The 288,358-nt window shown below is 37.3% G+C and overlaps 1 pseudogene; it reads left to right on the top strand.

The window, feature by feature from the left end:
* The first annotated feature begins 36,890 nt into the window (after positions 1-36,890).
* LOC149261115 (plasma membrane ATPase-like) lies at positions 36,891-39,787 on the top strand (annotated as a pseudogene).
* The last annotated feature ends 248,571 nt before the right edge of the window (positions 39,788-288,358 follow it).

Below are 288,358 nucleotides of genomic sequence, written 5' to 3'. Positions count from 1 at the left end.
TGGAATGTTGTTGAAATCAAAGAGATCTTCCAAAGGAGTTAATCCTTTAGGCAAATGATTGTCTTTTAAATTAATATTTTTAGATTCTCCTTCAATGATCTCATCAACATGTGTTTCTTTAAGAACCTGTATTTCTTCTTTGGTAAAATTTGTTGGATGAAGCATTTGAGTTGCGTTTTCTGCTGAAATGTCTGTTTCTATCTGATTTGTTGGATCAAGCTTACTGACTGGATCTGCATCTACGTTACTACTAGAAAATTCTTCTTCTAGGGTCAAAAAATTGTTGATCTATTTATCATTTTCAAACACTTGCCAGTTTTTCACATTATCAGGTATGGCTGGCCTGTGTCTAATTTCTGTTGTGAATTGATGATTTGGTTCAAAGGGCAATTTACAGGTGTTGGCAAACATTTCTAGGCTATGAGCTTGCAAGTTGTGTTTTCTCGGGATTTTGGCAAGCTGAGTTTCCAAAAATGTGTTAAGGATCTCTATGGCTGTCCCTCTGTACTCTCTCAACCTGGGGTCATTTGTTAAGAACTTCCCTTTTATCTGTTGGATGATCAAATCAGAATCTCCTAGGACTAACACTCTAGTTGCTCCCAACTTCTTGACCAGTTTAAGACCTAGCAACAGAGCTTCATATTCATCCATATTATTAGTGCATCTAAAGTTTAATCTATAGGCATGGCCTTCAGCATGATTGTTTTTAAGATTATGCACCCAAACTCCTGCTCCTGCCCCTAATTTGTTCACAGACCCATCAAATTCTAAGTACTAAAGGATTTCATGCTCATGATTTGTATTTGGATTTGCAGGGATCTTTTCAACAGGGAGATCCGGCTTTTTAGCTTGTTTTTGTCTATCTAATGTTTCATGATTTTTAGAAATTTCTTGGATTCGGAGCCTAAACTTTTCATGTGCTATTTCTACCGTGTCATCTGCTAAAACTTTCATTGCATGTGAGGAATTGATTTCAGCATTGTAAAGGATAAAAGAATCCATGTCTGAATTTATTGAGTAGATAGGGAAATTTTGAGGTTTCTCTTGACTACTCACTACATACTTCATTAAAGTTTCTCTGTACAATCTCTTGGGTTGACCAAATACTGAAATAGTAGCATATGACATGTCCAACTATAGAGATCCTTGAAGCTTTGCACCCCAAGATCTAGACAATAACATACCATACTTTGGTGGAATATCGGCAACTACATGTCCATTAAGATGGTTTTGGCAGGATATTGGATTAGCAACACACATAAGTCTTTGATTAAACCCAAAAATTTGACCTGACTTGAATCAAAAGAGAAAAGGTCTTTATATGGCCTGGTGATGTCAAGGTCAAGCTTCTCCATTACCAATTTAGGCATTAAGTTATGAGAAGCACCAGAATCAAACATGGCATTATGAAGTATTTTATTATGTATGTTTAAACCGACATAGAAAGGAGGAATTTCTCCCTCTATTGTTTTTCCATTTACTTCAGGGCCAAATATGAGTTCAGGTTGGTCATCAAAAATGTTTACTGAATCTTCATTCACAGAAATTTTGAGTGATCTGCTGATTTGACTTTTGTATACCTCATGTTTAGCTAATTTAGATAAAGGAACGACTATCTTGATTTTGCCCACTTCTGTCTCAAAATTGAAAGGTTTTTTGGTCTGATTTTTAGTAATTTGGGAAGCTGAATTTTTTGCATTTTTCTCTTCTTCGGGAGTGGGATTACGGGCTGCAATTGTTTCCAAATCATATTCTAGAGGCTCTTCATGTTTTTCTTTAGAAGGAACATCAGTGGAAGGTTGTTTGTTAGGTGGCTGACTGTCTAATATATCTTCAATAATTGGCTCATCAGGGTTAGGATCTGTTCTAGCAAGAATATGTACAGGGGGGTTACTGACCTTACCTTTGTTGGGCTACTTGGTATCTTTCTGTTTGCTGATTTCAGGGACATCTATCCTTCTACTCCTCAGATTGTATTGTTTGTGGACTTCATAAATGGCTGTATCATATCCCTCCCTAAAGTCAAATGTTTCACCTGACTGAGTTTGGAATTGTTTCATAATGTGAGCTTCTTGATCCTTTTGGGTCAAGAAAACTTGTTGTTCATTATTGAGTCCCATCAAATTGATTTGAGTGTCTTCAGTCAGTTCATTAGAAGTTGAGGTTTCAACATAATTTTCTTGAAATGGGAGCCTAATATTTTGGTCAGGCCCTATCTTTCCAGCGTTAGGATTTTGGTTCTTCCTGAAATTTGGATTTCTCCCAATGTTGTTTGGTTGACCATCCCAAGGGGATTTTCTCTCAATTGTTTCTACTCTATCTCCCAATCTATCCATTCCTTTAAGAATTGCATCTAATTTCTGTTCAAAAGTAGAAGGTTCTTCTTTGAAAGGTGTTCTTCTTTCTGCTCTGGCTCTAGATCATTTAGATATCGAATTGGCCTCAACTCTGATAGCTATACTCTGCATCTCTTCTAAGTTTTGAGGAGCTCTTTCCCTAAGTTGGTATGCCATATCAAAATCAAATGCATCAGGGAATTTGATCAAGGCCAGATCTGGAGGAGGTCTGAGATTTTGAGGAATAACATTGTAGATATTATTGAATCTAGTACAATAATCTTGGACAGTTTATTGTGTGCCTCTTCTTAGGTTTTCATATTCGGATAAAATGTGGAGAGGATTTTTCTTCTTTTCCCATATATTCAAAAAGTTCTGATAAAGAGCTTGTGGGTCATTGATACTGTTTGCAAGGAGGGCTCTAAACCAGGTTCTAACATCTCTAGTTAAACTTTGAACAAATACTTTCATTCTGACATCATCATCATCAATCTCATAGGTTTCAAAATAGTCAGTCATTTTCTTAGTGCGTTGTTGAGCTATGTAAATGCCAGTACCGTCAAAATAGGTGATTTTACTTTGGTAGCCTTGAGGCATAGCCCCTGGATTGGCAGGTAAGTTTAGGGGAGTATATCGGTTTGCCATGTTTGCAGAAATAAGTGTGACAACAGAAGGAGTAGGGATAACAGTGGGAATGTATGTTGCGGATGGAGGAGTGGAAAAGGTAGTGGGAGGTGCTGATGGTGAACTTGGAGAGGCTGTGGTAATCACAAAAAGGTTTGGTGTTTTATCAGAGGTAAGCTCGGATTGAGGGGATTTCTGCAAATTTTTGTCAAGGTGTGAACTGGCAGAATTTTCTTGGCTCTCTTGTCTTCTAAGAATCCTAGGAATCATATTAGGATTTTCAAACATAGGTGGAGGATTAGGATCAGGATTTGATTTGGTGTAACGAATCTTTTCTGAAGCCAGTTTCTAGGTGTATTTTTGGTTTTTTCTTGAAATAGTTTTGACAATACAACTTTAACAGTCTCTTCTAGGAGTTTTAGATGTGGGAGTTTTGAATTTTCCTAAAGACTTTATTTGAAAAGAGGAACTGATCAAGTATTTGAAACCAACTGTTCAATACATAAACTAGACCGGAGATAGACTGAAGCAGCATTTATTTACTTCTGCAATTGCAAAGCAAAAGCAGTTTCAAAGGCTACCTGGCTAACTTCAGGCTCCATCTGTAGCTTATGAAATAAACAATAGTAACAGACAATTATTTAGGTCCCCAGTGGAGTCGCCAATGATGTTATCACTCAGGTTGTTCCCAAAAGTTGTAAGAAAGGGAATACGACTGAGGTAACCACAAACCAATTTTTTAGATAGAGATATCTAGCCAATTTGTATCCAGAGAGGGCTCTCTCTTTATGATTTAGCTTTGTTTTTAAAGATGTTAGGCTAGTTATGAAGTTCAAGGGTTTTGTTTTGGGTTTGGGTTTGGGTGGTGAGATTCTATAGAACAGTGAGGTAAAACCGAACAGTTCAATCCATTGGGCATGATGGATTCAAAGAAGGATGGCTTTCTGAATTTGGTTTCTAACAGAGGATGGCATCATAGAGCAAGGTAGTCAAACAGGGAACAAACAAAAGATTTGAAACAGATGGAATGGGCTCAAATGGGTGAAGGGCAGTTAAGAATCCTTCAACATATTGAAAGAGGGAAAATGGATGATTACTGAAAAAGAGCAGTTAAGAATTTTTTAGCAAATAACCAAGATGAGAGAACCAGGAAACAGGAGCAATTAAGAATTCACTTTTTATACTAATTCTAAAGAAACCACAGAGAATAATAAAGACTAAAAGCAGAGTGCAGTTAAGCAAATTCTGAATTAACCATTTTCTTTATCATTCAGATTATGAAACACAGATGATATAATAACCAAGAAAATTGTAAAACACAAGATATAAGGGACTTATTGATCCGGAGTTTGATTCAAGAATTCTGTAACAGGTCCTCTGCCTCAATTCTTCATCCAGTAGGCCAGACAACAAATGGTTCCAACAGCTTTGTATTCTAAAAATATTCAGTATTACAGCACAGTATAGGAATTTACACAGCACCCAACCTCTTCAAAACTCTGATCAAGGGGGTATTTATACAACAAAAATATGTACAACAGACATCTTATCATAGCTGTGAAATAATATCTAGATTTTAACCTAAAGCAATTTACAAGTAACATAGAAGCGGCTAACTTATGTCGCGCTGGAGGCAGGCCTTTAGGGTTCGGCTTGCAGCTATCCTATAATAGCTCTGCGTCGACTATCTGTCTTTACTGTGCATTAAATTATGATCTGCCTTCTTTAATTCTGTTCTAACATCTTCAATGCTTGTCTGATACACTTTAATCCTTGAACTGATAATCTTTGACTTCTCTTGGTGCTCTTTAATGCTAAGATGACCCCTGTTCACTGCTTTTCCTTTGGCCTTTTATGTTTCTGAAGGTCGTCTGGCTTGGGTAACAAAATATCCCTGTATATCTCTTATGTAAGCTCGGAATTCCCTCGATTTGTTTTCCAATGTGTTTGAAGGAAGAAAATTGTAACTAGCAGCTTGGTTGAGGCCGCGAGCTCATTGATGGAGCTTTTTTTGGTCGGAGGCGGTTAGAACCGATCCGTGAACTAGGTTGATTGTATGCCTGGAGCGCCTTTTACAGCGAAAAAATATAAAAAACAACCCTTTTTCCCTTTTAATTGACAAAATGAATTTTGGAGGGAAAATTTTGACTTGAAGGATGGATGATGTCAGCATGACGTACAGGATAGATGACATGGCAGTGACGTGGAGGGTGATGTGGTAAGTGACGTCACCATTGGGTGGAGGACGTCAACAGATGACATCAGCAAAGGGTCAGTGGGAGGGTGGTAAACTGTTTTGCCCACACCGCTTTTGGGTCTTCGCGGTTTCAGGTGGGGGGGAGCGAGCAAGCCGAGATCATGACGTGTGGATTTGTACGGGTGGCAATACTGCCAATTCCCCGGGAGTTAAAGCTCGGCAATGGAGGGGATCGCGAAATGATCGTAGGTCGTCAGATGAACATGGGCAGATCGGACAACGGGTGCTTATGGAAAATGGCAAAGATTTAATGTGCGGGCCCGATCAAATAAACAATGCTTTTTAATGGTTTTTGGGTGCAATATTATTGGTTGTGGGGTTGGTTATTAGTTAGCCCAGGTGGCTAATTAATCCCTGATTGTGCGCGAAGGTTATTAACAAATTCCTGATAAACCCATTAATTCCTTGAAAACAGCGATATGGTCGTATTTCGACCAGGGAGGGATATATAATACTTGGGGATTTTGTTATATACACATAATACGGGATGGGGTAATAATTTTATCGGGGTTTACATAATAAAGGTTAATGGTTAATATGAAAAATGATTTTAAAAATAAGCGCTAAGTTAAAAACTTTAGGCTTAGGGTAAAAAACAGCTTTATACAAGGAAGATGACCATTTTCCTAAGCAAAATTGGGATTTTACTTAGGCACTTTTATGAAATGAGATGAGTGATTTTAGTGATATCAAGCAGATCTTAATACCTTTGGGGGGAAATTAGTAAATGATTTGGGGAAAGGACATGAAGGGAAATTAGTTATGAATCTGCCTTGCTTGGGCTGCACCCGATATATGATGTCTTCCTTGCACTTTTGAGATAGAGATAAAGAGTGACATATTTATAGACAAAATCTATCATAAGTATCCTTCTGCAACACCAGTCTACCTACCTAGCCTACTTTGCCTAGCATTTTTTCTTCTTCTTGGGTGCACTTAGACTGGCAAACCCTCATCAACTTTTCTTTTCTTTTCGTGGTAAGCCTACCTAAGTCTGCACTTATTACTTCCAAGGGCTCAGATTAAACTGTTGAGCTCCTTTGCTTCTCTACCTATCTACTTATCTGCCAAGATTAAACAGTTTGGACAAATTTTATTCTCTATCTCTAAAACAGGAAATTGAAACATGAACTAGCCAAGATTAAGTTGTTTGGCCATTCATCAATTGTGGCATAAAGTTCAACAAGTTGTACATGATTCTTCATTTACAGAAAATGGAATAGTAGTGGTATTTGGACTTGCACACCTTCCTGGTCTTCTTTGTTTGGGGTTCATTTCTTTTCATTTTTTCTTTTGACCATTTTATTCTTTTTACCCTTTGATTTTTCTTTTAGGGCATACCCTCTTTACATTTTTTAATTTTTTTAATTTTTCCTTGGTAAGATGGAAACCTTTACAGCAAGAAAAGGATGAACATATTACAGAGCTCAACCAGTCTATCATGAAACATGACACCTGTTGCTATAGGAGTATAACAGTATCTATCCTAGATTTTCCTTTGTCAACTAGCCACCAAAATGTCAATAACATCTCACATGATATGCTACCCTTGATATTCGATCTCATATAAAATTGTAGGAGCCATTGTAGGCTCTCATGGTGGAACTAACTAGTCACAAACACAATGAATCATGGGGTATTTTTCTTATCAAGAACCTAGGAGAGACCATTCCTAAAATACCAGCCCATTATCCTAGAAACAAAAGTTCATAACGAGAACAACTATGAAAAAAAATCAAAAGTCTAGTCATTATCAAAATACCAATGGCACATGTCAAACAAACATATGTGATAGTTAATATATGCTTGACTAGTTATGGTTCAACATCAAACAACAAATTGCACTTGCTAGAGGTTATTGGAAAGATGGTCAAGGAAGGGAAAATATTCAATTGGGAAAATCATGACACACACATCCTTATAGTTAACTATGAGGTATATTAAGAAGTAGGAATTAGCTTAAGGTACCCATGTTTGTTTATTTGAGTCATCGTGTTAAAAGTAATTTCAATCAATGAATTTGCCTTCACCTTACTAAGCACTTTAACCATGTGGAACTTTTAGTGGTTTTCTACAAGATGAAAATGAAATACTAAGGGGCTGTCTCCCAAATGCATGTTTAAGAAATGGGGTATATCCCTAAATTCCACCTATCAAAGGTGGAGAGTCCCTCAAAATATTAGGAAATATTCCCCCCCATTGGTGTATGTCTAGCTAGGTACATGCTTCAGTTAATTATGATAAGAATAAGGTGCATTGGGGGAGACAATTGAGCTTTAATAATAGCCTATAGTTGGTGAAGTTTTCTTAGAATTTTTTAGGTAGTCAATTATAATTACTCATTCGAAAACTAGCCAAGAATTCTAGCTCATATATAGTCATGCCTTTATAAAATGGAGAAGTTAAAGAGGAGCAACAAGTGTCCATTTATGCTATACCTTTTGTGCTGTAAGAAAGGTTGGCTAAAAAATCCCTAGAAAATAAGAAAATCAATCAAAAATCTTTAAAAAAAGAAAGTGCTAGCATCGAGTGTTGGGAACGAATATACAAAGGTCATAAATAGAGCCTTACAAATATTATTGGCACCTTAAAAAAAATGGAGAGAATTCAAAGAAATTTGGAAATTATATGACAAAAGAAAATATAAGAAGCAATAGAAGTAATGGCAAGAGAGGTTGAAAAGAAGAAGACTAAGGGGACAAGATTCAAAATCAAATCACTTGGCCTCCCCTAAAAAACCACAATAGAATCAATTGTCAACTTGGCTAAGGACCCCTCACCTCATAAGAGTATTTTGATAATAGAAGAATCTCATATCAATAGGAAATAACTAAAGGAATGTGCATTGATAAAGAATGAAAGGAATAACAAAAATTGAATAAGAAACATTCACCACAAGAGTCATCTTGTTAGAAACATCAAAGTAATTCAACCATAAGGATGACTCAACAAGAGTAACCAATGTATCAACAAAAAATAGCTCCACAACAACCAACATATTTTTGCTGCAAGACCAATGCCCAAATTGTACAAGAAATTAAAGCAAGCAAAATTAGGGTAGAAGAAAGATAAAAGCTTGAGGGTTTTTGTCACACTTCAAGTAAAGGGATAGAATCAGGAAAATGATGCAGTTACCTTTGGTCTAATGGATTCTTCCAACACATACATCTAAGAGCTTGAAAGAAATTAGAAAAGAGGGCTCCAAGAGATGGATTAACTCATCGTATAAGTTAAGGCATTATCTACTTGAAGAAAAAAATAAATGGAATTCTTTCAAAAGAAGGGCAGAGTATACACTAGGGAACACCTTAGCCAATTTTCTAGTTGATGCCTTACATTATATGCAAGCCTTGGTCGATGTGCTAACCAATATAAATAAACAACTTATCAATAAAAATCATGGTTGAATATTTACCAAACAAGGAAAAATTTGACAAAGGAGCATTAAATGTTTAAGGAAGTAAAAGTCTATTTGGTAGAAACCAGAAACCATGATTTAATTATTAACATTCTCATCACAAATTGGTTTGTAAATGCCTGTAATAAGCTAAAAGTCATCCAATCCCTCATCTTAGAACTTGAAACTACATGGTGCTCCATAATATATGTGCAAAGTTCAAATACTATAGTAGCACATCTTCAAGAAGAGCGCAAATTTGAAGATGACTTACAAAAACAATGGAAAGAGAGGTTCCAAGAAGGTAGCATTCATAGTTGGAGGCCATAATATCCTCAAAGAATATATGGGATGTTCCCTAACAAGTCTTGCAAATACAAGAAAAATATAATCTAGACTTAGTCACAATACATGATGCCTCTATGTTATAAAATATTGACTATATAGTTGAAACAAAGACATTTCTATTAAGTAGAACTTGTATTGAAAAAATGTAGGGATTTTGAAAATAGGTTAAAGAAAAATAACCTTCATATTTACACCACTTTCACAAAAGTTGTTAGAGAGCCCCTCTATCTCCTTCATGGTGATGACTCAAGTCCTTTAGCTCCATCACATTAAGCAATCAACCATATGTGCCAGAGTCATTATACCACCAAAATTCAAATCAATAACCAATGATTGTATTTTAATTTTGCAGGATCTTGAAATATTCCATTCTTTAGCATGAAGAAGACTTTGGGGTTGGGGGAGATATTGAAGAGCGTAGTCGACTAGCTGACTAGGCCAAAGGGTTTACTAATGTAAATAGTTAGTTGATCATGAAACTCAATCAACTAGATATTCAAGTAGGTTAAACATTTGATTATATTAATTGGACAAAGTAGTTATAAAAAAATAAACTATTTTCCATGATGGTAAATGTATAAATAGATAAAGACCTAAATGTAATGTGGTTGTTCATGATCACATAATAAAATACTACTCATTAGTAGCTCCACCATTCTCATTCCACTTAAATTAGGTTTTGTTTATTGTTTTTCAAAACGGTGAAACTAATAAATCACAAGTGAGCTCTTATTACATGTAAAATGTTAATTGAAATTGGAATACTTACAAAACTAAAATGTCCTCTTATTATGTGTAAAATGTTGCATGAGCTTAGATTACAAAATTAAAATTACTTTGGTGTGAGGTAAATTTTATCAAATACAAAAAATTAGTATATCATAGTTAAAAATGTTTTTGTGCAAGTAAAATTTTCTCAAAGTAAATTTATTATATTCATATCAATTTTCCATATATATATATATATATATATATATATATATATATATCAGCCTAGATCCATCTTAACTTTAGGTCTACCAAATCTCATATATACCAACTTAGATCCATCTTAACTCCAGGTCTACCAAGCACCCAGAAAGATCAAATCTTTTTTCACTCTAAAAGAAGTTTGCATCTCAAGTGATTTGATCCCTCTAGGAGCTTGGTAAATCGAGAGTTAAGATGAATCTAGACTAGTTTAGATAACTGTTATTTTGTTGCACCATAAAAATAGTATCATTTTAATTTGTCACTAAATTAATTCATTATTGGAAGAAAAAAAAACAAACAAACTTATAAAAAAAAAACTTATCATTAAAATGAATAATGTATCTAAAAACAATAACATATTTACGTTGTAAGGTGTTTCCCTCTAAAAACAACTCCCCTAATTGCCATTGTATACTTCTCTGGACCATAGGATCAAATGTTGTATACTTCTCTGAACCATAGGATCAAATGTTAAATGATTAAAATGTTTTAAGCCATTAGATCCATAACCTCTTTCATTTATCCCACTAAATACCTAACTAACTCTTCCCTTCTTTCTGATTACAAGAGATCTGATCTGAGGCTTTTGCTCAGCATTCTTGGCTGCACGCTAGCTCTCGTCATCGGTCTCATTGTTGTTATCATTCTCTTTCTTGTCGTTGTTCATGTCCTCGTTCTCGTCGTTTGGGCCTTCACTGGAGTCTGGGTCTTCACTAGCTCCTGATTTATTTTTTTTGTTTGTGTTTGTGGTCTTGGGTGAGCTTGGCTCAGATTCTAGGTTGATAAATGGTAACTATGAAAATACTGCAGCTCCACCTAGAGCAGACGACGACACCAACAACAATATTAAATTTAAAGAGAACATGGATGAGGAGGAGGCCATAAAGCAGCAGAGTCCACATTTCAAAGAGGGTGAAAAGGCTCTTTCGTACCACGGCCCTCTCATTTACGAGGTTAAGGTATTATTTATTTCACTCCTTGAAATGTTGTTGCCAATTTCCTTCAAATTCCATTCCTCTAACCCTCCATTATCATTTGAAAGCATTGCATGATCTTGTTCTTGGGAAGAATTTTTTTTGAAAGTGACTGTGTTTTGTTCTGAGGGTAGAATGTAAATGGGTTTTTAAATCATATTATATTACATAATATTATTAAACAATATCATTTGAATTTTCACATGTACCCTTAATTTTCATCCCAGTGGTCCTCTATTACCACTTGTAAGCATTGCATTGTTTTGCTGGTTTGGTTTTTACAAGCATGCCCTGTAATTTGCCCTGTAAATATTTCAAAGGTATTGGAAAGCGTATTGGATGGACATGTGAGACGTAGTGTTATGGAGAGTTGTTATGTCTTACAAATGGCTTTAAAATGTATAAATATTTTAAAGGTATTGGAAAGCGTATTGGATAGACATGTGAGAATTTTTTTTTGAAAAATAGGTGACTCCCAAAATAAAATACTTACACAGTATATATGCGAAAGAAATATTGTAACACCATACACCATATTTACATGGTATATATAAGAAAGAAATATTGTATATTTGATAAATTTATAATAATTTAGATGTCAAATTAGTAATGGGGATAGTTATTCTTGTTATTTGAGAATGCAACGTCATTGATAACTTTTATTTGCGATTTTCCCCTAAAGTATATATCAAAAAGAAATATTGTACCACCATACACCATATTTACATGGTATATATGAGAAAGAAACACTGTACAGTTGATAAATTTATAATAGTTTAGATATCAAATTAGTAGTGGGGATAGTTATTCTTGTTATTTGAGCATGCAACATCATTGATAACTTTTATTTGTGATTTTCCCCTAAAGTATATATGCAAAAGAAATATTGTACCACCATACACCATATTTACATGGTATATATGAGAAAGAAATATTGTATAGTTGATAAATTTATAATAATTTAGATGTCAAATTAGTAGTGGGGATAGTTATTCTTGTTATTTGAGAATGCAACGTCATTGATAACTCTTATTTGTTATTTTCCCCTAGCCACCATGTTTTCTTTTGGAGCATGCAAGAAAATGCATGAGTTTTTAATTGATTTTAATTTATGAAATTTAATTATGTTACATTTGTTTCAGATAATTTTTATTCTTTATTGATTTTGAAGATAGAAATAATGTTCCTTGTATTAGAAAATAAATTCATAATAGAAAATAAATTCACAAATGAATCATCTCCCCCTCTTACTACCTTAATTTCCAAGGTTATATGTATGCAGAGTTTAAAAACAAACAAGTCATTTTTTTATATGAGGCAAAATTGAAAAATCTTAGGAACTTAGAACTTTAACAACAGGTGACTCCCAAAATAAAATACTTACACAGTATATATGCGAAAGAAATATTGTACCACCATACACCATATTTACATGGTATATATCAGAAAGAAATATTGTATAGTTGATAAATTTATTATAATTTAGATGTCAAATTAGTAGTGGAGATATTTATTCTTGTTATTTGAGAATGCAACATCATTGGTAACTCTTATTTGCAGTTTTCACCTAACCACCCTATTTGCTTTTGGAGCATGCAAGAAAATGCATAAGTTTTTAATTGATTTCAATTTATGAAATTTAATTATGTTACATTTGTTTGAGATAATTTTTATTCTTTATTGATTTTTAAGATAGAAATAATGTTCCTTGTATTAGAAAATAAATTCATAATAGAAAAGAAATTCACATATAAATCATCTACCCCTCTTATTACCTTAATTTCCAAGGTTATGTTTAAAAACAAGTCATTTTTTTATATGAGGCAAAATGGAAAATCTTGAGAACTTAGAACTTTAACAAGCATATTATTACTCCTTCAATCTATTCTCACTAAAGAAATATCATATTTTTCATATTTATGATTTTGGACATTGAATATCATGAACAAGTCATTTTTTCATATGAGGCAAAATGGAAAATCTTGACAACTTAGAACTTTAACAAGCATAGTATTACTCCTTTAGTCTATTCTCACTAAAGAAATATCATATTTTTCATATTTATGATTTTGAACATTGAATATCATGATTTACTTATATTGAGGTTACTTAGAAGAGGATCAAAGACACCTTTATTAAGGCTACTTAGAAGAGGATCAAGGAGCAACTCATGCTACTCTTTCCTATGAGCATGCAAGAAAATGCATGAGTTTTTAATTGATTTCAATTTATGAAATTTAATTATGTTACATTTGTTTGAGATAATTTTTATTCCTTATTGATTTTTAAGATAGAAATAATGTTCCTTGTATTAGAAAATAAATTCAGAATAGAAAAGAAATTCACAAATGAATCATCTCCCCCTCTTTCTACCTTAATTTCCAAGGTTATGTTTAAAAACAAGTCATTTTTTTTATATGAGGCAAAATGGAAAATCTTGAGAACTTAGAACTTTAACAAGCATATTATTACTCCTTCAATCTATTCTCACTAAAGAAATATCATATTTTTCATATTTATGATTTTGAACATTGAATATCATGAACAAGTCATTTTTCATATGAGGCAAAATGGAAAATCTTGACAACTTAGAACTTTAACAAGCATATTATTACTCCTTTAGTCTATTCTCACTAAAGAAATATCATATTTTTCATATTTATGATTTTGAACATTGAATATCATGATTCACTAAAGAAATATCATATTTTTCATATTTATGATTTTGAACATTGAATATCATGATTTACTTATATTGAGGTTACTTAGAAGAGGATCAAAGACACCTTTATTGAGGCTACTTAGAAGAGGATCAAGGAGCAACTCATGCTACTCTTTCCTATGCTACTACCTTACAGCGTTTCCATTGCAACGTGTGATATAATTGCTAGTTATATTTCTCTAGTTAATTAAATATTAAAGATAGATTATGCTTAGAAGCATTATCCAAACTAATTCATAAATTAGATACATCAAATGTAATTTTTGAAATCAATAATTATCACTAATCATTAAAACTACAAATTCACATAAAATTTAATTATATAACTAAAAACAACATTTCCTTTTTAATTTTTAACTAATTGATAATATACATATTTTTAATAAAATATATAAATTAAGTAATATTTTATATAATGATTAAAAACCCACCACCCGATATATTCATTTTTCATTTTTTAAAATGAATTTTTAATGTTAATGTGTACTTATTTACTAAATGTTTTAGACCATTTCCATCGTAAACTCCACACACCACACCATATATTCATCTTTTTAGATGAAATTCATTTTAGTGTCCATATGAAATTTTTACTAAATCATTTCCATCGTCCTTGTAAACTCGTGTATTAAAGGTTATCAATAATTATAAATCAAGAAAGTTAATATCAAGTAAATTATCAATAATCATAAATCAAATCAAATAAATTATAAAACAAAATAATTCTATATATAAAATAAACGGGAATGAAATATATATATATATATATTTATAATATATTTGTTTAAAGCATTTTATTTATATATAAATTCGTGAGAGTAGAAGATATATTCACGTATCTTTTACATTATTATTTATGGTTCTTTACTTATAATAAATTTCTTTAAATTACCTGTAACACTAAAATTTAAAAAATATACATACTCATGATTCTAAGAGTACAAAATGATTTAATGTATTAAATTGATAACTTATAAAAAAAATTAATCTAAATATAAATAAATAGTATTTAATTATATATAATTAATTTCAACTATTTAATAAATACGTTGATATAGTAAATAATAATATTTAAAAATACAGAATTATTTATTTGATAATTTTTTCATTATATATAATTAATTTCAACTATTTAATAAATAAATTGATATCAGTAAATAATAAATAATTAAAAATACAGAATTATTTATTTGATAATTTTCAACGAAAAAGAGTTATTTATTTAATTAAGCAAAAAAAATTGATAGAAATCACAAATTTTTTATTAAAGCTTTTAGAACCAACCAGTATAAGGTTCCAAAAATATTAACTAAAAATTTCTTTTATTTAATTTCCACTAAAAAATTTAGTTAATTTAATATAAATCACAAAAACTTAAATACATAAATTATTTATTTTTCAAAACATTTATACTATCATTCCTCTGAATCAAATATTTATTTTTGAAAACATTTATACTATCACTCCTCTGAGTCAAATAACCGCCATCCCATAGCCATGTGACTGACCATGTCATGCCCACACTCCTCTAAGTCAAATAACCGCCCTCCCATAGCCATGTGACCGACCATGTCATGCCCACACTGATGTGATAGTGATATAATGCCATTTCCAAAAACATGTGAAAAGTTGTTCTTCTCCGCAGCGAGGGAAATAGTGCTCAGAAACAAAAGATTTAACGCACATTTCACAGCAGGAGAATCCATTAGCCAGAATGAGGCAGGAGAAAGCCCCGTCAGATATCGCTGCCGTTGGTCATACAGCCCTTTCGCTTGAAAACTACGCGCAGATCTACGCATGCATCCTTCAGATGAAAAATAAACAAATTCAGCTTGCGGATGCCACAAGTAACCCTCTTATGACCCGGAAGAACTTGTCGGAGGTAAGTCAGACTCGATAAATCTAAATGCCTCTCAATCTTTACACTTCTCAACAGGTGAAAAGAAAATCCTTTGCTGGTATGGAGGTGTTCTTTTTTGGCAAGGAAAATCGCCAAGAAATGCTAATTATTTTCTTAATTCACTGCAGGTCCTCAAATTATGTGGTCTTTCGAGCGGCATCCACACCAAGGCATGTTCACCAGTAGAATCTTGATCGATATTTTCTATGCAGTTTTGGCAAAATTATTTTGCCAAACTAGTGGAATATTCCTTGCTTTCCACTAAATATACAGATCTGGCTTCTTTTCTTATCATGTATCCTTTATGTTTTACAGCCAGCTATCTTGGAAAGGCTTGAGCTTCTGAATATTTTCAATCCACACCGTTCGAGCACCGATCCGGATGATTTAGAGAGTGATCTACCGATGGAAGAGATGGAACGAGATCTGGCAGCTCTCGGATGGATTGATTGTCCTTTACAATCCGCCAACGTATTTGAAGCATACTCTGAGCATTATGTCCCTTTGCCTCTTATGATCACTGAAGAAGCACCAATTTGTTCTTCGCAGCATTTAATGTCTATATACTCGGAGACTCCAAGCATTATCTCGATGCAGACTACAGTTGCAGACAATCCAAGCACTATGTCGATGCAGACAACAGTTGCAGACAATCCAGGCAAAGCTTTGATAAGGTTCGTTAGTCTCTGTATACACTTACCGAAGCTTGCAAAAACCAAAATCCAATATTTAAAATATGAGTGATTAATACAGTGTTCTTGTGACCAAAGTGCTGTTTCATTTCTTGAATTCTCAGGAAAAAGAAGGAAAACAAAATTCGGAAATTGCGGGAAGTATATGACGGCGTTTGCACAGGGTCTGCAGAAATTTTTTCAATTAAGAAATTTAATAAATTTTAGTTGAAAGTTTAAACTGCATTCACTAGTTCTGTGATCTTGCAGGATGGATTTTATAAAATCAAGAACACAGGGGACTGGAGAAATTCAAGATAAATAGACGTCGGGAGAAATTCAAGATAACTAGATGCCTTCATAAGTAAGTTTAGAACGCATTCACTAGTTCTGTGATCTTGCAAGATGGATTTTATAAAATCAAGAACACAGGGGACTGGAGAAATTCAAGATAACTAGATGTCTTCATAACTATGAAGAAAACATTGGAAGATTCAGCATTAGAGCAGCTCGTTGATAAGATTTTAAGTCAGTTAAGAGTTTACCATTCTGAAACTTGCATTTGTATGTTTTTAAGTTCTTTTGGAAGTAAGAACACAAAATATGAGATAGATTTAACTTAATTGCGCGAATTGTAGATCGCATTTCATCCACAAAGCAAGAAATGCAATCCAGAGCCCCACAGTTTCAACTTAAAATTCCAGATTAACAAAGATTCGATTTTGGATATGGTAGAATAGTAATGAATAGTCTGCCTCATACGCTGTGAGGTATATTTAGAAAATCCAAATGTTTTTATTTTGTTAAATAATGAATCCATACAGATAAAGATAGTTAGTTTTAGATAGAAGAAAAATGACTTATTATAGAGTTTTTTAAATCCAACGTTTAAGACTGCCAAATAAATCCATCATCAAAAAATGAGACAATAAATAATCTCAAACCTTAATGAAATCTTTTTATTTTACTTAAATTTGCTAGATTGACTTCTCCTATCTCTTGGAGAAATTAGTGCATTCAACCCCAAAAAGGATCTAAGTTTAGGACTGGAAGGGGGTAGAATTCAAGTAGAAATATCGATCTAAAGATTCTTTCCACATTCAATTTTGTAAATAAAACTGAAAACTCACTCCTGATCAATCATTTTTTTTACTTTCAATCAAATGTTTCACCGTAGGATCTCCAGCTATCAACTTTTATCCTTTTTCCTTTTTTATTTTTGAGGTCGAAAAGCAAAACCAATATTCAGAGTAAGTTTATGGCCAAGACGGGAGATATAAGAGTAACAATTACTTTGGAGTGCACTAGATAGTGTTTATAAAAGATTCCCGGGCGATCCAGAAACCTACGTTACGCATAATAGAATATTGTTTTACGTTTCATTCACCGCTGTTACGCTATAAATCCAAGGTTGGTTCCACACGAGCCGAGCATAAATCCCATCACGTTCCGCGGCGTGGTGGCAGAAATCAAGATCGATGGGAGCGTAGCAAATTGCTGCTATCATATGGGCATTAAGCTGCCCAACCCCGTAATGAGGCGAGGAGGTCTGCTCATTCCTGCAGCTACCAGTCTGATCCCCATCGCTCAGAATCAATATATGAGGGAAGGGGATAACGTATAGGAGGGATGTAGGTACGCCGGGGATAACAGGCTGATGACTCCCAAGAGTTCTTATCGACGGAGTCGTTTGGCACCTTGATGTCGACTCATCACATCCTGGGGTTGAAGAAGGTCCCCAGGGTTCGGTTGTTCGCCGATGAAAGTGGTACGTGAGTTGGGTTTAGAACGTCGTGAGACAGTTCGGTTCCTATCTACCGCTGGTGTTGAAGGGAGAACTGCTAGGAGCCAACCCTAATACCCATGAGGCCCTGTGGTGGGAAATCCATGGGAAATCCATTGGGTTGGGTGTTACATACATCCAACATGATTCCTGGACTTTACTGGACCATGGTATTGTAGTTCAATTGGTTAGAGTAAATGGAGGCATCCCGATCTTGCTTCTCCTGCCGAGCTTATCTCTACCTCTACTAACTTGGGAACAGCTCATGTCCAGTTTTAGGTGCCCGCCAAAGTGATTCCATATAAATATCTAGCACAACTGGATCTCCAACTAAAGAAACAGGTGAAACCACTGCTTCTGCCTCTGCGGATAATCTCAAACCTTAATGAAATCTTTTTATTTTACTTAAATTTGCTCAACTATATCGTATCAATATATATTATAGAAACTTTGAATACAGTTATTTCAACATCTATCTCATTTAAATTTTTAATTAGTTTATATATTATATTAATATACATATCTTTTTATTTTTATAAAATAATATTATTTTTAATTGTAATATTTATATGTTCTATTTATAATTAAGAAATGCTAAAATCAAAAAACAAAGAGAAGACCATTTTTTTCTCGATATCAAAGATGTGAATTTCACAAAAGTCGCTTCGTTCAAACAACAGGCTTGAATTTTTGCTTGATGTGGTCTTTAAATTTTGTTTGATGCTCTGACACAGACAAGATTCTCGAGTTATACTCGTTATACTTTTGGACAAGTAGGATCAGCTTTCCTGAAATTCGAAGTCTCTGATAATTTGCTTCAATCTTATTTGTTTCTCCGATTTTTTTATTTAATTTCTTTTCCTATTTAAAAATTAGTTTGTTTTAAAAAAATATTAAATTAAAATTAATATTAATAAATATATATGATCTTATGAAACTTGTATTAATAGTGGCATTGTTTAAGATGAACGTTCTCTTCCAAACTGAATAAGAATAGTTGCACACGGTGATTAAGCGGGCATATATATATAAGTAAGTTAAAAATTTATAAATTTATATATTTTTAATAAAAATATATTTGAAAATATATATAAAAAGTAAGTTAGTTAATCTGGTGAAGTTTAAACTTTATTACATATTTATATATATAAAATTTAAATTTGAAATCTAAATATTAAACTTCACATAAATTAACTAGTTTATTTTTATAATTAATTAATTAAATTTGATTTAATTAATAAAAATTAAAAATTATTGATGATGATGATTAACGTTTACTAAGTTCAATGCGGGAATTTAATTGTAATTTTTTTGTAATTTTTTAGAATCTTATTTCTCTACTCAAAAAGAAGGGAAAGAAGTGCACCAAGATCATTATAATTGGGTTGACTTAGTAAATCAAGAAGATTGGAAGTGTCACAGATGTTAGAGAAATGAGAGCAGATGAGTGGTTTCATCTTCCACTTTCGTAGTATGGCAAAGTTGACAAATTCTATCATCCCACGGAGTATTGATGAGAGTTAGTTCATCTTTTTCTTTGAGTTGGTCAAAATAGAAAGATAATTATGGTTCTCAAGGCTGAGGTTGATCACCTATCATCCCACGGAGTATTGATGAGAGTTAGTTCATCTTTTTCTTTGAGTTGGTCAAAATAGAAAGATAATTATGGTTCTCAAGGCTGAGGTTGATCACCTGCTTAATCTTTTTCTTCAAGTTGGTCAAAATAGAATGGTTCTCAAGGATGGGATTGATCACCTGCTTATAATATCTTAGCTTCCGAGTTAGTTCATCTTTTTCTTTGAGTTGGTCAAAATAGAAAGATAATTATGGTTCTCAAGGCTGAGGTTGATCACCTGCTTAATCTTTTTCTTCAAGTTGGTCAAAATAGAATGGTTCTCAAGGATGGGATTGATCACCTGCTTATAATATCTTAGCTTCCGAGTTAGTTCATCTTTTTCTTTGAGTTGGTCAAAATAGAAAGATAATTATGGTTCTCAAGGCTGAGGTTGATCACCTGCTTAATCTTTTTCTTCAAGTTGGTCAAAATAGAATGGTTCTCAAGGATGGGATTGATCACCTGCTTATAATATCTTAGCTTCCTTTTACCCTCCAGCGCTTTATCATCCCACAACTTATCCTTAAATTTGGAGGTGATAGTATCTTTGCCTTGCTTCCCACGATGATCTCCTCATTTACCCGATTCAGCCAAGACTGGGCATCCTTATGCCACCCACTCTTGAGGCGAAGGTGGGGGCTTTGACTAAAGTTAAGCAATTTTAGGAAGCCTCTTGAATTCCATGTTGTAAAGTTTTTTCTTATACATTAGATATTTAAACATAGCCCTGCTTTCAATAGGGGAGAGATTATGAATTGCTTTTGAATCATCTCAATATTTCTCCAAGAATTTCTGGATAAATTGCAACCCCAAACTTCACAACCATATAGGACAACAGGGGTGACCCTAAACTTCACAACCATAATCATATAGAAAAACAGGGGTGACGAGGGTCTAAAAAAAACTTTTTTTACTCCAAATACAAAGATGAATAGCCTTACAATTATTTTCAAGTGCATAATAAACTTTCCAACCTCTAATTAATATGTATACAATAAAATTATCTAATTTGATAAATTTTAAATTTTAAACAGTTAAACAAATTTATTGTAATAAATTTAAAGTTAAATATAAAATAAATGATATTTAAAAAATAATAATTAAAATTAAAATTATTTTCTTTAAAACACTAAAGTATAATTGTAATGTTTCCTTAACCTTTTAAATAGAATATTCTGAATAAATTGAAATTTATTAGGATAAAATTAAAATTATATATAAAATTTTGATATATTTGAAAATAAAAATAAAAAATTCAAATTATTTTTTTGTTTAATCAATGAAATGCGGTTACAATGTGTTATTGAAATTATAAATGGGATATTTTCCATAAATATTAAGTTGATACCAAAGTTTATATTTTTGCGGGATGATATACATTGAGATTTAATGATTTTTAATATTAATTTTATCTATTTATAATGTCTTTTTTTAAAGACATTAATTTTAAAAATAGAAATAAAATAATAGAACATCTACCATAGGTAATTTTTTTATAGGTTGATCCATGGTGGTTTGAACTCGAAACCTTTAGGGACTTAAGTCCTCCCAATCAAGGGAATTGATGATGGAGCTTCCTCCTATGAGATTTTGTAAATGGGACTTAAGTTGATGATGGAGCTTCTTTTCATGAGATTTTGTAAATAGGCCTTAAGTTGATGATGGAGCTTTTCCCATGAGATTTTGTAAATGAGACTTAAATCTTCTCAATTAAGACAATTGATGATAGAGCTTTTCCCATGAGATTTTGTAAATTCATTGATATAACCTATTGAATTAAAAAGTTTTTTATATTTATTTATAATTATTTAATTTTATGTTTTGTATTAATTATTTTATATTAATCAATTTGAGTGTTTGATAAATCGGTATTAAATTTAAATTTAAATTAATTTAATTTTTTAAAATAAAATTATATATATATAATTATTTATTAATTATTTAATATAATTTTGTGTGGGTTAAGAGAGGCCAAATTATAATTTTTTTTAGTTTTTTTTATGTAACATTATGTGGTAACAACTTCTTTCCTATATTGATTTGTAAAGCATCTACTTATTTTAAGTACAATAAAATAATTTATAAATACTAATTTTTAACAATATATTTATATAATCTTGGTTGGGATGATATGTAATCTTAGTTGGGGTGATAGGGATACAATCAATTATATAACCATGATTGGTATTGAGCAAAAATGTTTTCCACACCATAATTGTGGAATGTGAATAGTTAATATAAAGAAAATGAAATTATTAGAGTTTCATTCCAAATGTCCAGAAATATGTTTATTATCCAAAACAAGAATTCACCCTAAAGATATGATTATCATTTTGCACCCGTGCGATTAAGGTTGAACATGCATGGAGGTTTCCTGATATAGTTGTAAAGCAAGCTATCTCAACTCCTAGAATGAAATCATGGAAGGTCAATCATTCTAAATATATGCCTTTATGTTCTCTTTTTTACCTGTACTATGTATTTTACATTTGGTTTTAAAGGAAAGTGGTTTGAATCTAAATATGATCATGGGAAGCATCAATAGCTTTGATAATCTCTAGGGTACATTTCAGTTTTATTGGGACATGTATATTGGATCTTATATAATCTTAAAAAAAATCAAGATATTTTGATATATCTTTTAAAGTGTTATTAAGATGTAAGTGATAAGTGATAAATATAGTCACTATCTCAATACTTTATCTCATTATTTTTTTTCATAATTTTTTTAGCTTGTTGTTATTATTACCAGTATGGATCCATTTTAAGTACGGATTTAACATAAGCTTATACAGATTAAATTTCTTCATGTGCAAAATACAATGTGTTATTTTTCATTATTTAATAAATTGTATTTTTGAATGCTAAATAGAGTGTATATAGGACCAAATAAACGTTTTAACCATAAAAACTTATTTTTTTCATAATATATACATAATTTTTTTAATGATATATATACGTAATTTACATTAAAATATTTTAAATTTTATCATGCAAATTAAAATGGTTTTTATTATTAATATATTTTTAAGTACATATCACTATTAATTCTTATTTAAATATCTTGTTAAAATCTTCAAATAGTTTATTTAAATCTCTTGTTAAAATATCTTTGAAAAGTATAAATTTTAATTCATTTTTTTATTATAGCCAAAATTATTTTTCTATTTAGAACATAATTTCTATTTTTTTATTTTAAAGGAGCACGTACAAATAGACAAAGTTACACATTCTCTCATACTAAGTTGTAAAATGATCCTCTCTCAATAACACTTTCCCACTTTCGTATCCATGCCAGCGTAATGATAGCTCACTTTATTGTGTATAATGCTATATCAAAATTATAGCTCACTTTGTTGTGCATAATGCTAGATCAAAGAAAGACTTAAGACAGAGGTTCCAATCTATTATTTGTTTCAGACATCAAAAAATGACTAATAAGATTTATAAAAATAAATAAAATCATCTAATGATGACTAGGAAGATCTATAAAAAAATTCAAATCTTATTGCCCATTTGCTTCTCATAAGTCTCACGTGATTGTAACTCTTAATCAAGAAAGAACTATTTCAAACATTAGACATGCAAACATGAGACATGCACTGGTATGATCTATTAAAAAAAAAAAAGGTCTTTCAGATAACATAAATATTTTCAAATCTAATAAGCTCTATTAATATTTTCAATTTTTTTCGAATGCATATCGTTTTAATATTAATTAATCTGTTTCTTTCTGAGCATACCTCTTCTAAAATCAGTAACTCAAAAAGAAACACACTTAAGATCTCACAGTCAAATTTTAGCCCTTATCTCAAAGTGTATCCATTGGGTAAAGTGTTGATGTTTTATATACCACCAGCAGGTATTCTCTTTTGGAAAAAAAAATGTACAACTATATATATTTATAGATTGTATTATATACATAATGTAATATATAAAAATAAATAATCAAACATTAATTAATAAAAAAAATATGTTTATTGAAACTGTACCTCGATCATGTAACATATATCGGGGTTTTCAATTGTAATTAAAAAAAAAACTTGGTGATGATATGAGACTGTTGGTAAAGAGCACATGGTATTTATTAAAATAACTCCGTAAAAAAGAATTTGTTACCAATTTGTAAAATTTATTTTATTAGATCCAAAAAAATTTATATTATTTTGTTAAAAAAAAATACGGTTAGTGGTGATATCAGACCATTAGAGCACATGGTATTTACCAAAACAATTTTATAAAAAAAAATTGTTACCAATTTGTAAAACTTATTTTACTAGATTAAAAAAAAAATCATATCATTTCGTTAAAAAAAATATAGTTGGTGGTTTATAGGTTCATGGTTTTAGTAAACCATTGGCTCATGATGTTTCCTACCATATAGAACAAAACAAAATTATTTCTTAAAGTGAAGTGCATGATAAGACAAACACTACTCCGTAGTTAGAAATAAGTTGATTTAATTTCCTATTTACAAGATGGTGTCCAATCTTAGAGTAGAATATAGACTAGATGGAGAAGAAAATTTGAGATCATGGAAGCATGGAATACTTCTCATCCTATAAGAGGATGAGCTCTTGGATTATGTCAAGAAAGACCTCCTAGAACTAGAAGAGGAAGAGGTCAAGGCAAAGCATAAGAAGAATGTGATCAAGGCCAAGAGGATCTTGTTAGATTCAATCAAAGACCACTTAATTCCTCATGTATCAGAATTGAAGACACAAAGGAAATGTTTGATGCCTTATCAATATTATATGAAACCAATAATACAAGCAAGAACCTAACTCTAAGGAATCAACTCATAAATGTAATGATGAACAAATGAGATTCAATTTCTACCTACTTCATGAGGATTTCTTAGATCAAGGATCAGCTAAAAGCTATTGGAGATTCAATGAATCATGTAGAGCTTGTGGCTACAACTCTAAATGTTTATCCTTCTTCTTGGGATGCATTTGTTCAAGGAATTTGTGAAACAAGGAAATTACCTAAATTTGATAATCTATGGACAGATTGTGTTCAAGAAGAATAAAGACTGATATCCAATGAACAGAAGACCAATGATGAAGAAAATCAAGCTTTTGCTTCTCATGTGAAGACATGGGGGCTTCATTAGAGGAGCAATATCATGCCACGTGGGTTCATATTGAGGGATATATATTGAGAAAAAAATGATATAATATATTGGGGGATATATAGGGGGTAAAGTATTTTTATGTTGGCAAAGTGTAAAAAATGGAGCTCAAAATTAATGAAAAAATATAAAGGGGTATAAAAAATGTTAATATAAAAATGGATACCTACAATATATAGTGAAAATAGGGGTTTTTTTAATAGGGAGGGTGTATTGGGTTCATATTGGTAGGGGGTTAAATAATGTTATTTTTAGAGGTATTTTCCAAAATGTAGTCAGATTAGGGGTATTGTTCAGTATGTCATGAACACACGTGATATGTCATAGGTTCATTGAGTGAATCCCCCATGTGTGAAGAAAGGAAAATAAAGAAGAAACAATAATCTAAAAAAAAAAGGATCACAAGAAGGATGTATCTAATATTAGGTGTTAAAACTATCATAAGTTGGGACACTTTGCTTACCAATGTTCTCAAGGGAAAGGAAAAAAGAAAACATCATACACATACAGCAAATATGGAGGAGTTTACATCTCAAAAAAATACAAGAGAGAAAAAGATGAAGAGTATGTCTTTGTCTCAACTCTCACATGTACCATCACTCAAGGAAGCAATATTTGGCTAGTAGATAGTGGTGCTTCCAAGCACATGACTAGGTTCTGAAATTCTCTTACAAATTTGACAAAAAGGAGTTCATCCCTTCAGGTGGAACTTGGAGATGATTCAAAGCATGCAGTAAAAGGAGTAGGAGAAACATCCTACCAACTTGATTCAGGTAACTCCATTTCAATAAAATATGTATTGCTTGTACAATATTTAAAGAAGAATCTTCTCTCTATCTTACTTTAGAAGATTGAGGATTTAGAGTATCTTTTTTTGATGGTCAAGTCCTTCTATGGCCTAAGGGTTCAAGTATAGATTCAAACGATGTGATTTGTGTATAAAAGGAAGGATTATGTTAATTAAAGAGACACCCATGACAAGCTCTTGTACACCATAATATTAGCTCCAGTGAGCTATGGCACCGAAGACTTGCTCACTCAATTACAGATCCTTGCTAGTTTTGAGAAAAATAGTGACAGGTCTACTAGATGTGTAGGTGGAGCATGATGGAGTATGCAAAGGTTGTGAACTTGGAAAGAATGTCAATGGGGGGATTCCCAAGAAATGATAATAAATCCAATGGGATCTTGGACATTATACTTTCAAATGTATGCAAACAAATGAGTGTACCATCTCTAAGTAACGTTTTATATTATGTAATTTTTATTGATAACATCTCATGCAAAACATGGATCTATTTATTCAAAGCAAAAGATGAATTTTTCAATAAGTTTCAAAAATTCAAGGCTTTAGTAGAAAATAACTCTAGAAGAAAGATTAAAGTTTGAGGCTAGACAATGGAGGTGAATAAACTTCAAATGAGCTCAAATACTTTTTCATAGAAGCAGGGATTAAGAAGGAGTTGAAAACTCCCTACAACCAACAACAAAATGGGGTTTCAGAGAGAAAGAATAGATCAATTGTAGAAGTAGCTAAAGGCCAAAACCTACCCATGTATCTATGGGAAGAAACATCCAGAATAGTTATATGTGTTTAGCATAGAAGTCCTCATAAGATATTGGGGAACAAGACAATAGAAGAAGCATTCATCGAGAAGAAACTAGAAGTCAACCACTTGAGGATATTTGGCTTTCCAATGTAAATAAATATTCCCAAGGAAAATAGAATAAAGTTAAAGCCTTCAAGAAAGAAGGGCACCTTCATTGGATACAATGAGACTTCAAAGGCTTATAGAATATATATCTTTGGACAAAGAAAGATTGAGATTAGCAGAGATGTCACCTTTGATGAAGAAGTAGCTTTTAGGAAATATAGAGTCTCACATGGACAAGGACAGAGAGGAGCAAGAGGCTCCCAAGGATACAATGATGATTGACTCTACTCTAGAAGAACATATCCTATCAAATTAGGATGAGACAATAGAGCCAAAGATACCGGTGGATCCACTCAAAGAGGTTATAGTCATCAAGAAGTGACTAGTATGGATCTGAAACATGTTGCAAGAAGCAGAAAACATGTAGCTCCTAGAGGCTCCTTCAAAGAGAGCAAGATACCACACAAGTTTTCCAACTATGTGGTGCTAATGAGTAAGATCATTGATTCAGAACCTTCCACTTATGAGGAAGCCACAAAACAACAAGTGTGGAAGGATGTTATGATGGAAGAGTACCAATCCATCATGAAAAATGATGTGTGGGACATGGTTCTGAGACCATAAGGGAAGTTAGTGGTGACTTCAAAATGGATCTACAAGATCAAGCATGTTGCAGATGGCAGCATAGAAAAGTACAAGGCTAGATTTTTTGCTAGATTATTCTCCCAAACAAGGGAAAAGATTATAATGAAACATTTTATCCAATAGCTAGGTACACTTCTATTAGATCTACCATTTCTTCTATTATGGTTTGTAAATTACACCAGATGGATGTAAAGATTGCCTTCCTAAATAGTGTAATTGAAGAAGTGTACATAGAGTAGCCACAAGGTTTTGTGATCCATGGGAAGGAGTCCCATGTTTGTAAATTGAAGAAAGCTTTGTATGGGCTTAAGCAAAAACTCAGGGCATGGTATGCTAGAATAAACAATTATTTGATGAGCTTGGGGTTTACCAAGAGTAATGCAAATCCCAACCTTTACTACAAGGTTGAAGATGGTTTCCCCTTGATATTGGTACTATATGTAGATGACATGTTTCTTACAAGGGATGAGAAGCTCATAGATGGGTGTAAGAGGGAGCTCACTTTAGAGTTTGAAATGAAGGATTTGGGTTTAATGCACTATTTCTTGGGATTAGAAGTGTGGCAAAGACTAGATGAAATATTCCTTAGCCAAGTGAAGTATACAATTGAGATCTTGCAGAGATTCAAGATGATGGATTGTAAGTCCATGGCCACACCTATGGTTATGAATGTGAAGTTCTTGAGTGATTCTTCTTTAGATTTGGTTAATCACATGATGTATAGATAAATAATAATATCATTGATGTAACTGGTTAGTACTAGTCTAGATATATGCTTTACATAAACACATTGAGCCAATACATGGTTGAGACTAGACATGTACATTTCATATAAGAAAAGCATGTATTGAGGTACCTACATGGTATGGTTGGATATGGACTCAAATATTTCTTGGACGGTGAAGTAAAGCTACAAGGTTATACGAGCTATGACTGGGTAGGGAGTGCAGTAGGAAGGAAAATCACATCAAGGTGTTGTTTTAGTTTAGGATCAGGTATGATATCATGGTTTAGCAAAAAAAAATTGTTAATCACACTCAATACAGAAGAGGAAAAACGTATAGCAATCAGTGATGTAAGCTGTGAAGCAGTGCATCTTCAGAAATTGCTTGCAGGGTTATTTTATCTAGAGTTAGGGACAGCTTTGATATATTATGGTAATTAAAGTTGTGTGAAGCTTTTAGAGAATCTAGTCTTTCAGGACAAGTCAAAGCATATAGATATCAAATACCATTTCATCCAATACATGGTACAGAGAGGAGCAAGGGAACTCTGGTACATATCCACAAATGAGCATACAATAGACATTCTTACCAAACCTCTATCTAAAATGAAGTTTGAATACTTCAGAGACAACCTAGACATGATGTACAATGTACACCCTCATTGAGAGGGAGTTGCGATGTTTCTCCTATAGTGGGAAGATACTCTACTTTCAGCCAAGGGTTTCCAAGATCAATCATGTGAAGTGATTGAGGGAGTAATGAGTAACTCAGTACAAGTATTGCAAACACCATGTGAAGTGGCTAGGTGTGATTGGGACTACTAAGAGAGGAGAAACATTATAGACACTCATAGCATAGTCTTGAAACTATGGTGGTAGTCCTACCCATACCATGTGAAGTGATTGGGTGTGATTGGATGTACTAGAGGAGAACATCATGGAAGAAGACCTTCCTTGCTAAGAGGGAGTGTTGATGTTTTATATACTAGCAGATGGAATCCCCTTCTATTAATGAAAGGACACCTCGACTACGTATATATGTCGGGGCCCTCAATTGTAATAAAAAAACATCTCATATATCTTATATCAATCTAATATTTTTTACTTAATTATAAAAATGAAATCAAGGTTGAGAATTTTTCAAATGTGTAATTATTGATCATAAGGTAATAATTACTAATATCTGAAAATAAGGAAGAATTCAACACAAGGTTCCTCCATCTCCAATCTATTTCTTTCTTTGTTTCTTATGCTTCCCATTAGTGTAATTTGAATTCTTATAGTTCCTACTTACAAATCAAAATAAAAATTAGAGTCATGACAATCATGGATCTTTAGATTTTCTTTATGTAAAGTTTTTGACTAATTATTTCATTTTTAAACTATTTATTAAGAGTGAATGTAAGGAGATTATTGTTTAATCAATTTTAAGAATCTTGTATATATATAAAATATATTCACTATTAAATGAATAAAAAACCATATCAATAAGCTTGATAGGCCAACTCATAAGTTAAAGAACAAGAACATGGTAATTACCCTATAAAAGTAAGAGTCATGAATAGTACAATATAAATCAAAGTGATTGTGCTAGGAAATTGTAATTACAAAGGAAAATGGATTTACAGATAATATCCAAACTACCAAAAAAATTGCAAAGGGAGAGCAAGATCTTACATGTTTCCCTACATCTTGATTGCAATTGTTGGGTGGCAATAACCAGTGGTGATAAGTAGCTTATGGGGACGTAGGTAGTGTAGGAAATAGAGTGATATTTTTAAGATACTTTTTTCTATGCAAATTGTGTGCAAACCAACATAAGTCCTTCATTATCTTATGCGCTTTGGGTCTCTTTTTTTTGTATCCATAGAGAAGATGAAGCCCATGTGGAGGAAACATTTTTATAATTAAATGGATCTTGAGTGAAGGAAGAGCTCTATCTAAGAATATAGAAGAAAATTGTATCAGAATATATGCATTTAATTATTGATATTCCATTCAATTCCATTTGGAAAACATCGATAATGATCCAAATTCTTAGATCAACCAAAAAAGTGAGGATAACCCCTCCTCTATGGGCCATTTTTTTCCTAAGGTAAATTTATCCAAGTGCTCAAGTACATATGGTTTTTGAAGATGGCATCAATATCTTCATAGGAGATTTTGAACATCCAATTGACTTTCTCCGAGAGAGAGAGAGAGAGAGAGAAATTTTCCAATGAAACTCCACTTAATACACATGAGGCATGCATCTTAGTGGTCATTACTTCATGTAAAATTATTACCAATAAGCACTAATCATTACTTGATATAGTTGAGGCATGTATCTCTAGTGGCAATTACTTCATGCACCAACATTACTAATAAGCACCAATCGGTGTGATATGATATTGTCAACATCTATTACAGATTCAATTTGAGGTTGAACATGACATGGGGGCATAGATATCACTTTAGTCACATGGAGAGATAGATATTGGTTCATATAGGACATCTCAAGTAGTATATTTTTGCACTACAAAACTCACCAAATCATTAGATTAGGCTAGGTCTTATTAAGCTTTCTTAAGGTCAAGCCTTATATATTTTTTGGCCTCATTATAGAGAGATATTTATGTAATTAAGGTTAATACCAACCATAATATATCACAGTAGGAAATGCCACTGTTATTATGAATAGGACAAGGATATCATGATTTTAAAAGCAGACAAAGGAAATGCCACTGTTATTATGAATAGGACAGATTATGATAAGAAGATGGAAGAACACCTTAACAAAAGTGGCTGCTATAGAACTCTCAACAAGGACCCTAGCAACAAAATCCTCCGCCTAGTTAGTAACAAAATCAAAAACTCCTCTCTAGATTCTACCATTAAGAACAGGTTAATTCCCAATAGTGCCATCATCCCTAGAATCTATGGTGTACCCAAAATCCATAAATCTGGAATTCCTCTAAGACCCATTGTGAACACCATAGGATCACCCACTTACTGGTTAGCAAAATACCTTGCAAACAAGCTTAGACCTTTATCAGGTAACACTCCCTCTTACATCAAAGATTCTGCTTCTTTCATAGAATGGATTAAAAACCTAGAAATTAGTGACAATGATCTCCTAGTTAGCTTTGACGTAGTGTCTCTCTACACTATGATTCCAGTAGATCAAGCCATAGAAGTCTTGAAGAATATTACAGACCATGAAATGGTGGAACTAGTAAGCATTTGCCTTAAATCTTCATACTTCAGTTTCAAAGGAAAAATCTATGAGCAAACTCATGGAGTTGCCATGGGTTCTCCTTTATCTCCGCTGATTGCCAATTTATACATGGAACATTTTGAACAAATGGCCCTTAAATCTTTCCCCTTTACCCCAGACGAATGGAAAAGATATGTAGATGATATTTTCGCTAAATGGAGACATGGTTTAGATAAACTTAATGAATTCTTATCCCACTTAAACAGTCTCTCAGAACACATTAAATTCACTATTGAGATTGAAAAAGACAACCAGCTCCCCTTCCTAGATGTCCTCCTTACAAAGAAAAATGGCAAACTAAGTCACCAGGTCTTCAGGAAACAAACTCACACTGACAAATATCTTCACTCAAACTCCCACCACCATCCAAAGCAAAAAGTCGGTGTTATCAAAACCCTAACTACCAGAGCTTCAAGAATCTCTGACCCTGAACATTTAGAAGAAGAACTTAACCATCTCTACAAGGTCTTTATAAACAATGGCTATCAGAAAAATGTTATCCAAAAAATAATTAAAGAAGCCACAACCAATACCCAAAAAAGAAAAACTCCAGAAAACCCTAGAATATCCTTACCCTATATTAAAGGAACCACAGACAAAATCGCCAGAATTCTCACCAAGCATAACATTATGGTTGCCTTCACACCCCCTAACACCATCAAAAACATGCTAGATTCTGCCAAGGATCTAATTGACCCAAAAAACCACAAAGGAGTATACTCGATTCCTTGCTCATGTGGCAAAATATATATAGGTGAAACAGGAAGATCATTTGGCATTAGGCTAAAAGAACATATCAATGATATTTCAAGAAATAGGTCAGAAAAATCAGGTCTAGCTGAGCATGCATGTTCTTCCTCACACTATATTTGCATGGAACAAGCGAAATTAATTCACAAAGAAGACCATTATTTAAAAAGAAGGGTGAAAGAAGCAATTGAAATCGAAAAATCCTCCAATAACATGAATAGAGACGACGGTCTAAAGTTAAGTAATACCTGGAAACCCCTATTAAATAAAATAAAATAATAGCAATAAAAAAATAAAATAAAATAAAAATAAAAATAAATAAAAATAAAAAATAAAAAATAAAATAAAATAAAATAAAATAATAATAAAATAAATAAAACAAACAAATAAATAAATTAATAAAAACAAAATAAAATAAAATAAATAAGGAGAAAAAAATAAATAAATAAATAAAAATAAAAAGAATAAGAATTTATTAAAAATAAATAAATAAATAAAATAAAAATGAAAATGAAAATAAATAAATAATTATATAATGAAATAAATATTAGTATTAATAAACCAGATGATTTAATTAAGAAATACATATATAGAACCTACTCTCCTCTAAATGAAATTTAACAAGATCACATTAAAAAAAATATTGGTTAACAGACAAAGTCAAAACTAATCCTTAAAATTATATATATTCTAATAAAACAACTAACATATAGCTAAGGATCTAAAACAGGTAATAATTATTATTATTATTATTATTATTATAGTATATATATACACATATATAGAGAGACACAAGTATGTAAATAAATAAACAATAATAAAATAAGATTATATCTAAATAAATAAATATTAATAATAAATAAAATAAATACATATTTAAATAAATAAATAAAATTATTATTAATTAAATTAATTATTTGTAAGCCGACTACAGAAGAAGACATCAAAAATATTTCTCAATAACTATTAATAAGCTCTGTAATTCGCTCTCTCTTCTCAAATATAAATCTCATTGCCCTGATGATGGACTCACTAAGCTAGTCCGAAACGTTGGTTTCAAAACTGCTCACAGGTTTTTCCACAAAATTATAAAAAATTCGAGCAACCTGTATGGACTCTCTCTTTAACAAGAATTTGATAAATTAGAAATAGAATAACAAAATGTTGTAGGAAATGGAATCAACATTACACAACTTTGTAACAATTTTCCTTCGAAACAAAGTTGATCTAAGAAGGAAAATGAAAAAAATTGCTTCGGCAGATTATGTACATTTAAAATATATATTTCAAAATGAAAAAAAAAAAAACTTTGGGAGATTGTATACATTTAAAAGATAACATATCAATATCGCATAGACTAGGAAACAATGGATAGGCTAGCCTACAATGTACTGGTCATGAAACTATGAGCACCACCTAGTATCTACCATTTAAGAAAGTTGATTTTCAATTTTTGGAAGAATAAGTACAAATGTGCTTGACATGAAATTGAAAAAACTTTGGGAGATTGTATACATTTAAAAGATAACATATCAATATCGCATAGACTAGGAAACAATGGATAGGCTAGCCTACAATGTACTGGTCATGAAACTATGAGCACCACCTAGTATCTACCATTTAAGAAAGTTGATTTTCAATTTTTGGAAGAATAAGTACAAATGTGCTTGACATGAAATTGAAATTGGATTTTTCAACGGTACACTTCAATTTTATTGCATTTCTCTTTGCGTAGTTCACTCCTCAAGTTTAGCTCACTACCACTGGTCTTCAATATCATAAAAAGGTATAAATAAATAATATTTTTAATAATTTCTATGAATGAAAACACATGGATGGGTGAAGTCTCACGAGTATTTTTTTTTTATGATGACCAATGAAGATCATTGTGTCATAAACAAGCTTCAGGAAATAACATTCTTAATTTATTTGTATGGCTAAGAGCATATGGATGGGTGAAGTTCAATGAAAAGTATTTTGTGATGATGATAAGTGAATATAATCATCAATATTTTATCAATTTCTTTACTTTTAATAAACCATTTTTAAAGATTACAAAATAAACCATATTTTTCGTCCCTTCCCTAAGGAAACAAGGAATATATTAATCAGTGTGTTCCTTCATATTAGTCCTTGCATAAAAATTAAGACAAGTTAAGACATCAAACCTAAAGTTCTAAGACAGATATTTTAGTGCATTTTTTTCCACCCTATTAAATATTGACACTAATTTTTGTTAGCCAATGAATACTTTTGAGGTCTTATTTGGCCTCATCCCAAGATGGAGAGGCACATATTGTATCAAAAACTTTGGTTAAAAAAACCATATTGTCAAACCATTTTTCCATAATCAAGTAATTCTAGCATTACTTGGTTAACATTAAATTGTTTTAGAGTAAATTCCCATATAGAATGTGGCATTTGGTTCTTCAATGAACCCAACCCTAGTGAAACAAACATGAATTCATTCAATTTCCAGGAGGTAGTGACATGAGAGGGGTGAAGCTAAGAACCAACACATGTCGCACTTCACTTCTAGGTTCCATGTCACTTCTCCTAAACCTTAATCGATAAAATCAGGAGGAAGCTTAATCAAATCTTGTTGAACCACCTGAACATCTAAACTAAAGGAGTTGGATCCATACCATTACTAGACGAAGGAGAGATGGTGAATGAAGTGGGAGTAGCGCCACCTGAAGGAGCTGAAGTAGGTAAATGCTATCATCCTTTCCAAACTTAAGGGTCATTGTTGAGTCCATCTTACATGCCTCTGTGATGAAGTTGAGTCTATAATTGACCACCAACCCAGTGATATAGAAACACAAGAATCAAACCATTGAACACAGATTTCTTCCAAATAGCTGGAGTAGAAATAAGAGAATCCATGAACAATCCGTTAATGCTAAAACTACTAGATTAAAGGTAGGTTTATTATTGTTAGTAATTTTTTTATAACTAGTAAAAAGCAATAGAAATACATATTTATATTTTCTCTAAAAATGAAGTAGCAATCTGTGATTCTACTGACTCATTTTTCCAGGGCACATTACAGACACAACAGACAATGTACACACTACAAGCACAACAAACAATGTACCTACGATAGAAAATGAAAAAAAATAGATATCTCTATGTCTGGCTCATTCTTATAATGAATTGTTTTTGTTGTGGTTTTTGATTATGCAGAAGTAGAAACTTCATGCTAGAAAGGATTCAAAGGTATTTTTTCTATTTTCGGTAAAGCCATAATTTATTTACTAGATTCACACACATTATACAACTATATCACAGCAATATATAATGACAATAGAATCATCCAGGACAATTGCAATTGGCAATTTAAACAACCTATCATTGCTTGAATATCACCAAAATATTTTAAATCAACATCTCATGAATTACTCACCTTATGTCCTTCACAACTTGTTTTCGTTGTCATGTATGTCACTGCAACCAAAGCTAAGAAAAATATTTTATATTATGATGGGTCTTCTGGCAACACCCATAATGGTGTTGATGGGGTTATGGATAGTTTAATGTGAGGCAACAAACTGACCTTTCCCTTTTTATTGAGGTGAGGCCCAAAAAGGGAGGTGCAGGACCAACTATCCTTGCTCCAAGACTAGTAAAGGCCTTATGTCAATGCCCTTACCTGAGAACGATTGCTTGGCATAAGCTTCATCGAAAGGAAGGGTTGAACGAAAGAGATAAGAACCTTCCAAACATTAATGTTTCCCCCAAATTCCTTCGCTTTTGAATCTTCCTTCACAAGGATGACAAAAACCATTTTAAGACGCTTTTGACATCCTAGTGGAACTTAAGTAGAGGATTTAGTAGTATATTAAGGAGGTAAAATATAAATATGAGAAGTTTATGTTGAAGTTTTCAAGCCAGACACTGATGACAAGATGGAACAATAATGAAGCCTCTTTATAAAACTAGATTCTTTAGAGGATGAAAGAAAGAATCTAAGGAATCTTACATAGGAGTTAGCATGGGAGGCACTATACTACGCCTCTACAACCCTAATATACTGAAGGAAAGAGACCGCAATAACCAATCTAAATATAATACCCTGTGCAATGAGATTTTAAAGCATGTGCATTTATGAAGCAAGGAGAATGAAGGGCATAACTACAGGATCTATAGCGAAGTAAGGGGGAGTTGCTTCTAGGTCTCTAGCAAGAAGGTATGTTGTTAAATTTACAACCAAAGAATCAACCTCTATCATTGATGGTGAAAATACTGCCTTTTCTTTGTATACCTCGGGCACCTTTACTCTTTATACCTTTTCTTTTAGTTTCAAATAAAATGGATCTTCGACTACCACTGGAACTTAAATTTTAGTGTTTAATTAATGGCTTAATAAATATAATAAATTGCTTCTTAAATGGGGGGTCATCAACTAGCTTAGATGGAGAATGCTCACGCAAGGTTGGGACAGGAGACCTAGGTTTGAGTTTGTCGACTTACACAAATTGGATGAGATGAAGTTTATTACTCAACACTAGGTTGGCAGTGGAGATTAGAACATTTGCTATTAAATTAAGTGACAAGACATGTTTAAAGTGGTACAAGTGGTTAAAAGTGGCACAGGTGGTGAAAAGAAAACCATAGGGTGGGACCATTTGTTGACCACTTTTCAACATCAATATAGCATTCTCATGCATGTCCTACCTCATGTTTGTTGTACCTATACACCCATTTTTCCTCTAAAAGTATTCCCCTGACAATATCCTTTACTCTTTCATCTAAGACGAGCCTAAAAATTTAGGTGTTTGTTCCTAGTCCTTTGCAATGTTTCCCACTGCAGCTATGGAAATTTCTTCCATGGAGTTCTCTACATGGTTTTTTTGAGCATTCTAATTAGTGTACAAAATATGGATACATTGATTGATTATACTACCATTATCTTAATTGTCCATAATACAAACTCGAGAGTCAAAAGCAACCATCCAAGAAAGCAGCAAGGCTATACCTTGTCGACAGTTGGAAATCATCGAACAAAAGATGAGAGACAAGTGACCATTTTCATCATATTTCTATAATGACACAAGTATCTCATGTGAAACAATTGAATATCTTTTCTAATGGTGGATTTTTTTCTACTAAATTTTTATGTGAATAATGTTCGTGAGAGATGTGGGAAAATACAATGTAGCTTTTCTCACATCTAGAACCTCGAGAGTTGAAAATCAAGATGCAATTGATGTTTCCATTGTTGGAATGTTGTCAAATCCAAAAGAGGTATTTTTTGTGAAATGTTTTCTTTGTCTTTTCAAGCATTCTTTATATATCACATGACCAAGCGTGCTCTTAAAATTGGAGTCTAATTTATTTTGATGCTCTTTCATAGGCTCAAGTAGGGATTATTGAAGTCCATTTCTTACCTTTTCATCTAGTCGACAAGCGTACAACATTTTCATATGTTGATTCTCATGGAAACTGGCATCATTCTAGTAAAAGCACAACAAAAAAGCAATAATTTATGTCTATCTAGATGCATATTATTTATTGTTATATAGTAACCATAGAAAATAATAATGAATAAAAAATTTATACTTGTTATTGACAGTCAAGTAACAAAGCTTCTATCTTCCAATAAATCCTATATTTTTTAGTTATTGAAAGTCCTATAATGTCTACAGATTCTTGATCTATGCCATTGCAAGGAAGATGTAATAAATAAAGTACATTCAGTAATTGATAAATTTTCTGAACTTGGACTTTATTCCCTTGTTGTAGCTAGACATGTTTGTTGTATTTATTTAATATGGTTCAAGTATTTTCAACAGGTTGAGTTTATCCTAAAAAACGTTGTCGTGAAATAATTATTTAAGACCTTAATTTCAACTCTGGATAAAAGTATATAGGAAGCTTCACTAAAGGTCTATTTGATATTCAATTTTAGGACGTCCCTAAAAGGACCAAAGAGAGTGAGGGATCCCCATGGAAATTTGTTGGATTTCCATCTCTATTTGATCCTCCTCGCATGATAATGTTGAAATAATTCATTGATCTGCTAATGTTGGTGTCAATGTAAAGATGATCATAGGTATCAACTTTACACTGATTTGTTTCTCCACTCTCTTTCATGACAATGATATTTTTTTTTTAATTAAACTTGACTTTCATACCATGCTTTGTTTATTTGTCTAGTGATCAACCTTCCATTGCTAAAGAGATATCACAAAGGCTTATAATGGGTACAAGCATGCACCCTTCATTTTCGTTGCTTGGTCATGACAAGAATGCATCAATTGCATCTCTTCCTATTCACAAATTGATTGAAAAGGTTGATGGCTTCGCTAGGGAGTTTCTAGGTCTACATACTTGCTCATGATAGCATTCTAATATAACTCTTTCCTTTAATCTCTTTGGAGTACTTTACATCTTACATTCCATGGGTTGAATTTCTCTCTCTAAACAGAACACAAATATGAGATAGTGAGACGACTACAGGAAAAGAAGCACATCTATGGAATGACAAGAGATGGTGTTAATGATGCTCCAGCCTTGAAAAAGGTAGATATTGGAATTGCAATGGCATATGCAATTGATGTAGCTAGAAGTGTGTCTAATATTGTACTTATTGAGCCAGGGATGAGTGTTATTATTAGTCATGTTTTAACAAGCTAATCAATATTTTATAGAATGAAAAATTACATAGCATTTAGCATGGTGCTTTTGGTTTTCTTATGCACATGTTTACCTCTCACCCAAGAATTAATAACTAGTCTATGTGACCAAAGATATATATTATGTCAATCATTATTTATATTGTGGTAAGTACAAATATATCTCCATTTAAAAATAAAAAACACAATTAGAATATAAAATTGTTTCCTTGCAATTATTGTGATTAATTTGGCCCTAAAAAAAAAGCTTATGTTATAATTGCATCTGGGTTTCCTACTTATTTCTTTGATATGGAGATTCAACTTTTCTCCATTCATGGTTTTGATCATAGCTATTCTGAACGACAGTTAGCTCCAATTTCTTTTCTAAAAACACGAATTCTCAATGTTAGTGCTAAGATCATTAAGTATCAATTCAAGCTAATATTGTTCACTGGTATCCACTTTACCCCCTTACTAGGTACAATTATGACCATTTTTGAGGATTTTTTCAAGCCATCTCCTCAGCCTAATAGTTGGAAATTGAGGGAAATTTGTGCAACTAGGATTATTTTGGGACCATACCTGGCAGTAATTATTGTGATATTTTCCTGGGTTATGTACAACACTGATTTATTTTTAATAGGTTGTTGCATCTCTCTAACTGATATGTTATTATCTTATGGTTTCACTGAAAAATAAAGTTGATTTATGGGTAGTTCATTGAATGTTCAATGTATTGTCATACAGGACAAGTTTGGGGTAAGGTCTACCAAGAATAGTCTACATGAGTTAACATATGCGCTATACTTACAAGTCAACATTGTGAGCCAATATCTCTTTTTTGTCACAAGATCTCATAATTGGTAATTTGTAAAATGACCCAGGCTTTGGCTTATGATTGCATTTATTATTTCCCAACTGGTTAGTTTGGGCATAACCATAATTTCTTTCCGTGTCTTATTATTTTTTTGGAAGTTGTAGATTTCTCAAAGAAGCTACACAAGTAACTGACCACTATCTTGTTTCTATCCTCTGCTTGTAGATTGCAACATTCCTTGCAGTTTATGCAGACTTTGGCTTTGCAAACATCAAACCTATTGGTTGGGGTTGGGCAGGAGTTATTTGGTTGTACAGTCTAGTGTTCTATTTTCCTTTGGATGTCTTGAAGTTCGTTGTTCGCTATGCCCTGAGTGGCAAGGCTTGGGACAATCTTATTGAACGCAAGGTATGTATGCCTTTACATGTTGCTTTTATCTTCTAATGCTCCATGGAATTATTTGAACCTCCTGGGTGTTAAATGGCACAAACTGTTCTAATGCAATGTGTTCACTATCTTTTATCTCTTGCCTACAGACTGCCTTCACATCTAAGAAAGACTATGGTAAAGAGGAGTGTGAAGCATAATGGGATCATGTTCAACATACATTATAGGACTCGTGTTCAATGTACATTACACAACCTTCATCCACCTGAAATGAATTTTTTCAATGAGAAGTATAATGATGAGAAGTTACCCATGGAAAAGCTTCTTTTGGTTGCAATACAACAAATCCCTGTGATTAGCTCCCTTTTTTGCATCCAAGGATTGCTTTAGTGTATTTTTCTCCAATTTTTTGAAAAAGTCAATGCTATTTACCAGGATGGCACTATTTTTGGCATTGTTTGCACTTACCAAAATATTTAGGTGATAATAGCGCCTGAAATCGCACCTTAAATTATGCTAGAACTAGTGCCAGTGATAGCGCTAGATTTAGCTCCCCTTTTAGCACCTAAATTATCACCTTGGTTAGCTCCCTTTTTAGCACCAGATGTGCCTAAATAGTTAATTAATTGAGGTGTTAACAGTTAAGTGGATAGGGTCTTTGAGGATTATGGGATTTAGAGATTTGGGGTACAGAGATTAAGGGTTATGGGATTAGGGGTTAGGGTTTAAGGGATTAAGGGTCAAGAGCTAAGGGATTTGGCACTTACGAGTTAGGTAATTTAATGGTTAATGGCTTAAGGATCATGGGTTAAGGGATTAATGTTTAAGTGCTTAGGTTGTACGGGTTTGTGGATTAAAGGATTAGGTATTAGGACTTAAGTTTTTAAGGGTTGATGGCTTAAGGGTTAGGGTATTTAGGGGTTTTGCATTAAGGTATTAGTAATTAACTAGGGTTAAGGGATTAAGGGTACTTTAGGGATTAGGGATTAAGGATTTAAAGTTCAATGCAGGCTTAGGGGTTAGGGGATTTAGGGCTTTATCAGAATTCCCTTGAAATGTCATGGAACATCTTCCAACATGCCCATGACCAATTTCATCCATTAATGTCGCATGGTGAGTAGTGAGTGGGGCCAACATTGAAATTTCTTCAAACTATTTTTGGTATGCGTTGAAATTTGACATGGTTAGACTAAACACATATCTTGATAGAATGTGAGGGTTTGAAGAATTAAGGATGCTTGATGTCCTTGCCTAATATTTGTTACCGTCCATGTTTGCATCAACATTCATAATTTATTCTCATTGTCATCATTCATCATTTCCATATATGGATTCTCTTTCGAAACTCTCTTGAAATGTCATGGAATGTCTTCCAACACGCCCATCACCAATGTCATCCATTGACGCCACACGATGAGTAGTGAATTGGGTCAATGTTGAAATTTCTTCAAATTGTTCATGTATGTGTCGAAATTGGTATGGTTACAGTAGACACATGCCTTGACGGTATGCAAGGGTTTCAAGACTCAAGGATATGTGATGTCCTCGCATAATATTTGAGATCAACCACATTTGCATCAATGCTCATCATGCAGTCACATTGTCATCATTCATCATTCAAACTCTCTTGAAATGTCATAGAATGTCTTCCAACATGCCCAATCACCAACGCCATCCACCAATGTCGCACGATAAGCAATGAATGGGGAGAATGTTGAAATTTCTTCAAAATGTTCATGTATGCATCGAAATTTTACATGGTTAGAATATAAGGCACACGCCTTGAAAATATGCAAAGGTTTAAAGACTCAAGGATGCCTAACATCACCATGTAATATTTTAGATCACCAATATTCATCATGTATTTTCATTGTCATCATTCCTCATTCCCATCTATGGAATCTTTGTTAAAACCCTCTTTAATTTCATGGAACATCTTCCAACATTCCCATGACTAATGTAATCCACCAACGTCTCTTAGTGAGTAGTGAATGGGGCCAACATTGAAATTTCTTCAAACTATTCTTGTATGCATCAAAATTTGACATGGTTGGACTAGTAGACACATTCCTTAACAATATGCAAGACTTTCAAGACTCGAGGATGCTTTATGTCCCCATAATATTTGAGATCATCCATGTTCACATCAAAGTTCATCATGCAACCTCATTATCATTATTCCCCATTCCCATCTATGGAATATTTTTCGAAACTCTCTTGGAATGTCATGGAATGTCTTCCAACACACCCATCACCAATGTCATCCACCGACATTGCACAGTGAGCAGTGAATGGGGCCAACGTTAAAATTCCTTCAAACTATTCGTGTATGTGTCGAAATTTGACATGGTTATACTAGGAACATGCCTTGATGGTATGTGAGGGTTTCAAGACTCAAGGATTCTTAACATCCTCAAATAATCTTTCAGATCATCAATGTTTGGATCAATGTTCATCATGCAGTCTCATTTTCATCATTCATCATTCCCATCTATGGAATATTTGTCAAAACTCTCTTGAAATGTCATGGAACATATTCCAAAATTCTCATCACCATTGTCATCCACCAACACCCCTTAGTGCGTAGCGAATGGGAACAACATTGAAATTTCTTCAAATTATTCCTGTATGCATCAAAATCTAACATGGTTAGACTAGGTGCATGCATTGATGATATGAGAGGGTTTTAACACTCACGGACATCATTCTTGATCATCATCGTCACCATAATTATGGTTTTCATTTCCATTGTGTTTAGCATCCATTTTAGCTATTTACATTCTAGTTTGGCTTCCTATTAGGGATTAAGGGAAATAAGAGTTAATTAGGTATCATATATATGGATAAGAGATTATAGTGATTAAGGGTTAAAGGTTAGATATTTTAGAAGTGCAGGAATAAAATGGTTATGGGTTAAGGTTTTTAGAAGTTAAGGTATTTTGTAATTAGGATCATTGGGGATTTGGGGATCATAGGTTATACAACTAGTTGGAAGATAGGCACCAAAATTATATGGATTTGGTGTATAAAAGTTATGGGTTATTGGGTCTTATAATAATTGGTTGGGGATTAAGGATCGTAAAGGTTTTCAAGGTTGTAAATGATATATAATAAGCATTAAATATGACACATATAAGCGATTGGGAATTATATGGATCAAGTGTTACAAAGTGGGGGTGATTAGTTACAGAGTTTATGGGTTACATAAGTTAACGGAAAGGGGGTTTATGCATAAACAAGTGATTGGTTAAAGATTATATTAAATTAAGAGTTAGTAAAGTTGAGGGGTTAATTAGTAGGTATATATAAGTGTTTAGTGATTATAGGGGTTAGGGATTATATGTTTGGGGTTGTTAAGGTTACTTGCTATAGAAGTCACCTTATATGGATTAATGAATATGAGTGATAAGGGTTATGGTTTGGGAGTTACAAGAGTTAAATGTTATATGGGTTGTGAGATATAAGGTTAGTAAGTAGAGGTGTTAATCACTAGAGCTTAGATTTTATATAGATTATTGATTCAAGATGTTATATGTTACATGTAGGAATTTACAGGTTCAATTCCTTAGATAGAACATCAAAGGACACCACTCACAAACAGATCACAGATCAGTTAACCAGTATTCTTGACGTGGTTAAAACCCTCAAAGAGGGAAACAGTGCACGGCTTGAGCTAACATGGCCACTTCTGACAATTTATTATGTAAAAGAAAGAAAATTTGCATAACCTTCTCTCATGAATAGTCATCTAACAAATGACCCTCCATGCTCTTTAAATAGAGATCATGGATCAATCAGGTGTTAAGCCACTGATCAAGTGTTAGTAATACCGAGGAGAGAATGAACCGTCAGATCAATTCATATCTAGAACATATCATGATCGTCAGATTTTAAGTTACAAAAAGTACATACTAAATAAACACACTTTACCTAGCTATACACTAGACCAAGTTGTACTTAATTACTTCCTATGTGTCGGAATATCCTAACATCCCCCCTTAAGAACAACTTGGGATAAGATTGAAGGATGTACAAAGATGACACAATAGGAGAAGGAAGGATGCATTAGAGCCTATCCCCCTTAGTGACAACTTCCTGAACTCCAACCATAAATCAAAGTTTAGTAAACTTCACCTCTGTGAGATCCTTTGTAAAGATGTATGCAACTTGATCATTGGTTGAACAATATTTCACTTCAAGAACATGGTCATGAATGAGATTTCTGATGAAGTGAATGTGTAGTTCAATGTGTTTGTTGCACTAATGCTGGACTGGATCTTTGCATAGTTGAATGGATATTTGATTATCACACCAAAGTGTAATCGGATGTTGCTGTTGAAAACCAAACTCTGATAGGATCTGACAAAGCCACGGGGCTTCCTTATTAGCTTCAATGACACCATGATACTCTGCTTCTACTGAAGAAAGAGAAACGACACTTTGTTTCTTGCAAGCCCATGTAATAGGTCCATAACCAAGAGTGAAGACATAACCTGCAGTAGACTTCCAATCATCAGAGTCACCAGTCCAATCAAAATCAATGAAACCAACCAATAGAGTAGATGCTTCTACACTATAATGAATCCAAAACTGAATTGTACCTCGAACATAATGAAGTATTCTTTTAGCTTCTTTCTAATGAATTTCATGTGGGTTTTTTCATAAACTCAGCAACAAGGCCAACAGCAAAGGAAAGTTCAGGACAGGTATGGGTCAATTACAAAAGTTTTCCAACAAGTTGACGGTATAGGGTAGAATCAACTTCAGGGGAAGTACAAGTGACTGAAATTTTGGCTCCAGACTAAAATGGAGAAGGGGCTGGCTTACAGTCTTCCATGTGAAAATAGCATAGAAGATCACAGGCATACTTGGATTGGGAAATGGAAATGTCTTCTTTGGATTGCAATACTTGAAGACCAAGAAAATAATGCAAGTGTCCTAAGTTTGTCATTTCAAATTGATTTTTAAGGCTGGACTTCACATGGTTTATAAGGTTGGGATCGCTACCAGTAAGCATAATATCATCAACATAAAGAACAATAATTATAAGAGACTTTCCCACTTTCTTGGTGTAGACAGTATTGTTAGAATGACACCTGGAAAAGCTAGTATCTAAAAGAAAGCTATCCATTTTGGCATTCCAAGCCCGAGGGGCTTGCTTGAAACCATAAATGGATTTCTTAAGTTGACATACAAGGCTAGAGTCTGTTTGTATAAATCCATGAGGTTATTCCATATAGATTTCTTCATGTAAGTCCACATGCAATAAGGCGGGTAACATCCATCTTAAGGACTTCCCATTTGAAAGAGGCGTCAATGGAAAGAACAAGGCAAATAGAGTTCATTTTGGCAACAGGGGAGAAGGTTTCAGTATACTCAATGTCTTCAACTTGTGAAAAACCCTTAGCAACAAGACGAGCTTTATGTTTATCAACGTTTCCATCTGGTCCAAACTTGGTTCTGTAAACCCATTTGCATCTAACAATTTTCGTGCCTTTGGAATAGGAACAAGGTCCGATGTATCATTTGTCAATAATGAACGATATTCTTCATTCATAGTTGTGTCCCAATCTGGATGGCCTGAAGATTCTACAAAGGTGTCAGGATCATAATTTGTTGAAGCTTCAACCAATAACTAAGAGTCTCTATCGAACTAAGAACATGTACGACATTGATATGTAGGATAACTTGCAACAGCACCTGTCGCATCCCGAGTAGCATGGACCCATTTTGGAAGATGATGATCTAAAGGAGGATCCCTAGAAGGTGGGGGAGGATTTTCATCCTCGTTGTCATCATCTAAAGAAGGAATATTTTCAGAATTAAAAGGGATAGAGAGAGTTGGCACATCCGTCGAACTAGGCTCATAGGACAATATATTTTCAACAAACTTTACATCTCTTCTAATGATAACATTTTTGGATTTAGGTTGAAGAAGTCTATATCCTTTGACATCTTCAGAATATCCAACAAAAGTACATTTTTCACTCTTAGGTTCTAAGGCTTTATGTTTCTCATCTGGAATATGGGCCCATGCTTCACTTCCAAAAACATGAAAGTGACTTACATCTGGTTTAATTGAGCTCTGTGCTTCTTCTAGAGTGATATTCTTTAAAACCTTAGTAGGAGTTCGATTTAATATGTAATTTGCGCAGTTAATTTCTTCTGGCCAAAAATTAAGGCTAATTCCTTTAGATTGAAGCACACAATTAGTCGTTTCCTTTAAGGTGTGATTCTTCCTTTCAGCTACACCATTTTGTTGTGGAGTATATGGAACAGTATGTTGCTATTGAATTCCATGCTCAGTGAAAAAGTTGATGAATTTTTTGTTAACATATTCTCCGCCATTATCAGATCTTAGCTTAAGAATTTGATGTCCATATTGTTTCTCAACAAAGGCCTTAAAGGCCAAGAACATGTTAAAGACTTCACTCTTGAGTTTTAAGAAGTATACCCAAGTGCATCTGGAGAAATCATCAATGAAAGTTAAGAAATACTTGTAGGCAGATAATGAAACAACTGGAAGTGGACCACATAAATCACTATGCACAAGTTGTAAAGACGTTGAGGCATGCCAAGAGGCATGATTTTCAAAACTATCTCGATGATGTTTTCTGAGTACACATCCAGAAAAAACACCATCTCTCCAAGATACCATAGGAAGACATGTCACCTATTTTCTTTACATCGATTTTGAAGGGAGCGATAGTTTAAGTGACCAAATCGTTCATGCCAAAGTTTGCTCACTTCATCATTATGAGCAACAAATACCGAGGGAAGAGTTGATGACCCAAAGTTGTTAAACTTACAACCTTATAGAATCATCAGCAATGCCAGTAGCTAAAATCTGTCTAGGATCTCTTAGGTCCTTAATTACAACATCATGAGGTGAAAATTCAACAATTTTACCTTCACCTGAATGAGTTATCTGATATATAGATAGAAGGTTGCAGGATAAGGTAGGAACACATAATACATCATTAAATTGACCATTGTCTAGATGAATAGTTCCAGTCCCTACAACACTAAGAGATTTATCATCACCAACATATATATTTTTGGTGTTACGATCATTTAAAGAAGAAAACATGGCTTTGTTTTTTCCATGTGATAAGAAGCTCTAGAACCAATGAGCCACTCATGAGAATGAGAAGAAGAAGATACATTTAGTCCACAACCAAATTGAGATGTTTGACAACCACATGCAAAAATTGTTATTCCTGAAGATGAAGTTGAATTTGAAGAGTGCTCCAAATGGATGTTATGCTTCTTCATTGTTGGATTCTAAAAGGCCATCACGATTACAAAATTTGCAATGTTTATCACTCTTTTTCCCTTTGTTTTTAGTTTCCTTTTGAGGCTGAAATGTCTTAGGACCCTTGTTTGGTTTAGGACCATTCTTTTTAGGATGCTGCTTCTTAGGATTCTTTGAAATTGGTTGTTGCTGGGTTGCTGAGGCTTTCTTAGAAGAGTTTCCAATATTAAGAAGACAAAGATGTAAAAAAAATTCTTGTTCTCTTATTAAAGAATCACAAAAGGCATCAAAAGAGGGGAACTTATAGTCTTTTCCTTGAGAAATAAAGGCTTCTCTAATAGAATGGAAGGTGGAAACAAACAAAGAGTAGGTTGGTCATAACTTAGTAAGAATGGAATAGATAAGACTACTTCTTTCTTAACCGTAGCACCTTCCAAGAGAAGTCTAAGGGTCTTGAACTTGGACAAAAAATCTTCAATGGAAGAAAAATTATTGGGGTCTAATGTAAGCAACTCATTTTCGATTTGATGGGCTCTAATTTCATTTTTAATTTCAAAAACTTTTTTGAGTTGTTTCATTGCTTCATCGAGGATATCAATTTTTGCGATATAGAATCTAAGGTATGGAGAAATAGACATCCCTATCATACCACTTGCTTGATCTTGCTTATTTTCCCATATGGATTGCTTATCTTCATCTTTAGGTTTAAACTCTTGGTCTGTGGCTATTCTATAAAGACCTTTACTTCTAGGTAAATCCACCATGTAGGATAGCCATTGGAAGTACTTGGTGTTCTCAAGAATAACTAGGCATGGAATTTCCATTTTAAAAGAAACATAAGTTGTAGATGTTGAAACTAAGTGTTCCAATGGAAAGATATTGAAAAATTAGTCCAATTCAAAAAAACGGCTCTGAAAACAGCTTCCGTATGAAGAAGTTATGGTTTTCTGAAGAAAAGTTGTTGAAGATGCCAATGAACTATGTGAACGTTGGGAAGTGAATGATAATGTTATATTTAAAAAAAAATCCCCCCTTTCCAAACTTAATCTAATTAGCTCACTATTAAAAAAGAATTACTTTATGTGACCCACTTTTATAAATAAGTGTAAGTCACTTTTACAATGGTACTTTATGAACTATCCACTAGATTGTAACTTAAATAAAAGATAAAGTGACTTTAGAATTATAAGTGACTCACTTTTTATAATGGGTGAGAACACTTTTACATAAAGTAACTTTAAAACATAAGTTACATGTGTTTTTTGAAAAAGTAACTCAACAAAAAGAAAGACTTGAACTCAAGACCTCTATTCTCATAAAGTATCTTTAGATCAAATGAACTAGTTTAAAAGGTTTTTTTTTTTTTTTTTTCACTTAAGCTTTGGAGTGTGTGCTTACTTGAAAAACTCTTTTTTGCGTACAAAACAAAAACAAAAAACCACACAAACCAAAACAAACACACAAAAGTAAACCAAGCCTTACAGCGTAAAGTTAGATATCACTGAAAACTATATATTTTCCTCAATGTTTATGGTTTTTCGAGATCACACTAAAGCGCAATGGAAAAGAGCATACACATGAGAAAAATCATTTCTTTCTGTTTCTAGTTTGCCTAGATCACACAGAGTCGTGGAGCAAAGAGCATATGCAGAAATGAAAGGTATAGATGTGGTAATAAAAAAAAATTATAGAGGACTATAAACCGAAATAAACAGAGAGATAAATAACTAAAATTGTATACCTCCAAATCTTAAAAATTACATAACTAGGGCTACCGGAAACCTTTTTCGCATTAAACGAAAGGGGTTCCTCACTGGAACATATGCTCCTAACACAATAGAGAAGCCCTCTCGGCCCGAAAGTGGACAGAAATAGTAGCTCTAGGAAACGACAGTTGGATGTAGTTGTACCGGCTTCGAATTTGGATCACCAATGGATGCAGCCTTGAATAGCTCTGATACCATGTAGGAATTTACAAGATAAGTTACTTAGATAAAAAACCAAAGGACATCGCTCACAAACATATCACAAATTAGTACACCAATATTCTTGACCTGGTTAAAACCCTCAAAGAGGGAAATAGTCCACAGCTTGAGCCAACGCGGCCAATTCAGGCAATTTATTAATGTAAAAGAAAGAAAATTTACATAAGCATTTCTCATGAACGGTCACCTTACAAATGACTCTCCATGCTCTTTAAATAGATATCATGGACCAATCAGGTGTTAAGCCACGGATCAAGTGTCAGTAATACTGAGGAGAGAATGAATTGTCGGATCACTTCATGTCTAGAACATATCATGACCTTTGGATTGTAAGTTACAAAAAGTACATACTAAAGAAACACACTTTACCTAACTATACACTAGACCAAGTTGTACTTAATTATTTCTTATGTGTCGAAATATCCTAACATTACATGGTCTAAGGTGATAAGGGTTGGATGTCATGAGGACGTTAGAGGTCATAATGGTTAGGGATTCAGGGTTAGAAATTAGGAGTGATAAGGGATTAAGTGTTATGAGATACAATATGGGTCACTAATGAGGGCTTATCATGGTTAAGTGTTTGGGGATAAGTCTTATAATGGATAAAGGTTATACATGTCAAGGGTTATGGGTTAGAGATTAGGGATATAAGAATTAGGGGTTACTAGTTAGAAAATATAAAGGCTATAACTTAGGGGTGATAATGGTTAAGAGATTTAAGGGTTAGATGTGGTTGGTGGTAATAGGAGTAAAGGGTGATATAACCTACATGGACTAGCATTTAGGGTTAAGTGTTATTAAGGTAAGGGATTACAATGGTTAATTAGGAATTAGGGGTTATTGTTAAGGATTATGTGATTTGGTTCAATGGTTATATAAGTTATATAGGTTCTGATTTATAGAGATCACTAATTACAGGTTAAAGTGCTAGTGAAAAGGGTTTCATGGGTCAAGAATCATAAGTGTTGGGGTGATATGTTAGGTTTTATAGGTGATGGGGATTAAAGGTGGGAAAATTGACATGGGTTATGTTTTATAGATGTTACCATATATGGGTTCTAGTGGTTCATAAGTATGGGGATTAAGGGTTGTGGGTTAGTTATTAAGGTTTATAAGGGATAAGGATAAAATTTATAAGGTCACACAATGGGTTTTATTAGGATTAATATATGTATGGGGATATGGGATAGAGGGATTAATGATTATGTGGGTTAGAAACTAGGGGTTTTGAATTATGTGTTAGGGTTTATTAGGGCTATGTTAGCCTCCTGTTGCGACAGGTGTTCATTTTTCATGATTGACATTTTTACATGCCAAATATGTCATACTTCACATGCTGCAGTGTTCCATATTTCCAAAAGAGGTCAAAGAAGATACTATGAAAGTGTGCCAATCCAAATGCCACTGCTGAATTCCAATTTTGATGACTTAACCATTTTTAAAAGAATGTTCTATAAAAGGGAGGGCCAAACAGCTTAACCTTGGTCTCCCTAGGTTTCAATTTCCTGTTTTAGAATATAGAGAATGATATCTGTCCAAACCGCTTAAGCTTGGCAGATTTGTAGATAGGTAGAGAATCAAAGGAGCCCAACTGCTTAATCTAGGCCCCTGACAGAAATAAGTGTAGACTTAGATAGGAGAACGAAAAAAGAAAAAAAATCGTAAAGCTGGGTCTGCAAGTCTAAGTGCACCCAAACCAAAGAGAAGAAAAAATGTTAGGAAGGTAGGCTAGGTAGGTAGTTTTTGAGGTTGCAGAATGATGATTCATGATCAAATTTGTGTTTCTTAGTGTTATATCTTTTCAGATCACAGGCTTGATGCAGTTTTTCATCTGGAGGAACTCAAGCTGGACATAACTAACTCCCTTTCCTCTTATTCCCCAAATCACTCACTAATTTCCTTGAAGAGATCAAGATCTGCTTGATGCCTCTTAGTCATCATTTTCCACATCATTGGGCTTGGTGAAGATCTGCCTCACTCAAGGATTTCCATTCTTCTGTTACAAAGTTCTATTCCCCCAAAATGGCCTAAGGTTCCTTACCTTAGCGCTTTCTCATCATCTCCATATTAACTCCTGACTATATTATATAGCCCCCTATCTATTTCCCCTTCCCCTACTAAATCTATGCTAAATAACTCCCCTATATATATATACCCCGCCCTTTAGCACTATAGCTATGTCTTTATCAGTTCTGGGACATAATAGTCCACCTGGGACTATCATGAACCCATCTGTGTCCTAACAGGAGTTGGTGTGACACCTGGTCATGTTAACAACCTTTTCCCCTAACCTTAAACCTACAAAACCCACTTCTTCGCCCTTATCCTAGAGTTTTGTCCATATACATTCAACCCCCGCTCGTTTAAACACCCACGAAAACCTGCATTCCCTAAGTTTTCACCCTCCCCGCCGCACTATATCAAAATCCGAATATTCACGCACCCGTCCATTATTCCCCCGCCAGTTCCGCGCTCCGTCCACCATCGGATCGGGCCCTCCCCATCCGACGGCTCTCAGTGATTTCAAAGGTGCCCCACTGCTCGAACGTTAGCTCCCGATGGCGAGGCGGTTTCTCCGCCGTACCAACGACACTTGTTCGCTTTCTATTGCGTCGGAGGGGCTCTGACAGATACCGCCCCCATACAGAAAGCGGTCTGATGAAACCGCTTTCCGCTTTCTATACGCGTGCCCCATGCAACCTATCCTGTTCTACGTGTCTGCCTCGTCACCATGCCACATCACCTGCACAACATCGGCCTCCTGCCGAGTCATCCCTGCCACGTCATCCAGCGTACATGCTGACGTCATCCTGCCACATCATCTGTCGTACCATGGTCCCACCTGCTGACGTCATGCTGACGTCATCATCAATTTTGAGGCGAAAGGCGAAAATCGTGCTTAGGAAGCCCAGATTCAAATTCTGAGGCAGTTTTTCATGCGCGATTAGCGCCTAGCACTAATCGCGCACGGCTACGGGAAAAGGGCCGAAGTGGAAAATCCCTCATTTCACAGCCCCCAACAAGCCCAAAAGGTGCCGAATGACCCGTTTTTCTTCGCGAGGCATGCAGAGATGAACAAAAGACGATTCTAAAGGAAACAGAGGGCCAAACAGCGGCCATTAAGTTTTGATTTGACCCGCAGCGAGAGAGAAACCAGCCCGATTCATTTGTCAAAGAGTATCAGAGGAGAGATGAAGCGTCAAAGAGTATCAGTTAAATTTTTTAATGGAAATCTTCAGTTCCCAAAGCAGGTCAGCATTGATTGGCCTCCAGCAGAGTCAAATCAGGAGGTGTAAGCCCATCCCAGCTCTCAAATCACAGTTAAAGCACTTAAAGCCACCAAACCACAATGGAGCAGAATTCCATGCACAGTTATTGCAGAAGCATTGCACCAAGCCACCGAGGACAACTCATTAATTCAGTTTTGATATGGTTTCCCTCAGCGCAGCCCATAGATATTTTCTTGCATTTATTTTTGATAAGTTTAGGTTAAAGTAATCACTTACTTTCATAATTGTTTAGGTCACAGCTGTAATAAACAATTTTGGAGAATTTTTTCCTATATATACCACCCTCTATATTGTTTCAAGGTTTGGTTGATTGATAACTTTTCATTAGAGACTCGCACTGTATGTCTGATACTTTTCTTTAATCAAAGATTGTTGAAGATATTGGAGCAATGACTGCCTAATGTGTTGTTAATGGTCTCTGGAGACTGAATGATGGAATTCTTGTGCTGCAACATGAATCAATAAGTGCCTCTTACCTCTGTTTTCATTTTTCACCATCTAAATAGCAAAAAGAAAGATTAGCTTAGAACTTGTTGAGCTGCACTCTAGGCTCAATTTATGCTATTTCTTTATGTTTTTCATCTGAAATGAACTGGACATGAATATGAATTCCTTGTGGCTCATATTTACTCTAATTCACATGCGTTTAACAGTTATCTAGGGATTCTTTACTGCCCTTAGATAGAGCTCATCCACTTTTCTCTGTTAAGCTGACTGAGAGATTCTTAATTTCCTCTCCTTCCTTAGCATTCTTTCCATCCTTTAAACTTGGAAAATTGTTCCATGTGCAGCTACCTTGCTCCTTATTCCTCTTGTGACCAAGAAAACACACCAGCAGTCCTACTTCCTTGACTCCATGCCCAATGGTTTGAAACTTTCACACTACACCTGCCTCTTTACCTGAAAACACCAATCTTCCCACCAAAACACAAACAAAAATCCCTAAAACTCAATAGCTAGCCTAAAATCATCATCAACAAAGCTAAATCATAAAGAGAGAGCCATCTCTGACTGCAAGTGGGCTAGAACCTGCAGTCCAAAGTTGGTTTGTGGTTACCTCGGCCGTATCCCTTCACTCCGACCTGGGGGACAACCTGAGTGTTAACAGGCTATTCATTAAGGGTTAGGGGTTTTTTTTAAGGGGTTATAAGGTGAGGATTTATAAGGTTCAAGTGTTTTCAAAGTGTTAAGGATTATAAGTTAACATAGTAGTTATCATCTATAGTGGATATAATAATTTAGGAATGTTGGTTATTAATGCCAAGTCTAAAGGATATATGCATTTAGGGATAGGGTTTATTTGGTTTAATGTTTAAAAATGAAAAGGGTTTGGATATGTCATATAGGTTATGGGTTAGGGAATATAAGAGTTATAGAATATGTTTGTATATGGGATTAGGTTATGGATCATATATGTTGCTAGTTAACAAGTATAGTTGTTATGACTAAGAGTTTATTAGTGATAATGGTTACCTTTCAAGAGTTAAGGGTTATACATTTATGATTTTTTGGATATGGTTATTATGGTTACAATATATATTAGATAATAGACATTAGGGGTCAAAATTAGTAGGTGTTAAGGGTTATAGGAGCTTGGGATTATATTTGATGTGTTATACAATTTAGGGGTGATAAGGCTTGGACATTGTTGGGTCATGTAATTGTCATTTGTTTCCTACTTATTTTCTGATTTCTTTTATCGCTTTTGACCAACAGGGCCATATTTTATTACTGTAACAACTCTTATTCACCTAAGTATGTCCTTTTTCACTTGTCGCTTTATTAATCTACTTCTATTTATAATTTGACATTAGAACTATTGTCTTAGTATGATTTTTATCATAAAACTAATATATGGGTTGTTTTTTATTTGGATGGTCTGTCAAAGCTTGTTGTTATAGGATTAAATTTATGTTCCTTTACCAATTTGGTTTAATTAAAGTTGCAGAGCTTTTTTTCTTACACATACAATTGTTTAAGAACGTGCTTCCTTTCCTGATCAGGCTAGATCTAGGAAATATCAGGACCCTCCTATTGTGCACATTATTAGAAAACAATACAATTTAATATTAGGAAATAATGTTCCTACCAAGTATGAATGCTATTGTAACTGTACCTATTGGTGTAATGATTCTTTATAATACTTTAATTGATTTAGGAGCTTCCATCAATATATTGTTGAACATATGAACAAGAATAGTCTGATGTACCCTTTAGTGTTGATACAATATTTGTTGTTGTAGTATAAATCTTCATCACAGGACACCAATCAAATTTCATCATTGAATTTGAACCACAAAGTAGCTTTCATAGCATTCAGTCATACAGTCTAATGACATCATGATGGTAAGCTAAGGACAGGTATGCATCTTTTTTCAATTACTTGTGGATTTGGTACTTGAGAAGCAACAATCTATTATGAAACCAGCTCACAAAAAGATAGAAAAGATATATCAACGCCTTATAATTCCGCCTCTTCAAGGGGAAAACCTCCTTTACATTACACAAATGAACAATTCTTTGATGATATAAATGATAAGACCTCCTTTCTATATATAGGAGTCTAAGGAGTCGTAATATAATCAGAGCCGACATAACAATAATAATGTAAGGGCACAATAATAACAATAGTGGGCTTCTATGGGGCACAATAGTAACAATATGGGGACTACATGGGTACAAAAATATAATAAGGGGGTTGTACTAATAACAATAAGGGGTTACACTAGTAGTATAGAGGCCTAACATGCCCCTTTCCTTCAAAAAGTGTTGTCCTCAATGCTTGAGTAGTTCTTGATGCTTCTGTAGAATATTCTTGTCTTCCCATGTGGAATCTTCAGTGGGTAAGTTCTTCCACTTGATGAGATACTCTGAAATTAATCGATTTCATAGCTGTCGGGTTCTTGTTTCTATGACTACTCCAGGTTCCAATATGATTTTTCCTTCCTCTTCAAGTTCTAGCAATATTATTTGAATTGGGATCTTCTGCAACTTTTGAATGAGTGGCCACACTTCTTCATCCTTATTCCATTCATCCCATTGCTTCATTTATCCAATCTGGTTGGATAATATAAATAGCACAAAACAATGCTTCCACGTCCTCATCCTTTCTTGTGAGTGCATCTGCAACAAAACTTTGCTTCCCTTTTCTATAGATGATGTCAAACTCATAACCCAATATATTTGTGACCCATTTTTTCTGTTCTTCTATAGATAATATTTGTTCTAAAAAATATTTAAGACTATCATGATCCATTTTTACCTTGAAGTGTCTTCCCATTCGGTAATGTTGCCATTTCTTAAGTGCATGTAGTATTTCCAACATTTCCTTCTCATAAATAGCTTGCTTGAGATGTAGCAGTAAAAATACCCAATCACCTACATCAAAACATTTTTCACTACAATGTTGATCTACTTGTTGTTTCATTCGATTTTGCACCAAAGTGGCGTTATCCTTTAAAGGTTGGAGAACTTGTTGTTGATGCTCGAAGTGATCTTTCACTGCTTGAACCTTTTTCTTCTTGATATGTCCTTCTATCTTGAGAGTTTGAGGAGTGGTAATTTCTTCCAATGCTTTACAAGATATGGTCGGATTCATTTCTTGATGCTCGATGTGATCTTTCACTTCTTGAACATTTTTCTTCTTGATATGCCCTTCTATCTTGATAATTTGAGGAGTGGTATTTCCGGCCAATGCATTACAAGATATGGTTGGATTCATTTCTTCTTTCTCGATGTGATCTTTCACTTCTTGAACCTTTTTCTTCTTGATATGTGCTTCTATCTTGAGAGTTTGAGGAGTGGTAATTCTTTCCAATGCTTTACAAGATATGGTCGGATTCATTTCTTCTTTCTCTGGGGTTGGTTCCTAGTGTATATACTCTTCTTTTGATGTTTCTTGATCCTTTTCTTCCTCCTCTTCATAATATATGTAAAATAATTTCTTTTCAGCACACTTATGACCTTTAGTGCATTTGCTTTCACAATTGTAACAAAGCCCTTTTTCTCTTTTCTCTTCCAATTGTTGTGGTGTAACCCTTGTAGGTTGTGGAAGGCTAGGAGAAACAACACTTCCATTATTATAATTGTGAGGGGTAGATTTCCTTGTTGCCATAATTTTACTTTCCACTATGTAACAAAGCTCTTTTACTCTTTCCAATTGTTGTGGTGTTGCTCTAAAGAAGGTGTTTCTCTTTCTATCCTCATAATGTGCTATCATTTCCTCCATGAAAATTGACCACATAACAAGTTGTTTACGAGAACAAATCCCTTTATACCATAAAAATTGATCCGGTTCTAAATATGAAGATGTAAAACATACCTTTTGTAACAGTGGTACACCATGTAGATCAAAATATTGCTCCATCTAAAGTATCCAATTTACCGGATACTTGCCATCAAACTTCCTCATATCGCCTTTTCTTGGTTTTAGGAGCTCGATCTTGAAACGACTATAACTCTGTAATTTTAGTTCTTCCATTTCTAAAATTGCGACTTGCAGTAGCCCTCTATGTTCTCTTTTCAATGCCACCAGTCTGATCCAAATTGGATTCTCCAAGGAAGAATTATGCCAAATCTCCCACGGTGACCTGATTATAGACTAGTTCAGTAGAGTGAACTTGTGCCACGTGCCACGTGTCACTGTTTCTACCTTTGGATCTAAAATATGTATACAAGAAACTACAGTCTATCCTTATTCTGTAACTTCTTATGAAATTTCAATCTGATGCTCAAAATAAAAGTTATGACTATTTTCCCTAGGTCACCTGTTTGGAATGTAATTTGGGAGTCTGCAAAAAGGCCAACTTCCTTAGATCATATCTCCGCAAATATAGCACCAAAAGCTATGAAATTTGGAGTCGAGATTCAGACAGATTTCAACCCAAATGGGTTTTTTTATTAGTTTTTGAAACATCGCAGCAAAAAAAAAAATAAAAAAAAAAATAAAAAAATAAATAAAAAAAATTAAAAAAATTAAAAAAATTAAAATTAAAATTAAAATTAAAAATAAATTAAAATTAAAATTAAAAAATTAAAATTAAAAATAAAAATAAAAATTAAAAATAAAATTAAAATAAATAAAATTAAAAAATTAAAAATTAAAATTAAAATTAAAATTAAAAAAATAAAAAATTATAGCGCAAATTCCACGGTGACCTATTTGGAGCAACGAAACCCTAGAATTCAAAGCTCTGATACCAAATGTTATGAAACTAGCTCACAAAAAGATAGAAAAGATAGATCAACACCTTAGAGTTCAGCCTCTTCGAGGGGGGAACCTCCTTTACATTACAAAAATGAACAATTCTTTGGTGATACAAATAACAAGACCTCCTTTCTATATATAGGAGTCTAAGGAGTCATAATATAATCAAAGCCGACATAACAATAATAATGTAAGGGCACAATAATAACAATAGTGGGCTTCTATGGGGCACAATAGTAACAATATGGGGACTACATGGGTACAAAAATATAATAAGGGTGATGTACTAATAACAGTAAGGGGTTACACTAGTAGTATAGGGGCCTAACACAATCATAATAGTATGTACACATGTTGAGGATGGTTGTTACAATAAGTTGGGGGGAGGAGTGCATCATTAAAATGATGGATGATGATTTCACTCGAATTTATTCGTCAAATTAATACATACCTCACCCTGCCATAACACTGCATGATTAGACAGCTTTGACCCCATTACTTTTTACAATTAAATCAATGTAACCACCACCATTAGTACCAATATTCCTTCATCATTATTACTTTTTTTCTTTAGTATCTATGTTATTACATCTGGAGATCATTGCAATCGTCTAAAAATTCCTTTTGATTTAAAAATTTTGAATTGGTAATGTTGGGCATGGAATCCCCCCAAAGCATGTTTTGGGGCTCAAAGCCCAAGTTTTGACCCATTATTGTTGTAAAGCTCCACGAATTGCAGGCCCGGGGCGCGAAAGTATGATAGAGTCACAGGGTTGTCCGCCCTAGTTTTGTAAAGTAATGTCGGCTGGATAGACCTACCCATGGTCCGTGGACCATGGGATTGTATAAATAGAGCGAGGCTCTAAGTGTAAAAGAAAACATATAATAGTAGAATAAGTAGTAACAAGTATAAGTGATTGAGTCGCAAGTGTAAAGTGTGTCTTTGGGTCGTAGAGTAGGAGAAATCTTTGCAACTGAGTGCGTAGAGACCTAGTAGTCCATAGCTGAGTGCGCGGACCCCTGAAGTTGAGTGCGCAGGGTGGAGTTGAGTCTATAACCAAGGAAGGAATTAATAAAGAGAAATTTTATCATAATTTTGTGTATCTATTCTTGGGTTAATGCATGTCTGATATAATTTGCAAATATATTGTTTAGTTACTCCGCACACCTATATGAATGGTTTATATTGTTAAGTATACTTAAAGAACTCAAGTAGGAAAAGTTAATTAACTAACGTTGGAATACCATTGAGGTCTTGGGTAATAACGTAGAGTGTGATGTTCAGCCCCTCGGTAGGGCTATGCAAAGGCAATATATCAGGCTGCGAGGTATGGGAAAGTGTGGAAGCAACCTGCACACAGGGTCAAACTACGGACCACTTGTACTCATCAGACATCTCCAGGGTGCGGAAACATGGTTCTAGCACCCTCCCATACTACTTCAAGTGAGACCTCAGTCTGCGCTCCACAGACTGTTGCCAAAAGGTCCAGTAGTACCGGGATTTGTTTGGCTAACTTAACTCTGAACCTAGGCCAATCCCTAATAAGCCAACAAATGGTTCTGTTGTCAGGACCGGGATCTGCATAGAGATGTCTGATGTCATATCACTGGAATCCGACAAAGAAAGGAATTAAAGAGTGGTTGGACAGAAAGATTCGCAATTTCGCAGCGCAGGAAAACAGGAATCCATGAGTATCAAAGGAAGAGTGGTTAGATTGCTACTTATATACGGAAATCCATGAAATTTTATTTGCATCCTTCCTCTTTGAGTTGTATGAGTGGATCGCGAAGCTAGTAGATAGTCAGGGAAGGTGTAGGCTCGACAAACCTATTGTGTGGACTCCAAAGTTGGTGCGCAGACTGGAAGCATCGGAAGATAAGGTCGTGCGTGCTGTGGATCATTGGCTCGATCAAATTATAGGGGGATTTATCACTAAGTTCACGGTAGATACTTCAGTCAGCTATAGCGAGGCAGAACGACGCTTCCTCAAAGGACTGCGAGGTAAGTACGTTAAATCTTTGAACACTTGGATTAAGATGCTACTGTGTGAAAAGCGGGTTATGCAAATAAATTTATGTTTAGGGCTATGCAGAGTGGGAGGATATACAGAAACGAAGGTAGCGTAGAACTAGAAACTAGCCCCTTGATTTCACCTCCGCGAGAAAGTGAGGAAGAGCTCGTGAAGGTTTCACCAAGAAGTGAAATCAGTTTGATAAAGCAGCGAATTTTGCGCATACCACTTCCACCCACACTACCGCCAGTTTCACCATCTTCACCCCCGTCTTTGCCCACACCATCTCCGCCTCCACCACATTTCTAGATGGCAAGCGTGATAAAGTTGTCGGTGTTCAAAGGAGTAAGGAATGAAGATCCGAACCAGTTTTCGTTCTTGTTAAGGGTTGTATGTGAAGCGCAGGGAGTCACGAATGACAATATAAAGAAAGCAACGCTAGTCAGTGCTTTGCAAGATCGCACCCTGACTTGGTACATTAAGCTTTCCAATGATAATTCGAACGCGAGGATTGTGGATATCCAAGCTACACTAAACAATAAATTTAGCAGACCAAAGTCAAAGACACAGTCGATCATCGGATTTAAGGAAATCGCGATGCTTCCAGGTGAGACCCCCTGGGAGTTGGATCATAGACTGAAGGGTATGATTCGTGAAGCCAAGAAGACCTTGATGGATGGGCAACACCACGCATGATTTGTAGCATTGCTGACGCCACATATAAGTAACACGTTGTCACATCAAAAGTTATCTACTCAGGTCGAGGCCTTGGAGATCGTAATGCGACTACACGAGACCCTGATACAAGATCCTAACCTGGGGGTTCAACAGATCCACGCGCAGTTGAAAAACTTGTGCCTTGAGATGCAGAGTTTGAAACAAGATAGGACAGCTCACCCAGAAGCGCGCGAGGAGGTATGGTGCATAAAGTGCAAAGGCCAGGGACATGACAAGGACCATTGTCCAGTTTTCACAAACTACCTGGCAAGAGGAGGACCAATGCCATTGAGACCAGAGGCATAAGCAAGACCGAGTGCGGCACCTACATTATGGTGTGTGATTTGTTAGATAGGAGGGAAGCATGCTATAGATAATTTCCATCTATTACAGAAGTATATGCATAAGTCCCAGCAGTTGTTCTGTAATTTCTGCAGGTCAATAGGCCACGATGAGCGTACCTGTAGAAGTTATGAACTGATGATGGATCATACTCCTACTGATAGATTTCAAACCGAAACGCGATCCCTCAATCAAAATGCAGGGATGGCGCGCACTGGATTTCATGGGCGCGGACGAGGTCAAGGTGGAATGGGACCAGGAAGAGGTTGCAGACAACTGTTATGTTACAATTGCAGAGGGCCAGGGCATTATGCCTGCGATTGTACAAATCTGATGAGACCCTCATGCTTATATCGTACCTAGTTTGATCATGAGACATAGGAATGTCCCACACTGATAGCGAAGTTGCACAATAAAGGATCACTCAAACCCCCCCAACTCAGGACCTACAAATGATGAGGTCTGAGCCACACGAGGAATACCCGAATGTAAATATCGTGCTCCGAAGTGGCATTATGATGGGGGATGACAAGGGCAAGTAGCCCGAAGAAAGTGCCTAGGTTCGTAACGCTCCCACAAAGGAACCAAAATTTGATTTGGAGCGCACTAAGGAGACGTTAATGGAAGCTAAGAAGAGATTCGTGGAGGGCTCCACTTTAGGTAGTAGAGACAAACTGAGACCGGAAATGGACCCATCTATGCTCACTACCTTTTTGGAGACATGCATGAAGCTGTTGCGCGACAACAAGGCTATGAAGGGGCTGCAAGAACTCATAACTGGATGTGTTGGGACCGCGCCAGGAGAATCGTGTGTAGTCCAAAAGCTTGGGAAGCACACAAGTGAACAGAAAGAGAGATGAGATTGACCGTACAGATCGAGGAATATGAAATGGATCAAGTGATTTTGGATCTAGGATCGGACGTGCACGTCTTGCCAAAGCAAACATGGGACAGCATGGGCAGGCCCGCATTGCAATGGTCTCCTATTCAATTGCGAAAGGAAAACCAACAAAATATCGTACATATGGGGAGATTGCAGGGAATAACAGTAGATATCAAAGGTGCGAGCGCGCTTGCAGATTTCAAAGTGATAAAGATTGTTGATGACATCAATCCCTATCCCATGCTACTGGGAATAGATTGGGCCAATGAAATGAATGGAGTAATAAATCTAAAGAAGCGCAAGATGATTTTTGAGAAAAAGTCAATGCACGTAGTGGTACCTTTAGACCCTGCGGAAGTATCGCGCTACACAGAGCCAGTGCATGACTATGACAACAACGATGATCTAGACTATATCTACAAGATAACTGTGTGGGGGTAGGACTGTGTAAATCCAACAATGGATGGCAGACTCTCGTGGGAGTGTGAAAGCTCCTACACCTCAGATTCAGACAAGGAAATAGAACGATGGCAGAACCGGTTACACAAGGTAACCACGCTCAACTGCAACATGATGATAAAGTCACTGCGCTATGTGGCAACAGAGGTAAGAGATCTGCCTATGTATTTGGGTTGACAAAGGTGGATGATTTCCTAAACAAATTTGAAAGAGAAGTGCCAGAACAACAATGGTTCGATGCTCTGAAATGGGTACTGTGCACTACACTCGCAAAGTGGTGAGGTATGCACCAGCGGAATTTTGAGGACTGGTGTGAATGTAGAAGGATGATGCGCCTATGATTTTGGAAGCCTCAGATGCGGATGAAAGCCAAGTATGATGGGAGAAACAGCCCGCGCACCCACCTGTCCAGATGGGTACAGGCGTATGGTGCACAACCTGCATGAAGGCACCCCGTCCGCACAGTAGGAAACACGATTGACAAGTAGGAGTGGGCAAGACAATGGTGCAAACAACCCCTCCATTTGGGACTAGGAGGTATGATAAGACCAAGCGCGCAGAATATTATCCACGTGGAAGCCTTTGACAAAGTGTGTGAAGTACTGAACATGGTCCACAATGCGAAATGGACCGACTGGGACTTGCACGTACCAGTGGTTCTATGGGCGTATAGGAGCACCTGCAAGAACCTGACCACGCAGGCACTGCCAAGGCTAGAATATGAGACGAATGTTGTAAGCCCTCTAGTACTTGAACAGCCTAATCTAGCACTGATATGGACGACTGTTCACGGAACCTTGGAAGCCGAAATCCAATAGGGAAACCTTAGACTCTAAGAACTTGAAGAAGACAGGGTACAGTTAAGAAAGAAAAGCGCTCTGGTGGACGCAGAAGTTAAGAAACTGGAGGATGAGATAAAGGAAGAGTTTCCCACCAAAAAAACTAGGATGGTAAGGCAAGGTGCATACGATCATACTGACAAGTTTGGTAACTATCATCGTGAATTGATTAGTCTGATGCCTTGGATTGGACCGCATATTGCTAAGCATAATGACTAGGGTCGCGCGTTGCAAATGGTGAAGTGCGCAATGTCGACCATAACAATAAAATGTGGGGATTCTCCAGGAACCATGACAGAGGACAGGATGGAACTCCACACAGGTGGTGAGGCCACCTGACTAGCCAAGGGAAGACAGTCTTAGCGCTCCAGGCAATTGGAAGGGAGCGTGGGACTATAAACTATTCTGCCCAGGAGCTGCACGATATTGGAGATGCGCGCAGAAGAAAAAAGTCACAAGGTCCACAACCGTGCATGGGGGGCTGCGTTACCACATGGGTTGGCCAGAAAGTGACCATTGAAGTCACTATTCATGATGGGATTCTCAACTTGAGGCCAAATGGAGTGGGCGGCATGCATTTAAGACGCGATTTATGGCAAGATTTTGGAAAATCTTCCACCAAGAAAGCATTAATGAACCAGAATTGGGGGGGACGATTGAACTCGAATTCAAAAAGTGCTATAAAATACAAAGGGTTGCCCAGCAAGCAACACTTGGTCATTTTCGAATTGAGCGATTGAGCAGAACCCTGAGTGTTGTGATCTGAGCATTGATTGAGCCCCTTAATTCGTGAGTGATAGATTGCAGCACAGATACAATGATAGCAACTAAGGATGGTATGGGGATAATAGAAGTGACTTCCGAGGAGGTCGTGTAGGCCCTAACTATGGTGGATGTTCCAGAAGGTGTCGAGATTGTGGAAGAAATCCTGAAATCACCACACACACCAAGACCCAAGAAGGAAAAACAAGAAATGGTTCCCATATGCGTGTCCCTGCGGAACCCGCTACGTAGCAAACTGTCGATGGAGAAGAAAGGGAAAGTTGTCACTATAGAAATAGACAAAGAAGAAGAAGATTTACAAGATCTTACCGTCGCAGAAGAAGAATATGAAGGCATATAGGTGGATACTCAGCCTATGCACTATAAGAAAAAGCTACCCACCTATGTCCCCCCGCGAAAAGGGAAGGCCAAAGTGCCCAAGGACCTAGACGAGACCAAGAGCTCGCTCCAGACCCTGCTCCTCCCAGATGGAATTATGTTTGAAGGCACGCACCTGGTCCGCATGCCGAGCATGAAATTCGAAGATTGAGACCTCGCTGACCACAAGAAGTTCCCTCACCTTGAGACCAGAAACCTCATGAAGCAGAACACCGTGGGGGTGGTGACAACATTAGAGCCACGAAAGTGGTTGCACAAAGTGGAAAAGGTCAGGATGTTGAACCTACTCTGGGTGTCGCATTTCCACTGCACCCTAATAACCATTTTCATCATCAGGAAGTTTCTCTGCCTGGTGCATGATGGGTGTTTATGGCTAGAGGAGCCCATCCCCATCATGGCAGACTCAATTCATCGTGTCTCCCGGATCCCATACAAAGGAGAAGACCTCGCGGCCATATCGGAAGGGAAAGGCATTGATTTGGATATCGCGAAGGCCATGAAGAAGAAGTACAAGCTGGAAAAGAAGAAGAGGGCCTACGCCATCTCCAGCATCAAGGACAAAGCAGTACGGGTAGCAACCCAAATCTTCGCAGGAAAAGTTATGCGCAAGTGCCACATAGACGAGGTACCAGCGTCAGTGGTCGCACTGGCCGAGCAATGTGTAGAGGGGGTCCAGTTTAATTGGTCTGAATTCCTCTGCATAAAATTTTTAGAGAATTTCCACGAAGCCCAAGAATAGGGTAAAACGTTCCACTATGCATGGTCGTAGCTGGGGAATTACCAGAGGATAGTTAATTCCCCATAATTGATAGAGATTTGCCAGAGGCTGCGAAGTATGCTTTGCTTTGGGGCGTGAAGGATGCCAACAGGATATGTGATAGCAAGATCTTATGGGTGCTCATGGAGATGAACATCCGAATGCGAATCAATCGTAAGCCACAGTTGTCACCCACGGTTTACAACAGTCTACATAGTTTTGTAGAATTTACAGCAGACATGCATAACATATATATCAGGGTGCATAAGGACCCGATGAAGCAGTGGAAAAAGATACCCTTTGTAGCCACCAACGATGCCATTTTCAATGTCTTGGAGGCATGGCTGCCTGAATGGTGTGCCCCACACATTGTAGAAATCGAGAAGTCGGTAGCCCAAAAGAAGAAAGATGAGGCCAAGTTGCGCATCGCACAATTGGCCAAAAAATAAAGGAAGGAAACAGCAGCAGCAGAAGTGCAGGCAGTGCGAGACGTGGCACAGAAAGTAGCTGAGCAAGAAAAGGCTGCAGCAGCAGTAGCAGCCGCAAAGGTGGGAGAGGGCCAAACAACGCCTTTGTAGGGGCAGGAAGCAGAGGAAGCAGAAATAGCAAAAGGAAGCGTGGACCCACAAACCGCATCCACACAGTTGAAGCATCAACACCCAGTAGAGCGGATAAGGTCATGTAATAAGGTCGAGGCCTCGAAGTTATCCATTGACCCGATCACCCTAACCGAGGGTGATCTGCATGACATCAATGAGACGGTGCGCGATGTCACAAATGAGGCTCTCCAAGATTTCATGCAGGAGAACCAGATTGTGTTGGGGGCCCTTAAATCATAGTTGTATGAATTATAGGCGCGCCCCCCTTAGGTTGTTACCCTTTCGACCAACCTCGAAGTTGGATCCACGGCAGCAGAGTAGATGTTGCACAAACAGATGACGAAAACAATAGTGTTGTCGAAAGGGGCACTAGTGACATCAAATGAGGTCGACAGACCTTCAGTTAGTGCACTGAAAGGTCTCAGTGTTAATCTCATTGCCCTCCTGCGCAAGACATTATATGTGTTGCAGGATGGGATAACTGCAGAGCTGCGAGCTAGGGAGAGCTCTGCGCTCCAAGTCCTTAGTGAGCAAAAGATAAATATGGAACAACTAATCTTGCAGCGCGATGAATTGGTGTTGCAAAATCAATAGCTGGTGCAGGTAATAGACGACGCTTGCCGAAGTGTCCCAGAGCTGGACATCCCAGTAGATATGCCAGCAGAGGCGCAAATCCACAAGTTAGTGGCATGGGTTCGCGAGGCTAGAGAGGAAATGCCAAAGGTTCAACTGGAGCTGAATCTTCAGATTTTCGAGCTACGACTAAAGGCGCAACCATCCACTCCCCCAGAAGTCAGAGAACAGTGCGCTAGCACTTTCACAGCGGGATTGGAGGAAATCGGAGGTGCAGACCAGCATGTTGGAAGAATCACTTGAGGTCCTCACAACTCTCCAGGAGGACCCCAACATCCAGTGCTTAGAGATAGAGGCGTGAGAACTCCAATAGCCATATGACAATGTCCAAGGAACTGCGCAGACGGTGATCCTCACCCAGAGGCTTGCACGGATGCAGCAGGCTAAAGCACTGAAGGAGCTGGGGGACGCAGCACGACATAAGGAAGCAGTTCTAAAAGCATGCGTCCAGCCTTGGATTGACGAGGCCTTCACCATCACGGCAGACATCGAAGGCAAGCTCGCGCACATACAGGGGATGCACACATTAATGTAGAGAAGCACTCAAGACATAGAGGTCTTGGAACAGCGTATGCAGCAGATCCAGTAAGCAGCATCTGAGTGCGTTGCTGACCTCCGTGCAGTTCGAGAACAGTTGGAGGGACTCCGCGCAAAGATCACCACACCAACAAAGTGACTTGAGGGTGAGTCATCATGTTTGTGTTGGGGACCTATTGGGCATGGAATCCCCCCAAAGCATGTTTTGGGGCTCAAAGCCCAAGTTTTGACCCAATATTGTTGTAAAGCTCCATGATTGTGGGTGCGGGGTGCAGAAGTATGATAGAGTCACAGGGTTGTCCACCCTAGTTTTGTAATGTAATGTTGGATGGATAGACCTACCCATGGTCTGCGGACCATGGGATTGTATAAATAGAGCGAGGCTGTAATTGTAAAAGAAAACATATAATAGTAGAAGAAGTAGTAACAAGTCTAAGTGATTGAGTCACAAGTGTAAATTGTGTCTTTGGGTCATAGAATAGGAGAAGGCTTTGCAGCTGAGTGCGCAGAGACCTAGTAGTATGCAGCTGAGTGCGCGGACCCCTGCAGCTGAGTGCGCAAGGTGGAGTTGAGTCTGTAACTGAGGAAGGAATTAATAAAGAGAATTTTTATCATACTTATGTGTATCTGTTCTTGGGTTCATGCATGTTTGATATAATTTGCAAATATATTATTTAGTTAATGCGCGCACCTGTATGAATGGTTTATATTGTTAAGTATACTTAAAGCACTCATGTAGGAAAAGTTAATTAACTAATGTTAGAATACCATTGAGGTCTTGGGTAATAACGCAGAGCGCGACGTTCATCCCCTCGGTAGGGTTGTGCGAAGGTAGTATATCAGGTTGCGATGTATGGGAAAGTGTGGGAAGCAACCTGCGCACAAGGTCAAACCACAGACCACTTGAACTCATCAAACATCTCCAGGGTGCGGAAACTTGGTTCTAGCACCCTCCCATACTACTTCAAGTGAGACCTCAATCCGCGCTCCGCGAACTGTTACTGAAAGGGCCAGTAGTACCGGGATTTGTTTGGCTAACTTAACTCTAAACCTAGGTTAGGCCCCAATAAGCCAACAAATAATAAGGAAGAGTAATCGCCGATAATTTCAACACCTTGACATTCTCCCCTGAGAAAGAATCTGTGTGTTGAATCAACTTTGTAATAGGTTCCTAGCAATTTTGTGTAGTGTGGTTATGAGCAACTATGGGTGGAGAAATGGTCAGACACAAACTTGACTCTATTAATGTGTTGTTACAACATCCATAATCATTGGAAATTTTCTGAAGGGCTGGATGGCTGAGTTATTTTGAAAAATAACACGGTTTCAGTGAATTAGTTGCTTTAGAATTTCCCAAACCTTAGTTGAACAACAATATGTGGTCAAGGGCTTTAGAAGTTTTGTTACAAAATAATTTATCACAAAAGTGATAGGGTTTCCTAGGATAGGAGAACAATGGTTCTCAAGGAAAGTGGCCAATCTTGAAGCTAAGGCCATATTCTCACAGGAGGGAGAATAATTGAGTCTCAAGGGTAGGGATTTTGATAGAACATCTCTTACTCTCGCTTGGGATGATGTAGCTCTCTTCATCCAAAAATTCATTACCTGTGATGGTCGTTTTGGATTCTTTTCAATTACCAAGTTTAATTGTTGGCACACCTAAAGACAAGGTAGTTGATTAATTTACCATACTTATTATTGAAGTCATTATAGCACATGATAGAGGCTATGAAATGGGGAAACATCCAAAAAAATTCCTCACTAACCATGCACTCATTAAATTAATCATTATGCATTCATTACAGAGACAAGGGAGCTCATGGCATGGTTTGATAATGAGACCTTGTGCTTGTGCAAATGAGGACCATGAAGAGATTGTTGAAGCAGCACCTAGCACTGAAAACAACACCAAGTACTTGAAGCAACACCTAGTGTTGAAACAACACCTATTACTGAAAATGCTACATCTTCCAGGAGAAAGAAAACCATATCCTCTAAGCGAATTAGGGTTGATACACCTCCTATGACAGGTCGACGAAACCCTAAGAGGTGGAGTTCCATTATAAAAACCCATAGTTCATCCTCACGAGGAAAAGAGATGCATATAGAAGAACTTATGGTGTTGTTCAGTGAGTCATTAGAAGAAAGACGAGGTGGGTGCCCAATTGTAGAGGAAGTGCATGAGGAAGAAAATGTTGGAACAAAAACTGTGTCTGAAACTATAGCTAAGGGAATGAAGACCCCTAAAGGGACCAGAGGAGTATCAGACAAGGTAAAAGTGCAGAAAAGGAAACTGAAAAGGCCAATTAGTGGAAGAACCCCTAGGAAAAGGGTGTGAGTAGTTGTTATACGAGAAGAGACTCAAAAACCTACTGCTACAGCTAAGGGAGAATGTGTTGATATAGCTAGACCTGATGGGTTTGAGAAGCAACAAGGCAAAGAAAAGCAAGAGAAGTCTATAGAAGAATGCCCCTCTATATTTGAAATATCGGATGTTACACAAGAGCATGAACAAGAACCAGAGAAACATCAGGAGATAAAAGGACCAGTAACAAAAGAACAAGAGGTTGTTACTTCACCAGGTAAGACGAAAATTGACCCTCTCATTCAAATTGAAAATATGAGAAAGGAAAATGAGGAGTTAAAGAAACAACTTGCCTTGTTTAAAGAACAACTTAATTTTAAGAATGAAACTAGATTGGATATGTTGGCAAAGGTTATTGAAATAGCATCATCTATTGTCTCAGAAAAAATTTGTAAGGGTTTCCAACAAATTATTGATGAAGCAGAAATCATGAAAAATGTTATTGTTTCAGTAGGAGTGCAAGTGGGGGAACGGGATGAAGAATTTTGATCTACTATTCCACAAGAACCTACTAACGACACTATTTTTACATAAGAACTAGAAGTTTTTTCCTTGGGGAAAAATCACAATTTTCTATTAGTAAATAAAATTACATGTTGTAGATGCCTAAGTGGCATATGCATATGTTGGGCCCATGGCCATCAAAAAATAGTTTTATACAAAAAACCCTTATAGGGTGGACTGTAAACAATTTTGTAATAATATATACAAGATAAGACTATATCATGTACTGAGACAAAAATATACTACAAAATTAGGGCATGTTGGCCCTCAGGTAGTGTTGATCTATGTACGGTCGATGGTAGTACTGGAAGTGTTCATCACCCTACTGTTCCTTTATGAGCCAGATACCCCTGGGTTGGACCGTGGCCTCCTTGGATAGTTGGTTGGCAGCCTGATTGTGTTCCCTATAAATATGTTGACAAGAAATATATTCAAATTGGGATTTAAAAAGCAATGCTTCATCCAATATATTTCTGAGTGAATGCATATGACAAGTGGATGCATTGTTGAACTAGTTCACAATGATTTTTGAATCCCCAAAAATTTGAAGATGTATGCAGTCATGAGAAAGTGCAAAGTGGAGCAAGTGACAAAGAGTAATAAGTTTAGTGAAATTATTTGTGCTAGTCCCCAAACCCAATTGCAAGCGATAGATATGGTTTTCAGTTTGGTGAAACAGAATAACCCCCCCCCCCCACCCCCCCCACACATCCCTTATCCTGAGTAGTGCCATCAAAAGAGGCCCATGATATATTGCAGTTAATGGCTTCAGTGATCACTGATCAGACAGCTGACGTATTATCATCATGAGGTATTTCATGATATGCATTTAAAATGTAGGCAATAGATATAGGCCAATTGATTTCTTTGTCTCTAAAGATATATCTATTTCGGTTCAGCCATATAGACCAGCATAAAATCAAAGGTATAAAATGATGTTTTTTATTTGAGGTCCCTAATCTCCAGTGGTCCCAAGCTTCCACAATGTTGTTTCCAGACCATCGTGCATTAGTAGAGAGGGATGAAAGAACCTGTGACCACAAGTCAATAACTAAATTGCAGTGAAGGAAAATATGGTTGTTTGATTCTTCAGCATGTTTGCATAACACGCATCTAGAGGGGTCGTGATATGATATGTGCATAAGGTTGGTTTCTGTAGGTGTCTTTTTCTTCAATATGTTCCACATAAGTAATCTGGTGTGAGGCGGGGCTTTAAGCTTCCATAATTATTTCCACCAATCAATGAGCACAGGTGGGGTAAGAGAGGCTTGAATGATAGGGTAACCTTCTTTAGGCATATATTTTCCATGCCCAGGATGAGCCTAGATGAGTTCATTAGCCCCCTCTTTGATGCGAACATGGGATTCACATAAGAACTAGAAGTTGAAGCAAAGCAGGAAGAAGAAAAACAATCCACAATTCCACAAGAACATGTTTACGATGTTGTTTTTACACAAAAGCTAGCAACTAAACTAGAGCGGACTAAAAATAAAAGGATCGTTGGTCCACAAGACCCTATCAACAATGTTTTTGTTAGACAAGAACAAGTAGTTGAGATATAGAAATAAGCGGAGAAAGGGGATCAAATAAAGGATGTTGAAACAACATTTGAAATAGCTCACATTAAATCTGAAGATTTGATGAGGATAGTAGATCAGTGGGAGAAATTGGTGGTCTTTCCCAAGGATGAATTCACATTTTTAAAGCAGCGTGTGGAAATGGTCAATAAGCTTAAGAGCGAGTGGGCTGAGAAATTAAGAGTTGAATATTTTGTAAAAATTTAGAAGGAGAGGAATCAAGCAATGAAGTAGGTGAAGGAAACTCAAGGAGAAGTTAAGTTGTTACAGAAAGAAAAAGAGTTCATCTATGAGCTCATTCATGGTTTAATGTGTGAAAGGCTTCCTTCTCCTTCTTACCCTTTATATTTTCAAGAAAAAAATTACCTCTTCCAATTAACAACCCTTAAGGAAAAGCAACCATATAAAACAAGGCAAATACAAGACATCCTAGAAACCTTTTAAAGTGTTAATTTCTCAAAACAACATTTGTTGTGTGATTTGTACCTGCATGATCTCACTTTCTTTGGAGATCAATCATTTAATTTGAAACCCTATGTGGGAGATGTAAAAATGAGGGATTTTGTTTCTTTTATGCAAAATTAGATAGGCTAGAAAGTTGCCTATGATATTGTATCAGTTAATAAGGGATGGGTAGAACTGTATATTCGAGGAAAACCTAGTTTAGATGGAATTGTTGCACATAAATACAATAAAATATGGTAGTTCCTAACCACCAAGACATTGTTGATGAATCATCGATAATCAGTTCTATGGAGATACCAAAGAAATATACAAGGAATGAGAAATGATGCCTTGGAAGGAAGCAAGTTGAGATGGGATATTTCTTTATAAGAATTGAAAAAGGGAGATTGATCCGGACTTATGCAGAAATGTGAAAAAATATAGAAATACCCATATACACAGTGATGCAGCAAAAATAAAACTTCATTTCATTAATATCAAAGAACTAAAATATGCTTCCATACAAAAATAAAATGAACTAGCTCAGGCGATGGTAGCTTATCTCTGAGAAGAGATGTGGCAGCTACATGCCTCTAAACTATGTTACAATGAGGCTCAAAGGCCTATTTATTATTGAGAAATAATGGAAAACCCTAAACATCCAAAAACCTAACCCTAGGAGATGAAGCGCCAAAATTGTGGGCCCCGTTTGGGTAAATTGGTACATCAACTTCTTGGGGTCATAACTTTGGCATATGATCTTTGTTTGGCTATCATTATACCCCATTTCAAAGATCTTGAAGAGAAGGCGAAAAAAAAACTAACAAGCCAATATAGGACTTTTTCAGTCTCTCTGTTTTCCCTAAAAATGTTGTTTAGGGACTCAAAACGTCTCTGGAAGTTCGAGGCCCAAAAAAACTACCAAAAATAGTAAATTGTGCTACAATTAAGGAATGAAAAACGGAAAGAGACAATGTTGGGGGTCCAAGTAGAATAGCTGGGTGGCCACCAATATCCACCTGGATCAGTCCTCCCCCCTTAGGAAGTAATGGTCCCCATTGTGTTGAGTGCCTCCATGAGATGGGGAAACTTCTGTTGAACTTGGTCCTTGGTGAACCACTTACCTTGGTGTAGGAGTTGCCCAACTTTGATAGCCCAATATAGTTGGATCTTCTGTTGGTGAGTGTTATTGATTTGTGTGTCCATGATCCAATCATTTGTGGCTTGTTCCATGTAATCTGGGTTTAACTATGTTGGTGTGAGTTGTTCTGCAATGTCTAATGTGTCCAATAATGGTGGAAACTATGGTCGAAGGCTATCTAAATTGAACAATGGGTGAAGTCCAAGAAATGGTGAGATGTTGAGCTCGAAAGCATTATCCCCTACATCCTTAGTGATGGTGTAAGACTCATATCAGAGCAGGCAAATTTTGTGGTGGGGCCCAGCGAGGCGCTCCTTCTACAGATGTAACCAAATTTTGTCGCCCACCTAGAACTTGTGTGGCACTTGATGTTGATCATGATGTTGCTTGTACTTAGAATTGGCTCTGTCCAATATGTCATGGACCTACTGGTGGATGTGTTGAGTGCACTCAATGAATTCGTTAGCCTTGTTAGCTTCAAACTAGACATGAGCTGAATTTGCCTGAGTAGCTGCAAATGGTATGGCCACATCAATGGGACATAGTGGCTGGAATCCCAGCCCCACCTAAAAGGGGTTGTGTCCAGTTGAGCTATGGAGATATCTATTGTAGTTGTGTTGGACATAAGGGAGGCTTTCATCCCATGTGTGTGGATGCTTTGAGTTGTACATACGTAGAATGTGTACGATCATCCTATTGATGACCTTTGTTTGGCCATCAATTTGTGGGTGGAAAGTCATGAACTTAGTGAGCTTGGTATCCAACATCGACCAGAGACTTGAAAAAAATGTACTTAGGAACTTGTTGTCCCAATCTAAGATAATGGATTGTGGGATCCAAAAATGTACCCACACTTATTCAAAGAAGAGCTTAGCAGTGGCTTCTGCCATGATACTCTTCTTGTAGGCTGCCAGAATGGCCATCTTAGAGAATATATCAATGACCACGAAAACACAGTCATTATCATGCTTAGTAGAAGGAAGGCCTGGCATCTAATCCATGGAGATGGATTCCCAAGGTTGACTAGGAGTAGGTAGAGTAGTATATAGGCCTTGCTTCTTGATGGTCAATTTGGAAATGGTACAGGCAGTGCAGGATCTGATGTACTTCCCAACATCCTGTTGAAGGTTCGAACAATAAAAATACTTTTGTAGTACTACCATTATTTTCTATACCCTGAAATGTCCAGTGACCCGACTATAGTGCACCTCCCAAATCATCTTGCCATTATCTCTTGAAGGAACACATCTGTGTCCCAGGTGGCATAATAGTGCATCCTGGAGGTGAAAATTTGGACCTTTCTTACCTTCCAGGAGTGTCTAGTACGTGTTTCCAAATTCTATATCGCTCTTGTAAAGATGCGACCACCCCGCAGTCTTGTACCCACAAGAGTCGAGCACAGTGGTCAGCGCCATGACTGGTGGTCAACTGAGGCAATCTACAACATTGTTGGTGCTTCCCTTCTTGTACTTAATGTTCAAATGGAATTTTTGCAGGTATGTGGACCATTTCTGATGGCAATCATTCTATAACTTCCCTTATGTCTGTATGAACTCCAAGGGTTGGTGGTCTATGTGGATGACCGTTTCCTTCCCAATAGTGTAATGATGTCATTGTCGGCAAGCCTTCATAATGGAATACATCTCTTTTTTATATATGGGATACTTTCAGACTGTGTCTAAAAGTGTCTCATTGTGATGTGCCACTGGATGCCCCTGCTAAGTAAGAACCACACCAATAGCATAGTCAAAGGCATCTATCTCGATCTCAAATGGTTGTTACAGGTCTGGTAATGTGAGCACTGGTGCAGATTAGAGGCGATGCTTCAACTCGAAAAACGCCTTATGTTGGGATTCAGACCTAAAGAACTTTTCTTTTGCTCCACCCTTGGTGACTTAGCTTAAAGGCTGGTGACTTAGCTTAAAGGCCGAGTGATATGAGAGAACCCAAACACAAACTCGCGATAGAAATTGGCAAGAACTAGAAAGCTACAGAGCTCTGTTGGTGTGGTTGGGGTTGGCCAATCTCGAATGACTTGCATCTTGGTTGGGTCCACATGCACACCCTTCTCATGAATGATGTACCACAGATATTGAACTGGGGTCATGCCAAAAGTGCATTTCTCCAAATTGACACATAGCTTGTGTTGTCCCAGGGTTTGAAGGAGTTGTCGAATATGGTGGAGGTGCTCTTCCCAACTATGGTTGAAGATCAATATGTCATCTAAATACACCACCATGCATGCATTGGTGAAGGATCACAAGATGTTGTCTATCAATCTCATGAAGGTTGCAAGGGCATTCATCAACCCGAAAGGCATGACCAACCATTCGAAAAGGCCCTCCTTGGATTTGAAGGCAATCTTCCACACATCAGAGGGCTCGGTAGGCACCTGGTTATATCCATACTTCAAGTCAATCCTACTGAAATATTTTTCCCCCTTGAGCTGATCCAAAAGGTCATCAATCTGTGGGATTGGGTACCTATTCCGGACAGTGATCTTGTTCGATGCCCAATAGTCAATATAGAGTCTCCAGGCCCCGTCCTTATTTTGTACCAATACAATCGGACTTCCACGGGGTGATGAGCTTGGTCTGATGTGCCCTTTCTGAAACATCTCCTGAATCTGCCTCTTGATCTCATTGTTCTCCAGAACAGAGCGTTGATAAATTGGTCCATTGGGTAGCAACACGCTCAGAGTCAGATTAATGGAGTGCTTGACCTAACAGTGCAGAGGCACCCCTATAGGTGAGGTGAAAATGTCCCTGTACTCCTCCACGACCTTGTCCATATGTTGATGTTGTGTGGAGGAGTCCTGTCTTGAAGTTGTGGACATAACCTTCTTCTTTACCTGAGGACGAATCATAAGGAAAAAAAAATATTGGTATGGGAAATGAATCATATTATTGCATTACTTTGTAGTGATCAAAGAGATGGTGGTAGGCGGGGCTAGCTCTAGTATCCTGTACAACGTATCACCCAAAGCAATAATCAAGGAGTGAGGTCTAGACTCATATACAACATGTCACTTCCAAAAGTATGGTTGTCCTAATAATACATCACAAACTTCAAGAGGAGCAACATCACACAGTACCTCATCCGTGAAAGGCTTGATGTTGTAGGGAAGGTAGCATTGTTGGCTGATGCAAAGATCTTGTCCTTGGTGAAGCCACCTAATGGTGTATGGCTACAGATGTGTTGTAGTTAGCAGGCCTAGGCACTTCATGACCTCTGCTGAAAAGAGGTTCTTTTGGCTCCTGCTGTTGAAAATGAAATGTAATGGAGAACCCCTCACCCATAATTGTTAGGGGAAGATGTGTTCCCCCTCTTTTGGATCTTTAGTCTCATTCTTTTGGATCTTAGTGTTGGACACAGTGGCACTAGGCTCCGCATAAATGATTTTCTTCCCTTTGTCATTCCCCTTGTCAGGTTCTGACTCAAAGTTAGAACATGCGTCTAATTTAGAAGCCTTCATCTCGAGCACCAGTGACTGCTTAGCCCGACACTCACTCGTGTTGTGAGTGTAGCTCTTATGGAACTCACACCATTTCCCTGTGTCCTTCTCTGTCTTTGTGGTGTTTTTCTTTGCTTGTGGCTTTAGCAGGTTATTTTGGGTCACCCCGCCTTGGCTTTGTCCTTTTCTTTGTGGTTTGGGGCACCTTTTCCTTGCTTCGAATTCGCGGATCCAAAGTCCCGCTTCTTCTGTTTAAACTTCTGGTCAATCTTGACAACGTATCGGTATGTCATGCCAAGCGAGGAGATGTCCAGGAAATCCATCTCGTCTTGGTCATACTTGTGTAGATAGCCATGGTACTTGAGTACCAAATGCCGCAAAATCTTTGATACCCAGCTTCATGTGAAGGGTATGGAAAACATTTGTAAACTCCGACACATCTTGGTCCCTTACTTATCATAGCATGGTCCACTTTATGTATTTATCTTCATAGCTCCTAACAAGGTAATATTGTTCCTTGATGGTGTCATGGAAAGAATTCCAAGTGGGTGTGGCTGAAAACAATGAAGATTCCCTCTCGTCCTTTTGTTCACAGTAGGTTTCCCACCAGTCCTTGATGTGTGGGGCGGCTTTGAGAAGTGCAAAAGCATTTTTTCCCCGATTGGAAAAGTCATGAACTGAAAAATACCCTTCCAAAAAATTTAACAATTTATCTATCTGCATCTATCTGGCCCTCAAATATGGGAATATCAAAGTTAACTTGTACCTTAAAAGGAGTGATACCTCCAGAGTGGCTGCAGGATGAAGATGTGTCACATGTGGGTAGTTGTCAAAGGATGTGGAAAAAGTTATCCATCATCACGTTCCTTTGTCGCTCCAGGGCTTCCTCGAGCAATATTTTGAAAGGATCGCCTACCCCCTCATCTTTCTTTTATTTTGTGAGGCTGGTATCGAAAAGGTTCAACTAGATCAAGCCATAACTCCTTATACCCTGACCTCGTTGCGGACATGCAAAGAAAAATAGAGAAAGAGCAAACTGCTCTAATACCACTGATCTAGACTTATGCAAGAATGCAACAAAATACAGAAATACCCATATACACAGAGATGCAGCAGAAATAAAAATTCATTTCATTAATATAAAAGAACTAAAATATGCTTACATATATAAATAAAATGAACTAACTCGGGCAATGGTAGCTTATCTTTGAGCAGAGATGTGGTGGCTACATGCCTCTGAGTTGTGTTACAATGAGGTTCAAATTTTATTTATTATTAAGAAACAATGGAAAACCCTAAACATCCAAAAATGTAACCCTAGGAGATGAAGTGCAAAAACTATGTGTCCCTTTTGGGTAAATTGTTATATCAACTTCTCAGGGTCGTAACTTTGGTATACGATCTTTGTTTGGTTATCATAATACGTCGTTTCAAATATCCTTAAGAGAAGGCTGAAAAAAAATTAGAAAGCCACTTTGGGCCTTTCCCGACCTCTTCGTTTTCTCTAAAAACGTTGTTTAGGGCCTCAAAACGGCTTCGGAAGTTCAGGGCCCGAAAAACTACCAAAAATAGTAAACTGTGCTACAATTAAGGAAACTAAAATCTTGAAAGAGATAGTCTTGGGGGTTCAAGTGGAATAGATGGGTGGCCACCAATATCCATCTAGATCAGAGACCCCTAGTGTTATCATAATTTTGAGTAAGCATTTTCCAGAGTTCATTAATATGTTGATTGTATCAGGAGTTGTGCAAGATGTATAGGACTTAGATTCAAGTTCCCTCTTGTTTGGTTACTCACTTATCAGTATGAGCATACATTTAGTATTACTGATAAGCTTTGGGACGCATAATTGGTTATTTCTCGAGGATACATGGTCTGAGGTGAAGACATGCCAATAACTTACAACCTCACACAACATCACTCTCAGCATGTAAAGCATCAGTGACATGAGTCTACATGAGGACATGTAGAAGCTTAAGCTGGGGGGAGATGTTAGGTTACAGAATTGTCATCTTTTTCTACTTATTTTCCTATTTCTTTTATCCCTTTTTGACCAACAAGACCATCTATTATTACTATAACACCCCTTATTCACTTATGTCCTTTTTTCACTTGTCACTTTCTTAGTCCAATTATACTTAAAATTTTACATTAGAACTATTGCCTTAGGCTTATTTTTATCATGAAACTAATGTGTGGGTTGTTTTAGGTTTGGATTGTCTGTCAAAGCTTGTTGTTATAGGATTACATTTCAGTTCCTTTACCGATTTGGATTAATTAAGGTTTTGGGAGTTGTTGTTGTAACACAAACAGTTGCTTAAGCACATGATTCCTTTCCTAATTAGACCAAATCTAGGAGTGCATCAAAGTCAAAAGAAACAGCTCATCACTTGGAGATATTTGTGGAGCATCCAAATCATTTGGTTGAGATCTTTTGTAAGTCTATTTGTAATCAAAGGAAATTGTTATAGTTTTACCCCTTCCATGGAAATCATTGTGTAATTGTTAAGATATCATTTTATTTTAAGATCAAATGTGAATCAAAAGATTATCGTGATGATCTTCTCATTATAATTAAGATTTATGAAAGATAATATTGTTTCCACGCGAGGGCTAGAGCGGAGAATTGGAGAATATGATTGGAAAGGGAAAACATCAAAGCTATGCAATCCCGGTACTTTTATTAATGTAAATCTTAACTTTGTGGTTCAATAATTTCCTCTGAGTAGTTTTTGTGCATTTTAGTGCACCATCCCCTGCTAAGGAGGAAGGGCCTTCCTTCTTAGCAGGGATCGCTGGTTAGTTAGAGTGGAATACTTAATTGCATAAATATTTCTGAGTTATGTGATTGTTGTTATTGTTGTTGTTACAATTAATTTTGTGTAATTTAATTAATTGTAGTAAGCTTTAGATGGTGTGATGGCTTAAGTCCTAAATCAGACCCTTAGTTTAGTGTGGTAGTGAATTATTTGCTTTTCTATCACAGTTTGGATTGCACTTCCTTTTATGTCTGCAGATTTAATGAGTGAAGGTTTTCAAGAGTGTTGTGAGAGTGGTTGAATGACAGAGTAGCTTATTCTTTAGTATTTCTTCACATTGAATTTGTGTGGAGTGTGTAACAGCTTTGTTGATTACTGAGAGTGTGTGTGCAATGACTTTGGGTTGAGATTATTTTATACTCTTCATCATTTGCCTTAGCATAGACTTTATGTGACAGTCTTGTAATAAGTTAGAAAAGTTGCTTATTCAAATCATTGTCACATGTGTGCATTATAATTTTATTAACTTTTATGCCTTCATGAACATATGTTGATACAAAATTAGTGGAAGAAGCATTCAAGTAATCCATTTTTTTCCAACAGTTCGTACCATAACTTGAACACTTTAATGATATTGAAATAGGTAAATTGTATTGACACAAATAATACTAAAGCATTTCTAAGTTTAGGCCATAAGAATCATCATTTTTTAAACATGGATTACAAATAATTCTGAAAATTTAGAAGTCTTGGCCATTAACATCATTATCTACAAAAATTCCATATAGTGTATCATTATCAATATCCATATGATCTTTCAAGTAGTTAATATTATCATCATCCTCATCTTCACCTGCATCATCTTCATCATCATTGAAATCTGACCATAGACCATCCATGTTGTTAACAGATGTATTTGGACCATCGTTTTCTATAACATCCATATTGTTGTCTTCCATAACATCATCTAACTCTGTATTTTTGTCTTCTTGTGCCTGAACATAACCATATTCAACATCATCATGGATGTCAATTTCTTTGATGTTATCTAATCCCTCTCTCTCATTTTGTTGGCCATCATTATTTTTCTCATTATCCATTAATGCATCATCAAATACATGCCTTAATCTTGGATCATAATGTATGACAAATATCCAATTCGGGTGCATAATATCTTCATAGAAAAATACATGCACATGAATGAGTACATACATATATTAGAAATATGTTATAACAATTTTATTGATTAATAAACACGTATATATTCACAATAAACAATGTATTAATATATTATTGATCACTATAGCTTCTTCTTTGAGTTAAATAAATGTTTTCTCACAATGAATTGGTAGAACATAAGGCTCCTTATCCTCCAGTAGGAAATTTGAGGAATCTATAGAAAAAAATCCACTATGGGTATCATGTCTTCGTGTCCTCTCAAATGCTTCATACCATCTACACTTAAAAATACAACATTTAAAAGAGTGGTAATCCAACTCAATAATTTCTTGTATTTTCCCAACATATTGTAGATTCCCTTCAATAATATTCTTATCTTTTGATCTTGATCAAGTGGATTGCTTGAAGTCAACCATGATGCCACAATCGAAGGATCATCTCTTTACATATACACATTCTACACGATAATGTCAACCATATGCCCACATTGTTGGATATTTCTTTGCCTATGAAAGACCATTTATTTCAATTAAAACAAATATAATGACGAATATGAAAATAGTTAATAATGTCAAAATTGTAAGGAAACAACATTCTGTAAAATTCCAACTATACCTTTCTTTCACACCCTCTAGACATGTTGATTTCATCTTCTGTTATGTTTGAATTTGTACTTGCATCTTCTATTTTATTTTGAATTTGTTCAGTAACCCATTTTAGTGTGAAGTCTTTTCCCCATTCCCCTTCCAGATCAATAGGAAATGGGGTATTCCTTTGGTTCAATCTCTTAAATTGTCTCCTTGCTTCTAACACTTCTCTCTTTTTATCATAAAAATCAATCCAATTGTTCAAAAATTCCATGTGGTATAGATTGAACTTGTTGAGCATAGCACTTTCATTTACACCTATTACTATTAATCAAGGTTGCCATTGATGTCAATATGGCATTGACCAAGATGGAAAATATTCTTGAGATACATGGTTCTATATGATGACATCATATACTTGATGAATGACCACACTTGATGATGGTCTTGATGACATGGTTGGAAGACTATATGATGACGTGGAAGATCTCATTTGATGGTTGGAAGACTAGTTTGGAAATTTCCTAATGATGTTGCACTATAACATATCACCGCATTATCTTGATGACATGGTGACATTAATGTCACACATGATGATGTATATGGTGACATTACATTTGATGACATGGAAAATCAAGGAATTGGAGATCACTTGATGACATGAAATGATTAAATACATGACAAGTGGAGACCTCACATAAAAACATTTGGCGATATATGACAATGAAGAAGCCCTTACTGTCCAAATCACATTTTGCACATAAAAATTCAAGGACAATTACAAAGAAAAATAAAATTGGGCATCTTGGAGGCATCTTATCAACATGAATCATATACCATATTGTAGAGTATAACTTTTCCTTTCTAATGAGCCTTTATTTTCCCTAAAAATCCCAATGGTTGATGGTATAATGAATTTTCAAGTTATTAAAAAAAAAAAATTGACATCTAACCGACCTGTATCCTATCTTTCATGTCGGCCTCCTTCCAAGGGTCACGTCCCTTCATTTTCATAACACAATGTATATAAATATGGCCGCAGACCTCCATTTCCAACATCTTTTTGGGTCAAAAATTACAGGAATGAGAAAAAAACAGATTGGAGGCCAAAAAGGAATTTTAGATCACTGTTTATAGTTGTTTCAGATCACTATTTGGGAAATCCAATAAGGATACAGCTACTCTCAACTCAAAATTTTGGACTGTGACTTATATAGTCACACAGCAGCTCAGATTGTTTTTGGTGGCTAACTGCAATATATTTCAAGACCTCGTTTTGTGATTTATCACAGTGATACGAACCTTCTCCCTCAATCAAAAAACATTGTTGTGATAACTTTCAAACTATAGTGTTGCTACAACTCTGACTATATCTCAGACTGTGTGGAGTAGCTTGGTGATACACCTTTGGACATGTGTTATAGGAACAAGTTTATGAACGACAAAGGAGTATTGTCTCACCTCCTCTCTCGAACTATGCAACAACTTGACTATGGACTCTACTTCATTACAGTGACATGATCCCTCTCTGTAGCTCAGATTAAGGACAGTGTTGCTTGACTGTTAACTCGGACCTCATTATAGTAATCAATCCTGAACAAGTGATCTCGAACAGTGGTGAAGGCACCTAACTCAGATACATTATCTCACATAGTGATTTGAATCATAGAAGAATTCTTTGACTATGATGAAGTAACCTATTGTGTAGTGGGATAAAGCCAGTGATATATTTGGGCCATGATGTGTCACTCCAACTAGGAATATGAACTAAGATTGCAACAGTGAATTCAAATGGTAGACAAAGTACAGTGAAGATATAGTGAAGTCAAGATCAAGAAGTTTTGGAGTTTATCGAACGATGAAGAATTTGGTCAAGGACATACAAGTAAGTGCAACACTAATCAAAGTTAGTGAAGTGTTTTGGAGACTTTGATTGAAGTATTTATCCAGTGAACTTGAAGAGGATTGAAGATATTTTGAGAAGCCTTAAGATATGTAGGAGATAACATTGAAGACCATGTTGCATCACTGGTGTCATCATGAGGTAACTTGAAGAATTTGATTGGGTACCATGAAGGACAGTGGAGACACCTTCATGTGAAGAAATCAAGTTTGTCATTGATGACGTAACATGGAGACTACAGTGAAGACTAAGCGAATATTGATAGGGCTCATTGAAGAAGACATTGGGAGCCGTGAAGTAAAACCAAATACATCTTAAAGAAGTGAAGTTGAGGATTGGAACCCGAGAGGTTGGAGCCTCGAAAATACAATGTTGGTGCCTTGGGGGATAGAGTTGGAGCCCTAGAGGATTTGATTCCTCAAGAAACCAGGTTGGAGCCTGAACCAGATATAGGGTTGGAGTCCTTTAGGTTGGTGCCTCATAATTGACAAGGTTGGAGCCTTGGAAGTCCAAGTCGGTGCTTGGAAAATACAGGTTGGAGCCTGGGAGATTGAATATCGATGTCTTCATCTAGGGTTAGATCCCTACATATAGTGTACTTGATTTATTGAAGAAATTAATAAAATAATTTATTCCTATTATTCATTTTGTGTTCTAATTATAAGTGATCTAACTGGTAAAAGTAACAATTGAAAGAGAATATTGATTCACCCCCCCTCCAGTATTTCCAACAATTGGAATCAAAGACAGTACCTTCACTCAAAGCCAAGCAGCTTGAAGGTTGATCCTTAGAAAAAAATGGCAAAGCCAAGGAAGAAAGCCTCCAATCCTCGTATATGTGTCTCTTCCTCAATCGTGAAAACTGAAGACAATCAAATTCGGACAGTTCCATTGTTCAATGGAAATTTTGATGTATGGAAGATAAGAATGAGAAATTTCTTAATGGCTCAAGGAGTTGAAGTATGGGAATCAGTGATTACTAATAGCACGATGGATGGAGAATCCAAGGAATACAATACAAGAGAAATGAAGGCAATTTTGAATGGGCTACCAAATTCTATAAAGGGGAATTTGGAAAAATGTTCGTTAGAAAAAGATATATGGGACAAACTTCATGACCTTCACTCAAAAGGAGCATTGATCATGACCTCTAGTCAAGAAGATGATGGAGAGCAGTAAGGAAATCTAGAACCCATCAAGGAAGTTGAAAATAAGAATTTTGACATCAAGGCCAAACAAGACCTAGAAGAAGAACAAAGCAAAGAAGATCTCCTGACTAAAATTATAGTTGCCATGGAAGATATTAATATATTAAAAAAGGAAAATGAGGAACTTAAGAAGAAAGCTCAAGATGATGACCAAGACAAGACAAGGAAGAAATTTGACATTTGCAAGCTTCAAGTATAAGAAAGAGGTGAGGAGCTCACCAATATTAATAATGAATTTCATCAAAACAAAAGAAATCATCATGAAGAAGTCATATCCATGACAAATCAATTGAATAACGCAAAGAAAATGGAAGAAACTTTGGCAAGCCACCTTGAACAAAGACTCAAGAGTTTAAACAAACTTGAAGAAGAGATTGGTCAATACAAGGAAGAGGTCTCCTCCCTTAGATCTCAACTAGAAGAAGCAAGGAAACAATCACAAGGAGTTGAGAAGGTGATGGAAAATTTAGCATTCATAGAAGGACAAGTTGATGAAGCAGAAAAGGAGAGAAACACCATGAAATGCCAACTAGAAGAAAAGGATGATGACATCATCAAGTTAAGATCAGAAATCACTTATCTTAAGGCGCAATCATATTAATCAACCAAGATGAAGGAAGAAATGGAGATCGGTTTATCAAAGGAGGATGAAGAATGAAAGAAAATGAAGGAAGAAATTGTCTTTCTTAAAAAGGAAGTTGACTTGTTGAATAAGAACTTGGAAAGTTCTCAAACCCTAGATGACATCCTAAGTCACCAAAGGTCTCCCCTTGATAAATCAGGTCTTGGCTATGCAGGTGAATCCTCAAGCAAAAATGATAATGCTTCAAACAACAAGGATGTGAGGAAGCCAAAAGGAAATGTTGATGCTCCTAGTTCCAAAAAAGGTAAGGAGAAGATTCAAGACAACTATAGAAGAAATCCTACTCCAAAAAGACTTGCAGATGGTGTCAAAAATACAAAAGGCGATGAATATCATCAAAGAATCCCAAGGCAAAAAGACTTCAGAAGTACATCAAGGAAATCTTCATCTCCCAGGTACCAAAGTATATTTCTTGGTTATTACTATTATTGTACAAACTTTGGGCACATGGAAAAATATTATAGGACATATCACAAAGACAAATATAATGGTCTGCGTCAATCTCCTAAAAACAATTTTGCAAGAAGAAGTCATGATTACTGATTCATAAACAAGATGGAGTGCTTCAATTTCCATAACATTAGATGTATGGAACGTGATTGTAACTTGACTTGGGTCCCTACACAAGGTAAAACCATGACAACCAAGCCAGAAAAGAAAGTTACATAGATATGGAGAAAGAAACAAATTGGATCCAAAAGTCTCTTAGACACTCTAGCCAACAACGCATGTTGTTGATTTGATGAAGACATCCTTGACAGATGTGATATTCCAAGTGTTTGATGATGAGACTCTGCCAAAAAGGAGACCATACAATTAGGGGGAGGTTGGGATCGTTCTTGCAGAAGTTATTCGTGAATGGGCCCTATGAAATCCTTGATGAATCACACATGGATAATCATCCTTTGATAGATCACCTCTTGGGAGAAACTCCATTGAAGAACATGGTATCTTACTCATCTGGTGGACTATTGTTGATGATCTCTTCCATTTGATCATTAAGCAAGAAATATTTCCTGAGGTAGAGGATTTTATGCAAACAGTGGGAGTTGGTTCATCACATGAAGAAATGTAGAAACATCTATCATTGACCAAATTGCCAGAAGGAAGAGCACCATGACAGGGGAAATAACATACATATAAAGAACTACTATTGATTAAGAAAAGAAGCAGCTTGACAGGGGGAGAACTTGGGCAACCCATTTTCCATTGATGTCAAATGGGGAGAGAATGTTGGAAAGGAAAGAATATTTCCATCAACGAAAAAGGGGGAGATTTTTAATCAAGTTTTTCATTGATGTCAATATGGCAATGACCAAGATGGAAAATATTCTTGAGATGCCTATTTTTAGATGATGATGTCATAGACTCATACACTTAATGAATGACCACACTTGATGATGGTCTTGATGACATCGTTGGAATACTATATGATGATGTGGAAGATCTCATTTGATGGTTGGAAGACTAGTTTGTAACTTTCCTAATGATGTTGCACTATAAAATATCACTGCACTATCTTGATGACATGGTGACATTAATGGCACACATGATGATGTATATGGTGACATTGATGGCACACATGATGACGTATATGGTGACATTACATTTGATGACGTGGAAAATGAAGGAATTGGAGATCATTTGATGACACGTCATGATTAAAGACATGACAAATGGAGACCTCACTTAAAAACACTTGGTGACATATGACAATGAAGAAGCCCTTGTTGTCCAAATCACATTTTGCACATAAAAATTCAAGGATGGTTACAAAGAAAAATAAAATTGGGCATATTGGAGGCATCCTATCAACATGAATCCTATACCATATTGTAGAGTATATTTTTTCCTTTCTAATGAGCCCTTATTTTCCTTGAAACCCCCAGTGGTTGATGATATAATGAATTTTAAAGTCAAAGCAAATATATATATTTGACATCTAGCCAACCTGTGCCCTGTCTTTCATGTCGGCCTCCTTCCAAGGGTCACATCCCTTCATTTTCATAACATAATGTATATAAATATGGCAGCAGACCTCCATTTCCAACATCTTTTTTGGTTAAAAATTACAGGAATGAGAAAAAAAAACATATTAGAGGTCGAAAAGTAGTTTCAAATCACTATTTGTAGCTATTTTAGATCAATGTTTGGGAAATTCAATAAGGATACAACTACTCTCAACTCAAAATTTCGGATTGTGACTTATACAGTCACATAGCATCTCAAATTGTTTTTGGTGGCTAACTGCAATATATTTCAGGACCTCGTTTTATGATTTATCATAGTGATACGAACCTTCTCCCTCAATCAACAAAGCAGTGTTGTGATAACCTTCAGACTATAGTGTTGTTGTAACTCTGACTATATATCAGACTGTGTGGAGCAGCTTGGTGATACACCTTTGGACATGTGCTAGAGGAACAGGTTTATGAACAATAAAGGAGTATTGTCTCACCTCCTCTCTCAGACTGTGCAGTAGCTTGACTATGGACACGAACTTCATTAGAGTGACATAATCCCTCTCTATAACCCATATTAAGGATAGTGTTGCTTGAATGCTGACTCGGACCTCATTATAGGAATCAATCCTGAAAAAGTGATCTTAGACAGTGGTGAAGGCACCTAACTCAGATACATTATCTCACACAGTGATTCGAATCATAGGACCATTCTTTGACTATGATGAACTAACCTATTGTACAATGGGATAAAGCCTATGATATAGTTGGACCATGATGTATCACTCCAACTAGGAATATGAACTAAGATTGCAGCAATGAACTCAAATGGTGGACAAAGTACAGTGAAGATATAGTGAAGTCAAGATCAAGAAGTTTTGGAGTTGATTGAACAGTGAAGAATTTGGTCAAGGACATACAAGTAAGTGCATCACTAATCAAAGTTAGTGAAGGGTTTTGGAGACTTTGATTGAAGTATTTATGCAGTGACCTTGAAGAAGATTGAAGATATTTTGAGAATCCTTAAGAGATCTAGGAGATAACATTGAATACCATGATGCATTATTGATGTCATCATGAGATAACTTGAAGAATTTGATTGGGTACCATGAAGGACAGTGAAGACACCTTCATGTGAATAAATCAAGTTCTTCATTGATGATGTAACGTGGAGACTACAGTGAAGACTAAGCGAAGACTGACAAGGATCGTTGAAGAAGATATTGGGAGCCATGAAGAAAACCAAATACATATTGACGAAGTGAAGTTTAGGGTTGGAGCCCAAGAGGTTGGAGCCTCAAAAAAACAAGGTTGGTGCCTTTTAGGATAGAGTTGGAGCCCTAGAGGATCAGAGTCCTCAAGAAACCAGGTTGAAGCCTAAACCATATATAGGGTTGGAGACCTTGAGGTTGGTGCCTCAAAATTGACAAGGTTTGAACCTTGGAAGTCCAAGTCGGTGCTTGGAAAATATAGGTTGGAGCCTGGGAGATCGAATATTGTTGTGTTCATCTAAGGTTAGAGCCATATTCTTATTGTTCATTTGGTGCTCTAATTATAAGTGATCTAACTAGTAAAAGTAACAATTGAAAAGGAATATTGATTCACCCCCCCAGTATTTCCAACAATTACATGTCAACATGTTTATTTCAAACTCCAAAGGCCATGTTGTTAATTTGACAAATAAATTATAGAGTAAATTAATGATTGCGATAAAAAAAACCACAATGATCACGAGTTTACTTACTAATTTCTACTTGAACACCATTAGATTGTGGTTTTTATCCAAAAATAATATATGATGTTTGTTCTTCATCCCAGAAGCGTGGACCATCTTCAAAATCCTTGCCAAGTAATTCACATACGAAGAAAAATTATTCATTCAATACATATCCTTCAACCATGCAACCCTTTGGATGTGCCTTTTATAGGACATATATTTTTATAGTTTTCTTATACTTCTCAAAGAAAAACATTCACCTCGTAGATATGACACCCTCCAGTTCAAAGTCATCGACTAGGTACATAAGTAAACGGACTTGTAGGTCCATGAAACTTGTAGGGAGATCCTTCTCAAATACACATACAATTTCTGCAATTTCCTTCTTCCATTTTGGCACTTCACATTCGTGGATCTCCTTGGATGTCACCCACCTAATATAAGAATATTGAATTAGTATGAACCTTTCGGGAAAAATTAAAATGCAATATAATATCTCTACATCTCTCACACATGAACATTCAATACACGTGCCTTGAAAATGCTGACAATCGACTTATGGCATTCCTCAAGTCAACAATAAGACATGAATCCCCCCCAATTGCCAATGGCAGGATATTCTATCAAACACATTTATCAAAGTTCATTAGTTATTTTTGTCACACAATAGAATAGCAGATACGCAAAAACGAAGAGACTCGCATAATGGCAGAAGCCAATAGATATTTCACACATTTTCTTAACTTATAAACAGGATCGAGATCTACCTATCTATATAGTGGATTTACATATTGTGAGAAATTAGAATTTGATTCTCGTTCAGATTGGGTAATATGTTTATCATAACAAAAGAGAAAAAATAATCTACTAAACAAAATGGATTGAACCCGTAATTAATTAGACCTTTTTTATATGTGTAGGCCAAATATCATAAGTGACTAAGCCCCAGTTGTCCAATGATTTGATCTCTTCCAATTTGATTATCCAGGATCTTTTTTTTTCATTTCTTTTTACCCCCTCTCTCCCCCTTTTTCATCCCAATGAATAGAATATATCATATAAAATTGATTTAATATAATTGGAAATCTTGTGTCAACCAACCAATACCATTATACCACATGGATAGAATTTATTTCACTGAAATATGAAAATGACAACGAATCCGATCCATTTCATTTTTTTATCTTCTTTTATGGGTGAACGATGGGAATTATTATTTCAATATGGAATTGCTCATGCATTTCGTAATAGATGCACATTACTGCTCTATGGAAAATAATTACATATGAAGATCCCAATGAATTGGGTGTTTTTATACAATCAAATCGATCACTGCTAAGACGTCAAATCCTAGTATTCCAAACTACGTTCTTTATTAATTCTTCATACATATCCCTATATATTTGTTTTGCACAGGGAGTAAACTTTAATTCATATTCTTTCAGAAATCATATCATATCTAGACTCAATTTGAAATTCATATTTTTACCTGGACGTTTTTTAGATGCCCCTAATAACCAACGAATGGCAAGTACTCTTCCTTGGCTGGTCTTATCTCACTAGGAACTCGATAAGTCAATCCATCCACACATCTTGCTTTTACTATTACATTGGGAGTTACTCTACATATTGCTTGGCATAGAACAAAAAGTAGATTTTTCTCCGTATTTTGTCGAATATTTTTTAAGGCTCAATAAATAATTCGATAATCCAATGATTTTTTTTCGTTTTTAAGAACACAGTTAACCACCATGTTAAGTAATCGATTATGATAAATAGGATCATATTTTACAAAAACAACTATGCAGTACTTTCCCCTTTTTTTCACAGTAGCCTGCCCTAGTCCCTTTACTAAACGTTCATTATTAGGTTAGCTATATACTTAACATAAACTTATATGTCAACTTTTCCACTATCATCCAAAAAACCCAAACTTTTCCTTATGTAAAGTTGGCAAAGTACGATTAGCCTCTGGATTTGGAATCACTGCTTCTATAACCGGCATTGACCATAATTTACAAGAACAATTTGTAATATTAGTAAGAGGAGGAAGGGTTAAAAATTTACCTGGTGTGAGATATCACATTGTTCGAGGAACCCTAGATGTTGCCAAAGTAAAATATTGTCAACAAGGGTGTTCTAGTGCATTGTATAATTTTTACTCATATTTCGAAGTTTTCCCTGATTGTTTCAACAGAAAATTCAAAACACCTTGACCTTTTTAGAACGGGTTCCATTCAAATAGAAATGATTTGAAACACATTTTTATACATTATTTTGTAAACCTAAGGACTTGATCGTATAGATATGTAAAATACAGGATTTACAATCATAGAAAAATAAAGAAAGGGAAATAAATTACTAATTCATGATTTGACATGTAAAAAGTGAAAACTTCATTTTTAATTACACCCTGAGATCATTTGAAAGAGTTTCATTTGCTTTTCTTCTATTATAACGTATAGTATTACTGGCTATATGGTCTATATAGGGGAAATATTGAGCTTCTCCTCCCATCAATGTATTCATTTCGAATTATGTTTTTTAAACTTTCGGTTATAAACCAATCTTGAATATGATGAAACATTTCCTAGTTCTTATTGGAAAATATTTTGGATATTAAATCATCTTGATAAGATCAAGTTTGACTAAGACCCATGTTTGAACTGAAACCCATTTTAAGGCGCTGATCAAAGTTTTTTTCTTCTGAATCAGATCTATTTAAAAAAGGTTAGCAAAAAAAAATTTCCAAAATTGATTGTTTGTTCTTTTGTTAAATGCGTTGTAGAAATATCTTCAACCGAGGAAAGATATCTCTTGTCACGAACAAATGGATTCAATCGAGTTAGTAAATTGAAGGATATGTACAAATCATAGATTAATATAAACGTTTGGTCATCCCCATGCTTCATTAGCCCATATTTCTCCATAAAGAGTACCTATGGTTGAAAGAGAAAAACCGATACCAATCGCACAATAACTCCAATGATCTAATTATTTAATCAATTGACATTTACGATAATCCATTGATAAAAAATAAACAGTGTGTTGCAAATCACTTTTTTTATTTTCATTATCTACACCAAGAGAACTTATCAGTATTGATAGACATTGTCAATGTGTGTACAACATTATTCAAGGTACCAACCCTCTCTAACAACATTTTATTATATTCAACCATGTCTAACAAAAAGGTATTACATATCAATATGCTTTGTCTTAGGATTCTTTCCAATAAAAATTACACTTGAGTTGTCACAGCCTATCCTCACTACTTTTTGAACAAAACCAATACCTTAACATAAAATTTGAAACCATATATCTTCCTCACTTCCATGACTTTTGGCCATGCACTCAACCTCTATAGTTGATTGTAGAATTATTTCCTACCTCTTACTCAACAAACCCATTGCCCCACCAAATATATTAATAATTGCTTGTAGATCTTCTATAGTCGGTATATTTAGCTTGGTCTACATAAACAAAACCATGTATAGCTCTCTCTCTCTATGATGTCTAATATTTTCTTGGTAACATATTTTGTAATATAAAGTTCCACATATATATCTAAATACCCTTATGTTGTGGCTCCAACAACAACCCCCTTTAGTTCCTCTCAATGCCTTATGCTTGGAGGGAATTTAGGTATCCCACCTTTCCACCGATTATAGAGGTGACCCTACAAAACGTACCTATGGTTTGGGATTTATGATCAGCCCTGTAATAACTTGTAATAATGGAGGAAAACTTATGAGATTAACAACAATTTATCACAATTCATTAGCACGAACACCCCTTCCAACCTTTAGTTTTTCGGAGGAAACCCTTAGGGAAGGCCTTAACTTAGTCCTATTGCAAATTTTGATGAATTTGTATTTTCTATAATGCATAATTGTCCCTTCTCTCAATGTTATAGTGCACCACTAAACATAAGTGTTGCACCACATAGTCTTCCTTAGCCAAAATTTGGTGTTTCTTCCTCAAATTTGGCCTCCTCTAACATCTCTAGTGAAATGTTAACCACTTATACAATTATATAACACTACACTATTCCTAAATAATGTTATATGGAGCCTTATTTTCCTCTTCCTTAGCACTATAGCACTATGTTAGCCATCTTGGCGCTACAAGGCCTCCCTTGGCCAAATTTGGTGTCTTTTTCCTCACATTTTGGCTTCTTTGAGCCTCTTATCACATAACCAATCATAAATCCATCCCTATAACATATAATTGATTCTTAAGGATGTGGTATAGGGTCCTCTTGACCTTTCACCATTTTCGTAGTAGTGCATAACCCGTCTTCTTAATGCTACAGGGTCACTTTTGGAAAAAAAAAATGGAGTTTTTCCTCAAATTTTCTCTTTATGAGCCTCTATAGCACGTTATTATCCATTATTAATGTGTCATAGCACCTCCTTGATCATTATTTATGCACCATAACACTCCCTTGACCATGTACACAATGCCACTGGATCTCCCTTAGTGAATTTTTGAGTTTTTCTTCAAATTTTGGCCTCCCTAAACCATTGTAGCACAGTGTTAGTCAATATTACGATTATATAGTGAATATTTAAGTATTTATGCAGAAAGACATAATTTCCTCAATATTAATACTAATTCATGGTGATTTCCTCTGAGTTTTCCCTTAATTATGATGCCTTCCCCTGGGCTTTCTTGGCATAAAAATGACCCGATTTGGAATATAATTTCAAGGTAAAAGAGAGAAATCATTAATTTATTTAAAACTCATGAAAACTGACCTATCATGTCCCTAACATATCCAAGGTACTTTTCCCTTAATTTTCCTAGGTTTTTTCCTTCATTAGAAACCCTATCGTTTCATGCTCCAAGGGCCAAAATTCAACTTGTAAGCTCAGTTTTTGGCCTCTGAAGTCACTATAGTGTAGCACTAACCACTTATTAAATTCTATAGCACTGCACTAACCACTTACCTATTCTAAAAGTCTTATTAAGCGGAAAAAATAATTCAAGGTGCCTTCATCATCCTTTTCTTTCACTTATAGCGCCTTCTCCTAAACCTTCCTTGTGCAAAATTGGCTTGAATTGAAGGAGAAAAGTAGGGTAAAAGGGATTATTCTTAAATTATATTCAATATAATTAAAACCATTCTATCATCAACATGAAAGTTCCAAGTTAATGTCTCCTTTGGATGCCCATATTTTCCCCTCATCAGAACCCCAGGGTTTCATGTCCCGAAAACATTTCAATACCACTTCTCTATCCTTTTCGATTAAACCTTGACCACACCTTTGTCTTCAATATTGGGCACATTAACGAGTATTTTCCTTCCAAAAACCCTAATTTCTCTCCCATAACCATAGTTGTGGCCCTCAATTGGAAATATGTCACCACATGGGTTGAACTTGTGAATATATAACTATGAAGGTTAAGGAGAGATCCCTTGGTTAAATTCATCAGTCTTTTGATCTCCTCACCATTAAAACTTTCTACCGGGCATGGGAACAACCATTACGGATATTATTCCCTCAATCCTCTGCATCTTGCATGTTATCTTAATCTATAGAATGGGTGCATGTTGTTTTTAGTGGTTGTGCAGAATATTTCAAACAAGAGACTACCTCTTTGAAAGATAGTCAAGAGGGAAGCCCTCAATTATAAGGAGTATTAAACATTGCAAATTAGCTAAAAGAATGGAACATACCAGTGTAATGAACAACTCCCATTATTAGGGACCTAAGAGAATACCAAGCCAAATGAAGAGGAGTAAGTTGATAATTTGAAGAGATATTGAATGCAAGGGATATCCCTTCCAATATCCTCACAAATGTACCTATTATAGGCCAAATAAGGAGTGAATCACCTAGCTACAAGGAGCATTGTGTGTTTTGGACTAGCAGTAGCAGAAGCCCAAAGAATATATTTATATCTCAATGGAAGCTCCCTATAATGACCAAAGGAACAGAAATATACCCCCACCATTGTTATATGATGTTTTGAATTTATATGATAAATTGGAGATATGTCCTAGCTAGTTGAACATTGTCATTTGCACAATACCATGAACCCATTCTTGATTTCACTGGACAATGATAAATCAATGGTTTTCAAGGGAACATTATAAAACCATGATAGAATGGAGAGCTTTCCACCCGAAAGAGTCAAGTGATTACATCCTCATATGAGTCTATGTGGCATGTCTTCAATACATCGTGATGTTCTCAACTAAAGATCCACTTAAATCATTATAATTATCAACCTATTTCTGAGAGTTTCAAAACTATTTTATATATTTAATTTGTAGATTATGGGCAATTTAAAAGTTGTAACTAACCTTCCTAGAAGCTCAACATTCACATATGGTCACTACTAAACTCTACCTAAAAATTTGTGGAAATATCATAATAAGGAGTTCCCATTTTTATGTTGTTAGTTCCCAATTATATAATCTAGGTTTATGTAATTTCATCTTTTATTGATTGAAAACCAAAGCTAGGAGGTTGATACTTTTGTACCCACCGTTGTAATATTCAGAAGCCTTAAAATTCCATTGCTAGAACTATATGACTACATGTATCTTATTTTTTTTTCTGACTATTCTTAAATAGTTCATGTATGTTTATGCTTTGTTGGATGTTTACTCATAGGTTATGGAAATTAGATGGGTTCTCTCACATATTTGTAGGTTTAGTTTCTATACTTTTATTTACGAGCACCTATTAGATCTAAATGTTGACTATTATTCATTTGTTCTAGCAAGTTAAGTACCCTTTATTGTCTTAGATTACAATTAATGTTTCTTACATGTGTAGTTTTGTGCTTATTGAGCTCATTTTCTTCCTAATTCTCTTCTATATTTCACTACTACTTACCTTACCTCTTTTTCATTTTAGTGTAATAGATAATTTTAGCTTAGAATCTACACACCCCCTTGATATCATGATCCTTCATATTTAACAACAATTGTGAAAATGATAATGGTTATTGGGCCAAAATCCATATGGGTCTCTTATCCCAAATATCACTATTACAAATGGGGCGAAAATCTGACATATATTCATCAGTATTCAACTCATAATCATAGACTATAGGACACATTAGAGTCATAATTTTCGTCCATGAGATTATGTCGAATAGTCAACCCTTTACTAAGCGTCGGATATTCGATGGGTATGATGTCAAATACCCGACACCCAAGATGGACAAGAATGTGTTTAATCATCCAACGCTTTGTGGTCGGATATTCAACGCCAATAGGCGTCGAATATGCGATAAGCCTAATGTTGGATATCTTCCACCCAAGATGCCAAGAATTTGTTTCAACATCTTACGCTTTTAGGTTGGATATTCGATGCTGACACCTTCGTGTTGTTGGATAATCGAAGTCATAATAGTCTAGTGCAACAGGAGTGTTATGGATCTGGCGGTTTGTTCTATTGGTATGGAGTCAAATATCTGATGATTTGGCATCGGATAATTGACATCATAACAGTCTAGTGCGACGGGAGTGTTATAAATCTGATGGTTTGTTCCGTCGGTTTGGAGTCAGATATTCAATGGTTATGACTTAAAGTAAAATATCTGACGGGTACATGAGCATTAAAAAAATATATAATTCAATGTGGGGCACTGACAAATGCTTAAATTGTTCAAAAGAAACTAAGATTTTCTAGTAGGAAATAATGTGTATAAATCTTGTTTATATAGAGTGATATTTCAAAATTATATTAGAATGAATTCACAAACTTGAATATTTACTAATATTTGTAATCATGATGGTTTCTCCTATTGAATAAAACATTTTAGCTACTTATTTCTTAATTATTCAATGTAGCCTAATGAATTTCAATTGCTATAGAAAACAACTTTTCACTTTTTATTGGTGCTTAAATCAATATTTCTATTCCAAGAAAAGTTTAAGAGTGAAGTGAAAAAGATATAGTGATTAGCGACAAAATAAACTTTAATAGGATAAGTTATTGAAAAACATGTTTTGGAAAATACAAACATGACTCTGATGCATTATTTTTTCAAACTTGTATCAACGAGTTTTAAGACATTTCTTGAAATTCATGTTTTACTTTGTATTAATCAAAATCCAATTGTTCCCTCCAATCAATAGAGAAAGTTTAAACTTTACTTAATTGGGTAGAGTATAAACTTTGCATTGGAACTCTATTAAGACTTTGGTTAGAGTCAAAAATGTCAACCGGGATGTCTTTTTCTTAATAGAAATTAGGAGATATTATATTAAACAAAATCCATGGAAAATAGTTACAATAAGATTACAAAAGGGAGAAGCACCTTCAAGTATTTTCCATTCCAAAACCAAGGGCTTTGATTCATAACTATGTAGGACTAACATAATAATTCAGTTTTACATAGAAGAGCCTTACAAAATAAATAAGATAGTATATACTAAGAATTGAGAGATAAGTGAAATGCATCATAATCAACTTGGTTGGTCAAGAATTTTGATAGCCTCATTTTCTTCCTTGTTTTTCTTAAGAACCTATGCATTCAAGTCTAGAAGTTAAATTAGTGAAGGCACTAAATAAGCCATTCCAAAGTGTGCAGTTGGAGAAAAAATCTAGAATTCTGGAGGATGTCATGGTTGGTGGCATTCAATTTGGCTCTAGAGCACCCAAAATCCATCTTGACCTGCCTCTACTAAATTAGAATGTCCATTGATGTATCTACATGTACTACCAAATTAACATTTCAAATTTGGAGCTACTTAATTAAATCTACAAATCCTCTATCAACTCTTCATACTAAGAGGACCAACCTCATTTCCATAATTTCATAGTTTACCATAGGGTCAAATTCGATGGAGAAACACCACATTGTTAGGGGAGGAACCATAGATGACTATGAAGAAGCAATAAATGTGAACAGAGGACTAGCTCTATTCCATGGAAGCAACAAACCAACAATACAGAGACCCCCCCAAATCCAAATTGTTACTACATCTTAGTTTTCACACAATGTCCTTTCCACCCGATATATCTACCCTCATTTTGTAATGATAGTTCCTCTGGATGAACTAATCCATCACCAAAGGAAAAATACCACCATGAAACTAGAGAAGGTGTGGGAATGACTTAAAAATAATTGGGATTTTAGTCATTGTAACATAGGTAACCTGAATTAAAGTTTCCAACTTGATCTAATATTGATGTGAGCTTATGAAGGTTGATAGGTGAATTATTATAACCAAGTCTCCTCAAACTTATCCAAATTTGGAGGAGCTAAAGTTTAGTTGATGAGAGTTAAGGTGTTCTGCCAATAATGATATTGCATTACTAATAAAAAAATTAGGGGACACCTTCCCATTATGGAAGACGTCATTGATTTCATGCCAGCTAGATCTTCTAGCACAAAAAAAAATTTGCAAGGATAGTCATACTCTTTTGAATAAAGGCTTGTATTTAAAAGTCCCCATATAGAGATTTTTCCAATTGTAAAAAATATGTGACCTAGATGATGGCCACTAAATTTATGACCAACTCCTTGCAATATATAGTTCCAAGCCAACCTTATGAATCACATTCCAAAATAAGTTGAGCATAAGATACACTAAATGAGAAACATAGAAAAGACACCTTGAAGGGCCATGAATGCTCCTTTTGCATAAATTTTCAATTACAAGGATCTTTCCATGAACAAAGGTCCAATATAAGATGTTTATTTTGACCATACAAATGGAATATTTTATTCCAAATTCCATATTTCAATGTGATTTCTTAATAGAAGAGTTAATGTTCATATCCTTGTTTCACAATGTATTCATGAGTTCCTAATGTTTAGAATTAGGTTCTACCATATGTCTTGGTGCACTTCCTTGTAGGTGAAGGAATAAAGACCACATAGGATCAAACAAGTACTCTAGAACTACCCCAAAATCACAACTTTTCCAAACACCCAAAAATCTTGACCAAGAAGAGATCTCAAAGAGAGTAGTTTTTCCTTACCTATATAATCATTTCTTAAGTAGAAGAAGGGCATGATCATGATGCAATGGTTCCTTTCCCATATTTATATCAAACCAAATGTTGATTTTCTATCCATTACATGGTATCCACACTAACTAAATTTGAAGTAAGGATATGGATACACTAAGGAGCGTCTAAATTAGTGATCCTCGTTGAACTGACAAAGCATGACCTAGGAAACTAATTATGTATCCTTATAAATATTTTCTATGTAACAACCTCTTCCACCAATTGTATTTCAAAGTTATAAGTATCCACAACAATTTGGAACCCAATGCAATATTCTTTAGTGTATTTTCTTTCATCCCTAATCCTCCATGGGAATTTTGAGTGTGAATCATAGTTTGGATAACTAAATGAAACTAGTTTTGGTTGTACATTCCTCCCTACCAAAGAAAGAATCTAAGATCTTGAGAAATGGTAAGAATAACACCAGTCAGAGCTAATAGAGATTAAAAGTAAAAATGTGGAGAGATGATAAAATAGATTTAATTAAAACAAGATAGCTCTTAATATTTATCCATTCTGTTCCTCATTCATTAAACTTGGCTTTGATTTTAAAGATAATATTATGACACACCATTTTCATTTCCCAAAAGTTTGTGATATAATTAAATACTTGTAGCTGTTTTATGAATAGATATGGCATGTAGGAAAACAAGTCCATGTTTATGTTATTAAAGTGGGATTTTCATGGGTGGAATTGTAGCAAGAAGGCCATTGTAGCAAAAAGATGATATTTCTAGCAATGCATTTGATCACAATCATTCAGGTCATTATAAAAAAGAATATTTATTCGTGCTACTAAGCAGGTTATTGTAAGTGACAATGTTTTAGTGACCCAATTTAAGATCAGCGAAATTGAATTAGGAAGGCCTTTCTTTATAAGTCATCCATACACATTAAGAGTGGATATAAATAGAAAGCTTCACAAAAATTGTACGGATATTTATATAGTGAAATAATAAAAAGTTGTGGGGTTCATAAATTCATCACTAGTGACCACTATGGCAACAGAATTTGCAACAAATGGAGGAACTAGCCCATATGAATAGAAATGCATCCAATGATACCTAGAGTTGAAAGGAACAAAATGATATTAGCTCATATTTAGAGCTACAATGTCGAAGAGAGACTGTATATTTGTAGATATGTGTATAAGAGTTAAAGGAATATGCCTGGATCTATGTGCTATAATGACATGGACTTAAAACATGATTATCATATTTCTTTTTCCTGCCATGAACAATGCCAAAAGTAAAATTTCTTGAGAAGAAACTTTTTGAGCAGTTGCAAAAAGAGAAGATATTACTTCTAGAAATGTTAAGAATATTTATATATACTGAATCTCTAAAGAATGGAATCATATATTAAAATAACTAGCCGAAGCATACAAGGACATAAATCTAGTGTTATCTCCCCTCAATATGTGTCATCAATTCTAAACACTTCTCCGGACTTGGTTGCCTTGTCTTCTTGTTAAATTAATATCTACAAAAGTTCAGAAGATTGCATTTCACTCGAAAGTACCATTTCAATTCAGGTATTGTAAAACCTAAAATTAGAAGGTACTGGAATGTACAAATTAAATTTATTCCTAGCACAAGCAAGTTTACAAAGCTCCCAATGTATTAGATACAAAATTTATTTATTGCATAATATAAAATAAATGGTTTTAATGCTTGTAGTATTTATGTTGAAGGTACTAACTAAATAGAAATTGAACATGTAATTAATGGGAAACACCACAAGATCACAACTACATGTATCCCTCATCTTGCTACTCATGATATCAACCATGTCCCATCACTTCTGACTAAATAATGACAAATAAAAACAAATAATACACCTTTAAATCACCATTTCTCATACCTTCTTCCATCTGTGGCAGTATGTTCTTGCTAATCTGAATAAATTTGCAAGTTGGAATTACCAAGTTGTACAACAGCTCCCTTTACAATGTAGAAGAAATGTCAAGTCAGTTCAAAGATCTACCACTGATATGACTACAAATACAGTAACTAGTGCAATGCATTATGCAGAATAAAAAAGGCATCAAGTTGAAAGTAACTTACCTTGAACAACTCTATCAATTAAACTGGAAAGATTTCTTACCAGAATCAAGTGTTAAGGTTATTGAACTTTTGAGTTAGTTAAGGCATGGAACAAGCTTATTTTCGTCACTATCTTCACTCCAAAATCAGTTCATAATTTTGCACCAATAGTCTTAGATTTTGTTAGCTACCTATACCAATAGGTTTCATATTTCATGATTGGCAGTGAAAAATTCCAAATATGCTCTGCTTTGATGATTCAAAGATCACATATTTCCAAGAAAATACAATCTATGCTTATAGCTTGATATGGACTCAAATTTTGATGGATTGTCCAACAGTCTAATCTGGATCATGCCATGTTTTGAATTTCCAGTTGTAGAGTAGAGAAAGAAGTCTGTCCAAACCGTTTAATCTTGGCAGACAAGTAGTTTAGGTAGAGAAGAAAATGCTCCCAACAGCTTAATCTGGGACCTTGGAAGAAATAAGGGTAGAAGTAGATAGAAAAACAAAAGAAAAAGCCAAAGAAAAGAAAAGGCAAGTAAGGGTCTGCAAGTCCAAGTGCACCCTCCAAGAAGAAATAAAAAATGCTAGGCAAATAGATGGGTAGGCAGTTGGGGTTGCAGAAAGGTCATTTCTTATAAGTTGCATGTGTGCTAACTTTGTTTACCAAAGCAAAATCAATGAATTAAGAATGTGTTGTTCTTCATCAAGTTGCAGCAAGCAAGAAGCATGTCTAACCTCCCTTCTTCCCCTTTTCCATTTCATTACTAACACTCCCTCATCAGTTGAGATTCATGGAAGAGATTATGGTTTCATGGTGGTTCTTAATCTTTTTAGAAGCCACATTTCTTGTCTAAAATTCTTTTCATTTTGATCTACTCCCTAAACTAAGTGAGTTTCAAATAAACTTAGTGATTTTCCCCCCTCATTCACATTTTCCCCCATATTAACTCTAACTCTATTATGTAATTCCCCTATGTTCCCCTTTCCCTACTATAATAACACTATGGTGTATAAACCCCCAAGCATTCTATAAATATCCTCCTTTTAGCATTATAGCTAAATAGGTTTGTCTAAGGGAGACTTTAGCCCACCTGGGACTATGCTCAACCCTGTCAAGGGATTACTCTAACCCCTGGTTAGGAGTAATAACCTCTCCATAAACCCTTTTTTCACAAATTAACCCAAAAAACCCCAAAAAAAACTCACGAAAACCCTCAATCCTAAGGTTTTCCGCCAAAAGTATTTAAGTGAATATTTAAATAAACCGGCGGGACCCCCCAACCTGCACGATCCGTCGGAGGACCCGCCAGCCGTCCGATCTCTGCCGCCCAGATCTAACGGTGGGCGGTCATTTTCAACCCCCGACCTGCCGACCTTTAGCGTACGGGGAAAGCGGTTTTCCGCCTTGTACAAGGGACGCGTGGCAGGCGGTGGGGTTGTTCGGAGCCCCCCTCCCCGATACCGCCTTTTCCCAAAGGTGGTGCGGGGAACCCGCTTACCACCATCCCGTTACCGCCTCCCCCTTGCGTCATCCTGACGTAGTGCCCTTCCCCGCCCCTGTGCCGTGTGGCCCTCCACGTAACCCTGCCACCCTATCCACCCGCCACCGTGTCCTGCCACCCTGGCCTACACCTCAGCAGCCACGTCACCTCCGTACCCGAGCCCGCCATGACGTCATGCTGACGTCATCGGCGGAAAGGCGCCAATTGCCCTATTTTTCCGAAATTTATCGTTAAAGTCATGTTTTGAGGCATTTTTAATGTCATTTTCGTGTGAAGAAGGATATAGCCGTTGCAGCTGCCAAAGTGACTCCAGACCTCCAAATTCAAATTGCAACCGCTCAGATTCATCACTACAACCTTCAGAGTACGGCCCGCAAGCTATCTAGGCGTTCTGTCCAGGTATTCACCGTAATTCCTCTGTTTGGCCCATGCTTACCAATTCTCTGTAAATTACCATTGGAATACCTGTTGAAATTCATAGAAGCTCTGCACCTATTACCTAAAGTAAGCCAAGGCAATCTGCATTGCCCCAGCTCTGTAATTAGACACAGAAACAGTCAATTTGCGGGAAAAAACTGTGAAATTACCTTTGAAGCGCCCGGCATTGTTCCCTTTTGCCGGGTATACACACCAGCTGAGCCTTTCACTAAATAATTCCTCATACCCTCTGCAAATTGCCCTGAGCAGTTCACAATCCCTGTGAACTTGCTAAAAACTGCAGAAACAAGACTGTGTGTTTTTCATTATAAGACACAGTTCAGACATTGACTACAATTGACCTGGCATTTTGAGCTCTTAAAACTTTGCAAGCCATTTAACTCCTTTTTACTCAAAATCAAATCACATAATGGCTGCTTCTGCATCCTCATCCCTCAGTGTGGCTCCATTAAATCCACCAAATAAAGAGCTGGAGGCCTTGGCATTTGCTGACAAGGACTATCTTATAGAAGACTTTGAGGGTAGCAGGGACTTCTTGCAGACCTTCTGTCAATTAAGAGAGGACTATAAGGATGGTCATGGTACACATGGGATATGGGAATCAAACCTACCATACTATTGTCTCCCAGCTGTAAATGTCTTCCCTGAAATCATTCACCTATGTGCTGAAAACTATGATGTGCAGCACAGAGCTATTAGCACTCCATCTGGGAGGATCCTTTTTTACATTAATGCTGAGTCCATCAACAAAATGTTACATTTTGATCAGACAGAGTTGTTGATCTCGTTTTCCATGAACTATTTGCTGGAGACTGGGGAAAAGATGACCAGTGAGGAGATTCAAAAGGTCACCAGGACCTTCATGAGACCTGAGTGCCAGCCTACAGGGCCACCTCCCTACCTGGATGTCCATTTCAATGATGTAGGCAGGCTTTTACTGGACATGATTGCCTATGTGTTGGGGTACAAAAACAGTGAGTATGTGGATAAAATAATGCTGGTATCGCTATCTGCTTACAGCCCACGCCAACCCCTTGCCCGCAAATATAACTTTGCTAAGTTCATAGCTAACAAGATTCATGATCAGTTGAGCAGAGTGGACAGACAGGGGGTCTTCAAGTACTCGGCCTATATTTACCACCTGTTCATGTACTATCATTCTGAAGCCTTCCCATGCTACATCAGAAGGCTGGACCACAGAGGGGAAAGAAGATCTGTCATCTTCTGGACCTCTGTCTATCACAAAGTCACAAATTCACCCTATACCTACTGTGAATTTGTTGACCAATTTGTATACCCAGTCTCTTGCCTGTTGATGAGGTCCCCTCCTCCCAGAATATCAAATGAGATCAAGAAAGCTCTGCAGCTTTCCAAAAAATATAAAATAGGTGACTGGTACCTATATGAGAACCATACTGTCATTAGGATCTATGGCTGTGAGCTCTGTCCATACAGGCTCCCAAAATATGTACCTATGAGGTTATTTGCCTTGGAGTATTACAGGCAGTTGATTCAGTCCGACCTCACCCATTTCCATAGCGCCAAAAAGAAGGCCCACCTCAAGTTTAAACACCAGTTGGGCCCCTTCATCATGAACAAGAAAGAAGGGTGGGAAGATGCAGACCTCATCCTTAAGGATAAATACAAGCTGTCCTATAGTTTTCGGTGGGTCCATTATGACCCTGAAGGTTTCATCACTGCTAGGAGAAACAAGTATAGGCTTATAGGCATTAAGCATTGCCAGTACCCACACATTGAAAAATATGCCAACTTGCAAGAAAGGCAGATGGATACTTTAGTTGAAAATCTAACTGAGGAAGAGACAATGCTAAAGAATAGGAGGGAGCTTGAAAAAACTATTGACCTCGACTATGTGCAGCAGGTACCTTTCAGACCGCCTTATTCAATGGGAGAAGGGACCTCGGCCACAAAGACTGCACCATAGGCACCCTCTACATCAGCACCGGTGACAGATAAAGGCAAAGGCATAATGGGTGCAGAAGAACAAACAATGAAGGAAAAGTCTGCCCCTTCAGGTGAACAGCAGCAAGGGCAAACTGTCCTTCCACAAACTGAGCTACCAGCAGCTCCAGCACTGCAAATTCCACCCCCACCAACAGAGCCAGTAACTGCCCCAATTTTGCAGACCCCAGCACATGAAGAAAGGGGTACAAAAAGAGATAGAGAAGAGTCCACTCCTCTCAGTGGATCCTCCCACCAGCCAGAAGCCAAAAGGCAAAGAGCAGACTCCCCAGAGGTAGAAGACATTACTGAAGATGTCTTGGACAGTGCAAGAAAAGACAGGGAGGGCAGTCAGCATACAGGTACAAGCTCCTTTCAGCAGGAGCAAACTTTACAGCTCGGTTTGGAGGTGTCCTCTTCTTCCCAACAAAGCAAGAAGCCCAAGAGCACCAAGGCTTCTTTCAAACAAATAAAGGCTCAAAATGAGCTGCTGAGGGCTGAGGTCTACAAGCAATTCATAGATGCAACACCAGCCCAGCAAGAAAGGCTAATGTCGGTATATGACATTCAGCAGGAAAAGATAATCCTCAGCCACTTTAAGCCCAAAGGGCCGCAGCCAAAGACAGCCGCAGATTTTGTAAAGACAAGGGTGGAGGTCCTAGCCAGAGATATACATCCCATGGACCAGATTGAACTCCATAAGCAAGCTGGGGAGATGGTCTATGCCACCTTGGTAGAGAAGGCCACCATGGCCCATGAGCTGAAAGAGTCCCTAAAAAACACCAACACCCAGTTGGATTTTGAGAGAATGTCCTCTCAGGCTAAAGATAATAGAATAAAGTCTCTTGAGGAGATCATCATTGATCTAGGACATGATCCTTGTGATCCAACGGGTGTGAAAGCCCTCATGAAGAAGAAGGATGACGAACTCAATGCCTTGAAGAAAAGATTGAAGCTACAGCCCACAGAGCACCCTCAAACAGCAGAACTTCAAAAGCAGAAACAGGCTGAGGACCAACTGGACCTCCTAATGCAGCAAGACCAGAGGATCAGGGAATTGGAGAAAGAGCTAGAAGGAGCATTACAAGATAAACAGGCAGAATCCACCTCCCAAGCTCCTCCAAATACTTCAACAACAGCAGCAACTTCAGGAGCAGCAGTGGCCCCCACAACAGAAGCGGCAGGAACAGCAGCAACTCCAGATGCTAGCCCAAGTGTAGAGGAATTGACCAAGGCTGTCAAAGCAATGGAGATCCAGGCAGATGAAATAAAGAAGGCCAAGGAGAAGTTGGCAGAACTGGATGCCAAGTATGACAAATCCAAAGTGACTGTAGCAGAACAGGGCAGAGAAATAAAGGCCCAAAAAGAAAGGATAAAGGCCTTAGAGAAAGAGCTGAATCTGGAGACTGCTATGGCCGACATAAAGAGAATCCTATGGGCCAAAATTGGCCAATCCATTAGACAGCAATGGAGGTCAATAAAAATAATGCATGAGCAGATGGATTTAATGGGCCAAGCTCAAGCAGAAATTCAGAAGGCCAAGACAATGCTAGGGAACAGAGCAGAGCAGGCAAATAGAATGATAGACTTCCTGAACAGGCAAGAAAGGGAGGAATTGGCAGCTATAGGCATTCCCAACAGAACAGAAGCTGTCCTCTCTGCCAAGAAGGTACTAACTCTCAGGAACTACATACAAACAGTGGAGAGGAAGTACTATGAGATGCAAGCAGATGTGGAGGAGTACAAAGTTAAAATGGGAGTGTTGCAAGCAAAAGGCCTGCCCAGCTTACTAAGTGGTGCAGGAAAATTGATCTCCCCAGATCAAATGGCCAACAGAATGGCAACCACTATTGAAAATCAGATTATTGCATCTGGCAGTTCATCTGAACAAACAGGGCCTCCCACAGGACAGAGCTTGTATGACAAACTTGAAGGCCTGTTCTTCATTGAGAATGAAGTGAATCACCTGTTTGAAACCCCTCCCAATCTTTATAGACATACAGAGGCCGAGGAAACATTGATAAAGATGCGCAGACATCAAATGCCTAAGGAGGATTGGTGGCAATTCATGCTTCAGATTTTGCCACGATAGCTTCAGTCATTCGGCCACTGCCAGCTCCAGGTCACTACAAGACAAGCAACATGACAAGTGTCAGCAGTTAAAGCAGCTAAAAAGTGACTCATCACACAGACAACGACAGCTATCCAAGTTTCAGACAGCACATCTCTAGCCGACTCCAACAGCCATAAAGTCTGAATATCTTCTGACTATTTTGACAGCTGAGGCATTAAGGAATTACTGCAGTATTCACTCCTTCAGCTACTGCATTCCAGAGATTAGCATATCATAAATGAGATATTAACTCATTCACTGATATTTTTGATGTAAATTTTGTATATATACTCCCCTGAGTAACTCATAAGGAGTTGTTAATTTTCTCTATGAGACAAATGTATGATACACTTTGAATTATCTAATACAAAGGGCTGGATGAGCTCAGTGATTTCCTGAAATACTTGATGTCTGGATGATGCTCCATGTGCTGATGCAGAACCCCTGTGTTGTCCGATCAAATAACAAGTTTTTTCCTTAATCTCTGTTCTTGTTTTTCTTATGTTTATCAAATCATACTCATCTTATACTAAGCTAGCAGTAAAAAGAAAGAATAGTACAGGACTTGTTTCACTACACCTTGTACTCAATTTTTACTACTGTAAATGTTTGTCTTCAGGATTACTATGCACATGAATTCTTAATTTCTCATGTAGCTATTAATTCTTTATGTATGAATATCACCTAGAAATTCTTAAATGCTCATGGGTCAATATTCTCACTATCTTACTCCGAAAGTTCACTGTAAGATTCTTAATTGCCTTGCATAAACTGAACACAACCCACCCAATCACTTTATGAAAGTTTATTTCTCGGACACTAACCTTGCTCTGCAGCATCACTACAGCAAATCACTCAGCACCTCAAAATAACTAAAGGACCACTGACTCCATAGCCCAATGGACTAGAACACTTTGGAGAATGCATAAGCACCTTGACTGAAATTATCATCCAACCAAAACCTTAAACAAACCTGAACTTATAGCTAGCCTAAAAACACCATCAAAACAGAGACAAATCATAAAGAGAGAGCCCTCTCTGATTACAGTTTGGCTAGGAACTGTGATCCAAAGATTGGTTAGTGGTTACCCCGGCCGTATTCCCTTGGGAGTCATAGGGAACAACCTGGGTGTTAACATAATTGGCGACTCCACTGGGGATGCTTAGGATTTTCCAATGTCTATACATCTCTCATAGTTGTAAATCAAGCCTGAAATCAGTCAGGAGGCCTCAAAGCTGTTTCTGTGTCACATTGACAGCTTTAGGGAAGAGCTTTTTCAGTAAGTCTTCATCTCAGCTTTGGAATATATATAGCCATTCCAAAATCTTTATCCAGTCCTTGCAGATATAAAAAATTCCTATAAAATCCTAAAAAACAGTTAGAAGCTGGCTCCCAAGAAAAATCCACGGCATACTAGGGCAAATCCTGACCCTAATCCACCCATCATTGTTGATAATCCAAATACCATCCCTAGAAACATTAGGAGGCAGCAAAGGCAGGAGCAGCCTGCTGATTTAATCTCAGATTCAGATAATCCCAGCCTTATCTCTACCCCATGCAAGGTCCTTTTCCGGTCTACCCCTAGTTCCCCTAGTTCACCATCCACATCTCAAAGTCCTCCTCTCACATCTTCATCCACTGCACATATCCCCTTGACCAACACTCTAGGTTCACCCCTACTTATCACCCTAGTGGTACCCATTGTTCCTATTATCCCAGCTACCCCTGTTAATCCTCTAAACCCTATAAATATGGCTAACAGATATGCACCCTTGCAAATACCAGCTAATGCTGCAGCTCTACCCCAAGATTACCAAACCAAAATCTCATATTTTGACTCCAATGGCCCTCTGACAGCTGTTTAGCATGCTAAGAGGATGCAAGACCATTTTGAGACCTATGAAATAGATGATGACAGTGTCAGAATGAGGATGTTTGTTCAAAGCCTAACTGGGGATGTAAGAACTTGGTTTAGATCCCTGAATGCAAACTCCATCACAACTCCGGATGAGCTTTATCAAGCCTTTACTAGCAGATGGGAGAAGAAGAAGGATCCTCTGCACATACTTGGGGAATATGACACTATCAAAAGAGGTCCCCAAGAGACTGTTTTGGAGTATTGTGCAAGATTTAACAATGTATATAACGCAATCCCACAAAATTTAAGACCCCCTCCTGATTTAGCCTTGTACAAATTCCCTGATGGCTTTGACCCTGACATGGCCTATCAGTTGAAGGAACGAGATCCTCAATCCATTGCAGAGGCCCAAAGGGTTGCTGTTACAGTGGAAGCCAACCTAATTGCCAAAAGAAACAGGGCAAGGTTGGAAAAGAGGACTGTTTTCAAAGAGGAACCCTCTGCCTTTGATCAAAAGCTAGATGCAATTCTCACTGGAATGAAAAGATTGGGTGATAGAGTGGAATCGGTTGAAAGAAAATCATCATGGGAAGCACCACAAAACAACCCTCCTAGGAATCCAAATTTTAGGAGAACTCAAAACCCAGGCATTGGCAAACCCAGTGCTGATCAAGACATAAGACCCCCTTTCCAAGAAAATTATGCAGAAACTTCCACATCAACAGAGCCCAATGAAGATCCTGAGATTAATTTAATGGGTCTAGATGGTGAAAGTCAAGTTTTCTTAACACAAGAAGATCATGAGGATGATGAAATCAAACTGTTCCAAACTAAATCAGGTGAATCCTTTGACTTTAAACAAGGCTATGACACTGCTGTTTATGAGGTCCATAAACAATATAAGCTGAGGAGCAGAACTGTGAATGTAAACCAGCCTGAAAAGATAAAGGATAATCAGCAGCCTGAAAGAGTCATAGTCACAGAGCCTAATGACAAAACAAATTCACCTGCAGAAGAAGTGATTATTGTAGAGATCACTGAACCACTGTCCTTAAAACAGCAGCCTGTGGCCACTTCACCTTCTCAGCCTAATTTGAATGTTACTCCCCAAGAGATGAGTAAAAGAGGCAAGTCCCAAAGCCAAGATAAAAATCAAGAAGAAGATTTAATGAATAAGGAAAGGACTGTTATCCATAACCCCAAGACCCAATCTGAAAAACCTTTTGACCTAGAAACTGAAATTGGCAAACTAAAGATAGCAATTCCTCTCTCAGAACTAGCCAAGCATGACATCTATAAACTACAAATTAAGAAGTCCCTTCAACTCACTAGCAACAAAGATGATGTCAATGTGCTGGATGACACCCCAGAACTCCTGTTTGGCCCAGAAGTGGATGGAAAAACGGTAGTCACAGGGGTATTACCATTCTATGTCAGTTTACATATTCATGATAAAATATTACATAATGCAATGTTTGACTCAGGTGCCTCTCACAATCTCATGCCAAAAGCAATCATGGAGAGATTGAATCTAGACATAACAAGACCATACAAGGACCTATTTTCCTTTGACTCTAGCCAAGTCAAGTGTCTGGGTCTCATAAAAGATTTATGTGTGTCTCTGGTTCAATACCCAAACAAGACAATCCTAATGGATGTGGTTGTTGTTGATATCCCACCTAAGTATGGGATGTTGTTATCAAGATCATGGGGAGCTAAACTCCAAGGTTCCCTACAATTAGACATGTCATATGCCACCATCTCTGTTTTTGGGCAACCAAAAAGACTGTACAAAGAAACACTCATGAAATACATGGTCAGCAGTGAAGAAAAGCCTCAAAACTTTCCCATATATGCTGTCCACTCGGACATAGACTCATACATTCTCTTCAATGACAGCACAACTCCCTCAAAAGGTGAGGTTGAAACCAAGATACTCATATAGGAGGAAGACTCCAATGAAACGACAGTCAATCAAACACTAGATGCTGCTGCTGCCCTAGTTACCAAGAATATCCAATCAAACGATGAGACTGTCCTAAAATACAAGCCAGATGAAAAACCACAACTTCAACTTACTTTGCCAGCCCATGAACAGATTGTTAAATCTCCCCCACAACAAGATATTCTATGGTTCCTCGAATTTGATGGCTCAGTCAACAAGTTAGGGGCAGGAGCTGGAGTTTGGGTACACAACAAAGAAAATAGTCATGCAGAAGGCAGAGCCTATAGATTAAACTTCAGATGTACTAATAATATGGCAGAATATGAAGCTCTTTTACGAGGCCTCAAGTTAGTAAAGTTTTTACAAGCTGCCAGGGTTTCAATCATGGGTGATTCAGATTTAGTTATCCAACAAGTGAAGGGAAATTTTGTCACCAATGACAAAAGACTAAGGACTTATAGGTCTGCTGTTGCTGAGGTACTAAACTTTTTCTCTGAATTCCAAATCACTAAAATTCCTAGAACGCACAATCTGCATGCTCATAGTTTAGCCACATTTGCAAGTACATGCAAGCTGCCTTTTGAGCCCCATCATTGTTTTACAGCTGAGGTAAAACACAGACCCTCCATACCAAACAATGTTAATGATTGGCAAGTATTTGAGGATGACAAGCAAATAAACCATTTTTTAACTCTGCAACAAGAATTTGCAGGATTAAATATTGACACTGATACAGCAAGTCAGTCACAAATACTTGATACAGCAAGTCAATCACAAATACTTGAAATAGCAAGTCCATCACAAATACAGTTTCAAAAAACTACTCACCCAATATCACCTAGAACGGCAAAACAAATGCTAAATCCAACTATTTTCAACAAGGACAACATTCAGCAAATTCAATCAATCAATTGTGAGGAAGTGGCCAATGCTGAAACTGACATCATAGAGCTGAAAGACAATTTTCTACCAACAGGCCTAACTCCACTAGAGGACATCTTTGATTCAAATGATATTTCCAGAAAACCAAAAATGCAACCCTTAAATGCAGCCATTGAAGAATGCAACATAGGTACAATTGACAAACCCAAAATAATTAAATTGTCTGCATCTTTACCTCCTGATCAAAAGCCTAAATACATTGACCTCTTTAAAGAGTTCCAGGATGTTTTTGCATGGAGTTATGAGGACCTAAAGTCCTATGACACCTCTGTTATCCAGCATACAATCCCTCTCAAGCCTGATCAAAAACCCTTTAAACAAAAACTGAGGAGAATCAATCCAATGCTCCTCCCAGCAATGGAACAAGAAGTACAGAAAATGTTTAAGGCAGGCATCATAGCACCAATCAGATTCTCTGAGTGGATCTCAAACTTAGTCCCTACAAGAAAGAAAACCGGTGAAATAAGGCTGTGTGTGGACCTAAGAAATCTGAACCAAGTATCCCTCAAAGACAACTATCCCTTACCCAAGATGGATCACATTCTCCAAAGAGTGGTAGGGGCCTCAAGGATCTCATTACTTGATGGATTCTTGGGCTTCAATCAAATCCTGGTACACCCTGATGATCAAGACAAAACAGCATTCACAACCCCATGGGGAACTTTCAAATATGTAAAGATGCCTTTTGGATTGAAAAATGCAGGGGCAACATTTCAAAGAGCAATGGATATTGCTTTTGCCAAGGAGATTCATGACTTTTTAGTCATTTACTTAGATGACCTTACACCTTTCTCAAAATCAGACCAAGAACATATAAAACATTTGAGACAGATCTTCCTAAAATGCAGAAAATATGGAATTTCCTTGAATCCCAAGAAATCCTTGTTTGGTTTAGAGGAAGGTAAGCTATTGGGCCACATCATTTCTAAAGATGGCATTAGAATTGACCCAGATAGGATACATGCTATCTTACAAATGCCCCACCCAAGAAATATCAAAGAGTTGCAAGGATTCTTGGGAAAAATCAATTTCTTGAGAAGGTTTATCCCAAACTTAGCAGAACTAATCAGATTATTAAATAACATGCTAAAGAAATATTCAAAAGTCAAATGGACTGTTGAAGCCAATCAAGCCTTTGAAGGTTAAAACTGGCCCTTACCCAAACCCCAGTGTTGACCAATCCTCAATTTGACAGAGAATTTATCATTTTCTCTTTTGCCTCCCAGCATACTATTGCTGTTGTCTTGTTGCAAAAAGATGACCAAGGAAATGAGAAGCCAATTTCTTTCTTTAGCAGAGCTCTTAGAGATGCACCTTTAAAGTATCAAATCATGGAAAAGCAAGCTTATGCTTTGGTCAAAGCCATTAAAGACTTTAGGATTTATATTCTTTATTCCCATGTTATAGCATACGTGCCAAGTCCTATTGTCAAAGACATTCTCACCCAAGAAAATTTAGAGGGTAGAAGAGGAAAGTGGATCGCCAACATCTTGGAATTTGATATTGAGATAAAACCTACAAAACTAATAAAAGGGCAAGGTTTGGCCAAACTGATGACAGAAGCAAATTTCCAAGCCTTAGACATCAACCAGCTGGACAGTGAACAGGAGCTGGCGACTCCAAAGATCAATGTAGCCTTTGAACAATCCCCTTGGTACTCTGATATATGTTATGTATTGCAAAACCTGTGTGCTCCCCCAGGATTGTCCAAAACTAAATGTAGGTTCCTAAGAATGAAAGCTTCTAAATTCTGTGTTATGGATGGAAATTTATTGTGGAAAAACCATGAAGGAATATTGTTAAACTGCCTAATCGAGAATGAAACTGACAATATCATAAAGGAATTTCATGCAGGTGACTGTGGTGGACACTTGTACTGGAAGTCCACTGTGGACAAAATACTAAGGGCTGGTTACTACTGGCCCACCATGTTCTCTGATGTCAAGAAATTCACAACCTCATGTCATAAATGTCAAGTGTTTGAGGGAAAGAGACAGTTGCTGCCACTTCCCTTGAGGCCTATTGCAACAGAGAGACCTTTTCAACAATGGGGCTTGGATTTCATTGGGGAAATTCATCCCTCGTCTTCAGGCCAACATAGATGGATCTTAATAGCCACAGACTACTTCACTAAGTGGATTGAAGTTGTTCCATGCAGACAAGCAAATGATTCCACTATCATTCAGTTCTTGGAGAACAACATATTGGCTAGATTTGGTTGTCCTGATAAAATAATAACAGACAATGCTGCTGCTTTTAGATCCAAGAAAATGGTGAATTTCTGCCATAAATTTCACATCACCTTGGGCCATTCTACTACATACTATCCCCAAGGAAATGGCCTTGCTGAGTCATCAAACAAAAGCCTGGTGAACATAATAAAGAAAGTGCTAGAAAAGAACAAAAAGAATTGGCATAAGAAGCTTGTAAATGCTCTATGGGCAGATAGACTAACAACCAAGAGATCAATTGGGACCAGCCCATATGAGTTGGTTTATGGATTAGAAGCCAAATTTCCTTCATCACTAGGAGTGCCTGTTATGAAACTTCTTCAAGAAAGCCAAGCTGAACCAAATGATATGCAAAGAAGAATCAATCAAATCATATGTTTACAGCAAACTAGAGACCAAGTTTTCAGCAGAGTTCAAGTTCTACAAGAAAAATTAAAGAAGGCCTTTGATAGGAAAACTAAGGCAGAAGATTTCAACATTGGTGACAAAGTCCTCAAGTGGGATTCAAGAAGAGAGGATAAGGGAAAACATGGAAAATTTGATTCCCTTTGGAGAGGACCATTTGTTGTCCAAGCAGTACAAGGAAATAACACCTATTTCCTTAAAAGTCTCAATGAAACTGATTTGGATGAAGGCCCTGTGAATGGCAGGATGCTGAAGCACTATTTTGAGTATCACCCATAAGTGCAGCCTGAGTTTTCCCTTGTACATATCCAGATGTATATATTATTTTCTGTTAAAGATGTAAAAATGCAATTTCTCAAAGTTTTCTTAAAACTGCCAGCAAAAGGTAAATAGAATCAGAGGACTACCAAGAAGAGAAAGCACACAATTTTGGCATTTCAAAGCAGCAAACTTCAAGGTTGGCAAGAGCAGTCAAGGAGCAAGGCAATCTGACCTGTTGTTCTTGGTCTTTCAAATGAAAAGCCATCCCCATGTGGAGCCACTGTTAGCTACCTATACCAATAGGTTTCATATTTCATGATTGGCAGTGAAAAAGTCCAAATATGCTCTGCTTTGATGATTCAAAGATCACATATTTCCAAGAAAATACAATATATGCTTATAGCTTGATATGGACTCAAATTTTGATGGATTGTCCAACAGTCTAATCTGGATCATGCCATGTTTTGAATTTCCAGTTGTAGAGTAGAGAAAGAAGTCTGTCCAAACTGTTTAATCTTGGCAGACAAGTAGTTTAGGTAGAGAAGAAAATGCTCCCAACAGCTTAATCTGGGACCTTGGAAGAAATAAGGGTAGAAGTAGATAGAAAAACAAAAGAAAAAGCCAAAGAAAAGAAAAGGCAAGTAAGGGTCTGCAAGTCCAAGTGCACCCTCCAAGAAGAAATAAAAAATGCTAGGCAAATAGATGGGTAGGCAGTTGGGGTTGCAGAAAGGTCATTTCTTATAAGTTGCATGTGTGCTAACTTTGTTTACCAAAGCAAAATCAATGAATTAAGAAGGTGTTATTCTTCATCAAGTTGCAGCAAGCAAGAAGCATGTCTAACCTCCCTTCTTCCCCTTTTCCATTTCATTACTAACACTCCCTCATCAGTTGAGATTCATGGAAGAGATTATGGTTTCATGGTGGTTCTTAATCTTTTTAGAAGCCACATTTCTTGTCTAAAATTCTTTTCATTTTGATCTACTCCCTAAACTAAGTGAGTTTCAAATAAACTTAGTTATTTTCCCCCCTCATTCACATTTTCCCCCATATTAACTCTAACTCTATTATGTAATTCCCCTATGTTCCCCTTTCCCTACTATAATAACACTATGGTGTATAAACCCCCAAGCATTCTATAAATATCCTCCATTTAGCATTATAGCTAAATAGGTTTGTCTAAGGGAGACTTTAGCCCACCTGGGACTATGCTCAACCCTGTCAAGGGATTACTCTAACCCCTGGTTAGGAGTGATAACCTCTCCATAAACCCTTTTTTCACAAATTAACCCAAAAAACCCCAAAAAAAACTCACGAAAACCCTCAATCTTAAGGTTTTCCGCCAAAAGTATTTAAATGAATATTTAAATAAACCGGCGGGATCCCTCAACCTGCATGATCCGTTGGAGGACCTGCCAGTCGTCCGATTTCTGCCGCCCAGATCTAACGGTGGGCGGTCATTTTCAACCCCCGACCTGCCGACCTTTAGCGTCCGGGGAAAGCGGTTTTCCGCCCCGTAAAAGGGACGCGTGGCAGGCGGTGGGGTTGTTCGGAGCCCCCCTCCCCGATACCGCCTTTGCCCAAAGGTGGTGCGGGGAACTCGCTTACCACCATCCCGTTACCGCCTCCCCCTTGTGTCATGCTTGCGTCATCCTGACGTAGCGCCCTTCCCCGCCCCTGCGCCGTGTGGCCCTCCACGTAACCCTGCCCCCCTATCCACCTGCCACCGTGTCCTGCCACCCTGGCCTACACCTCAGCAGCCACGTCACCTCCGTACCCGGGCCCGCCATGACGTCATCGGCGGAAAGGCACCAATTGCCCTATTTTTCCGAAATTTATCGTTAAAGTCATGTTTTGAGGCATTTTTAATGTCATTTTCGCGTGAAGAAGGATATAGCCATTGCAGCTGCCAAAGTGACTCCAGACCTCCAAATTCAAATTGCAACCGCTCAAATTCATCACTACAACCTTCAGAGTACGGCCCGCAAGCTATCTAGGCGTTCTGTCCAGGTATTCACCGTAATTCCTCTGTTTGGCCCATGCTTACCAATTCTCTGTAAATTACCATTGGAATACCTATTGAAATTCATAGAAGCTCTGCACCTATTACCTAAAGTAAGCCAAGGCAATCTGCATTACCCCAGCTCTGTAATTAGACACAGAAACAGTCAATTTGCGGGAAAAAACTGTGAAATTACCTTTGAAGCGCCCGGCATTGTTCCATTTTGCCGGGTATACACACCAGCTGAGCCTTTCACTAAATAATTCCTCATACCCTCTGCAAATTGCCCTGAGCAGTTCACAATCCCTGTGAACTTGCTAAAAACTGCAGAAACAAGACTGTCGGTTTTTCATTATAAGACACAGTTCAGACGTTGACTACAATTGACCTGGCATTTTGAGCTCTTAAAACTTTGCAAGCCATTTAACTCCTTTTTCACTCAAAATTAAATCACATAATGGCTGCTTCTGCATCCTCATCCCTCAGTGTGGCTCCATTAAATCCACCAAATAAAGAGTTGGAGGCCTTGGCATTTGCTGACAAGGACTATCTTATAGAAGACTTTGAGGGTAGCAGGGACTTCTTGCAGACCTTCTATCAATTAAGAGAGGACTATAAGGATGGTCATGGTACACATGGGATATGGGAATCAAACCTACCATACTATTGTCTCCCAGCTGTAAATGTCTTCCCTGAAATCATTCACCTATGTGCTGAAAACTATGATGTGCAGCACAGAGTTATTAGCACTCCATCTAGGAGGATCCTTTTTTACATTAATGCTGAGTCCATCAACAAAATGTTACATTTTGATCAGACAGAGTTGCTGATCCCATTTTCCATGAACTATTTGCTGGAGACTGGGGAAAAGATGACCAGTGAGGAGATTCAAAAAGTCACCAGGACCTTCATGAGACCTGAGTGCCAGCCTACAGGGCCACCTCCCTACCTGGATGTCCATTTCAATGATGTAGGCAGGCTTTTACTGGACATGATTGCCTATGTGTTGGGATACAAAAACAGTGAGTATGTGGATAAAACAATGCTGGTATTGCTATCTGCTTACAGCCCACGCCAACCCCCTGCCCGCAAATATAACTTTGCTAAGTTCATAGCTAACAAGATTCATGATCAGTTAAGCAGAGTGGACAGACAGGGGGTCTTCAAGTACTCGGCCTATATTTACCACCTGTTCATGTACTATCATTCTGAAGCCTTCCCATGCTACATCAGAAGGCTGGACCACAGAGGGGAAAGAAGATCTGTCATCTTCTGGACCTCTGTCTATCACAAAGTCACAAATTCACCCTATACCTACTGTGAATTTGTTGACCAATTTGTATACCCAGTCTCTTGCCTGTTGATGAGGTCCCCTCCTCCCAGAATATCAAATGAGATCAAGAAAGCTCTGCAGCTTTCCAAAAAATATAAAATAGTTGATTGGTACCTATATGAGAACCATACTGTCATTAGGATCTATGGTTGTGAGCTCTATCCATACAGGCTCCCAAAATATGTACCTATGAGGTTATTTGCCTTGGAGTATTACAGGCAGTTGATTCAGTCCGACCTCACCCATTTCCACAGCGCCAAAAAGAAGGCCCATCTCAAGTTTAAACACCAGTTGGGCCCCTTCATCATGAACAAGAAAGAAGGGTGGGAAGATGCAGACCTCATCCTTAAGGATAAATACAAGCTGTCCTATAGTTTTCGGTGGGTCCATTATGACCCTGAAGGTTTCATCACTGCTAGGAGAAACAAGTATAGGCTTATAGGCATTAAGCATTGCCAGTACCCACACATTGAAAAATATGCCAACTTGCAAGAATGGCAGATGGATACTTTAGTTGAAAATCTAACTGAGGAAGAGACAATGCTAAAGAATAGGGGGGAGCTTGAAAAAACTATTGACCTCGACTATGTGTAGCAGGTACCTTTCAGACCGCCTTATTCAGTGGGAGAAGGGACCTCGGCCACAAGGACTGCACCATAGGCACCCTCTACATCAGCACCGGTGATAGACAAAGGCAAAGGCATAATGGGTGCAGAAGAACAAACAATGAAGGAAAAGTCTGCCCCTTCAGGTGAACAGTAGCAAGGGCAAATTGTCCTTCCACAAACCGAGCTACCAGCAGCTCCAGCACTGCAAATTCCACCCCCACCAACAGAGCCAGTAACTGCCCTAATTTTGCAGACCCCAGCACATGAAGAAAGGGGTACAAAAAGAGATAGAGAAGAGTCCACTCCTCTCAGTGGATCCTCCCACCAGCCAGAAGCCAAAAGGCAAAGAGCAGACTCCCCAGAGGTAGAAGACATTACTGAAGATGTCTTGGACAGTGCAAGAAAAGACAGGGAGGGTAGTCAGCATACAGGTACAAGCTCCTTTCAGCAGGAGCAAACTTTACAGCTCGGTTTGGAGGTGTCCTCTTCTTCCCAACAAAGCAAGAAGCCCAAGAGCACCAAGGCTTCTTTCAAACAAATAAAGGCTCAAAATGAGCTGCTGAGGGCTGAGGTCTACAAGCAATTCATAGATGCAACACCAGCCCAGCAAGAAAGGCTAATGTCGGTATATGACATTCAGCAGGAAAAGATAATCCTCAGCCACTTTAAGCCCAAAGGGCCGCAGCCAAAGACAGCCGCAGATTTTGTAAAGACAAGCATGGAGGTCCTAGCCAGAGATATACATCCCATGGACCAGATTGAACTCCATAAGCAAGCTGGGGAGATGGTCTATGCCACCTTGGTAGAGAAGGCCACCATGGCCCATGAGCTGAAAGAGTCCCTAAAAAACACCAACACCCAGTTGGATTTTGAGAGAATGTCCTCTCAGGCTAAAGATAATAGAATAAAGTCTCTTGAGGAGATCATCATTGATCTAGGACATGATCCTAGTGATCCAACGGGTGTGAAAGCCCTCATCAAGAAGAAGGATGACGACCTCAATGCCTTGAAGAAAAGATTGAAGCTACAGCCCACAGAGCACCCTCAAACAACAGAACTTCAAAAGCAGAAACAGGCTGAGGACCAACTGGACCTCCTAATGCAGCAAGACCAGAGGATCAGGGAATTGGAGAAAGAGCTAGAAGGAGCATTACAAGATAAACAAGCAGAATCCACCTCCCAAGCTCCTCCAACTACTTCAACAACAACAGCAACTTCAGGAGCAGCAGTGGCCCCCACAACAGAAGCGGCAGGAACAGCAGCAACTCCAGATGCTAGCCCAAGTGTAGAGGAATTGACCAAGGCCGTCAAAGAAATGGAGATCCAGGCAGATGAAATAAAGAAGGCCAAGGAGAAGTTAGCAGAACTGGATGCCAAGTATGACAAATCCAAAGTGACTGTAGCAGAACAGGGCAGAGAAATAAAGGCCCAAAAAGAAAGGATAAAGGCCTTAGAGAAAGAGCTGAATCTGGAGACTGCTATGGCCGACATAAAGAGAATCCTATGGGCCAAAATTGGCCAATCCATTAGACAGCAATGGAGGTCAATAAAAATAATGCATGAGCAGATGGATTTAATGGGCCAAGCTCAAGCAGAAATTCAGAAGGCCAAGACAATGCTAGGGAACAGAGCAGAGCAGGCAAATAGAATGATAGACTTCCTGAACAGGCAAGAAAGGGAGGAATTGGCAGCTCTAGGCATTCCCAACAGAACAGAAGTTGTCCTCTCTGCCAAGAAGGTACTAACTCTTAGGAACTACATACAAACAGTGGAGAGGAAGTACTACGAGATGCAAGCAGATGTGGAGGAGTACAAAGTTAAAATGGGAGTGCTGCAAGCAAAAGGCCTGCCCAGCTTACTAAGTGGTGCAGGAAAATTGATCTCCCCAGATCAAATGGCCAACAGAATGGCAACCACTATTGAAAATCAGATTATTGCATCTGGCAGTTCGTCTGAACAAACAGGGCCTCCCACAGGACAGAGCTTGTATGACAAACTTGAAGGCCTGTTCTTCATTGAGAATGAAGTGAATCACCTGTTTGAAACCCCTCCCAATCTTTATAGACATACAGAGGCCGAGGAAACATTGATAAAGATGCGCAGACATCAAATGCCTAAGGAGGATTGGTGGCAATTCATGCTTCAGATTTTGCCACGATAGCTTCAATCATTCGGCCACTGCCAGCTCCAGTCACTACAAGACAAGCAACATGACAGGTGTCAGCAGTTAAAGCAGCTAAAAAGTGACTCATCACACAGACAACGATAGCTATCCAAGTTTCAGACAGCACATCTCTAGCCGACTCCAACAGCCATAAAGTCTGAATATCTTCTGACTATTTTGACAGCTGAGGCATTAAGGAATTACTGCAGTATTCACTCCATCTACTGCATTCCAGAGATTAGCATATCATAAATGAGATATTAACTCATTCACTGATATTTTTGATGTAAATTTTGTATATATACTCCCCTGAGTAACTCATAAGGGGTTGGTAATTTTCTCTATGAGACAAATGTATGATACACTTTCTGAATTATCTAATACAAAGGGCTGGATGAGCTCAGTGATTTCCTGAAATACTTGATGTCTGGATGATGCTCCATGTGCTGATGCAGAACCCCTGTGCTGTCCGATTAAATAACAAGTTTTTTCCTTAATCTTTGTTCTTGTTTTTCTTATGTTTATCAAATCATACTCATCTTATACTAAGCTAGCAGTAAAAAGAAAGAATAGTACAGGACTTGTTTCACTACACCTTGTACTCAATTTTTACTACTGTAAATGTTTGTCTTCAGGATTACTATGCACATGAATTCTTAATTGCTCATGTAGCTATTAATTCTTTATGTATGAATATCACCTAGAAATTCTTAAATGCTCCTGGGTCAATATTCTCACTGTCTTACTCCGAAAGTTCACTGTAAGATTCTTAATTGCCTTGCATAAACTGAACACAACCCACCCAATCACTTTATGAAAGTTTATTTCTCGGACACTAACCTTGCTCTGCAGCATCACTACAGCAAATCACTCAGCACCTCAAAATAACTAAAGGACCACTGACTCCATAGCCCAATGGACTAGAACACTTTGGAGAATGCATAAGCACCTTGACTGAAATTATCATCCAACCAAAACCTTAAACAAACCTGAACTTATAGCTAGCCTAAAAACACCATCAAAACAGAGACAAATCATAAAGAGAGAGCCCTCTCTAATTACAGTTTGGCTAGGAACTGTGATCCAAAGATTGGTTAGTGGTTACCCCGGCCGTATTCCCTTGGGAGTCATAGGGAACATCCTGGGTGTTAACAGATTTGAAGCCTTGATTCAAAGCTACACAAGGGCCATTTTAATCCAATTGAATGTGGATTACAGGGAGGAATGTCCCTATAATAGAGCGAAGACTTGGAAGGTGTTTTTGTGCTAAAATTTGATGGCAGTATCTAGTCACATTTGCGTGAATATTGAAGAAGGATTGAGGATCTTGTAGTGAATTGTTTGGAGAGGCCGAAAGGCCTTAGATAAGTTTAGACCTATACTATTAATCAAGAGAAGACAACTTTTAGTAGGATATAAATTTTTGGATGGAGAATCATTTTTCTCGATGTATATGCAGTGACTGTGAAAATCCCTAGTTGTAGGACCAAAAGGCTTCTGTAGTATCAAGATTTATATATAAGAAATACGTATCATAAATATTGATGAAAAACAGTGAAATGAGTATAAGGAAAACTTTAGTGGAAGAATCAAGCATGGGCATCTTAAATTAGTGGTTAAGATAGCGAAAAAATCACCTTGAAGAGAATGGAAGACTAAAGTTGGCCAACATATGCCGAGCTAGAAAAAGGAGTTGTTTTGTGCTCAGATTTGTGTGGATTCTCTTCCTTGTATAGATCGAATAGGTAGCAGCCCCGTGGTCACTATTCTGAGCTTCTGAAGTGATTGTTAAGAGGTAGAACAGGCCTAAACAAGGCATTGAATAAGTATCTTTAGATAGTGAGTTAAATAGGTTAATAAAATGAAGAAGGACACAGATTTATGAAGAAGGTTTGTCCTTAGATGAAGGGTTGACATAGGAAACCAATTTTCCCTAACTAGTGATCATGGAAGACAAACGTATGTGATATTTGAGGTATGCATATTTTTTTTTATAAAGGGTTTGCATAAAGTAATGAGTTAGGATTTTTTTATGCATGTTTTGAACCTGGGGTTTGTACATTTCATCTAATCAAAAAAAATGGCATCTAGGTATTGAAAACCATAGATGGAACTTAAATAGGAAAAACGCAGTGAGAAACCCTAATCTATTTGTTCCCTCATAGAAACCCTAGCATTCAACATCTATGGTTTTCTAAAAGAATCTAGGACATGGTAAAGTAGGAATTGGTTGAAATCTAGGCTTTGACATCAAAACCTTGGGATTAATGTTTCCTAGAAAAGGGTCAAGGAATTGGGGTTTTCTACTTAAGAACCCTAGGATTCTACCTTCTAGGAAAACCATGGAAACCCTATATTGACTAGATTGACAACATGCTCTTATATCTGTATACTTTGCTTGGTTGTACTTGCTATTGAAGATTGAAAATGAAACCAAGATGAGAAGGAGGGAAGAAGCAAAGCAAATGTCATGCTTGATGTTGTCTACTCGAAAATGATGAGCACGATTGAGGGAGAAAACTATAAGGACCCTAAAGAAAATAATGCTAAAAGGTCATTAAAATAGTAAGCATGTATCATTGTGTGGTTTTTGCATGGCATCATTGATAAAAGCAAGTGATAGTAGCGTATTTAAAGTCTACTTTTTTGAATTCCTTGAAATCATCTAGTCCTTTAAGAATGAAAAGCTTGGGGAACATTTTGCATAAGTGTTCATTCATACATTGTCTAACATTATGTTAGAGTAAGTCACTTTGCTAAGATGGATCAACATGATCATATAAGAGTCATCATCTTGGAAGACTCTTGGAAGAAGCATTATGACAATATTAGTATGTATTCCATATTGTATGGAAACAATACTTTGAAAAGGATGAAGGAATGGAGTCCGTAAAGTTGCAGGCTCATTGTTGAATACAACTAGCTATATGATTGTGTGAAATATTAAGAATGCATGTTTGAAATAAATTTTGTGTTGGATTCATATAATCCTGGAAGAAAAGCGATTCATAAGTTATGTATAGTGAATCTTTAATTTGGTTATACGATGCCTAAGAGGATGAATTTGACTTACTATGAATGGATAAGAATATTGAAATACTTTCTCGCTAGAATATATGCATATATATATTAGTGATCAACATCTAGTATAATCTCCAAAAGAAAATGGTAAGTTGGTAATCAAGTTCGATCCTTATACACTCTGATGCATGAAGGAAGAAACATACGAACATGGACCTTGAAGATGTTGATGACAAGAAAGTTTTTAAAATGCGGTAAGTTGGATATTAATATTTATTGTTGGTTATCTTGTGAACATATTGTTTTGCTACTTGTGAGTTGCAAGATGACAGTTAAGACAAGTTCAACTATATGGAATGTATGAATAATGTTGAGGAAAGCTCAATATATGGTACCTAGCAACTGTGAAGTCAAGATGCGCTCATCTTGGGATTGAAAGGTAGTAGTGAGAGAAGATAAGTTGAAGGTTAAAGGAGATCACTTTCTTGAGAAATCTATGATTAACTGGAAATTTGGGAAGGCTCAATATAATTCCTTCATTAAAATTGAAAAGTTGAAAGTGATGTGCAAAATTAATGACATGGAACATGTCACAAGATTGAAGAATATGGATCTATGATACCTTGAAAGGAAGCTGGCTCGATACGATTAGATGTGGAGAAAAGAGGGAGACAGACAGCTAAGAAGAACTAGCAGTTTATACCCTTATGAAGATAAGCTATAAAGGTTGTGGATATGACTTCCCAAATAGATAGGAAGTCGGGAATCATATTTAGATTTGAAGGGGATTAAAGGAGTCTCCTTGAATAGGAGAAATGATCTATTATCAAGTTAAATTAGAGATTAGGGATATCCTCTCTGGTTGAGAGGGAGTGATGTTGGACATCACATGTGCATTCTCTACTTCATATGTCAAGCACTTGACCAGCATTAACAATCGTAAGTATAAGTGAAGGAATTGGAGATAGAATGGTAGAGGATTAGATAAGACTTTGTGGTTTCCTTGAGGATAGAACATACAAGAAAATAAATGGACCAAAACTTTTTGAGGACGTGAAAGGTATCGAAGATAAGAGTGAGCAAAGAGGACAAATATTCTTTGAGGATCAAGGCCAAGAATCCAAGATAAGAATAGTCCTAAAATGACATACTTTGTGGACATTTGGATGGGTTACGTGACTTGTAGAGGCATTGTAGTATCACACATAAATCCTCCTAGCATGATGGTCTTGAATGAAGTAGAGCTTGTCTAGTTAGGCCTCAAAGATAGTGTTCATTGATCGTAATGTTGATTCTTATAGTTAACTTATCAATTCGACTCTTCTTATGAAAACATTTCAAAGGAAATATTTTCGTTGTACCAGTTGTAAAATTATGAATACCTCCCTAGTTTAGAGGGGTTGTTGAAGGATGTAACTAGTTTTGGTCTTCATAATTGTCATTTGACTCATGTAGTGATGTAAATCTTATCTCGAGAAATAAAATGATGTAAAGAATTAAAAATAAAATTATTTTTGGAGAATGGGTTTCATGCTTAAGTCATTTTGTCAATAGGTCAAGCATCCATTGAATTCTCCTAGGGTGTGTCAAGAATCAAGAGTCATTGTCACTTTGTAAAAGACCCCTTGTGGGGCACTTGTATCAAGAAAAAGATAATTTATTTTGTATTTAGTAGCGTCTAGAGAGCTCCCAAGAACAAGTCATCCAGCCATCTAAAGTTGGCCTAGAGTGGGCTTGTTATATACCTAGGGGGGATAACAGGGGGTACAAAGGGAGGTATCCAAGGGAATAATGTAATAATGGGATGGGCCATAGTAATAAATAAGGTGGTTAACCCATATCATGTAAGGGACCACAAGTAGTTAGTAATAATGTAATGGGCCCATGGTATTAGATAGATGGTATTGAGGGAAGCATGGTAATGACCCATGGTATTGTATGTATGAGGCCTATAAAGAGGCTAGAGACTCCACATTGAGGGATGTGAAGATTTATTGTATGAACAGGCATATGGCTTGTGGAGTGTTCTCCTTCCTTAAGGAGTGAATATATGGTGTTGCCCTACCTTAAGGGTTTGATCAATAAAGTGAATCATTTCTATCTATATTCAGATCTTGTTATTTCTTGGGTCTATTTGCATTGTCTTATATTTTCATATCAGATCTATAACAGGGCATAAAGAGCCACTTGGAAGGCTATATAAAGGAGGAACTTCAACCTACTTTGACACATATCAAGCATCAAATTTGGGTTTGATATGCAATTAAGAAGAAGTGTGAAAAATCCTATAAAAGAAGGATAAGGCCAGTGAAGGAATGAAGAAGCTTTAGAAGAATCAAAGGTCTAGAATATATCCCTTGTTGACCACACATGCGAGTGAAATAGGGTTTATAGGGTTCAAAATTGAAGAGAAAGTTACAGATTGGTTGGGTAAGGATGAAAGGTTGGAAGATGTTGCTTCATTATCCTTGGAAGAGCCTTGCCTTATTTTGTAGAAGAAAGGGTGGCTAGCTAGCTTGGTTTTTAGTGGGAGCCCTGGTCTAGGTTTTGGTCTTAGAAGTCTCCTTTAAAAGTGATTCTATAAGAATATAAGTTCTTTTGGGTTTTCCCCTTGGAGGGTTTTTTCCCTGGCTTGGAGCATATATCTTGTGTTCATGTTGATGATAAGAAATAAGAATAAACAACAAAATAATAATATAATGTCACAAAAATGTCAAAGCAAGGAAATGTTTATTAATATGTTACCCTAATGAATTTTCCAACAAATCCAGGGCCTCATTTATCTTTATCCAATGATCCCTTGAGGGTGATATAATTTTTTTTGTTATACTTATTTAATCACAAATTTTTCATATTTAAATCTTAGTTATGTAATAGAGTATATGAGATAAGGGAACAGGTTCAAGAAAGTGCAATGAAAAAGTGAATAAATGGACATATTTTAAATATTTGTTAATAAAACAAGTGCCTAATATCCATAATGAATAATCGAATGCTAAATGTAATGTTAGTATTTTGATCTATTTGCTTATGATAATTGTTCCACTTCAACATCTGAATTGATACTAGATGTCCTACACATATTCATGAGACCAGTGAGACAAACTTAGATTAAATTTGACCAAATATTAAATTTAATTGCATGAATAAATAATAATTATAAATACTTGAGCACATGAAGACCTGAATGAGCTCCTCTCAATTTCGAGAATAATTTATTGGAGTAGTTTAATCTTGGAGCAAACCTCCCTCCACTTGACAAAGCAGCAACGAAGTCAACATTGACTTTGTTGTTGCTATGTTGGATCGAGGTTGTTTTCCTCCAATATTATCAAAATCCTAATTTATTCTCTATTGAATAGGGTCAACCAAGTGAAGGTGGAAGTTATCATGGCCCCTCCCCTGTCACATCACTCTCAATTCCCCAGTACCCAATTTATAGGAAATCGTTGAAAACAAGGCATTAAGATACATAAAGAAACAAATAGAAAAAATTCATTCATTCATTCAATCGTAGATCCACAAAATATTTCATCTAAATTAATTTTATAATAAAAAATATGTTTACATAATATGAAACAAGGTTGTTCTAATTATATAACAAGTACAGTAATTTATTATCGGTTTCTTTCATTTTTTTAGATATTTAGCAACAAACTCTTGATCTCGATCCCGTTTAGCTATTGTGGGCTCTGTATGTCTTGCTCCTAACTTGGTCATGTGTCTATGGTGCTGCAAGGGGGGCGGAGCATCAATTGCAATAAGAAAGAAATGTTAAATTCATATTTATAGTTATTATTATTACAATTGTTTTATTAATAAAAATAGTAGTAGAGTGTTCTTTACCTACTTCGGTAGTGGAGGGAAGTGTAATACTTTTGGATGTGGCCATATGTTCCTCCTCTTGTCTGGACACATCTTGTAAATTCTCTAGAGTAGAAACAAGAAAGGTTATAATTAATACACCATTTGCATTTAAATATGTTTAATTGGAATACATACTACAATTTTTTTATAACACATGAAATACCTACAGTACTGAGTTGAACGTTAGTTTTAAGAGGCACTCCACCGTCACTAGGCTCATGTGCTCCATTATTACTTGGGAAATTTACATCTACATTGGTTGCCTACTTTTTACAATCAAGCACATTACTTTATGACCAAAAATAATAACCATAATAGATTGTACAAGAAATAATTTACAAATTCTCTTTGTTGCTTTTGTTTACCTAAGTGTCAAATTAAGTGTCAGAAGGATGTGTGGACCCCAAGCTTGTCATACATTCAACCACAACTTGATAGTCGTGCTTGAAAGCAAGCTTGAGATATACCTCTGTGAGAGCCTCTTTGAATTGTGACCCCTACAATTTTACATGAGAACATGAAATTTTCTTCTTCTATGATATTAAATTAAAACTGCTAAGAATTTATAATTTGGATGCAATTTTTTTATATATACTTACAATTTTTGCAGCCAATTTTGAGTAACCACTTGGGCCAAGATGATGTTTCCAATGTTCATCTATTCTAGCCATCCTGGCTTTGGATGTATCTAGGAGCCTATATTGAAAATATTGAAAAACTTAATTACATGTTGTAATGATGATAAAGCATCATAATTACATTATTAAAAGTGCCTTATACCTTCCTGGTTCAGGTAGTGTCTTCCCTGTTTTTCGAAGTGCCTTTTCAATTGCATCTTCCATGAGGGATTTCCACACCCTCTCTAGAATCGTTTGAGGGTGCTCATACGACTTGTTCTTTTCCAAATGAACCCTATAACAGTCCCATGCATGTTTTCAATGTAAGCCTTCCTTGGAGGTAACTCTAGTTTTGTCAAAGGTACCCTCACCGAACAGGCCAACCATCTTATTCATAAGTTGATCCTTCAACTTGAAACTTTTGGATTTCCAATTTGTGTGAATGGAGGGCCCAAAGAGTTTTAAGGCTAGGTCATACAAGGACCTATAGAATACATTGGTTCCTATGAAATGATATTATCATTAGTTTAAAATAATCACAAACTATACGTAAATTTTAATTAGATTTTACTTAATATTTAAGACACTTATTAAATACCTGGAAGATTCTCTAACTTTATGAGGACAAGGTAATCATCTACCAAAAATGTAATTGGTAGTGTTCCCATCCTAGTAACATGGGAAGATCCAGGAAAGCTCGCTTCAAAATGTGTGATGGGATCATGCTCTACATCAACATCATCATGTGCAAATCCTAGCATATGTTTTTCAAGGGGTGCAAATCCTAGTTTGTGTTGTTTAGGGGGTGTACCAATCTCAGTGACTAGTGTGCCACTCATAGGTGGAGAAATTGCACTGCTACCAATTTTGACCCTCATAGTCGCACCATAATGAGTATCATACTCCCTCAAAAAGTCCTGACAAATAAAGAGTTTTTTATAAAGGATGAGATAATCAAAATCATAAATAAATAAATGGGATAATTAAATGAGTTTCTTACCCCATAGTGATAAATTTGGCCCATCACGTTTTGATTTGGCCTCTTATGTCTTCTTTCTACAGCTCAGTCAGAATTAAAAAATTGAGTTTCTAATTTAATTTCATTTAAAGCTTCCTTATTTTTTGTATCGTATCAGTCGACAAAAAAAGTGCTTCTTAATTGAGTACTTCCTCAAGAGCATTTGTGGACTGTTATGAGATTGGTGCCTTCCCCCTATCGCCCTATTGATCAAATGGGTGTAATTTGTATTTTTTTCCACCATCCTCAGCCATAAACATTCAAAGATTTGAATTCGATGAAACATTTTAGATCAATAAAAAATTTCATGTTTTACATAAGAGGGGAAGTTTAGATAGTTAAATACTTGCTCGTAAATATTATGATATCTTGAAAGTTCATTATGACACATTAAAAAATAAAAAATTCAAGCAATTCATCTACAATTAATCATCATTATATTAATAAGAAAAATGCCACTGACATATGTATAAATTTATATAGAAAATTCACGTTATATCATGGCCAATATAGAAGGCTCTAAGTTTATTAAAAAAAAAAAAAAAAAACATATCATTATAGTAATACATGGACCACTCGTATCATACAAAGAAGTGTTGAAAGTTATAGCAACTTAGTTTACTCCTACCAAAGAACATAATTTAATTAATTATATTCACAACAAAAACTGATGATGACAAAGTCAAATGAAGAGAATTTCAAAAAATTTGTTCTTTAAATACAAACTAGAATATTCTTAAAGTAAGGGAATCAGAATGTTGAAGTGATTCTTGTGGTTGTACTATTTTACGTATAATTACATTGATGTTTACTGTTGTAAGGTCGGTGCCCTTTGACCTTGATCAACCTATTATAATATCATAACCATAACGTATCATAAATGTTTCCTTAACTTACAAGATGTGTGACAATATATTGTAGTAAATGACAATCATAACATATAATAGACATCTCTTATGAGTTGGGTAAAATAGAATACATCACCCCTATAATAGCAACATTTGTATCTATTCAATTTAAATTGTAATCAATGAGAAAATTTCCCCCTGTAGCTAATGATTTTATGATACGAATACATTGTTTCCTTCATGCCCCTCAAATATACAATTGGGTTTCTTATTTGTGATCATGGATCGTGTACTATTTATAAACCTTGCAATATTCCCTATTGATTTTGTCCTTCCATCAATATACATAGATGCATCTTTATTTTGATCATTGTATTTTAGTTGTATATAATTTGTGGCCACACCATATCTTCGCATACTTTTGGTATATTAGAGTATTGTACCCAATCATTATAGACGTAACAGGGTGTGACATACTCCATCAATTCAGTTAATCTATCATAACATACCTTTACATCATCCATGAAAAATAGCCACAAACCATGAAATGGCGATGGGGAAATGCAGTATATCCTTTCATTGACAAAAATATCAGTGTTTATTTCAAGAATATCTTTGGGTACCCATCATATCAATAGATGTTTGTACCTCAATGGAACCTCAATGTCACCTATGTTCTCATTATTGTTGGGTGTAATATAAGGCATATTAATGGACCAACATTTAATTGTCAATCTGAGAGTTCGTAAACATAGAAGTGCAACACTGGAAATGCGAGAGAAGGACTTCAGAAGCCTGCACTAGTTAATACAATGACACCAAACCATTCTGGAAATTGGATTCACTCAAGAAAAATACTTGTCACAAACTTTGAGAGAAAAATTAAAGCATGCCTTGAAATTAATGTTGGAAAATGAAATATGTTCCTATAATCAAGATTCCAGTTCTTTAAAAAGAACAGAAGGGGTGGTCTTCTATTATACTTATAAATCCATGTCCTTTACTAAAGATATCTCATTCCTTTACTAGAAAAGCCATGTGCTTGTACTAAAATGAGTCTTGTTCCTGCACTAGAACTTAATGAAAGGAACTTGAATCAACAGAAACAATTCTAGTAAATAAAGGAAATAAAGAAAATCTTTTGTGACTAAGTATCATTGCAGCTATGAGACAAAAAAATAATCAAAATTTTACGTACATTTTTCTCTAGTACAAATTTTCCTTCCTAGATCGAATCTGTATTCCTACACTGCAACAGTGTTCCTGTACTGGAACAGAGTTCCTACATTGGAACGGTATTCCTATACTAAAACGATGTTCCTGCACCAGAAGTGTATTATGTTTTTGCACTGAATATTTCAACTTAGTATTAGAATTTCGAGTTCCTGTACCAGCGTATCGATTCCTGTACCGAGATAGAGATTCCTGTACTAGGAAATCAGTGTTCATGTACTGAGAATTTTGGCTTTCATACAAGAATTCTAGGTTCCTGTATCAGGGTACTCTATTCTTGTACTAGGGTATCGATTCCTGTATCGAGACATAGATTCATGTACTAAGAAATCAATATTCTTGTACTGAGCTTCCAAACCACTTGCATAAAATGTAAAGTGTGCTAACTAGAAATTAATTTTCAAGGAAAACTAGAGAATAGGAAATAATCACAAATAATCATAATACTCCTTATCTAATCATTCATTCGAAAGTGAAAAATACTTCAAAAGTCAAAGGAAATCTCTACTGCAACAGAAAGATTCTTCATGTGAAAATGATCATCTACTCTAAATACAAATCATCCCTTCTTTCCTAGATGATTGTCGTGATATTCACCAGATTTACACTTTTACCAAATATAGGTCTTAGTTCAAAGGTTCCTTCTCTAAATTCAAGTCTTAAACTGAACTATTCCCACAAGAAAATAAGCATAGTCACAGATCCTCGTAGTGTGGATATTACTTTATTAATGCTCATGGAAATACAAATAAATTAACCCCAATTTAAAGAAAATGAACTTTCCTAGAACGCACTTGCATACTCCGAAATGAAATGCACTTGCATAAGGAAAATAGATCCAATTGCAGAAATAAACACCCTTGCAGAAGCAATCATCACTTGCATAATTAAAACACGCTAGTGCAAGTAAACTGAAACACATCCTTTGCAGAAATAAAACTACACATCAAAGGAAATAAATGCTACCACAATATTTAGTAAATGAACACACCCACACTTTCACACCTCGGATCCGAGTCACACGGTTTATGAAGAAGACAAAGATTTGTTAGCTACATAAAAAGATGAAATACTTCTTGCTCCAACCCTGCATAAGGAAATATATCTAACACACCTTACGAAAGAGGGAGAATGATCTAGGTTGGCTGGGCCCTAGCCAACCATCTCATTTCCCTTTACGAAATCTGGGAAATCAAATACACAAACAACTCATTCACATAAGATTTAAACTCAGAAATTGATAAATTGGCATAGCTCCTTAGATTATCTTGAATGTTTGTTACAATTATACATCAAAGCTTTGAATCCAACCTCCAACTAATCATAGGGAAGGGGTAAGAGCCCCATAAACTTTATCCAACAGCATGGAAGTGAAATAATTGGTTTTCTCTTCCTTCCTACAAAGCCATGATTTGGCTTTTATATAATTTACAATTACATGATAGGCTTTGAACAAGCCAAACCTTTGCAAACAGGGTGAGGGATTGAATCCAAAATACTTCCCATCAATAGGAGACCAGTACAACCATTTTCCTATTGAGAAAATGCATATCTTATACGAATTTTCCATTTTATTGGAAAATCTGGGCAAGATCCTAAAATTCTGGAAAAACGGTCCTTTTTTATAAAACTGCCTCAAAGACCCTCATGTAACTTTTAAACCATTACGAATATTGTGAAAAAAATTGGTTCTAGATAATTTGTTATACTAGTAAAAAAAACTCATTTGCTCAGATTTTCTAGATTCGCCTCCATATGCATGAAAATCGAGGTCAAACTTGGCAGTTTGGAAACTGTGCAGATTTTGAGAAGATTTGTTGATTTTCTTCTAGAGACCCACACATGTGACCTGGGTGTAATCCAACTCATGGGAAGGTGTTATAACATCATTTTTAACAAAACCTTCCTCTGTTTTCCCTGGAAGCATGCCAAGATGTCGAAGCTCCAAATTGGTTGCTCTCTAGTGTAGGAATGTTGCTCTTTAGTGCAGGAACAGGTCAATGAAAGATGTGTGCACCTCTAACTGTCAAAAAGGATCCAAGATAATTCCAGACATGTTTTTATACTACGATCTAGCATTTTCCTCCGTGGAAATCTTAAATGATGAAGTAGTCGATATATACCTCCATTTTGGTGCAGGATCTCTATGGAGTGCAGAACCTGCATTAACAACATTAACAAATATCAAACCTAAGAAATGAATATAGAGAAGGTATAAAATGCACACCAAATGTAAATCTTTGTTATTGCATCAAAAGAACATATAAGTGCAACATAAAGGTTCATAAACTAGTAAAACAAGGGAATAAGTGAGGCATCAAATGGGAAAAAGGATGCATTAGATACAATAATTCTGGGGCCTAAAAATTATAGTAAGAACATGACCCCCCTTTAGCAAGAAAATATTCCATGTGTCTATGGAATTTTCTTCTAATCTTTTCACCTCTAGTTGATCTTTGCTTGATAAATGATGTACGAGATGTTTGGTCAATTTCTTCTATCCTGCCTAAACTTGCATCACTCGACAAAGATAGATCTAACAAATACCCATTTGTTTGAACATCATATAACACTCCAGCAAATGAGATAAATTTTTAGCAAGTGTCATAAGGGATGTTTAGAAATGTTTTTACAAAACCATCAGAACATTATAATAGTACAAGTGACTTACAATGAAGTTCTCTACGTTTAAAATATTTAAGTAATATCTAAAAACTTGAGAACATATTCATCTTAACAAATGAAATTACTTGAGAAATCAACAAAATCTGATAGCATTTAATCTTCCATTACAAAAAAATACCCACATACTTCGCTATGTTGAAGAATTTAACTAGTTTTTGTCTTCATACTTGTCATTTCACTCGTGTCATGATGTAATCATTGTGTATCTATCAAAAGAAGAAATAAAATGATTTTTGTAAATCATGGGTTTCATGCTCAAATCACTTTGTCATTAGTTCATGCATCCATTGAATTGCAACCACCCCATCTCACATTTACCTTCTTTTACAAGCTCTCTAGATAAACATGAGCTAAGAGTTAATATGGCATGACCCAACATCCAAGTTCCAGTTATGGAAGTGGGGTCTACTAACTGGAAACTTACTGAAACCTCTAAGGGACACCAAATCACCTAGGTGTCAGACAGCAACCTTTGGGGATCAAACCCTGCACTGGAACTACTTTTTAACTAAGCTCATAGCCTAGTCACATGCATAAGTTGTTGTGAGTGTGATTAGAAATCTCTAGTCACATGCACAAGCCTCCATCCATTAGGTTATAGCTAAGATATCCCTATTCCATGCATGTGGTCATGAAATTAGTGCCACATTTTTAGGGCTAGCTTATAGACCACTACCCACAAAATCCTAGAACTTTCCAAAATCAAGTCTAAGGTGATGATAAGTCTATGTGATGAGTACTAAGGCTAGATCTTGCTCAGAATTTTCCAAACACATGAGAATATTTCATCAAACATATGGTAAACATAGTAAATATAGGTCATGAATGCATATTTGTTCAATGTCACCTTAACTTCATTAAGGAATGATCAAGAAGGCTCAATACCCTCTCAAACTAGTTGCAACAACACTTGTTAGCCCATGCATTCACATAAACATTCAATAACTTATCAAATCATGAATAGGATCCATAATAAGAGCACATCATTTAACCAGGCCTATAACCAACATATAAACAGAATGAATTCATCACAAATCAATCTTAAAATCAACACAATAACTAGTGTGCATGCTCCTTGATCATAATAATAAAATAACTCATACCATTTCCAACCAAATCAAGGACTCTCACATAACACTCGAACACAGATTGAGCTAAACCAAATCGATCTTTCATCCAATCACCCTCAGCCATAATCCAAACATGAATGTGGGATCATATGGGTTAAACCAAAATAAAACCAATTAACGCTTACAGAGGCCAAATCACCTCAACCCTTAACCACAGTGATTTCACCTGAACCGATCCAAAAATCACTAACACTAAACAAGCTTGTATGCCTCCAACTTTCTTCACCATATCCAGAGAATTTTCCTATCTCCACCCATCCATCAATAGTTCTAGAAGAAATCCAATCTCCTCCCTTGACCCTTGGGAACTTTCCTGAGACTACCTCACCAGGATCCAAATTCTATCAACCATCCAAATATTGAACCAAAACAAGGCACCCACAACAAAATGGCTATCCAGGAAATGGCAGCACAAGGCTAAAACCATTGTTAATCCGGGAAAATCCCATGTGAATGATAGCAAAGCAACCAAATAACCAAATGCATGTACCATGCATCCAAATCTCAGCACTGAAATCACACATGCAACTTGTTACCTACAATGTCCTCATGTTTTCGTTTCTATTCCAACCTTTCCTTGTGCTCCCTTGCTTGTGTCAGAGTGCTTTTCTTCTTTTCTCTTAGAGCTCTATTTTTGAAAGTGATCAAAAGCTAAACTGACAAAGAAAAATTTATGCAAAAGTTATGAAGTGTTTCTTTGATGCCTTTTTATCATTAGTGTCTAGTCTCTTCCTTTCCTTTTTCCTTTTTCTTTCATTTTCCTCTAATTTCTCTCTAATTTCCCTTGCATGCATGTGTGTGTCTCTTCATCTCCCTTTTCTCATATTTTCTTTTATCCATTATATTAAATTGCCATTTATTGCCTCTTTCTTTTTCTAGTGCCTTTTCCAATTTCCATATCCATTAATTAACCACAAGTGATGCCCATTATAATGTTTTCCCCTCCATTCAACTTGGAATATGTGTCCCGTCACCTTGGTTTAATTTATTTACATAGAAAATCAACCCAGGGTTGTTACAAACCCATCTCCCTTGGGGATATGTCGCCCTCAGATTTCTATTACACTTATGACCAACAAAACGTACTTCTTATGGAGCTTTATAACACAGCTCGATATAGTATTTACAATGACAATTGTTGAAAATTATTACAAACATACGCTTATTGGAGCTTTTTAAAGACAACTCGATGAAATGTTTACAATGACACACACACACATAATATATACCAAAAACTCAATTTCTTCAACCAGCAATTAAAGAAGGATAAAATTCCCACATTTGATCAGCCATCTCCTATGTAGCTTCATTGGGCCCAAATTTCTTCCACTGCACTTTAACCTGCTCTATTGTTCAGCTCTAGAGCATGATTTCTTTCCACTGTAGGATGCATTATGGCTTTGGCTATAACTATACCTTTGGTCCACTTACAATACAGATGAATCAATAACATTATCAACATCCTGCACATATCTCTTAAGTAATGAAACATGGAAAACATCATGGACTTTCGTCATTAGCAGAAATGCAACTATGTAGGCCATCGGTCCAATCCTCTCAAGGATCTCAAAAGGCCCACGATATTGAGGTGTCAACTTGGGACTTTACGCAATCCTCAAGGAGCTCCTCTTAGGCTTGAATCACAAGTACACATGCTCCCCAACCTGAAAATTCTTAAATGTTATATGTTTATCAGCATAACTCTTTTGCATGTCTTGTGTTGCCTTTAAATTCCTCTTAATAACTTGCATTTCCTGCTCCACCTCAGCCAACATATTTGGTTCACTCACACCATGTTCATTAGATCACTCCAGTTGATAGGATTACTACAACTCTTCCCATAGAGATCCTCAAATGGACTCATCTTCAAGGATTCCTTATATCCATTGTTATAAGCAAACTCCACTAGTGGAATATGTAGAAATTATGGTGTAGATAGAAACTTCTCATGAAATTTTAATCAAAATCACAAGACAAAAACCTACTCTACTGCTCTGCGAAATTCAATTCACAATTTAGAACATAAATCACAAACATGCAATGATAAATAATACACATGCACATAATATTTTTCTAGGGGAAAGAAATTTGCTAAAAATGCCTTCACCTACTCGTCTTAATCTGATGAATAGAGTTGTATTACAATTTTTTTTCTCAACTGAGCTCAACCTATAAGTGAATAACCTATCTCTATGCTCAATGAGAAGCTTTGACTCAGACTTAATCAATTTATGCCTCTGCTTGAGCCCCTATTTCCTTGTGAAATTATTGAGGAAATTAGGCCCCTATTATTTAGGAATTTCCTCTAAAACGATTGTGCAATTCCCAAGGTTGCTCATGTGACTGCATGCAACACTAGTAAACTCAAGACTAGTCTACAACTAACGTTACATTGCCTTGGAATCTCCACCACATATGGGGAACTATAATTCTCTACATGCATTATATTTTGGGCTGATTGTTTAGTTAGTTGGATGATCATTGACTCGTTACACTAAAGTCTCACTACACAACTAACCTTCCACTAGTTCCTTCAATAGTTAGAACTAGTTTAACTTAAAACAACTTGAAATAGCAGACCTTGATTGCTACAAATTAGCAATCACACATGCTTAATATGAACTCCAACTCCTCTAACTCAAATTTACAGAGTAAACCAAGTGACACAAGCCATGTCACACAAGTTAACTTCACCCAAGTTGTCTACTGAAGTGTAAATTCAAATTTTCTCTATTTGACCAAGGAAAAATAAAATTGAGACTTTCTTGTTGCATTTTTCAACACCCTATTAGAAAGAAAGGGATTTGTGTGTAGTTTTCTTCTGGAGTTCTCGCATCCATAATTGTTTGAATCTATGTTTCAAGCCATCCACCATGGCTCATCATTAGGATAGATCAGTAATTGTGTAAGACAGATCTCATTAGACTGAATAAATAGTGTTAAGAGATGCAAAGGGAATGGAAGTCGACCTTATCATAATTGTTTTGTAATATTTGGATTTAATTTAATTATATAAATCATTGGACTGAATCCAAATGAGTTATATAATTAAATTAAATCCAAATATTACAAAACAATTATGCTAAGATTGGCTCCCATTCCCTTTGCATCTCTTAACCCTATTTATTCAATCCAACGAACTATATAATTAAATTAAATCTAAATATTACAAAACAACTATGATAAGGTCGGCTTCCATTCCCTTTGCATCTCTTAACCCTATTTATTCAATCCAATGATTTATATAATTAAATTAAATCCAAATATTACAAAACAATTATGATAAGGTCGGTTTCCATTCCCTTTGCATCTCTTAACCCTATTTATTCATTCCAATGAGTTATATAATTAAATTAAATCCAAATATTACAAAACAATTATGATAAGGTCGTCTTCCATTCCCTTTGCATCTCTTAACCCTATTTATTCAGTCCAATGAGTTATATAATTAAATTAAATCCAAATATTACAAAACAATTATGATAAGGTTGGCTTCCATTCCCTTTGCATCTCTTAACCCTACTTATTCAGTCCAATGAGTTATATAATTAAATTAAATCCAAATATTACAAAACAATTATGATAAGTTCGGCTTCCATTCCCTTTGCATCTCTTAACCCTATTTATTCATTCCAATGAGTTATATAATTAAATTACATCCAAATATTACAAAACAATTATGATAAGGTCAACTTCCATTCCCTTTGCATCTCTTAACCCTATTTATTCAGTCCAATGAGATTTGTCTTACACAATTACTGATCTATCATAATTATGAGCCATGGTGGATGGCTCGAAATGTCGATTCAAACAATTATGGATGCGAGAACTCTAGAAGAAAACTACACACAAAGCACTAATTGCAGAAGCCTCAAAACAAAGAAAGGGATTATTATTTGTCAATTTAATTGTCTTAAATTGTTACATGAATTATCGACTAGGATCAGTAAACTGACTAAGTGTAAGTGCGTTATATGTGATAGAAGCCTTTAATTCATGAAACTCTTCAAATTCTATTGCATATCTATCACTCTGTTTTGTAAGAAACTTGAATCAATACAACACACTCTTTGCATTAACAAATAAAAAAATTCAAAACCTTGATTGAGAAGAATCACACTCACTTGAATTTATAAATCGACTATGAATACAAACTGTAAATAAATCCTCTGTTTTATAAAACTGAATCTTATTCTAAGTACAAAATCTTGTCAATTTCACTACTGCTAGATTCAATCCATATGTCGAAGTTATCATTCAAATTATGTTACGAAATCTAAGATCAGTGCAAAGAAAACATTTTAACAGGTGCATCTACTTAATCAAAAACAACTAATGAATTGCTTTAAGAGGAAATTCTAATAAATAAGATAACAAATAAATTGAAAAACCCAACTACTTGAGGGGGGCCTCCACAAGCAGATGGTTGTGAATCAAAATCAACACTTAGTCACACATTTGAAACAAAATTTCTTCTTATATATTAAATACAGAGTCTTGTAATTCATTGTACGCTTATAAAAGTTACCACTCCTTTCGATCTGCTACTGTTTGGTCAACTTAATGTCCTTGAATTGTCAATCATAAATTGTCAACCAGGGTGCGTAGACTGATGAAGTACAGGTTTACAATATGTGCTTAGAAGTTATTCATTAGGTCGTTATGTATTTGTTAAGATCTAAACTTAAGATGGAGGTGGTGTTTGTCAATTATATTAGTGTCATAATTCTTAGCAGTGTTGATTAAGTTTCCTAGGAATTAATTTATATCCAATTAGTTTGTAGATGATGTGAGAGTGGTTCTACTTGTATTAGATTGTTTTGGGATTTTTTATCTTGAATCTTTATGCTACAGCTTCTAATTCTCTAAGTGCAAAAAGAAACTTATCCTATCAGCTATGAAGAAATATTGTTTGAATTCAATTGTTTAGGAGAGAACTTCCCACTCTTTTACTTATTCAATTTTTGCTCAAACAACATAACCCAAGCAACATCTATATTATGAATTGAACACACTTCAATTATGCTAAATAATAAGCAAATAAAAGGACCATGATGTACCAAGTATAAATCAAATTAAATGACAAACTAAACTAGGTATAAAGCAAATTAAAGTTCCTATGCAAATAACAATTCGTTGACGAGATCATTTTGTTGCATTATCACACAAAATAGAGAAATTGAAGAATTAAAGGAAATCATATTGTAATTGATTAAAACCTACCACTGTTTGTAGGGGCCCTCCACATAGCAGTTCAAAGCTTTCAATCAACACAACGCTTACACACAAAAACCAATTCTATTCACACAGAATTCACAAACTGTTCACAATTATATCATTCGGCGCGCACCCAAATAACAGTGCGGCCATTAGTTTTATAGCAGGTCTCTTGGAATAACTATATGAATATTTCAAGCCTAATATCTCTAACCTATCTAAACTTATATTTCTAAATCGTCATTTTGTTATTCTGAAAGAAGAACGATAAGGTTTCAACTGATCTCGGATTCTGTTCTATGTTAATCCGTCGGTTGACTTGGAGTTTAACAGCGATCTCCTGTGCTTCTTTTAGAAAACAGTTTCAAGGGGCTAGGAAGGTATCCATGAGAGAGCCACCCTCTATCCATTCAAACCTTTTGCTACTGACCTAGAACTTTGGGACCTTGTGAACAATGGAGACAACTATAGAAACCTAGATTACCTGCGGAAACAGACTGATTCGGTAGCCAATTGCAACTTTAACAAAAAAATAGGTTATAAAGTTAAATATGAACAAGAAGACATATTATTGCATACCTTCATCAGAACCTAGTAGATATGGATTTATTTAAGTGGTAAATATATAGGAAAAAGAGAGGATCATTAGGCAAAAAGGATGTCATGGTAGAACAATCTCCGAACTCTGCAGCTACAGAGTCTTTTATAAAGCACGTATCATAAATATCCAGAGCTTAAACTTTGATAAAAGAATACTAAAATTAAACATAAGAGATATTATCATGATATTTACTCACAATTTGTTATTTGACAAATAAAATCATGAGGCGCGCATATCATTTCTCTCTCGCCTTATTTAACTAACAAAGTTGACTTTCCCTTTGACTTCATGAATGGAATATTCTTTTGCTGATTTGGTTCATGTATATAGGAGGAAATCCTTGAACACATCTTTATCCATCTTCCCATATATTTCTCACTCTAGCTGGTGCTCCAAAACCTAGAAAACCATGAGCTTAGCTGTAGAATCAGATGTTAGATGCAGAATCACCATGTTTTGGTAGCTAAAACAAATATTAGATTAACAATAAGAAGCATTATGAATTTATGAAAGACAAGAAAAATATATACCTTCCATGCCATTATTCTTGTTATCTAATGCCAATGGAGTGATTATGGTGGTCAAAATCTGGTGAAATAAGTGAAAAATGTGTCAAAAAGGAAATAACTATGAGGCTCAACATTCCCCCACACGGAGGTCATTACATGTCCTCATGCAAAAATTCAAAACTGGTAGTTTTTCTCTATCGTTGCACTCTCTCAGAAACTTGAGCCAGAACATCCAAGTTTGTTCTTTTTACCTTCTTTCTTGCAATTGTCATTCTGGGCTTCTTCATCAAAATCCTACATTTTAAACTCATGACCTTTCTTTTATGAAATTTATTTCTTTCCTTTAATTTCTTATTCTTTTCATACCATAAACCTAGACGAAACAGAATGTTATATTTTTTGGTTCTTTGAATTTCATTTTTCACCTTTAATGTCTCATGTTCTTTCTTTAGATGTCTATTCAGTGTCTCCAACTCAAAGACTTCTTGTTTCAGAGTTTTCACGATTGGACGTTCTTGTGGACTGTTAGACTGAATTTCATTGTCATGGATTGTAGAAGAAGATGCCTTTTTTGTAGCTTTTCTCTCCAGAGACTCAATGTAGTCATATATTTCTTATTGAACTGGATCAATCTCTAGTGTTCTTATTGTTGGAGTATGGATTGGTGTAATAATAGTGGGTGATGGAACCTTTATCTCCTCTTCTTCTTACAAATTAACAACCTATGTAAACGGTTGATTTGAATCCTTCATTGTTTTATTAAGTCTGGAACTTCTTCTTACAATGGATGAAAGATTATGATTTGTGTTGGATTTATTTCTTCTAACATTTTGTTTCTTTATGTTTTCTAAAATATTCACCAGGGGAATCTCATATTCTGAGTGTTGTTCTGGTTGTAGAGGTGAATTATCAGTAGGGTTGTCAATGATATTTTCAACAGGATTTTTTGGCAATTTCCTTCTACTTCTTTTTATCTTACTGTCACTAGGCTCTTCCTTCTCTAACTCCTTGAAATGATTTCTAATTAGGAAATTGTCCCAATTATCTCCTATGCTCTCAATATGGGCTTCAATAAGCATTTTCACAAGGCCATGATGATATAAATTGTTTTCAATGAATTGAATTTTCCTTTTAGTGTTGCCAAACATCTTCTTTAGACTATTAAGTAGAAAATAAGGTAGATTAATTTCATTTCCCTCCATAAAATGCATCATTAATCTAACATGATAAAAGAACATATTACTAAACCTTCCCTCACATGTGATGAACTTCTGTATTACTAATACCAAATTTCTCAATTTATTTTTCAAAGTTGTGCTTGCAATACCCTTTTTGAAAATAGTTGTATCCATACCTAGGTTCTTCAAGAATACCTTCTGTTTGCTTCCTTCGATGCCCCTGTTTTTGAACCATCCTTCACCAATTCTTGGTAGTCCATTTACTTCAGCTAAGGAATTTTTAACCACAATTCTAATGTCTCTATTTTTTTCCTTTGTTCTATCAAAAGCTCAAGCAAAGGATTTGGTAACCTCTTGATCATGGACATCAAAATTTTCTATAAAATTTAGCCATTATGCTTGCTGGAGGAGTTACCTGACCTGTGGATACCCTTGCTTAAACTTTCTACCATTCAGCTTTCTTCAGTCAATGACCCCTGTGTTGGAAAAAGTTTCGCTTCACAAATGCTTCCTTGACAGGGTTTTAGAATGATATTAGTTCTGAGGATTAATATGAGAGAATGAGATGGTAGAGAGTACAATGGTTATTTGAAGAATAGGGTTGAGAGGATAGGGAATTAAATGGATATGAGTAGGCGTGGTTAAAATGGAGTGTTCATATAATGATGAATGGTAATTGGGCTCTTTTGTGGTTGATTTCATTAATGTGATATAATGTTTACAACTCAGTTTGAAGTCAGAATAGAAATCATTATTTTAAATGGTGGTATAACATCTATGTCATTCATAATCTAATGTTTTACCTTTATTGCTAAGTCTAATATTTGCATACCTTTGAATTTTTTATTCTAACACTTGATTGTTTTGCTTGAATTGTCTTCAGGTACTTGCAATTGTAGGTTTGATCTTCCTCTTCTGTTGAAGTCTTCAATTGTCCCAGTTGATGGTTCCTATAAATGTTAGCTGCAAAATTGTGTCAAAACTACAGATTCTCATCAATTCTGTAGCTACTTATTCTGAAAAGAAAAAGAGGGATAAAAAGAAAATGGGAATTAGAATAGGATTGAAAAAGAAAATTTAAGGTGCCAAAATTACTTGGTTTTCACCCTAAATTTTCTGTATAAACATGCCAACAGAGTTGGTTTTCATGTTTATACAAATTTATTTATTTATCTATCTATCTATTATTATTATTATTATTATTATTATTATGTTAAAGAAAACTAAAATTTTTACAAATCAAGTTGGAGAGGAAGGAAAACCTTTCCTAATCATCTTCAAATCAACATTGTCTTGTAGGTTTTTAACAAATTCTTCTTTTGTCAATGGCTTGTGGTAGATTCTCAATCAATGACCATTTACAAGGAAGGCCACTCTTTCTTCATCAATGGTTTTGATCCTAACTACACCCTTATCAAAGATAGTTTCAATCTCATGAGGCCCAAGCCAATGAGTTTGAAATTTTCCTTGAAAATATTTAAACTTTAAGTCAAAAAGTAATGCCCAATCTCCTAGTTGAAATTTTCTTTCCTTTATGTACTTGTCATGCTTCCTAGATCTTTGTAATTGAACTGTGTTGGTTCTTTGGATAGCATATTGTCTTATCACATCTAGTTCATTGATCTGCTCCATTCCTTGTTTATGTGCTTCAGATAGATCAAGACCTAATTTAATTATTGTCTTGAAGGCATTTATCTGGAACTCAGTAGGAAATAAGACTTGCTTCCCATAAACAAGTTCATAGGGAGTATGTCCTGTAGTGTTCCTCCATGTGGTACGGTATGCCCATAAAGCTTTTGGAAGCTTTTATGCCCAGTCTCTTCTATGAAGATGCACAGTTTTGGCGAGAATTGCTTCATTAACTTTATTAGTGGACTCCACTTTTCCATTTGCTTGTTGATGATATGGAGTGGACTTCTGTTGTTTGATTTTATATTCCTCCGTTATCTTTTGTACCAATTTGGATGTGAATTGAGTACATAAATTTGTCAAAATTTCCCTTTGGACACCAAAACGAGTAAAGATATCCTCGAAAACAAATGTAACTACAGCATTTTTAGTTGCAAAATAAAGTGCTTTAGCTTCTACCCATTTTGTAACATAATCAGTGCAAACAAGAATGTACCATTTTTGTCTAGATGGTGGATTAATTAGACCAACTGTCAGGCGGAAAGAGTCGATTGTGCGGACACAACCAACCTCCCTAGGAGCCTAAGACTCTCTAGTGACAAACAAGACAAACAAGAACAATCCTTCTCTAAACATGCATTTACTATATAAGAAATCAAGTGTTTAGATCCTACCTGTAGTCCAACGCTGTTGTAGCAGTCCAACTCCGCTGATCGGGATGAGCTCCTCCTTCACTTTGAAACCTGCATCCACTAACAATCAAACGATTAAATAGCACTTGATAATCTCATAGAATAAAACATATTTAACACATAGACCAAGGAGTACATGAAACAACTCATAAATAACAAGTTATTGAGAAGAATGGACTCATTTGCATTAATAGGTAACAAAAGGAACAAATACAACCTGAGCCTTGGTGTTGTGCAAGTCCCTCCCAGGGTCCATCAAGAGTTCTCCTTTACTTTGACAAAGCTCACCCACTTCCAAATAGAACAAGCAAAGATGGCAATCTCTCCTCACAAGCTTCTAAATGGGAGTCCTAATTCCTGCAGCATCTACCCTTAGAAATGTTTAGCTTCCAACCTCCCCTCCTTCTGGCCCAATGCCTGTATTTATAGTGCTCAAGAGGAAGTTAATCAGGTCCACCATCAATGGGATAATCCCCTCTTTGGATGGGATAGCTCCCTTATTGATGGAATAAGTTCCTCTTTGGTAAGGGTACATGAACCATCTGGAGGCGCTCAATACACGTCGAACAACCTTCTAGAATGCTCTAGAAATGACCACAAGTAACTTTTTAAAGATGAAACTTGCGCATTTTGACCTTTACAGGGGGACGCACCTACCCCTTTACATACAAAGCGTCCAAGGATGCAGCTTTTGTGAACATTGGGTGCGTACCCGCAGGTAAGGTTGAGAGAACCTGCGTACCCAGAGATAAATACATTTATAAAGACTTTCTCTCTTTTTGGAGTTTGACATGGAGAGCAGAGGCATAAGACTTGCCTAAGAGGATAGCATGACTGTTGATAGAGCCATACTAACTGTAAATAGCCATGGTGACATTTTTTAGTGTAACAGATTGCCCCCTAAAGTGCGAAGCCTGTAATAGATTAGGGTTTTGTATTATCTAGGAAGGGTGAAGCGCTTTATCATTTCAAGGATTATCTCGTGGAGAGCCTGGTCAGAACCTGCAATTTTCAACACAAAATACATGTATAAGATTATATCATCACTGAGGTAGGCATTCCCATACTCAGATCAAAACTTTAACTAACAGAATAACTACTCTGATACAGGAATGATCTTGCAGTACATCATAATCATAGACTTTTGTAGACACAGTATGGGAGCAGCCATCTGTTTATGATTAGTCTACTTAGATAATGAATACAAAACTCCTCGCAGCCTAGATGGTGGAAACTAGATCCAGGGTCTTCATTTCCGCTTCCCGAATTGGTACGATTCTAGCCATGCGAATAAATGAGTTGATGTCGAACATGGTAGAAACCACTCGATTACCAGTCGATGATGTAAACTGTTAACAAGTGTGAGAGAGACCACCAGTAATGTCAATGGTTCTCAAAGTACCTAGTACAATCCATGAGATGTGAATGAATGAGTTGATGTCGAACATTTCACGGAATACTTCGATCGAAAGTTAATGATGTAAACTGACGTCAAAGGCAAGAAACCTGCCATTGATGCATGCAGACTTCAAGGTACTGACGATTTCTAAGTCATCTCTCTAGATAATGTGCTGATGTCGATAGAAAGCGACCCGTTGCAGGCAAGCCCACAACACGAAATCATTGTTCAAGTTGAAGAAATGTTGCTGTAAGGACTGACTCAGGGATGGTCAAATGGATGACAAGTATTTTGCAGATGAAAGTTTTTCTTGCAGACCTCTTGAACACATAACGACACGACAAATGGCTTGGTGATGAATAAATCAAAGTTAATCCCCGGAACCCGGCTGAAGACTTTCAAAGTGGTTTGATCAACTGTGAGGTAAAAGATTTCCCAACCCAGGTGAATGAAAAGTGTCGTGTTCAAGAGTGGTAATAAAGTTTCTTCTGAGACAAAAGATAACAAATAGGCTCATTCTTCTCTCTTTTCCCCCACCATTTCTGGCAAGTACCTCTTTATTTTTAACAAGCTTGAGGAGGATAACATATGCTTGATTATAAGCTCATCCTTCGAATGAGTCCAACCTAGTTTTGATTCGAACCCTAGGAAGGAGTGGTTCGTTCCTGTTTGTAATTGAACAGGTCCTTTACTGTGAAATGTTTAACGAGTCCAGTATAGGAGAAACTCGGCGTTTTTCAATTTTAGAGAGTCTGAAAAACTTAAGAAGACTCCAAGTTGAACTTTTTCGTAGATTTGTGTCCCTCAAGCCCGAAAAAGTATAAAATAATACCTGGGGGAACCGCTTGATCTTGCGACCAAGGAGTACTTTCATAATTAGTGCCACTGACCTGAAAAGTAAAAAGTGATCAAGGACACGTCGTTTTATTTCCAGTATCGAGTTTGAAACGACAAAAACCCAGCAATCTTTTCCTGTTTTTACGGTCAGAAAAGGGCTATAAGGGGACCGTCTTTTAATTCTGTTTTAACGAGTGTAAAAGAAACGCTCGGCAATCTTTTCATATTTTAGGAGTCAGAAAAGGGCTTAAAAGATGACTCTGATATTTTGGTTCGTGAAAAATGACAATTTTCTCTCTAAATCCCTTTGTCCTGCACAAAAACGACACATTACTCATACCTGTTTAAGATAGGCAAAAATACATTGAAAAATATCCTTCCATGGTAAAAAATGAACAAACCTAGCATTCATTCATCCAAAAAACCTATAAAAAGACTTTTTACCATGTCATTTTTACCATTTTACTGTTGAGGTTGAAAAAAGGGATTTTGGCAAGAAACTTCCCGTGGTCGCTGCCGAGAATCCGACTGTCAGAATCGAACGCCGTCTCTTCCAGGTATTTCACAACATCCTCCTCTTCAATTTCATCCGATTAAAAGTTTGTTTTAGGTTTTAGTTTTGATTTTTGGGGGGTTTTGGGTTTCCAAAATCGCTCTGCGAGGTACGCAGGTGCCCTAAGGGTGACCTGCGTCCCCCTACTTTTTCCCACATAGGAAAAAGGTCGGGGGACGCAGCCCACCTTCAGGCCAGCTGCGTCCCGACGCTCTGTGTCCTAAACGCGGGGTGCGTCCCCCGCGAAAGGCGGAATTTGAAACCCCAAACCCCAAAAAGAACCATCTGAATTTTCCCAAACTAATTCTAATCTTTGTTTCTTGGTGTGTAGGGCACTCACCATGTTGGATTGGAGAGAAAGAGAGCACGAGGACATTGATTTAGCCGCAATTAATCATCAACCTTCCATTGATGCCCTAAAATCATGCAGACTATATAAATATTGGGCCATACCTAGCATGAGGGCTCAGGTGAGATTCTTGGAGTGGCTGGTTGAGAGATGGAACATTCATGAGAAATGCTTTTACATCGGAGGACACCAGCTCGAGATAGAGCCCTCTGACATATACTTTCTCACTGGCTTGCCAAATAGGGGCGAGCAACTCAATCTAGCCGGGACTAGGCCGGGTGGCCAATCCCTTGCTAGTCTCCGGGCAGATTGGTGCATACCCAATGCACACCATGCGAAAGGCGTAGAAATCAAACACATCTCTCTACGTGAACTCAAGGTTATAGCTTTCATGGTTACCAGAATTTGCGGTGCAGCCGCTTTACATATTGCCACCGGGTCCCAAATGCGGATGGCGATTGACTGTTTCCAAGGCACCATTTTCAACTGGTGTGATGCTGTGTCGGCCAATATGAAGGGCCAACTGACTAGGGCAAAGAACGGACAACTGAAGACCTTTGGATATGGGCCTCTAGTTGTGAGCTTTGCCTTAGAGAGAGTTCCGATGCTGATCCCTCAGCAACTCACTGTTGATATCTTGGGTCCTCGGGAGCCAAAACTGATATGATGGGTTACGGTGATGGCCCGGCATCCTGACGAGGGCGCGGCGGTTGTTCGATTCCTTGATAGTTATTTTCACTGTTTAGAGGACCAGGTTTTTTCGATCCAGGACTTTTCGTATGCCGGAGTAGATTTTCGAGGTGATCCGGACATGGTTCTTCCACAGGGAGAACAATGGGACGATAGAGGTACTTTATTTTTCACAAGTTTTCAAATTATATATATTTTTTGTTTTTTATATATATCGTCTCAAAACTGACAGTAAAAATTTTCAAAATGCAGATGTTGGTCCACAGCGTCCAGCCAACCTCCGGCCTTTTGAGATGAGACATCCAGTTGCACCGGTACCGGCCCCACAAGACGCAGCTGCAGAGTCGCTAGCTGAGTTGGAGCAGGATCTAGAGCGTCTGACGGTGGATATACCTGAGACTACCATAGATGATATTCCTATCAGACTTCAGCGCTATGTAGTCGCAGTCCCTGGACCGTTTAGGAGGTTTTTGTGTAAGGTAGCCCGTGCAGTGGTGTCGTATAGAGAGCACCACCAGTGATTGGCTAGTCACTTTTGTAGACACATATGACATTTTTGGCTTTTTGTACTTATCATTTTTTCCGATCATAAGGTGCTTTTCAACCTATGATCGAAGACGATGTATATTTTTGACACACTCCTATCTATATATATATATATATATATATCATTATTACCGGCTTATCTTGTTTAACATATGTGATGAAATGTTTTTAAATTTACTTGCATGATTATCGTAAATGTCTGTCCAACATTCGAGAAGCAATTGCATCTGCTAATGTATTTAAAGACCTTGGAATATGCTGATATTCAATGTAATCAAATTCACATTCCAAGAGACGCACTCTCAAAAATAACCTTAATAACACAAGATTTCTAATGGCATATACTCTATTAAGCTGTAATACAACAAGTTCAGAATCTAACCTCACTATCAAACGTCGAATTCCAAATGAAATAGATTCGGATAATAATTCAACCACTGCACTGTATTCTGCAATGTTATTCGTTGTTTGACCGAGGCTTACCCCATGCATAGAAACTAACTCGTCAGAGGACGAATAGATAACCCAAGCTGCGGAAGAGATATTCCGTGTACTACGACAAGCACCATCAGCAAATCCGATGTATGTTTGGAGAGGCGTCGACATCTGCAATATCAAGAGTAAAACCAAGATAAGCCAGAATAATGACGAAAAACACACTCTCTAAGCTAAGCACACTAACCAAACTAACAAACACACTAGCTAGAAAGAAAACCTAACCTAACTAAAAATTCTCCATACCCACCATTTAAGCATAATACCTCTTTAGGTAAAGTCCATTTCTGGGTTTACCCAAAGAGTCCCCATCAAAATCTACCAGCTCATAAGCCCCTTTTGCTAGCTTTCACTTTACAATGTAGGGTCCATGCCACATAGGAACGAATTTTCCAGCACCTAGCTTATCGTTAGCTTGATCATATAATAGCACTAGGTCTCCCTCCGAAAAACTTCGAGGGGTCACATTTCTATCATACTGAGCTTTCATTCGCTTCGCGTGAGTCTCGATTGCCAATGCAGCGTCACGTCGAGTCTCATCTAATTTAGCTAAGTATAATAAACGTTTCTCCTCTTCGGAAGTAGCTGGAAGTAATTCGACAGCCATTTGAAGTGATGGGATTTCGCATTCAATGGGTAACACAGCTTCCAAGCCATAAACTAGCTGGAAAGGAGTGAACCCTGTTGAAGTTTTCACTGAGGTTCGGTATGCCCATAGCGCTGAAAATAACATGTTGTGCCAATTCGACCGATGAATACCAATGGTTCGTCGGATCATGATAACCAGAACTTTGTTGATAGACTCAACCAAACCATTGGCTTGCGGATAATAAGGAGTAGAGCTATCGTGGCGCAAACCAAGCTGGCTTGTAAGCTCAGTCATCATGATGTTTCGAAAATGGCTCCCATGGTCAGTAATGATTGCTTGTGGGACACCAAACCTAGTTATAATATGATTGAATACGAAAACTGCAGCTGTTTTGCCGCTTGCGTCGAATGTAGGCATCGCCTCGGCCCATTTAGTAAAATAATCAACCGCGAGGATGATATACGCATGCCCCCCGGCCGAGTGAGGGTTACAAGTAATAAAGTCGATACCCCATTTGGCGAATGGACCAACGGTAATTATAGGGTGGAGAGGAGCAGGTGGTGCGCGCATCTTGCGATCAAACACTTGACAGTTGTGGCATTTTCGGACTGCAATGATACAATCTTTAAACATAGATGGCCAGAAATAGCCAGCGCGCAACACCTTCTGAGCTGTGGCATACCCAGACATATGACCGCCACATGCTCCAGAGTGACAATCATTCAAAACCCTCTCAGCCTCTTCGTGAGTTAAACAACGTCGAAAAACTAAGTCTGCCCCCCGGCGATAAAGTGTATCTCCAATAATTTTGTATTGCTGGGATTGAAACTGAATTTTTCGACGTTCCGACTTTGAAGCTTCAGGCTGAAAGGTTTGGGTTTGGAGATAGATGATTATATCCCCGTACCACGGATCTAAAGTACTGATAAGAAACAAAGATTCGACCGCAATGGACTCCTCTGCCACAGTTTCTGTGTCAGCATGCGGGAAATCACACATCAATTCCGCAAAAACTAAGGATTTCTTAGACTTGGACTTCTCGAACTCCAAGTCGAACTCTTGCAGGATAACGATCCATTTAGAGTACTTGCCCCCTAGCAGTTGTTTTGTCAAAATATAAATCATAGGGTTGCAATCCGAAATGACTGTAGTTTTACGGAGAAGAATGTAGTGACGAAAACGCTGGACAGCTTGAACGGCTGCCAGGGCCAATTTCTCCACATGCGAATATTTTAGCTCAGTGGGGTTTAATGTCCTACTAAGATAATATATCACATGTTCCGCTCCGAATTCATCTTCTTGAACTAACACCATTCCAATAGTGGAATGCGAAGCTGCGAGGTATAAAAAGTAGTCCTGGTTGTAGTTGGGAGGATGCAACAACGGTGCATGGGTCAACGCGTGTTTAAGTGCATCAAAAGATTGTTGGGCAATCTCGTCCCAAAAGAATTGAGCGTTCTGTTTCAACAACCGTGTAAAACTTTAGTGACCTCGGCGTAGTTTGGAATGAATCGGCGTAAAAAGTTCGCTTTCCCTTGCAAACTTTGGAGTTGGCGCAAACTCGAAGGAGGAGGCAATTTGATGATAGCTTCAACCTTCGAGGGATCGACGCGAATGCCGGCTTTTGAAACAACAAATCCCAGCAATCGACCTGTTTCTATACAGAAAACACACTTGTGGGGATTCAACCGAATTCGATAATGCCTACACCTCATAAAGATTGCTCGTAAGTGGACAAGGTGATCAGCTCGATGTAAAGAATGAGCAGGCAAATCATCGAGGTATGGTTGCACAATGTGCTTGATGTCATGAAATGCATAAGACATCGCCCGTTGAAAAGTGGCCCCGGCATTCTTAAGCCCAAAAGGTAATTTGCAATAAGCAAATGTCCCCCATGGACAAATGAATGCCATTTTTGGTTGGTCGGCAGGTAGAATATTGATTTGATTATAGCCCGAAAAACCATCCATAAAGGAAAACATTTCACTTCCGGCACAATCATCAATAATTTGATCGATATAAGGCGTAGGATAGTTGTCTTTTGGACAAGCTCGATTTATATCCCTATAGTCGATACAGATTCTTATTGTTCCTTGTTTCTTGTTGACCGGAACAATATTCGATACCCAATCCGTTAACGGGATTGGATAAATGAAACCTGCTTTCAACAGCTTTTCGACTTCTGCTTTAATCGCAGCCGCTTTCCGAGGGTGAATCTGACGCAACCGTTGCCGGACGGGTTTAGCATCCGGGTAGGTCTTTATTTCATGAACAACAATGGCAGGATCGATTCCCGGCATTTCCTCGTAAGACCAGGCAAACACATCGCGGAATTCTTGGAATAGGGCCTTGTAAGTTTGGATTTCATCTTCTGTACATGAGGCACCTATATGAATGTTTTCCTCGATTCCGGGCTTCACTGAAATATCAATGGGAATAGTGCGAGAAATATTCCCTAAATTCAACTCTGAATCAGAATGTTTCGTTGGATTCTGAGCATCTTTGACATATTCAGCGGTAAAGATAGATGAAAAATCATTTTCAAAAGCATCATCCTTAGGTAAAACGAAGATCTGTGATGGAGATCTTCCCATGGTAGATCGTCTACACTTAGGATTTCGCGAAGTTGTTCGTCAGATGACACGACTTCGGGAAACGCTATCCGTTCTAAGGTTGAGGTGAAAAGTGATTCTTCACTGACCACATTCATTTGGTCGAGCTCGGTTGAACGCGAGTCGGTAAAAGACATGAGAGCTTCATAAGCAATTTCATATGGACTCAAAGGCATAGCATCACCGAATGAGTCTATCTCAGATTCAGATGGGACGATCCAAGGATCATCATAAATAATGTTTTCTGATGTAATCATATGAATTGATGCAAATGAAGGGTCTGCGTTGATTGGAGGGAAAGGAAAAGTTCCCAGTAAACCGGAATCTTTAACTAAACCTACGCCAACGTCCCTATAGGGGATTGTCGTCTTACCGACATGCTGGATACTCTCTGAAGAGGCTGGGTCGGATGAAAAGTATGTCAGCTGATCAATGGTCACGATCTTACCGTTATATGGAAACTTTATAACTCTGAAGACCGATGAAACGACTGTTGTCATAGCATATGACCAACTTCGACCCAAAAGAAGGTTGTAGTCTAGAGGGGCATCAACCACCTCCACATCCAGACTAACGGTTTTGCCTTCTACCCCTATAGGTAATTCCTGTAGAATACCAAACGGACGGAACCCACGGCCATCAAAGGCCTTAAGGATGGTCGGGGATTGGTTCAACGAAGGAGAACCAAGCGATCTCCAACATTGAATCGACATAATACACGTAGAAGCTCCCTCATCAATCACAGTCCGATGAATAGGCCTGTTTTTTACTATCACTGGAATTTGGAAAGCCATTTGATGGGGTAGACGTGGTGTACTATTTTCTAGATCGAAGATTATCAGGTTCAGGTCCTGAACATCAACAGCTCCGATAGCTGACAAAAGTAATTTTCGTTGTGCTGGGCATGATTGCAGCACTTCTAAAGCCGACATTGCTGAGGGTGAAACAGCTAAGTCCTCAACAATGTTGTAATTCTGGGCCGCTCTCGCATGTGGATTGAAAGCAGACCTTCGAAGTACACCCTTGGCGGGCGGTTTAATTACTAGGTCCAGGTTAGGTTTCTCGATCTGTAGTGGATCGGAACCAGGAGCTGAGGTTGATGGGTTAGAGTGAGAAGATTCTGCTTCCTTACCATCAACAGGATTCTTACTACCATAATCTTGCGATCGAGTCGCAATCCTCACATGAGACATCATCAAAATGGGTTCTTCACTGGCAGTCGAGGAAGAACCTATCATCTTACTTTCCTGCTTTGGAAATGGATCTTTTAACACAGCAGGAGTGGGAGAACCTTTGACTATTTTCACAACCTCGGCCCGATGAGGGCAATCTCTCGTAAAATGATCCTCTTCACAAATAAGACAAGGATATCGAGGTTTGCGCTTTTCGTCATTGGTTTCTGACTTTTCCGTTTTCTCCTTCGGAGCCTTGTCTGCTTTAGCCTTCTTCTTTCCTTTCTTCTTTCCACCGTTTTTTGATTTGGCCGTAGATGACTCTACAGCATGAATATCGGCGGAAAGTTCGGGAGAAGACTCTCCTGTCGGGGAATCAGGCAAAGTGATAATAGGAGTAGTTGAAGCCTTGGAAGACTTCTTCTTGCTCTTTGTATTCACGATACCAATCATACCATTAGCGGCATGAGATCCCGAAGGAGCAGCAGTGATTTGATTCGACTTTGGAAGATCTGGAATCTTCTCGTGTAACGTACCCAACTGAGTGTAAACTAAGTCAAGGTACTGCGCCTGAGCAATGACTTGCTCCTCAGTAACTACTCCGGCCTTAGCTACATCTTCAGTAATCTTCGGTAATAATGATTTAACAAACCATTCAGCTAAGATTTGGTCTGGGATAAAAACTTTCACTAACCTTCTTCGACGTCTCCACTCATGAATGTGATCAGAAATATACGTGGACGTTGATTGTTTTAGTGAAGTTAATAACTCCGTGCCGTTATCGTATCTGACCGGCAACTAAAAGTGAGTTAAGAACGAGGTAGCTAACTGGCTAAAATTGTAAAAAGAGGCCCGTGGTAACTCAATGTACCACTTGGCCGCAAGACCAATGAGTGTACGCTGGAAAAGACGTAAGCGGATCGAATCATCCGAGATAGAATTTGAAGCACACCAGAGGTGGTAAGTCATCACATGATTGGACGGATCCTCTCCAGACTTACCTTCGAACTTGGGTATATCACTGGGCAACTTATTTGGCATTGGCGGCCAGAACGGAAGATATTGAATTGGATCATTCGTTAGGCGCGTCAAGTCTGGTAAATCCAAAGTTGCGATAAACGGTAACTGCCGGTTAGGATCTCTAAAACTCTGGGTCACAAGACCAGTCCCAGGAGGAGGATATCCAGGATAACTAGGAACAGGAGTCGCATTTGGGATATTATATCCTCCTGGAAAACCAGGATTAACCGGACCGTACTGGGGTTGTTGCGGTTGTTGATAAGTGTACCCAGGATATGGTTGATACTGGTAAACTGGTTGTTGGACAGCTTGCCCAGGTTGGTACTGTCCCTGGTACGGTTGTTGAACAAATTGAGGTTGAGTAGTGACAACCGTACTTATACCAGGCTGACCTGTAGGCATCTGGACCGTGGTTTGAATCGTAGATCCGGACAACGGTAAAGATGTCTGAGGAGTGGTTACAGAGACAGTAGAAACCAGAGCTGTCGATACTCCAGAAGTAAGTGCGGCAGATGTAGCGGTAGTTGCAGCAGTCGTTTGAGATGGAGTACTAGGTGCAATTGGCGGCTGAGTAACTACCGAAGTTACAGAAGTTTGAACATTTGACTGGACAGGTTGCGGTTGCTGGGGTGGACCAGAAACTACGGGTTGTCCAGCTTGAGGTACCAACTGTAAACTTGGCTGCAACACCTGTTGACCTTGTGATGGATCCCACACTAACATTCCGGGGTATTGACCCGTAACAGGTTGATGATACTGAGATCCATAACCGGATTGAGGATAGGATTGATAATTGAAAGGTGCAGTTCCCATACCTGGAACATATGACTGACCTTGAGGTGGTTGATAACCTTGACTCGAGTATTGACCTTGAGGTTGATAACCTTGAGGTAAATACGGATACTGGGGTTGACCTTGACCTTGAGGTTGATACCCTTGAGGTTGATACCCTTGGGGTTGATACCCTTGAGGTTGCCATCCTTGAGGTTGCCATCCTTGAGGTTGATATTGATACTGAGGTTGACCCTAGGGTACATATTGAGGCTGGGGTTGACCTTGAGGCATGTATTGCACCATAGGTACATACTGACCTTGACGTTGCCCCCCAGACACGATTTGTGTACCTTGAGGTTGCCCCCCAGGCATTAACTGAGGTTAACCCCCAGGCGGTAATTGGCCACCTTGAGGTTGGGAAACGGGAACTGAACCTGACATCATGTAAATGTCTCCTACACCCAATGGTATATTACCATTGTTTCCAGCAAATAACCCATGATCAATGGGTTGAGGAGATGCCCCCGCAAAGGTACCAGAAAGTGATTGATACCCGGTGGGAACAGAAGGACCGCCGTGTAAGAAAGATTCAGGACTTTGAGTAAACACGGACGACTGACCAGACATATTTACAGGAGTATAAATACCTCCAGGTGGAAAAGGAGTACGAGGTGTAGAAAAACCTACCCCTGAGTTGTCTAAATAATTGGTTAACGAAAGGTACCAAGTAGTACTTCTAGGAGGACTGTAAAAGATGGATTCACGCTCCCTTAGATCAATAGTAAGTTGATCTTCAAGGTTAGAGACGACTATTTCTTCCTCTGGAGCAAGTTCTTCAATAGCAATCAGACCAGTAGGAAGATTTTCGGTGATAACTCGTTCTACTCTCGGTGAATCTGGAACACTAGCCTACTCGCCTGTATCACTAGCAGACGAAAAACTACCAACAAGTTCAGAAACTGTAACAGCTTCGGGATTATAACCTGTCTCTAAACCTTGGTAATCTGAATGGAATACCAAGGAAGATTCTCCTTCTTCAGGTGAACCTACTCTACTGCCACTAGGAGGAGTTACAAGGACCTTTAAACCTTCTAAATTACTGGGGTCGTCTCGAGGAGGTTCACCCCGATGTCTACGGGATCTTCTCAACAATTCGGCCACAGAAACAACTTCAGGAGACTGGCCCCGAAGTCTACGGGACTGTCTCGGTAATTCCGCCATAGCTAAAACTTTTAACTAATACACACGAAAACAAAATAAAATTTCAAATCAAACCACCTAAAGTCTCTAAAGAACCAAACAAATTTGAATCACACGCCTAAAGAATCTAGGGCATCAAACCAAGCACAAACAGTAGCCTTCCAGACCGAAAACGCTAGTTGGAGATGAAACCCAACATTGCCGAATTCAGTACAGAAGTGGCGGGTGGAACAGTTACCCCGGCAACCTGCTTAATGAATAGACCGGCACAAGTTCCTCCACTTTAACCGTCTCGAGTGAAGTGAACCCCCCGGAAAATCCAAGTGAGTCTAGCCGACGTCTGCTCCAGGTACAGTGGGATCTTCCCTCCACCGTCACCTCAGTAGAATCCTAAAGATAATGGTCACTAAGGTTACCAACCGCAACAAATGCACCTGGGGGAACAGTCTACACTCCGACAGCATGCAAGGGCAGAGTATCAAACTCAATCCCCTTGCCGGTTCCTTGACAATAATCCAAGGTTTACCGACAAGTGACCCCTGGCTCCTCGACAATGGTTAATCCGAGGTTTACCGTTTGTAATACGTGTGTGTCTGGCGTCGTTCCCAACGAGGGGGGATTGATCCCCTCACTGGTTCGGACACGAGCTCGTGCTTCTCCTTTAAGAGGAGCTTTCCCAGAGTACAAATGAGACAATTGGATTTATTCTATCACAAGATAAGCTACTTGTTTGGTTTTGTTGTCTTGGAGAGTTAATTACTCACCTACTCCAAGACACTAGCCTGATCTAAATTGGTGTTTCAGAGCCCTAGTAAATAAAAGTTACTACGTTGATTTTACTTTAAGCGTTAATTTTATGGTTTTTCTTAAAGACAAAAGGTAGCGAAAGTGAAACCAATGGTGTGTAGACTCGACTCAAACCACTACAAAGATGCACCTAAGATGATTTACGTTACTTTCCTCTTTCAATGAAATTCCTAACTAAGAGAGTTGAGAGATGCAAATTTTATAGAAAACAACTTTCTTAGTAAAGACAATCAAAGAAACAATTATCTTTATCTTTTCAAGCATACAAACATGACCACTCCTTACGTGCACGAAAAACTCTTTTTCTTTCAAAATGCCTCAAAGCTACTTGAAACAAAACTTTTCAAAGGAGATGTTTTTGTATTTTCTCTTATTTAATAAAGCATATAAATCTATTTTAACGAAAATCAATCTCAAAAGCTATAAAATCTATGAAAACTTGACTCACAAGCAAATCAAAAAGAAATTTACACTAAGCAAACCTAACGAGGAAAGAGCTTACAAAGATGATTCTAGGTTGTTTTACTTGACCACAATCAAGTCAAGGACCATCTAATGCAGAATCAAAAGACCAGTCAAAACAAAACTCAAATCTTTTTGTTCTTTTTGTAAAATGGAATTCAATACTCAATCAACAAGCACTTCGAAATTTGCCAAAGAGACAACTCAATGGTAAGTTGCTCTCACAGGTAGACTTTATGACAGGTCTGACTTCTAAGAATGCTGACAAAACCAGAGAGATCTAAGGCTTGACAACTTCTACCACCAAAGTCACTAAAAGACCTACTCAAAAATCAAACCCTAGGGCTTAAACTTCTATGAAATCCACTAAAACACTCAATGCTATCGAAACAAGTTCAGGTGAAGATCTTTGACAAGAGACTAATGGATCTGGGCAGTAAAAACTAAGAAAAATCAAAATCTAAGAGAAAAAATGCAAAAAATGGAATTTTCTTAAATTTTAACAGGGGACGCAGGCAACCCGTTAAGACAGGTGCGGGCCCGCTCTGTGCACACAGCGACAGTGTGTCCAGGGACGCACTGTGCAATACTCAGAGGGTGCGTCCTACTGGAAAATTCAAGAAAAACTAAATTGAATCTAACCCTAAGCTAACCCACCCAAAAACAAAGTCACAAAGCCAAAAACCAGAAAATAAATGACTTTTCTCAGAGCAAAGTTGCATACAAAGGAAAAGACTTTCACATCAATGGAGTCCCCAGTGGAGTCGCCAATTTGTCAGGCGGAAAGAGTCGATTGTGCGGACACAACCAACCTCCCTAGGAGCCTAAGACTCTCTAGTGACAAACAAGACAAACAAGAACAATCCTTCTCTAAACATGCATTTACTATATAAGAAATCAAGTGTTTAGATCCTACCTGTAGTCCAACACTGTTGTAGCAGTCCAGCTCCGCTGATTCGGATGAGCTCCTCATTCACTTTGAAACCTACATCCACTAACAATCAAACGATTAAATAGCACTTGATAATCTCATAGAATAAAACATATTTAACACATAGACCAAGGAGTACATGAAACAACTCATAAATAACAAGTTATTGAGAAGAATGGACTCATTTGCATTAATAGGTAACAAAAGGAACAAATACAACCTGAGCCTTGGTGTTGTGCAAGTCCCTCCCAGGGTCCATCAAGAGTTCTCCTTTACTTTGACAAAGCTCACCCACTTCCAAATAGAACAAGCAAAGATGGCAATCTCTCCTCACAAGCTTCTAAATGGGAGTCCTAATTCCTGCAGCATCTACCCTTAGAAATGTTTAGCTTCCAACCTCCCCTCCTTCTGGCCCAATGCCTGTATTTATAGTGCTCAAGAGGAATTTAATCAGGTCCACCATCAATGGGATAATCCCCTCTTTGGATGGGATAGCGCCCTTATTGATGGAATAAGTTCCTCTTTGGTAGGGGTACATGAACCATCTGGAGGCGCTCAATACACGTCGAACAACCTTCTAGAATGCTCTAGAAATGACCACAAGTAACTTTTTAAAGATGAAACTTGCGCATTTTGACCTTTATAGGGGGACGCACCTGCCCCTTTACATACAGAGCGTCCAAGGACGCAGCTTTTGTGAACATTGGGTGCGTACCCGCAGGTAAGGTTGAGAGAACCTGCGTACCCAGATATAAATACATTTATAAAGACTTTCTCTCTTTTTGGAGTTTGACATGGAGAGCAGAGGCATAAGACTTGCCTAAGAGGATAGCATGACCGTTGATAGAGCCATACTAACTGTAAATAGCCATGGTGACATTTTTTAGTGTAACACCAACAAAATCTAGAGCCCGTTTCTCAAAAGGTTCAATGATTACCTAAGGTTGCAGAGGCATTTCATCTGAAGGAACAAGTTTCCCCATTCTCTAACAACTATCACATCTCTTTACATATTCTTTTGCATCCTTGAAAATGGAAGGCCAATAGTATCCTAAGAGGACTTTGTAAGCAGTTCTTTTTTCAGCGAAGTGTCCTCCACATGGATCATCATGACAAGATTTTATTATTTATGGTACTTCATCTTCTCTGAAACATCTTTGAATAATCAGATATGGCCATGTTTTGTACAATTCTTCATTTATCCATGAATAAGATGCACTAATTTGAATTACCTTGTTTTCTTTCTCGAGGAGACAAATATGATGGTAACTTCCATGTAGCAAAATAGTTAACAGTATCTGAAAACCATGGAGATTTAATAAATACTACAAATAAATATTCAGCAGGAAAATTGTCTTCTACGGGTGCATCATTATTATCATTTTGAATCCTAGATAGAAGGTCAGCAACTATATTTTGTTTTCTAGGTCAATCCAAAATAGTAATATTGAATTCTTGTAACAACAATAATCATTTGGTAATTCTGCCATTAGTAATTGGTTTATTCATTAAGTACAATTCTAGATTGATCAGTATGTACAAAGGCTTCATAGCTAGCGATGTAATGTCTAAATTTGTTGATGGCATGGACATAAGCTAAAAACTCATTTTCTGTTATAGTATAGTTTAACTCTGCAGGAGTCAAATTTTTACTGGTATAATAAATGGTATAAGGAGTTAAATATGTTCGTCCTAGTACATCTCCTAATGTTGTATCTGAAGCATCTATTGAAATTTGAAAAGGTAATTTCCAATTTGGACTTCTTAGAATAGGTTCTCCATAAATCTTTTCTTTCAATGTTTTAAAGGCTTTTTGGCAATCAGAACTCCAATTGAATTCACAATCTTTTGTGGGCAATTTAAAAAGTGGAGATTCATTTTTTGTAAATTTTTCTATGAATATTATATTGTAACCAGTAAACCAAGAAAACTTCTAACATCTCATTGACAATTTGGAATTGACAATTTAGAAATAACTTCTACTTCTATAAAGAATTTCCATAAACCGTAAAATCATCCATGTAAACTTCCACGCAATCATGAAAAAAAAAGAAAAAAAATCCTAAAACTACCCTTTGGAATGTTGCAGGTGTTGGGATAGGGTCCCTAGGGTTAGTTTTGGGGTTAATTTAACCCAATTCTGTAAAAGAATGTAAAGTCTTTGTGTTATGAGGATACGGAGTGCACAGATAGATAGGAGTCAAAAGGGTCTTAGCCCTTGTTTTTGGTCGGTTTTAAGATTCTCCCATGGTCTGCGGACCATGGTATTGTATGAAGGAAAGCTATAAATAGTTGAGTCATAGCGAGTCTTAGAGAAAACTTTTGATAGAAAATTGGGTACACTGAAAGGTTTTTGTTGTCTTGGGCAAGTGCTAAGGTAGGAAGGCTCTGCTTCCTGCACTTAGGTGAACAAGGGAAGGATCCTGCAGCTGAGTACGCAAGAGACCTGGGTAGAGTCCGCGGCTAAGTGCGTAGGGTAGAAGAGTCTGTAATCTAAACATTGAAGATCAATAAAGACAGTTTTTGAAGAATTATTGTGCATTTCTGTTGAATCTGTTTATGTTATATTATTTCGCTTATTGATATGTTTTTATGAAATAATGAATGAATGTTGCACGAATTCACTGAATCTATCTTAATAATGCATGACATGAATGGTTATCTACTTCTGCGAAGTTAAAAGCTATTTCTATTATGTTTTCTGATGAATTAAATAGATCGACGTGAACTTTGATTTAGGTTTGCTTATGTGCGAAAATAGTTAGATCATAAGTTTAAGGTCTACTAAGACTGATTGTGGACCTTTGTGAAGGTCTGGAAGCAATTTTAACCTAGTTATAGTAAAGAGCCCTAGAAGACTATCGATCTGCATACAAGCAGATCTAAGGCACTGAAAGACATCACACTAGTCTCTGGATGCAAAAACTTGGTTCTTTCATCCCCCAATACTGCTTCGGGTGAGACTATGGCCTGCACTACGCAAGTTTCTACCGAAAGGGCCAGTAGTGTAGGGTTTTGTTGGTTGGCGCAACTAACTTCAAACCTGGGTCAGGACCCCTTAAGCCAACAAATGGTTCTATTGCCGGGACCAGGATCTACTTAAGAGATGTGTGATGTCACATCATTGGAATCTGACTAAGAAAGAGATTGAAAAGTGGTTAGATCAGAAGATTCATGAGTTTGTGTCTCAAGAAAACAAGAATCCATGCATGTCGAAGGCAGATTGGTTGAATAGATATCTGTATATAGAGGTACACGAAATTTTCTTTTGCACTTTTCCATGTGAATTATATGAGTGGTTAGCTAAATTGGCAGACAGTCAAGGGAGGTGGAAGCTCGATAGTCCTATAGTGTGGACTCCATAATTAGTGCGATGAATAGAGGCATCTGAAAACAAGATCGCACGGGTTGTCGATCATTGGCTTGATCAAATTTTGGGAGTATTTTTTACTGAATTTGAAGTTGACACATCAGTTAGCTATAGTGAAGCAGAGCAACGATTCTTCAAAGGACTGTAAGGTAAGTACTTAAGGTCATTGAATACTTGGATTAAAATGCTATTATGTGAAAAGCGGGTAATGCCATTACCTTAATGTTCAGAGCTACGTGAAGTGGAAGATTCTTTAGAAGAAGTGACATATCAGGTCCAAAGTATAGTCCATTGATTGAACCTCCTTCAAGTGACGACGAAGGGGTGGTGCTTACTATGCAACAAAGCACCATTCATTTAATAAATCAAGGTATTATGGGGATATCTCATCCATCCACTCCACCTTTGCCTCCACCTCCACCTCATACACCTACGCCTTCACCTCCTCCACCTCCACTTCCACCATTCAATGTGGCGAACGTGATGAAGATGTCAGTCTTTAGAGGAATGGGCGATGAGGATCTAGAATAATTTTGGTTTTTTGCAGGAGATTTGTGGACAAGGTGGCAAGTTAACGATGACAATATTAAGAAATCATAGTTGGTTACATCCTTACAGGACCGTGCATTAACACGGTATATCAAGTATTGCACGGATAACCCCAACAAGTCATTGGAAGATAACCAGCAAGCTTTAAACAAGGAGTTCATTAACACTAAGTCAGAGGCACAGTCAGTAATTGAATTTAAGGATATCCGAATGAGATTTGATGAGATGTCATGTAACTTTGATCAGAGGTTGAAGTGCCAGATCAGGCAGACTAATATGAAAATATCATATACCCAGCATCGTGACTAATTTATAGCATCGCTTTTTCCGCACTTAAGAATACCTTTATCACAACAGAAAATAGAAACACAAGCAGAAACCTTGGAGATCACGATGAGGTTGCATGCATCACTTATTTTGGATATGAACCTTGAGGTGCAATAGATTCATTTGTAGCTGGAGAGCCTGCACTTGGAGTTACAGAGCTTGAAGAAAGGATGGAAACTCTACCGGAGGTGTGCGCTGAGATCTGGTATCTAAAATGTAAAAGCCATGGACATGATAAGGATCACTGCCCAGTATTTAAAAATTATATTATAGGGGGAGGATCTATACCCCTGAAACCCGAGATTAATATTGGGACGAGTGCAAGAGCTGCGCTATGGTGTGTTATTTTTCAAGTCACAAGATAGGATGCTACAGATAACTTCCATCTACTACATAAGTTTATACAAACCCCTCAGCAGTAATTTTGCAATTTCTGTAAGTTTGTAGGGAATGAATGCCATTGTAGAAGTTATGAGTTGATGATGGATAAAACCCCTACAGAATGCAGGCAGAAAGTCAGCCTCAGGATCAAAGCGCGGGAGCAGCGCGCGGAGGATTCCAAGGTCGAGGACAAGGAAGAGGCATTGGACTAGGGTGAGGACGTGGGCAGGTAGTTTGCTATAACTCTGGTGAAGCAAGACACTTCACGCACGATTGTCAAATCCCATGCATCCCTCGATTCAATACTGTCAACAATTTGATCATGTCATAGAGGAATGTCTGGTCCTTATGGAAAAGATGAAAGAGAAGAAGGCACAGCCCCAGCAACCTATGCAGAACATTCAAATGATGAGGGTTGAGCCCCGCAAAGGGGATCAGAACATAAATATTGTATTGTGAAGTGGTATACAAACTGGCACGGATAAAGGTAAGCAGCCTAAGGAAGAGGGATGGGTACGCAAGGCTGCTGAGAAGGAATTCAACTTTGATCTGAATCGCGCTAAAGAAAATTTCTTGGAAGTAAAGAAGAACTTTGTTGAGGCCTCCACCTTAGGAAGTCAGGAGAAAATGTTGGAGACTAATGCGTCGCAGGAAGTAGATCCTTCCATACTAGCTACTTTCCTGAAGACTTGTATGAAGTTGCTGCATGATCAAAAAGTTGTCGAAGGATTGCAAGACTTAATAGATAAGTGCGCCAATAAGGAAAAGACTCCTATGGAGTAGCTCACAGTAAGAAAGATTGGTAAGTATAAGGCACGAACAGGGTATGAGATGAGGTTAATTGCACATATAGGTGAATATGAAATGGACCAGGTCTTCTTGGATCTAGGGTCTGATGTGAACGTCTTGCCTAAGCAGACATGGGAAAGGATGGAGAGACCTACGCTGCAATGGTCTCTTATTCAGTTGCACATGGAAAATCAACAGAAAATCATCCCCATGGGATGATTGTATGGAGTGACGATTGATATTGAAGGTGCGAGTGAATTAGCGGAATTCGAAGTTATAGAAATTGTTAATGATAGTAATCCCTACCCCGCGCTCCTGGAAATCGACTAGGCTATTGATATGAATGGGGTCATCAATTTGAAGAAAATTAAAATGACCTTCAAAAATAAGTCACTTATGGTCATAGTGCCACTGGATCCTACGGAAGGAGCGTGCTATACTGAACCCATCTGTGATTATGGAGAAAGTGACGACAAGTTGGATCAAATATACAAGATAAAAATGCAAGATAAGGATTGGATCAATCCAATGACAGATGGACAAATCACATGGGACCAAGAGAGTTCATGCACTTCTGACTTAGATGAGGAATTAGAGAATTGGAAAAACCGCTTACATGAAGTATCTACATTGCGATGCAATATGATGACGAAGTCACTACGCTGTGTTTCATCAGAGGTAAGAAAGATACCTTATTATGATGGTCTAACTGACGTAGATATGTTTTTAGATGAATTTGAGTGTGAAGTCCCTAAATACCACCATTTTCAAGCATTGGAGTTGGTGCTACGCATTACGCCTGCACGATGGTGGGGTACGCATAAGGAAAGTTTTGTTGGATGGAGGGATTACAGGCGAATGATGAAGTCACGATTTGGGTATGTTAATATAGCATACAAGAATGATTGAGAAGTATTGTGGGAAGGATGATCTGCGCAATCACTTGGCAAAGCGGACTAAGGCGTGGGGGACGAAACCGCAGCCAGACTGGGTACATATATTTTTTCATACTTTGGATACAATCCCCATGAACTGGTAACTCGAAACAGAGCTCCGCCATGGCACTGCAGAATGGGATGTATTGAAATAAAGTTTCTTATTGACTTTTAGCTTTGAGGATAGGTTTGAAAGCATCGATGAAGCACTTCAAGAGATTAAAGTGGTTATCTTTAGGACGCTGAAGGAAACTATGGAATGGACCCAACCTGATTGGAGCACCCGGCTGCGCCACGTGTTGGAATGTTATAATGTGACCGTTGAAGAGGAGGAAGAAGGCCTGAGGAATATCAATATTCCAGAAACAAAAGGGAATCTTATAATATAAGGACCACAAGTAAAGAACCCAAACATCTTTGCACCTTTGAAGACAAGACAGATCAACATTGGCACTGAGGAAGAACCGAAGTTCACGAAGATTGGAGATTATTGGGATGATGCTACAGTATACAAAGTCATTGAATTACTTCACAAGTATCAGTATATCTTCCTTCACTAAATTTTTTGATTTGAAAAGGATTGTCAGAGATTTAGGCGTTATGAAGATTACATTGAAACCAGATGTGAAGCCTATTAAGCAACGCCCTTATCGACTGAACCCAAAATATGAGGAAAAGGTGTGCCTAGAACTGGATAAGATGCTGGAAGTTGGCATTATTGAACCTGTAGAAGAATATGATTGGGTAAGCCCAATGGTAGTCCAAGAAAAGAAACATAAGGGAGAAATCTGCATATGCATAGATTTGCAGAAGTTGAATGATGCCTGTGTGCATGACCCATTTCTGACACCATTTACTGACAAAGTATTAGAGAATGTTGGCAGACAGGAAGCATATTCATTTACTGATGGATTTTTGAGTTATCACCAAATAAAGATCGCGCTGGAGGATCGAAGCAAAACAACCTTTGTAATGGAGTGGGGTTTCTTCCAATATACAATTATGCCATTCAGATTGAAAAATGGACCTGCAATTTTTTCCCAGGTAGTGATCACGACGTTCAAAGAATTTATTCATAAGTACCTGGAAGTATATTTTGACGATTGGACCGTGTTTGGGTTGGTGAAGTGCCATGTTGTGTGTCTCTAGCCTCATGATGGATACATGTCAAAGATTTCAGATTGCATTGAGCTTGAAGAAGTGTATATTCTGTGTGCCTTTTGGGATCTTGCTCGGCCACGTTGTATGTAAGCAGGGATTGATGGTGGACCCTGCGAAGATCGTCATTATTGTAAATTTGCTAAAAAAGGATGTGATGTTCTGCTAGGATGAAGATTGTCAGTGCATCTTGGATGTCTTGAAGGAGAAGATGGTGGCAATGCCTATTTTGGTGTTTCCTGATTGGAAAAAGGAGTTTCATGTGCATGTTGATGCCTCCTATATTGTGCTTGAAGTTGTATTAACCCAGGTAGGAGAGGGTGAGATTGATCATCCAATAGCTTTCATGAGCCAAAAGTTATCCAAAGCTTAGAAGAATTACTCCATTACAAAGCATGAAGGATTGGCGATGGTCTGCGCACTTCTAAAATTTAGGAATTATTTGTTAGACAGACACTTTAATATGTACACAGATCACTCCATGCTGAAGTACCTGGTCAATAAGCCTGTGTTGGGGGGAAGATATGTTGATGGTTGCTACTATTCTAGGAATATGACTTTGAGGTAATTGTGAAGCCTGGAAAGCTGAATGTAGGCCCAGACCATCTGTCAAGGATTGAAACAGGCGATGCACCCAGTAATTTGGAGGAAGGGTTGCCGAACGTGCAGCTCTTTATGGTATGTGTAGCAGATGACCATTTTACTGACATTATTCAATTCTTAACTACAGGGATGGCACTTGAAGGATATATGAATATGCATAAGAAAGAACAAGTCGTTTGCGCAGCATATTTTTCAGTCATTATGGGACATATGTACAAAATGGGAGCAGATGAAATATTGCAGAGATATGTGCCGAAATTTGAGCGTGATAGTATCTTAGTTGAAGCTCATGGAGGAGTGACAAGAGGTCACTATGCAGGGAAAGCGATCGCACAGAAGATTTTACGCATTGGATTATTGTGGCCTACATTACACAAGGATTCTAAGTCATACTGCAAGGTGTGCAATGTGTGCCAAAGGACAAGAAAGCCTTTGGGAAGGGATGAATTGTCTTTAGATCCCCAAGTTTCGTTGCAGGTATTTGAGAAAGTGGCCATTGATTTTATAGGTCCCATACAACCACCAGGAAAGAAGATGGGTGTGCAGTATATTATTACTGTGACAGAGTATTTAACCAGATGGGCAAAAGCGCAACCAATGAGGGATTGTACAGCTACCACTACTGCAAAGTTTCTCTTTGATTATGTCTTAACAAGGTTTGGATGCCCAAAGATTTTGATGAGTGATAGAGGTACGCATTTTTTGAATGAAATGATCAACGCGATATTGGAAGAGTTTTAGATGTATCATAACAAGAGCGCACCCTATCACCCATAGGTGAATGGAAAGGTGGAAGCTCTTAATAATATCTTGAAGTACGCCTTGACAAAGGTATGCAACATGCAGAGGAATCACTGGGACATGCGCATACCTGCAGTATTATGGGCAAGTTCACGAAGTTTCCAAGAAAATTTCAAATGCACTGGTTGGGGCCGTATGTTATTAAGGGGATCACAGATGGTGGCGCAATTCAGCTTGCGAAGTTGAATGGGGAACCTTTCCCTAGAAAAGTGAACGGAAGTAAATTTAAGTTTTACACAGGGGATCCTGCCCCTGCGCGATGACTATATGACAGCAGGATAGTCTCAGTAATCCAGGTAGTTGCAAGGGACTACGGGACTATACACTATGTTGCCTAACTCAGGGAAAATCTTGGTAGAAAGGTTGTGCGACGGATGACAAGTGTGTGACAGGTAAAGCTACGTTGCACGAGTTGTGCCATGAAGGATCATGCCACGCAGGTGGGTCCAAAGGTAACTGTTGAGGTTACTATTCATGATTTGATGGCTCAAAAATGGTTAAGGGGAGCAGGGAGGCACTATTTATTGCGAAAATATTTGGAGATGTGCCACCAAAGGGGCATTTATTATCATAAATTTGGGGGAATGGTCAGATTTGAATTCAAATCCCCTTATAAATTGTGTGTGCTAGTCCAACGAAGAACACTTTGAATTTTGAGAGTTTCTTGCACACTTTGTTTTCTAACTCTTATGAATCGTGCATTCTAGGAAGAATTTGTGACACACCCCTCATTGAGAAGATGACCTTTACAAACTCGTTGAAGCCATAAGTTCAGAAGTCGTTGTGTCTAACGCGTTAGGCCCCGAAGTAACCAGTATGGAAGTTATGCATGTTGTGCCTACGGCATCGAGGTCACCTAGGCTGAGGCAAATTGCCGCAAAAGAGAAACAACCGGTTGCAAGGGAGAAGCACTCCACCACGAAGGAAAAGAAGAAGAAACTTGTGTCTGTGCAAATGTCACCCAGGAATAATATGGAGGTGCGGTAGAAGGAGAAAAAAGATAAATAGCCAGAAAAGGTGGTGGATTTAGAAGAAGAGGAGTACCAAGGTGTTGAAGAAGTCAATGTCGAAGAAATCAAGCCTATCACAAGGCTTCCTGAGTATATCCCTCCACAAAAGCGAAGAACCCAAGTGACCAAGGACCTGGATTCTAGAAAATTTGTGGTATCAACTCCCTTGTTGCCTGAGTAGGTCGAATTTGAAGGAACTAAGCTCACGCGCATCCCAGTATTGAAAAGGAGGACTGGCACCTCATGGACCATGAAAATTTCCTACACTTAGTAACCCATAAGTATATGACAAAGATATATTATGATGAAACAGGGGTTATGTAGTTGAAGCCCATGAAGTGGGTCTGCAGCGTTGAGCAGTCGAGGCTACTGAACATGCTCTTAGTTTTGCACTATCACTGCTCAGCTATCAATACAGTCTATGTGTACCAAATCCTCGCGCTAGTGCATGATGGGATTATGTGGTTTGGGCAGCCCATTCCAATAATAGACATGTTGATCCGAAGGATAACAAAGTTCCCTCACAAAGGAGCGAATCCGGCCAAGGAGTTTGGAGGGAAAACTGGGGAGAAGGAACTAGCTGATAAGATGAAGAAAGAGTATGGCCTTGTGAAACATTCGAGCAAATACTCTATCCTGTCAATTAAAGATCAGGCAATGTAATTTGTTTCCCACATCCTCGTAGGCAAGAACATGAGGAAGTGTTGCGCAGACGAAGTTCCGGCATTGGTAGTGTCACTTGCTGCACAATGCACGAAGGGCGTGCAGTATAATTGGTCCAAATATATCTGTTAGGAGTTCCTTGCAAACTACTGAGAAGCCCAAGAGGAAAGCAATCCATTTCATTATGCTTGGATTTTATTGTCTATCTTCTTAGTTGCATGGAGGTTTCCAGAGGACAACCAATTTCCTCTGCATAAGGAAGATTTTCCTGAGGCATCGAGGTTCACCTCACTATTGTCTACAAAGGATCAGGCGTGAGCCAAGGAGACAAAGATTTTCTGGGTCCTTTGTTAGGGTCCAACCCTAACCCCCTTATTTAGGTAATAGGGTCGAGTCATAGTTATAGTTAGTTAAAGAGTCAATAAATCCCATATTAATAATTGTAAGTGGTTGACCCGCATTTAAAGAAAGGGACCACAGTTAGTTGCAAATGGGCCATGGTATTAGATAGATGGTATTAATAGAACCGTGGTACTGACCCATGGTATTGCATGTATGAATCCTATATAAAGGATATAGACTTCCCATTGAGGAGCATCATGTCTCATTCTGTAATCAAGCCCTGATCTATTGGAGGTTGCCCCCTCAAAGAGGCAAGTGAACATTGCTTTCATCTTTAAATAATAAAATACATGTTGTTATTTCTCATTTTGTTATGTGTTCTGGGTTGTATTTCTTTGCATATTTGGTATTCTGGCATCTTCTCGTAGGTCAAGAGCATAACAAGTGGTATCAGAGCACTTTCCAGGGCCAGTGGTATCTCCATTTGTAGAAGAATTTTTTTTTGGCTATAGACGTGTTCCGGTGTCTTTAAAAGATCTATCGTTGATGCATAAACCTGCAGATTTGGGGAGGCATGCACGTAGGAAATACAAGAGGTGGTCACGCTTGTTGGACTCCCTTGTAACCCCTATGGGTGCCCCTTCGAGTAGTAGCACATTAGACAGAACCGCACACGGACTGTCTTCCATGTACCCTCTGGGTATATCAGAAGCCCCCTAGGCTCACTTGAAACCTTGCCATAGATAAACAGCTGGCCATCTTGCTACTACTATGCACTGAGAACATCACTCGGGGAGATTACTCGCATGTACGATAGGGTAGTCAGGTAGTACAGCTAAGGGTATGGTTGATCCTCCTTAGTTAGTGCCCTGAAATATTGGGTCGAGTACTACTGTTGGAACCTTATGTATATTGTGATTTGTAGCACCTGACACTCCTTGAGACCATAGTTCCCTTGTCTCTCTTAAGATCGCCCATCATCTTCTTTGCCATATCAGATCTAGCAGGTTGGGTTTCGTGCCGCCGCAACAATAAAATCCACCAGAATACCATTCAGATCTAGCAGTGGGGGTTCAGTCGCTGTCGCATACCTACTCACACTCTGCAGTTGAGGGTCTCGCAGACAAATCTAACCATTTTTGTAGGGAGGCTTGAGGCTCCTATACATTGGGGTGATTCTCGCAGGACATTGGGCAGGATTAACTTTTCTGGGAATTGACTACTGCAGTATTGATAAGCGAGGAGTAAAACTCCTTTCGGAGTAAAAGATAAAAATAAAGAATAAAATAAAATAAAAAAATAAATAATATTAAAAAAATCAGGACGACGGGTTGAGCGAGGTGGTACCATTCACTTGTCAGCTTCAATTTTTGGGTGGTCCCAAATTTTTTCATAGTGACGACAAGTGAACCGGATCTATGTATGGTAGAAACCAGAGCTCAAGCTATGGCCAATGAGAAGATGGAATCCCTTGAAAACAGGTTGGATGAATTATCGAGGCAGATCTAGACATTGAACGACACAATCACAAAGGGAAAGTCGGCGGTACAATCAAAGGCATATGCTTTTAATGAAGACCATGAAGGAGAATCTAGTCATTCTCTTCACTTCCATGGAAACCACCAACATTCCCACCCTCGACCACCCAAGCTGGACATGTACAAATTTGATGGCTCTAATCCAGCAATATGGCTATCACAAATGGACCAATATTTCACGTTGAATCACATCAGAGATGATGAGACTAAGCTACGTGTGGGAGGCCTTTACTTGGACCAAGAAAGATGGCAATGGTGGGAATGGCATCAAAAATTCTATGTAAGGCCAATTACTTGGCAGACATTCTCAAAATCCCTTTGTGAACGCTTTGAACGTGAACCATTTTTTTGGGTCGTCTTACTAAGCTCAGATAGACAGGCACAGTACATGACTATATTACAGCCTTTGAGAAATTAGCCTTCCGCACAGGAGGTCTAGTAGATGAATTCTATTTGGAATGCTTTATCAATGGTCTCAAATACGCCATCCAAGCTCACGTCCGGATGCACCACCCACCCACATGGCTAGAAGCTTGCACAACAGCTCGCGAATTGGAATGAGCATTAGCGGTCCAGTCGCCTCATCCAAATTTCATAGCCAAGGGATGCCCCACCTAGCCTCCAGGCACTACCCAAACACTTAAGGTTCAAAATGTGTCACCAGCAAAAATGGCGGAAACAAGAAAGTAAGGATTGTGTTACTACTGTGATGACAAATACTCCCCGGGGCATAAATGCAAGGAACCCAAATTCTTTCTAATTGATGCTACTGATCACAGTTCATCTAAGAAAGCCCCATCCTTTGAGGGACCAGAGGAGGAAGATGAGGAAAACCAACAGGATAGTGAGCTCCCAGCTACACCAGAAGAACCAGTTATCTCGCTCCATGCTTTGGCAGGCATTTCTTCTCCCCAAACTCTCAAAATCAGAGGTTTTATTAAACATTGCCCTGTAGTAGTTTTGATTGATAGTGGCAGCACGCATAACTTTATCCATCAGCGAGTCATAGAAGTTGTGCATTATTTTGTCATAGCAGTCTCTAATTTCTGAGTACAGATTGTTGATGGGGGGACAATGAAATGTGACGGCTGCTGTGAAAATATCAAACTTCAGATGGGAGATTACCACCTAAAGACCCACATGTTTGCCATCAACATGGGTGGGTGTGACATTGTCTTAGGTGTTGAATGGATCCGCACGCTTGGCCAATCACAATGGATTTCCAGGAGTTATATATGAGCTTTAAGTAGAATGACCACACGCATACCCTTCATGGACTCCAAGCAAGTACTCCTTCTATCATCAGCTGCATCGAATGGAAAAGTTGTTAAAAAAGGGCCACCATGGAGTTATCGACCAATTTAATGCCATTCAGACCTTCGAGCCCCCTACTCTTCATATTCATACTGAGATGCAACAGATCTTAAACATCCATCTGCAGGTCTTTGACAAACCTCATGAGCTTCCACCATCGAGAGGGGAACATGATCATAGCATTACTTTGGTCCCAGGGGCACAACCACTGAATGTGCGCCCATATAGATACCCTTCCACCCAAAAGAATGAAATTGAAAAAATCATCAAGGAACTCATGGAAGTTGGTGTCATTCGTCCTAGCATTAGTCCTTATTCATCGCCCGTGGTCATGGTGCTCAAGAAAGATGGGGAATGGCTTATGTGTCCAAACTTTAGGGCCCTCAACAAGTTGATGGTCAAAGATAAATTCCCCATCCTGGTTGTTGATGAATTTCTAGATGAATTGAATGGGGCTCAATTCTTTACTAAGCTAGACCTTCACTTGGGCTATCACCAAATTCGCATGAAAGAAGTAGACATTCCGAAGACTGCTTTCCAAACTCATGATGGCCATTGTGAATTCCTGGTCATGCCATTTGGTCTCTGTAATGCCCCATCCACTTTTTAAAGCCTCATGAATCACCTGATCAAACCATATCTCCGAAAATTTATCCTTGTTCTCTTTGATGACATTCTTATATACAGCCTCACCTGGAAAAAACATCTTCAGTATGTAGACCTGCTCTTGCAACTGCTCGGGAAGCATAAATTATTTGTCAAATTGTCCAAGTGCTCTTTTGCAATGAAAGAAGTCGAGTATTTGGGCCACATTATGGGGCGTGAAGGTGTCAGGGTGGATCCCAAAAAGATCCAAGCAATGCAGGATTTTCCCCAACCAAAGACCTTGAAGAGTTTGAGGGGATTCTTAGGTCTCACTGGCTACTATCACAAATTTGTCCGCAATTATGGTCGCATTGCTAGACCCCTCACTCACTTTCTCAAGAAAAAATCATTCCTCTGGAATGAGGAAGCACAACAGGCGTTTATAGGTCTCAAACATGCCATGTGTTCTACTCCCGTATTGGCACTACCTGACTTCACAAAATCTTTTGTGATTGAATGAGATGCTTCAGGTACGGGTATTGGGGTTGTCTTAATGTAGGAAGGTCGACCCTTGGCCTTCAGTAGACAACAACTAAGTGGGAAACATCTAGGACAATATACCTATGAGAAGGAGATTATGGCCATCTTACATGCAGTGGATACTTGGCGACCATACTTATTGGGGCAGTGTTTCCAAATCCGCACAGACCATCAAAGCCTTAAATATTTTTTGGAGCAACGCCTATCCTTGCCACAACAAAATAAATGGCTAGCCAAAATGTTGGGATATGATTATGAGATAATTTACAATAAAGGGCACGAAAATGTCGTAGCAGATGCTTTATCATGCCAATTTGAGGAGGACAGCACCCTGCTAGCAATCTCTCTTCCTATTCCAGAGTGGATTGAAGAAGATCGCAAGGAATGGTTTTCACATCCTTCGCTCTCCCAACTCATTCATAACTTGCAAGCAGACCCAAATTCCATATTGGGATACTCTTGGAAGGATGAGATTCTTCACTACAAGGACAAAGTAGTGATATCACCGACATCCACCCTCAAAAGGTGCATTTTGGCAGACTTGCACTCATCTCCCATTGCAGGCCATTCAGGCTTTCAGAAGACTTATGCTCGCACTCGTCGTTCCTTCTTTTGGACAGGCATGAAAAAGGACATTCTTACTTTTGTATCTAAATGTGATGTGTTTCAACACCACAAAGGAGAAACATTCAAGTCCCCAGGCACTCTACAACCATTGCCCATACCTGCCTCAATCTAGACGGATGTTTCTATGGATTTCATTACTAGTCTTCCGAAGTCAGGCAACAAGTCAGTCATCATGGTGGTTGTGGACAGACTTTCTAAGTATGCTCATTTTTGTGCCCTACCCCACCCTTTTACACCCACTTTGGTGGCTCGATCTTTCATGGACCAAATCTTCAAATTTCATGGCATACCCACTTCCATTATGTCTGATCATGACCCGATCTTCACCAGTAACTTTTGGCAAGAAATTTTCAAGCTACAAGCCATACAACTCCAACTCAGTACTTCCTATCATCCCCAAACTGATGGACAAACTGAAGCAGTAAACAAATGTCTGGAGACCTACCTTAGGTGTTTCACTTTAGAAAAGCAACATCTATGGGTAAGGTGGTTACCTCTAGCCGAATGGTGGTACAATTCTAACTATCATGCCGCCATCAAGATGACTCCATAATACATATGAAGTAGTTTATGGTCAACTCCCCCCTTCACCTACTTCTTATATCCCTAGATGCTCTAAGGTACAAGCAGTGGATCAACTCCTACAGAACCATGCAACCATGCTTGTCCACCTCAAAGATAATCTCCATCAAGCTCAGAATCGCATGAAGCAACAGGGAGACCAACATTGTTCCGAGCGCACATTTCAAGAAGGGGATCAGGTATTCTTGAGGCTGCAACTATATAAGCAAACATCACTCAAAGACAAGGGTCATCAAAAATTATCTCCAAAATTATACAAACTGTATCAAGTACTTCAACGCATTGGATAAGTAGCCTACAAGCTAGCCTTGCCGCCCACTGTAAAAATCCATCACGTCTTCCATATCTCATGCCTCAAGAAAGTGGTAAGGAACAATTGCAGAATTCAAACCAGTCTACCGGAATTGGATGAATAAGGTTCAATCTGAATCGAACTTGAATAGGTTCTTCACAGACGAGAACAGTACCTGTGCGGCTGCACGATCAAATAATTCCTCATCAAGTGAAAAGACACCTCTCCAAAAGATTCAACCTAGGAACCATCCACTATTCTTCGGCAGTTTCTGCAGCTTCAACCTTGAGGAAAAGGTTTTTTATGGGGGAGGGCATGTTAGGGTCCAACCTTATCCCCCTTATTTATGTAATAGGGTTGAGTCATAGTTATAGTTAGTTAAAGAGTCAATAAATCCCATATTAATAATTGTAAGTGGTTGACCCGCATTTAAAGAAAGGGACCACAGTTAGTTGCAAATGGGCCATGGTATTAGATAGATGGTATTAATAGAACCATGGTACTGGCCCATGGTATTGCATGTATGAATCTTATATAAAGGATAGAGACTCCCCAATGAGGAGCATCGTGTCTTATTCTATAATCGAGCCCTACTCTATTGGAGGTTGCCCCCTCGAAGAGGCAAGTGAACATTGCTTTCATCTCTAAATAATAAAATACATGCTATTATTTCTCATTTTGTTTTGTGTTCTGGGTTGTATTTCTTCACATATTTGGTATTCTGGCATCTTCTTGCAGGTCAAGAGCATAACATCCTGATGGAGATGTATCTTCAAATGGTGGTTAATCAGAGGCTAGGGTTCTGCCCAACCTTGTTCGAACAATTGACAGCCTACACGAAGTTCAAGGCTGACTTTCACAATGTGTCAATCCGCGTGCGGAAGGAGTGTCCGAGACGGGTGTGCAAGAAGTTGTAGAGTATTGGCCAGCAGAGTGGCGTGAACCTACGACACTAGATGTGGGAACAAGAAAGGTGCATAAAGCTATGTTGTGCAGAAGTGGAAGGATGCCACTTAGATGGCCATGTGCACCTTGACTGAATAGAAGAAGAAGAAAGATGCTAAGGCAACTACGGAGAAGGAGCAAATGCAGAAAGAGTGCATTGCTAAAGAGCAGGTAGAGAAGGAACAACAGGATACAGAGGAGGGTGGAAAGTCTACTTCGCATCACACTGACGAGCAAGAGTTGTCAGTGCATGGAGGAGGTGGTGGTGAGGAGCAAAGCACTCCTTTCATCCTAAAGAGACGTGGTCAGGAGCAGATGGGTGGACAACAGAAAAATCATAAGTATGATAAACAGACACATATTGATCCCATGGTGCTGACCGAAGGTGATCTAGATGAGATCAGAGACAAGATATGGGACACAAAAACTAAGGCGTTGCAACAATTTGAGCACCAATATATGCAGACACCAGGGAGCGTCCAAAAGGATCTGCGTGAGCTGCATATCTAGGAAAATAGGATCCAGGCGAGTGTCGAGAAAGTGAGCAGAGCGCAAGCGAGACTAACATAGGGTAGTAGCATAGTGGCGAAGCTAGAACGGACTTTGGACCTCATAGCCATTCCATTTCCAAAGGGGTCCATTCGTGCAGAATCAGAAGAGGATTTCATTGTGATTAATATAGTGAAGGACATGGGGCTGAATTTGGTCACACTGCTACTCCAGACCTTCCATGCGCTGCATCAGGGAGTGTCAGAAGAATTGAGGATCAAGGAACAGCGCACCCTCACTGTCGTTAGTGAGTTTAAGGTCAATAATGAATAATTTTTCGTAGAGAAAGCTCTGGCACTGAAGGAGAAGGAAGAGTTGCAGACACACCATCAGCACTTAGAGACAACGATCGAGTATGCCTGCAAGTCAGTGCCTAAACTAAATATACCATAGGATGTAGAGGCCTCAGCAAAAGTGAGGAAATTGGTTGTTGCAGTACGTGCATCAAAGGAGGAAGTTGGTAGAGTAACTTTTGATTTCTAGATGAAAATAGTAGAGTTGCAGTTGAATTTGTAGTTGACGACTCCACCAAAGGTCCGGGAGTAGCGCAGAGCAGCAATAAAGGAGGGCATGACTACATTGGACATCGTAGTTAATGACTACTCTTCGATGTTTGATGTCGCGATGGAATTATGGACGAATCTACAGGAGGACCCAAACCTATAGAAGCTAAACACAGATGTTAGAGAAACGCAATGACAGTATGATGAGGTCTGAGCGACTACACACACTTTGGCACCAGCGTAATGCCTCACGAAGCTATAGGAGGGAAAGCAGTTGCTCACATGGGTGGAGGACTTGCAGAGGAAGGAGGCCTTATTGAAGGCCAGATTGCAGTCGTGTCTAGAGGAAGCTTGTCATATTACTCTGTCACTTCACGAGAAGCTCAAAGGATTACAGCAAACACAGAGGACCATGTACCTCGCAGTGGAGGGGCCATCAACTTAGAAATTGGTTGAAGAGGTACAGCAGACAGTGGCACAGAACATTGCAGAAGTAGCATTGATACAGGTTGAGCTGGGTGATATGCACAGCAAGATCGCAATGCCAGCTAAGTGACTTGAGGGTGAGTCGTGATCTTTGTGTTGGGGGCATGTTGGGATAGGGTCCCTAGGGTTAGTTTTGGGGTTAATTTAACCTAATTTTGTAAAAGTTTTTGTAAAAAGAATGTAAAGTCTCCGTGATGTGAGGATGCAGAGTGCGTAGATAGATAGGAGTCAAAAGGGTCTCAGCCCTTGTCTTTGGTTGGTTTTAAGATTCTCCCACGATCCACGGACCATGGTATTGTATGAAGGAAATCTATAGATAGTTTAGTCATAGCAAGTCTTAGAGATAACTTTTGATAGAGAATTGGGTATGCCGAAAGGTTTTTATTGTCTTGGGCAAGTGTTGAGGCAGGAAGGCTCTACTTCCTACACTTAGGTGAAGAACGGAAGGCTCCTACAACTAAGTGTGCACGAGGCCTAGGTAGAGTCTGCAACTGAGTGCACAGACCCTTGCAGCTGAGTGCACAGGGTAGAAGAGTTTGTAATCTAAACATTGAAGATCAATAAAGACAGCTTTTGAGTAATTACTGTGTATTTCTGTTGAATCTGTTTATGTTATATTATGTCACTTAATGATATGTTTTTATGAAATAACGAATGAATTTTGCGTGAATTCATTAAATCTATCTTAATAATGCATGACATGAATGGTTATCTACTTCCGTGAAGTTAAAATCTATTTCTATTATGTTTTCTATTGAATTAAGTAGATCGGTGCGAACTTCTATCTAGGGTTGTTTATTGATGCGCAAAAATAGGTAGATTATCTGTTTAAGGTCCGCTAAGACTGATCGTGGACCTTCATGAAGGTTTGGAAGCCATTTTAACCTAGTTATAGTAAAGAGCCCTAGAAGACTACCGAACTGCACAGAAGCAGATCTAAGGCACTGAAAGGCATCACACTAGTCTCTGGATGCAGAAACTTGGTTCTTATATCCCCCAATACTGCTTCGGGTGAGACTATGGCCTGGGCTACGCAGGTTTCTGCCAAAAGGGCTAGTAGTGTAGGGATTTGTTGGTTGGCGCAACTAACTTTGAACCTGGGTCAGGACCCCTTAAGCTAACAGCAGGTGCATTACATAACCCAAAAGGAAGTACTTAGTAAGCATAGGTTCCCCATGGATAGGTAAAAGTGTTTTTACCTTAATCTTCTGGAGCTACCTGGATCTGGTTATATCCACTAAAACCATCTAGAAATGAGAAATATTTCTTTCCTACCAATGTGTCTAAAACTTGATCTATGAAAGGAAGTGGAAAGTGATCTTTTAAGGTAGCTTTATTCAATTCCCTATAGTCAATGCATACTCTCCATTTTCCATTCTTCTTAGGAATAATAAACAATGGCAAAAACCACTGGCTATCTGATATTGGATAAATGAAATTCACATTTAACAATTTTTGTAATTCCTCTTTAACAATTTCTCTCAAATTTGGATTCATTCTTCTCTGAGGTTGTCGGATTGGTTTAGCATTTTATTCAATGTAAATATGATGTATACAAGTATTAGGATCAATTCCTTTCATGTCAGTATATTCTCATGCATAAGCAGATGAATGTTCTTGTAACATCTTTATTAAATCTTTCTTTTGAAATTCTTCCAAATTATTATTGATATTCAAAGTTTTTTCTGGAAAGATTTCTATTGAAGAGTTGCCAAATTTTTCCATAGAATGTAAAGATAATTGACGAGATGATAAATATTCAATATTGCATTATTCTTGAAAACTTTGATTAGATTCACAATATGAGGAAGACTCATTATTTTCCATTAAATTCAAAATCTGATCTTCTTCATCTATTTGTGAAGTAACAAAGATTGGTCATATATCAATATCATCATCTATCCATTCTTCACTTTCTACTTCTATTGTTGTTTTTGCAGGAGGATATAATGTGAATTTATTTGTTGAACTTCCATCAGAAATAAACATATCACCAGATCTACAACTTATAAATGCATCAGCTATAGCTAACCATGGTCTTCCTAGAATCAATGGATGTCCTCCTAAATTACTCTTGGGTGTTAGAATCATAAAATCAACAGGATACTCCCAAGAATCTAAGGATACAAATATGTTTTCTAATACACCATCCGGTTTAATAACATATCTATCTGCTAATTGCAACAATGTCAGTGTATAATGAAGATTAAGAAGTTTTAATTGGTTCATAGTTTGTTTACTCATGATGTTTATAGCTTCTCCTAAATCAATCAATGTATTTGGAATTTCAATACCATTGATACATGTTTTCACAATGGGACTTCCTGGATCAAGGTATTTCTGAATTGTTGTTTTTCCCATCATGATATCTACAATTTTTCCAACTAACTGAATTCTTTTGATTTCTTTTCTCTTTCTCCCTGGTCTTTTAATACTCAACTCCCTAATTGTCTTTGAAAAAATTGGTATTTCCTTAATGGCTTGTAGCAAAGGAATTTTTATACAAACATTCTTCAACTCATCTAACATATCATAATCAGGCAATAAAATATGTTTTTCTACCCCCTCATCAATTTTTAATCTTTCAAGAAAAGGTGGTTTTGAAACAGATACTGAAGGTTGTTCCATAATAGGAGTTGGAATGTTATCAGAATGTGTAGGGGTGACTTGTTTTTGAAGTTTTTCTTTTTCATTGAGAGGCTCCTCTTTTCCAGAGGCATTTTCTTTTTCATATTCCTGAATAACAACTGTCGGGGACTTCTTTTCCAATACTCTACCAGATCTAAGTTGGACATTGTTTAGATCTAGTGGATTTATCTTGTAAGTTTGGAAATTTTGTCCTTCCATATTTTAAACAAGTTGTGAATTTTTATTATTATTCGGATTTGGAATTGGTTGAGTAAGCAATTGATTTTTTCTTTACGAAAATGGTAATGAAAGTTGTGGATTTGGATTTTGAGGTTGAGTTGGTTGAACATGTTGAGGAAAATATAGTGGAAAAACAGGATAAGGTTGTTGATATTGAGGATATTTTCCATAAGGATTTTTCCATCATTGTGCCCAAGGTTGAGGCCAATATTTCCAAGGCATGGGTGTAGCACAATTTTTTTGTGATGGTTGTGAAAATGCTTGAGTGTTAAAACCCTAAGTCATATTTGGTTGTGAATTTTTCCATTGTCTCTTAGTAATAAAACAGAGGGGATCTATCTGATTTGGTATCATTTTCTCTTGATAAACTGCTTTAAGGCCTGGTATTGAAGGACATTCTTTTGTATCATTATTTTTTAAACATATAACACAAGTTTCTACATTTTTTAAATCAAGAGGGCATTCTCTCAGAGCATGTTTCTTTCTACATTTGGGACAAAAAATTGACAATGTAGTGTTTTGCTTGTTTTTCACTTTAAGGGTATCTATTTTTTCACTAAGACTTCCCAAAATGTTTGTTTTAAAGTTTTCAATAAAATTACCTAATTCATCCCTACTTACAATCCCAATTGCAGATTTATTAATCCTAGACATGAGAGTATCTCTTGGATTTTTCCCAGTTCTTGCCTTACCTCTTGAAATGTGTATGCACAACTCACAAATGTCTCCAAATGATAACTGAGAAATATTTCCTTTACCCATTATGGATTTTAATAAGAGAGCTTTCAAAGTTTCTTCATCTAGTTCATGAATTTTAGCCCTTTTAGCATTATAAGCAAATCATTCAACGAAATATTCAACATTTCCATATTCTTTCTGCATCATTTTAAAGACTTCATCCTTAAGATTATGGGGCATACAATAATCCTTATATTTCTCTAAGAATGTAGTTTTCATTTCTTCCCATGTTCTTATAGAGTGTGCTCCTAAGCCCATGAACCATTTTAATGTTTATTTATTTTTTTGTAATTCAGATAGTTATATTAAAAAAGAGGAAAATATAGTACAAAAAATCTGCATTTGCAGATCGAGGGCCACCAGACTGTAGGCCTACCTTCAAAATTGACCAAAAGGGCTAACCAAACTATCATAAGCACACCACGTAGGGTGGCATTTTCATAGAGCTTAACAAAAGACAAACACTTAAACATCTACCTGGATGAGGCAGCAGACAGATCACAGAAACAACAGACACACTAACCAGCACAACAGAAGGGAACAGCAACAGACCAACTAACCAGCATAACAAAAGGGAACATAGAGGACCAGCCGAAGGAACAAAGAAACCAGTCGCAATCAAAACAGCCCCTTTACATATTGAGAACCACATAATTTTTGGAAGTCTCTGGAGCTAGTTCAGAAATTGAGATGCCTGCCTGAGTAGGCTTGGGATGCTGGCCTTGATGATCTCCCATCGGCTCATCCTTCTGATGCTCAGCTTGCCTTGAATCTTGTCCAATAGTATGGCTTATGAGTTTGATCAGTGTTGTGAGCTGCTTGGAAATGCTATTGACCTCTTGTTCCAGCGCACTAACCTTAAAGTCCAGGCTCTCTAAGATTGCGATGTGTTCCTCCGTCTTGGCCTCTGAGATATGCTGGTCTCTTCGAAATTGATCTGCGTTATTGGCCTGCATTCTCAAGGCTTGAGCAAGCAGTGTTTTCATGCACCAGCTCTCTGCTTGAGTCCTGACGAACTAGGTGGCCCGCGTGGTTACAGTGCCGGGGTCCTAAAGCCAATCCACTTCCTTTTCTATGTCCTACTCTAACATCTTCTTTTCTTCCTCATGGACCATGGCTTCCAGGTCAATGATCTTGCGCTTGTTCTTTAGCGAGGTACGCATTTCATACATTTCTCTAGCGTTCTTGAGATCTTTATTTGTCGAAGCGTTGCGACTTCCTTCCCCTTCCATTGTCGTGCCTACTCTCACGATGTAATTCTGGATGCTTTCTGCAGAATGGATGGGCTCTGGTCTACTACACGATAAAACAGTGTTTTTTCCTTTGCCTTTGGTGGAAGTTAAATAGAGGTTGCATGGGATGTTACCGGTTGCATACCGCCTGTCTCTTCGCAACTTGCATGTCCTGTCATAATAATTTCTGTGTGATGTTGAATTGTTTTTATAGTGGCTCATGTTCTTTTCTTTACGGTCACCTTTTCTCTCCTACTCCAGTGCCTGCCAAGTGTCCCCCTTCTTGATCTGGTCTCGGCGGCGCATATCCTTACTTATCATATCTGATCCTATATCCTCTTTCCTCTGCTCGCGCCATAATTGCGCCGAACTCGCGTGTCCTTCTACCCCCTGCCACTCTTTAATGGCATCTGCAGTGCCAGCGTGTCTCATCATAGTGTGACGTGGTTAAGTTCTTCCTCCCACTCATTCCCCATTGTCGTCACCCAGATCTTGCCTGGAGAGCTGGATGCACTTTTCTTTTAATTCCGGGCAGTTTATATTCTGCCAACAGCTGTCCCACATGGTGTTTGGGTGCTCGATTCCATAGTTCGACAGGTGTTCCACAACCATATTAGCTCTTCGTCACACCACCTGAAAAATTAGACCTTTCATTACTCCCAGCATACCTGTTATGTTGTCTGTAACCTTAGCAAGTATCCAATGTTTAGTAACCTTACTTGCTTTCGCTCCTCCGTAGAGCTTCCTTGTCGCTGTTATTGCCAACTCTAAGTCTCCCTCAACCACCACGGTGCCACCCTGAGTGTCTCTGAGAACTTTGAGTCCTTGTTCCATGGCAGCAAACTCCATCTCGTTATTAGTCCCTTCCCCCAAGGCTTTACTGTAGATGTGAAGAATTTCCCCTACATGGTTCCTTATGATGCCTCCTATGCCCGCTAAGCCTGGATTTCCTCTGGAGGCTCCGTCGAAATTCAGCTTAAGAAATCCTGCAGGAGGATGCTTCCAGCCAATTGACACGGTATTTGGATTTTGCTGGCAATTCGTGGTGCTCATACTTCGGTTGTTATCCAATTTGAAGGTTTTTTAAATGTGTAAGTCTCTAGCCGAAGTTTGGTTGTCTGTTTCCACTCTACACTTAACCAGAATTAATTGTCTTATATTTTTGGTTATAGTGTCTAGCGAATGCTTTATGTCTCTGTATTCATTCTGGAAGATTCTTCTATTTTGTTCCTTCCATATGGTCCAGGTTATAAATCCCGGCAAGGTTTTCCATATGCTGTTAATTCTTAAATTATTTGAGTACCCACTCTGCCAATTCATGATGGTGTCCTGGATGGAGTCCCTGGTTCCATCTATTTTTTTCATGATGTTTTCTGCCCATTTCCACAGGTGAAAAGCCCAGCCACAAGTGTTGAAGATATGGTTCATTGTTTCTTCAGCTGAATTGCACATGGGGCATCTATATGGGCCATTGAACCCTTTTTTGCAAAGATTCTCCCAAGTGAGGGTTTTTCTTCGCATCAGGAGCCATAGGAATGTTTTAATTTTAGGCCAAAACAGAGTTTCCCAGACCTTATTACTCCATTGAATCACCTCCATTTGCTCTGCATTCTCGAGATGTTCCCTAGCTTCCTTGAGCGTAAAATTACCACTCCCTTTCATGCCCCATCTTAGCTGGTCTTTTTCTTCAGCCTTTCTTATCTTCCTTTTGTTTAGTTGGTCGAGCAAATTACTTAAATTGTTGTTTTCCTCATTTGAGCTTTCTGTGGTGTTGATCAACCACTCTCTCCATTCCTGGTCCCTTTACTATGATTCCAATATTGATGGATGGTGTATCTTCCCCTGTCCTGGCATTGTCTCTTAAGGCCTGCGAACTCTGGTCTTTCAAGCTTCGGGAGTTGCTGCCAAGCATCTTCCCAGAATAAGGCAGTTTCCCCATTTCGGATTTCCCAAAAGCTGTGATCCTGCACAATGTCGCGATTCTTTCTTGCTAAATTCCATATAGGAGACCCTTCAGGAACCTCCTGCAGCCTTATTAATTCCTGAATGTGGCAGTCTGGGGTATATTTCTCCTTCCAGTGTCTGGCCCATGGAAGATTGGGTTCCTTCAACCATCTCCACCGGAGCTTGGCTCCACAGGTCATGTTGATAGTGGAGGGATCCACAAGATTTAAGCCCTCTAATTCTTTCGATTTGCAAAGTTTGTTCCAGGCAACAAGCGCCCATTTCTTTTTCCGCATTGCCATTCCAGAAAAAATATCTCTGGATCGCTCTAATCTGTTGTAGGATTCCTTTAGGGGTAGGGATAATAGAGAGCAGGTACTGCGGAGTGGCCTGCAATACTGCTTTGGTGAGGACTATTCTTCCAGTGAAATTGAGTGCTCTGTGTATCCAGTACTGACATCTCTTCTTCATATTGGCCAAGATTTTCTCCCAGTGTGTCTTTTGCCAGGGTTTGTCTGTTAGAGGGGCTCCTAGATACTTAGAGGGTAGGCTACCTCTTCGAAAGCCTAGAATACTAGATAGATGCGTCTGAATGGCTAAATGAGTATTGAAGAAAAAAATAGTGGATTTTGAAAGATTGATTTCCATACCTAAAGCTTTACTTAAGAGATTTAGGATTTTCTTGAAAGCCATGGCTTCTTTCACAGTTGGCGTCCCATGCAGCATTGTGTCATCCACAAATTGCTGGTGCGTTGTCGCTGGTATGGAAGTTGTAGTCCTTTGATTTTTCCCTCATTCTTTTCTTTGTTGATGAGTCTGCTCAGACCTTCCATGAGGATTACAAAAAGGAAAGGAGACAGAGGGTCTCCTTGCCTGATGCCTCGGGAGGGAGAGAAAGGGTCGGAGGGGGAGCCATTGACAAGGATGGAAAACTTAGTGGATTTAATCAGGGTGAGAATCCATTTAGTCCACTGCTTATCAAAGCCAAAAGCGTTCAGAATGGCCTCAAGGTAGTTCCAGTTGACCTTATCATAGGCTTTAGAAAGATCAAGCTGCATCAACATCCCTGCTACTTTCCTGGTCTGAAGAGTATGAACCATTTCCTGGGCTAGAAGAATATTATCCAAGATCTGTCTTCCTTCAACATACCCCGACTGCTCTTCCGAAATGAGGCCAGGAAGAATGGGCTTCAATCTGTTGGCTATGACTTTAGATATGATTTTATATATTACATTACATAGGGCTATAGGTCTAAATTTCTCTGGAGAGTTGGCCTCTTCTACCTTGGGAATTAGAGCGAGGAAGGTATAATTTAGCGATTTAAGGATAGAACAGGAGCATCTTGAATCTTCTACTACTTCCCATACTTCAGTCTTAACAAAGCTCCAGCAGGATTTATAAAAATTGATGGTGAAACCATCAGGCCCAGGTGCCTTGTCATTCGGCATACTTCTAACTGTTTCTTCCACCTCCTCCAAAGATTTTTCCCTAATAAGAGCTAGGTTTTGCTCATTTGTAATAATTTTAGGAATAGCCTGAATTAGCTCCTCAATAGCTTCTGTCCTGTTTGCTTGCAGCTCCTAGGCTATATTATTGAAGTGCCTTGTGAGTAGTGCTACAACTTCTTGGTGACTTTGTAGAGTTTCCCCTTTTTCATTGTTGAGACAGAGTATCTTATTAGCCCTTTTGTGGTCTAGCACAGACCTATGAAAGAACTTAGTGTTTTTTTCCCCCTCCTTTAGCCATTGTATCCTGGATTTCTGTTTCCATAAGGTCTCTTCCTGTTGACAGCGTGCTTGCCACTGTTGCATCAGGACTTTTTCCTGCTCTGCTGAGTCCTCATTGTTGTGCCCATTAGCCCATTCTTTGTGAATGTGTTCTAACTTTCCCTCTATGATAGTTTTCTCCTTAAAAATGTTCCTAAACTCTGTTGTATTCCATTCTTTTATTTTGTTTTTGATGTATCTTAATTTGCTTTAAAGTTTAAACATTCTGGTTCCTCTGATGTCCTTTGGCTCGTGCCACCATTTCTCCACCAGTTGAATGAAATTAGGGTGATTCAACCAGAACTTCTCGAATCTGAAAGGCTTGTTTCTAGGGGTTCCTTGGATGGCCGCTACCAAAGAGATTGGCCAGTGATTCGATCCTCCACTAGGAAGGATGTCAAATTCCACTATTATTCCTTCAGGTATAATGCTTTCTGAAATAAGGAATCTATCCAAACGAGAGACTATCTGCTTCTCGCCTCCTCTCCTATTATTCCAGGTGAAAGTTCCACTTTTTAGCTGGATGTCCACTAGTTTGGCAGAATCAATGAATTCAGCGAAGAGCTCAGCATCCTTATTGAGTTTTCTAATTCCTCCTTTCTTTTCCAAAAGAGAGGTTATCATATTAAAATCTCTCCCCATGATGATTTTCGAGTTGGGATATCTAAGCTTTAAATTTAAAAGAGAGCGGAGAAAGGAAAATTTATCTTCTAGCTTTTGAGGTCCATAAACATTTGTGCATAAGTAAGTTTCAGAATTACCTATCACTTGAGTTTCCATGGCTATGAATGCTTTTGTAGCTTCTGTCGAGAGGATTTGAATCACTCAGGGGTCCCAAAGAGTTACTAAACCTCCTTCCCAACCTTGACTGGCTACTTCCATAAATTCCATGTGTTTCCCAAGCCTTTTGCTGAAATTCACCATGTTGTTGTTAGCACATTTGGTTTCCTATATGAACATGATATATGGTTTCTCTTTTTGGAATTTTCTCTTTAGAAGTCTTTGTTTCACTTGTCTATTAATCCCTTTTGAATTCCACGATATAACTTTCATTTTTAACTAGACAGATTGTTGGTAAGACGGGAAGGCATTCAGAGCCTTCATCTTGCCCAAATTTAACATTAAAATACCTAGTTCCTGCAATACTTCACCGTTTGTTCTTCGGCCTCTCTTCCTTCTCTGTTTTGATCTGAGTTTGATAGAAGTCTCTTTGAATGGCTGCCTATTCCCTTTGCTATGCCTAACTTCCTATTTTGCCTATCCATCTCCGCCTTCTGCCTTGCAATGAATAGATTGTTGATCTTTCTAATCCCTTCTTCCGGAATATTTTCTATTCCTTGAGCTTTCCAGATTTCTGCCATGACTGGTAAGTTCATTCCTTCCTGCTCTAGAACCTCATTTAGCTCCATTTCCTCACTACCACCATCACTGGTGAGAATATCTGCATCTTCCTCTTGCTCTCCTATTGGCTCCTGCATTAGGACTACTGTACTGAGGGGATGTTCCTCCCCTTCTTTGGTTTCATGACCTGTCCTTTCTTTGTTCCCTTCACTATTATTTGATTCCTTATTTTGTTCTTCCGAATCTGTATCTGTCTCTAAGATTTCAAAGGCCTTGCTAGTGTTGCCTTGTTCTGCTCTTATTCTATTCGTTCTTTTTCTGTTAGCCCTTTGTCTTGCTTTTGGCTTTATAAAGGCATCCCTGCTTTTTGTTGCTTGCTCTGGCTTAGGTTCTTCCCCTGTTTTGCTTAATGGACACTCTCTTACTAAATGTCCATGTTCATGACATTTTCTGCAGCGGAAGGGGATTTGCTCATAGTCGATGGCTTGGAAATAGTCTTCATCCCTGTACTCCAGCCATAATCCTTCATGTAAAGCTCCTGATACATCCATTTCCACACAAATTCTCGCGCAGGAAGTGTATTTTCTTTGCATCGTTGCTTCTGAGGCTTTGATGAAAGTTCCTAGTTGATCCCCTATTTGCTTTAGTGTCGCCAGGCCCCAGTAATCTATTGGAAGAGAGAAAAGACGGATCCACACTGGGACCTGTGTGAATGTCTCTTTTTCTGGCACGAAGTTGGGTTTCCAGGGCCTCATGTAGAGACCCGCTGAAGCGAAGAAGTAAGGACCCCCATCAAAAACTCTATCATTATCCTCTAAATTCATAAAAACAATAGTGAAGAAACCTTTTTCTCCTAAGTGCAGTTTGACATCACCTTTGGGTTTCCATTGCTACCTGATCCACTGACATAGCGCTCTTTCAGTTGGCCACAGTCCCATGAACTTGCATATTACTGCATGTTCCGACATGTGTTCTCTATAGGCTTGTATCTTTGGATCTGTGATCACCACTCTTAGGGTTTCTGCTTTTTTTGGTTTGCATGCTCCTCTTGTTGCTTTGTTGTTGCTGGGGTTTGGTTCGGTTTCTTTCTTCTTTTCTTCTCTTGATTGATTCCCTTCCTCCCATTCCCCTCCTTCCGCTATCTGTTTCTCTTTATGGGCTATGTGTCTTTTCCCTGTATCATCCTTCCTTTCACTGTCCTCCTTTCCGTCGCTTTCCTTTTCTTTCATTTTTGGGTTGCTGCTTGTTTCTCTGTGTACCCTTTGTTTCTTCTCTTTGCTTGTTTCGCTATCTTGCTTAAGCTTTCCATATCTTGTTATCTTTACTCCCTCCTACATTGCTTGCTTTTGCATCACTATTTTTTTAAAGGATGGGGTCCCAATGGACCCCCCGTTTACCATTTGATGGGTCAATCCTTGTCCTCTTCTTAGCAGTTCCACTATTCTAACCCTGTGCGTGTCCAAAGCTGATTCGGGTTCTGCAGGTTTGAAGCGCTAAACCCTAAACCTCGAACCAGCAGACTACCTCAACATCCCAACTCACCATTTTAATGTTTCATCCTTAAGAGTTGCTAGAAAAAATTTCAACTTTTGAGGGTCAAGCAGATATTCATAGGATCTACACAAGACTTCAAACTCAAAGAGAAATGTTTCAGGATCGTCACTTCTTAATCCATGAAAGTTTTGAAGGATGGAAGGTGAGATGTTCTTCATTGTAGTTGTTGTATTTTCATCAAGGATAGGAAATCCAAAGGGTTTTGGATCTCCCCTACCTCCTCCTCTCCCTCTTCCTCCACCTCTATTTCCTCCTCTTCTTCCTCCAATCCTAGGTTGTTCACCATTAAAAAATGTACCTCTCCTTCCCCTTCTCCATCCATTGTAGATTCTTCAAAACTAATATAAGGTTCCAAAATTGGGTTTTCTGGTTCTTCTTCTAGCTCTTCTAGTTTTGGTTCTTATATCAATGATAATTTAAAATAAGTTTCTTCCTCCTCTTCTTCACTAGTGATCTCTAGCTCTTGTCCTAGAAGTATTTCTCCAGTTGAATATAGGAAAACTACTCCTTGTGTTGGGGATGTAGGATCTTCTTCTTCTATTACTGCTTCGATTGATGAGGTTTGTGAATCTCTAGGATGGATTTCGGATCTAAGTACCTCAGGAAGTTTATGTTTGCCTGCAAATTATGGAATATGAGTTTGAGTGGGTGGTGTGGCACTACAAGGCCGCGGTGGGTGAGTGATGTTGTTGGAATTAAACTTTTACCTCTACCTACAAATCTACCTCTAGAATCTCTTTCCCTATGCATATCATTTTTTTTAATAAAAAGAAAAGACTCCTATTTACACTTCCCCGGCAACGGCGCAAAAATGTTTGTCAAATTAACTGTCCTAAATTATTACATGAATTATCGACCAGGATCAGTAAATTGAAGAAGTGTAAGTGCATTATATGTGCTGGAAGCCTTTAATTATTCAAATTGAAATGCATATGATTGAATTGATTATTGAGATTAATCCTATGAAAGATGAGCACATTCTTATGAAAATGATGTTTAAGCAATAAAACTCAGAAAGAAAACAATCAAACTCTTAATCTAGACAATCAATCTCACACTTGCAAAAAAATAATAAGACTCAATTCATGAAACTCTTCAAATTATATTGCATATCTATCACTTTGTTTTGTAAGAAACTTGAATCAATACAACACACTCTTTGCATGAACAAATCAAAACCTCGCTTGAAAAGAATCACACTCACTTGAATTTATAAATCAACTATGAATACAAACTATAAATAAATCCTCTGTTTTATAAAACCGAATCCTATTCTAAGTACAAAATCTTATCAATTTCACTACTTCTAGATTCAATCCATATGCTGAAGTTGTCATTCAAATCCTATTACGAAATCTAAGATTAGTACAAAGAAAACATTTTAACAGATGCATCTACTTAATCAAAAACAACTAATGAATTCAGTTAAGTAGAAATTCTAATGAAGAAAATAACAAATAAATTGAAAAACTTGACTACTTGAGGGGGCCCTCCACAAGCAAATGGTTGCGAATCAAAATCAACACTCAGTCATGCATTTGAAATAAAAGGTCTTCTTATATATTAAAAACAGAGTCTTGTAATTCAATGTGTGCTTCTAAAAATTACCACTCCTTTCAATATGCTACGGAGTCTTTTATAAATCCTATATCATAAATGTTCAAAGCTTAAAATTTGATAATGGAATACTAAAATTAAACATGAGAGATATTATCATGAGATCTGCTATCGATTTTCTATTTGACAAAGCAAATCGTGAGGCACGCATATCATTTCTCGCTTGCCTGATTTAACTAACAGAGTTGACTTTCCCTTTGACTTCGTGAATGGAAGCTTCTTATGTTGATCTAGTTCATGTATATAGGAGGAAATCCTTAAACACATCTTTATCCATCTTCCCATATATTTCTCACTCCATTTGGCACTCCAGAACCTAGAAAACCATGAGCTTAGCTACAGAATCAGATGTTAGTTGCAGAATCACCTTGTTTTGGTAGTTGAAACAAATATTAGATTAACAATAAGGAACATTATGAATTTATGAAAGACAAGACAAATATATACCTACCATGCCATTATTCTTGTTATCTGATGCCCATGGAGTGATTATGGTGGTCAAAATCAGGTGAAAGAAGTGAAAAATGTGTCAAAAAGGAAACAACTATGAGGCTCAACAATTATCAACCACCCATATCCTGCACCTATGGAACTCAAACTTCCCTCTTGATAAGGCTTTTTTCAAAATGTCAGCATCTTGTTCCTCTATCGAAATTTATTGTAGCAACATTATCTGCCTATGCACACAGTCCCATAAATGGTGATATTGAATATCTATATGCTTGGATCGATCGTGAAATATAGGATTCTCAGAGTTCTTGATGCAGCTTTGATTATCACAATAGATCATAGTTGGATCCACCATCTGACCAAATAGTTCCACAAGTATCTTTCTCATCCAGATCACCTCACATGTTGCTTGACTTGTAGCCAAGTATTTTGCTTTTGTTGAGATAAGCACCACAGATCTTTGCTTCCTGTTGTACCAAGAAACTGTTGTGGACCCAAAATTGAAAATTCCACCTGATGTATTATTTTGGTCTGATTGACTCCTTGCCCAATCTATATATGTGAAGCCACGCATCTTCACTCCCTTTGTCTATTCATACAATAGGAAAATTAGGTAGTGCCTCTGAGGTAGTGTAAAACACGCTTTGTTAGGTCCCTATAATACTAGTGATTCCCCCATTACTATTGTAAGTGTATCCCTTATTAATATTGTTGTTCCCATATTGTACCGATATTGTTATTTCTGTGCCCCATAGAATCCCTCTATTGTTATTTTTGTGCCTTTATATTATTATTGTTAGGTCGGCTTGGTTATATTGTGACCCCATAGACTCCTATATATAGAAAGGAGATTTTGTCATTTGTATCATCCAAGAATTGTTCATTTATGTAATGTAAAGGAGGTTTCCTACTCGAAGATGCTGAATTCTAAGGCGTTGATCTATCTTTTCTATCTTTTTGTGAGCTGGTTTCATAACATTTGGTATCAGAGCTTTGGATTCTAGGGTTTCGCTGCTCCAAATAGGTCATCGTGGAATTTGCGCTATAACATTTTTTCTGCGATGTTTCAGATGCTAAAACAAAAACCCATTTTAGGTGAAATCATTCTAAACCTCGAGTCCAAATTTTAGAGATTTTTGTGCTATATTTGCAGAGATATGATCTGAGGAAGTTGGCCTTTTTGCAGACTCCCGAATTACATTCCAAACAGGTGACCTGGGGAAAATCCTCATAACTTTTGTTTTGAGAATCAAATTAAAATTTTCTAAGTTACAGAAAGAGGATGGATTATAGTTTCCTATATATATTTTTTAGATCCGAAGGTCAAAACAATGGCGCGTGGCACTTCATACAAGTTCGCTCTCCTGAAAAGGTATATAATCGGGTCATCTTGGGAGATTGTGCATAACTCTTTCTTGGAGAATCTAAATTTGATCAGAATGGTGGCATGGGAAAGAGGACGCAAAGGGCTAATTCATTTTGCAATTTTAGAACTGGATGATCCGAAATTACATAGATACATCAAATTCAATATTGACATCCTACAAAGTGAAAAAAGGTGTGTAGGGTTTTTTAATTTTTGCATAAGCTTGGTTTGAAAAAATAGTTTGAAGGAATTCAAAGGGCATAGTAAAGAATTATTATCGGTAATTTATGCCCCAAGGAAAGAAAATTCAAACACCTAGTAAGCAACCTGAAAGCTCTAGCATGACTCATGAAGAAGAGGAAGAAATGCAACATCATATATCAAAATTACGAGACCAAGTGCAACAAATGTCACTCGCACAAAAAGTAACAAAATCTAAGATGGATGGTTTAAAGAAAGATGTAGAAGCTAAGATGTATGGTGTTGAAGCTAAGATGAATAACGTGGAAGCTAAGATGGACGATTTGAAGATAAATTTGAAGACAGATTTGAAGACAAGCATGGAAGATTTGAAGACACATTTGACAAAGTTTCTACAAGAAATGCTTACTAATGGTGAAAGGGTAGTAAAGGAAACTCATAATGAGAACAAAATAAATTTTAATCGTGATTTCATAGACTCTAATGTTAGATCGAAAAAGCACCATATTCCAAAAATCGATATGAGGAAGTTTGATGGCAAGGATCCCGCAACATGGAAACTACAGATGGAGCAATTTTTCGATCTCCATAATGTGCAAAACACACAAAAGGTACGCATTGCAACTTTATGTTTGGAACCAAATCAATTTGTATGGTATCAATGGCTTTGCTCTCATAAACAAATTGTCACTTGGGAAATTTTTATGGAAGAAATGACAGCACGTTATGAGGATACAAAAAGCAACACCTTTTTTAGCCAATTGATAAGTCTCAAACAAAAGGGTTCAATGATGGAGCACATTGAGGACTTCCAAAAATTGAACATAAGGGTAAAAGATATTCTAGAGGAGCATAGGATTGATGTGTTCCTAGGGACTTTAAAGGATAATATCCAACATGAGTTTTGCCTTTGGGAACCTGATTCATTGGAGAAGGCATTTAGGTTAGCAAGAAAAATGGAAAGCAAAATTATGGCAACCAGGATCCCTACCACTCACAACTATGAAGATGGAAGTGTTGTTGTCCCTAGCCTTCCACAACCTATAAGGTTGACACCACAGCAATTGGAAGAAAAAAGAGCAAAAGTGCTTTGTTACAGTTGTGATAGCAAATACACTAAAGGTCATAAGTGTGCTAAGAAGAAATTATTCTACATAAATTGTGAAGAGGAGGAAGAAAAGGAACAAGAAATGTCAAAAGAAGAGGATATACTCCAAGAACAAACCCTAGATAAAGAAGTAACGAATCTGACCATATCTTGTAATGCATTGGTTGGAATTACCACTCCTCAAACTATCAAGATAGAAGGACATATCAAGAAGAAAAAGGTAATAGTGTTGATTGATTCGGGAAGTACCCACAATTTTATTCATTGTAAGATAGCAAAAGAATTGAATTTCTTCCTATATCTAGCACCAGAGTGTCAAGTGATGGTTGCAAGTGGAGGAACCATATATTGCTCTGGAAAGTGCCATAATATCAAGCTATCCGTGGGAGAATATGTATTTAATAGCCCAATGCTTTCCATTCCAATGGGAGGTGTTGATGTTGTACTAGGAATCTAATGGCTACAATCCTTGGGTACAATAGCTTTTAATTTTCAAGAACTTTTCATGAAATTTTCTGTGGAAGGAAAGGAAGTTGAATTAAGGGGTATTACAGGGAGACTGGGAAAGATAACCAGCTCTAATGGTATGACAAATCTTCTAAAAAGGGAACAACGAGGTGTAATTGCACAATTATGTTCGCTAGATGTTTCCACATCGAAATCATCTATTTCTCCAGATCTCCAAAAAGTCTTGGACAATCATTCCAAGGTATTTGAGACTCCCAAAGGTCTCCCACCTTTTTTTTATCATGATCATGCTATTCATTTGATTCCAGGAAGTGTTCCTCCAAACATCAAGCTGTACAGATATCCCTATGCCCAAAAGACTGAAATTGAACGTATGGTTGCAGAAATGTTAGAGGCTGGTATAATTCAACCTAGTCAAAGTTCTTTCTCTGCTCCAGTAATATTGGTGCACAAGAAGGATGGATCATGGCGCATGTGTCCGAATTATAGGGAGCTCAAAAATCTCACTATTAAAGATAAGTTTCCCATTCCTGTCATTGATGAATTATTGGATGAATTGCATGGATCAATTTACTTCACCAAGTTGGATCTTCGTCCAGGATATCATCAAATCAAAATGAAGACTGAAGACATTCTGAAAACAGCATTTAGAACTCATGAGGGTCATTATGAATTTTTGGTCATGCCTTTTGGCCTTACCAATGCACCTTCTACATTTCAAGATTTGATGAATTCTATTTTCAAACCCTTCCTTAGAAAATTTGTGTTAGTATTTTTTTATGATATACTAATCTACAGCAAGTCTTGGAAGGATCATGTTGAACATGTTGATAGGGTGCTACAACTATTGGAGGAGAAACAACTATGTGCAAAAAGATCCAAATGTTTCTTTAGAGTACAAGAGGTGGAATATATGGGTCGTATTGTATCTCATGAAGGAGTTAAGGTAGACCCTAGCAAAATTAAAGCCATTAAGGAATGGAAAATCCCCACATCCATAAAGCATCTGCGAGGATTTCTCTGGTTGACAGGGTATTATCGCAAGTTTGTTAAGAATTATGGGAAAATAGCAGCACCTCTAACAACATTATTGAATAAAGATGCATTTTCATGGACTCCAAAAGTGACAAAGGCCTCCAAACATCTTAAAGAGGCAATTTGCCAAGCACCGGTCTTAGTTACACCAGACTTCACAAAAACCTTTATTGTGGAATGTGATGCTTCAGGAAATGGAATTGGTGTTGTTTTAATGCAAGATGAAAGACCCATTGCTTTTGAAAGTCATCCAATCAAGGGAAAGTATTTACACAAAGCTATTTATGAGAAGGAAATGTTGGCAATACTACATGCACTTAAGAAATGGCGACCCTACCTAATGGGAAGACACTTCAAGATAAAAATGGATCATGATAGTCTCAAATACTTTTTAGAACAAAGATTATCCTCTGAAGAGAAATAAAAATGGGTCACAAAGATGTTGGGTTATGACTTTGACATCATATACAAAAAAGGGAAGCAAAATGTTGTGGCAGAAGCACTCTCAAGAAAGGATGAGGATGTGGAAGCATTGTTGTGCGCCATTTCTATTATCCAACCATATTGGATAAATGAAGCAAGGGAGGAATGGAATAATGATGAAGAAGTGTGGGCACTCATTCGAAAATTACAACAAGATTCTAATACATCTGATACATTTAGCTGGAAAAATGATTCGTTATGGTACAAAGATCACTTATACCTCTGTAATAATTCCCAACTCAAACAAAAGATTCTTATGGAATTGCACACTTCTCCCTTAATAGGGCACTTAGGAATTTTAAAAACTTACCACAGGGTTAAGAAGGAATTTTTTGGGGATGGCCTTAAATCGGATATTCAAAAGTTTGTGGTGGAATGTTTGGTTTGCCAACAAAATAAAGTTGAAACAATTAAGACCCCAAGTCTATTACAACCTTTATCCATTCCAAGCCAACGTTGGGAGGAGGTTTCAATGGATTTTATCACAGGTCTACCCAAGTCTGAGGGAAAGAGTGTCATCATGGTGGTAGTTGATAGACTTACCAAGTATGCACACTTTTGTGCATTATCACATCCATTTAAAGTCAGTATAGTTTCTACTGCATTTATGGAAACAATTCAAAAGCTACAAGGAAACCCAAAGATTATTGTAAGTGACAGAGATCCCATTTTCACTGGAAATTTTTGGATAGAATTATTTTCTTGTCTTGGTACTCAGTTAGCTCTAGCACATCTTATCATCCTCAATCTGATGGGAAAACTGAGATAGTAAACAAATGTTTGGAAGGATATCTTCGTTGCTTTGTATCTGATATACACACACAATGGGTCAAATGGTTGCCTCTGGCTGAATGGTGGTATAACACTTCCTTCCATACTGCAACAAAAATGACCCCATTTATGGCACTTTATGGATATCAGCCACCATCCATCACATCATATTTAAGAGAAAATTCTAAGTTTCAAGCAATGGAACATCACATCGAGCATCAACAACAAGTTCTCCAACTCTTAAAGGATAACCTCGTGTTGGTGCAGAATAGAATGAAACACAGGCAGATCAACATCGAATCGAAATAAGTTTTGATGTAGGTGATTGGGTATTCCTACGGCTACAACCATATAAACAAATGTCCCTCAAGCAAGCTAAGAAGGATAATAAATTATCACCAAAGAATTATGGTATGTACAAGGTGTTGCAAAAAGATTGGTACTATGGCATACAAATTGGAGCTTCCTGTAGCTTCTCGAGTGCACCCAGTTTTCCATGTTTCATGTTTAAAGAAGGTTATAGGCAATAAGCTCCCAGTTCAAACAATATTTTCAGAACTTGACGAGGAACGAAAAATTATATTGGAACCAGAAGCAGTCACAGAAAGAACTTGACAGCTACGAAATCGATCATTTTCAGAGTATCTCATCAAGTGGAAGAACTTATCCACTGAATATTCCACATGGGAGGATGAGAATTTTATACAGAAGCATCGAGAACTACTCAAGTGTTGAGGATAACACTTTTTTGAAGGAGATGGGCATGTTAGGTCCCTATAATACTATTGATTCCCCCATTACTATTGTAGTTGTATCCCTTATTAATATTGTTGTGCCCCTATTGTACCCGTATTGTTATTACTGTGCCCCATAGAATCCCTCTATTGTTATTTTTGTGCCTTTATATTATTATTGTTAGTTCGGCTTCGTTATATTGTGACCCCATAGACTCCTATATATAGAAAGGAGGTTTTTTCATTTGTATCATCCAAGAATTGTTCATTTATGTAATGTAAGGGAGGTTGTCCCCTCGAAGAGGCTAAATTATAAGGTGTTGATCTATCTTTTTATCTTTTTGTGCGCTGGTTTCATAACACGCTTAGTTTCCTTTCAAAATAATTTGGTCAGCCTAACCATAGCTTAGCTCAGTTGGTTCACTGAATAGCACATATATGGTCATGTGTGCACAAGATACATCAGTGAACCCACTAACTGTCGATAAATGGTAGCATCTACTTCCTCACTTGAAGTGGCATCCTCCTTCCTCCATTTGGTTGCTAAAGGTGTATCCATGGGTTTACAACTCTCCATGTGGAATCTTTGTAGTATCTCATTTGCATACTTTTCTTGAGATACAAACAGTCCCCCATCACCTTGCCATACTTCCAACCCAAGGAAGTAGTACCCATGTCCTTCATTTCAAATTCTCTTGCAAGATCCTCCTTGGAAGATCTGGTCAGCTTCTCATCACCAATTAAAATCAAATCATCAACATATAAGACAATAATAAGAAATTTACCTTCTACCAAAATGTGATATAGGTTTTCATCCGCTTCACAAAAAACCCAAACCATTGAGATAGTTGTTGATCCTAGTGTACCAAGCATAGGGTGCTTATTTGAGACTATACAACTCTCGCTTGAGTCTGCACACATGAGACTCTTAATCAATTGTCTCAAAACCTTCTAGTTTCTCAATGTACACCTCCTCCTCAACAACCCCATTGAGAAATGATGTCTTTACATCCATCTGGTGGATCTTACACCCCATCTATGCATCCAAAGCAAGAATTGATCTCATGTATGAGTACCTTTCTATAGGAGCAAAGGTCTCCTCATAGCCAATTCCCTCAACTTAAGAGTACCCCTTGGCCACAAATATAGCCTTATACGTCTCTATGCTTTCATCTACTACATGCTTAACCTTGAAGATTCATCTCAAACCCACAACTAATTATTTGTTCGTCTTGGGACCACTTCCCAAGAGGATGGCTCAGTCTCTACAAGATCTGTCATTATAGCCATGTAGCCAGTGTACCTCTCAAGTGACCTCCTTTGCTTGCACAAATTTGAAGGAGCTCACACATTCTCCCTCGCATCCTGCACAAGTCTATCAGGTTCCCTGGTTCTTTTTTTTCCTTCTCTAGATGTTTTTGCTTGAGCTGATATCCCACTTTATGCTCCTCTACTTTTGGATGCTCCACAACTTGCTGAGGTTCCTCCTTTGGAGCTAAAATTTTCTCTTCTATTGGGATCTAAAGCTCCCTACCAAGAGAGCATCGCATCGCTTCTCCTCATCAAACTTTACATCCCTTTGCATAGCTTTCATTTTGAGGGAAGGTAAGTGCACATGGTAGTCTTAGGAGTTTCTATGTAACCCACAAATACCCCCAATTCTACAATCTTCTCAAGCTTCTCCCTTGATTCTTTAGAGACATGGTAGTAAACAGAGGCTCCAAAAATCCTGAAATGTGACACATTCGGCTTTCTCCTAGAGAAATCCTCCTCTGTGTAATCATACCAAGAATCCGATGAGGACTCAAGTTCTGCAAATAGATTGTTGTGTTGCATGCCTCAACCCACAAATGCAGAGATAGGCCTTGATTATACAACATAGTCGTTGCAAATTCCACAATGTTATGGTTCTTTCTCTCAGCCACCCCCATTTTGTTATGGGTTGTGGGGTGTTGTCATCTCTCGTCAAATGCCTTCTTTTGCACAATTTTTTTTAATTCATTCGAAACATAATAAGCTCCATTATCACTCCTAAGAGCCTTCACCTTCTTGTAGGTTTCTTTCTCAACTAGTGCCTTGAATTCTACGAACTTGGAGAATGTCTCATCTTTCTTCTGCATGAATAAGATTCAACAATTCCTTGAGAAGTAATCCTTAAAAATGAAAAAATATTTGTGTATGGCAATGGAGGTTGTCAATAAAGGTCCACATACATCAGAGTGGATTATTTCCAAGACTGCATGTGCTTTTTTGTCCCAATAATGGAATGTGGATTTTTCATACCTCCCCCTAGGTATATCCTTTAAATACATCATGTCGCTCAAGTGCTCCTTCAGGGAGGCCAGAGGTTATTTGCTGCATAATATTTAAGGCATCGTGATTCAAATGGCCAAGTCTTTTGTGCCAAAGTTCAGCAACATCGCGGTTCTGCACTCTGGCTTACTTCTTAATGGAGCACAATCTTCCAAATCTAGTTTATATAGTTTCTTCACATGAACCCTGATCAGCTTCACCTATCCCATTGTTATGTGTCTCAGGAATGGCTTCCCTTTGATGAAGATCACATCATAACCATGGTCTTCCAAAAATGTAATAGAGATAATATTTTTCTTTAGGCCTGGAACGAACATGACATACTTGAGTTTGAGATTGGAGCTTAACTCCCTATCAAAGGTGATTGTACCAATCTTAGACACGTTGTGCCTTCCGTCATCTCCCAGCTCAATGTGCATCTAGATATCTTTCTCCTCCATGTCACTAAAAAATCTCTACACCCTATCATGTGGAACAATGCACCTGAGTCCAAGTACTACATGCTCCCATCATTGTGTTGATCATGCATGCGATAAGGGCAAAGTCGAGCTCAAACTGTGAAGCCAAACCTTCACCTTCTACTCCTCCTGAGGTCTTCTTTCTTGAATTTTTGTGTGGACACTTCATGGCATAATGGCTGAATTCATGACAATTTAAGCATTTAATTTTGGAAAAATATTTCTTCTTGCCCCTTTGGCTGGATTCTAGTTTGTTCTGAAATTTCTTCCCTTTTCCCTTCTTTCCCTTTCCAATCAATGAAAAATTTTCTTCATCCTCTCCCTTGGATGAAGTCCCATCTCTAGTATTCCACCTTATTTACTCATGTACCAAATCAAACCATAACCATTCCCAATACAGTATTTTCTCCCTCCCATTCACCGAATCTTGGTAGTTATGCCAGTTGTTGGGAAGGCCTAGAAGGGGTTAGCTCACCAAGTCATCTTCTGCAACATTAACACCAACCTCACCAAGTTCATCATGAACTTGTGTAAATTTTCTCATATATTGAGGGATAGTGTCATTCTTCTACATATTGATATTTGGAATTTTATCCTTGAGTGCTAGCTACTTGTGGTCACTACTATTCTCAGAAATTTATGTCAGTGATTTCCACATTGTTAATGGAGTTTCTTTCCCATGGATATTTAAGACAATGTGATCCCATACGCCCTCCAATATTATTCTTCTCGCCTTGTATACATTTTTCTTCCATTAGGCTAGGTTTTGTGCATCATATGCCTATGGTTTTGCAACATATGTCTTGATGTATTCTATCAAGCCATTTTCATCCAATACCACCTACATGTGATCCTTCCATGTAATGAAAATTGATCTACCTTCCAAGGCATACTCAAGTCTCAACCCGTTAAAGGTTATTCTCCCAAATCTAAAGAGATCCTGCTACACTAAATTGCAAATTCGATCCTCCTGAGAAACAACTTTGAAATTCTTGTTCTAATGTGAATCCTACTCCGATACCATGTAGAAATTATGGTGTATATTTGCAACTCTCATGAAATTTTAATCAAAATCACAAGACACAAACCTACTATACTACTTTGCGGAATTCATTTCATAATTTAGAACATCAATCACAAACATGTAATGAGAATAACACACATGCACATAGTGTTTTTCCAGGGGAAATAAATCTTCTAAAAACCTCTTTGATTGCTTGCATTGATTTGATGAATAGTTATTTATTACAATTTATTTGCTCAACTGAGCTCAACTTGTAAGTGAATAAACTATCTCTCTACTCACTGAGAAGCTCTAACCCAGACTTAATCAATTTCTACCTCTGCTTGAGCCCCTATTTCCTTACATAATTCCCGACATGATTAGGACTCTATTATTTAGTAATTTCCTCCAAAATGATTGTGTGATTCCCAAGATTGATCATCTGATTGCATGCAACACTTGTATTCTCAAGAATAGTCTACAACTGATGTTACATTGCCTTTGAATCACCACCACAGCTGGGGAACTCAAATTCTCTACATGCGCTAGCTATTTTGGGATGATTGATCAGTTACTTGGATGATCACTGAGTTATACTGAAGTCTCACTGCACAACTAACCTTCCATTAGTTCCTTCAACAGTTAGAACTAGTTTAACTAAAAATAACTTGAAATAAATGACCTTGATTGCTACAAATTAGAAATCACACATGCTTAATTTGGACTCCAACTCCTCTAACTCGAATTTATTGAGTAAACTGAGTGACACAGGCCATGTCACCCAAGTTGTCTGTTGTTGTGGAAATTGATTTTTTTTCAATTTGACCAAGGAAAAATCAAATTGAGACTTTCTTGTTGCATTTTTAAACAGAATATACTCCTCCCACTTCCTTTGTTGATGAATGACGTATATCCTCAACATATACTCAAGAATCTTGTTAATCCTCTTTGTTTGTTCATTTTTTTATGGATGATAAGTTTTTCTGAAAGCTAACTCTATCCCTATGCCTACAAACAACTCCTTCCAAAACCTAGAAGCGAACGTAGCATCCCTGTCTGATACAATATTCTTGGGAACTCCATGCAACCTCAATATCTCCCTAATGAAGATCTAAAAAACCTCACTAGTTGAATTAGTAGACTTCACTGCAATGAAGTGAGCCACCTTACTCAACCTATCAACCACAACCATAATGGAATCATGTTTCCTCAGTTTCCTCAGAAATATTTTAATGAAGTCCATGGAAATGACCTCCCATTTCCATTATGGAATTGGAATAGGTTGCAACATACCAGTTGGATTCTTGCATTCAATTTTAACCTATTGATAGTACAAGCACCTTGCAAGAAACCTAGCCACCTCTTTCTTCAAATTCAGCCAATAGTAGAACTTCTTGATTGTTTTCAAAGTCCTCCGGTATCCTCGGTGGCCCGAATATGGCTTGAAATGAAACTCATTTAACATAAGCTTTTTCAACTCACTGCTATCTAGCACATAAACCTTGCTCTTGAATCTAACCAAGACATGTGTCGTGAGGTGATACTCCTCATCCATATCACCTTCACCTTGCTCCTGTAATCTCTACTTTAGTTGTTGGTACTTCTCATCATGCTTCCCTTCCTACAAGATGTGCTCCTGTAAATATGTCCCATAACATCTCACAACTGAAATATGATTCACCTATACTCTCCTAATGAGAGCATCCGTAACAGTTTTCTCCTTTCCTTTAATGTACCTAGTCTCAAAGTCAAACTCAGTAAGGGTAGCCAACCATCTAGCGTTCCTTGCATTCAAATTGCGTTTTTCAAATAAGTTCCCATGTCCACTATGATCACTCATCAAGATGAACCTCCTACCAAGAAGATAATGTCTCCACATTTTCAATGCATGAATGATAGCTGCCAACTCAAGATCATGAGTCACATAGTTCTGCTCATGCTCATTAAACTTCCTTGATTCATATCAAACCACTTGCCCTTCCTACATCGAGACTCCAACAAGTCCTTCCTTACAAGCACATGTACAAAGCACAAACTCCTTATCGGGATCTACAATATTCAAAACCAAAGCATTTGTAAGAAAATGCTTCAACTTATCAAATCTAGTTGCACACTTCTCAGTTCATTCGAACTTCTTCCCTTTCCTCTGGAAGGATGTGATAGGATAGCCAATCTTAGAGAAGTTCCTGATGAACCACTTGTAATAACCTACTAGTCCCATGAATGATATAACTTCATCCACATTTCCTGGAGTTGGCCACTCCATGATAGCCTTAATCTTTTATGGTCCACTTTTATCCCTTCCTTGGAAACATGTCCCAAGTAATGAATCTAAGTCTAAAAGAAATTGCACTTGTTGAGTTTGGCATATAACTTATGCTCTCTTAACAATCTCAACATTGTTGCCAGGTAATCTACATGCTCCTCCTCATTATTTGAATATACCAATATGTCATCAAAAAACACTATCACAAGCTCATCCAGATAAGGGAACAACAAAGTGTTCATGAAACACGTGAAGGTGGTCTGAGCATTGGTAAGACCAAAAGGAACCACCACAAACTCATAGTGCCCATAGCTTGTACAAAATGCAGTCTTGTAGATGTCTTCTTCTTTGATGCACACTAGATGATATCCTAATCTCATATCAATCTTCGAAAATATTGCATCTCCCTTCAACTGATCAAACAAATCATCAACATGTGGCAATGGATACATGTTCTTGATAATCACCTTATTCAACTTCATGTAATCAATGCATAATCTGAGAGTATCGTCCTTCTTCCTTACAAACAACATTGGTGCACCCCAAGGAGATACACTTGGCCTTATGTATCCCTTATCAAGCATTTTTTAAAGTTTCAACTTCAACTCCACTAACGCATGCATGCTCATCATATAAGGTGCCTTAGATGTTGGTGTTTCCCCTGGTACCAACTCAATAGAGAAATCCACCTCTCTATGAGAAGGTAGCTCTGGATTCTCTGTGGCAAACTAATCTGATTTATAATATTAGTTTGTGGTGCTAATATATTCCTCATCTTGTAAACAAAATGTTTCGTTGTACTTAAGGACTCATTAATTTTTGCAATTGAAAAGAAGAGTTTTTATGTTAATTTTGTGATCAATTTAACATAAACCAGAAATTGAACAGCAGCATAAACATGTATAGAACATCATCAAAAACACATTGCAACAAGCATATGATAAAGGAGTTCACCCCTCCTGGGCTACGTCTCCTTGGTCCAACCTCCAATGGCTTGGGCCTCTCTATTATGCTCAAAAGTGTAGAAATTTGTGTTTACAATGCTCAAATGCTTCTGAAACCTGCTCCAATCAGTTTAGAATGCTCAAAAATGTCTATCTAGCCTCTCTTTGCAACCAATTTGGTGGAAAAATCAAGAAGTTATGACTTCTCCTAGTTCTCCCAATATTCGATCCACAAATTCCCCCATTTTTGGCATGATCCTACAAATTAGCTCCAAAAACGCGCTAACTCGGTGAAAATTTCACTGCGCGGTGAGTCATAATCTTGTAGGAATTTACAGGGTAAGTTCCTCAGACAGAACACCAAAAGGACACCGCTCACAACCAGATCGCAGATCAATACACCAGTATTTTGATGTGGTTAAAACCCTCAAAGAGGGAAACAGTCCACGGCCTGAGCCAACGTAGCCACTTCAGGCAATTTATTAATAAAATAATGAAAATTTACATATGTTTCTCTCATGCACGGATTACCCTACAAATGACCCTCCATGCGCTTTAAATAGAATTCATGGACCAATCGGGTGTCAAGCCACGGATCAAGTGTCGGTAATACCGAGGAGAGAATGAACCGTCGGATCACTACATATCGTGACCGTCGGATTGTAAGTTACAAAATGTACAACGGTAAAGAAACACACTTTACCTAACTCTACACTAGACCAAGTTGTACTTAACTATTTCCTATGTGTCGGAATATCCTAACATCCCCCATTAAGAATAACTTGGGATAGGATTGAAGGATTTACAAATATGACACAATAGGAGAAGGAAGGAGGCACTAGAGCCTATCCCCCCTTAGTGACAACTTCCTTCTCCTATTGTGTCATATTTGTAAATCCTTCAATCCTATCCCAAGTTGTTCTTAAGGGGGGATGTTAGGATATTCCGACACATAGGAAATAGTTAAGTACAACTTGGTCTAGTGTAGAGTTAGGTATAGAGTTAGGTAAAGTGTGTTTCTTTACCGTTGTACATTTTGTAACTTACAATCCGACGGTCACAATATGTAGTGATCCGACGGTTCATTCTCTCCTCAGTATTACTGACACTTGACCTATGGCTTGACACCCAATTGGTCCATGAATTCTATTTAAAGCGCATGGAGGGTCATTTGTAGGGTAATCCGTGCATGAGAGAAACATATGTAAATTTTCATTCTTTTATTAATAAATTGCCTGAAGTGGCCGCGTTGGCTCAGGCCGTGGACTGTTTCCCTCTTTGAGGGTTTTAAGCACGTCAAAATACTGGTGTATTTGATCTGCGATCTGGTTGTGAGCGGTGTCCTTTTGGTGTTCTGTCTGAGGAACTTACCCTGTAAATTCCTACATGGTATCAGAGCTATTTGAGGGTCGCGTCCGTTGGTGATCCAAATCTGAAGCCGGTAGAACTGCATCCGACTGTCGTTTCCTAGATCTACTGTTTATGACTACTTTCGGGCCGAGAGGACTGCTCTGTTGTGTTGGGAGCATCTGTTCCAGTGAGGAACCCCTTTCGTTTCACGCGAAAAGGTTTCCGGTAGCCCTAGCTGCGTCATTTTTAAGATCTCGAGGTATACAGTGTTTATTTGCAGTTGACTGTTATTTTCTCTCTGTTTATTTCGGTTTCGGTTTATTTAGCCTTTTTATTACCGGATCTATACCTTTCATTTCTACGTATGCTCTTTGCCGTGCGACTCTGTGTGATCTGGGCAAATCAGAAACAGAAAGGAAGGATTTTTCTCATGCGTATGCTCTTTTCCCTGCGCCTTAGGGTGATCTCGGAAATCAGAAACATTGAGGAAAATATTTAGTTTCCGGCCAAAGCTAACTTTGAGCCGCAAGGTTCATTTTTGAAAATATTTAGTTTTTTGGCTAAAGCTAACTTCAAGCCATAAGGTTCGTTTTCTTTGCATGTCCGTGTTGGGTTTTGTGTTTTTTGTTTTGTAGGGAAAAAGAGCTTTCTCAAAGCAAGCACGCAACCCAAATATTTTGTATAGATCAATTGGTTCAAAGCTATTTTAAGAGAGTAGAGGTCTTGGGTTCAAGTCTCCATTTTGTGGGGGCGGACTTTTTCATTTCCGCACATTCCCGCACTTCGTCGGCAACTTCAACAACGTTTTTTCAAAAAGCCATAACTTCTTCATCTGGAAGCCGTTTTCAGAGCCGGTTTTTTTAAACCAGCCTAATTTTTTGAGATCTATCCATTGGAACACTTATTTTCAGCATCTTTAGCTTCAGTTTCCATTGAAATGGAAAGTAAATACCAAGTTACCCTTGACAGCACCAACTACTTCCAATGGTTGGCTTACATTGAGGATTTACTTAGAAGTAAAGGTCTCTACAGAATAGCCTCAGGCCAAGAAACTAAACCGAAGGATGAAGATAAGGCTGCTAAATGGGGAAATAGGCAAGATCAAGCACGTGGATTGATAGGGATGTCTATTTCTCCAGATCTTAGATTCCATATTGCAGAAATTGATACTCCTGATGAAGCAATGAAACAAATCACTACATATCGTGACCGTCGGATTGTAAGTTACAAAATGTACAACGGTAAAGAAACACACTTTACCTAACTCTATACCTAACTCTACACTAGACCAAGTTGTACTTAACTATTTCCTATGTGTCGGAATATCCTAACAAATCTGTTGGCACTGATAGTCTTATTGCAAATCACAAAAGGCGAGGAAACTAGCGGGATTTATAGTCTATGAAAGCAGTGGGCGATGTGCGATTGGGATCTGGAAAACCTAATGGAACAATTAACAGGAATTCATAGCTTATTGCATCCATGAACCTATTGCACATCGCAATCGGCAGGTAACATAATGCGGGACTCTATCTTCTGTGGGTTGCAATTGTGATTATCGCATTTCAACCCAGGTACGTTGGGGCTGATTTCTGGAATGCATTCTCTTTGTCGATGTGTGATTGTGATCCATCGCATCGCGCCTTCAATCCATTCTTAAATGCCTTCCCTCCTGCCTTATCGCATTGCAATCCTTCCCTGCTCTGGGGCTGATTTTTAACGTTCACCTGCCTACGATTGTGATTTGCGACATGTGAGGGCCAATGGCAGATTGCCACTTTGCGGCTCCTCATTCATTGAAGGACCTTACCACATCATCCAATCCTGCCATGTGAGCAAGTCAACCCTAAACTTTGACTTGCATACAAGCTCAGATTTGAGTGACGTTCACACCGTTGGAATCAGAATGACGAGCTCTTCAATCTAAAGCTAAGTTTAACAAGGTTCTGGCACTTTGATTTTTTGAGCCTAATTTTGAGCACCTAATCACTCCTCCCCACTAGAAGCCTTTTGGACCCCAAAATATCACTTTCAATTGACCAGCAGGTGAGGGTACAGTTCCCTCACCTTTCCAATCTTGGTCCATTAATCACTAAATTGAAACTTGTGATCTCCACGATTCTTGTCATGTCTTTTTGTGTACTTGCCTTTAACCTTTTCAAATTGTCCTTGCACTATTTGATGTACCATTTTGAGTCATTCAATGAACTCTTTGGCCTTATCCATGTTACTATCAATAGAAACATTCTTGTTACCAAGATGATACAATACATTATGATGCAAACAGTAAACAAATTCCTCCACTTGGTTCTTTTGACTCAAGCTTGAATATACATCTTGAAAGTCTATATTTTTTTTAACATAACTTTCATGTAAAACAAAATGATGCTTGAGGAAAGTAGTTATACAAACTATAGGCCTAGAAATTACATCAACAAACTTGTCGCTTCTACCTTTCTTATACCTTTTGACCGAGTGGAATAGTAGAATAAAACCCATCCAATGGAAGTGCCTTTATCATTGCAACTTAAACACTTTATCATTTAAAATTTCAGAATGAAAAGAAATGGGCTTACCACATTGCAAAAACACTGAGCCCATGGCATAGTCACATATAACAACCTGAAACTTAAATGATTGTCTCAAGTCTAGAAAAACAAGTATTGAAGTTGTACTGATCTTTTGTTTTAAAGCATCAAATATCTCTCGTTGTTTGCCTCCCCACTGGAAGACCTTTTGCACAACTACCAATGAATGCAAATGAACTATAGTAGAAGAAAAATTAACAAAATTTCTCCTCCAACATTGGTTTGCTCCCAAAAAACCTCTTATCCAAATGATTATCTTGAGCCTGCCTGCATAAATTGCGAGCAGAGAATAGGCATATGTGGCTTCATGGGGATGTATGATTCTTTCACCTGTGTCCACAGGAATGGATTCAATACTACCACAAACTGCTACAGCATCAATCTTGGAGAGGTCTAACTTCAGCTCACCTTCTCCACGTCTCACGCGGACTCTTTGGGAACCTAAACACGCTTGGAAGAACCAATTTCATGGCTCAAGTACATCAAAGAAGTTTTATCCAACATATTCTTTGACATCTTCATAAACAAATGTTCTTGGCATACGACATCAAGTATTTTTTTCTCACACATGACATGTTCATAATGAAATTCTCTAAAAATGAAAATGTCATCCAAAAAGACTATCCTGTTTAGGAATGGCTTCAACACATCTTTCTTCATATGTGTAAAAGTAGTAGGAGCATGGCAAAGACCGAAAAGCATAACAAGTCATTCAAACAAACCTTGTTTGGTTTTAAATTTCATCTTCCATATATCTCCTTCAACAACTCTACTTTCATGAAAACCACTTCTTGAATCCCATTCAACGAAATGCTTAACATTCTTCTTGGGTGCCAAAACAAGAGGTGCACCACACAGTAAAGGAGTAGGACGAATGATCCTTTTATTCAACAATCCCTGGATTTGCATCTTAATTTTTGCGCTTTCCATCATTGACATCCTTTACATGCCAATTTTAGGAAGAGGACAATCTTGTTGCAATTGTATCTCGTGTTGGATTCCTCTCTTGGGAGGTAATCACTTTGGTTCTTGAAAAATTTCATCATATTGGTTAACTACGTCAACCAATTCAGATTTCAAATTCGAATCACAACCTTTAAAAGCTTCATTATCAACATCATTTTTGGGTTTGATCATGAGAAGAATGAAATTCTTGCTTGAATTCACTAGTGTTTTCATCTGCCCTGTATTAACAATCGAAAGATTTGTTTTATTGTTGTGAGCTCTCACAATATATTCTACTCCATTTTTGAGTATGTGATATTTGTTTTCATGTCGATGGAAAATAGCTTTTTGTCATAAAGGTATGGGCTTCCCAAAATGATGCCACATATATCTAACGGCACAACGTCAAACGCCACTTCATCTATGAATTTTGCAGTGATAGCAAATTTCAGTTTGCACTTTCTCGTAACCTGCAATTATGCATTGTCACATACCCATCCAGGTGGATACGGTTTATGATGTGGAACAGTTTCCAAATTTAAACTCTTGATAATTTTTTCTAAGATAAGATTGGCTTGAGAGTCGCTATGAAATAGCATATCAATCTTGTTACGTTTTGATATCACCCTTATGTGAAATAGTTATATTCTCCTCTTTTCATTTGGAGTTTCAGTATGTGAGTTTGAGGAAATAGTGTTAGCAATGTATTCCTTTCCTTGAAACCCCATGATAGTGAATTTTGTTTCATCACCCGATTCGGATGCCAAATCCTCTTCTTGAGTGATTGCAGTTGTCTTTTCTTTTCCTCTGTTGTTGAATTTCTTTAATTTCATTTCAGGATGAAGCTTCCAACAATGAGCTTCATCATGACCCTCTCTGGAACAATGTTTACAACTTGTTTTCTCTCCTTCCTTTTTAATGGATGCATTTTTCTTTCCCTTGAAACCCTTTTCTTTCTCTTTACCCTTAAATGGCTTTTTACTACCTTCATCTGGAGTGTTTTTTCCTCTTGCCTCAAGATGAGCGGTTTGCACACACACATCGTCTAGATTATTTGGATTAAACATTATATAGTGTGCCTAAGGTAACTATGTAAACCCCCTATGTGCTTTAGCAATGTGTCCTGTGATTGCAAATCTACACCTAACATCAGAGATCTTTTTCTAAATTCTTGGGTGTAATCTTGCACATTTTGACCTCTTAGCCATCTAAAGTTCTGCCAATTTATGATGGCCTTCTGCATATAAGCTAGAGGGTAGAATTGTCTTTTGATTTCAGAAATGAAATCATTCCAAGAAATTGAGATCTTACGGTGTTTTTTAATCTCCTCTTGGGTCTTTGATTCCCACCATACTAGTGTTGCACCCTCCATTCTCAAGGAAGCTAACTAAATCTTTATGTCATCCTCTTGAAGGTTTTGAATCCTGCAATAGACCTCCAATTGACGAATCCAGTTATCAAGATTCTCTACATTCACTTCACCATTATACATGGGCAACTTGAATTTAACATCAAGTTTTAAAAAAGGTGATTTATCAATTCCTTTTGAAGAATGATTATGAGTATGAGTAAGGGTTGTATTAGTGGAAGAGTGTGAATATGCTTGTGAAGAAGAATATGAAGAAGATGGTGGAGAGGGTGGAGATTTGTCTCCATTCCCATTATCTCCTTTTCCATTACCTCCTCCTAAATAGCCTTCTCCGTTGGGAGGTTTTGAACTTTCTCCTTGCAACCTCTTATTCCTCTCTTCATAGAGGACCTTCACCATCTCTGTCATATCAAAGAAAGCCTTTATGAAGGTCTTCTCATCTTCTGTCATGTTTGTAGGTTCTTCTTCATGAGACATGATCTCTAGAGTCTCAACTGCAACTTGAGGCTGAATTGGTGTTGGAGATTGTGGCAAATTTTCTCTCCTTCCCCTTGACCTAACTTCAAGGCTTCCAACCAACTTCTTCACCTCTTTTGAGTTTTAACCTTGTAAGCATGACATAAACTTGCAAACATTTAAATCCTTCTTTCACAAAGAAAACCTAGTGCTCTGATACCAAATTTGATCTGATTTAGAATATTAGTTTGCAGTGCTAAGATCTTCCTCAAATTATAAACAAAATGCTTTCATTGTGCTTAAGGATTCATCAATTTTTGCAAGTGAAATGAAGATTTTTTATGTTAATTTTATGAGCAATTTAACATAAACCAGAAACTAAATAGTAGCATAAACATGTACTGAACATCATCAAAAACACATTACAACAAGCACGTGATAAAGGAGTTCACCCCTCTTGGGCTATGTCTCCTTGGTCCAGCTTCCAATGGCTTGGGCCTCTCTATTATGCTCAAAAGTGTAAAATTATGTGCTTACAATGCTCAAATGCTTTTGAAACCTGCTCCAATAAGTTCAAAATGTTCAAAAATGGCTATGTAGCCTCTTTTTGCAACCAATTTGGTGGAAAAATGAAGAATTTATGACTTCTCCTAATTCTCCCAATATTCGCTCCTCAAATTGCCCTATTTTTGGCATGATCCTACTTTACATGCCAATTTTAGGAAGAGGACAATCTTGTTGCAATTGTATCTCGTGTTGGATTCCTCTCTTGGGAGGTAATCCCTTTGGTTCTTGAAAAATTTCATCATATTGGTTAACTACGTCAACCAATTCATATTTCAAATTCGAATCACAACCTTTAAAAGCTTCATTATCAACATCATTTTTGGGTTTGATCATGAGAAGCACGAAATTCTTTCTTGAATTCACCAGTGTTTTCATTTGCTCTGCATTAACAATCGAAAGATTTGTTTTATTGTTGTGAGCTCTCACAATATATTTTACTCCATTTTTGAGTATGTGATATTTGTTTTCATGTCGATGGAAAATAGCTTTTTGTCATAAAGGTACGGGCTTTCCGAAATGATGCCACAGATATCTAACGGCACAACGTCAAACTCCACTTCATCTATGAATTTTGCAGTGATAGCAAATTTCAGTTTACACTTTCTCGTAACCTGCAATTATGCATTGTCACATACCCATCCAAGTGGATACGGTTTATGATGTGGAACAGTTTCCAAATTTAAACTCTTGATAATTTTTTCTAAGATAAGATTGGCTTGAGAGTCGCTATGAAACAGCATATCAATCTTGTTACATTTTGATATCACCCTTACGTGAAACAGTTCTATTCTCCTCTTTTCATTTGGAGTTTCATTATGTGAGTTTGAGGAAATAGTGTTAGCAATGTATTCCTTTCCTTGAAACCCCATGGTAGTGAATTTTGTTTCATCACCCGATTTGGATGCCAAATCCTCTTCTTGAGTGATTGCAGTTGTCTTTTCTTTTCCTCTGTTGTTGAATTTCTTTAGTTTCATTTCAAGATGAAGCTTCCAACTGTGAGCTTCATCATGACCCTCTCTGGAACAATGTTTACATCTTGTTTCTCTCATTCCTTTTTAATGGATGCATTTTTCTTTCCCTTGAAACCATTTTCGTTCTCTTTACACTTAAATGGATTTTTACTACCTTCATCTGGGGTGTTTTTTCCTCTTGCCTCAAGATGAGCGGATTGCACACACACATCGTCTAGATTATTTGGATTAAACATTAATATAGTGTGCCTAAGGTAACTATGTAAACCCCCTATGTACTTTAGCAATGTGTCCTGTGATTGCAAATCTACACCTAACATCAGAGACGTTTTTCTAAATTCTTGGGTGTAATCTTGCACATTTGGACCTCTTAGCTGTCTAAAGTTCTGCCAATTCATGATGGCTTTCTGCATATAAGCTAGAGGGTAGAATTGCCTTTTGATTTCATAAATGAAATCATTCCAAGAAATTGAGATCTTACGGTGTTTTTTAATCTCCTCTTGGGTCTTTGATTCCCACCATACTAGTGTTGCACCCTCCATTCTCAAGGAAGCTAACTAAATCTTTATGTCATCCTCTTGAAGGTTTTGAATCCTGCAATAGACCTCCAATTGACAAATCCAGTTATCAAGATTCTCTACATTCACTTCACCATTATACATGGGCAACTTGAATTTAACATCAAGTTTTAAAAAAGGTGATTTATCAATTCCTTTTGAAGAACGATTATGAGTATGAGTAAGGTTTGTATTAGTGGAAGAGTGTGAATATGCTTGTGAGGAATAAGATGAAGAAGATGGTGGAGAGGGTGGAGGTTTGTCTCCATTCCCATTATCTCCTTTTCTATTACCTCCTCCTAAAGAGCCTTCTCCGTTGGGAGGTTTGGAACTTTCTCCTTGCAAGCTCTTATTCCTCTCTTCATAGAGGACCTTCACCATCTCTGTCATATCAAAGAAAGCCTTTATGAAGGTCTTCTCATCTTCTGTCATGTTTGTAGGTTCTTCTTCATGAGACATGATCTCTAGAGTCTCAACTGCAACTTGAGGCTGAATTGGTGTTGGAGATTGTGGCAACTTTGCTCTCCTTCCCCTTGACCTAACTTCAAGGCTTCCAACCAACTTCTTCACCTCTTTTGAGTTTTAACCTTGTAAGCATGACATAAACTTGCAAACAATTAAATCATTCTTTCACAAATAATACCTAGTGCTCTGATACCAAATTTGATCTGATTTAGAATATTAGTTTGCAGTGCTAAGATCTTCCTCAAATTATAAACAAATTGCTTTCATTGTGCTTAAGGATTCATCAATTTTTGCAAGTGAAATGAAGAGTTTTTATGTTAATTTTATGAGAAATTTAACATAAACCAGAAACTAAATAGTAGCATAAACATGTATTGAACATCATCAAAATCACATTACAACAAGCACGTGATAAAGGAGTTCACCCCTCTTGGGCTACGTCTCCTTGGTCCAGTTTCTAATGGCTTGGGCCTCTCTATTATGCTCAAAAGTGTAAAATTATGTGCTTACAATGCTCAAATGCTTTTGAAACATGCTCCAATAAGTTCAGAATGTTCAAAAATGGCTATCTAGCCTCTTTTTGCAACCAATTTGGTGGAAAAATGAAGAATTTATGACTTCTCCTAATTCTCCCAATATTCGCTCCACAAATTGCCCTATTTTTGGCATGATCCTACTTTACATGCCAATTTTAGGAAGAGGACAATCTTGTTGCAATTGTATCTCATGTTGGATTCCTATCTTGGGAGGTAATACCTTTGCTTCTTGAAAAATTTCATCATATTGGTTAACTACGTCAACCAATTCATATTTCAAATTCGAATCACAACCTTTAAAAGCTTCATTATCAACATCATTTTTGGGTTTGATCATGAGAAGCACGAAATTCTTGCTTGAATTCACCAGTGTTTTCATTTGCTCTGCATTAACAATCGAAAGATTTGTTTTATTGTTGTGAGCTCTCATAATATATTTTACTCCATTTTTGAGTATGTGGTATTTTTTTTCATGTCGATGGAAAATAGCTTTTTTTCATAAAGGTACGGGCTTCCCAAAATTATGCCACAGATATCTAACAGCACAACATCAAACTCCACTTCATCTATGAATTTTGCAGTGATAGAAAATTTCAGTTTACACTTTCTCGTAACCTGCAATTATGCATTGTCACATACCCATCCAAGTGGATACGGTTTATGATGTGGAACAGTTTCCAAATTTAAACTCTTGATAATTTTTTCTAAGATAAGATTGGCTTGAGAGTCGCTATGAAACAGCATATCAATCTTGTTACGTTTTGATATCACCCTTATGTGAAACAGTTCTATTCTCCTCTTTTCATTTGGAGCTTCATTATGTGAGTTTGAGGAAATAGTGCTAGCAATGTATTCCTTTCCTTGAAACCCCATGGTTGTGAATTTTGTTTCATCACCCGATTCGGATTCCAAATCCTCTTCTTGAGTGATTGCAGTTGTCTTTTCTTTTCCTCTGTTGTTGAATTTCTTTAGTTTCATTTCAGGATGAAGCTTCCAACAATGAGCTTCATCATGACCCTCTCTAGAACAATGTTTATAGCTTGTTTTCTCTCCTTCCTTTTTAATGGATGCATTTTTCTTTCCCTTGAAACCCTTTTCTTTCTCTTTACCCTTAAATGGATTTTTACTACCTTCATCTGGGGTGTTTTTTCCTCTTTCCTCAAGATGAGCGGCGTGCACACACACGTCATCTAGATTATTGGGATTAAACATTAATATAGTGTGCCTAAGGTAACTATGTAAACCCCCTATGTACTTTAGCAATGTGTCCTGTGATTGCAAATCTACACCTAACATCAAAGACCTTTTTCTAAATTCTTGGGTGTAATCTTGCACATTTTGACCTCTTAGCCGTCTAAAGTTCTGCCAATTCATGATGCCTTTCTACATATAAGATAGAGGGTAGAATTGTCTTTTGATTTCAGAAATGAAATCCTTCCAAGAAATTGAGATCTTACAGTGTTTTTTTAATCTCCTCTTGGGTCTTTGATTCCCACCATACTAGTGTTGCACCCTCCATTCTCAAGGAAGCTAACTAAATCTTTATGTCATCCTCTTGAAGGTTTTGAATCCTGCAATAGACCTCCAATTGACGAATCCAGTTATCAAGATTCTCTACATTCACTTCACCATTATACATGGGCAACTTGAATTTAACATCAAGTTTTAAAAAAGGTGATTTATCAATTCCGTTTGAAGAATGATTATGAGTATGAGTAAGGGTTGTATTAGTGGAAGAGTGTGATTATGCTTGTGAAGAAGAAGATGAAGAAGATGGTGGAGAGGGTGGAGGTTTGTCTCCATTCCCATTATCTCCTTTTCCATTACCTCCTCCTAAATAGCCTTCTCCGTTGGGAGGTTTGGAACTTTCTCCTTGCAACCTGTTATTCCTCTCTTCATAGAGGACCTTCACCATCTCTGTCATATCAAAGAAATCCTTTATGAAGGTCTTCTCATCTTCTGTCATGTTTGTAGGTTCTCCTTCATGAGACATGATCTCTAGAGTCTCAACTACAACTTGAGGCTGAATTGGTGTTGGAAATTGTGGCAACCTTGCTCTCCTTCCCCTTGACCTAACTTCAAGGCTTCCAACCAACTTCTTCACCTCTTTTGAGTTTTAACCTTGTAAGCATGACATAAACTTGCAAACAATTAAATCCTTCTTTCACAAAGAAAACCTAGTGCTCTAATACCAAATTTGATCTGATTTAGAATATTAGTTTGCAGTGCTAAGATCTTCCTCAAATTATAAACAAAATGCTTTCATTGTGCTTAAGGATTCATCAATTTTTGCAAGTGAAATGAAGAGTTTTTATGTTAATTTTATGAGCAATTTAACATAAACCAGAAACTAAATAGTAGCATAAACATGTACTGAACATCATCAAAAACACATTACAACAAGCACGTGATAAAGGAGTTCACCCCTCTTGGGCTACGTTTCCTTGGTCTAGCTTCCAATGGCTTGGGCCTCTCTATTATGCTCAAAAGTGTAAAATTATGTGTTTACAATGCTCAAATGCTTTTGAAACCTGCTCCAATAAGTTCAGAATGTTCAAAAATGGATATCTAGCCTCTTTTTGCAACCAATTTGGTGGAAAAATGAAGAATTTATGACTTCTCCTAATTCTCCCAATATTCGCTCCACAAATTGCCCTATTTTTGGCATGATCCTACAAATTAGCCCCAAAAACCCGCTAACTAGGTGAAAATTTCGTCGCATCACAAGCCATAATCTGTTAGCCGGCATCGATTGCCTTATCGCAAATCACAATCAATGAGGAAACCACTGGGCTTTATAGTCTATGAACGTAGTGGGCTATTATACGATTGGGATCTGAAGACCCGACAAAACTATTAATCGGAATTCATAGCTTATCGCATATGCAAACCTATCGCACATCGCAATTAGTGACGAAATTGGTGGGTAACATAATGTGGGACTTTGCCTTCTGTGGGTTTCAATTGCAATTGTGATTATCGCATCGCAACCCACATACACTAGGGCTGATTTCTGAAATGCCTTCCCTTCACTGATATGCAATTATGATCCATCGCATTGCACCTTCGGCCGATTCTTGAATGCCTTCCTGCCTACCTTATCGCATCACAACCCTTCCCTGCTCGGAGGCAGATTTTTAATGCCAACCTGCCTGCAATTGTGATTTACGACATGCGAGGACCAATAGCAGCTTGCCACTTGGTGCCTCCTCATTCATTGATGGACCTTGCCACATCATCCAATCCTATCGTGTGAGAAAGTCAACCCTGAACTTTGACTTTCTCTAACTTATGCATACGAGCTTGGAGTGTTGTTCACACTGTTGGAATCAGAATGACGAGCTCTTCAATATGAAGATAAGTTTTAAAAGATTATGATACTTTGATTTTTTTTAGCCTAATTTTGAGCACTTGATCATAAACACATCCTAAAATTGCTGCAAGATAGGATACCCCCTCAGGACTTCATCATCCTCAACATCCTTTCCTTTGTCATTAGAAACATGTATTGCAAACAATAAAAATTCTTTCCTGTTGCAGCGCTTGGCTTGCATAGTTGTAACAATTTTCACTAATGTAGGCTTCTTATTTTCCCGCAATACTCTCTTTTCTCCATCATCATCCAGACACTCAATGGCTTTGTCATAGAAGTCTACCTTAGTCTTTTGAATGAACAACTAGTCCATGCCCAAAAGCATGATATATGAACCTAAAGGAAGCACATTTAGGTGTGTTGTTGTAGGCATCCCATTAAGCTCAAATGCACAAGATCGCACCCATTGGTGAACTCTTCTCTTGGTCCTTGTAATCAACTGCACTGACCAAGATTTTTCATTCACTTCTTTATTGAATCGGAACTAATCAACTAGGTCATGACTAACATAGCTATAATTCGATCCAGGATTAATCAAAATAGAAACAACTTGATCATAAAGCTTACCTTCCATCTCGATAATAGATGCATGATGGTCTTTCTACCTATTATCCACTACTACATAGATTTGGGGAATTCTCTTGCCTATACCCCAACTTTTTGCACCTCATGAGCACTATAAATATGAGGCATTTCACCCTGATGTGATGGAAAATATCTCCTACAATGTTCTCCACCACAAGTCCAACACCTCAAATGTTTCTTGTCATCACCTTTATTTTGTTGTTCCTCGATATGAGAACCATGTCCTCTCTCAACTGCATAAAACTTCTTATGAGGTTTCATATTCTCCTTGTCACCTGCATCTTGAGATCTTCCCCGCTTCTTAAGTCATTTTCCTTTATTCTTTTCATTAACCTTCCAACAGCGCTTAAACTTGGGCTTGCACTTTGACTACTCATAACAGTGCTTCATCTTTCCGATGACTTCCTCTAATTATTGAGGCTCATCATACTCAATTTAATCTTTGAATTCTAATGGAAACCCATTGATGAACCTATGGACCTTTGTCTTCTCATCTTTAAGATAGGGCACATACCTCAACAACCCTAGAAATGTGGTCATGTACTCTTCATCTATCATAAAACCCATCTTGAGATCATAGAATTCCTTAGCCTTTTTATCATAATATCTTTCAGACATGTGCTTCTTCTTGAAGAGTCTTTAAAACTCATCCCAAATTATCTCCTCTTCTATAATGCCTCTGACATGCTTAAAAATTTCCAACCAGATATCTACTTTTCCCTTGAGACTAAAGGTAGTTATCTTGGCTTTCATGTTCTCTGAATAATCATGCAATCTGAATAATTTCTTCATCCCAAGTAACCATGCTTCTACATCTTCTGACTTTTTCACTTCCCCATCAAAAGAAGGAGGCTTGGATTTCTTAAACACCCCTGGAAAATACCCCCTCTCACTCCTATAAGGACGTTGGCAGTAATGATAATGATGTCTCTTGAAACTAGAGCTAGAATTAAGTCCATGAGTGCTAACCCTCCTATCAAGTGTATCCAAGGATCTTCCACTCTTCATTGTATCATCTTTGTCCATCCTGTACCATTTCCGAGACCTGCTTCCATCTACACCAATAGTATTTTCTTCCTGTCCGTGACTAATCCCAGCTATCCCTGCTTCTATAAATTTGAAAGGCTTTATAGGATGAATGCATTAATATCGACTTGCTTTTCATGAGCTCTAGAAAGCCTTTCCTATGCCTCAATCAACCGCTCAATGTTTTCCTTGCAACTCATGATTTTTTCCTTCAAACTTCTCAATGTATCCACCAAACCAGGAGAATGTCCCTCTCCCTGTTTCTCAACTAATCTCTCCCATCCTACCAATGTCTCTTCATGCATGTATGAAGAGTCATATGAATTGTACTCAACTATTATTTTCTTCATCTCTTGTACTTCTATTTCCTACAAAATTCCATTGTTATCTATGTAAAAACATAATCAAATTCATACCTAAAGGTATGTCAGGGGAGGTTATTTCATCTGCACAGGCCAATCCATATTCACATGATACAACATCACAAGCGTATCAGCCCATACATGGGCATCATAACCATAACAACATGTAGCTAACATGCATGCATGATAAACATATAAACAACAGACATGCATACATAACAATATTCATTTACCCTAAGGTCCATTGTTGCAACCTCGCCCTGATACCACCCTGTAACCCCTCATCCCACATTTACCCTCCTTTACAAGCTCTCTAGGTAAACATGAGTTGATAGTTACTATGAATTGACACAACATCAAAGTTATAGTTATCACAGTGGGGTCTACTAACTGGAGACTTATTGAATCCTCTCAGGGACACCAGATCACCTAGGTGTTAGGAAGTAACCACTAGTGATCATACTTTTAGCTGGAAATTCTTTTTAACTGAGCTCATACCTAGTAGAAAACATAAGTCGTTATGAGTGTGGTTGGAAAGCCACATGCACATGTCTCCCTCTATGTGGTTGCAGCTGAAATATCCATGTTCCATGCATGCGGATGTGCAATCAATCCCATATTTTTAGGGCTAGCCTACAAGCCACTGCCCAAAACTTTCCATAATCAAGTCTATGTGATAAGTACTAAGGCTAGGTCTTGGTCAAAAGTTTCCAGACACATGAGAACATTTCGTTAAGCATTGGTAAACATAGTAACTACACGTCATGAATGCATATTTGTTCAATATATCCTTAAATTCATCAAGAAATCATTAAGAAGGCTCAATACCCTCTCAAAATAGGTGCAACAACGCTTGTTATCCCATGCATTCACATAACCATTCAATAACTTGTCAAATCATGAATAGGATCCATCAGAAGAGAACATCATTTAACCAAGCATATAACCATCATATAGCTAGAATGAATTCATGACAAATCAATCATAAAATCAACACAATAACTTGTGCATGTGCTCCTTGACAGAATAAGAAAATAACTCATATTAACATATGCAAATGCCAACCAAGTCAGGGACTTCCACGTAACACCCAACCATAGATTGGGTTGAACCAAATCTCTATTTTAGCCAATCACCCTCGTGCCATATTCAAATCATGAATGTGTGAGCATATGGGTTAAACCAAAATAAAACCAATCATGGATTCCATAGGCCAAACCACCTCAACCCTCAACCACAGTGATTTCACCTTAATCAGCCTATAAATCACTAACACCAAACAAGATTTGGTGCCTCCAACTTTCTTTACCATATCCAAAGGAATTTTCCTATCTCCACCTATCTATCAAGATTTCCAGGAGAAATCCCATCTCCACCCTTGACCCTTGAGAATTTTCCTGAGACCACCTTACTAGGATCCAAAGTCTACCGGCCATCCAAAACTTGAACCCAAACAAGGCACCCACAACACCATGGCTATCCAAGAAATGGCAGGGAAAGGTTGAAACCATTGTCGATCCAGCAAATTCCATGCTAATGCAGCAAAGCAACCAATAACCAAATGCATGTACCGTGCATCCAAATCTCAGCAATGAAATCACACATGCAACTTTCTACCGGCAATGTCCTCTGGTTTTCGATGCTCTTCTAACCTTTCCTTTTGCTCCCTTGCTTGTGTCCAAGTGCTTCTCTTCTTTTCTCTTAGATATTTATTTCTAAAAGTGATCAAAAGCTAAATTGACAAAATCTTAGCAAAAGTTATGAATTGTTTTTTTGATGAATTTTCCTTTATTTCTTATAAAAATTTACCACTGATTGCCTTTTGTGTTTGCCAATTTCCATAGTCGTTAATTAACCACAAGTGATGCCAACTATAATGTTTTCCCCTCCATTCATCTTAGAATACATGTACCATGACCTTGGTTTAATTTATTTACATAGAAAATCAACCAAGGGTTGTTACATAAATGTTCCTATGGTTTGTCATGAGTCAAGTGTCCTTGTTATATTGTAACAGACCCTTTTGGGCATGTGTATCAAGGAAAGAAAAATTGTTTTGAAATTACAAATGTCTAGAAGGCTCCCAAGACCAAGTTAGCCAGCCAAGGTAAAGTCAGCCTAGAGAGGGCTAATGGAGCCTCTTAGAAAGGCTATATAAAGATGGATCTTCAACCTATTGAGAGACACATCAAGCACATATCCTTGATTTCGATTTGCAATTGGAGAGGAGTTCCAAAGTCCTAGAAAAGTAAATATAAGGCTAGCGAAGGAAGAAGGAATCCCTAGATGATATGTAAATTGTCATGGATATTCCACTAGACAATTCGTCACAACATATCTGATAATAATATATTAAAATTCTACACTATTACAGTTTTATTAAAACTCTAGATCTATAAATTTAATTGTAGATAGTACATGCATGCGAATGGAAATTATGTAGAAAAATAGAGAATGACAAAATAATCTTACACACACACATAATACACAAAATATGCTATGGGAAACCCTTTCAAGTGAAAAACCATTGGGAAGATGAGGTCGCTTCGCTCTCTTTCTTTGTCTGTAAATATGACTGTAGGCACAAAGAAGTAATTCATGTGGACCATGGGCTACTACAGTGCACAAATACTCCCTGGGTGCTCTATTGCTCATCACTCTTGGCGATCTTTTCTTAGCTATGGAACAAAATCATGTCGAAAAAATGGAACACCTTTTCCTCCTAGTGGCCTGGTTATAACACAGCTCAATAGCCTATTAGTGGTTAACTTTGACTACATAAACTATTAACTAGAGTTACAATATAGACTCTTCTAGATTTTTTTACATCAAAAACATGTAGCTAGCCCCTTTTCCATGAATAATGGGGGTTGATGCAGCATCCTCCTAAATTATAGGTGTGAAAATAGGAAGGTCAACTTCTAAGTGGCATAACTTTTGCATATGATCTTTAATTGATGCGCTTCTTGCTCCATTGGAAAGATATTTGTGTGTAAAACAACACGAAAAGGTCCTACAATAGAGCAGCAAATTTTTACCCACAAGAAACGTTTTTTGATGCCTCAAAATGCTCCTGAAATGTTTCAGACCCCGTTTTCCCAAACTGAGTCCCGCCGGTAAAAACAATCCCGTGAGATGATTCCTCCACTTTTTGCACTTTGAATGCATTGAGATGGATGAAAAGTAATATAAACATCCAATCCATATCACACCTCCCCATTTTGGGAGGATTTTAGCTGCCAAAATATTTTACTGAATAAGGTGAGGAAATTTTTCCTCCGCCTTCTCTCTAGTGTACCATTTAGCTTTGCATGGAAGTTGTCTCTTCAACCCAATATACCAAAGGTCACGCTACCCCTACCTTGTAGTTTTGGACCTCTTATTAAAAATGGTGTCTTTTATCAACTCTTTATGAGCATCAGGTGCCAAATCTTCCACAGAAGGTAGGACTTGTTCCTCTTCCTAATCTAGCATGGAAGGCTCATAGAGTTTCAAATTCTATACATTCATAACTGAGTAAATGTGCATATACAATCGTAAACTAATTCTATATGCATTATCACCCACCTCTTCCAATATCTCAAAGGGATCATACCTCAAAGCCTTGATTTTCTTACCAGGCCCCTACAAACTCTCCTTATTCAACTATGGCCATACTTTGTCTCCCACCTTGAATGATTTATTTTTTGTGTGTTAATCATGCCGGGTCTTATACTTTTCCAGTGACTTCAACAATGTTTCTTGTACCTGTAGATGGATTTTCTTGATCTTCTCTATAAAAATTTTATCCCTCAAAGTATCTCATATAAGATCTTCCCTCACTCCTCCTTGCTGCCCATATGTAATTTCCAATAGTGAAGATGGAAAATATCCAAAACAAGTCTCAAATGGAGACTTTCCTATAGAAGTCTGTACTGCTCTGTTGTAATAATGTTGTATATATACCAGATTTTCATCCCAGGTCTTCAGATTCTTCTGGTTGTGTCCCCTCAAAAGTTGCACCAAAGTCATGTTGACTACTTCTATCTTCCCATCTATCTATGGATGGAATGTTATATATCTCTTCAAAATTGTGTCCATCTTCTCCCACAATGTAGTCTAGAATGCACTAAGAAATATTGTATCCATGTTTGAAATGATGATCCTTGGTATCCCAAAGTGCACCCAAACCTTTCCAAAGAACAAGTTTGTTGTTGCTTTCCTATTGATGGTCTTTTTACAGGGCATTAGAACACACATCTTGTTGAACCTGTCAACTACCACAAATAGGTAGTCATGTCCCTTCCTGGTTGTCGGTAAAGCTCCCACAAAGTCCATGGAAATGCTTTCCCAAGGATGAGTAGGTACAGGTAAGCGATGATATAGACCTTGTTTCATGTTTCTAGGCTTGCTAGTATAACAAAGCATGCATCCCCTTATGAACCTAGCTACCTGCTCTTGTATATTGGGCCAATACACATACCTCTGCAAGTTATCCATCGTCTTCCCTACACCAAAGTGTCTTGCAACCTTGGACGTGTGAGCCTCTATAATCAGTTGCAATCACTCACCTTTAGGAACACATCTCTTATCCAGCCTATTGAGTAACCCATCCTGGAGATGGTAGTCAACTGTGTTGTCACCATCGTGCACATGACTCTGACTCTGCAACTGTTGATACACCTCCTTGAAGTCCTCATCCTCTGAATATGCCTCTTTGTATGCATCATGGGTGAATGGATCCATCGACATAAGAGTCGCTAAAGTTGTAATATTTGATGTGGGTGGACTTGAAATCATGTCAGCCAACTTTTTTATGTTGCCCTTATTATACTTGATCACTAAATGAAATTGTTGCAAAAACCCCATCCACTTGTAATTCTTGGTTTGTTGTAGCTTACTCTAGTCTTTCAATTACTATAATGGTTGGTGATCTATGTGGATTGTTGTCTCTTTTCCCATTAGATAGTGCTTCCACTTCTTCAAATCTTACGCCATGGAATAAAGCTCCTTGTCATAGGTAGGGTAGTTGAGAACTGCCCCATGAAATATTTAGAATGGTAGCATACAAGCCTTCCTCCCTGCATCAAGACAGTTCCCATAGCATACCCACTCGCAATTATCTCCACTTCGAAGGGTCGCTGCAGGTTTGGTAATGCCAGAACCGGTGCTTGATTGATCTTCTTCTTTAGCTCCTCAAAATCCTTTTGATGACCTTTTCCCCACTGAAAACTCTTTTCACTTGTTGTTATGGCGTGTAGCGGTGATGTTATTGCTAAAAATGAGGCTATGAATTTCCTCAAGTATTGTGCTACCCCAATGAAACTCCTGACCTCAAAAACATTAGTAGGCACCGAATATTTCATGATGACCTCCATCTTGGAAGGATCTATCTTCATCTCCCCTCCACCGATCACATACCCTAGATACACCAAGGATTGCAACGCAAACTCACACTTCTTCATATTCGTTAGCACTCAGTGCTTCTTCAATGTTTCCATCACCTGCGTCAAATGTGAAATATGTTCCTCCCGGGTAGCACTATATACTAGTATATCATTCAAATAGACAATAAAAAATGAATCTATAAAAGGGCTTAGTACATCATTCATTAATCTCATAAATGTAGTTGATGCATTACATAGGCCAAATGGCATAATTAACTAATAATACAAACCTTGTTTGGTTTTGAAGGCGGTCTTCCATGTATATTCTTCTTTAACTTGAACCTGGTGATATCCAGACTTGTAGTCCAGCTTGGTGAAGTATTTTTCTTATGGCAACTGATCCAACAAATCATCTATCCTGGGGAGGGGGTTATATGTTCTTTAGCGTTATTTTGTTCAATGCCCTAAAATCTATACAGATCTTCCAAGTCCCATCCTTCTTTGGAACAATGACGATGGGTGACCCACATGGTGATGTACTTGGTCAAATGACACCTTGTTCCAACATCTGATACGATTGCTTCTTCACCTCACTTTCTTCTATAACAGAATGCATGTACAACCCAATATTCGGCAATGGGGAGTTTGGCAATAGTTGGATCTCGTGCTCCACTTCTCTCTTAGGTGGTAACCCCTTAGGTTCTCGGAACACATCCATGTATGTCTGTAACAAACCCTCCAATTGTTGGTTTTTTTCTTAGTACACCCCTCCAGGGATGTCTTGCCTCTTATTGACTCCTTTGCGGACTAACTTTCTCTTAAAAACAATAAAACATGCTTCTTGATGATGAAAAAGTTTATATCCTTGACGAGTTGGTACTGATTGGATCTCCTCATTAATATTTCATCTCACATGTACATGTATGGACTCTGAAGCATGACTCCACATACATCAAGGGGAACCACATCTAGGTCTACTTCATCAATAAAATCAATCGTGATAGAAAATCTAATTTTACATTTTTTTGTTACCTTATGTAATAGCCCTGGTTGAAAATCCATGTAATAAAGTTAATAAATGCAAAATAATAACCAAGGTCATGGGACACGTATTCCAAGTTGAATGTTGGGCAAAAACATAGTGATGGGGATCACTTGTGATTAATAAATGGTTATGGAAATTGGCAATGGGAATGGAAAAGGATTTAGAAAGGCAAAGTGGCATTAATTGGCAATTTATTTATGAAAATAATGGAAAATAGGAGAAAAGGAAGGTGAAAGGTCACAGGTTGGATGTGAGAAGGAAAATGAAGGAAAATAATGGAAAATGGAGAAAATAGAGATCTCATTGAAAAAAAATATTCTAAGAATCAATTCATAGCTTTTTTTTAGTTTTAGCTTGGAGCTCTCTATTCTATTCTCTCTCTCTCTCTCATACTCTAGGACACTTAAGGTTTTCTTGGAGAAATCTTGGAGGAGCGTGGCATTCTTGGGATTTTGAGCAAGGAGGCAAAGGAAAAGTAGGAAAGTGCAAGAGGGCATCAGGATCAGCAGCTATAGTAGGTTTTTCTTGCAGGTACCGAGTTGCATGTATGATTTCCTTGCTAGTTTTGGCATGCATGTGGTTTCTTGGTCATGATTTTTCATGGGCACAGAGGATTTCGTATATTTACATTGGTTTTTCCTCGCCTTTCCATTTCCTAGATAGCCATGGTGTTGTGGGTTTCTTTCCTTTATTTTTTTTATTGGTTCTCATGTTCCTTATGGTTGTGGGTTTAGTTACTAGTTCTTGGAGCCTTGGTTGGATAAATTCTCTAGAATCCTTATAACATCTTGGCTAGAGTTACTAGTCATGAGAGCCTTGGTTGGAATTATGCTTTGGAGCCCTTGGTGGGTTGAGTTACTAGTCCTAGAAACCCTAGTTGGGCAAATTCTCTGAAGCCCGATAGAAATTATGGGTTGAGTTACTAGTCCTAGAATCCTTGATTGGAACAAATGCTCTAGGGCCCTTGACAGCTTTGGTAGAGACTGACCTGGTGATGATTAGTGATGTATAACCATGAGGTGGAAACACTGGTTGAGGGTTGAGGTGGTTTGGCCTCTGGAAGCCCTGGTTTGGTTTTGTTTGATTTGTTCCATGAGATCCCACATTCATGCTTGGAATATGGCATGGGGGTGATTGGCTGAAAGAGAGATTTAGTTCAACCGAATCTATGGTCGGGTACTACGTGGAAGTCCCTGCCTTGTTGGAATTGCATATGTTAATAAGAGCTTATTTTCCTTTGGTATTTTCATGAGTAAATGTGCTTGTCATTATGTGGATTTAATAGTTGTTTCATCATTGATATATCTTTGGTTATTTGTTGGTTATGAGCATGTTTTATGATTTTCTTGATGTATGGCTCTCATCATTTTTTGGTTAGTAGATGGAATAATAATGAATGAATGACCTAATAGATAACAATTCAGTTATTGGGAGAAGATATCAATCCTCCTTGATGATTCTTAGATAAGTACGAGACTCCTATGTTCAGGTCTATTGTTATGACCTGTAGATTTCATGTTTATGATATGTTTGATGAAATTCTTGTCATGGATAGTAGGGGTTAGATCAATTCCTTGTTCAATCTTTTGCATTAGTAACCTTACCTTAATGTTATTTATTAATTTTGGAAGTTTCATGAAGTTTTGGGCAGTGGCCTGAGTCTTGGCCCTGAAAAAGTGACACAGAATTCAGGGTCGTTGGCACAAAACTGCCTAAAAAGGGCCACAGTTGCATGCATGCCTTGTTGTCAGAGTGACTAGAGGGTCGCAGCCAGTTAGCTTGGGTAAATGTGGGAAGAGGGTGTTACAGAGTGGTATCATTGTATGGTTTCGTTCTCCTTGGATGAAATTGTTGTCATGTGTACATGTCGGTCGCATATGTGTCCTTATGCTTGTCGCCTGTGTGTTATGTATGCATAGTATTGGTCATTGTTTTCATTGTGATGTCATGCAGAAGTTGATGGTGTTGTTGTCAAGATGTGTTTTTCATGAATGTATGTTGAGTGTGCATGTATTTTTATGTATGTGTGTCGTACATATGTTTGTTATGCATAGTACCTAGTCGGTGTTATAATTGTGGCATTATGCAAGGTAACTGGGATGATGATTGAGATGACATCTATATCGTGTGATGATTATGATTATACATGTATTGTGCTAATCTGGTTGACCTTGCAGAATAGATGTCCTCCCCTGAACTACACTGAGGTACGTTGGTTTATTTATAATTTGGTTTATGTGACATGATATACCTTGTAGGAAAAGAAGATCAAAGATGACTAGCAAGATGGTAGACTATAGTTCACAAGATTCTCCCTATAGATCAAATGAGCAACATGGTGAGGGATATTCTCCTAACATAGCAGACACTTTGATAAGTTTGAAGGCAGAAATAAAAGTTTCAAAGAATATAATGACTAAATCATTCAATCACAAGAGATACTTTCTAGGGCATAGGAGAAACAAACAGAGGTCAATGTGGTATTCATAAATTTTCATACTTGCAGAGATAAGGACCTCTTAGAATCAGTCATGGGTAGGAAGATATGACTAATGGAGCATATGGTAGTAGGTCACATGGTGGGCACAGGTTGGATAGAGATGACATAGTTAGAGATGGGAGATTCTTGGATACACCTAATAGATGAGGCAATTGACATGGACTCTACTCTAGTTCTAGTTCAGACAGGCATCATGTTCATTGTCATTATCATCCTTATAGGAGGATCGAAAGGGGATATTTTTCATATAAGTTCAAGAAATAAAATCCACCTACATTTGATGGGGAAATGAAAAAGTCACAGGATGCATAAGCATGCTTAATTGGGATGAATAAGTTTTTCAAATTACGCTATTACTTAGAGAACATGAAGGATAGAATAGATAAATTCAGTCTTAAAGGTAAAGCATACATCTGGTGGGAGATGTAAAGAATGTCAGAGGTATTCATGAAGAGGATTTGACTTGGAGTGAGTTCGAGATACATTTTAGGAAGAAGTATTTATCGAAGAGATACTATGATGACATGGAAAAGAAATTCTATGAGCTGAAGATGGGATATATGACCGATGAGGAGTACACTAGTAGATTCTTGGAGTTACTGAGGTATGTGACTTATCTTAAGGAGGAGAGAGCCAATATTCAGAGATTCATCAGTGGGTTTCAAGTAGCATTCAAGGATAGGATTGATTTTTATGAGTCTAGATCATTGGAGGAAGCCATAGGAAAGCTAAAGAATTGTTATGAGCAATCAAAGTGCAGATCTGAGAGTAAGTATATTTGGAAGGGTAATGACAAAAATAAAGGAAAATGTGATAAGAAGTGAACAAGACCTCGGGACATAGGTAAAAAAGAGAATGCAACACCACCTATGAAGTTCAATGCATCTGACAAAGGACATGGACTTCGGTCTAAGGAGAAGAACAAGGGTGATGGCAGGAATCCCTTGCAATGTTGGATTTAAGGAGGAGATCATCGCAGAAGAGATTATCCACTTAATCAAGGTGGTAGGCCTCATATTTACAGTGCACAGGATGTAAAAATAGTTGGGGATGTTGTGCAGAGCATTCCTCATATCTATGTTGTGTTGGAGAAGAGAAAAGAAGATCACCAAGCGTCTATTATCAAGATGGATGGTAAGCTTTGTGATCAAGTTGTTTCTATTTTGATTGGCCCTGGATCTAATTATAGTTATCTTAATCCTGACCTGGTGGATAAGTGTGATTTGAATAAATAAGTGCATACAAAATATTGTTTATTGTAGTTGGATATAGGTACAAAGAAGAGGGTTCATCATTGGGTAAGAGCTTGTGCATTTGATTTGAATGGTATGCCTACATTAGCACATCTGAAAGTACTTACATTGGGATCATATAGTATGCTTTTGGGTATGGTCTGGTTGTATCTTCACAGGACTAAGGTGGATTTTTATGATAAGACTGTTGAATGCTTGGATGACAATGGAGAATAAAGAATCCTACAGGGTAAGACGAAGACTACATTGGTTAGAATGGTTACAACTATGCAGGAAAAGTGTAGTTGCAGAAAAGGGTGTGTGTTATTTGCAGTGCATATTTCTAGTGATAAAGATAAGGATCTTGAGGATGTGGAGGTATTTCGCTGGTACCTAGTTTTACATTAGTTTCAAGATGTATTTCCCCACAAATATTTTATATTTTCCACCTCACAGGGAAGTGGACTTTTCTATTGAGTTGGTACTAGGGGAAGCACCAACATCAAAGGCACCATACAGAATGAGCACACCGGAGTTAGTGGAATTGAAGTTGTAGTTGAAGGAAATGTTTGATAAGGGATACATTAGGCCAAGTGTGTCAACTTGGGGTGCACCAATATTGTTTGTGAAGGAGAAGGATGGTACTCTCAAGCTATGCATTAATTACAAGCAATTGAAATAGGTAACCATCAAGAACATGTATTTATTTCTGAGGATTGATGATTTGTTTGACCAGTTGAAGGAAGTAGCGGTGTTCTTGAAGATTGATCTGAGATCAAGATACCATCAGGCATGCATTAAGGAAGCATACATCTATAATACTACTTTCTGGACCAAGTATGGGAATTATGAGTTTGTTGTACTTCCATTTGGTTTGACTAATGCTCTAGCTACTTTTATGTGCTTGATGAATAGTGTGTTGTATCCTTACCTAGAAAAGTTTGTTATCGTATTCATTAATGATAGATTGGTATATTCTAAGAACGAGGAAGAGCATGTCGAACACTTAGAAGTAGGGTTGAGATTGCTAAGGGAGAACTAGTTGTATGCTAATCTTAATAAATGCAGTTTCTTTCAAACAGAGGTACATTCCTTAGGACACGTTGTTTCCAAGGAAGGCATAGCAGTGGATCCAGAAAAGATGAAAGTTATCATGGATGGGAACCTCCTAGAAATGTGGATTAGGTAAGATCATTCATGGGGTTAGTAGTTTATTATAGGAGGTTCATGAGGAACTTATCTTGGATTGCCTATCCTATTACATCATTATAGAGGAAAGGTAAGAAATTTGAATGGACAGAAGAATTTGCAGCCAATTTTGAGCAGTTGAAGTAGTTGTTGACAAATGCTCCAGTTTTAAAGATTGCATATCTAGAAAAAGAGTTTGTGTTATGTACAGATGTTTGCAAGAAAGTATTTGGTGGATTCTTAATGCAAGAAGGACAGGTAGTGTGTTGTGAATCAGATAATTTTAATGAATACGAGTAGAATTATCTGACACATGATCATGAGTTGGTAGTGGTCGTTCATGCATTGAAGATGTGGAGACACTACCTTCTTGGTAGGAGGTTTGTACTGATGAGAGACCACAATGGATTGAGATACTTGTTTGACCAACCAAATCAAAATACCAAGAAAGCTAGATGATTGTCCACGATCTAGTGAATTAGATTTCCAGATCATGTACATTAAAGGTAAAGAGAATATGGTTGTAGATTCACTTAGTAGGAGAGTACAAGTACATCACATAGTAGTTATGAGTTCATACAGGCTAGATCTTCAGGATCAGATCTTGCAAGAAAACAATAGGATGATAGGTATAGGGAGCTTATGCACGTGTTACAAAAGGGTGCAAGTGATCAGGAGGTGAACTATCATCTCACAGCAGATGGTTTGGTTAGATTTATGGATAGGTTATATGTACCTAACAACAATGAGCTCAAGAAGCTTATCTTAAGGTAATTTCATGGTAAGTCGCATTCAGGTCATCTAGGATATTAGAAGACATTAACAGTGGCAAAGAAGTTCATTTATTGGTTGAAATTGAAGAAGGAAGTGGTAGATTTTGTGGTGAGAAGCTTGGATTTTCAGCAGGTAAAAGCATAGTGTAAGAATCTAGGTGGATTACTACATCCAATTCTAATTCTAGAGTGGAAATGGGAGGTCATTTCCATGGATTTCATTATAGGTTTGTCGAGGACATCTAGACAGCATGATTCCATCATGGTTATGGTTGATACGTTAAAAAATGTAGATCAATTCGTTCCAATGAAGTCTAGTTATTCAGCTAATGATGTAGCACAGATCTTCATCAGAGAAATAGTAAGGTTGCATGGTGTTCCGAAGAAGATTGTGTCATACAGGGATGTTAAGTTCACTTCTAGATTTGGGAAGGAGTTGTTTGCAGGTTTGGGAACAGATTTGGCCTTCATCACAGCGTATCATCTGTAGACAAATGGATAGACAGAGAGGGTCAACAGGATCTTAGAGGACATGTTGAGGATGTACATGATGCATCAACAGTGGAAGTGGGAAGAGTATCCTCCACTGGTAGAGTTTTCTTACAACAATGGATATCAAAAGTCACTGAGGATGAGTCTATTTGAGGCACTCTATGGGCGGAGTTGTAACACTCACTTCAATTGGAGTGATACAGTGACAAGGGTGTTGAAAGGACTGGACATGTTGGAAAAGATGGAATAAGAAATGCAGTTAATCAAGAATCTAAAGGCATCATGGGACAGACATAAGAGTTATGTGGATTAGAATAGGTTGTTTAAGGAGTTTCAAGTTGGGGAATAGGTGTTCTTGTGCATCAAGCCCAAGAAGAGATCCTTGAGGATTGGATCGTGTGTTAAGTTGGCATCTCGATATTGTGTACCTTTCATGATTCTTGAGAGGATTAGACCAGTAGCCCATCAACTTGCACTGCCTCCGACAATGAAATTCCATGATGTTTTCCATTTGGCATTGCTTAAGAATTATGTTAAAAATTCTTATCATGTAATTGACTGGTATATATTGCAGGTTGAGCCAAAAGGAGTATTCTAGCCATAACCTCAATGCATTTTGCAAAGAAATATACTCATGCTCCAGAACTGAGAAATCGAGCAGGTTAAAATGAAATGGAAGCACTTTGGACCTGATGAAGCTACATGGGATATGGTCGATTAGATGTGGGCTATGTATCCTTACCTATTCGTTGGTTGAGCAGATGTCTTTTGTAATATGTTTTAATGTTGTGTTTGATTATGTCTATATATGTATATGGATGTAAATACCGCCATGAGTTGTGTTATAAATCTCTAATAAGTGGTATGGTTGACATGTCATTATGATTATCATGTTGGTTATGTTGGTTTCTTCTAAGTAGGTTGATCATTGTAAATACTGCAATGAGCTAAGTTATAAAGCTCCATGGGTAGTATGTTTTTATTTTTTAGCATTCTTGTTGGTTGTAGGTGTCATTGAACACCGAGGACGGTGTTCCCCAAGGGGGAGCGTTCTGTAACAACCCTAGTTAAAAACCAATGTAATAAAGTTAATAAATGCCAAAATAATGATGGGAAATGTATTCTAAGTTGAATGTTCGGAAAAAACATAGAGATAGGGATCACTTGTGATTAATAAATGGTTATGGAAATTGGAAAAGGCAATGGCAAAGGATTTGGAAAGGAAAATTGGCATTAATTGGCATTTTATTTATGAAAATAATGGAAAATAGGAGAAAAGGAAGGTGAAAGATCATAGGTTGCATGTGAGAATGAAAATGAAGGAAAATAATGGAAAATGAAGAAACTAGAGGCCTCATTGATAAAAATGCTTCTGAGGATCAGTTCATAGTTTTTTCTCATTTCATCTTTTTGTCAGTTTTAGCTTGTATCTCTCCCTTCTATTCTCTCTCTCATATGCTTGGACACTTAGATTTTTCTTGGATCACTGTTCGAGATTTTTCTTGGATCACTGTTCGAGGAGTGAGGCATGCTTGGGATTTGGAGAAAGTAGGAAAAGGAAGATCAAGAAAGTACAAGAGGACATCGTGATTAGCAGCTATAGCAGTTTTTGCTTGCAAGTACCGAGTTGCATGTATGATTTCCATGCTAGTTTTGGAATGCATGGCACATGCATGTGGTTTCTTGGTCATGATTTATCATTGGAATGGAGGATTGCCTAGATTGACATTGGTTTTTCCTAGCCTTTCCATTTCCTAGATAGTCATGGTGTTGTGGGTTTCTTTCCTTTTGTTTTCTAGTTCGTTCTCATGTTCCTTATGGTTGTGGGTTGATTTACTAGTTCCCAAAGCCTTGGTTGAACAAATGCTCTAGAAGCCCTATAGAAACTTGGGTTGAGTTACTAGTCCTAGAAGCCTTCGTTGGAAAAATACTCTTGAGCCCTTGGTGGGTTGAGTTACTAGTCCTAGAATCATCCTTGGTTGGACAAACACTTTGGAGCCCAGCAGCAGTTGTGGGTTGAGTCTAGTCCTCGAAGCCTTGGTTGGAAAAATGCTTTGGAGAACTAAAAATCTTGGGTAGAGAATGATATGGTGATGGTTAGTGATTTCCTACCATGATGTGGAATCATTCATTAAGGGTTGAGGTGGTTTTGCCTCTGGAAGCCCTGGTTTAGTTTTGTTTTATTTATTCCATGAGATCCCACATTCATGCTTGGAATATGGCGTGGAGGTGATTAGTTGAAAGAGAGATTTGGTTGAGCCCAATCTATGGTCGAGTGGTATTTGGAAGTCCCTGACTTGGTTGGATTTTCATATGTTAATAAGAGCCTCTTTTCCTTTGGTATTTTCATAAGTAAATGTGTTTTTCATTATGTGGCTTTTATAGTTGTTTCATCATTGATATATCTCTAGCTATTTTTTGGTTATGAACATGTTTTATGATAATCTTGATGTATGGATCTCATCATGTTTTTGTTAGTAGATTAAATAATAATGAAGGAATGACCTAATAGATAATAATGCAGCTATTGGGAGGAGCTATCAATCCTCCTTGATGATTCTCAGATAAGTACAAGACTCCTATGTTCATGCTTGTTGTTATGACCTGTAGATTTCATGTTTATGGTATGTTTAACAAAATGCTTATCATGGATAGTAGGGATCAGATCAAGTCCTTGTTCAATTTTTTGCATTAGTAACCTTATCCTAATGTTATTTATCAGTTATGGAAGTTTCATGTAGTTTTGGGCAGTGGCCTAAGTCTTGGCCCTGAAAAATTGGCACAGATTTCGGGTTCACTGGCACAGAACTGCTTGAAAAGGGCCATAGTCGCATGTATGACTTGCTATCGAAGTGACTGGAGGGTCTCATTTGCATGCATGGCTTGTCATGGGACCGACTGTCGAGTCTAGATAAGAAAAACATCAATTTGTCTCAAGGTTTGAACACCTGGAAGGGTTGGTTGTCTCTTGAAGTTTTTGTAGCTTCTGAGAAAGGTCAGATTGGTTTTTTTTTGTCGGTTCCACTTCCTTAACTATACATAGGGAGTTGTTACATATCATAGTAACTATTTTTCACATGTTTACCTTGGTTGGACAGTTAGCTTGGGTAAACGTAGGAGGAGGGTGTTACACCTTCAAATTTTCATCCTTATTTACCCATCCCAGTGGATATGGGTTTGGATGATCACAAAATTGTAGCCCCAACATCTTAACTAGCTCTGATACAATGAGATTCACTCGTGATACTAAGTCAAACAAAGCATCTGTATTTGCCTTCTTGACCTGTATCTTTATATGGAAGAGTTTGGTAATTTCTTTCTCTTCCTGTTGCTGAAGGCTACTCAAATTCACCCCTTTATGCACTGACGTATAGACGATTTTCTCATCCACGTCTGAGTTGCTTTCAACTTGGTTTCTCGAATCTCTAGCCATGACATTCTTCTTCTTATTATATTTCTTCTTGTTCTTCAGGTTTAGCTCTAGATGCAACTTCCAACACTTCTCCTTTGTATGGCCATTAATGTTTCAGTGGTTGCTAGGATATTTGCACTGGTGTGTTCTGGTTGTTGTCTTTTTATCTTTTCCCCATTTTTCTTCTCCTTTCCCTCCATAAAAGCGTCTTGTTTCTCCTCCTGCTTCGATCTGCTTGATTGTGCTCTCTTCAAGCCTATGTTCTCCAGGTATTGTGCCTATACATAAGCCTCATCCACCGATTTGGGCTTGAACAACATCACTTACTCATGCATATGGTAGTATAGACCCCCTAGATACTTGAGGAGAACATATGGGTTATTTGGAGAGATACCCAGTGTTATAGCCATCTTGCTAAATTATGTGGTGTACTCTTACATGATTTGGCCTCGCTTTGGTCTGAAGTAATGCCATCGGATCCACTGGTCCTCCACATACCCAATGGGATAAAATTGTGACTTAATGAGGGTTTTGAAATCTTCCCACTTAGTCACTGGTGGTTCTCCATCCAACCTCATGGTTTTTGTGTGGCTCTCCCACCAAGTCAGTGCATGGCCCTTTAATTTCCAACCGCACAAATGAGATATTTTTCCCTTCCTCGATCTAATGGACATTGAAATAAGCTTCTAGTTGTTGCAATTAGTGGTTCAGCTTCAGAGCATCAATCTCACCATGGTACATATTGATATCGACTTTTTCTTCCATTTTAAATAGGGACTGGTTCATGACACTCGAACCAGGTAGATCTTTTCTGGATTACTTTTTCGATTAGTTCTTTGTTTCTCCCTGATCTTCTGATCCCCATTTTGATTTTCCCTCTACATTTGAACCCAATATTCTCCCAATATCCCGAGATTATTGCTTAGGTATGCCACGAGGAGGTTAACATTATGATTTATGTATGTGACTTGTTGTTCTAGTCTCGAGAACCTCGCCTATGTATGATTATTAGGGTAATGTATAGATTCATCATCCATGATTAGGGTTTTATGATTTTTGACCCCATCGATCTTGATCCCTGCGATCTCCACAAAATACCTAAAGAGACTTGCTCTGATACCAATATGATCTCTAAACTCTCATGGATATTCCATTGGACAGTTCGTCACAAGAGATCAACATATCTGATAATAATATATTAAAATTCTAAATTTTTACATTATTACAGTTTTATTAAATCTTTAGATCTTTAAATTTGACTGTAATTAGTGCATGCATGTGAATGGAAATTATGCACAAAAATACAGAACAAAACACACACATAAGTCACAAAATATTCTCTAGGAAACCCTTTCTGGAGAAATTCCAACTGGAAGGTCAGGTCGCTTCGCTCTCTTTCTCTGTCTGAAAATATGGTTGCAGGTACTAAGAAGGTTTGTTTCCCATGGACTACTAAAATGCACAAATCCTCCCTGTGTTCTCTACCTCCTATCCCTCTTGGCTATCTTTGATCAATTATCGAACAAAATTTTCTTGAAAGAATGGAATGTCTCTTCCTCCTAGTGGCCCAGTTATAACATAGGTCGATAACCTACTAGCGTTTAAGTTTGAGTACATCAATTCTAAACTAGAGTTACAATATAGATTATTCTAGAGTCTTTTACATAAAAAACACATTACTAGCCCCATTTTCATGAATAATTTGGGTTGACGCGACATCCTCCTAAATTATTGGTGTGAAAACGGGAAGGTCAACTTCTGAGTGGCATAAGTTTTGCATACGGAATCTGATTGAAGCATTTCTTACACCATTGGAAAGATATTTGTGTATAGAAGAACATGAAAATGGATTTCATAAAGTTGAAGATTTTTACCCCCAAATAATATGATTTGCTTCCTCAAAATGCACCTGAAAGGTTTCAATATTGTTTTGCTAAACTTGGTCTCGTCGGTAAAAACGGTCCCGTGAGCTAATTCCTCCACTTTTTCCACTCTAATTGCATCGATATGGATGAAAAAAAATATTATGATCCAATCAGGATCATACCTTCCCATTCTGGGAGTCTTTTGGTCCCCAAAATCTTTTACTAACTGAGGTGAGAAAATTTTTCCTCCACCTTATCTTTGATGTACCATTTAGCTTTGCATAGAAGTTGTCCTTACAACCCAATCTGCCAAAGGTCATGCTGCCCCTGCCTTATAGTTTTGGACCTCTTCTACAAAATTGTGTCTTTTTTCAACTCTGCCTGAGCATCTGGTGCCAAATCTTCCATGGAAGATAGGACATCTTCCTCTTCCTTATCTAGCATGGAAGGCTCATATAGTTTTAAATTCTCTACATTCACAACTGAGTAAATGTGCATATACAATGGTAAATTGAGTCAATAAGAATCGTCACCCACCTTTTCCAATATTGCAAAAGGACCATACCTCAAAGCCTTGATTTTCTTACAAGCCCCTACAGCCTCTCCTAGTTCAACTGTAGCCATACTCTATCTCCCACCCTGAACGATTTCTCTTTTATGTGTTGATCATTCCTGGCCTTATACTTTTCCTGTGACTTTTTTAGTGTTCCTTATACCTGTAGATGGATCTGCCTAATCTTCTCTATAAAATTTTCATCACTCAAAGAATATCCTGTAAGATATTCCCTCACTCCTCCTTGTTGCCCATATGTAATGTCCAATGGTGAAGGTGGAAAATATCCAAAACAAGTCTCAAATGGAGAATTTCCTATAGGAGTGTGGACACCTATGTTGTATATATACCAGATGTTCATCCAAGGTCTTCAGATGCTTTTGGTTGTATCCCCTTAGAAGTTGCACCAAAGTCTTGTTGACTACTTATGTCTTCCCATCTATGTGGGGATGGAATGTTTTAGATCTCTTCAACTTTATGTCCATCTTCTCCCACAATGTAATCTAGAATGCACTGAGAAATCTTATATCCCTTTCTGAAATGATGCTCCTTGGTATCCCAAAGTGCACCCAGACCTATCCAAAGAACAAGTTTGTTGCTTCTTACCAGCTAATGGTATTTTTACAAGGAACCAGAACTCACATCTTCTTGAACCTGTCAACTACCATGAACAAGTAATCATGTCCCTTCCTGGTTGTCGAGAAACCTCCCACAAATTCCATGGAAATACTTTCCCAAGGATGAGTAGGTATAGGTAAGGGATGATATCGACCATGTTTCAAGTTGCTAGGCTTACTGGTAAAACAAAGCATGTATCCTCTTATGAACCTAGCTACTTTCTCTTGCATATTAGGCTAGTACACATACCTCTACAAGTTAGCCATGGTCTTCCCTACACCAAAGTGCCCTGTAACCTTGGAGGTGTGAGCCTCTCTAATCAGCTACAATTTCTCACCTTTAGGAACGCATAGATTATCCATCCTATAGAGTAACCCATCCAGGAGATGGCAGTCAATGGTGTTCTAACCATCGTGCACATGACTCTGACTCTGCAACTGTTGATACACCTCCTTGAAGTCCTCATCCTCTGAATATGCCTCTTTGTATGCATCATGGGTGAATGGCTCCATGTGCATAACAGTCCCAAAATTTGTAATATTTGATCTGGGTGGCCTTGAAATCATGTTAGCCAACTTATTTGTGTTTCCCTTCTTATACTTGATCACCAAATGAAATTGTTGTAAAAAATCCATCCACTTGTAATGTCTTGTTTGTTGTAGCCTACTCTAGGCCTGCAAGTATTGTAATGGCTAGTGATATCTATGGATTACTATCTCCTTTCCCATCAAATAGTGCTTCTACTTATTCACAACTTGCACCATGGAATAGAGATCCTTATCGTAGGTAGGGTAGTTGAAAACTGACCCATGAAATACTTCAGAATGCTAGCATATAGGCCTTCCTCCCTACATCAAGAAAGTTGCCTTAGCATACCCACTCGCATTTATCTCCACTTCAAAGGGTCACTGCAATTTTGGTAATTCCAAAATTGGTGCTTGATTGATCTTATTCTTTAGCTCCTCAAAAGCCTTATGTTGACCTTTTCCCCACTGAAAACTCTTACCACTTGTTTTTATGGCATGGAGTGGTGCTACTGCCACTGAAAACGAGGCTATGAATTTCCTCAGGTATTATGCTACCCCAATGAAACTCTAGACCTCATAAACATTAGTAGGCACCAGCCATTTTATGATGGCCTCCATCTTCAAAGGATTTATCTTCATCTCTCCTCCATCGATCACATACCCCATATTGTTTCTGGGAAAACTAGTGTCTTTTCGATCGACTAGCCCTCTAGGTTCAGCAGCTACCCTAGAAACAACAGCTTAAAGTAATTCAACGATTTCTTCTATGCACAATAGATAAGAGAAATATGAGGGGACCAACCTGGAGCTTTTTCTTAATCCCTTGCTTGATCTCTCTCCTCCTTGACAGAGCTTGGAGAGTACCTGTAGAAACACAGTAACAAAGAACCATCAAAGCATCTTGATCTATTATAACATAAAAACTACAGAATCCGATATATAATGAACATACAATAGCATTCACAAATGATAACATTCATAATTACACAATCATATGGAAGAAAACTTGAAGAACTTTATTAAATAGAAGGGAGAATTACAACCTATTTGTCTGATCCAGCATCATCCTTCCATCATCAATCCCTCTTCACCTCATGAAATAGCAAGATCACACAAACAATATAATGCTCTTTTCTTCAAATACAAACTACCAGCACTTCCTTGCAATTCACAATATTCCAGGTTCCGGATCTCTTAGATGAGGGATCCATTTATAGATGTGTGCAAGGGTGTGAGTCATCTCTGGGGTTTTGATTAGTGTCATTCCACTTGTTACAATTGGTTCCACTTGGAGATTTCTTGGATCTCTTACTCATCCCTGGGCGAATTCAAAGAGGCAAGTGTCATAGGAGAAGTTTCTAGAAGATTCCATGAGCAACCACCTAGCAAACTGTCTCGAACATTTGTCCATCCTCGCCCATCACACCCTATAGAAGGCCCAAACAGTATGCATCGCACCTGGCCAGTGTAATACTCAGTATGCATCGCACCTTGCCAGTGGAGCAGTCAGTATGGTTTAGTTTAGGCCATTTCTGGATGGTTTTTCAGGTGGAACTTCTGGGGAATGATGTAATCAGATGACCATGTTCTTTTAGGGTATAAAACAACTCTTTTAGGGGTTGAAGAGCCCTAGTTTATCGACATATAAGTTTGGGGTTGAAGTGCCCAAATATGTCTATAACAGTTGCCCCCTAAAGCATGAAGTCGTAAATCTTAATGTCGAGTGAAATGCTTTATCATGAGGATCCAAGGTTTCGAACTGGAAGGTGACCTGCATAAGTTACAATACAATACATCATCATAATATAATTTTCATGATCTAGCTGAGGTGGGCATTCCCATGCTCAGCTTTATAAATTCATTTCATGTACATAGATCAGATGGTCATCTGTAGATGCAGACGGGTGATTCATCAGATGTAGAGTCATCATCCTTGGTTTGGATAACCATCTTTGCAGCGCCTTTGTACATTTGATGTTTTTATATCCCTGAATATATCGCAACCCGGATGGATGAAAATAGATCTGGGGTCTTCAAACTCGTTCAATCTTCGCCCGATGTCCAAGTCAATGCATGTGAAGAGATATTCTGAAGTCGAACATGGAAATACATTGCCTGATTACCAGCCAATAATGTGAGTTGTTAACAGGCACGAGAGGAATCACCGATAATGATAATGACCCTCAAGGTACTACAGTACAATTCACATGGTGTGAATATATGATCCAATGTCAAACACCACGCAAAATATTTCGGTTGATGGCCATTGATGTCAACCTGTCGCCGGAAGTGAGAAACTTGCCATTGAGGCATGCAAGCTTCAAAGCACTGAAAGGGGTGTTTCTAAGTCAACTTCTTGGATAATGAGCTGATGTCAACAAGAAGTGACTCGTCATAGGAGGGCCTTGATGTATCCCACATCTACGACATGAAACGAAGCAAATGATTTCTGGAGGTGAAAACGATCTGACGACACAAGGTTCAGGAATGGCGATCATGAAAAAATGAAGGTTGGAGGTATTGCAGTGGATGAGGCATTAACTAGATTGTGGTTTCTCAATTGAATGACTTCTCTTGAACATGTCGGCGACACTGAGATGGATTGGTAGCGTTAACCCCAAAATATGGATGGTGTAAAAGACCAATGGTGAGATGACCGGTGAATGGAATAACCCAACCCGACTCAATAATGGTGATGGAGTGAAAGTGTCATGTTCAAGAGCGACCTGCTACCATAAATTTCTTCAAGTTTCTTCCCTTTTTCCCCAGTCATTGCTGACCAGTACCTCTTTATTTTTGTCAAGCTTGAGGAGGATAACATATGCTTGTTCTATAATTTTCCCTTTGAGCAAACCTGTCACTATGTTTTAACGAGTCTAGCGATAGTGAAACTCAATCTTGTCTAGAATGGACAAGTTTGTCGCTATTGCTTTAACGAGTTTAACAACAAGGATAACTCGCTCCTTTTCATGTTTAGAGAGTTTAAAAATGGATGAAAAGAAAACTCCAAAAGTTCCTTTTCGTAGAATAATCCCTTAAGTCCGAAAAAGGATAAAATAATACAAAAGGGATGACTTTTTCAATCACTTTAACGAGCTGAAAAAGACAAGCGCTCAAAATGTTTCGTGAGATAATCCCTCAAGTTCAAAAAATATTAAAATATACAAGAGGGATGACATTTCCAATCAATTTAATGAGCTGGAAAGGCTGATGCTTGATAATCTTTTCATATTTAACGAGTCTGAAAAGGGTTTAAAGGAGACTCGATTTTGAGGAACGAGTGGTGTCTAGGGTAGCAACTGGTTCTGACTAAGCTTGGAACTTCACAAAACATGGTGGTTTCTGTGAAGAGGTTCGCTAATAAGACCACTCGTCGTAGTTGTTCCTCAAAAAGGGTAAACAACCAAGTGGAAGCATATGATCGGCCAAGAGATGGAGGTGATGAGAGGTACACAACCAAGGCTCAAAATGCTAATGGAATGGCAATCACAAAGATTATTTACTAAAGGTGGGTTCATTTTTTAACGAGCTTGAACCATGGGGGAAATATGCTCAGTTTTGGTTTCGTTTTTACGCAAGCTTGAAATGACAAAACTAAAAAGCTAGAAACGACAAAACTAAAGATTGAAAATGGGAAAAAAAGGTTTATATGCCCCCAGCATGATGAAAAGGAGAGTCTCATGTAACCATATGGAAACTGTTGTGGTTAGGAAGGATGGTTTCATCCAGAAGAGAAAACACTTCCTTGGCTTCCTTTGGGATAGACAAAGGTGAATGGTGTGTCAGAACAATCACATAACCTACAGGGAAACTTATCTTTTCAACTAGGTTCATCCGCAGAATAAACAAGGGTGCATTCCCCCTAAGTTTCGTTACATTCACTAGACTACTCATGGCAATCAGGTGGATGGAACGAAGGTTCTTTTATGAGATCAAGTGAAAGACTCAACTGGGATTTTACAAGATCTAATCAGAGACTCGACTTTGAACTTTTCTCCAAGGGTCCTTATTTCATTTTTTAATGAGCTTGACACAAGACAAGGAAATCTGCTCAGATTCCTTGTTTCATTTTTTAACGAGGTTTACACAAGAAAACAAACTATCCTCGAAACCCTTGGTTTCATTTTTTAACGAGGTTGACACAAGACAACAAACTATCCTCTGAGACCCTTGGTTTCATTTCTTAACGAGGTTGACACAAGACAACGAACTATCCTCGAAGACCTTTGGTTTCATTTTTTAACGAGGTCGACACAAGGCAACAAACTATCCTTAGAGACCTTTTGGTTTCATTTTTCAACGAGGTTGACACAAGAAAAACGAACTATCCTCGGTCTCCCCGATCACAACTAGTAAGAGGTCATGAAGGAGAAATCTAGTTCCAATGCCCCCAGTACAAGGTGTACAACATCACTGAATTAATCGTCAGTCGATGTAGGTATGGAACAGGTTGCCACATAATTAACCTGTGGCAGGGATGATAGCATTGGTATAAATGGACCATTTAGGGATGATGTTTGGCTAGGAGCTATATTTGGACTGGGAAATGAAATTTGATCAACAGTGACAATCCTACCTTCATGCCGGAAAAAAATCACCCGAAAGAGTGTTGAAACAATAGCTCCCATGTGATAAACATAGTCACGCCCAAGAAGTAAATTGTAATCTAAAGGTCCTGGGACTACCATCACGTTCAGATAAACGGTTTTCCCTCCCAAAGTAATGGGTAACTGAGGGAGGATTCCTAATGGTTTACTAGTTCCTCTGTTATAGCCCAACAGATTCTGTGTAACAGGCACAAGCGGTGGCGAACCGAACGCTTGCCAAGCAGTTGAGCAAAGGATACTCATTGAAGCACCTTCATCTATAATAGTGCCAGGAACAATCATTTTACAAATTTGTACTATGATTTGGAAAGGCACATAGGAAGGAGGGCAGGATCCTGCCAGTCGATTCCAATCAAAGGAAGTGACTAGACTACTCGGAGGGGTTACCATAGAAACGGGAGAATTAACCCCTTGAGTTACGAGAAATGGAGGATTTTCCTCTTGTCTTGATGGAATAGGTGGATTTCCCCCAAGCTCATTTGAATCTAAGGAAACAAAAAGAACTTGAATGGTATGATTTTTACTCTCTTCAGGAATGGTATGATTAGTTGAAGGTGAAATTGGGTCAACTGTTACCTTGACCTGTTGATTTTGGTCGGGTATAGACTCATAGGATTCACTTTCAGAGAGAGTGGTTTCGACCGACAGTTGATTCTGGTCAATCGGTTCGTCAACTAGTGAAGGATTTAGGGAGAGTTTCCTGTAACCAGATGGGAGTTTCTGCGGTAGCAACTGGTTCCGGGTTGTAGGATGGTTATCCAACACTCTTTTGGCTTCATCCAAAAAGGGACAAAGGTGAAAGGAATGATTACCTTCACATAACCTACATGGAATCCTGACCTTTCCCTTCTGTCCATGAACTTTACTTTCACTAGTTGATGGTGTGTTACCAACATGATCTCCAAAGGTTGATGACACAAGATGGTGTGAACGGGAAGACCATTCTTTCATGATCCGAGGAAAGTAAGGACAATCTCGATGAAAATGGTCTCCCATACAAATTATGCATGGATATTTGGCTTTGGGAAGCTTAACGGACGGATTTTCATCAGATGTTACATTCAGAGAAATGGTTGCCTGGTTGCCCCCTTGCTGAATTGGGTTTTTCTTCTTCTTCTTCCCTTTCTTCTTCTTCTTAGCCACCTGGTTTCTAGTACCAATACTTTCACCAAGCAAAGAGGAAGAAGGGGAGGAAGAAACAAACGAGGAAGAAGGCAAAGGGTCAACTTTAGGATCAACTGGAGGTTGATTTTGTCCAGTTGGAGGTGTACTCAATTTCAGAGATGTCTCGACATTTTGAACCGAGGAGGTTGAAAACAGCTACACTAGAAAGCCAATGGTAAGTCCTGAAAGGGATAATGTAGCCATATAAGGAGCACCAATATTTCTGAAAGTAGGAAAAGGACTAGGATTCCCTTTAAAAGGGATTCCTTGATTGGTGGACTCTGGATTTGTCTCCATATATCTCAACCTAAGATCAACTAAGGAACAGGGATGTTATTTTGAATTCAATTAATTTTAATGATGCTTGGACGCAACTTTGCTTTTTCAGTTTTTAAGAGTCGATAAAAAGCTAAAGATGACTCTAGTCTCCTTCGATTTTTAATGAGCTTGAAAGGACAAGTGCTCAGATGGACCTTTTCTTTTAAAGAGTTGAAAAGGAACAAAAATGACTACTCTAGAAAATCTAGATAGAGGGATTACCAAACCAATTGCAAAACTGCAATATACACCTTGGTGATAAATTAAAGAGAAATTACCAAGGACTTATGTATAGCAGTCAATCTTCTCGAATGTTGTGTTCAGTGCATTGCGATCAATAAGGTGGCAAACTCGACTTCCTATGGATAAAGGATATAAGCCTATTATGGTCTCCCAATATATACGCGACGGTATGGGGAGCACAAGTCCGTGCTAGCACTTGTCGTATCAAGGAGGAGGAATCACCCAACCTTCAATGAAAATGATAGTTACTAGTTTTAATGACGCCAGAACACGTCTCTAGCCTAGACCTCTAGATGTGTTGCGTTAAGTTCCAAAGCGTTGTTAGGTTCATTGAAATTTATTTTAAATTTGATCTTGTTTAAAGTTTGCCTTTCAATGGTTCACCACATGATGTTGATTTGAAATTCCTAAAATGCAATCTACAATGATAAACAATCTTTGTTTATTTTGAGCAATGAAAATCCTAGCTACTAGGGAAAGAAGATTATAATTCTTTCAAACAAATAGCAAAGAGCACACACTAGTGAATTTTCCTAAATCATTTTTCACACACAATCTACAAAATGCTAAATGCAAATGCATGTATTTGTTTTCGTTCACCTTAATGTGAAAAATGCCAAAAAGGAAAACTAAATGTAGCAAAGATCTGAAATATTTTACTCAAAGCGACATTTTCGACAATTTCTTTTTCAAAAGAGAAAGGAAGACTAAACGACACTTTTCAATTTCGAATAAAAAATGCTTTTGACACTTCGAATAAAAACAAATCAAACCAAATACATGATGAAAAAGTTCAATCAACTATCCAAGGAAGGAAGAATCCACGACACTTCTCTTTTTGACACAAAACAACAGTTACCACACTTTTTGTACCAAAGCGACAGATCGATTTAAGCAACTTTTCGACAAAGGATTGTAAATGATGGAAAAATACATAAAAACATTTACTAATCCTAACCAAATGGAGGTTGATCTATGTGATGCAAGCAGGCTTCAGTAAGGAAGTATTGTTCATGAGCAGCAAAACAACTAGACAAGACTGAAAACAAGGACAAAAACCCCAAATATATAGAATGGAAATAGGCTCAGTCAGTCATCGCACCTAGGCTTCACAAAAACATGGATGCATCGCACTTTACACACTCGGGAGGTGTGATGCATACTATTTTACAGTGGCAAAGAGTACGATGGGCCAGGGAGCACAACTGAAGTGGGTTTTGGTTCAGATGTGCAACTGTTTTCAGTGAGTTAAGTTGAGCTATGATGGACAGTAAAGAGCAAAGTATAGAGGCAAGTCTTGAGAGGTTATTGAGCTACCAAAAGGGCATCTAGAATTCTTGTAAGTCAAATGTTTAATTCATAATCTAAACCAGAGATTAACTGAAGTAGCATTCATCTACTATGCAATTGTAGAGAAAGAGCAGTTCGAAGGCTACCTGGCTGACTTCAGGCTCTATCTATAGTTTATAAAATAAACAATAACAACAAACAAACATATATTCAATCCATAGTGGAGTGGCCAATTTTTTTCTGGGAAAACTAGTGTCTTTTCGATCGACTAGCCCTCTAGGTTTCGAAGCTACCCTAGAAACAGCAGTTTAAAGTAATTCAATAATTTCTTCTATGCACAATAGATAAGAGAAAGATGAGGGGACCAACCTGGAGCTTCCGCTTAATCCCTTGCTTGATCTCCTTCCTCCTTGACAGAGCTTGGAGAGTACCTGTAGAAACACAGTAACAAAGAACCATCAAAGCATCTTGATCTATTATAACATAAACACTACAGAATCAGATATATAATGAACATACAATAGCATTCACAAATGATAACATTCACAATTACACAATCATATGGAAGAAAACTTGAAGAACTTCATTAAATAGAAGGGAGAATTACAACCTAGTTGTCTGATCCAGCATCATCCTCCCAGCATCAATCCCTCTTCGCCTCATCAAATAGCAAGATAACACCAACAATACAATGCTCTTTTCTTCAAATACAAACTACCAGCACTTCCTTGCACACAATATTCTAGCCTCCAGATCTTTTAGATGAGGGATCCATTTATAGATGTGTGCAAGGGTGTGATTCATCTCTGGGGTTTTGATTAGTGTCATTCCACTTGTTATAATTGGTTCCACTTGGAGATTTCTTGGATCTCTTACTCATCCCTGGGCAAATTCAGAGAGGCAAGCGTCATAGGATAAGTTTCTAGAAGATTCCATGAGCAACCACCTAGCAAAATATCTCGTACATTTGTCCATCCTCGCCCATTGCACCCTATAGAAGGCCCAAACAGTATGCATCACACCTAGCTAGTTTAATACTCAGTATGCATCGCACCTTGCCAGTGGAGCAGTCAGTATGGTTCAGTTTAGGCCATTTATGGATGGCTTTTCAGGTGGAACTTCTGGGGAATGATGTAATCAGATGACCATTTTCTTTTAGGGTATAAAACAAATCTCTTAGGGGTTGAATATCCCTAGTTTTTCGACATATAAGTTTGGGGTTGAAGAGCCCAAATATGTCTATAACACATATACACCAAGGATTGTTGTGAAACTCACACTTCTTCAAATTTTCTAGCAGATAGTGCTTCTTCAATGTTTCTAGTACCTGCATCAAATGTGAAATACTCTCCTCCCAAGTAGCCCTATATATCAGTATATAATCCAAATAAATAATAAAAAAATGAATGTATAAAAAGGTGCAATACATCATTCATTAATCTCATAAATATAGTTGGTGCATTACATAGGCCAAATGGCATAACTAACCACTCATACAAAACTTTCTTGGTTTTGAATGTGGCCTTCTAGGTATCTTCTTCTTTGACTCGAACCTGGTGATATCCAAAATTCAGTTCCAGCTTGATGAAGTATTTTTCTTGCTGCAACTGATCCAAAAAAATCATCTATCCTGGGAAGGCGGTATCTATTCTTGAGCGTGATTTTGTTCAACGTCTTGTAATCTATACACATTTGCCAAGTCCCATCCTTGTTTGGCACAATGATGATGGTTGACCTACATGGTGATGTACTCGATCGAATGACACCTTGTTCCAACAACTGTTGCAATTGCTTCTTCACCTCACTTGCTTCTATAACAGACTGCCTGTACAACCCAATATTCGGAAATGGGGAATCTATAAATAGTTGGATCTCATGCTCCACTTCTCTCTTAGGTGGTAACCCTTTAGGTTCTCAGAACACATCCCTGTATGCTTGTAACAACTCCTCTAATTGTTGTTGTTGTTTCTTAGTACACCCCTCCAAGGATGCCTCGCCTCTTATTGACTCCTCTTTAGATTGACTTTCTCTTAAGAACAATAAAATATACTTCTTGCTAGAACTGATCAATTTGTTGGCTTGGTTGGCACTTACCAGTGAAATTTTCTACTTGCTTTTGTGAGCATTGATGATGAAAAATTTTACATCCTTAAAGATCCATTATTGATTGGCTCTCCTCATGAATATTGCATCTTGCATGTACATGTATGGACTCCAAAAAAAAACTCGACATACAGGGAACCACATCTAGATTTACTTCATCAATAAAATCAACATTAATAGCAAATCTAATTTTAAACTATTTTTTTACCTTCAGCTCTGCATCCTTATTTACCCATCCTAGTGGATATGGGTTTGGAGGATCACGAACTTCCAGCCCCAACTTCTTGACCAACTTTGCTGCAATGAGATTCACCTGCGATCCTAAGTCAAACAAAGCATCAATCTTTCTCTTCTTGACTTATATCTTTATATGGAAGAGTTTAGCCATTTCTTTATCTTCATGTTGCAAAAGGCTACTCAGATTCACCTCCTTTTGCACTTATGTACAAATGATCTTCTCATCCACGTCCGATTTGCTTTCAAATTGGTTGCTTGAATCTTTGGCCATGAGATTCTTCTTATTATTATCTTTCTTCTTGTTCTTCTGTTTTATCTCTAGATGCAACTTCCAATGCTTCTCCTTTGTATGGCCATCAATGTTGCGGTGGTTGCTAGGATCTTTGCACTAGTGTGTTGTGGTTGTCGTCTTTTTATCTTTCCCCCCTTTTTTATTCTTCTTTCCCTCCTTAGAAGTGTCTTGTTGCTCCTTATGTTTCAATCAATTCTATTGCGCTCTCTTCAAGCCTAAGTTATCCAAGTATTGTGCTCGTACATAAGCCTCACCCATTGATTTCGGCTTGAACAACATCACTTGGTCATGCAGATGGCAGTGCAGACCCCTCAGATACTTGAGTAGAACATTTGGGTTCTTTGGAGAGATACCCATCATTATAGCCATCTTTTTGAATTTCATGGTGTACTCTTGCACACTTTGGCTCGGCATTTGTCTAAAGTAATTCCACTGGATCCACTAGTTCTCCACGTACCCAATGGGATAAAAATGCAACTTAATGAGGGCTTCGAAATCTTCCCACTTAGTCATTAGAGTTTCTCCCTCCAATCTCAGGGTTTCTATGTGGCTCTCCCACCAAGTTTGTGCATGGCCCTCCAATTTTAGCCGCACGAATAAGATATTATTTTTCCCTTCCTCGATCTAATGGATGCTGAAATAAACTTCCAGTTGTTGCAACCAATGTTTCAACTTCAAAGCATCGATATCCTTGTGGTACGACTTGATATCAACTTTTTCTTACATTTTAAACAGGGACTAATTCACGGCACTCGAACCGGGTTGATCTTTTCCAAATTATTTCTTCGATTGGTTCTCTGTTTCTCCCCAATCTTCTAATCCCTATTCTGATTTTTCCTCTGCATTCAAACCCCCATCGTCTCCAAATACCGCAAGCTTATTTCTTAGGGTTTTCATGAGGAGGTTAACATTACGATTTATGTATGTGACTTGTTGTTCCAGCCATGAGAACCTCACCTCTGCAAGATCACGAGGGCCATTTAAAGATTCATCGCCCATGATTAGAGTTTTATGATCTTTGGCCCTACTAATATAGATCCCTGCAATCTACACAAACTACCCAAATAAACCTGCTCTAATACCAATATGATCCATAAATTGTTATGGATATTCCACTAAATAGTTTGTCACAACATATCTGATAATAATATAATAAAATTCTGAATTTCTGCACTATTACAGTTTTATTAAACTCTAGATCTGTAAATTTAACTGTAATTAATGCATGCATGCAAATGGAAATTTTGCGAAAAAATAGAGAATAACAAAATAATCTCTCTCACACACACAAGACATAAGATATGCTTTGGGAAACCCTTTCAGGAGAAAACCCAACTGGAAGGTGAGGTCGCTTCGCTCTCTTTCTCTGTCTAGAAATATGGCTACAGGTACAAATAAGTAAGGCATGTGGCTCGTGGGCTTCTATAATGCACAAATCCTCCCTATGTGCTCTACCTCCTATCCCTCTTGGCTATATTTTCTCAACTATTGAACAAAATTCTCTCGAAATAATTGAATACCACTTCCTCCTAATGGTCAGGTTATAACACAGCCCGATAGCCTACTAGTGGTTAATTTGACTACATAAACTCTTAATTGGAGTTACAATATAGACTCTTATAGATTATTTTACATCAAAAACACGTGGCTATCCCCTTTTATATGAATAATGGGGGATGATGTGTCATCCTCTTGAATTATAGGTTTGAAAACAAGAAGGTCAACTTCTGAGGCATAACTTTTGCATATGGACTCTGATTAACGTGCTTCTTGCGTCATTCAAAATATATGTGTAAAACAACATGAAGAGGTGTCACATTGTGGCAACAAATTTTTACCCCCAAAAAATGTCACTTGATGCCTCAATATTCTCCCAGAAGGTTTCACACCCTGTTTTGCCAAACTGGGTCTCGTCGGTAAAAACAATCTCGTGAGTTGATTCCTCCACTTTTTCCACTCTAAATGCATCGAGATGGATGAAAAGCAATATAATGATCCAATCAAGATCACTGAAATATTTTGGAAGTCTTTAATTTGTCTTCTATTGTTCAAACGTGTGAATACCCTAGGGTTTCCTCAAGTTCAAAAGTGCACGAGGTGTTGCAAGTTGCCTTGGTGAGCATGAAAGGCTAGAAGAGCCCTCATCTTGAAGATATTTTTTTCTCTGCCCTTGGAGACTTACTCTTACATTGAAGGAGAAAGATTGGATGGTTGACTTTGTTCTTGTTGATGGTTCTGGTCTAGGTTTTGGTCTTGGAACTATCCTTTGAATTGATTCTATAAGAAGAGAAGTTCTTTCTAGGTACACATCATCGCATGACATGCCTTAAATGTCCCAAGGGGAGACATGAAACTTTACAATAGATGACAGAGAGGGGTTCATCTCTCATAATTGTCAATCTCGGGACCTCGGAGTTTCCTTACTCCTCCACTATTAAGAAAAAAGGTCAGGGTTAAAATAATTCATGTTATAATATTGAAATGTTCCATCCCTCCTGAGCTTGTAAATTTAAACAATTTTGTTAATCAAATGGATTTACTAACAAACACAAGGTTTTTATGAAAATTGGAGGCCTACAACCCTGTAGATCTTTAAAATATAATAACTTTTGATCCCCTTGGAATTTTCGAGACTACCATAAACCATTGGAAAGGTATTTCTTATGCCTATTCAACTATGCCATTTTCAGAAGAATTTGAGCCAATATTTAGAGGTTAAAATTTCTCCAAATATATTCTCCATATACCACCTTTGTCAATGACAACATTTTGCCTAACATCCACATCACTTGATGTGCATAAATCCATCTCCACAAAGATACTAGCTTCTTCAACTTGCACTTTATCCTCCAGCTCATCGGAACCATTTAGATCAATGGCCCTATCACAATTTCACTATAGATATTATGGTTGTTACAAAATCAGAGATTCTTCTAATGTCCTATCAAAGAATATATTTTAACCATACCACTAATTCATAAATACAAAAAGTGTGTAAAATCAATCAAATTACCTTTAAATTCACTTTGATGTAGTATACTGAGATTGAGGACTTGTTGACAAAATATGAAATGGAAATGAGGTCAAATCATGTGAAAATTGGTAGTTATGAAGTCAAATTTGGGAATATTAGTAATTGTATAATTGTTAAACATTTTTGCAATGGATTAGTGTAACCCTCTCTCTACTCCATTGGAACGAAATTTGAATCGCACATGAAAAGAAGGGAATGAATTTGAGGAAGTAACTAAGTGTTGGAAATAATACTGAGAGGGGGGGGGTGAATCAGTATTATTAAGTCAATAAAACTTTTTCATTTCCATACTCTTATTCATATATGTTGCTTCAGTTAAGAATACCCGTGTATATTCAGTAAACTTATGATTCAGTTAATTGATCTTCAATGAGTGCATTAGAACATTATTAACCATATTAACAGTAAACAGGTGCAGTAAAATAGAACAGATCATCACACATAAGCCACACACATGAACACCATGATATAAGGTGGAAACCCAATGTGGGAGAAAACCATCTGCTGCAAGTCATCTCAATCTTCTTCTTAATAAGAAAATCCTTTTACAAAAGTTATGTACTAGTGCAATCATTTACCAGTACGCAGGCTACTACCTGCAGAGAGCTACAACCCTTTCTTGTTCTCCAGTCTCTCTTGGAAGGGAGCTACAACCCCCATAGTTCTTGTACTAGCCGATCCATTTACTAGTATGCAGGCTGCTACCTGCTACAATGCTCAAAAGTTTTCAGCTGCTACTGGAAGGGAGCTACCACCCCCTTAGCTCTTGTACTAGCTAAGATACTAGTACGTAGGCGCCGGCCTACAATCTTCTCTCCTCCAGGTACCACGTTTCATACATTTTCATATTGGATACTCCTAAAGCACAACACATAATCTGAAAGGCCATGTTTCATCCAATTTTCATATTGGACCCATTAATATCATTGAAGCACATAATCAGTCAATCTTCTGAATCACCCAAAGACTAAATCAATACATATACAAGGATAATATGTGAGTTAGCAACCAGATCTAGTCCATCAGATCACATAAAGATAAGTCATTAAGAACTTGATCCATTCAACCATCAATATTGAAACTAAACATAATCATGTTGTTATCAGAACTCAATACCAGTAACCAGACATCAATTATGCACCCAGAACCCTGTAGAATAATCAAAGGTAGTAAAAACAAATTTCAAGCAGGGTCCGCAACTTCACCAATAGACATCTACGAACATCCGCGCCTGTGCTGCTTTCTGATATGCGGGTATCCGCACCTGCACAGTCTTCTTATCTGCGGGTATCTGCACCTGCGCACTCTTCTGCTTTGTAGGTATCCACACCTACACCATGTCGCACCTACGGTCCTGCGACTACATCCGCACCTGCGCACTCTTCTGCTCTGCAGGTATCCGCACCTGCACTGTGTCGCTCCTGTGGTCCTGCGGCTACATCCACACTTGCTCTGCTCTACGGGTATCCGCACTTGTACCGTGTCGCTCCTGCGGCCCTGCGGCTACATCCGTACTTGCACACTCTTCTGATCTGCGAGTATCCGCACCTGCACTGCGTCGCACCTGCGGTCCTGTGGGTATAGATAGTTTTTCAGTCTTCAAGCATACCCCAGACTACAGATATGATCATGCGCCATGGATATCTCGACCCATTCAGATCTAGCTATCACTCAGATCTAGCTATCACTCACCAACCGATCACAAGTATTTCAGATCTAGCTCACCTTAAGATATTCAACCCATGAGTGTACAGCCAAATGATCTCCTTTCCTTTTTATAGCCTTAGGCCTTTCATAATACCACAGACCAAAAACCACAACAATTCAATACCATGGACCCAATACTTGGGATCAACACTTTTGGATGCAATACCACGAACCAAAACCATAGGATCAAAAACTGTCAGACTAATACCATGAACCAATCATGAAAGTGTGTGATATTTTCTCTACATGAAAGAAACTTTTCTCTGCATGAAAGTGCGTGAACTTTTCTCTACATGAAAGAAACTTTTCTCTGCATGAAAGTGCGTGAACTTTTCTCTACATGAAAGAAACTTTTCTCTGCATGAAAGTGCGTGAACTTTTCTCTACATGAAAGAAACTTTTCTCTGCATGAAAGTGCGTGAACTTTTCACCATATGAAAGAAACTTTTCTCTACATGAAAGTGCGTGAACTTGAAAATAACTTTGTTGCACTATAATTTATCATCTGTGTGATTTGCCATCAAGGACAACACTTGTCTCATAATGCCAACAATCTCCCCCTTTGGACTTGATGGCAAAGCTAACCTGAGAACTGTCATCTGATTCCTTTGAGTTGTCCGGCATCCCATGCACTTTGTCACATCTGATATCTCTTCCGTAGATTCATCTAGATATATATAAGTGAGTTTATCTTCTACGAGTTGGTTGCCATCAAGTACAACACATGCATCATAATGTCAACAATCTCCCCCTTTGGACTTGATGGCAACAATACCAAATCACTCTCCCCCTTTGACATCAAGGGCAAAGGGTGGACCAAGATATTCTCTTCCTTTGTTGTCCATACTCCCCCTGAGTACCTGCTGAAATCTCTGAATGAGCTCCCCCTTTGTATATGCCATGGTGCACCAATCTGTCCATGCTCTTTCTAAGAACATGCTGAAATCTCTGCTCTGCTGAAATATGCTTGTTCATGCTCCCCCTGACTGTAAGCAAGGTCTGCAAAAAGATGTTCTACAAGAAGAACATGACTCTATACATCATAAATGACCTTCCTATCACCAAAGACTCATACATACATCTATCTCCCATCACAATGGTGATATACCAAAAGTTTACATATGATAACATAAGAGAATGACCTTCCTATCACCAAAGACTCATACATACATCTATCTCCCATCACAATGGTGATATACCAAAAATTTACATATGATAACATAAGAGAATAGCATCATTCATCCCAGGCATAGTGGGGAAACCAACATAGGTCGTTACATGACCTGAAGAGATCTCATCAAATGACTACAATAGATAGAGACACACTATTACATCATGAGTCTTGATATGACCTTTACATCGAATGATATACATGACATTTATAACAAAGACCAAACACCTAAATAAGATCATGATAAACATCAGCAACGACAGTGTATGATCTGCTCCATAGCATCTGTCAACAGAAACTAGACCAGCAACTTGCATTAGTGCATGAATCATCAAGGTATGTCCGTATCAACTCATCCTTTTGAACAGAATTCTGTATATACAGAATCATTCTATCATATGTGAGAAACACCATAGCCATCCAGATCTGCATGGACCAAGTATCATCAATTGGGAATATCTGCATCAATCAACATATGTACGAAACAACCTATCATCATATAGGTAAGAACTCATCATCATCATGTCTCCAACAATGCAACTTTGAATAATCATCGATGTATCCAGCCAACAATCCTCATCCATATTTGTGCCAAGAATAATAGGAATCTGGCATCATAACTGTAATATACGATCTTCATGCATATGACGACAACAGCATATGAATGACTCATCATCAAGTAAAGAAGATGTGAATTCAAGCTATTTACTTCTCCTTATCCTTATGAAGATCACCATGTAAGCACCATTAGAGAATCAACCACAAATCTGATCTAAATATCAACTATGTAACCCCAAGAATCATCTGAACAACTCATAACCATATCATAGCAAGATGAATCATTTATCCATATAAGCATCATCACCAAGGACTATTAACCATAATGCCAACACTAAGTATAGACAACTTGTGGGAAGTCTTATCTATGTTACTACCTCCTAACTAAATATTTCATTCATTGTTGGAATCCTTTCATGGTTTATGCAAAAACGTTGTGAAGGAAATTGATATGTTGCAAAAATAGTTTTAAATGCATAAAGGGAACTCAAAGGCTTTGGACTTAATTATTCTAATTTGGGTTACTTCAATGTGATTGGATATTCTAATTCGTACTTCAATGGGGATAAATAAAATGGAGTGTCACCTTTAGGATATCTCATGTTTCTTGGATCAACAAATGTCTCTTAGAGATCACACAAATAATCAAATTTGGCATATCACACAACAAAATAAAAATATGTGGTTGTTATAAAGGCAACAAAGGAGATTATGTGGCTTATAAAATACTTGAGGATTTGTAGGAGAAATAGATGAATTATACTCTCCTTATGGTTGACAATACTCTTACAATCAAGGTGTACAGAATCCCATATTACATGAGAAAACCAAGCAAATCAAGATAAATTACCATGTGATTCAATATCATGTAGAGGCCAAGACTATTCATTTGAGACATTGTTCCACAAATGAGAAAATTGTTGACATCTTCACAAAATCACTTGGAAGAGAAAATTTTAAAATGAAGCTTGGACTCAAAGACACCCATTAAAATTAAGTGGGGAATCTTAGATACATAATCCTTTGGATTTGTTGTTGTTGTACATAATTCGGAGGTTCATGAAATGAATAATCTTAAGGAAGAACAACAATCCCTAGTTTTATGTGAAGAAATTATCCACTTCCTTTTGTATATATGCACACTTTGAGTTACTGAATATCACAAAAATGTGGATTTATTCCTCTTCCTATCTTGGTTTTTTGTAGAACCCATGGCAAATACATTTCTATATGCCATAGTTGTTGTAATGCCTAATTGTCTCATCACTTTCAAAGGAATTACATCGATTGTTTCTCCTAAACCTAGCATATAGTTATGTAGCAATATATTATTGATTAGTAGGAATACATGAAAAGGGTTATGAATTCCATTTTTCTTCCCTTGATACATCATTTATGACACTACAAGAGCATCCTGAAAAGGAGGGTCGTCTACTTCATCAAATATTAAGAACTTCTTGACCTTCTCTCTTTATTTGAGATTTGCGCAACTTCGACAAATCGTATAGACACGAGATATTTTCCAAGTATTGCAGTAAACCAACATTCATTTCATTGTACACTCTTTCTATAGGTATGATTTAATGTTTGACATCTACTAAGGACATCAACTTTTTGTTTTGGTTCATTACTCTTAAAAATTAGTTGAAGGGGGTGCGAAGAGTTGGTCTCTTCCTAGGTTGGCTTACATTTCCTTTGGTATATGATCCATCCCTTTCCCTAATTCATCTTTTTATCTCTTCTATGTTGGAAACCTTTGAGTACTACTTAGAATGGTGGGGGTGAATCAGTTGTGTGACTTATTATCATTTTTTTCCTTTTATTACTTTTCAACTGAATCACACACTTGTTATTACAGAAACTCACAATATGTTAGCAACATATGAGTAAACAATAAACATGTAAACATATAAGCAGCATATACTAAATTCAAACCATCAAATCAAAACCACAAAAATCATCATCACACATAAGACACAACATATCTGGTGGAAAACCCTTCACCGGGAAAACAACCACCCTTATTGTTTTTGCGTTGCTCTGAATCTTCTATTAAGAAAAATATATATTTTACATAGATGACTGACTCCCATCAGTCAAGAGACCCAACCTCAAATAGAATAAGTTGACTCTGATCATCCTAGAGACTTGATTCTACTGATCATCTTGGAAGACTGTGTTCTCCACAAATCTATGGACTACCATTCATTGAAAGCCACCACGATCAATCAATCCTCGCCCAACTCTGATTGGACTATCCAACTACCATTAGATTTAGAAATTGTTCATTTCACTGAAACTTCGCAATCACTGCTCCACATCCATGAATTTTTGCTCCTCTACTCTATGTGGACCTCACTTCATATATTTTCACACTCAATCCCAAGAATTTCTGCTCAACTTGATTCAACTCTGCAATACGATCTCCAAGAACAAGACAATCTCATCAAATCAAAATAATACCACAAATATGCTCTCTACTCCAACAAAATAGTGGTCACAATCTATCTAATAAAAACTGAATAATACATCAACCATAATATCTAAATAATCACTGAAAAATATAATTGTTGCATAATATAATCAACAACATAAGACATTGTGGCTATGTTCCAAATGCATTAGCATCTCTTGCAAAAACAAATGTGAGAGTCACCAACAAAATATACTCCAACAGCGTGCAAAAAATATTTGAACAATCTTTGCTACAGCTTCCTCAAATTTGATATGAATATTGATGCATTGCTTCAGAAATTTGCTCCATTAACTTCCATTACACTCACTCACTAAAGCATATATGCTCTCCAATAGTTCTAAAGCATACTCACTCTATGCAGCCTTCTCTTACACACAATCATACTCAACAAACCAATACTCAGCTCCAAAATGATGTATATAAAATGTGTTGGGTGAAATTCATCTTTGGGTTGGGATCAAGAGTGCACAAAGTTGACAAAATCCAACCATAATCATCACTACTTGTGCACTAAAGGTGTTCACACCCAATGGAGGACTTATTCAACCATTTTTTACCTTAACTAATTAATTTAGAAGCTTTTATGAATTACCATGTCAAATTTTTCCCGATTTGCATGAGGAATGTGGAGAAATTCACTTTTAAGACGTATACACAAATTTCCTTCATAAAACATTTGTATACACAGGTTTCCTTCACAAGACCTGCGTATTCCTCTCAAAACTGAGTTTTCTCAAGAGTTTTGTAGCCCTGACCTTGCATCTGATTAGCTCCAAAATTCCAGGACTTGTTTATCTACTTGGGGGGGCATCTCTTAACATTGCAGAACCTATGAAAGCTCATGACAAGCCTTTGATAACCATAACAAAAGTCTCCCAATTGTCACTGGCAAGTTGACCTAAAAGGCCAATAAACATAAGTTGGCAAGACTACCAACAAGTCCTCCACAAGTTGCAACACCTATGAACAAACCTGCAACACCTTTGCAACATCATCATCATCATCATGAGGCCAAACCATCACTGCAACAAGTCATCTCCATGAACACAAGCATGAATACCTAGATGAAGACCTAATATTCCAACTCAACAAGTGTGCCATCACAACAACATGAATGACAACTGAGCCATCATCTCCATCACATGTAGATCTGCATCATCCACCTGTAGCAGCATCAACAATGCCTCCAATCAATGCACATGCTAACATATGCCAACACAAGACAACTCAAGGAAACACCTCCATGAACACCACTAGCACATGAGGAACCATCAACCACACCAATGCCATCATCCAACCACTCTCAAAAGTCTGACATCAATGCCAACATAACCATCTCAATGCCAACTCAACTAGTTGCAAACCATGCTACAATGAAGGCATCCAAACATCAACTAGACTACATAGGGTTGACATCAATGCCAACATCAGCTAGTTCTAACCATGCACACAATAATGTCAACATTCTAGCAATATAATTTCTTGTTACCCAAATGAGGAAAAATTGTTGCCTCTTTCCTACTAAACTTTCAGGAATTTTCATGTGAATTATTATCAAACATGACATATTTTCATAATACACATATACAAGCATTGAATTCAAGCCCCTAATTCATCAAAGGGAGATGTCATTGTTGAAGTGCAGTGGTGCTTTCAACAGCAGCATCCGACTACACTTTGGTGTGATAATCAAAGTTCCATTCAACTATGCAAAGATCCAGTCCAACATCAGCGCAGCAAACCCATTGAACTGCACATGCACTTCATCAAAAAGCTCATTCACGACCATGTTCTTGAAGTGCAATATTGTTCAACAGATGACCAAGTTGCAGAAATCTTTACAAAGGCTCTCACAGATGCAAAATTTACTAAACTTCGATTTATGGTTGGAGTTCAGGAAGTTATCACTAAGGGGGGATAGGCTCTAGTGCCTCCTTCCTTCTCCTATTGTGTCATATTTGTACATACTTCAATCCTATCCCAAGTTGTTCTTAAGGTGGGATGTTAGGATATTCTGACACATAGGAAATAGTTAAGTATAACTTGGTCTAGTGTAGAGTTAGGTAAAGTGTGTTTCTTTACTATGTAATTTTGTAACTTACAATCCGACGGTCATGATATGTAGTGATCCGACTGTTCATTCTCTCCTCGGTATTACCAACACTTGATCCGTGGCTTAACACCCGATTGGTCCATGATCTCTATTTAAAGAGCATGGAGGGTCATTTGTAGGGTAACCGTTCATGAGAGAAGCTTATGTAAATTTTCATTCTTTTATTAATAAATTGCTTGAAGTGGTCGTGTTGGCTCAGGCCATGGAATGTTTCCCTCTTTTATGGTTTTAACCACGTCAACAATATTGGTGTATTTATTTGTGATCTATTTGTGAGCAGTGTCCTTTGGTGTTCTGTCTGAGTAACTTACCCTATAAATTCCTACATATGGTAATAGTTCTTACCCACAATAGACGTGGGATATATCACTTCTAATTAAAGATTTATTTTTTAATAGCACAGATGAAGAAGACGTGATTTACATATAAAAAAAAATTGACTTGGAAGACAACCCAACTCTTGAAGGCCTTATTATGGCCATGTCTCTAATCGGGGAGACATATTTACAACATTTTATGACCCGAAAATGGATTGTCTAGGTCGATGACTTATGTTAATTATGACATCTGATTTGTATTTGATAAGTGTGTTGGTGATGCTTTGGTCTCCAAATGTGTATGTATAGATTTTGGCTTATCTACTGGATGGATTTGGAATCGAATCTGCTAGTACTCTTGTGCCCACGTATATTTCTGGGATTGCACTACTAGACATAGATGGATATCTAAATAATCTACCATAGTTATTTGGTCCTTCTAGGATGTTCCTTTCATATTTATGGTTCAAATGCTAAATATAGGTGATCTTGATGAAAAAATCCATAACCCTCTGCTTTCTAAACACACTAGTGGGACGTGGGACCACACACCTCTCTCTCATGGTAATTCAAAATATGTGAAGGTGTTTCCACCTATTCCTCATGGAAATACATTGAGAATTCATCATCATGGTATTATCACTGAGTCATTTGGAAGCATGGGTATTGGGATCATATTGTAATAGCCCTGGTGAAAATTTCAGGTAACAAAAGTAAATAAAGGCAAAATAAGACCACAAGGGACATGTATTCCAAGTTGAACGTTGGGCAAAGGTATCCTAGTGGGCATCACTGGATGTGTGTTTTGGCTAAGGAAAATTGGCAGAGGAGAGGGCAAAGGCATTAAAAGGAGAAAAGGCATTTTTGGCACATTTATTTATGAAAATAAAGGAAATTAGGAGAAAAGGAAGGTAAAAGGTCACAAGTTGCATGAGAGGAGGAAAATGAAGGAAAATAATTGAAAATGAAGAAATTAGAGGGCTCATTGATAAAAAGACTTATGAGGATCAGTTGGCAAGTTGCTCAGTGTTAGGCTTGCTCAGTGGTAAGCTCTTGGTTAGTGAAAGTTTAGAGCTCTCTCATCATTCTATCTCTCTCTTTCACTCTTGTTCACTTAGAGTTTTCTTCGAGCACTATAGCTTTGGATCAAGGAAGGAAAAGAAAGCAAAGGGAAAAGAAGGAAGGCAAGGATCAAGGAAGGAAGAGCAGGATCAAGCAGCTTCAGCTGGAATACTTGCAGGTAACCTTTTGCATGTGTGATTTCCTAGCTGGTTTGGACATGCATGGATTTGCATGTTGGTGTATGGTTCTCTTGTTGTCGTTGGCATGGTTTTGTCGGGTTATGACAGTGGTTTTCAGCCTAGACTTGCATTTTTCCGGATTTCATGGTGTGTTGGGATGTTGATCTCGGTTTTGAGCTTGGGGATTGTCGGATGGATTTTGGAATCTGGGGCGAAGGTGGTCTGAAGGTTCATTCCCAAAGGCCTGGGAATACCTTGACCAGTTTTGGCAGGATACATAGTAAATCTTGAGGGAGAAATCTCAGTTTACGGCCTAGTGATTCAGTTTGGATTACGGTAAAGCCTGAGAGACAAGGAGACGAAAAATTCCTCAAGGATAGTGATGGATTCCAGATGGCATTCAAAGTTATGTTCGGTTATGATCATAGTACCAGTTTTGGCTTGATCACGGTTTGATGAGGGTGGAGGTGGTTTAACCTTTGGATTCCCTTGGTTGTTCTTGGATTGGTTGTTCTATGAGATCCCACATTCATGCTTGGAATATGGCACGGGGGTGACTAGCTGAAAGAGAGATTTGGTTCAGCCATGTCTATGATCGGGTGGTACATGGAAGTCCTGAACCTCGTCAGATTTTCCTATGATTAATAAAAGCTTAAGTTCTCTTACTTTTGCACTTATTTATATGTTGATTTAATGGATATCATATCTATGATATTCACATGGTTTAATGTTGGTGATAAGCATGGTTAGATGGTTGGTTTATGTCATGGTTATTTCATGTATTTACTTGTAATTGTTAAATGGATGGATGCAAGACCTAATTGATGATGTTGTAGCTCAATGGAAAAGGAGGTGATCCTTTTGGTTATGCTTCATAAGTGGTTTCAGTCATTTATGTTGTGTCTTGTATCCTAGACCTGTAGGTTTCATATTTACTAAGTGTTTGAAAAAATGTCTATCATGGTTAGGCTTGGTTAGGTCAATCCCTTGATCAAGTTTTGTGTTATAGGCTTTGCCTTGGCATAATTTATTGTCTTGGAAAGTCTCATCAAGTTCTGGGCATTGGTTTGGAGACTAGCCCTGAAAAATTGGCTTAAATTTCGCAGTCTCTCCCTTACAGGCATTGTGGTAGTGACTATGGCATTATAGTCACATGAATTCCTTGCATGGGAGCAACTCTGGGTCTAATTCATTGAAATGTTATGTTAACTCAGGAGATAGGAACCTAGAGTGGCGGATTAGTTCCTGGGGGTCCTGAAGCACATGAGGGAGGTCTGTAAGGTCTTGTTTTGTTGATTCCACTTCCTTAAGGTCACATAGGAGGTCGAATATGATCATAGTAGCCTCTCTTCTCATGTTTACCCCGGTTGTCATGGTTACTTTGGGTAGACCTGGGAGGGGGTGTGTTACACGGATGGTAATTGGTTTGGCATTGGATAGGACCAAAACAAAGAGAAGCCAAACCTGAGGAGGGAACTTTTAAAAGAATGTATCTACATCAGGGAAGTGGCATACAATCTCACTCGGGTTCTATGACGTCACTACCAAGTGTACATGGTCCAAGTGGGATGGAACCCATCCAAGAAATAGCCTTAGTAAGTTAACTCGCATTATATGGAAAGAGTTGTTGCAAGAACATTTAGTGCAACTTGTTATGGCAAATCATTTGGAAACGACCATAAGAGGCCCTAATTGGACTGGTATTTTTGAAAGAAGAATTAGGAATGCTTTGATTTAGGATAAAGGGTCAGACTCAGCGTCACTTTTAATCAATGCAGTAATAAGTTTGTTGATGCTTCCATGTATTTGAATTATCATGTGGATTATGGATAAATCTAGAATTTGTTGCATTACTCGATTTTTTGTGTTTCTAAAATTTCCAGGAACGACGGGAATGACACTTGAAGTTATAACAGAGTTTTTGCAATGTCTGCAGCGAAGACTAAAACCTGTCATATTTTGAGGAGGTATCTGAATCTTAAGAAAGCACAATGAATAGCTCATCATATTTAGACAATGGTGCATTTGTGGTTTCTTCTTATGCACATGATGGATTATGCCCAATGGACGAAACTGGATCATTTTTTCATTTTGTTTAGCACTTCTAAAGAACCTACTCACAACATACCTATAAGAGATCTATGAGGGAGCCATTGTGTGGTTATGGAGATGAGAAGTTTTCTTTTGTTGTTCTACGATGTAGAAAATGACCACAGTCATCATGGCCACTTGATGGGATGAAAGGGCATGATAAGTTGAGACTGGGAGAACCATGGATATAGTCATACTTAAATTTTAGTGTGAATTTGTTTTGACCATTATATTTCTTCTTATATGTTAACATGTTGATTCATTTAGTGGAGCTACATAATAGAAGTGTGACGTTTGTATTAGTGAAATTTGAATTTGTGGCCTCCGATAGATATTATACAAGCTACTTAAATAATTCAATTGTTCTAGATAATAAGGGATCACATGAATTGTAACTAGGTTATAGAATTATGTGTTGTTTTTCATTCAAAAATTTTGATTTCAAAGAGGATTATAAACCATTCAAACCTTATTTTTTTCTAATATTAGATTGCATCCCTAATTATTAACCAAAACTAAATTCCAATCAATAAAAAAGTATTAGCCAAAAGATATTAAAAACAACCCAAAAAATTCTCTTGGGAACTTAGTCCCCAAAACCTCAAACAAGGGTTGTAAAGGCAGCCGCAGAGGTCAAAAACTAGGTGGGAAATCTAGAAAAAAAATATGGCAATTTAGAAAAAATTGTGCAATTTAAACGTACATAAGACATTATGCTCCTGGTGTTGTCTCTTCAACTCTTGCCTTTGCCAATGATGGTGGAATCAAATCAATTGCACATGTCCCCACAATTGGTTTTGAAATGCCCTTGCAGTGATCACCATCTCAATGGCAAAGGAAGGAAAGTCACATGGCATAGATAGAAGGGTGGAGGTGGGTGAGGCAAGCGGCATAGGTCACAGGTCGGATGATTTTGGTTTTGATAATGAGTTAAAAATTAGTTCGGGCGATTATATATGTGTTTTTATTAAAATATATATATATATATATTGTTTATTTTTTATTTTGTTTTTTATTTTTCTTTTTATTTTGTTTAACTCTTTTTTGGTTTTTATAAAATATTAAATTTAACATAATATTTAATTAGTTATATTTTAATATATATTAACATATCATGGTATATGTTCACTCTAAATATGTATGGAGGGAATAACAAGGCATAGACTGATAGAGGTGAAGAGATAGAGGGAGTGACAAGGGAGAGATGGAGATAAAGTGAAGGAGAGGGAAGAGAAGGAATGAAGAGAGAAATAAGGAGAGGAGTGAGAGAGGGAGAGAAGGGTAAGAGAGAGACACACACAAATATGGAGGGCGGGAGAGGTGAAGAGAGAAGGGGAGAGGGAGGGAGACAATGATAGGGTTGGAGAGAAGAGAGAGAGAGAGAGATTGGGGGAGAGAGAAGGAGGTAGGAAAGAAAGGGAGAGAGAGGGAGGAAGAGAGAGAGGACTTGAGAGAGAGAGAGGGACAGAGAGATGTAGTTGGAGGGAGAGATAGGGACAAAAGTAGAAAGATATAAAGAGAGAAAAGTTGAGAGAGAGAGAGGGAATGAGAAGAGAGAGATGGAGAGAGAGTATGTATGTTTGGGGGTCAAATAGATAGACAAAGAAGGAGATATAGAGAGAAGGGGGGGAGATCATGAGAGAGGGAGGGAGATAGTGACGAATTTGGAGATAAGAGAGAGAGAGAGATAAGGGGGAGAGACAGAGGGAGGTGGGAGAGAAAGGAAGAGAGAGAATGAGAGAGGGAAGGGGAGAAAGAGATGGATTTGGAGGGCGGGGAGAGGTTCGAGGTAAAAATAAAGACATAGAGAGAGAAAGGTGGAGAGAGAGTGAGTGATAAGGAAGATGGAGAGAGAAGAGCGGGAGGGAAGAGAGATAGAAGGCGGGGGAGAGCGAGAGAGGAAGAGACAACTTTGGTGCATTGAATTGTACAAATGACTTCTTAATTTAATGTGATATGATCTCCCCTTTTGATAATATCTTCCTCCCTTACTTCAGTACTAATGTCATCAATAGTTTGGGTCCCATGCCCTCACTTTTGTACTAACATTATTAAAAAATTCAATGCTTGTAATAACATAGTTAATGGTCTTAGTGTTATTCCATCACTCCACTACAAACATTATTGACAATGTCAGTTCCTTGCATTATGTAAATCCTCAGGTTGATGCACGTGATAATTTTTTGCCTCACTCCAATATTAACATCATTTATAGTTTTAGTACCATTCCTTGATTCCAATGATAGCATCATCCACAAACTTAATGCCATGCTTTTGGTGTCCACTCTCACCTGTGGACATATTGAATAATTCCACAAGATGTCATACATGTATAACAATTATGAATCAAGAAAAAAATAACTATGAACTAAAATATGCTTATGAGGCATTCTTGAGGTTAATGTGATAACATCCTTCATTATTGAGTATCACTCTAAGTTGTAACTATAGTTGAAAAAATTTATGCCATACTTTATATGACAACTTTATATAGTGTCAAGATAAGCTAATGCCATATCATATATGCCGCCTACTTTTAACGTGTTATACCATGTGTTCCCACTCTAACATGTAAATAAAAACTAATGTTATACCTCATTCTTCTTTTCACGCAAGGAAGAGAGGGAAAAAGAAAAACAAAACTAATGTCATGCCTTGTGTGAGCTTTCTAACTAGTGAATATCCACTATTATTACATTGTGCAAGCCAAAGAAAAATATTTTTTGTTAAGTTATGAATATTGTAAATGGAAACATGCATACATGCACATTCTGCCTCATTTGCACCTCATTTTTAGTGTTTCTTAGGTGTTATTACTAAACTATGTAGTGGAACAAGGTCCCTATACATATTGGTTGATGCATTAGTGTTCACATGTTTTTATTAGTTAATGTGATATGTCAATATTATTAGAATGAGTTATGTATTGATTTTACATTAATATAAATTTTATTCCAACTTTCCAAATTTTAACAATAACAAATTATATTTTGAAATATATTTTTCTAATTTTCAAAGTTTAATCAAATAAATTTTAAAATAAAAGTAAATAATTTTTCATTTTTAATAAAATTAATTTTTCATACAAATTAAATTTTCCAACTTTGTAAAATTTAATATTAATCAAATAAATTTTTTATTTAATAAAATAAAATATTAAAATAACACTTTATCCTTTCAATAAAAATAAGTTCATTTCACCTCGAAATAATCATGACTACATTGCCCAACTCTCACAACATAATTAACTTATCAATTTCTCAAATTTCAACATTGTTTAACTAAAACATTTTCCTATAATAATACAAGCATGCAACCCCAAACATAATTCTTCATATTCATTAGGTAAAGCCAATTTTAAAAATTTGTTTGGTTTAAGAAATATAAATTTTACAAGTTGTGACAAAAGTGTCCATTGTGATCAGGAAGTGCATTAAGTTGCAGGAATGTATCTAGTGCATATTCTTATGATATATAGGACCATCTAATGCAGAAGGGTACGCTAGAGCTAGTGATGTGCATAGGTGTGACACATAGATGAGTGAGAATGGCTAGCGACACTTGGGACAATAAGAAAAGATGAAAATGACACTTGCAAAAGTTGAAAAAAGTGAAAGTGATACATGCCAAAGCGAAGATAACATGAAAATGACATTTTTTTAAGTGAAAGCAAGCAAAAATGACAGTTGCGAAAGTGAAAGTGACACATGTGAAAGAAAAGTTGCGCAAAAGCAATAGTTGAGAAAACTCACTAAAGTATAAGTACAATTGCAACCAAAGTGAGAGAGAGATTATCAAATGATGTTGTGCACTTATTGTCAACATAGGTTGCATAGTGCATTGTTCTTATGGACTATGCAGTCATTCTCAACAGTGACTGTGCAAACATTGTAACTGAACATTGCATAAGCCCTATTCCTAGAGACTGCGCAAGCCTTACTCTCAAGGATTGCACAATGTCTGTCTAATCTTGCAAAATAAAGTTGTGCTTGTGAATCCATCAAGGACTAAGCATGTGTGAGCAAGAGACTTTGGCACTTAGAACCTAATAAGAAGACTAAACACTTAGAAAAGCATCAACCGACCATGAAACGTCCTTGGAATGATAGATTACACAATCCTTAGTAGGCTCCAAAATTCAAGTGTAGGCAAAATTTTGGAGGCAATAATTGTATAACCTTATTCAACATATATTTTCAATTAATTATTGTCACTAGTCGACCTTAGGGTTTCCTAGTTGTGTTATTCTTGTTGGCCTATCTATTATTAATTTATACATTTTCTCTTTATCTTTCTCATGTTTTGACGATGGACCCAGTCTATTTGTATAATACATTATAGTTTAGTCATTTAATTTGGTGGAACAAGGCCAACCACGTGAAGGTGGAAGCTCATATGCCCCCACCCCCCCAAACATCACTCTCAATTCCCCAATACCCAATCTATCTACTATAATATATTTGAAAGAAACACAATTGATGAAGATGACAAAGATGATGTTAATGAAGATGACAAAGATTATGGTGATGATGACGATGTTGACGACAATTTTGATGATGATGATAACGACAAATATGATGATGATGACATTAATGATGATGATGATTCAACTAATGATGACATTAATGACAATGATGAAGACAAATATGATAATGATGAGGGTGATGACAATGATGATGGTGATGGTGACGACAATGACGATGTTGATGATGATGATGATGACGACGATGACGGCGATGATGATGATGACGATGATGACGACGATGATGATGATGATGATGTTGATGATGATGTTGATGAAAAATATGACGATGATGACAATGATGATGTTGATGAAGATGACAAAGATGATGGTGATGGTGATGATGTTGACGATGTTGTTGATGATGACGATGACGACAAAGATGACGATGATGACATTAATAATGACGATGATGACAATGATGATGACATTAATGAAAATGATGAAGACAAAGATGATAATGATGAGGGTGATGACAATGATGATGATGATTACGACAATGATGATGATGATGACAATGATGGTGATGTTAATGATGATGATGATGTTGATGAAGATGAAAAAGATGATGGTGATGATGACGATGTTGATGATGACGTCAATGAGGACAATGACGACAATGATGATGATGATGATGATGATGACAATGACAATTCAAATGATGATGACATTCATGAAAATAATGAAGACAAAGATGATAATGATGAGGGTGATGACAATGATGATGATGATGATGATGATGATGATGATGATGACAATGACGATGACAATGATGTTAATGATGATGATGATGATGATGTTGATGAAGATGAAAAAGATGATGATGATGATGTCGATGAGGACGATGACGACAAAGATGATGATGACAATTCAAATGATGATAACATTCATGAAAATGATGAAGACAAAGATGATAATGATGAGGGTGATGACAATGATGATGATGATGATGATGATGATGACAACGACGATGACGATGATGTTAATGATGATCATGATGATGATGACGATGATGATGATGATGATGATGATGATGATGATGGTGGTGATGATGATGATGATGATGATGATGATGATGATGATGATGATGATGATGATGACGACGACGACGATGATGATGATGATGATGATGTTAATGATGTTGGTGAAAAATATGAATATGATGACAATGATGATGACAAAGATGATGAGGATGAGGGTGGTAATGATGATGACTACAATGGCAGGGACATTGATGTTGATTAAGATGAGGAGGATGGTGATGATCATGATAGTGGTGACTATGATGATGATGATGACATTAATGATGATGTTGATGAAAAAGATGAAGACGACGATGATTATTTGAACGTAGTTTTTCATGCCATTTTGATTTGAACTTGGGTTTGTCATTTATGAACTCTACGAATTAGTCATTTGAACTTAGGTTTTTCTTTGGCCCCATTCATAGGTCACTTTATGCAGGTTCAAAGCATAATTTCCACTAATTAGTAAATGGAAAATCTTGGAAATTATTAGATGAACCAAAGTTAAAATTGGATATGATGGTATAAACCTAACTGAGCTTCTCTTCTTTTCAAGAATAACATATTCTCTACTGGACAAGGCCAACCATGTAAAGGTGGAAGATCATATGCCCCCTCTCCCCCCTCACATCACTCTCAATTCTCTAATACCCAATTTATATACTATAATATATTTGAAAGAAACAATGCAGTAACAATCAAACATAAAACCTAGGAAAATAAAAATTTAAAGGGAACAAAAGAGAACAAACCAACTACAAATGTATAAATACATACCTCGTACATTTGAACATTTTGATATCATTAATCTTCTTCCTCATCCAACACATCATCTGTATCATCCAGTTCATAACTCATGTTCAAAGGATTCGCCATATCAGCATCATCGTCATCATCTATATCATCATCTGAAACATGCTTCAATTTCTTCGTTAGACACATCATCAATATCATATAGTTCATCCCAATTAACATTGTCATAATTAGCATATCCTTTAATTTATTTGACATCTTTGTCTGACACATGAACCCCCTATTCCTCTACTTGATATTCTTCTTCAATTTCATCTTCCTCCACTACATTATACTTTATCGGCCTTCCTCTTGGATCATATATAATAACATATGACTAGCCTATTTTACCTAGAACCTCTACGTAAAATACAAGTTCACATTGGCTTGGAAGAGCATAGGGCTCTAATCATAGCTCAACATTCCTTGTATTAACCATGGCAAATCCATTAGCATGCTCAATAACATTTCTATCAAGGTCACGTTCATGGACTCGTAGCTTGAACCATTTGACATCAAACATAACTAATTTGAAGGATTTAAAGTAACATTCAAGTATATCATGCAGATATCCATAGTATCAATTTTCAAATACTTTTGGATGTTTGTCACCTCTAGATGCAATATCGATAATCTAAAATATTGTAGTTATCCCACTATCAGTAGTTTTCATCTTTTCATCCAACTTTTTGATGTGAAATTTGCGGCCATTGCACCACATTTTTTGTGGTGTTTCAACTACAATATGTCAAATGCATAAAAATTGCATTGTCAATTGATAAACATATTTATACTTGGAAATATATCAAATTAAGAAAAAACATACCATATGCATCAATATAAATGTAAAAAAAAACTAAGTAGTATGGGTGAATATGGTTTCATGATAATCTTTTAAACCATATGCTAAATCAATTTCCCTTTGTGTAAGATTGGTATCTCCACTATGTTCAGCTTCTTTGACCAATGTAGACACACCATACCATGATAACCTACCATTATTAGCTTGTTTGCATCATTTAATCCATACCTTCATCCAATCAAGATTATTTGCAATGTATAAATGTATTGCATCCCACTCTCGACCGGTTGTATTAAAATAAAAAAAATCACATATATATAAAAATTAAATAAGTAAGATATACATAAAATCAAAAAAACTCAAATGTACTATAAATATCCACTATCTACTTACATCTCGCTTTCCTCATTCTACCTTTCTCCAATAGGTGCTCCCTTTCAATTTTTTTCATGGAGTTGACATCCCAAATGTGATCCAATACATTAATACGTTTTTCTATTGCAACACTATATTGACTAATATAAAGTATGGTTTGATATACCATGTATCCCTCTACCATAGAATCTTAAAGACGTGTTCTTTGTCTGACCAAAGCCTTCAGTGATTTCAAGTGCCTCTCAACCATCCACATTGATCTTGTGTGTACAAGTCCACACTTTTAAATCTCCTCAACTTGGTGTATGAGGTAGTGCTCTTGTGCGTAGAAATATTGTGTAGGTATATACTTTTGCATTTCACACATTAGACGAGGAATTTGTATGCTCCAATACTTTACATCTTCTTTAATGGTTTATTTAGATGACAACCATCTATAAATGAAGCAAGCAAATCACATGTTTCAACAAAAAGTTATATAGTACATGACAAGTAAAACACATGCAATCAAATATAACTTGTACAACAAATTATTGAACAAATTAAACTTTGCACATAAATCTCAACTTATCTCATGTATTTTCCAAGATCATATTTAACTTGTTTAACATTGTTGTCAAAGTTTTCTGGGAGAGATAGAGGTAGAACATATTGTCACAAAAAAAATGATCGACCATTATTTATTCCCAAATTAGTAGAAGAAAAAAAAAACACTAACAAGATGTTTCACCAATGTACAAATATATACACAAAAATAATTACCTTAATGAACATATGCCAATCATGAGCTTTTACCCCACCTAATTCACATTTCTTTGTTAGGATATTCTTTATGTTTGAAGAAAATCCAGTTAGAAAATTATTTTTTCAATAAACTCTTTAACATCTTTCCTTTGCTACTTTGTCAATAACCATGGATGGAAACTTATATTTTGGTTGTCTCCATTGTTATTTGAATTAATCGCACTTTGCATTGCTTGATTGGGCTCCTTAATGTCATTATAAATCTTGACAAAACAAATTGTATCTCTCCTTCCATCTAAGTTTCTTCATAACATCTTCGCTACATTCTTCCCGATGTGCATTGTATCAAACAAATGAACAAATTCTATGTGCTCATAGTAGGGAAATCTATTGAATTGCTCGAGGTAACTTTTCATTCCTTATGGAAGTGCCCTATTATTAATGCCTTTATGACCTATAAGGTGAATCATAGTTAAATATATTATAACAATAGTACGTGTCAATTATTATAGTCAAGAAAATGAAATATAAACTATAAAATAATCCCAACATATCACTTATATTGAAAAATGGACGATTCAATCCATACCTTGAGAGACTTTATTATATTACAACTTCCATGCATGAGGTATCATTCTCTGTGGTCTTAATCCAGTGTCTTCTTTCCCATTGAAAAGATGTTTCTTTGGTGCTTCAATACCTATGGTTCTTAGAAAGGAAATGCATATACTCATCAAACACTCATTTTCCTAAGCTTCCTGAATGAAGAGATTTCATCTAAGGACCACAAATTAGACAAGAAAATGTATTGTTTGTTTGAAGACCTTCAAGAAATGGAATAATTTTATATAAATTATTTTAAGTATGTACAATGAAGGGACTATTTAAAAAGCATACATTAAATGAACTTCATAAAATTAAACATTATTAAAGTGTAGGGTAACGTTATAATTACATACCATAGAAATGTGTTAGCCCTAGGGAATCGTGAATTGTCCATACAAGCATCGCATGGAATTCAAATTCCTTTTTTGCATCTATTGGTATAGAGATATCATACATAGTGACAATGTTCCATAAGTCCACTAACTCATCGATAATAGGCTCGATATATACATTCATATCTTTGACATAGTACTTACCAAATTAATTGAACATACAGTAAATAATATAACATACAGTACATAATTACTACATATATGAGTAAATTATATATATATATATATATATATATATATATATATAGATATAGATATAGATATAGATATATATATATATATATATATATATATATATATATATATATATATATATATATATATATATATATATATATACACACACACACAGAGAGAGAGAGAGAGAGAGAATATCACAATATTATAAGCATAATTTAACATATATGAGTAAACAAAAAAATATAAGACATAATTATGAAATAAACAAGACAAATGATGTAACAGCCCAGGTCAAAATTTTCATGTAATAAAGTTAACAAAGGCAAAATACTCACTAAGGTCATAGGATAAAGGCAACATAATCACCAAGGTCATGGGACACTTATTCCAAGCTTAATGTTGGGAAAAACATCCTAGTGGTTGTTCATTTGGTTTAATATGGCTAAGGGTAAAATGGAAAAGGAAATGGAAAAGGCTTTGGAAAGGCAAAGTGGCAATAATTGGCATTTTATTTTTTAAAATAATGGGAATTGGGAGAAAAGGAAGGTGAAAGGTCACAGGTTGCATGTGAGGAGGAAAATGAATGAAAATAATGGAAAATGAAGAAAATAGAGGCCTCATTAATAAAAAGGCTTCTGAGGATTTGTTCACGCCCTTTTTGTCAGTTCATTTTTGGATCTCTCACTCTATTCTCTCTCTCTCTCTCTCTCTCTCATACTATTTGACACTTAGACTATTATTGGATCATTTTAGCAATGGGAAAAGAAGGAAAAGGAAGGACAAGAAAAGAAAGCAAGAGGAAGCAAGGATCAAGCAAGGAAGAGCAGGATTCAAGTAGCTACAGTGGGATTACTTGCAGGTATCGAGTTGCATGTATGATTTCCTTGCTAGTTTTGGCATGCATGTGTGTTTTTGGTTCTCTTGTTGTCTTTGGCATGGGTTTTTCCAAGTATGAAAATGATTTTCAGCCTTGCCTTTCCATTTTCGGATAGTCATGGTGTGATGGGGTTATCCTATTTTGGTTGAGCTGGATTTTTAGATGGTTTCAAAACTGAGTGGGGTGATCTCAAGGGAGAAACACAAGGCCTAAGAATCCCTAGACCGATGAAGGTAAGATTGTGGTAAAGTTGGATTGTGTATACCCTCGTTAGGCCTAGGAATCCTCGACCGGTGAATGGCAGGATATATGGTAAAGCCTAGAGGGTGGAGCCTCTTTGGGCCTAGGAACCCTCGACCAGTGAATGGTAGGATATACAGTAAATCTTAGAGGTGGAGACAAACAAATTCCTCACCGTTTAGGTGGAGACATCTGGAGGCATCCATTCTTGTTTCAGGCCTAGTGATCTAGTGGGATTGCGGTAAAGCCTGGTTGTATTGATGAGGGTTTCAAGCCTAGGAATCCCTTGGTGGATATATGGTAAAGCCTGAGGAAGCCTTGATTGGTTCTGTTGTGAGTCCCACATTCATGCTTGGAATATGGTACAGGGGTGATTGGCTGAAATAAATATTTGGTTCAGCCCAATCTATGGTCGAGTGGTTCATGGAAGTCCCTGACTTGGTTGGCTTATGCATACATTAATAAGAACTCCTTTTCCTTTGGTATTTCATGTGTAAATGTACTTGTTAATATGTGGTTTTTATGGTTGTTCTACTCTTGTTATTTTGTTGGTTATATGTTGATTATAAGCATGGTTCATGACAAACTTTGGTAATGGATCTCATCATGATTTGATTAGTACAAGATATGTGAATGAATATATGACCTAATATGTGATAATTCAGCTATCAATGATTCTTGGCGATTCTCAAATAAGTATGAGACCCCTATGCTTAAATTTGTGGTTATAACCTGTAGATTACATGTTTATGATATGTTTGACGAAATTCTTGTCATGGCTAGTAGGGTTCAGGTAAAGTACTTGTACTAATTTTTACATTAGTAGCTTTAGTTCAATGTTATTTATTATTTATAGAAGTTCCATGAAGTTATGGGAAGAGGCCTGAGACCTAGCCCTAAAAAGTTGCATGGAATTTGGGGTCGCTAGCTCATAACTACCTGAAAAAGGCCGCCGCTGCATGCATGCCTTGTTGTGGGAGTGAATGGAGGATCTCAGTCACATGCATGGATTTTCATGGGAGCGATTGGGGGTCTAGCTTAGAAAAATGACAAGTTGTCTCAGGGGTTGGGCACCTGGAAGGGTTGGTTGTCTCCTAATGATTTTGTAGCTCCTAAGAATGGTCAGATTGGTTTTATTTTTCGGTTCCACTTCCTTAACTGTATGGGGAGTTGAATCACATTACAATAACTATTCGTCACATGTTTACCCCAGTGGACTGGTTATATTGGGTAAATGTGGGAGGAGGGTGTTACAGAGTGGTACCAGAGCATGGTTCATCCCTTAGACTGGATGGGTGGAATGCGTTGGTCATGCATACATGTCAGTTGCATATGTGTTCTTTATGCTTGTGGTCTATGTACTTGTTGTGTAGGCATGGTTGAAATTGTGTCACCATGTGGAAGTTGATGGTGTTGATTGTTGGGTGTATTTGTCGTGAGTGTATGTCGGTCATGCATTTTTCATGCATATCAGTGTATGTCATTATGCATACATTGACATGGTTATAGTTTTCGTGCATGAGGTCATGGTATGTGGTTGGTATAGTCATGCATGGTAACTGGATAATGGTTGAAATGATGATTATATATTGATATGATTATGTTTATACATGTATTGTGCTAATCTGGTTGTTCTTACAGATGAGATATCATCCCCTAAACTATATTTAGGTATGTTGATTATGTTATGTTTTGGTTTAAGCTAACATCGTATACTTCCAAGAAGAAGATAAAAGATCACTAGCAAGATGGTATACTATAGTTCAAGAGACTCTCCCTATGGATCATATGAATAGCATGGTGGGCACTCTTTTGACTTAGCAGACACGTTGAGAAGTTTGAAGGAAGATATAAGAAGTTTCAATGTAGTTAATGAGATAATCATTCAAGCATAGGAGAAACAAGCAAAAGTTAACGCAATTATCCTTTAGACTTTGTCAGATTTGTAGAGACAAGGACCGCTTAAGATTAGTAATGGAGAAGAGAATAGGATTAATGGGGCATATGGCAGTAGGTCTCACTGTGGACATAGGTCAGATAGAGATGACATGATAATTGATGGAAGGTTCTTGGATACGCCGGATAAGAGAGGTGATGGACACAAGTTCTATTCTAGTTATAGTTCTGACAGGTACCATGGTCATCATCATTATCATCCTTACAGGAGGAGTGACAGGGAATATTTTCCAGATGAGTTCAAGAAAGAAAATCCACCTACCTTGATGGGGATTTGAATAAACCGGAGGATGCGGAGGCATGTCTACTCGGGATGAAGAAGTTATTTCAGTTGCATGATTACACATATAATATGAAGTCCATAATATTAATCTTCAGCCTCAAAGGGAAAGCAGACATCTAGTGGGAAGATATGAAGTGAGTAAGAGATATCAGGACAAAGGACTTAAGTTGGCATGAATTTAAGAGGCTTTTCAGGAATAAGTATTTGTCAAAGAGGTACTATGATATTAAAGCTAAGTTATATGAGCTAAATATGGGGTTGATGATAGATGAGGAGTATACGACCAAGTTCCTAGAGTTGTTGAGGTATGTACCATATCTTAAGGATGAGAAAGCCAAAGTTTAGAGATTTGTCAATGGATTTCCATTATAATTTAGAGATCGGATTAAGTATGATGAGCCTCAGTCACTTGAATAAGTCATTGGGAAAGCAAAGCACTATTATGAGCAATCAAAGCATAAGAAAAAATCTTAGCAAGGTTGGAAAGCAAAAGACAAGGCTAAAGGTAAATGGCAGTCAAAGCAAACAAGACCCCAAGATGCAAGTGACAAAGAAAATGTTGCACCTTACAAGAAGTTTAATGGACATCAGCCTGGAGAACAGTAGAATAAAGGTGATGGTAAAGGATGGTTGCAGTGTTGGACATGTGGTAAGGAGCATCTCAAGAGAGATTGTCTACAGAATCAGGGTGGTGGGCCTCAAATTTACAGTGCACAGGACACGTAGATAGTTGGGGATGTTGGGCAGAGAATTCCACAAATTTATGCAGCACTGGATAACAGGAAGGCGGATCGCCAGGCATCTATCGAGATGGACTATAAGATTTGTGATCAAGTTGTTTCTATTTTTATTGACCATGGTGTTGGGCTAATTTATTAACATAAATTAACACAAGTATTTAATTATCAATACAGGTTTGTAAAACTTGGAGGCAAATACACAGTATATGGACATCAGATATGATCAAGTTTAGAAGATAAATTTTGAAGATTTAAAGAAGTACATATTACAAATATAAACCTATTTTAACAATTTCTAATTCATTTATGTAATATATGAGGGAAGAGGCTCCTAACTTAGGAGAACCAAGTTTTCCTTCCCTACAATACTACTTTCATGAAGATAAATCTAAGAGTGCTAATTAACAATGGTTTATGATGCAGAAGATGTAAAAGAAGAGTCTCCTAACTAAGGAGGTCTAGATTGTCCTTCTTCACAATCCTACTATATCACAATCACCATTGCTTCAAACCAGAAATGCAGAAATAACTTCAAATAAGAAATGGAGAATGAAATTCAGTTTTAGTTCAAGATCAAATAGAAGGGGAATTTAACTTAAATTCCTGTGTGTCCCTTCATATGTAGATTAGAATTAAACCAATATTCATTCAGCAATCATCACACATCTAAATACATTTGAAACAAGAACTAATCTATGAAAACTATGAAAATTGAACCAAGAAGTGCACTTAGCTTGGTGTGGGGGCCCTCCACCCTTGCCTTGCACACTTGAAGAAATCTCAGCTACAACAACTTCAGTAAATCAACCAAGCATGAACAACAAATTGAAATGAAACAGGTTCTTCAAATTAGCTTCAAACTCCAAAGTGTCTCAGCATAAAATTATACAAAAGTTACATAAAAATTACATTAATAAGCCATCAAAGTCTTGGCTTTAAATAGAGGTTTTGTGAAACAAACTGATCTATATTATCTCTAACACTCATATCTACTCATATCCACCTATCTAAGTCGAACTCATCCAATTCATCCCAAGAAATATGGTCAATCCCATAAAATCTCAAAACTGCCCTATTTCCTAGGGATTTTCTGGTGACTAGTCATGTTTGACCAACCTTGACCGGGCCTAATAAAGCTTGTTTTGACTGAACCAAGTGGAGTTAGCTCAGTCCTAGTTCCCAAGCTTTCCATTCATGCATCCAACTCGAGCCCAAGTGTCCTGCAAACATGTCATCCACATAGCTATTACGGGAATTTCTGATTCAGTCCAAAATTGCACTTGAAACTCATTTTCATAAAAGCTTCTAGAAATTGCAAAATTAAAAGTAAACACCTGAATATGCATAAAATACATCAAAATGAGATGGATGTGATGGAAAATGGATGGAAAATATAAGGATTAAGTAATTTTTCTTAAGCAAAAATAGACCAAAACTGAGGGCCAACATCTCCCCCTTGCTGATCTTCAAGCATGTCCTCATGCTTGTTTCTTCCTTTTGACCTTTTACTTCTATATGCTGCCTGGTCTACTGATGTACCTGTGGCTTTGACCCTTGAAGATGAAGCTTTCTCTTGATCTACCTATAAAAGGATATATATGCCTTCATGTACTTCTTCTCTTTTCTTGTAGATGACATTCTTTACCTATCAGTGGAAAAATGATGGCTTGGGCTATGTATTCTGGAGTGATGGGAACAAGAATGTCTCCGATGTGCGATGAGGTTTCACCATCAACATACAAATTCAAAAAACTTTACACTATTCCTCCTCTGATGATAAAATGCCAGTATATCATTCTGGATGAGCAGCTTCAGAGAAGACAACAAATAAAACTTGAATTTTGCAATACATTCTGACACAGGATTCATGTCCCTCTCAGATTAGCAATATCAACAATTTTACTCAAAGGATCCAATATCCAGTTGCCCTTACATCTCACTAAGAGAAGCAAAAAAGTTTATGTCTAGGCATTCACTTTCAATTTAGCCACTGGTTTACCCATGCAATCTGCAAAATATGGGTCAAAATAACCATAAAAATATCCCAAATAGAAATGAATTTGAGAAAACTGCCTGCCAAGAGCCTAATTAGGCTCGTTCTGAAGAAAACTCATGTTCTCATTTTTCAAATTTCAGTTTCATTTGCCCAGAAAAAGCAATGAAAAATAGTAGCTTCTTAATAATTTCGAATTTGAGTTTGAATGAAACACTCCTCTTTGTCCCTCAAAAATCGAATTTGATTTCTAGAAATGAATATTGTAGAATCTTTTGCTTCCATTTTTCTACTTTTCAACTCACCCATTCTGAAAGTTCAAAGTCTACATTCTGTTCAAAACTAACCCTATGCACACCCTTGCTCTTGTAATTCTGAGGCTTGCTTCCATTAGATAAAATTTTGTGATGCATATTGGTAAGGAAGAAAACACTCACGGAAATGCCAGCAATGATAAATATCTGAACTGTTTTGAAGATATAGACAAACGGACTTTTCTTCATCAACAAAATTTCTCAATCAAAACATGCTCTAAAAAGTTCCATTTTTTCAAACCTTATTCCTCCATTGTGAGAGATGCTAGGTGGATTTTCTTTCTGATAATTCTACATTTAATTATGGAAAGCAAAGAAGAAATGCTGATCTTTGAAATGCCAATACTTGGCGAGGAAGCACCAAAAAAAAAATCCAAACACAATTCCAAAAACTGAAGTAACAATAAACCTCAGAGATTATCTATGCTGACAACCGTTTTTTTTAACTTTACTGAATTTTACTAGACAAGGCCGATATTTCTTCAAGAACCATCAAGGCCATGATTTATGCCCTCGGCCTCCAAAACTAATGCAGTGTTTTCTTTGAGCCACTGGTTAATACCTTTTCAGAAATCGAATTCTGGAAAATCGATTTTCTGGTCTACTATCAAATTCTGGCTGATATATTGAATTCTAGGTTGTCACTGTTTAAAAATGAAAAGAATGCTTTGTGTTTTGCACTTCCGCTTCTGAAATGAGATTTTCAATCTTCTGGCATTAACTTGAAATCCCAGACTTCGAGTTTGAATTGCCAACAACCCACCTCCACTTCGATCTGATATCTAAACTGACAATTGTTTAAAAACTAATTTATCTGCATTCCCAATTAAGCTCAAACACCGTGATTTAGGGAATTTGTAACTTACAGCTCAATTTCAGAATTTGTCGGTGTAATTAATGAGATATGCTCCATATATTTTTAAATCCAGGACAACATTCTTCGCTGGCAATTACAATTTTTCCACTCAGCTTTATCTCCATCGCCAATAAAATTGCCTTCGATATTTGCAAGGATTCGTTCATTAAATTAATGGCAAATATGTGGCAATCGCTCAGGTTGTTTAACTGAAGTAGTTTTAGCTCACAATGCAATGCTTAACATGAGTATTTTTCCTTGAAATCTGCTAACAGTTGGAGGAGATATCTTACCTTCTTTCACGGGATTTCTGGAGTCTGGTGGAGTGCTACTAACGTTGAGAGAATTACGCTCTCCTATCTCTTTGAACCAATGAATTACTCTTCTCATATCTTGCTTATATATTCTACGTTTTTTTTATGGCTCCAGCTTCTTTTCACACGGTGAAAGGCTCAATTATGGAAAATAACATTACAGAGTTAGTTTGACTTTTTTTTACCTTTCCAGGTCATCTTCTGTCCTGCGTACCTGTAGCTACCATGGTTGCATCCTTCCTGTGGCCACGTTCTCTGGATCCACGGTGTACAGGCCTTTTTTACGGCTTCAATAGCTGAGAGAGTGTGTTATGGTTCTGCGTAGCTGTAGCTCTATGTTATTTTCTGCAGCCTCACAGCAGCTCTGCGTTAAGCTATCATTTTGCTTCAAGTTAGAGCAATTTTCACAGCCGGGAATGTTTCACTACGGCTCCAGATTTTTTCTACAGCTCTCAGGGTTCCAAACTGTATAATTCTCTGAGCTGCAAAACTACAGACTTCTCCTTTGAAAATTTGACCGTGATGTTGATGCTGCTGTAATTTGACCGGATATCATGCACAGAACCTTTGACTGTCATATGTATTACTTTGTTGCTACGGTGATTGCATGAATTATTATCCTGTCTTCCACCTTCTCCAAATATTCGTTCATCATTTCTTCATTGGGTTTTCATTGTATGACCAACGATCATGCTATAATAGCCTTACACCATTGTATCATATTGCATCTCATGCACTATGATATGTTTAATACATTAATCATTTCAATTTTGTATTTTCTTGAAATATATTTCATAAAGTGCATATCCTTTATGTTTTACAATATATCTCTTTAATTTTAAAATGACCATTTAGGTCATGTTTAAAATTATTTCCCATAATACTAATGTTTTATTTATGGTGCAGGTTTTGACTTGTTAAATCCTCATTTTGATCTCTTTTGCTTTATGGAAAAACACTTAGGGTTATGGAATGTTAATGTTATGGAATGAATATGGACTATAGAAATTAAATATAGAATGGACATAGGATTAGGTATAGGATAAATGTAGAATGTAAATGTGGGATAGAATTAGGTATAAGATAATGGGTATAGGATGAGGAAAATGTAATGAATGCATTCAGGTATTAACTCAATTTTAACAAAGACTAAAAATTTCTACAAAAATTTGAATTTACAAGAGCAAAATTGTGCACTTACTATTCTTGTACTTCCCTGTAGTATTGGATAAATGTTGTTGTTCTTTAACAATATTGGATGAAATTGTCTTGTTCTAATATCGTAGATAGATAGAAATATAGAGCTTATTTCTGCCTTCTGTTCTAGCATCCTTCATTGGTTCTGGTCCATTGGTTGTTAATGTCGTTCAGGTCCCTCTGCAATTGACTCATAATAACTCAGGTCCCTTCTGTCATGTACATTTTTATGCAATATATACATGTTTTTGCTAACATTTCAGGTCCCTCTGTAATTGATTTCAAAATTATTTCAGGTCCCAACTGCCAACAATACAAGTTCCGTCGTCAATTCAGCTGCACAACTATTTCTTTTTGCGAACCTTTACCCCTTGCTAATGGGAAGACTTGTCCTCAAGTCTTGTTTATTTTGGAGGATGATTCTTGCAAACTCAAACTGAAGAAATGGTAAAACAAAATAGAGAATTCATATTGGCCAAACAAGTTGGTTTTCCTATATGAATTCGAGTTTGTATTGTGCCACTTTCGTGGATTTTCACAACAAAACTCCTTTATTATTTTTTACCTTTTTCTGTCTTTCATTTTTTCCCTTTTCTAGATGGAGGTGGGGTGTAATGGAGTAGGGAAGTATGAAAAGCTTATGGAAATAGGTTATATTGAAGTCATGAGATAGTAGTAAATGGATGGATAATAGGTCTGGACTTCAACATGCATGGTCATGGAGGTTAACATACAATATGAATGATGGATGAAATCATGAACAATTTGGCTTATGAAAGGCTTCATTGTGACTTGACATGGTACTAAACTTGATTGCTTCTTCTGATGATTATCTTCATGTCTTTTTGCCTCGATCTCGATCATGTTGTAGGGTTTGTTGGTGTTGTTGGTCAACATCTAAGAGCAAGCTTCAAGAGTTTGAGTTTCATTGAATGAACTCAACATCAAGTGAATTTTCACTTTGCTTTGACTTGAACATTTCTGTTCATATTCTGGAATATGAATTTGACTTTGAAAATTGCTTCATCCATGGAATTCACTCCTTCATTCTTCTTATGACCTACAAAAACATAGCACTTGCCTGCAATACAATATTAGATGATGGAGGAAGAGAGGTGTACAGTCTCTCTTCTTCCAATATATATGTAAATCATTATAAGCATTACTTAGAAAACAAGTCCAAATATGATAGACAAACATAATTCATTTATTTACCGCTTTGAGGAATGGTGGCCAGCCTAGACCTCCTAGCGATATTTTGTTTACAAAATATTCGTTTTATATCCAATTAGAGTGATTCCAAAGCCAAGTTAAAATGAATTCATATGGCTACCTCCAGTATAAACAAGTTTTCAAAATGGTTTAAAATGATATGGTAAAAATTATAAGGAGTTCCATGCTTGATAGAGCTGCTTGTTAATTTTTAACTAGACCAACAGTCACTATTTAAAGTGTAACTTCTTCGATAAAGATCAGATCAATGTAATTCCACTTGGAGATTAAAGTAGATTCATTTTTTTATTTCCAGTAGAAACAGGTTTTAAAAATTCTTAGGCTTTATATCACAAAATTGGTGATGAACATACCTAGGAGGTAGAGTTTTACTACGTTGGTTTGAAGACATGCAGTCACTAAATGTGGCATAACTTCTTAATTTCATCTCCAAATGGGATGATTCAAATTGTGTCTTAAACTAGACTTGAATATATATCTCCCATATAAACAGGTTTTGAAAAGAAGATGATTTGGTATGTCAAATATGCCAATGATCAGTCAAAACCTAGAATTGTCACCATGCAGATTTTTCGACAAGCAGTTAGTATTTCAAGAATAACTTTTTCATATGATAATTGATTGAAGTTATTCAAATTGATTTGGAAACTAGATTTCAAGGGCTATATTCCCTATGAATTTCAGACAAAAATGTTTCCATTAGACACCTCAAATATAGGTTGTACTAACGTTGTCCTCAACATTTCACTTGAGACCTAGTTTTGATTTTGATCACATTTTTATTTGTGATATATATTGAAAACTTCAAAATGGATTCCAAAACTAGATTTCAAGAGATATGTAAAAAAAAAAAACATGATTTCAGAATGATCCTATATGGTTACCCAAAATAGGCTTGCTCTTACTGCATTTTGCCATGTAGTCCTTTCAAATGAATATTGAACAATGATTTGAAGAAATAGTTTGAAACAAATTTATTATGGAAGTCTTATTGTGAATTCATTTGACTTGTTTAATTATTCTATTCTATCCTATTCTATTTTAGAAAAATAATTCATTCTCTAAAGTATAAGAGAATTTCCAGTGCATCCAATTTCGTAACAAGATCATAAGTAAACTCATATCCAAATTTCAAAAATATACTTTAATGAATGTTTGGACATGAAAATTTATCTGATCATAAAAATTTGATGAGAAATAATGTTGAAGAATGTAGTATTGTGAGCTAATGACTAGTTGAAACCAAGTTTTAAAATGATCTTTGTCTGCTTGGTTCTCATTAATTGTCATAGCACAAAACTCTTCTTGTGGTACTTGTTCAAGATCTTGTATGCACAAGGGATCGTGTGATATACTTGCTAGAAATTTTTCAATTTATGGCTCTAATGTTTTATCTTCATTGCTTGTGATCCATGACTCATTCACCTCCTCACAAAGATAGCTAGAAGAAATTTCTAGATTCCCTTCCTGTGGATCATCTTCATGGATGTTTTGTTGCTCTTCTATCCTTTGACATAAAGATTCAACCCTAGTGAGCATTTTAAATTGAGGATAAGGACTTGAGAATAGTTTTGTGGTGGCATACCCTCCTCCTCTAGATGATTTCTTTAACATCATTTTTTAGATCTTGTCTTGCCAATGGACTCTGTAGTTATTTTTTTTATTTTATGTTTTTATTGGGGGGTTTGTTTTGGGAATCTACTTTTAGGATCTCTATTACTAGGCATAAAGAAACATAACTAAGAGAAATGTATACTAACTAAATTTTTAGTGTTTTTGTTTATCTTCTATCTGATTATGCTGATAATTGCCTCCCCGGAAACGGCGCCAAAATGGTGGGCTAATTTATTAACATAAATTAACACATGTATTTAATTAGCAATCCGGGTTTGTAAAACTTGGAGGCAAATCCACAGTATATGGACATCAGATATAATCAAGTTTAGAAGATAAAATTTGAAGATTTAAAGAAGTACATATTACAAATATAAACCTATTTTAACAATTTCTAATTCATTTATTTAATATATGAGGGAAGAGGCTCCTAACATAGGAGAACCAGGTTGTCCTTCCCTACATACTACTTTCATGAAGATAAATCTAAGAGCACTAATTAACAATGGTTTATGATGCAGAAGATGTAAAAGAAGAGTCCCCTAACTAAGGAGGTCCATATTGTCCTTCTTCACAATCCTACTATATCACAATCACCATTGCTTCAAAACGAAAATGCAGAAATAACTTCAAATAAGAAATGGAGAATGAAATTCAGTTTTAGTTCAAAATCAAATAGAAGAGGAATTTAACTTAAATTCTTGTGTGTACCTTCATATGTAGATTAGAATTAAACCAATATTCATTCAGCAATCATCACACATCCAAATACATTTGAAACAAGAACTAATCTATGAAAATTGAACCAAGAAGTGCACTTAGCTTGGTGTAGGGGCCCTCCACCCTTGCCTTGCACACTTGAAGAAATCTCAGCTACAAAAACTTCAGTAAATCAACCAAGCATGAACAACAAATTGAAATGAAATAGGTTCTTCAAATTAGCTTCAAACTCCAAAGTGTCTCAGCATAAAATTATACAACAGTTACATAAAAATTACATTAATAAGCCATCAAAGTCTTGGCTTTAAATAGAGGTTTTGTGAAATAAACTGATCTATATTATCTCTAACACTCATATCTACTCATATCCACCTATCTAAGTCGAACTCATCTAATTCATCCCAAGAAATATGGTCAATCCCATAAAATCTCAAAACTGCCATATTTCCTAGGGATTTTCTGGTGACTAGTCATGTTTGACCAGCGTTGACCGGGTCTAATAAAGCTTGTTTTGACCGAACCAAGTGCAGTTAGCTCAGTCCTAGTTCCCAATCTTTCCATTCATGCATCCAACTCGAGCCCAAGTGTCCTGCAAACATGTCATCCACATAGCTATTACAGGAATTTCTGATTCAGTCCAAAATTGCACTTGAAACACATTTTTCATAAAAGCTTCTAGAAATTGCAAAATTAAAATTAAACACCTGAATATGCATAAAATACATCAAAATGAGATCGATGTGATGGAAAATATAAGGATTAAGTAATTTTTCTTAAGCAAAAATAGACCAAAACTGAGGGCCAACACATGGATCTAATTATAGTTATGTAAGTCCTGACCTCGTGGATAAGTGTGGTTTGAATAAATAATTCCACGCAGAATCTTGGTCATTGTAGTTGGCTACAAGTATAAAGAAGAGATTTCATCAGTGGGTAAGAACTTGTGCATTCGAGTTGAATGGTATGCCTACCTCAACACATTTGAATGTATTGTCATTGGGATCATATAGTATGCTTTGGGTATGGATTGGTTGTATCTTCGTAGGACTAAGCTGGACTTTTATGATAAGGCTATTGAATGATTGGATTACAATGAGAACAGAGAATCTTGCAGGGGAAGAAGAAGGCTACATCTATCAAATGGTTACACCTATGCAAGAAAAGCGTAGAAGCAGAAAAGGGTGTGTTCTATTTGCAGTTCACATTTCTAGTGATAGAGGTAAGGATGTTGAGGATGTAGAGGTACTGAGAAGGTACCCGATTCTATGATAGTTTCAGGATTTATTTTCCTCGGAGATTTTAGATTTGTCACCTCACAGGGAAGTAGTGTTTTCCATTGAGTTGATACCAGGGGCAACACCAACATCAAAGGCACCATACATGATGAGCACACAAGAGTTAGTAGAGTTGAAGTTACAGTTGAAGGAAATTCCTGACAAGGGATACATTAGGCCAACTGTATCACCTTTGGGTGCACTAGTGTTGTTTTTGAAGAAGAAGGATGGTACTCTTAGGCTATGCATTGATTACAGGCAGTTGAACAAGGTGACTATCAAGAACAGGTATTTGTTGTCGAGGATTGATGACTTGTTTTACCAGTTGAAGGGAGCAACAGTGTTCTCGAAGATTGACTTAAGATCCAAATATCATCAGGTACGCATTAAAGAAGAGGACATCTACAAGACTAATTTCTGGACTAAGTATGGGCATTATGAGTTTGTTGTAGTTCCATTTGGTTTGGCTAATGCTCCAGCTACTTGCATGTGCTTGATGAATAGTGTGTTGCATCCTGATCTAGACAAGTTTGTTATTGTGTTCATTGATGATATATTGATATCTTCTAATAATGAGGAAGATCATGTCAAACATTTATTAGTAGTACTCAGGTTGCTAAGAGAGAATCAGTTGTATGTCAAGCTTAGCAAGTGTAGTCTCTTTCAAATAGAGGTGCATTACTTGGGACTTCTTGTTTCTAATAAAGGCATAACATTGGATCGAGAAAAGATAAGGGTTATCATGGAGTGGGCAGCTCCTAGGAACATGGATGAGGTAAGGTCATTTATGGGGTTAGTAGGTTATTACAGGAGGTTCATTAGGAACTTCTCACAGATTTCTTATCATATTACATCTTTGCAAAGAAAAGGTAATAAATTTGAATGGGTAAAGGAATGTGCAGCAAGTTTTGAGCAATTGAAGCAGTTGTTGACATACACTCCAGTCTTAAATATTGCATATCCATACAAATATTTTGTGATGTGTACAAATGCTTGCAAGAGAGGACTTGGTGGAGTCTTAATGCAGGAAGGAAAAGTAGTGTGTTATGAGTCACGGAAGTTGAATGAGCACGAGCAGAATTATTTAACTCATCATCTTGAGTTAGCAATGATCATCCATGAATTGAAGATGTGGAGGCAATATCTTCTTAGCAGGAGGTTTGTATTGATGAGCGATCATAGTGGATTGAGGTATCTATTTGACCAACTGAATCAGAATTCTAGGAAATCCAGATGGTTGGCCATGATTAGCGAGTTTGACTTTGAGATATGGTATATTAAGGGAAAGGAAAGTAGGGTTGCGGATGCTTTTAGTAGGAGAGTGCAGGTGAATCATATAATAGCTATGATTTCTTAGCAGAGAGACTTACAGGATCGGATTTTACAGGCGTGAAAACAAGATGACAGATACATGGTGCTTAGGCATAGGTTACAGCAGGGTATAGGTGATCATCATGTGGACTATCATCTCACAACGGATGGTTTGGTCATATTTAGGGACAGGATCTATGTGTTGAATGAAAGTGATCTCAAGAAGAATATCTTGTGAGAATTCCATTCAAAACCGCATTCAGGGCACCCAGGGTACTAGAAGACATTGACAGTGGTGAAGAAGTTTTATTATTGGCTGAATATGAAGAAGAAAGTGGCAGATTTTGAGGTGAGATTGGATTGACAACAGGTAAAATCAAAATGTAAGCACCCAGGTGGATTACTACAACCGATTTTGGTTCCAGAGTGGAAATGGGAAGTCATTTCCATGGATTTCATCACAGGTTTGTTGAGGAAATCTAAACAGCATGGTTCCATCATGGTTGTAGTGCACTTCATTCCAGTGAAGTATACCTATTCAGCTAGTGATGTAGCATAGGTCTTCATCAGAGATGTAGTGAG

Source organism: Pinus tabuliformis, chromosome 6 (genome assembly GCF_031772625.1).
Source record: "Pinus tabuliformis cultivar Carrire ecotype Pingquan chromosome 6, CPIR1, whole genome shotgun sequence".
NCBI lineage: Eukaryota > Viridiplantae > Streptophyta > Pinopsida > Pinales > Pinaceae > Pinus > Pinus tabuliformis.
This window is presented reverse-complemented; position numbering and strand designations above follow the sequence as displayed.